This window comes from Scyliorhinus torazame, chromosome 2, assembly GCF_047496885.1.
Source record: "Scyliorhinus torazame isolate Kashiwa2021f chromosome 2, sScyTor2.1, whole genome shotgun sequence".
In the NCBI taxonomy this organism is placed as follows: domain Eukaryota; kingdom Metazoa; phylum Chordata; class Chondrichthyes; order Carcharhiniformes; family Scyliorhinidae; genus Scyliorhinus; species Scyliorhinus torazame.
In genome coordinates, this window is record NC_092708.1 from 39,901,577 (window position 1) to 40,189,934 (window position 288,358).

At 47.6% G+C, this 288,358-nt stretch overlaps 1 protein-coding gene and 1 long non-coding RNA gene across 3 annotated transcripts; one reads left to right on the top strand and one right to left on the bottom strand.

Annotated features, from left to right (window-relative positions):
- The first annotated feature begins 29,792 nt into the window (after window positions 1-29,792).
- LOC140387221 (inhibin beta B chain-like) lies at window positions 29,793-40,806 on the top strand. The gene is made up of 2 exons (XM_072470202.1): window positions 29,793-30,213; window positions 37,981-40,806. Exons 1-2 carry the CDS (start codon window positions 29,799-29,801, stop codon window positions 38,757-38,759), a joined length of 1,194 nt encoding a protein of 397 aa, XP_072326303.1. The 5' UTR covers window positions 29,793-29,798; the 3' UTR covers window positions 38,760-40,806.
- A 35,434-nt stretch (window positions 40,807-76,240) lies between these two features.
- On the bottom strand, window positions 76,241-196,181 carry LOC140407763 (uncharacterized). 2 transcript variants are annotated; one of them, XR_011939786.1, is made up of 3 exons: window positions 196,009-196,181; window positions 191,584-191,657; window positions 76,241-76,327 (listed from the first exon to the last, which is right to left on the bottom strand). It is a non-coding gene; the product is annotated as an uncharacterized lncRNA (long non-coding RNA). The 2 variants fall into 2 exon arrangements; XR_011939785.1 differs by lacking the exon at window positions 76,241-76,327 and adding an exon at window positions 186,266-186,586.
- Between the last annotated feature and the right edge of the window lie 92,177 nt (window positions 196,182-288,358).

The following is a 288,358-nucleotide window of genomic DNA, read 5'->3' on the forward strand; positions in this document are numbered from 1 at the left end:
ACTGAATATAGAAGGCAAAGAGGGGAACCTAAAATCAAATATGAGACGCAAAGAGAGAGTATAGAGTCATAGAGGTTTACAGCATGAAAACAGGCCATTCGGCCCAACTTGTCCATGCCGCCCAGTTTATAAAACTAAGCTAGTCCCAATTGCCCGCATTCGGCCCATAACCCTCTATACCCTGCTTCCCCATTGTAGCCATCTGGGTTGGCCAACTCCCGACGCAAAATGGAGAACAGCAAAGGCTGCAGGGAAATTCATCCAACAAAGCCAGAAACTAGCAGGTGCAAGTTACTGTGTATTAAACTCTGCAAAAGCCCAGACAGCATTGATACAAGCAGCCATCTGCATAATAATGCAGCAGCCATCTACATACTAATGAGCGATCCCCAGGTACAATCGAAACATTTGGGATAAACAAAGTCAAGCCAGACTCCTTGGCACCAGCACAAAAGAGGTTAACGGACACCTCAAGACCCCTCATCGATCAGGGAACTGCTCCAGTATTGGAGAAATCGAACCAAGTGATTGGAACGAAGTCCAATCACTTGGAACCAGGTACAGGGTCCGCCCCAAAGGCGGGAAGCTCCTGGGGACTATAAAGTTCAGCCCCCAAGTTCAAATTGTTCTCCTTGACCGGGTCACGCAGCAACGCGAACCAACCCTTGACAGTGACCAGTGCAGCTTCCGCCGAAATCCAGTAAGTCTTAAGTCAACGCTCGCTACGAGATAGGTGCTCCTATCTACCAATCCGTACCAACTTCGAATCCCGCAGACTCAGAACCCGAACAAAAGGCCATTTGTTCCCCTGACCTGGTGGGCCAGTCTGAAGCTAAGTATAGGACTGTTAGTTGTAGAAGTAGCTTACAAGTAGAAGTTGTGCATGAGTAGCGATTACTGTGAATAATAAATGTGCTTTGATTTGAATCTTACTAATCGGTGTCTTGAGTTATTGATCATTACTTGAACTTGCACCTCGTGGCGGTATCATAAGGATACCTGGCGACTCGAGAGCAAAGGTTATAAAACAGAGCCAATTGAACCAACCAAAAGTTAGCAACATATTACTGGCGACATCTGACGGGACCCGAACTAGAAGTGGCTTCACCACTCCGGGAGAACCCAGAAATGTGAATTAGAGATCCAATTGGGAACAGAAAACCACAAGTGTTCAAGCAGTTCTGATCAATCCTCATAATTCGGAAGTGTGTTAAATGCATGCGTAACTAACAGGGCTATAAGGTAATACTGATAGATCTTTTTGTTGCGACAAAACTGTCGGGAGTTTGTATTTCGGAAATTAGCAAAAGCCGTACCCGTAATTACAGCACCGCCTTAATACCCCTTGTTCGAAATTTTAAAAGAAGCATTCAGATAAGAAAGGTGACAATGCAGGCAATGCAACGCCTCATGAACCCAGAAGAATTTGCGGTCGCAGCGACCAGCAGCAGTAGAGTAGGACAATGTCCTGTATGGGAAGAAGAAATCAGGAAGTACCTCAAAGGAAAAGGATGGCCCCTTTGGAACGAATTCTGTAGCAATGAGGAAACAGGTCCCGGGAGTATAGGACATACTTGGTGGGAGAACCTGAGCGAGATTCACAAGAAGAGTTTAGGGAAAGCTCGCAAGCCGTTGGCAATCGTGTTCTGCTTGGCACAATTGCGAGGCACAGAGGCGGTCGTTAGGACGCTCCGGAAAAAGATAGAAGGCATACATCGAATGAGCAAGGTCGATGTCAGTGAGGTAGAGAGAGAGAATGTAGAGTTAAGGAGGAAGTTGGCAGCAAAGGACGGAAAGGTGGATGATGCCAAGAGGGCACACCAGTCTTGTCTGGCGCACCTAAGCAGCTTCCAGTCCAAGTACGAAAAGGCTTATCAGCACACACAACGTGCAGTCCTGGTACGAGAGGAAACCGAGAAGCAGGTAGAGGCATTGCAGAGGCAGTGTAGTGACCTGAAGGCAGCGGTAAGAGCACTCCATGCTGCCACCACGGAGCAAAGACAAAGCTCATTAGACTACGCAAAGTGCCGGAAGCAGATTGCAGAACTGCAATCTCTGCTTTCAGTTCAAAAAGGATTCCAGGAAACCTTTGGAGCAAAATTAGATGAGGAAGACGGCCCTGATTGGGAAGAATTGAGTAAGACAGCGCAGAGATATGTTCAGGGAACATGTGCGCAGGGAAAGCCCCAGAAGAGAAAAGCGCCCCAACCCCCCACAGAGCAGATAGTTCAAGCTCCAATGAACCCAGTCACCACCCACCGCACAGCCACATCGGACGACACGGAATTTCTGTACACCACCCCCTTAACAGTGACCCAATTACTGGACGTGTGGGAGAAAATCAAACCGTTCCTCCCCACCTCGGACCCCCACCACTTCTTTGCCAGAGTAAAGCAGCAGGCGACCATGTACGGCCTGGATGAGCGAGAGCATGTAATGCTCACAGTTTTGAGTCTAGACCCTCCGGTCGTAGCAGCCATTCCCGACCCACAGAATGTAGGAGGAGGCACCTTGCAGAAATGCATACCGCAGTCCTAGACGTGATCGGGTATAACTGGGCTGACCCCGTAGATGGCCTCAACAAATGCAGGCAAAAGAAAACTGAGCACCCCACAGTGCTTGCTGGACACCTGTGGATCCATTTTGCAGCAGTTTTTGGAGACTTAGACCACGCCTTTTTGTCCCCAGACAACATGGCCAAATGGACCCGCACCCTTATCTCCCATGCCACAGAAACAGGACAAAAAGCTTGTGCGAATTATGATCCCTCAGAGGAGGCGCATAATGAGAAATGGGTCGTAAAAAGATTGTCCCACGCCTGGGAGCAGTCTGTACCCGCAGTTAAAGATTCCGAAGAAAAGCAGGCAGAAGCAGACAGTCAAGCAGTTAAAACACACCATAACCCCGCATGGGTAAATTAAAGCAAGAGCAGCCCCCCACAAAAGTCACAGGAGTGTTACAACTGTGGCCATTTAGGACACTTTGCAAGGGAATGCAATGCCCCACGAAAGCCACTGAGAGCCCTGCGGACGGGTACTCTAAGTAAGAATAAGACAGAGCCCATACATAGTGTGAGCACCCGTTCAGAACAGACGGACCTGAACGGAATGGACTGACGGTGGTCAGGCTCCCCCAGTTGGGTCTGCGACACCCTTTAGGATAGGTCCAGACGACCGGTAGTTGCAGCAAAAATACGGGGACAGCCCATCGAGTTTCTCTGAGACACAGGAGGGTCCCGCAATAAATTCCTCCACCATGTTCGAAAAGGACACGTGACCCACTACAGCCACCATCACCCTCAGCGGCTTTACAGGCCACTCACAGCAGGGACACATCACAGCCCCTGTATCCATTCAAATCGGCAACACCACCACCAAGCACCCCATAGTTTTAGTCGACCTGCCCCACACAGCAGAGCACATTTTGGGCATAGACTTTATGAACTCCCACCACCTTTCATTTGATCCAGTCAACCAGTGTGTCTGGAAAATGGCAAAATCCGCAAGAGCCCGCGCAATGCTCACAATAGGTGAATACGTGAACAAAATTAGCGCAGTAGGCGAATTTTGGTTTAACCCGACTACAATTAGCACGGACAAGCAGGTTAGGGCAGTGTTACAAAAGAACAGGACAGCATTCGCGACCCACAAACACGACTGTGGCTGGATGACTGGTTCAGTACAAATCACAGGACCAGACCCTAGACCCTAAAAGCATTATGGATTTCCCCAAGGGTCAGAGGGAGAAATCTCAAAAGTAATCGACAGCTTATTAGAACAGGACGTACTTAGATCAGTAGCCTCCACTAATAATGCCCCGATTTGGCCAGTGAGAAAGCCCGATGGATCATGGCGACTGACCATCGATTACCGGGAACTCAACAAAATCACCCCCGCAGCAGCCCCCACAGTAGCAACAAGTCCCGAGACCATGCTCAAGCAGGGACTCAATTCACGATTCTTTACGGTTTTGGATGTCAGTAATGGATTCTGGTCCATTCCATTGGCAAAGGCGTGCCAGTACAAATTTGCCTTCATCTTTAAAAACCAACAATATACGTGGACATGCCTTCCACAAGGATTCCACAACTCCCTCTCCATTTTCCACTGACAGCTGGCAAATGTTTTAGCCAAATTTTCTCGCACCGAATGTCTGGTCCAGTACGTAGACGACCTACTATTGCAGACAGACACTAAGGAAGAGCACATCGAGCTTCTGTCCAAACTCCTGGAACTCCTACAAGCAATTGGATATAAAGTTAACCCCAAAAAGGCCCAGATTTTGGAAAACAGAGTGATATATTTGGGTACAATTATCACGCACGGTAAACGCGAGATCGAGCATAAAAGGATTGACTCGATTGCTAAATTGCCCCTTCCCCAGAACGTTTCAGCCCTCCGGTCATTTTTAGGACTGGTTGGCTACTGCTGAAACCACATTGATGGTTTCGCCAGCAAGGCAGCACCCCTCTCAGACCTCCTAAAGAAAGGAGCCCCCTGGGAATGGCTTCCGCAGCATACGGATGCTGTGGACTCTTTAAAACAGGCACTCATAGCAATCACACCCCGCACTACAAGTTCCAGACCCGCTTTCCCCCTATGCGATAGAGGTGGCAAGCACAGACCGCACACTTTCGGCCGTGCTGCTTCAGGAACGGCACGAACAGTTAAGTGGCTTACGCCTCCAGAGTTTTAGATGCTGTGGAGCAGGGATTTTCAGCCTGTGAAAGGCACCTGCTCGCAGTTTTTTGGGCAGTACAGTATTTTTCTTACATTACCGGACTGAACCCCATCACAATTCGCACGGAACACACCCCCACCCAACTTTTACTGGACGGACGACTTAAGGACGGTACAGTTAGTCAGATAAGAGCAGACAGATGGACCCTTCTTTTGCAGGGACGGGACATCACTGTTAAAAGGACAAAGACCCACACTTTTTTAGCCGATAACCTACAATACCCCGGAATCCCCCATGAATGTGAAATTATCCCTCCACACCACAACACAGGCCCCTTTATTGCGAAAACATCCTCCAGAAAGATAGGTAGTTCAACCCAGAGCCCCAAGCACACAGACATGTGCGAACCCATAAGGATATATGTGGATGGATCTTCCACAATATGAGAAGGGAAGCGCATAACAGGATGCGGCATTTACATCGAGGATGCGCAGGGACGCGCCCTAGAAGAAATAGCAATAACATTTCCAGGACACTTAGGCGCGCAGGCGGCAGAACTTGCGGCCATTGCATACATAGCGGAACACCCAGATTCCTTCCCCAGCCCAGCAGACATATATTCGGACAGCCTCTATGTCTGTAACAGCCTTACGGAATTCCTACCCCTGTGTAAAGCAAGAGGATTTGTTTCCGCAGACGGAAACCCCTCTCCTCAGCCCCATTGCTCCGTCACATTTTAGAGCGAGCACAGAACAGGACTTTTGGAATAGTCAAAGTTTGAAGTCACCATCGTTCCTCCCCCCTGGAAGTGTAAAAGCCGACGCACTGGCTAAAGCAGGTTCCAGGCACAGATATTTTTGGACTCCCCCCAAAGCGCACCAGTGAATGCAGTTCAGGTCTCACAGACTAATATCGAGGATTTAGTGCAGGCCCAGAAGCAGGATAGAAATCTCTGGAAGATTTTAAAAGGAAACTTTCCAGCACCCTACGAGAGATTTAAAAATGCTCTGACCACACATGACGGTGTGGTGTTAAAAGACACCCTTTATGTGGTTCCTGAGCAGGACAGGAATCGATCCCACTACAGCCCACCTCAGGCAGCTCTGTTGGTGGCCGAGTTTAAAAGACGATGTAAATCACTACATTGAGAATTGCCTTATCTGTGCCCAGAACAACCCAGACAGGTACACAAAAAAGGCTCAGCTTAGTCACACCCGACCCGTTAATGGCCCCTGGACTAACCTCCAGATTGATTTTATAGGACCATTGCCCCCTTGCAGGAATGGTTATAAATATGTACTCGTGGTGATAGACACGTTTACGAAATGGGTGGAAGCATTCCCATCCAGAACTAACACGGCAAAGACCACAGCCAAGATTTTAACCCACCACATCTTTACAAGATGGGTACTCCCCCGCAGCATTGAATCCGACCAAGGTTCCCATTTTACGGGATGTGTCATGAAGAACGTCCTCACGATATTTGGCATTACCCAAAAATTCCACATTGCATACCACCCCCAGTCGAGTGGTATCGTGGAGCGCATGAATCGGACCCTAGAAACCACCCTCAGAAAAATGGTCCAGCAAAACAACACCACTTGGGACTCAGTCCTCCCCTTTGCGCTGATGTTTTTACGAAATACAGTTTCAACTTCCATAGGTTACACCCCACACACTCTCATGACTGGACGCCCCATGAAAGGCACAGAATTTTTATTAGGATTAGATCTGACCAGCCCCGAAGTGACGGCCCTCACACACGAGAAAGCAGTAGAACCATTAGTGGAAAATGTAAAAACGGCTCAGCTAGCAGCTGCAGTGAAATTGGGAGCAAGAAAGAAACAGAGCAAGGCCTGTTTCGATAAGACAGTGCATGCGACTGAGTACAGTGTAGGACAGCAAGTCATGCTCTCCGTATACAACCCCAGCACATTCCTGTCACCAAAGTATTCGGGTCCGTACTCCATTGCGGACAAGGTAAGCCCTTCCGTCTACAAAATAAATTACCCCAATGGAAAGACTGCGTGGTTCCATATCAACCAGCTGAAGGCATATGGAACACAGTCTAACCACGCACACCACGTCAAGCTCGATGCAGCAGACCACAACCCGCCCACAGCCAACGTAACCCTACCCTCCCCCAACACGTCCAGCCCAGCCACGGACTCAACCCCGCCTCCACCCCCGACCTATAGACTCCGCCCTGGAATGCCCACAGACTGCAGCAGCAGCGACAGCGACTGTGACTCGGACAATAGCCACAGCACGCCTCCCTACTATCCCCATGCAACAGGACCGACACCCAGTGAATCTGACCATGATTCGAGTGATCCTTTCATGATCACTTTCCTAAACAAACCCCACCATCGACCACCGACGTACAATGATGACCCCGATTCCGTCCCCACAGAACTAGACACCACCTTTTGGCACCGAGATAATTCATACAGACTCGTCCGGAATGACGAGAGCGATCCCAACTCACACCATGCAGCCCTATCAGCCCTGATACACTCGAGAGTTTGGCATCCGGGAGAAGATGACGACCTTGAGTCTGACTCCCAAAACGAGAACCCCTTTGCGACCCTGTTCGCAACCGATAACTGAGGTGTCCAGATGATGTTTTAAAAGGAACCGCTTGGGAGAAAACGGTGTCCTTTCTGATGGAACCTGCAGCATGTTTGATGGTGTTTGTACTTGTACTGTTGAATGTTGTATGTTAGACCGGAATTGTTTTTCCCCACAGCCCCACGCCTTATTTTTCGGCCGAAACCTCTGAGGACTTGTCCGCAGAGACTTGTTAATGTCCCAGACGCCAGTTCAGAGGAACTCGTCTGTCGACAGATACACAGACCCCCGTTCATAACTGCCCTTCTGGTTCGAAGGAAGAACCAATACGGCAACACCCACGATGACTACATTTCTTGCCCGTTCTTGTCGGTTGCTCAGGCAGTGGAGAAACGGCATTGGGACCCGCCCTGCCTGGGAACCCCCCCTCTGGTCAGCTACGCTCGGGTAGGGCACACACGGCATTGGTCGCCGTCCTACCCGGGGACTCCACACAAATCTTACCCGTCGCGGCCCATACGCACCTCATTTCGGCAAGTTTTGTTCAAAACGTTTTGTTTTGGTTTTAGGTAACCCTTAGGTTGCCAACCCTCTGCTATTTACATCCTCAAACATTTGGATGGTAAACCGCACAGTCTGCGAGACGGCTCGCACTGGTTCAGTATTTTTAAGTGTGTCTTGTCCTGAAATTCGTTTTTTGGAAAAGAAATGAGGGAGTCACACATAGTGACCAATTATAAAGGGAGTAATTGGCACTATAGGACAGACAGGCTATCATACGAGATATTAAACCAAGATAGTAACAGACACTATGCTTGATCCCACAGAACTCCAGAAGCTCCAGGACCAGAGAAGAGAAGAGAAGAACCATGAGGACATCCTCTGCGTGGCTCATCCCCCTAATGGACATTTGGTTGGAACCCCCTGACCTCAACCCCCCCCGCCCCCCCCAGCCGTTAATGATTCACTTCCCCATAGTACCCAGAGCCCAGTCACAAGCGACACCACACCATCTTGGTGCGACAGGTTTATAACCTGGTACTCCCTGTCCTACTTGATAGAATCCCTACTAGTATTGGCGATACTCTGCTGCATCGTGCAGACTATTTGTCTGAGAAAATGGAGAAGGAGAGCCTACCGCGCTCGCACCCCGGTATATAGGATAAGATCCCCTATTTTCGGATATGACCAGACCCCCGACCCCCGCGATCTATAATAAAGAGCATTCGTTTGCGATTTGTTGTAAATAAAGAAATGTTCATGAGCAATTGTACAATCCTGAGCTTGACTGCCAAGCCAGAAAAATGTGTATAATACTGCTATGACTTTGTTTGTATGGTTTAGGAAGTTAGTGTGATGAAATGTTTGAGTGAGTGTAGTTTATTAAGGATAGTTAGAGGTTCCGATTTTCTTGTTTTGTAATGCATGTCCCTGTTTGACATAACGCCGCTCAGAATTGTCAATTAAATTTTTTTTGCATAGTTATGGTCAGTGTAGAGGCCATAGAAGAGTGTTCGCTGGGTCAGGGAATGAAAAACAACGCAGTTATGTGGTCCTTCACGCTTCGAATTCAGATCACAAGGAGGGCGTGTAGCCACCTGGGTTGGCCAACTCCCGACGCAAAATGGAGAACAGCAAAGGCTGCAGGGAAATTCAGCCAACTGAGACAGAAACTAGCAGGTGCAAGTTTACTGTGTATTAAACTCTGCAAAAGCCCAGACAGCATCGATACAAGCAGCCATCTGCATAATAATGTAGCAGCCATCTACATACTAATGACCGATCCCCAGGTACAATCAAAACATTTGGGATAAACAAAGCCAAGCCAGACTCCTCGGCGCCAGCAGGAGCCAACACAAAAGAGGTTAACGGACACCTCAAGACCGCCCATCGATCAGGGAACCGCTCCAGTATTGGAGAAATCGAACCAAGCGATTGTAAAGAAGTCCAATCACTTGGAACCAGGTACAGGGTCCGCCCCTAAGGCAAGAAACCCCTGGGGACTATTAAGTTCAGCCCCCAAGTTCAAATCGTTCTTCTTGACCGGGTCACTCAGCAACGCGAACCAACCCTTGACAGTGACCGGTGCAGCTGCCGCCGAAATCCAGTAAGTCTTGGGTCAACGCTTGCTACGAAATAGGTGCTCCTAGCTACCAGTCCGTACCAACTTCGAATCCTGCAGACTCAGAACCCGAACGAAAGGACATTTGTTCTCCTGACCTGGTGGGCCAGTCCGAAGCTAAGTATAGGCCTGTTAGTTGTAGAAGTAGCTTAGAAGTAGAAGTTGTGCATGAGTCGCGATTACTGTGTACAATAAATGTGCTTTGATTTGAATCTTACTAATCGGTGTATTGAGTTATTGATCATTACTTGAACTTGAACCTCGTGGCGGTATCATAAAAATACCCGGCGACTCGAGAGCAAAGGTTATAAAACAGAGCCAATTGAACCAACCAAAAGTTGGCAACACCATACAACTATCTAAATGCTTTTTGAAAGACAAAGCTGCCTCTGGCAGCTCGTTCTAGACACCACCCTCTGTGCGAAACAATTGCCCCTCTGAACTCTTTTGTATGTCTTCCCTCTTACCTTAAACCTATGCCTTTGAGTTTTAGACCCCCCCTACCTTTGGGAAAAGATGTTGACTATCTACTTTATCTATACCCCTCATTATTTTATAGACCTCTGTAAGATCACCCCTAAGCCTCCGACGCTCCAGCGAAAAAAGTCCCAGTCTATCCAGCCTCTCCTTATTATTCAAACCATCAAGTCCCGGTAGCATCCAAATAAATCTTTTCTGTACTCTTTCTAGTTTAATAATAACCTTTCTATAATAGGGTGACCAGAACTGCACACAGTATTCCAAGTGTGGCCTTACTTGTACAACTTCAGCAAGATGTCCCAACTCCTGTATTCAATGTTCTGATCAATGAAGCCAAGCATGCCAAATGCCTTCTTCACCACCCTGTCCACCTGTGACTCCACTTTCAAGGAGCTATGAACCTGTACTTCTAGATCTCTTTGTTCTATAACTTTCCCCAACTCCCTACTATTAACTAAATAGGTCCTGCCCCAATTTGATCTACCAAAATGCATCACCTCACATTGTCATGGGAATGTCACTTTAAGAAATGTTTGTCTTCTCAAGTGGCTGCAGTGATATCATTGTGTGGGTGGAACTGGGCTCTGGCTCTGCTTTTTACTTTCGTTTAGAGTTGGAAGCTGTTTTTGACTCTGAGTTTTACTTTCGGTTTTCAGTTGGGGAGCTGCATCCAAACCAAGAAGGTGTATTTTGGTCTCTCTCGCTGCATGCTAAAGAATGTCTCAGATCACTTGATAATTTCAAAGTAATACCTGTTTCTGTAAGGGATGCAAACCTACTGTAGGAAAAGGGTGTTTGGCTTATGGATGTTGTTAGGAAATTACTAAGGGTTACCTATAGAGTGCTGTATCTTTGGGGGGGGGGGGTATCACTGTTGGTAGTTGATAAGATGTTTACTGTGTGTTTATAAAATGTTAACTGGATTTATAGAATAAACATTGTTTCGTTTGAAAATATTTAAGATCTCCGTTGCATCACACCTGGAAAGTGGGCTCCTGTGCTCCTCATAACCAAAATCTATTAAAAGTTGTGGGTCAGGTGAACTCCATGATATACTTTGGTGTTCTCTGAACCCTGGCCCAAAATAACATTTATCTTAATTAAACTCCATCTACCATTCTTCGGCCCACTGGCCCAATTGATCAAGATCCCATTGCAATCCTAAATAACCTTCTTCACTGCCCACTATGCTACCAATCTTGGTGTCATCTGCAAACTTACCAACCATCCTCCTACATTCTCATCTTAATCACTAATATCAATAACAAATAACAGCGGACCCAGCACTGATCCCTGAGGCACACCGCTGGTTACAGGTCTCCAGTTTGAAAAACAACCCTCTACAACCACCATTTGTCTTCTGTCATCAAGCCAATTTTGTATCCAATTGGCTACCTCACCCTGGATTCCGTGAGATTTAACCTTATGTAACAACTTGTCATGTGGTACCTTGTAAAAGGCCTTGCTAAAGTCCATGTATAAGAAGACATTGGCAGCCAAAGGAATCAAGAATCTTCTATGGGTACATAAAGCACGGTAGCACAGTGGTTAGGACTATTGATTCACAACTCCAGGGCCCCAGGTTCGATTCACGGCTTGGGGCACTGTCTGTGCGTAGTCTGCACGTTCTCCCGTGTCTGCGTGGGTTTCCTTCCGGGTGTTCCGGTTTCCTCCACTAGTCCCAAAAGACATGCTTGTTAGGTTGTTGCTAACTTTTGCCTTAGTTCAATTGCTCTGTTTTATCACCTTTGCTCTTGAGCCGCCAGGTATCTTTCTGATACCGCCTCGTGGTTCAAGTCCGAGTAATGATCAATAATCCAATACACCGCTTAGTAAGATTTAAATCAAAGCACATTTATTATACACAGTAATCACTACTCGTGCATAAATTCTACGTCTAAGCTACTTCTACGACTAACAGGCCAATACTTAACTCGGAACTGGCCCACCAGGTCAGGGAAACAAATGGCCTTTCGTTCGGGTTCTGAGCCTGCGGGATTCGAAGTTGGTACAGATTGGTAGCTAGGATCGTCTGTCTCGTAGCAAGCGTTGAAGTAAGACTTACTGGATTTCAGCGATGGCTGGACCGGTCACTGTCAAGGGTTGGTTCGCGTTGCTGAGTGACCCGGTCAAGAAGAACGATTTGAACTTGGACTCTATTCTTATAGTCCCCAGGGGCTTCCCGCCTTTCGGGGCGGACCCTGTACTTGGGTCCAAGTGATTGGACTTTGTCCCAATCACTTGGCTCGATTTTCTCCAATGCTGAAGCGATTCCTTGATCGATGGGCGGTCTTGAGGTGGTCGTTCACCTTCCTTTGTGTAGGCTTCTGCTGGCGCCGACGAGTCTGGGTTGGCTTTATGTATCTAAATGTTGCTCATTGCTCCCGGGGATTACTCATTAATATGCAGATGGCTGGTGTTTTGTTGTGCTGATGGTTTCTGGTATCGATCTTGTCTGGCCTTTCCAGAGGTGAATACACAGTCAACCTGCAGCTGCTCATTTGTGTCCTGTTGGCTGACTTTCCCATCAGCCTTTGCCGTTCGCCATTTTAAATCGGGAGTTAGCCATTCTAAATCGGGAGTTAGCCATTTTAACGGGCTACAAGGTGAATTGGACATTCTGAATTCTCCCTCTGTGTACCCAAACAGGCACTGGAATGTGGCGACTAGGGAATTTTCACAGTAACTTCATTGCAGTATTAATGTAAGCCTACTTGTGACACTAATAACGATTATTATTATAAATAGTAAAAGAGTGGTAAAAAGAGGAGTGAGGCTGATTAGGAACCAAAAAAGGGCTTAATGAATGGAGGCAGGGGGCATGGCCAAGGTATTAAAATCTTTACATCTGTCTTTACCAAGGACGGAGATGCTGTGCATGTCATGGTGAAAGAGGAGATAATTCAGACATTTGCAGGTTTTAAAATTGATAAACGATTGGATGTCTGTACGTAAAGTTGATAAGGCACCAGGCTGGATGAGATGCATTCAATGATACTGATTGAAGTAAGAGCAGAAATGGTGGAGGCATTGGCCATAATTTTCCAGTTTTCCTTAGACTTCAAGGTGGTGTCAGAGGATGGGAGAATTGCAAAAGTTACACCCTTGTTCAAAAAAGGGTGTAAAGATAAGCCCAGCAGCGATACACCACTCAGTGTTTAACCTCAGTGTTCGGAAAGCTTCTGGAAACAATAATTAAGGATAAGATTAATAGTCATTTGGACAAATGAGGGTTCATTCAGGAAAGCCAGCAATGATTTGTTCAGGGCAAAATTATGTTTAACTTGCTGTTTTTTTTTGATGAGGTAACACAGATGTCACATATATGGACTTCCAAAATCCATTTGATACAGTGCCACACACAGACTTGTGAGCAAGGTTAGAGCTCATGCAATTAAAAATGAAGTAGTAACTTGGATACAAAATTGGCTGAATGACAGGAAACAGAGGGTAGTGGTGAATTCATGTTTTCCAGACTGAAGGAAAGTTTCTAGTGGAGTTCCACATGCATTGGCTTTAGGACACCAGCACTCCATGACCGAACAGGCGCCGGAATGCAGCAACTAGGAGCTTTTCACAGTAACTTCATTGAAGCCTAATTGTGACAATAAGCGATTATTATTATTATTATTATATGTCTTAATGGCTAGATCTTGGTATACAAGGGAAATGTTCAAAAATTGCAAACAATTCAAAAATTGGAAGTATTGCAAACTGTAAAGAGGATAGCACAGAATATCAGAAGGGCAAAGACAGATTGGTGGAATGGGCGGGCAAGAGGAAGTTTGCTGGTGGCGGGATTCTCTGATCCTGCCTGCAGTACACCCTTGCTTCCGAGTTTCTGGGGGGCTTGCGGTGGTCTCAATGGGAATTCCCATTGACAGCGGCAGGAGGAGAGAATCTCACCGCCAGCGAGCGGCGCGCTGTCTCTCGCCGCCCAGAGACACCCGGCTGGCAGGCTGGAGAATGCCGCCCAACGAATCCCCAGTTCCCGACGACGTATATCTAATAAATGTACATCTGCAGATATATGTTCATGTACTGGGTATGATTTTCCAAAATTTCCTAGATTCTAGAACATTACTAGCAGGTTGGAAGTTAGCAAATGTAACATGACTTTAAAAAAGAGGGAAGAAAAGAGCGACAGAGAGAAAATAGGGAACTACAGGCCAGTTAACCTGACATTGGTCATTGGGAAAATGCTGGAATCTACTATTCAGGAAGTCATTGGACAGGATTTATCAAATGAGGGGTTTTCCACGCCGATTCCGTCTGCCATTTAATGCTCCATGGGACATTAATTACTTAAGGTCGAGACCTGCACCCTCAGGACGTTGTAGCAGAGAAGGCTGCCAGCCAATCCGATTGGCTGACAGCTCTGTATCCCCAACTGCACCAGATTAAAGCGGTGGCCACTGCCGGGACTGCAGGCAGAGCCCACAGAAGAAAAGGTTATGGATGCCAGACTCAAGTAAGTCCAGGATATCGGCAGGGCCTGGCTGGCAGGTCCGGTGTGAAGGGGGTGATTGGGGCCAGGTTTTAGAGGATATTACGGATGCTGGAAATATGAAATAAAAACATAAATTGCTGGCTGAACTCAGCAGGTTTGGCAGCATCTGTGGAGAGAAAGAGAGTTAAGGTTTCAGATCTAAATATCCTTGGACAGAACTCCAGCATTCTGTTTTTAATCTCTCTCTCTTGCCCGACACCAGCATGTTGTGATGAAGGTAGAAATTTCAGATATATTGTGTCATATGTATTTGGTGTAGTAAGGGTTAAACGTCTGGGTTAGTGTGTGTATGACTGCTGCAGCCATGTTTTAAAAGAATCCTGGTTTGAAAGGGTTTTGGGGGCCAGTAGTGCAATTAAAGCATCGTAAAGGCTTGGGCTAATGAATTTTTGTTTGGATAAGGGGGGTTCCTGTAGAGTATTTAATTAGAGACCTTTGTGTTCAGTTAATAAGGTGATGTAACTAATGGGAAGAGCTAGAGTACCAGCTATTTTGCAGAAAAGCAGTTTGGTTTTAGATTGGGATGTGAGCAGAAGTCAAGCATCTGCTCTCAATACAGTTCAGTTAAAGATTTGACTGAGGAAAGACCAGAAGCAGCTGATCTCAAGTCAGCGAATTCAAGGCAGTTTCAGTGAGTTGAGAAGGTTAGGAGGAGGTTCAGTTGGTTTTCTGAAATTCGAACCAGGAAGACAGTTTCTGAAGACTTCAGCTAGATAACCTGCATTGTTCTGACAGGATCCATGTCTATCTCTTAAAGCAGTCTCAAATAACATCTCTTAAGCAAGTGTGCCTGGGTCTGCTAACTGTATTTAAAAGTAGGCATTGAGATCTGAGATGGTTCTGTTGTTTGACTCGTAATAAAGATAGCAGTTAAGGGTTATTTTGTCACTGTATTCATTAGCATTGTTTAAGGGGTAATTTCGTATTAAGGTTTGTTTTAATGTACCATATCCTTATTTTGTGTGCAATTACTCCTGGAGCGTAGTATCCTTTCCTCACAGTCTTAGAAAATTAAAATAAAATATTGGGGTTTCTGTCCAGTATTCCACCCACTGATGGGGTCAGGTCTGGTATTGTAACAATGTGCAGTAAAAGCTGCCGGGCTATGCACCTGGTATGGGCCTTATCCAATGCAGGTAATATAATGATGAGGGTGCGATAAGATACTCAAATGACCATTCATGGGGATGTGTGATGTTGTTCATTTTGGCCGTAAGAATAGAAAAACAAATATTTTTAAAAGGTGTGAGGTTTCTAAATGTTGATGTTCAGTGAGACATAGATACAAGGAACACAGAATGCTGACATGCAAATACAGCAAGGAATTAGGAAGGCAAATGCGATGTTGATCTTTATTGCAAGGGAAACTGTAGTGCAAGAATAAAGAAATCTTGCTAAAATTGTACCGTTATTTGGTGAGATCATGACTGCACGCACTAGCTAAGGATATAATAATAATCTTTATTAGTGTCACAAGTAGGCTTACATTAACACTGCAATGAAGTTAATATGATGGCGGCAGTCCAGCAAAGCTTCACTAGATTGGTCCCTGTGATGAGGGGCTTAGATCTATGCTCTCTGGTGTTTAAAAGGATAAGATGTGATCTCATTAAAACATGTAAGAATGTTAAATGGGCCTGACCAGGTAGAAACTGAGAGATACTTTCCCTTGACTTGGGAATAGCAAACTTGGAGGCACCATCTAAGGATAAAGAGTCAATCATTCAGGACTGAGACGAGGAGCAATTTCTAATGCACAGTGGTTCGAACTGTTGCTTCACAGTGCCAGGATCCCAGGTTCGATTCCCGGATTGGGTCACTGTGCTGAGTCTGTATGTTCTCCCCGTGTCTGCGTGGGTTTCCTCCGGGTGCTCCAGTTACCTCCCACAAGTCCCGAAAGATGTGCTTGTCAGGTGAATTGGACATTCTGAATTCTCTCTCAATGTACCCAAACAGGCGCCGGAATGTGGCGACTAGGGGATTTTCACAGTAACATCATTGTCATGTTAATATAAGCCTACTTGTGACAATATTAAAGATTATTATTCTTATTGTTATTATAAAGGTATTGTAAATCCTTGGAATTTTCTACCCAAGGGGATTTTGGATGTTCCATCGTTGAATGCATTCAACGCTGAGATATACACATTTTGCATGTCTCAGGGAATTAAGGGATATGGGGAATGTGTGGGAAAGTGAAGTTACATACAAACAATCAGCAGGAGTAAGCCATTCAGCCCCTCAAGCCTACCCCAAATAACCTTTCACCCCTTGCTTACCAAGAATCTATCCACCTCTGCCATAAAAATATTTCAAGACTCTGCTTCCACCACCTTTTCAGAAAGAGAGTTCCAAAGACTCTCAACCATCTGAGAGAAAAATATTTACCTCATCGCCATTTTAAATTGGTGACCCCTTATTTTGAAGCAGTGACCCCTAGTTCTAGATTCTGCCACAAAAGGAAACATCCTCTCCACATCTTCATCTTTTACTCTTCTAAACTCCGGCAGATACAAGCTTAGTCTGTCTAACCTTTCCTCATAAGACAACACGCACATTCCAGGTATTATTCTGGTAAACCTTCTCTGAACTGTTCCCATGCATTTACACCTTTTCTTAAATAAGGTGATCAATATTGTACACAGTACTACAACTAAAGCATAGCCTCCCTATGTTTATATTCAATTTCCCCTTGCCATAAATGATAACATTCTATTACTTTCCTAATTGCTTGCTGTACCTGTATACTAAGCTTTTGTGACTCATATACTAGGGCACCAAGATCCCTCTGCACCTCAAAGTTCTACAATCTCTCACCATTTAGATAATGTGCTTCTTTTTTATTGTTCCTGCCAAAATGGACAATTTCACATTTTCCCACATTATACCTCATTTTCCAAATCTTTGTCCACTCACTTAACCTGTCATATTTTTGTAGCTTTTTTATGTCTACTTCACAACTTACTTTCCTACCTATCTTTGTATCATCGGCAGCCATCCCCTCAATTCTTTGTCCAAGTCATTTATATAAATTGTAAACAGTTGAGGACCCAGCCCTGACCCCTGAGGCATGCCACTCATTACATCTTGCCAATGTGAAGATGACTCATTTATGCCTACTCTCTGCTTCCTGTTGGCCAGCCAATCTTTTATCCATGCCAATATGTTACTCCCAAAATATGAACTGTTATTTTTCAGAATAACCTTTGATGTGGCACTTCATGAAATGCCTTCAGGAATTCTAAGTACAGTACATCCACCAGTTCCCCTTTATCTATAATGCATGTTACTGTCTCAAAGAACTCCAATAAATTGGTCAAACATGATTTCCCTTTCACAAAACCATATTGACTCTGTTTGATTACCTCGGGCTTATCTAAGTGCTGTGATATAATTTATTTAATAATATATTCTAACTTTTTCCTTACAACAGATGTTAAGCTAACTGGTCTGTAGTTTCCCACTTTCTGTCTCCTCCCTTTTTGAATAGTGGTGTTACATTTATTATCTTCCAATCTAATGGAACCTTCATGAATCTAAGGGGTTTGGGAAAATTTTACCTAATGCAACACCTATCTCACTAGACTAGAAGTTGAGGCAGATGATCAGCCATGACCAAACTATCTATCGAGCAGGCTCGAGGGGCCATTTAGGTCTACTCTTCTTCTAATTTCTTATGTTCTTATGACTGAGAGGTGACTGTGCTACACATTGAGCCAGAGTTGACACTGAGGATACGGGATACAGCATTTAGGACAGAGAGGAGGAGAACTTTCTTCACCCAGAGAGTGATGAGCCTGCAGAACTTGTTACCACAGAAAGTCGTTGAGGCCAAAACATTGTATGTTTTCAAGAAATGAAATGAAATGAAATGAAAATCACTTATTGTCACGAGTAGGCTTCAAATGAAGTTACTGTGAAAAGCCCCTAGTCGTCACATTCCAGCGCCTGTTCGGGGAGGCTGTTACGGGAATTGAACCATGCTGCTGGCCTGCCTTGGTCTGCTTTCAAAGCCAGCGATTTAGCCCTGTGCTAAACAGCCCCTGCAAGTTGGATATAACACTTGATGCAAAGGGGATCAAAGGAAATGGGGGGGGGGGGGGTGAAGGCAGGAGCAGACTATTGAGTCGGGCAATCAGCCATGACTATAATGAATGGCGGAGCAGGTACGAAGGGCCGAATGGCCTCCGACTGATCCTATTTCCATGAAGACAAAATAAACTGGATAAACTGAATGGTCTTTGTCTCATTCTTAATTATTAATATAGTTATAATGAATATTTCACTGTTCTCCATACTGGCATGGAGACAGAAATAAATGAAACACTGCTGAATTTACGAGTTTGAGGTAATTCAGTAATCATCTTATTGCCGCTGACTCAGTAACTAAGGAGCAGGTGAGACTCTACAGGAAAGAAAGGTGACTGCGATGGTAGAAATACTTTATTTTCCATAGGAAGCAAGGTTACACTTTCCATATCAATAGTGACTGAAGGTTATAATTTGTATCTCTAAGGGTACATTTATACTGCAGCTACCAGTCTGCACGGAGCTCTTCCAATAGCTAAAACATAAACGTTTGCAATTTAAGTTAATGCCGCACAAGTTTGAAAGATGTTAAACCCAGTTTGCCCCCACATTGGAGTCTTCGTTTGTATGGTGACAAACTGGTGCGATGTCAGACTAACCTTCTCCAGGAAGTTCTAAACTGCTTCTCGCTGGAGTTGGAATGGATCTGAACTCTGGAGCTACCCGAGAGTTTCAGCATGACGGCAAAATGATGGTAAAGGTGCAGTGTAATCGCATTTAAGCTGCTGAAACAGTTGGAGCAAACTACTTATCATTGCTTGTCAGAGCGGGACCACCTCAGGCATCGGTCGTTTAGTAATTTTATCTTTGTAGGATACCTATGCTATTTTTTTTTTAGATTATCCTAACGCTTGGAGTCCATTGACTGTTATCAAGAATTCAGTCGCGGCTTTACATAATGTGACAGGCTGGTGTCATAAATGCCATAGGTGACATTTGATGTAAATTAAGTCTGACATATTATTACCTCAAAACGCATTTCTACCTGTATTTTTCAGGAAAATGGATAGGATTTATGGAAGCACTTCAATTCAGTTTGGACCAGTTTATAGGCCATGGGCCTGAGTCAAGTATTATGCGATGAGGGCCTATTGTACACATCAGCTAACAGCAGTGGTCTGTATTTGTCTGTATGTTGAAGCAAAATAGCATACGCTGAATATTATTTGGCAACAGTGTACCGATCAACAGTGAAATATGCAGTTTACTATATACTATCTGCCTTACATAAAGTTACCTACTCTGATTGGATGTATTCCAGGAGGTTTATCACATGATCTCCCACCTCCAGCCTCCCCACCATTGCTTCATGGTATGCCCATCCTCACACCATACACTCATCCCATACCAGTTGGGAAGTGAATAAATGCTTTGTTTCCCAACTGGATGACACTTGACTGTCAGTCAAACAGCCTTTGTCCCATCTCCAATATTTTTATAACTAATGAACAAGTGTGTTTCGAGAAGGTTTTTTAAAAAAAACTTTTGTTTTAATGCCCCTATTCAATTTCACATGGGTTACTCGGAGCGGTGTTCCAGTGCTTCATCTTTAATTCCTGAAGCCTCCTGAATAACTGTGACAGTCCGCCAACCTTAGCTTTACACCGTATTATGCAGTACATTTAGATAGTCGCACAATGAATTCACCTTATGAAGAATATAGTAGCAACATCAATTCCTGGTGAATCAAGTACAATATTTCAGGTTATATCCATCAACAGCACATTGGGCTGGGGTTCAGAATACTTGAAAGAGACTCTTGTCCATGAATAAAATATTGAAACCTTAATAACATATTACATAATAACATATGTATGAATATAGTGAGCATAAGAACATATTTAAATTAATATCCTATCAAAGGGTGGCAAAGTAGCAAAGGGTGGCACCGTGGTTAGCACTGCAGCCTCAATTCCGGTTCAATTCGGGCCTCGAGTGATTGTGTGGAATTTGCTAATTCTGATGTGTCTGCGTAGGTTTCCTCCGGTGCTCTGGTTTCCTCCCACTGTCAAAAGATGTGCAGGGTAGGTGGATTGGCCATGCTAAATTGCCCCTTAGGAGAGGTTGGGTTAAGGGGATAGGGTGGGGGTGTGGGCCTAGGTAGTGTGCTCTTCCAGAGGGTCCTCTTCCAGAGGATCGGTGCAGACTCGATGGGCTGAATGGCCTCCTTCCGCACTAAAGAGATTCTATGAATTTTGAATCACACAGGAAGAGGGATAAATTGCCCCTTCTATTTGAATTTTGTACAATATGCCAAGGTGCAAGTGGCTATTTCTGGTGTTAGCATAAAAATCCAAGTTCTGCTTCACTCATGGAGTTTGGAGTTCCCTCAGGAAATTACCTGTCAGCTCTTACAACAGACAGCCTATAAAATCACCATCACTGAGCTATACAAACAAGCAGTTTCAATATCGGGCTCTGTGAATTTTGTAAGGGCCACGAAGAATCCAGCACGAGTTTTAAGGATACAAAATAATAACGTTTATTTACTATAACAATATATATATATATATATATATAACAGTAGCAGTAACTTCCCTTGCTACCTTCTCCTTCCTGCTGGTTCCTGAACTGGCCAGCTTATTTATACTAGGAGTTTCTCCGCCCCCCTCATTGGGGAAGTTCATACTCCCATAGGATTGTGGGATAGTCATTAGTCCCCAGCCAATCGTAAGTAGGCAGGTTATAACAGTGAAGTTAACCAATCTTGGCCAAATGGAAAAATGAGTCCCATTTGTTGCACCAGAAGTCACCCTGCCAGAACGACATGTATGGTAGGCATCAGATTAATATTGGATCAGCCTGGCAGCATGGTGGCACAGTGGTTAACAAAGCTGCCTCACGCCGCTGTGGTCCCAGGTTCGATCCTGGCTCTGGGTCACTGTCCATGTGCAGTTTGCACATTCTCCCCGTGTTTGCGTGGGTTTTGCCCCCACAACCCAAAGATGTGCAGGGTAGTTTGATTGGCCGTGTTAAATTGTCCCTTAATTGGAAAAAACAAATTGGGCACTCTAAATTAAAAAAAAAAAATATTGGATCAGCCTTAGCTGTGATGTTCTGCGACACAGAATGCCTGCCGTGAGAATAATGCTTCATTGAAACTGAAAATTGATGGTTGGCTATGGGCCCAATATCTTGACCAGAGTCAAAGGTTCTTAAAAAAAAGCAGCAAGCAAAAGGAAAAATAAAACGTTGCCCCCATGTACACATGTCCTTTTACTGCTGATCCTGAGGCGAGTATTCTTTGCCTTATTGCAGACGATTGACTTCAAAGTTATATGTTTTCTGTGGAATGTACACCACATAAACAATTTATCTGGCATAACAGGTCTATGCTGGTATTTATGTTCGATATGAACCTCACCCTACTTCATCTCACCCTATCAACCTTTCTGCCTCATGTCCTCATCTACTTTTTCCCTAAGTGCACCTACGCAATTCACTTCAACCACTCCACGTGATAGCACATTCCACATTCTTATGATTCTCTAGATAAAGAAGCTACTTCTGAATTCTTGATTAGATTTAATCGGGACTATTAAGGTTACTGTACCTAACTGTAAGGTTATTCAATGGCAGAAGAATGTAAAGAGAGGAGTCTGGGGAAATAATCATGATTCTAAAACATTTAGTGCGGAATTGGTGTTCCAACACATTCAGATGATTCACCACAAGCTGGGAGATTGATGGAAAACCAGCCTCACTGATTTTCATCCTTGGACTTTCACCAGCCACCACTTCAAAGATTTCAGCTGGATTATCGGAGATCAGAGGCGGAACAAAGAACAAAGAACAAAAAACAAAGAAATGTACAGCACAGGAACAGGCCCTTCGGCCCTCCAAGCCCGTGCTGACCATGCTGCCCGACTAAACTACAATCTTCTACACTTCCTGGGTCCATATCCCTCTATTCCCATCCTATTCATGTATTTGTCAAGATGCCCCTTAAATGTCACTATCGTCCCTCCTTCCACCACCTCCGCCGGTAGCGAGTTCCAGGCACCCACTACCCTCTGCGTAAAAAACTTGCCTCGTACATCTACTCTAAACCTTGCCCCTCTCACCTTAAACCTATGCCCCCTAGTAATTGACCCCTCTACCCCGGGGAAAAGCCTCTGACTATCCACTCTGTCTATGCCCCTCATAATTTTGTAGACCTCTATCAGGTTGCCCCTCAACCTCCTTCGTTCCAGTGAGAACAAACCGAGTTTATTCAACCGCTCCTCATAGCTAATGCCCTCCATACCAGGCAACATTCTGGTAAATCTCTTCTGCACCCTCTCTAAAGCCTCCACATCCTTCTGGTAGTGTGGCGACCAGAATTGAACACTATACTCCAAGTGTGGCCTAACTAAGGTTCTATACAGCTGCAACATGACTTGGCAATTCTTATACTCAATGCCCCGGCCAATGAAGGCAAGCATGCCGTATGCCTTCTTGACTACCTTCTCCACCTGTGTTGCCCCTTTCAATGACCTGTGGATCTGTACTCCTAGATCTCTCTGACTTTCAATATTCTTGAGGGTTCTACCATTCACTGTATATTCCCTACCTGCATTACCTCACATTTGTCCGGATTAAACTCCATCTGCCATCTCTCCGCCCAAGTCTCCAAACAATCTAAATCCTGCTGTATCCTCTGACAGTCCTCATCGCTATCCGCAATTCCACCAACCTTTGTGTCGTCTGCAAACTTTATCAAAGTGCTGGTTTGGTCTCAACTGGAGTATTTTTGTCCAACTCTGGGCATCAGACTTTAGGGTGCGAAAGCATTGGAGAGGGTGCAGAAGAGATTTATAAGAATGGTTGCGGGGTAGATTGGAGAAACTTGGCCCGTTCTCCTTAGAAAAGAGACGGTTGAAAGGAGATTTGATGGAAGTGTTCAAAATCATGAGGGCTTTGTAGCGAGCAGGGAGGGAAAAGCTATTCCCATTGGTGGATAGGTCGAGAACCACTGAACACTATTTTAAAGTGAGCAGTCAAAGAATTAGAGGTAACATGAGGAAAAACATTTTTTTTACGTAGCAGTGTTCAAGATCAGGAATGCCTTGCCTGAAAGTGTGGTGGAGGCAGATTCAGTCATGGTTTTCAAAAAGGAATTGGAACGTTATTCTGGCCTTCAGGGAACAAGCAGGGAAGTGGAACTAGCTGTGTTGCATTCACAGTGAACCATCACAGAAAAGATGGACCAAATAGCCTTCTTCTGCGTTGCGATCATTTCATGATTCTATGATAGGTCTAAGGAGTGAACTTTTGGCATCAAAGATTTGTGGGTTCAATTCCCACCCCAGGACTTTTAAGCACTAAACCAAAACTGAGGGAGTGCAGCATTCCCATCCCCCCAACCCCATGGATGAGATGCCAAACTGAGGCCCTGTCTGCATCCCAGAAGACGCAAAGCTATTTGGTTGGTAGGGACATCTGGTTTTCAAACAGTTGTGTCAGATTGGCTTCAGCAATTTATTGAAGAGCAAGGGGGTTACCCCAGTGTCATGGCCAACATCTATCCCTCAAACATGATCACAAAATCAAATTACCTGGCCATGGGAACTTGCCACACACAAGCTGGCTTCTCTACATCCCAAAAGCAGCCAAAAGGAAGCATCATAGTTCCCTGGCAGTATAGAAAGTCAAGCATCCTGGACACCTTGCAGGGTCAGAAAGTATGTTGTGATTTGGCTTTGTGAGTACGACACAACTTTATACCGATACCAAAGGAAACAAAATAGGGCACTGTTAAACAACACATACCTCATCAATGCATGACACATTCAAACAATCAGGAGTTCAACTGAATGGGCAGGGACCTATTCAGGTGTGCTGCCAACTCAATATCACTCCATGGTCAGTGTAAATGGAGGCCGGCATGTACGTGCTTGATGCATGTACGGTGCTGTGCTTCGCAATCCAATCAATGACTTACATTCCTACACTGGCAGAGGGTGGACAGGACAGTTTTATTTTCTGTTAACATTAAAAGGCTTCAAATGTTTCCAGATGACCCAATAAATCATTCAATTTTGCTGGGAACAGGTGCTGTTGTGGGACTACCCGAACGTGATGAATTTTGGTTGGGGTGAATTGCACCTCAATCAAATATCACAATTGTGTTGCTACTGAACCAAAGAATAAATTGAATTGTTAATAATGGGGGAAGTTGAAATCCACTACGATTATTACCCTATTATCTTTATATTTCTCTGGAATTTGCCTACATATCTGCCCTTCTATCTCTCCCTGACTGTGTGGGGGCCTGTAGTACACTCCCAGCATTGTGATTGCCCCCTATTTGTTTCTAAGTTCTACCCATGTGGCCTCATTTGAGGACCTCCTAAGATATCACCTATCTTCACTGCAGTAATTGACTCCTTGATCAATATTGCAACACCACCTCCTCTTTTACACCCCCCGCCCACCCCACCCCTCTGTCTCGCCTGAAGATTCTATACCCTGGAATACTGAGATGCCAGCCCTACCCCTCCCTCAACCATGTCTCTGTAATAGTAATGATATCATATTCCCATGCATTAATCAACACCCTCAGCTCATCTGCCTTACTCGCAAGATGCCTGTATCCTTGTGCCTTAACTTGTTTATAATCACTTTGCCTTCCAAGCTGACTTGTTTTTCCTTCTACATTTGGTTGTGCATCACCCCCTATTCTACCCCCACTCCATATCCCATCCATCTGCCAAATTAAGTTAAACTCCTTCCAACAGCACTACCAAAAGGATGTTAGTCCCATTCTGGTCCAACCTGTACAGGTCCCACCTTCCCAGAAACAGACCCACTGATCCAGGAATCTAAAGCCTTCTCTCGTATACCATCTCTTCATCCACACACCTGCTCTATCCTCCTATTCCTATACTCACTGGCACGTAGCACTGGGAGTAATGCAGAGATTGCAACCTTTGAGGTCCTGCTTTTCAATCTGCTACCTAGCTCCCTAAATTGTTGTTGCACACCAGGCGGCACAGTAGTGCAGTGGTTAGCACTGCTGCCAGGGACCCAGGTTTGATTACGGCCTTGGGTGACTGTGTGGAGTTTGCATGTTTGCCCCATGTTTGCCTGGGTTTCCTCTGGATTCTCCAGTTTCCTCCCACAGTCCAGATTAGGCCTTGCTAAAATTGCCCCTTGGTGTCTAAAGATGTGCTGGTTAGGTGGGGTTATGAGGATAGGATGGGGGAGTGGGCCTAGGTAGGGTGGAGGGTCTTTTGGAGGGTCTGCGCAGACCGATGGGCCAACTGGCCTCCTTCTGGACTGTAGCGATTCTATGGACCTCATTTCTCCTTCTACCTATGTCATTGGTACGAATGTGAACCACAACCTCTGTCTGTTCGCCCTCCCCATCCAGAATGCCTTGCAGGCATTCAGTGACATCCCTGACCCTGGCACCAGGGAGGCAACACACCATCCTGGTGTCACACGTGTGGCTGCAGAAATGCCTGTCTGGACCTCTCACTATTGGGTCTCCTACCAATATTGCTTTTCCACTCTTGCTCCTCCACATAAACACAGGTCCCTCTACTCCTGTACCCCCTTTAGAATTGTACTCTTTATTTCATATTGTCTCTGAGCTCTTTCAACCAAAAGGCATCACTTCACATTTTTCTGCATTAAATATCATCTGCTGTTTGTCCACACACTCCACTAACCCATCTATGTCCGTTTGAAACAAAAACAGAAAGAATTGGTCAACCTCAGCAGGTCTGACAGTATCTGTGGAGAGAGAAGGGAGCTAACGTTTCGACTCTGGATGACATTGACAAAGAGTCATCCAGACGTCAGCTCCCTTCGCTCTCCACAGATGCTGTCAGACCTGCTGAGATTATCCAGTGTTTTCTGTTTTTGTTTCAGTTTCTACATTCGCAGTAATTTGCTTTTATGTCCTATTCAAGTTCTACACTATCCTCCTCACAGTTCGCAATACTTCCAGGTTTTGTATCATCCTCAAATTTTGAAATTGTGCCCTGTCCCCCCAGGTCTAGGCCATTAATATAAATATGAGGAAGAGCTGGGGTCCTAATACTGACCCCCATCCCCTGGAGGACTCCATTTATTAACTTCCCTCCACAGTCAGGAACACAACAGTTCACTCAGCCAATGTGGTCTCCATGCTGCTGCCGTCTCCTCTGTTCCAGCAGCTCGAAGTTTGCACACAATTCAGTTGTGCGGCACTTTATCAAATGCTTTTCGAGGTCCCCAAGCACCACACTGACCTCATCGAGCCTCTTTGTTGCTTTAAGAAACCCAAGAAAGTTAGTTAAACATGATTTGCACACCGCCCCCCACCACCACCACCACCACCACCACCACCACCCCACCCCCAAGCCGGTGCTGGCTTTTCTGAATCACCCACATTTGCCCGAGTGACTATTAATGTTTTCAGTTACTTCTATAGCAACTGCAGGTGACAACTTAAGGAGTAAATAGGGTAGCACAGTGGGTAGCACTGTTGCTTCACAGCACCGGGGTCCCTGGTTCGATTCCCGGTTTGGGTCACTGTCTGTGCGGAGTCTGCACGTTCTCCCCGCGTCTGCGTGGGTTTCCTCCGGGTGCTCCGGTTTCCTCCCACAGTCCAAAGATGTGCAGGTTAGGTGGATTGGACATTCTGAATTCTCCCTCTGTGTACCCGAACAGGCGCCGGAATGTGGCGACTGGGGGCGTTTCACAGTAACTTCATTGCAGTGTTTACTTGTGACAATAATAAAGATTATTATTATCATTACCGTTGATAAATTCAAACTATTTTATACCTGTCGCTCAGTCCTGCTGGTGAATAGTTCCAGCAGGAAAAACAATATCATTTCCAAGCGAAAGAATGCCCGATTGACCTCCCTTCCCCAAACTAGTTTAGAGGGAGAGTGGAGTCATCGCCCGCTGCCGTGTCTGTATATTTCCCAGCCCGGTGTACCGCAGGGGCAGACTCGCGTTTCCTCCTGGCCGCTCCCACACTTGTAAAGATGGGTGGCGCTGTATTGAGTGGACTGTGTCTTTCTACCTCGCAGGAATGAGCACTGGTCCCAAAGGCAAGAAAAATAAAAGCCTGCTCTAGTTATTTGGCAGTGCCCCCCCCCCCCCTCCCCCCGCCCTCCCCCAGACACACACACACACACAGTTTTTTTATAAACATTGTGGGGAAATTGAAAAGGATCTGAATTGTAAAAAGTTTGTTTTTAAAAAGCGATTTCATTCTGAAGTTACAGTCAAGCCCGCGAGCAGCGGTGGAAGTCAGCGAGCTGTAATTTTGAATGGGTGCTACCCAGATCGAGATGGGCCATATTCATTATCGCTGACAATCTGTCCACTGTTGGCACACATTTCAGGGGTTCCTTCGCCTGAGCACTTTGTCCGCCCTCATTAAGCGGCTCGTTTTTATTTGTAACACTGGCGTTCAGAGCTGCCCCCAGCCAATCGCCCCAAGAGGTTTACCTGAATAGGGAAACAGCCATGGCTGGATCGGGAATAATCTCCATGTCAGCCCACTCGTCCAGCGGTGCAGCCCTCCTGCCTGAACAGTGTCTCGATTCAGTGAATACGCTTTGGATTTAGTTCGATGCCCAGTTGCCTCTGTATAGACCGCTGCAAAGCGAGGGTCATGCCGGAGGCTCAGGCAACACTTTGTCAATTGGATAACAACACTTGACCTGGGCTGACCACCTACTGGTTCTGATCAATAGTAATGTTGCCCAAATTCAAAACTGGGCTCAATAACCTGGCTGACTTTTTAAACCCACACCGTCCCCGCGGCACAGCACAGAACCATTCAATTTATTCCTGAAAGATCACTGCACAGAATACTGCAACTGGACAGTAACCCGTCCGACCAACAGAATGCCTGCTCCAGACACTGCACAGATTTACACACAAGCTATTCTGTCACGTCGACAGAATTACAACCCATTTTTAATTCAAGTTACAAAGACAAAAGGCAGCAAAAGACTGGATCTGAGCAACAAAAAAAAACTGCCAAAGCTCTTGGAACCCCCCGCCCCCCGGTAATACATCACACATCTGGGGAATTCTGACTTCGCCAACACGTCCTGAAATCTGCCCAACACTCTCTCCACTCAATGTCACTTCGATTATGAGCGCTCAAATTGAAAGTAGCATCCGCAATCTTCAAAACGTCTTGGAGAACAGACAGAGAGAGAGAGAGAGAGAACACACACACAGAACAGACACATACACATATAGAACCTATACGGAACCTCTTCTGGTGAAGCTTTTAACCATATTCCCGCACATCGTCCGATCTTTAATCTCTCACTGTCAAGAGTTGCTGGGTGGGATTTCCCTCTTGTATGTTTTAATTCTGCAAATTATTTGTTCCCCCCAATGCTTTAAAAAAAAAATTAAAATCGACGACTGGTAAATCTCCCTCCTGCAACCCCCCCCCCCCCCCCCCCGCCCCCAGGTGAACAGGGTTTAATCTCGCCTATCTCTGCACCCAGCCAGTTAATAGGTGGAACTTTCCACGTGGTCCTCCCGGCTGTATAAAAAAGTTTGCAGCAATTGACACAATGTGGTGATCGCTGCTGGCAGGGGCCGTCCGGGAGAGCGGATCGTTAATGCTGCTTTAGAGAGAGAGACACAGAGCGAGAGAGAGAGAGAGAGAGAGAGACAGGGGAAGAGGACAGTTCACACTTTCCCTGCACTGTCTCAACACGGGATCCTGTGGACGAGCAAACACCAATGACCAACCCTGGATTACTGCTTTTAGAAGTCAACAGAACTGCTATTCTAGAGAGCCACATTTAAAAAAAAAGTCGGATCTTCCCACCCCAGCCTGACCACCCCCTCTCCTCCTCCTCATCTCCCCCTCCCACAAGCCCCCTCTACATAAATGCATAGAAACTGGATCATTGAGATGACTTGGAGGCTATCAGAACGATTATTATTTTTGGCTCTTCAAGGAAAACCCCGAAACGGCGCCTAGCTGCCGAGAGAAAAGTGCAATAAAGCAGTTAGTTGCATTGGAGTGTGGATGGTAATTTTGTTTGTGTGTCTGTGTATCCCAGCGGCCTTTTAGGTTTTTTTTACCCCCCCCCCCCTCCTCCTCCTACAGCCCCCCCCCCCACCCCAGGAAAAAGAAAGTTATTTAACGCAAGCAAGTGGATGAGACCTGGAAAAGATCTAAGAGTGGATTTCAGCTCCATCCATGCCCACTTTCTGATGTGATAATGCACATTGAGGATCATCCACAATACGGTGGCGGCCCCAGCACGGACATTGACCCAGGTTTAAGCCACATCTGAAGAGTGATTGCCTTTTTTTTTTATTGTTGTTTGTCTGTTTTGGAGTGAGGGGGTTGGTGGTGGTGGAGGGGGGGGGGGTGTTCTTCAGATGAACTATTTGGTTGGGGAGATGAGGCTGTTTGGAGCGAGCTGCTTGCTGGCGATGCTGGCGCTGTGTGCCGGCTACACTGCGGCCCCCGCAGCCGGAGCGTCGCCCCCCTCCACCCCGGGCTCCTGCACGGCTTGCGGGCTGGGCCAGCGAGAGGAGGCGAGCCCGGACGACTCGCTCTTCCTGGAAGCCGTCAAGAGGCACATCCTGGAGCGGCTGCAGATGCGGCGCAGGCCCAACATCACCCACCCGGTGCCCAAAGCCGCCCTGGTCACCGCTCTGAGGAAGCTGCACTCCGGCAGGATGGGGGCGGACGGCCGCCTGCAGATCCCCAACTTGGACGGGCATGCCACCCTCAACTCCAGGAATGAACTGCAGGAACAGAGCTCGGAGATCATCAGCTTCGCAGAGACAGGTCGGTAAACTTATTTTTTCTTCCCCCCCCCCCCCCAATATTCAACTTCAGAAATGAAACACAACCTTCCCTCACTTTAACAACGCCAGCAATCCTGGTGGGACAGGACAGGGCAAACAGTTCGGGCTCAGAGGCCAGCGACCCCCCTCGAAGTTAGGATTTGAATGAAGCACCGAAACAGAAAGTTTGGGTTGTCAAGGCTGCAATAATACAGTTCGCACCGGCTGCTAATATCCCCTTGCTCCATTCTGTGGAGCAGCCTGAATTATTCAAACTGTCACAGCTCAGCTAACTGCAACACCGCCTCACCGCCACCAGAGCTGCAATAGTCCCAGTTACGGTGGACATGTGATAGGACTGGGTTTGGGGACAGCACATCCCGGTGTTATTTTACTGACTGAGGAGCTTTCTCTCACTTTCAGTACGATTCCTGTCGCCGCAGTAAGTTTACTGGTGCTCGTTCGTCCTGGTCCTGCGGGGTCCCCGTGAACATTACCCTGGAATTGAAGCTGTTGCCACAAAAAGTGAAGTGCTGCAGATTCTCAACAAACAAACAAAAAGGTCCGAAGTAGAGCGAGTGCTGAAAGGTCAAAATAGGAGATCGGACGAAATTAAACAGGACTCCGGGTTTGCCGGCCAGTGACAAATTAATTGGTAGCTTGTGTATGTGTGTGTGATTGTAAGTATGTGTGTATACTTGTGCGTGCATGTATATGTATGTGTGTACGTGTGTGTTTGTATGTGCATATGTGTGTGTATGTGTGTGTTTGTATGTATGTGCACATGTGCGTGTATATATGTGTATGTGTGTGTGTGTGTAGATGTGTGTATGTGTGCATATATGTGTGTGCATGTGTGTGTATGAGTGTGTATATATGTATGTGCATATGTGTGTATGTATGTGTGTGTAATTGTGTGCATATGTTTGTGTGTATGTATGTGTGTATGTATGTGTATGTAGCTCTAATTTATAATCATCAGATGAGGAAAAGTGGTTTAATGTCATGTTCAACAGGTATTTGTAACACAAATAGCTGGCCAATACATCAAACACACCCGCGCTCCCTCGCCGCGGTGTATTGGAATGTGGGATCAAATCGGACGCACAAAATATGAGCAAAAGGTCGAACAGGGATTTGACCTGGCCTTAGGTCTCCTGGGTGTGTCTACTGTACATCGTGAGGTTAGGCGAAAAATAAAACCAGCCACCAAATTTGGACTGAAGGAGGTTTCTTGATGTTGGTTATGCGTTAGTGTGGTTCAGGTAAAGGTGTAGCAAGTTGGAAGAAGCCTCTTTGTTTAAAGCACCACAAGGGGGTGATAACGTCACCACCGCGTGGGAGAAAACTAACCCATTAAATCTATTATGGGGCAGCATCTAATAGAATAGGACATAAAGGATGACATATTCTCCTCGGATGCTCCGATTCCCCTGCATGTGTCTGATTTGAAGATAAACTTTTTGGTCGGGATTGAGCCTAAAATCGTTTCGCTGCCACGCTACAGTGTGGCAATTGGGATAACTTCACTTTCTAAATATTACCCATGATGTGGAGATGCCGGCGCTGGACTGGGATGAGCACAGTAAGAAGTTTTACAACACCAGGTTAAAGCCCAACAGGTTTGTTTCAAACACTAGCTTTCGGAGCACTGCTCCCACACACTTACACACACACCCTTCACCCCCCCCCCCCCCCACACACACATACCCTGCACACTCTCCTACACACACAGACTCACACACACCCCTTACACCCCCCCCCACGCACACATACACACACCCCTACCCCCCTACACACACATACACCCCCCCTACACCCCCCCTACACCCCCCCCCCACACACTTACACATACATCCTACACCCCCACACACATACCCTGCACACTCTCCTACACCCCCCACACACACACCACCTACAAACCCCCCCACATGCCCTGCACAATCTCCCACACAAACCACACATGTACCCTGCAAACTCTCCTAACCCCCCTCCCACACACACATACCCTGCACACTCTCCTACACACACACACACACCCTGCGCACACTCTTACAGCCCCCCACATACATATCCTACCTACTCTCCTACACTCCCCCCCTCACACACGTACCCTGCACACTCTCCTATGCCACCCACATGCACACCCTACATACCCCACACACCCTTCAACCCCCACCCTACACACGTACCCTACACACATACGCACAGACCTTACGCACATATACACCAACACACACTACACAAGCCCCTCCACACACCTCCACACACACTCTACATACATACCCTAAACACACACATAGCCCCCAAACATACACACACTACACCCCCACACATCCTACACACACACACCCGACGCACACACACACACAGCACAAACATCCCTATACACACACACACCCTGCACACACCCTAAACACACACACACACACACACCCCACACACATACACACACCCCTACACATACCTTACACACATCCTAAACACACCCCTACATGCATGCTACTCACACCCTACACACCACCACGCATACACCCTACACACACACAACCTACACACACACACACACCATACACACCCTTACACACACCTCCACACACACCCTACACACCTCCTACACACACACATATCCCCCACACATACACGCACCCTACATACAGACACACACTCCACACACACCCCTACACATGCACCCTACACACACACATGCACCCCTACACATACACCCTACACATGCACACCCCTACACATACCCAATACACCCCCCCAGATGCATGCTACATACACAACCTACACACACCACCACACATACACCCTACACCCCCCCCATACACACCCTACACATGCATATCTCTCCCCACACATACATAGATACCTTACATGCACACATAACCTACACACACCATACACACGCACCCTACACACACCCTACACACACATCTTTACATGCACCCTACACACACTAAACACATCCCTACATGCATGCCACACACACACCCTACACATACACACCCTACACACACCATACGCTCACAAACCCTCCCACACACACCCTGCACAGACATCCCTACACATACCCAACACCTCCCCTACATGCATGCTACACACACAACCTACACACACCACTACACATACACCCTACACACACACTACACACACCCACACACACCCGCTATACACACCCTACACACACACATCTCCCCACACACATACACAGACACCTTACATACACACACAACCTACACACCCTACACACACAATACACCCCCCCACACATACCATACACCCCCACATACCCTACACACACACCCTACACACACTTCCCACCCCCTCACACACACCCTACACACATCCTACAGACACATTTCCACACACACACACTGCTACACATACACACATACATCCCTACACATGCACACACCTACACACACTACACACACCTCTACACACAACCCCCTACACAGACACACACAAACCACTACACACACCCCTACATAAACACACACCTACACAAACACACACATACCCCTACACACACCTCTACACACACACACACATCCCTACACACACCCCTACATAAATACACACCTACACACACACACACCCCTACACACACACACACACCCCTACACACACCCCTACACACACACACAAACCCCTCCACACACAAACCCCTACACACACCTCTACATACACACACACACACACACACACACACACATTTACTGAGCATAGAGCTGAACTTTGAAAAACATACTGCTTCCCAGTCCGCCGTCAGTTCCACAATAGCGGCAGAAACATGGGATTTACGGCCTTGTAGAGTTTACAGCCGGGCTGAAGGGACGAGTATCTGAAAGTTGAACACGCTCCATACATGATGAAAGTTATACTCGGGCTTGGAAGCAAATTCTAGTTTTTTTAATCGTAGAGTCAACACAAAATCTAGAGAACTTTGAAGCCCCACCAAAATCTCTCTGTGCCTGAATGATGCTGGCATTCGGGATTGCCATGTCTGCTTAGAAAATCTGGGTGTTCAAATCTTAAATACAACGCTTCACGGATCTGTGAGTCTCCCCAATAAAGCAGAATGGAAATATTTAATTTTCATTGCAGCGGGATCTGTGCACACAGTACACCTGCCAATTTAGTCACATTCTACAATAATTCCGGCAGACTTGCCGTATTAAAAATAACTTTTAAAAAAAAAATCATAATTTCCGCACAATTGGATTCACTTGCGGTGGCGGCAGTTTCCCCACTGTTTGCCAGGGATTACAGTAAGAGTTTGAACGAGTCACTTGTCGAAGTGAAATTAAACCTTCCAAGCTCCTGGTCTGTAGTTGCGAGGGAGTTTTGTCACTTCACAAGAATGTGCCCCGGAGTCCCAGTGTAGAGGAATAAAGTTGTTCCCAGTTATAAATCTGGGGGAGGGGGGGGGGGGGAACCAAAATATTCTGCAACGGATCTGCGATTAACATGACGCTTTCCTGTATTGGATGAACTGCCCTCTGTCAATATCCCAGGAGTTTCTTTGACAAGGTGAATTGTGATTACTGAAACGAATGGCGTTCCAACATCAGGCTGGTTACTAATCCCCATCTTCCGATTCTACTGCAATGTGTAAAACACCCCCAAAGCCAATTTGTTTGAGAGACACCTCCACATCTTTTAGTGATTGCCTTTTAAAAAATCTAAATCGTTTATGTTTAGGTTTCAGGGAGTGTTTAGGTTTCAGGGAGTGATTTGGAGAGCTGTGTGTTTAGATCTTTAAAGTACAGGAAGAAGTCTTACAACACCAGGTTAAAGTCCAACAGGTTTGTTTCAAATAACTAGCTTTCGGAGCGCAGCTCAGATTCACCTGAGGAAGGAGCAGTGCTCCGAAAGCTAGTGATTTGAAACAAAACCTGTTGGACTTTAACCTGGAATTGTAAGACTTCTTACTGCGCTCACCCCAGTCCCAACGCCGGCATCTCCACATCATAGATCTTTAAACACAGCGGTGGCAGCTAAACAAAGTTAGAGTCTCCCCCTCTCTCTCTACTCCCTCTCTCTCTCTCTCCCCACCTTCTCGCTCCACCTCTCTCTTCCCCTCTCTCCCCGCTCTCTCTACCCCTCCCTCTCTCTCCCTCCACCTCTCTCTGTCCCCTCCCCCCTCTCTCTCTCCCCCTCCTCTCTCTCTCCCCCTCTCTCTCCACCTCCCCTTTCTCCTCCTCTCTCTCCCCTCTCTATCCTCCCCTCACTCCACCTCTCTCCTCCCTCTCTCTCTCCCCCCTCTCTCCCCCTCCTCTCTCTCCCCCCCTCTCTCCCCCTCCTCTCTTTCTCCTCCTCTCTCTCCCCCTCCCGTCTCTCTCCCCCCTTTCCTCCTCTCTCTCCTCCCCTCTCTCTCTCCCCTCTCTCTTTCCCTCCCCCTCTGTCTCTCCCTCTCACTATTGCTGAGATTAAACTGTGGCATTGCTGAGATTAACCTGTGGCATTGCTGAGATTAACCTGTGGCATTGCTGAGATTAACCTGTGGCATTGCAGAGATTAACCTGTGGCATTGCAGAGATTAACCTGTGGCATTGCAGTGATTAACCTGTGGCATTGCAGAGATTACCCTGTGGCATTGCTGAGATTAACCTGTGGCATTGCAGAGATTAACCTGTGGCATTGCAGAGATTAGCCTGTGGCATTGCAGAGATTAACCTGTGGCATTGCAGAGATTAATCTGTGGCATTGCAGAGATTACCCTGTGGCATTGCTGAGATTAATCTGTGGCATTGCAGAGATTAGCCTGTGGCATTGCAGAGATTAACCTGTGGCATTGCAGAGATTAACCTGTGGCATTGCAGAGATTAATTTGTGGCATTGCAGAGATTAACCTGTGGCATTGCAGAGATTAATCTGTGGCATTGCAGAGATTAACCTGTGGCATTGCTGAGATTAACCTGTGGCATTGCAGAGATCAATTTGTGGCATTGCAGAGATTGACCTGTGGCATTGCTGAGATTAACCTGTGGCATTGCAGAGATCAATTTGTGGCATTGCAAAGATTAACCTGTGGCATTGCAGAGATTAACCTGTGGCATTGCAGAGATCAATTTGTGGCATTGCAGAGATTAACCTCTGGCATTGCTGAAATTAACCTGTGGCATTGCAGAGATTAACCTGTGGCATTGCTGAGATTAACCTGTGGCATTGCAGAGATTAACCTGTGGCATTGCTGAGATTAACCTGTGGCATTGCAGAGATCAATTTGTGGCATTGCAGAGATTAACCTGTGGCATTGCTGAGATTAACCTGTGGCATTGCTGAGATTAACCTGTGGTATTGCAGAGATTAATTTGTGGCATTGCAGAGATTAACCTGTGACATTGCAGAGATCAATTTGTGGCATTGCAGAGATTAACCTGTGGCATTGCAGAGATTAACCTGTGGCATTGCTGAGATTAACCTGTGGCATTGCAGAGATTAACCTGTGGCATTGCTGAGATTAACTGTGGCATTGCAGAGATTAACCTGTGGCATTGCAGAGATTAACCGTGGCATTGCTGAGATTAACTGTGGCATTGCAGAGGTTAACCTGTGGCATTGCATAGATTAACCATGGCATTGCAGAGACTAACTGTGGCATTGCTGAGATTAACCTGTGGCATTGCAGAGATTATCCTGTGGCATTGCAGAGATTAACCGTGGCATTGCTGAGATTAACTGTGGCATTGCAGAGATTAACCTGTGGCATTGCAGAGATTAACCGTGGCATTGCAGAGATTAACCTGTGGCATTGCAGAGGTTAACCTGTGGCATTGCAGAGATTACCCGTGGCATTGCAGAGATTATCCTGTGGCATTGCAGAGATTATCCTGTGGCATTGCAGAGATTAACCGTGGCATTGCTGAGATTAACTGTGGCATTGCAGAGATTAAGCTGTGGCATTGCAGAGATTAACCGTGGCATTGCAGAGATTAACCTGTGGCATTGCAGTGATTAACCGTGGCATTGCAGAGATTAACCGTGGCATTGCAGAGATTAACCTGTGGCATTGCAGAGATTAACCGTGGCATTGAAGAGATTAACTGTGGCATTGCTGAGATTAACCTGTGGCATTGCTGAGATTAACCTGTGGCATTGCAGAGATTAACCGTGGCATTGCAGAGATTAACCGTGGCATTGCTGAGATTAACCTGTGGCATTGCAGAGATTAACCGTGGCATTGCAGAGATTAACCTGTGGCATTGCAGAGATTAACCGTGGCATTGCAGAGATTAACCTGTGGCATTGCAGAGATTAATCTGTGGCGTTGCTGAGATTAACCTGTGGCATTGCAGAGATTATCCTGTGGCATTGCAGAGATTAACTGTGGCATTGCAGAGATTAACCTGTGGCATTGCAGAGATTAACTGTGGCATTGCAGAGATTAACCTGTGGCATTGCGAGATTATCCTGTGGCATTGCAGAGATTAACCGTGGCATTGCTGAGATTAACCTGTGGCATTGCAGAGATTAACCGTGGCATTGCAGAGATTAACCTGTGGCATTGCAGAGATTAACCTGTGGCATTGCTGAGATTAACCTGTGGCATTGCTGAGATTAACTGTGGCATTGCAGAGATTAACCTGTGGCATTGCGAGATTATCCTGTGGCATTGCAGAGATTAACCGTGGCATTGCTGAGATTAACCTGTGGCATTGCAGAGATTAACCGTGGCATTGCAGTGATTAACCTGTGGCATTGCAGAGATTAACCTGTGGCATTGCTGAGATTAACCTGTCCTATTCTCTCTATGTAGATCCGCTGCCTTCATCCAATTCCCGCCTCTTCTTCCTGATTTCGAACGAGGGGAAGCAGAACCTGTTTGTGCAACAAGCCAACCTGTGGTTGTACCTGAAGCTGCTGCCGCCCGGGGCGGGAAAGGGCAGCCGGCGCCGGGTGACGGTGAGGATCTGGTACCGGGAGGCGGGCAGCGGCCCTGGGCAGTGGGCATGGCTGGAGAAGCGGGTGGAGCTGAAGAGGAGCAGCTGGCACACCTTCCCCATGACCCAGGCCATCCAGGCTCAATTCCAGCGGGGGGAGAGGAGGCACGACCTGGGAGTGGAGTGCCAGAGCTGCGGGGGGCTGGCCGTGGCCCCCGTGCTGGTGGACAGCTCGGACGAGTCCCATCGGCCCTTCCTGGTGGTGCAAGCCCGCGCCCTCGACGCCAAGCACCGCATCCGCAAACGGGGGCTGGAGTGCGACGGCAGGACCAGCCTGTGCTGCCGCCAGCAGTTTTACATCGACTTCCGACTCATTGGGTGGAACGACTGGATCATCGCCCCCACCGGCTACTACGGCAACTACTGCGAGGGCAGCTGCCCTGCCTACATGGCCGGGGCGCCAGGCTCGGCTTCGTCCTTCCACACCGCCGTGGTGAACCAGTATCGAATGAGGGGCATGAACCCCGGCACCATGAACTCCTGCTGCATCCCAACGAAGCTCAGCACCATGTCCATGCTCTACTTCGACGACGAGTACAACATTGTGAAGAGGGACGTGCCCAATATGATTGTGGAAGAGTGTGGCTGTGCATGAGGGCACTTTGCCTGTCTGTTTTCCAAAAAAACACACACACACACATGCACCCACCCAGTTGGACACTTTGGGGTGGTTTTGCTGCACATCTGAAGGACCCTGAATCGACCAAGTCGAAGACTTAATTTAACCGACCCCGTTTTGTCAATGGGTTTAACAATCAGCAAGGTGGGGTGGGGTGAAATCCTGTACACAGTGCCTCCCCAGCATCTAACACAGTGATTTTCATTATCCCCCCCCCCCCCACCCTCTCCCCTCTCGATGTGGATTCAATGCAAAGGCCGTTCGAGGGGTCCCCTGAACTGCGAATCTCAAAAGCACATCAGCAATATATTTAAATGGAGCGTTCCTCTCCAACACTGGCTTCGATGAGAAATTGAACACTTAATTATTTATACCGCAAAGACTTTTTCATTTTACACGGTGGTGAAGTTGTGTGTTTATATGGCTGGACCTTAAGGAGTCTGCTTTGTCTTTCAGGCTGGTTACACATATACATACACACCATACACCCACCCACCCACATACTAAACATACATACACACAAACACACACATCACACACACACATTCCCACACACACAAACACACACATCCCCACACACAAACACACACATCCCCACACACAAACACACACATCCCCACACACAAACACACATATCACACACACAATCACACACACGTATCACACACACAAACACACACATCCCCACACACAAACACACATATCACACAAACAAACACACACATATCACACAAACAAACACACACATCACACACAAACACACACATCACACACACAAACACACACATCACACACACAAACACACACATCACACACACAAACACACACACATATCACACACATAAACACACATCCCCACACACAAACACACACATCCCCACACACAAACACATATCACACACACAATCACACATCACACACACAAACACACACATCCCCACACACAAACACACATATCACACACACAAACACATACATGCCCACACACAAACACACATATCATACACACAAACTCATATCACACACACAAACACACACAAACATATATCACACACACAAACACACACACATGCCCACACACAAACACACATATCATACACACAAACACATATCACACACACAAACACACACAAATACATATCACACACATAAGCACACACATCACACACATCCCCACACACAAACACACATAACACACACACAAACACACATATCACACACACAAACACACACAATCACAGACATATCAAACACGCACATCCCCACACACAAACACACATATCACACACACAAACACACACATCACACACACACAAACACACACAATCACAGACATATCAAACACACATATATCACACACACAAACACACACATCATACACACACCACACACACCACATACTTACACACATACACACGCACACACACATATGCATACACACACCAAACATACATAAACACACATGCACACACACACCAAACATGCATACACACACATACACACACACACATGCACACATATACACACACATATATACATATATACACACATATACACACACACACATACATACATACACACACGTTTCTATTTGAATCCTGAACGGACGCTCTCCAGTGGCAATGGACAGCAGCGGGAAACTTGAGATTCTGATCTTTACTTTCCAGCGAATAAACTGCACCCCCACTCCCTCACCACCTCTCCTCCTCCACCTCTCCCCCTTACCTCTCCCCTTCACCCCCACCCTACCCCCTCATCACCCCCTCATCACCCACACCCTTCCCCCCCTCACCACCCCAACCCCCTCACCACCCCAAACAGCCCCCTCACCACCCCCCGTACCACCCACATCCTTCCCCGCCACCACTGCCACACCCTTACCAACCCCACTCCTCCCCTCACCACTCCTCCCCCTCACCACCTCCCCTCACCACTCTTCTCTTTCACCACCCCACCTCTCCCCCTCATCACCAGCCCCACCCTTCATTTTTGCCTCACCACCCTGTCACCCCACCCCTCCTTGTTCCCTCCCGCCCCCTCTCTCCACCCCCTCTCCCCCTCCCACTCATTCCCACCACCCCCTCACCCCACCCCCTCCTTCCTCCCTCTCCCCACCCCCTCACCACCCTGTCACCCCACCGCCTCCTTGTTCCCTCCCCGCCCCCTCTCTCCACCCCCTCTCCCCCTCCCACTCATTCCCACCACCCCCTCACCCCACTCCCTCCTCTTCCCCTCCCCCTCAACACTCTTCCCTTCCTCCCCCTCACCACTCCCCCACCACTCCCCCCTCCCCCTCCCCCTCACCACTCCTCCCCCTCACCACTCTGCCCCGCTCCCCCTCCTCCCACCTCACTACTTCTCCCCTCCCCCTCCTCCCTCCCCTTCCCCTTCATCACTCCACGCCCTCCTCCCTCTCCCCTCTCCTTCCCCCTCATCACTCCACCCCCTCCTCCCCCTCACCATCCCTCCCCCTCCTCTCCCTCTCCACTAGTCCCCTCTCCTCCTCCTCCCCGCTTCCGCCTCCTCACCCTCACCACTCCTCCCCCTCCTTCCCCCTCACCACTCCACACCCCCCTCACCCCTCCTCCCCTGCTCCCCCAAGCAATATCTGCCCACCGCGCGTCCCCACAACACAGACAGCTGGAGGCACACACACTGGGCTCTCTGTCCTTCACACCTCCCAAACGTGATTGTGCCTCGTCGAGGGAACGGGGCGGTCTGAATGGAAAGTTGGCAACGATTCCACGCGTCCCAATCGACTCCAAAATAGCCACTGGACCCATTTCAATGCAATGGTCCCTCCACACAGCCACCAGCACTCCTTTTGCCCCATTGCCCCTGTCTCCGCACACCATCCCTCTCGCCTTCCTTTATGCCAAGTCTACCTTCTCACACTGTGCTGTAACGTTGCCTTTTTTCCCTCCTTCCTTCACCTATCGTTTTCTTCCATTCCCTAATAATACATATATATATATATATGAATATATTATATATGAAAACTGTTTCAGAGAATAAAATGGGCCGAATGGACAATTGTATTAAGATGGTCCTTCAGTGATAGCACGGTTTAAAGTCACTCTATTGAATAGAAATGTGCATTGATGGTCATATTGCGCTAAGACCTTGGGGTCGTATAGCACTTAACCAGAACGTACCGAACACACATTAAGCACTTGCTGTGGACGCCTTGAACAAAAATCGAACAAGTACTTAAAGGGTGCATCGCCACCAATCTCCCAACCCCATTCGCTTCTGAAGAATAAGTGTGTGGTTGGGGAGCTATGCAATGTATACGACTGGCTGTAGACAGGTGAATTTGTCCGGATTTAACAAAAAAAAACTTTCCAATTACTTGAAGCTAAAATCCTTCGCTTCCGGTATAAGGCGAATGATTGTTTTATAGTTTTTTTGTTGTTGTTGTCGTCGCGTTTTCTATTTGCACTGAGAAGTTGCTCTTGATTAGTTTTTAAAAAAGAAAACTGCCATTTAAAAAAATAAATAAGTGAAAATGTTATTTTTATAGAAAGAAGAATTCTGGGGGGAATATCGAAATGTATTATACATATCAATGGATTAACCAAAGAGGTCAAGTGTTTAGTGTTCTGTAAATGTCCGGGCGGCAAAGCCTTTTGAGATGTTTAGTGTTGAAGAGTGGGTGGGTAGCAAGGGAGGTGAGTATTCTGTCAGCTTCATGTCATATGGATTCCATATCTCAATAACCCGTGCAATTTAATCACACGCTAGCACATGCTAAACGTGGCATATACCCACGCAATCAACCTGTCCCATTCTGACTGTATCATTCATTTCCTTCATTGTTCCATATCGGGTCATTTACTAGACAACAGCTGGACTATTCGACACTTCTGTACAGTTTCGCTACAATAATAAACAAAAAAGATCAAGTCTACATCCCTGGGATCTGTGTCCGCAGTTATTTCTACCGGGGTGGGTGCCAATGTTTGTGAGATTGTCCAATGTGACTTCCGCCAGTTAGCAGCTCTTTGGCCGGCGAATTCTAGGCAGCAGCAAGAGCCTGTCAGTCCCTTTCCAATCGCTACTCTGTCCATTACAGCATCAAGTCCAAAACACGAACATTGCTGAACAGAGAGAAGGTTTTGTTATTTCATTCAAAGTCCAAAGCACTGGCAGTGATATGACAAAATATTGGCGACGATATTACAGTCACTGGCAGTGATATTACAAAACAAAATGGCAGTGATATTACAAAACACTGGTAACGGAACTTACAATCATTGGCAGCGAAGTTACAAAACACTGCAGTGATATTACAAATCACTGGCAATGTTATTAAAATCAGGCAGGGTTATTGCAATCTTATACTGTAATCTCTGGCAGTGATATTATGACGCACTGTCAGTGATATTACAGTCACTTGAAGAGACAATCTCAGGCAGTAATATTACAATCTGTCTGTGATAGTCATATTAAGGTTGCCATAGTCCCAGATGACCATAGGCTGCTTTCCCCTTTGTGGGAGAGTTCATTGGCGGCACAGTAGTACAGTGGTTGGCACAGTTGCTTCACAGCTCCAGGGTCCCAGGTTGGATTCCCGGCTTGGCTTGGGTCACTGTCTGTGCGGAGTCTGCACGTTCTCCCCGTGTCTGCGTGGGTTTCCTCCGGGTGCTCCGGTTTCCTCCCACAGTCCAAGGATATGCAGGTTAGGTGGATTGGCCATGATAAATTGCCCTGAGGCTAGGTGGGGTTACTGGGTTACGGGGATGGGGTGGAGGTGTGGGCTTAAGTGGGGTGCTCTTTCCAGGAGCCGTGCAGACTTGATGGGCCGAATGGCCTCCTTCTATGAAATTCTATGATTGTCACCACACCCTCAGACGAGGGGCACGGTTGAGAAGGCCCATCATTAATAACCGCGGAATCAAACCCGTGCTGTTGGCCCCACTCTGCATCACAAAACAGCCGTCCATCCAACTGAGCCAAATCGACCAAGTTCGGTAATCACAGCAAGACCAGTGACTGAAATGTTAAACATACAAGACAGTATTTCCATTGCAATGTAGGATTAATGATGTATTAACCGTGCGGGTGAATCTGTTTGATCCCAAGCCATTTAATGACAGGTACCTCATTTGGCAGCATCTTAACCAATATTAGGTCAATTTGCGAGAGTCCCACAGGCCTCCTGCCCCTAGACCAGAATGTACTGTCTCTCTCACAGAGATCCTGCACATTGCTGACTTGCCAAATCCTCTACTGTCAGTTCCTCCTTTCACGTATTCATGAAACAAAGTGACCAATTTTCTCCCTCTGCCCCCCCCCCCCCCCCCACGCTTTTCTCCCAAGTATTTATGCTGCCACTGATCCTTTCGGCTGCTAATGAAGCTTTCACGCTCATTGATGCTCACCGCCCAGCGATTCACACGCACTGTTGTTACAATATTACAACTCAATGGGAACGGGAGAAGAAAGGTGGGTCAGCAGTGGGGAGATTTGCTGGGCATAATCCGCTTTTACATTATTTCCCAGTCATGTATAGGCCCATTCGATGTGTTTTGTCAAGAATGAAATATAGACAGGACAAAGGCGCGACCCTTTCTCGCATTAACATGCGCAGGACTTGGCCGGGGAAAGCCTACCCAGGTTCAGAGTTCTCCAATTATTCTATGGGGTAACCTCACAAGAGCAGTTGAGACTTGCTCATACAAGGAGCCTGAGTTAAGGTTATTGATCAAGGTTTTCTGATTCCGACGTTGCAACGGTGCCATTTTTTACTCGCTTCACTGGTTAAAAAGCACTCTGGGAAGAAGGGTGCTGGAACTGAGGCGTTACACGTGATGTTTGTATTGCAACTTTGGCCTCATTTGGCACTTAATTCATCTGCTGCTGAAACCCTCATTTGCCTTTTTTGCTTTGGACTGTACTATTCTAATTGACCCTTGCTGCTGCCACCCGCTGTAAACTTTAATTCATCCAAAACTCTGCTGCTTATATCTTAACTATGATGTGGAGATACTGGGGTGGGCACAGTAAGAAGTCTTACAACACCAGGTTAAAGTCCAACAGGTTTGTTTCGAATCACTAGCTTTCGGAGCGCAGCTCCAACCTCGGGCGAATGAAGAGGTGGGTTCCAGAATCACATATATAGACAAAGTCAATGATGCAAGACAATACTTAGAATTGCATCATTGACTTTGTCTATATATGTGTTTCTGGAACTCACCTCTTCATTCACCTGAGGAAGGAGCAGTGGTCCGAAAGCTAGTGATTCAAAACAAACCTATTGGACTTTAACTTGGTGTTGTCAGACTTCTTGTTGTCAGACTTCTTACTGTATCTTAACTGGCACCGAGTCTTGTTTACCCATCACCCCTGAGCTCACTCACCTACACCAAAGTCTCCATTTGGAAATTCTTATCCTTGTTTTCAAAACCCTCATCCCTACCTATCTCTGTCCATACCCCCTGCCCTTTCAACCCTCTGGGCTCCTCCAAATCTGGCCTCACTTGCATTCCACCTCTTCCCCAACACCAATTGGAGTCACACCATCATTGTTGGCCATACCTCCAGCAGCCTGGGCCTTGTGCGGCAGGATTCCACCATTTAACCTCTGTCTCTCTCTACCTTTCTCTCTCATTTAAGACACTTCCGATCAAACCTTCGGTCAACTTGTGTGGCTAGATGTCAAATTTTGTTTGATAATTCTCCTGGGAAGCACTTTTGGGTATTTTACATGCTAAAGGCTCTATATGAATGTAAGTTGCTGTTGGGATTATACAGATGCAGTGTAATAGTCTTGAGCTAGCTAGTGTGAAATGCCGAGAGCTGCCTTGGCTGAGGCAGTCTTAGGTTTGACAAGACATGGCTCCAGTGTAGCCAGTGTAGCCAGAGCTCCAGTGTAGTACCAAACCATTTTTATTGAGTCATTAGAACATCCATTGGAACTTCTGGCCATTTTATAAATGCACTGAGAATGTGGAATCTCCCGCCAGCACTTCCACCAGTTAACTTCTGACAGCTGGGAGCTGAGTAAGTAAACAACACTTTGTGGACCTGTCAGCCTGCATTGCAACCAGGTTGAATGAGTAAAGTATTGCTGGTTGTCAAAGGACATTGTCCTATTCATCTGATGGTGCATTTGCTCAGGGGCGAGACCAGTGGCTGCAGTTTGGCCTCCAACTAGGGAGTTACCATATTCATAAAACCAAAAATGCTTGAGACACTTAATAGGTCTGGCAGCATCTGTGGAGAAAGAAAAAAAAGGTTAGGTTAATCCCAGAGGCCCATAATCCTTTTACCGAAATCAATGAGTTGACTGACTTCAGTACAGGTGGTGGGTGGGATAATGTTGTCCAGGAGGAAATTGCACACTGGCTTCGATACAAATGTGGTCATAACACAGGAGCTAAAAACATAATTGTTCAGTGAGAAGAGAGGGGAGGATGCCTGATCTGTAAACAGAGGGGAGGAGGTAGTGGCGTAGTGTTATTGTCACTAGACTAGTAATCCAGAGACCCAGAGTACTCTGGAGTACCAGATTCAAATCCCGCCACTGCAGATGGTGCAGTGGTCGTGCTGTACAATATAATGGCAGCCACGTGCGGACCCCATCTGCCAGATAATGCCCTCCTGGACACCTCCTTGCCACCCCTGACCACGCCCCGGCCAGCTGCACGGTTTCCCCCCTCCCTGACTGTGGCGGCGCTGGACGCACTCCGCAGCCGCTACGACAGGTTTATGAAAACTGAGAGCACAAGTGAACCGTGCCGTTGTGAACTTGGCCCATCGGGGGCGGAGCATTGGGGGAGGGCCTTCAGGTGACATCCTGAGGTTGTTCCAGCGGTGTGCGACATACTCCCCAATGATGCCTTGTTGGAGGGGGTGGAGCATCCGAAAACAGGTGCCGTCCCTGATTCGGTCATTAAAAGGGATTCTCTGCCTGATTGCCGATTCCGAAATCGGCATCGCGGAATGGAGAATCCCGCCCCACATTCAATGTAAACGGAAATGTAGCCTGTCATCAGTCAATATTGTACATCTGCACTCAAGGACAGTTTTTGTAACATTTAGTATATATATATTTATATCTGTTAACTTGCATGTTAAATACCACAACTAAATCTAAATTGAGGGTAAAGAGCCACGATGAGAAACTGGATTAATGTTAATAAATGTGTAATTGGTGGTATGGGACAGAAAATGGCAAATAAAATTAAAGTGCAATGGTGGTCATGTTTTTTCCGAAGTTAACTTTTTGTGTTGGTCAAGCAGTTTATTAAATGTCTTTTCACACAAAACACTGTATAGACTCTCCAACTATTCTGATCAGCATAAATAATCAAGTAAACAAAATCAAATGAACTGAGGGACAAATTAAAGAGACAGTCCTGTACCGTGTATCCAGAAGTGACTGGAGGATTTCCACTGTAACTTCATTGCAGTGTTGTAAGACTACTTGTGACGATAATAAAGATTATGATTATTTTTATTTTTATTATTATTATTTTTTAGATTATTATTATTTTTTAGAGTACCCAATTCATTTTTTTTCCAATTAAGGGTCAGTTTTAGCATGGCCAATCCACCTAATGAAATGAAATGAAAATCGCTTATTGTCACAAGTAGGCTTCAAATGAAGTTACTGTGAAAAGCCCCTAGTCGCCATCTTTGCACATCTTTGGGTTGTGGGGGCGAAACCCATGCAAACATGGGGAGAATGTGCAAACTCCACATGGACAGTGACCCAGGGCCAGGATCGAACCTGGGACCTCAGCACTGTGAGACAGCAGTGCTACTCACTGTGCCACCGTGCTGCCCTTAAAGATTATTATTAAGGTTTGGACCAATATGGCACACAAAGATGTTAAAGTTGCAAAAGACTCGAGTTTTATAATTGCGTCCAAATTAAAATTGAGTAATTAAAAAACAATGGTGCCCATTAGGTAAAGCACTCTGAGGCACTAAAACAGAATTGTCTAATGTAAATCGCTGACTAGCCACAGGCGTTGCGATAGCACATGCTTGGATTTTAGTAGAAAATGCTTTGCAGCCACTGACCCAACACAGGGACCTCACATTTACTTAACATTCATCTTTACTTCACAAATTCCATGATGTGGAGATGCCGGATTTGGACTGGGGTGAGCACAGTAAGAGGTCTTACAACACCATGTTAAAGTCCAACAGGTTTGTTTGGAATCACTAGCTTTCGGAGCACAGCTCCTTCCTCGGGGGACATCAGGTTAACAAATTCCAAACACCATTGAATCATCAAGAAAGTAAAAACAGTAAAGAAGGGCTTACATTCTTTGTGTCTTCCACACAGAAAAGGGGAGGATTTGCAGACTCCACACAGACTCCACACAAGGTCAGAATTGAACCCGAGTCACTGGTGCGGTGAGGCAGCAGTGCTAACCACTGTGCCACCATGCTGCCCCATGTTTTCCATTTTACCATTTTCAAATGGGCTGGGGAATGTCATGGTTGGATCGCTGCCCTCTCCCGATGTTAAACTGACACAGCTGTGGGAGTGTCTAGGTTACCCAGTGAGTTCCCCCTTTACACCCTAAAATGACCTCAGTAAAACTCTGCCAGCTGTGATATCACATGAATTCCTCTTGGGCCCCGGAGTGAGTCCCCACCTTCAGGCAAGCAGATTGAGGAAGGCAGAGATTTATAGGTGTGATATTGTCACATTGTTCATGACCTGAGCTTTGGGGTGGGATCACAGCATTGGCTTTGGTGACAATGGCTTCCACCACATTGCACATGAGCCTGCAAAGCAAAGCAAGTTTGTTACAATTTCATCCTCAAGGCTCTAACTTCTGCTACCGCATTGGTTCACACATGAGGTGTTAGTCTTGTCTGTGTGGTAGCATTCTCATCTCTGACTTAGAAAACTACCCATCAAACTCTAATCTAGAGATTTGAGCACTAAATCTAGGCTGAAGCCTTAGTGTAGTACTAAGGAAGTGCTGCACTGTCAGGCATGCTGTCTTTCAGATGAGGCATTAAACTGAGGCCTCCGTTGGCCCCTTAGGTGGATGTAAAAGATTCTATGACACTAGTTATAACTAGAATGGTTACAGCACAGACGGCTGTCTACTAGATTATGAGGGGCCTGGATAGAGTGGATGGACAGGCACTCTTTCCCAGGGTGGAAGGGCCAGTCACTGGGGGGCCATAGGTTTAAGGTCCATGGGACAAAGTTTAGAGGAGATGTGCGAGGCAGGTTTTTTACACAAATGTGGGGAGTACCTGGAACACCTTGCCAGGGGAGGTTGTGGATGCAGATCCATTTATGGCATTCAAAAGGCAACTTGACAAATACATGGATAGGCTGGGTATAGAAGGATACGGTACAAGGATGTGCTGAGGGTTTTGGCCAAGGGTGGTATCATGACCGGTACAGGCTTGGAGGGTTGAAGGGCTGTTCCTGTGCTGTATTGTTCTTTGAGGCCTTTTGGCCCTTTGTGTCTGTGCCGGCTCTCTGTAAGAGAAAGGTAGCCAGTCCTACTCCCACTGTCCTTTCTCCGTAACCCAACAAATCTTTTCTCTTCAAGTAATTATCTAATTCCCTTTTGAGATCCATGATTGAATCTCCTCCACCAGATTCTCAGGCAGTGCATCCCAGACCCTAACTGTTCACTGTGTAATGAGGTATTCTCTCATTGGACGAAGAGCAAGGTAGGTCTCCCAGTTTCCTGGTCAATACTTATCCTTAACCAACCTTAAAAATACAGATAAACCGGTCAGTTTTTTTTATTGCTGCTGGGTTTTACACATTGCAACAATGCAATACTGAAAAAAAAGTGTTGCTTTTTATCCAAAAAAGACATAGACCAGCAAAATGAAAGGTAGAATTTGTACGTGAAATAGATAAGGTTTTAGTTGCAGATAGTTAGGGTTGGTAATTTTATCATCCACTTACCAGGTACTAAAATATATCAGTGCAGGTGACAAGATATTAATACCACCCTATGTTTGCTGGCATGGGATTAACACAAAGTTAATATATAACTGCCAAGGAATGAAAATACCACAAGAACACCAGGCCTAATTAATTTAAGCCATACTGCACCTGAAAAGAATGAAAATGATTGTCACCTGGACTGTAAGATGTCGATGATGGTTTATGCATGCCAACATGATCAATGAACATATTGAAGGCAATATGTGCCATGTTAGTTTGAGCAGAATTTGCAGTATAATTTGATTATTCCACGCATGTGAAGTCAGACAAAGCAATATTATTAAGTGCATGCAGTAAATCTACTTACATTGCATTATATTAGTATATTCTTCTGACACATTTCAAATAGAAATGGTTCATCGGTATGCTCCAATCTGAAGTTCCCTCTCTTTACTGGAGATTGAATACTGGAAACCTCACAAAGTTGCATCTATAATGTTACCATTCTGGCCATGGATCTGTTGCAATGCCAGGGGCAGTCTGTAAAGGCAAGCAACCTAAACATGATATAGTTGACACGCATGGCTGCGATTCGAGCTTAGTGGACAGAATGATAGAATTCACCTTGCAGTTTGAGAGGGAGAAGATGGAATCAGATGTGGTTTTACAATTGAGTAAAGGTAACTACAAAGAAATGAAGGAAGAGCTGGCCAGGTTTGATTGGAAGGGGAGCCTAGCAGGGAAGACAGTGGAACTGCATTGGCAGGACGTTTTGGGGGTTATTTGGGAGGCACAACAGAAATTCATCCCAAGGAGGAGGAACCATGCGAAGGGGAGACAAGGCAACCATGGCTGACAAGGGAAGTCAGGAACAGCTGAAAAGCTAAAGAAAAAACACACAAGGTGGCAAGGATTATTGGGAAGCTGGAGGATTGGGAAGCTTTTAAAAGCAAGCAGAGGACAACTAAAAAAGCAATGACAGGGATGATGTATGAATATAAGCTAGCTTGTAATATAAAATAAATTAGCAGGAGTTTTTTCCCGATATATAAAAGGTAAGAGAGAGAGGCAAGAATGGCCGTTGGACCACTGAAAATGAGGCTGGAGAAGCAGTAGTAGGGAACAAAGAAATGGCAGAGGAACTGAATAGGTACTTTGCAGCAGTCTTCACAGTGGAAGACACCAGTGGTATACCAGAACTTCAAGAGAGTCAGGGGGCAGAGGTGAATATAGTGGCCATCACAAAGGAGAAGGTGCTGGGTAAACTGAAAGGTCTGAAGGTGGATAAATCACCAGGACCAGATGGTCTGTACCCCAGGGCTCTGAAGGAGATAGCGGAGGAGATTATGGAGGCATTGGTGGTGATCATTCACTGGAGGCAGGGAAGGTCCCACTGGAGGGAGAGAATGTCCCAGAGGACTGGAAAGTGGCTAATGTAACACCCCTGTTTAAGAAGGGAGGGAGGCAGAAGATGGGAAATTATAGGCCAATGAGCCTGTGTTCGGTTGCTGGTAAAATCTTAGAGTCTATAATTAAAGATGAGATTGCGGAGTTCTTGGAAGTGCATGATAAAATAGGACTGAGTCAATACGGATTCTTCAAGGGAAGTCGTGCCTGAGAAATCTGTTAGAATTCTTTGAGGAAGGGGGACCAGTAGGTGGGGGTGGCACCAGATGCAGAGAAGGCGTTTGATTGAGTTGAGTGGAGTTATTTGTTTGTGGTGTTGGAGGGTTTGGGGATTAGGCCCAAGATGGTGGTGTGGGTCAAATTGTTGTATAAGGAACTGAAGGCGAGTGTTCATACAAATGAAATGAAATGAAATGAAAATCGCTTATTGTCGAGGTGAACTCGAGATATTTCAGCTGCACAGGGGAATGAGACAGGGGTGCCCCATGTCCTCCATTTTGTTTGCGCTGGTGATGGAGCCCTTGGCCATTGCGCTGATGAGCTAGGATAAGTGGAGGTAAATAGTGAGGGGATAGTGAGGGGGGGAGGGTGTTGGAGCATAGGGTGTCCCTATATGCTGATGACCTGTTGTTGTATATTTCCAACCTGGGTCCCATGGTGGGGGATGTAATGAGGCTGCTTAAGCGATTTGGGGCTTTTTCGGGATACAAATTGAATTTGAAAAGGAGCAAATGTTTTCTGGTCTCCCCACCAGGGGCGGGGATGGGTTAGGAGGGATTTTCTATCGAGGTGGAGCGATTGATTTTGTCATTTGTCTGGGCAGATAAGGTAGTGAGGATTCAAAAGACGGTGCTTCAGAGAGTGATACAGTCTGAGGGTTTGGCTCTGCCAAATCTGGCGTATTATTATTGGGCGGCGAACGCCAAGAAGGTACGGGGTTCGGCTAGGAAGCTGGATGCCATGTGGGTGAGGATGGAGGCAGGTTCGTGTAGAGGGTCAGGTTGCGGGCGCTGACAATGGTGCCGCTTCCCTTTGCCCCAGGGAAATAGTCGGGTAGTCCGGTGGTGATGGCCACTCTGAAGATATGGAAGCAATTCCAACAACATTTTAAGTTGGGGCGGGGTCGAGGCTTCTGCCAATCTGAGAGAATCAGTGTGTTTGAGCCGACGAGATTGGATGCTATATTTCTGGGATGGGAGGAGCGGAAAGTGGGGGGGGGTGAAAAGGAAGGACTTATTCTTGGAAGGGTGGTTTGCAAGATTGGAGGAGTTAGTGGAGAAGTTTGCAGTACCACGGTGGGAGTCCTTTAGGTATATGCAGGTGTGGGATTTTGCAAGGAAGGTTTTCCCCGTGTTTACAGTGATGCAGCCCTCTTCGTTGTTGGAGGGGGTGTTGTCGGTGATGGGATTGGGGGGGGGAGGGATCATCTCGGTGATTTATGGGAGGATTTTGGAGGAGGATACGGCATCGTTGGTGTGGGTTAAGGCCAAGTGGGAGGAGGAGCTGGGGGTGGTGCTAGAGGAGGGGTTGTGATGTGAGGTGTTGTGGAGGGTGAACGCTTCAGCCTCGTGCGCGGGATTCAGGTTAACACAGTTAAATGTGGTGCACAGGGTTCACCTGATGAGGTCAAGGATAAGCCAGTTGTTTGAGGGGGTGGAGGATACTTGCGAGCAGTGTGGGAGGGGTCCGGAGCTGCAGACGGAGACGGGGGTGGATGCCTTAGCCTTCGCCTCGCTGATTGCTCACAGGCGGGTCCTGTTGGGGTGGAGGTCAGCTTCTCCACCCTGTGCCTCAGTGTGGCGGGGGGACCAGATGGAGTTCCTGTATCTTGAGAAGGTGAAGTTCACATTGAGGGGGTGGTTGAGGGATGTGAGAAGAGATGGGGTCTGTTCATTCTGCACTTTAAAGTGTTGCTTGCCATCAGAAGCTAAGGGGGGGGGGGGTTAGTTTTCGAGTCATAGGTGGGTTGGCTGATAGAGTGAGGGGGTTCTTGTCTTATCCTTTTTGTTTTGTGTTGTTTTAGATTAAGTATAAAATGTTAAAACGTTAAAAACTGAATTAAAATATTAAAAAAATAATTATTTGAGGAGGTAACAAGGAGGTTAGACAAAGGAGAACCAGTGGACATGATCTATTTAGATTTCCAGAAGACCTTTGACAAGGCGCCATACAGGAGGCTGTTAAATAAGATAAGAGCCTATGGTGCTCGGGGCAATATACTCCATAAATGGAGGATTTGCTGACTGGCAGAATGCAGAGAGTGGAATAAAGAGGTCTTTTTCAGGATGGCAGCCAATGACAGGTGGTGTTCCGCAGGGGTCACTGTTGGGACCACAACTATTCACAATATACATTAATGATCTGAAGAAGGAACCTGAGGGCAATGTTGATAAGTTTGCAGATGATACAATGATATGTAGAGGAACAGGTAGTGTTGAGGAAGTGGGGAGGCTGCAGAAGGACTTGGACAGACCAGGAGAGTGTGCAAAGAAGTGGCAAATGGAATATAATGTGGAAAGGTTGTGAGGTTATGCACTTTGGTAGGAAGAATAGAGGCATATACATTATTTCTAGGTGGGAAAAGGCTTTGGAAATCAGAAACACAAAGGGAATTAGGAGTCCTAGTTTAAGATTCTCTTAAGGTTAACATGCAGGTTCAGTTTGCAGTTAGAGGGCAAATGGAATGTTTGCATTCATGTCGAGAGGGCTAGAATACAAGAGCAGGGATATACTTCTGAGGCTGTATAAGACCATAAGACCATAAGACATAGGAGCAGGATTAGGCCACTTGGCCCATCGAGTCTGCCCCGCCATTCAATCATGGCTAATATTTTTCTCATCCCCATTCTTCTGCCTTCTCCCCATGACCCCTGATCCCCTTATTAATCAAGAACCTATTTGATGCACGATCAATTACACTCAAGCCGAAGTAATTTCATAACTGAAGGCTTTAATCGACTCAAACTTGTTCCCCAGCAGCTTCGGTACAGAAGGTGAAGGCTGCTGGGACGGCACCGGTTCTTATACTCCGCCTGTCAGGGCGGAGCTACGTATCAACAGCCAATGGTAAACTCATAGGTTTAACCAATGGTCATCAGCCTCTTAGGTACTGCAATACCTGATAATACCACATTCACCCCCTGTTAAAAAAGAGTCCGGCGGGGGTGGTGGCCAGTGGTAACAGTTGCCTTTAACATGGTAGGATCAGATATGGAGGTACCGTGATACCTCCTTACAGGGCTGTCGAGAATATTTACAAAGTGTTCGTTCACGGTTAAAGTCACAGCGAAGCAATCAGTCGATCGGGCGGCCTGGTCGTCCTTCTGGATCGTCTGGGCTTCGGTGGTGATTCTGGTGGGGGTCCAGGTGATTGTGACTCCGGGAGCGTGGTTTTGGCCTCCCTGGCAGCTTTGTCACGACTAGGCGGCGCTGTTGGGGCAAACGGTTGACACGGGGGGGGGGGGGGGGGGGGGGGGGGCCTGTAGGGGGTGTCGGTGGGTGGGCGGGCCTAGGCAGGAGCGGTGGGAGTAATGACCCTCCAGTGAGGTGCTGAGGGTGGGGGAGGGGGGGCGGTGGGGGTAATGGTTCGGGTGTGCGTGGGGTTCCGGCGGGCGCCAGGTCCCGTAGGGAGACCATCTGGGAACCATTGCCGGCCGTCTGGGAACGTCACGTAGGCGTACTGGGGGTTAGCATGCAGCAGGTGGATCCTCTCAACCAACGGGTCTGACTTGTGCGCCCGCACGTGCTTCCGAAGCAGGATGGGTCCGGGTGTCGCTAGCCAGGTTGGGCGCGAGGTCCCGGAAGAGGACTTCCTGGGGAAAACAAGGAGACATTCATGAGGTGTCTGATTGGTAGTTGTACAGAGCAGCGACCGGATGGCGTGCAGGGCTACCGGGAGGACTTCTTGCCAGCGGGAGACTCGGAGATTCCTGGACCGTAGGGCCAGTAGAACAGTCTTCCAGACCGTTCCGTTCTCCCTCTCCATCTTTCCGTTTCCCCGGGGGGTTGTAACTGGTCGTCCTGCTTGAGGCAATGCCCCTGCTGAGCAGGAATTGACGCAGTTCGTCGCTCATAAAGGAGGACCCCCTATCACTGTGTATGTACGCGGGGAAACCGAACAGTGTAAAGATACCCTGGAGGGCCTTGATGACGGTGGTTGCGGTCATGTCTGGGCAGGGGATGGCGAATGGGAACCGGGAGTACTCGTCAAACACGTTCAGGAAATACGTGTTGCGGTCAGTAGAGGGGAGGGGGCCTTTGAAATCCATGCTGAGGCGTTCAAAGGGACGGGAAGTCTTTATCAGGTGCGCCCTCTCTGTCCGGTAGAAGTGCGGTTTGCACTCCGCGCATTTGGCAGTCCCTGGTGACTGTCCTGAGCGGGATGTGGTCCCGACGTATAGCAGCGGGACACCTGAGCTGCCGTTAACCCGCCATCAATAATGAGAGAACAAAATTCCAAACTAATTTCCCGCTGGCAGGAAATTGACTTTTCCCATCACGCCAAATTTAGTGCCCCTGAGCACCACAATTCCCACCGCAAGTAAAAGCAGAAAGTTCCACCCTTGGACATAGACCTGAAGCACATTGTTGGGGCAGAGTAAAGGGAATTTTGCTCTACATTTCAATATGTCATATTGGGTTCGGACTGCTTGATACTCATGCTAGGTATGCAGAACGTAATTTCTCGGTTTTAATATGTCCCACCTTAACAAACAGAAATTCACAAAAAAAAAAATCTGACCTTAGGGGACATCCTGGTTCACACTCATTGTGGACACGAATATAATATGGGAAAGGTTACCTGCAAACTTCCTACAAGGAGAGCATTCGGAATACATCGAGCCTTCAATACCAGGCAATTTCCCCTTGGCTTTAGAATTCCAGCTGTAAGGTTGGTTGATTCTTTTCAGCTCATTATCTTCCTGTTACACGCATGTTCTTTGATAAATTATTCAAAGAAAAACTATACTTTGTGTAACACTGTAAGTGGCAGTATAATGAAGATATGAACACATTTCCTTCACAAAGAAAAACTTTGGCTAACGTGAATCATGTACTCAGGTGACATGGTAGAAATTCTAGCCTCGTTCCAAGGAACAATATTGAGGTGTATTATTATAATACCTTGACTGTTAATAGGTATGTGCACATTGTACACCATAAAGAAACAAATGTTTAGTGAAGAATATTTTTTGATTTATATTGTAGTGTATTTTTACATATTGGAAGGGTTGATCTTAAAGGGACATTACAATGTGACTGTTTCTTTGTTATTAGATATTTTGTTATTTAGGGAAATTGTACGGTAGCACAGTGGTTAACACTGTTGCTTCACAGCACCAGGGTCCCAGGTTCGATTCCCGCTTGAGTCACTGTCTGTGCGGAGTCTGCACGTTCTCCCCGTGTCTGCGTGGGTTTCTTCCGGGCGCTCTGGTTTCCTCCCACAAGTCCAGAAAGACGTGCTTGTTAGGTGAATTGGACATTCTGAATTCTCCCTCAGTGTACCCGAACAGGCACCAGAATGTGGCGACTAGGGGATTTTCATGTAAGCCTACTTGTGACAATAAAGATTATTATTATAATTCTTTTTTAGATATTTGAAATGTGCCATCTGATTTTTTTCCAAGGATGTTCTGAAATAGTTTAAATGTGCATTCAACTTCAGTCTTCAGTGCTATGTGAACGTCAGGGATGTGCAAATGGATTGATGTTAGTTCAATTCACAAGACTGCAGCAGTTGATGGTTTGAGACCCAAAGAAAAAATCCCAGGCTGCAGTGTAAGTGAAGTCTTATGCGGTTCAGGCTCTGAAGGGTATAGCAGAAAACAACAAGGGAAGAAACAATTAAAACTTGATGTTGAATCTTTCTTGACGGGCGGCACAATAGCACAGTGGCGAATTCTAAAGCACAGTTGCTTCACAGGTCCCGGGTCCCAGGTTTGATTCCCGCTTGGGTCATTGTCTGTGCAGAGTCTGCATGTTCTCCCCGTGTCTATGTGGGTTTTCTCCGGGTGCTCCGGTTTCCTCCCACAAGTCCTGAAAGACATGCTTGTTAGGTAATTTGGACATTCTGAATTCTCCCTCAGTGTACCCGAACAGGCGCCGGAATGTGGCGACGAGGGGATTTTCACAGTAACTTCATTGCAGTGTTAATGTAAGCCTACTTGTGACAATAATAAAGATTATAAAGATTATTATTACTATTGAATGGAGACAATAATAAGATTCTTTAAGGCACAAACCTCATGTGCCTTTAAAAACATTCTCAGGATGTGGGTGTTGCTGGCAAGCTTGATGTTCGTTGCCCTTCCCTACATGGTTGCCCAAGTAATATTGCTGCAACTGATTGGATTGATTTAGCCTTATTAGTAGTTAAATTTCAACCATGTTGGTGGTTGTTATATTTTTTGGGGTTTTACTTTTACTCACAGTATTGACACAGAATAACCAGGTTGCCACACCGTAGGTTACTTAACCAGATGTCAGAATTTAATGCAGAAGTGTTGCTTGTTCACAGTCTGAGACAGAAGTGGGGAAATCTCCCAAGTGCCTCTGATAATGACACATCATACAGAGGGCATTGGGGTTACAGTACTTAACATTCCTCCCCCTTTACTCCTGTAGTGCAAAACAAATATTAACTTAAACTTTTACTGATAGTGAACAGTGATGATTTAACCAAGTATTATTATTATTATACAATTGTGGGCAGCACGGTGGCGCATTGGTTAGCACTGCAGCCTCATGGCGCCGAGGTCCCAGGTTCGATCCCAGCGTTGGATCACTATCTGTGTGGAGTTTGCACATTCTCCCCGTGTTTGCGTGGGTTTCGCCCCCATAACACAAAGATGTGCAAGGTAGGTGAATTGAACATGCTAATTTGCAACTTAATTGGAAAAAATGAATTGGGTACTCTAAATTTAGGGAAAAAAAAATTATTGTACAATTATATATAAATATACTCATCAATACAAGAGTATTTCAGGTGGGCATCGGTTCCGTTGAGGCAGAATCTGTCATTCAGGAGTCTTTGTTTTCACACTCTCGCTCTGTTCCACACTTGGCTCAGGGACATCATCTAATAAAATTGGTTCTTCTTCAGCCTCTACAGATGCTGTTGGTTTAACTGTTGTAGAATCTGAACTCGACTCAGTCATGATCATAGGTCCAGGGACAAACCTTGAGTGTCAGGTGTTGGCCTTTCCGATGCCAACTCTGTAAATTCTCTTTTCAATGTGAGGATTTGGTCGGTGTGTCTCCTCCATACTCTCTCGTCATCAGTTTGCACCGAATAAAAAATAGGCCCCATCTTTGCGAGTATTGTGGCAGGTACCCACTTCTCACTTGAAGAGCTGTTTCTTGTTAAAAATCTTCCTCCTTGCTCAAAACCTCTTAGTTTTGATGTTTGTTCATGAGTAACTTGGTTTTGTTGTTGTTGCTCTACAATGGTAGTAGTGTCAGGTGGTAAGAGCAAATCAAACTTGGTTCTCAATTTTCGCCCCCCCACCCCCCGGACTCCTGGGTCTTCCGTCACACCAACTATCGCCACATCCGGACTCGGAACTACCCCCACAACCAGAACCTTGGACATCACGTCCAAGAACCCCTGCCAGAACCCTCTCAGTCTAGGACACGCCAAGAACACGTGGATGTGATTCGGTGGCCCCCACCCCCCACGCAGCGCCCACAGCTATCCTCCATCCCTGCAAGCAACCTGCTCATCCTCGCCAACATCATGTGGGCCCTAGGCACCACTTTAAACTGGAGGAGGCTTAACCTCGCACGCAACGAGGACGTGCTCACCCTTTGCAAAGCCTCTGCCCATGTCCCGGCCCCGCCTCCCCTCCTAGCTCCTCCTCCCATTTGTGATTAATATAATCCACTGGGGGGGGCCCTTCCTCTCCAGCAGTTCCTTATAAATATCTGACACCATCCACTCCCCTATTTTGTCCTCCAATAAGAGCTTGACTTACCACACCGGAGGTGACAGGCCTGGAAAAGAAGCACCACTCACCACAAAATCTCGAACCTGCAGGTACCTTTCTGCTTGGGCAATTCATACAATTCCGCCAACTCCTCCAGCCCCGCAAGTTCTCCCCCTATAAACAGGCCCCTGAAGTAATCAATCCCCACCTGCCCTGACCCCTGGAACCTTGCGTCCAGCCCTGCAGGTACGTGGGTTGTCGCAGATCGGCGCCCACAACGACGTGCCCTCAAACCCAAAGTGCTGCCTGCACTGCCCCACACCCTTAAAGCCGACACCACCACTGGGCTCACGGAGTACCTGGCCGGCGAGAATGGCAAAGGCGCCAGCAACAAAGGCTTCAAACCCTTCCATGATGCCGCCTCCACCCGCTCCCAGACCGACCTCTCCTCCACAGCCCATTTCCACACCATCATAATATCTGCCGCTCAATAATAATTTCGCAAATTCAGCAACGCCAGCAACCCCCCTCCCTCGCCCCAATTCCAGAAACATCCGCCGAACCCGCAGTGCCTTCACCGTCCACACAAACCCCGAGATTAACCCATTGACTTTGCTTTGGGACAAAGATAGGGAGGTTCTGAAACACACACAGAAACGGTCATTTTCACGGTCTGTGTCTGCCCAGCCAGCAACAGTGGCAAAACATCCCACCTCTTAAAATCTACCTGCAAGTCCTGCGCTACTTGAATCCCTACGTTGCTGAAGCTCACCTCCACAACCTTAAACGGCAACTCTGCAAATCTCCCTTCCTGCCCTCTGGCATTGATCGGGAAAACCTCACTCTTTCCATGTTCAATTTGTATCCTGAAATCCCCATATCCCCAGGCTAGTCCTCTTTGACTACTCTCCCAAACACCTGACTAACCTCGTGACCACCTGACTACCCTCTGGCCCTCCAATTCCTTCAGCTCCCAGCTACACCCTCTGGAGCACCCAACTACCCTCCCAAATCCATGACCCATCCCACACTCCGCCAGCACACCCCGCAACTCGACTGCCCTCCTGACCCTCCAACTCTTACAGCCTCAGCTATTGGCTGAGGCCTGCCCCGCGATCCTCCGCCCCCGACCGGCCGAATTCCCGATGGAGTGGGATCTCATGGTCCAGCCATTCGGGAACCTCGCGAGGCGGCTGAGGACTCAGTCCGGGGCCGCCACAGTTGGGGGAGGGCCGATCAGCGGGCGGGAGGGGGGGGCTCTGTTCGAGTCTGGGGGCAATGTGTGCGGGCAGTCCGGGCACGTGAGCGGCCAATTCGGGGCATTATTTCGGCGGTCCAGGTCCGCGGGCTGAATCCGCCATGGAGCACGGCGTGGCCGCTGCAGGCCGCCGCCATGTGCATGTGCGGCCTCTGACCCGGAAGTGCTGGGGGCCATATTAGCAGCTAGAGCTGCGGGCTCCATGACACCTGCCTGCTAGCCCCCAGCAAAATGGGGAATCTGTGGCCTTTTGACACAGGTTTTCCTCGTGTAAAAGACCACAGTTTTCACGACGGCATGGGGACATAGTCTCCAAAATGGAGAATCCAGCCCCATATTCCTCAGCAGGCCCAGGTCCGGGCAAGAAATAAGCAGCTCCAGACTAAAGTAAGTAAAGAGGACCAAGATTGGCAATTCAACAGTGATTGCCACTCCATTGACGATTCGGTACAGTGTTAACGTTTTGAGTCCAAGATGACGCAGGGCAGCACGGCAGCACAGTGGTTAGCACAGTTGCTTCACAGCTCCAGGGTCCCAGGTTCGATTCCCGGCTGGGTCATTGTCTGTGCGGAATCTGCATGTCCTCCCCGTGTCCGCGTGGGTTTCCTCCGGGTGCTCCGGCTTCCTCCTACATCCAAAGACGTGCAGGATGGTGGATTGGCCATGCTAAATTGCCCTTAGTGTCCAAAAACGGTTAGGTGGGGTTATTGGGTTACGGGGATAGAGTAGTAGTGTGGGGTCAAATAGGGGGCTCCTTCCAAGGGCCGGTGCAGACTCGATGGGCCAAATGGCATCCTTCGGCACTATAAATTCTATGGTCTATGGACCTCTTTGGAACATCTCCTGAAGAAAAGCCATATTGGACTTGAAATCTTAACTCTACATCTCGCTCCATAGATGCTGCTGGACCTGCTGAGTTTTTCCAGTACTTTTTGCCTTTATTTCCAGCAGTTTCACTGTTCATCATTTTCTGATCAGATGTGAGCATTCATTGCCAATCCCTCATTGCACTTGAGAAGGTGGTGGTGTGCTGCCTTCTTGAACCGCTGAAGTGCAGGTGGTGTAGGTACGACAGCCATACTGTTAGGGACAGAGTTCCAAGGTTTTGACCCAGCGAGATGGAATGGTGATATAATCAGAATGATGTGCGACTTGGAGGGGACCTTCCTGGCGTTGGTATTCCCATACATCTGTTGTGTCAACTGTTCCATACCTTTCAATGATGAAAATGGATTTGATCTCAGCTTGCTTACTGGCATGTAATTGTCCTCTAAATTATAAAACAAAACAATATTAATAAAAATTCCCAATTGATGTTTCAAAGAATTCGGGAACAAAATGAGTTGCGAGTATGCCTTTATTCTGCACAAAGCTACTCCACGTTGAGTAACGAGAATAACGCTTCCTTGAGAGACAAAGGGTTAAGGATTTTGACACATTGCCAGCATCCCGATCATCAAAAGAAACATTATCGCTTTAAAAGTCTTTATCATATCCGAGAATAGGAACGGAAGTCATTTTCTTTGAGGGAATATTTTTTGACAAAGACTTGCGTTTGAGAAGAAATGCAACTGAATTGTTTGAAAAAGAAAGAATTTATTCCTTTGTGGTTTGCCGAGGGTGGGGATCCTTTGAACTATTCATGTGGTTAGTTAAATGTATGTCTGAGTGTTCAGTCCAACCTAGTCCTCCTAACATTGAATAATTTTCAACCTTAGTGGCCAGTTAAGGAAAGGAGGAGCAATGGTTTTGTGAAGGTGACTGTACCAAGAGGGGAAGATTAAACAAATGGGCTCTTGTATAGTTTTATGAGTTCTTCTGTGGTTTAACTAAGAGTGATATCAACATGGGGTTGAGTGACATCAACATTATTCTCCAGAAAGAGCAGGAAAGAGAAAGCTAATAGTCATGTAACCTTTAAGCTAACAGTTTGTTGATTATGAGTCTAAATGCACTTTCTACTGATTGTGATCCTTTATTATTAGCACACCAATTTTAAATTTTGATAGTTCTCTCACACTTGCTGGGCATAAACAGAGTGGATAAGGAGCAGCTGTCCTCCTTAGTTGAAGGGTCAGTTACGAGGGGACACAAGTTCAAGGTGAGGGGCAGGAGGTTTAGGGGGGATGTGAGGAAACACCTCTGCACCCAGATAGAGGTGACGGTCTGGAATGCACTACCTGAGAGGTTGGCAGAGGCGGGTTGCCTCACATCCTTTAAAAAGTACCTGGATAGGCACTTGGCACGTCATAACATTCAAGGCTATGGACCAAGTGCTAGCAAATGGGAGTAGGTCAGGTGATTTTTCACATGTTCGTGCAGACATCGATGGGCTGAAGGGCCTCTTCTGCACTCTGTGATTCTGTCATTAACCATCTCCTCATTGTGTTCTGTAGAAGGATCAGTTAGATCCAAAACGTTAACTCTGGGCGCAATTTTCCGGCCGCGTTGTGCTCAAGAGAGAGTGCCACACGGCCGGTGGACGCTGGGAGATGCTTCCAGCGAACCTTCCGACAGCCACCGCACCTCGCCCAGGGACCCCATAGTGGGCTGTCCTCACTTGGGAAGTGTGGGCTAGTGTCCATGTATGTGAGGGGGTGACATTGCCCATGGGTGGGGTTGTGGGGGGCCCACAAGCTCACTTAGAGATTAGGGCACTCTTTCAAGATGGCAGCCCAATCTCTAAATTCAGCTCTCCAGTCCTAAAAAAAATTCTATGTGTGGGCTGAACCGGTGCAAAACTCCCCAGGGCCCAACAAAGTGACTAAGTGTCATTGGATAGCGGTGGGGAACTCGGAAACTTCCTGAAAAACCTGCCACAAATTAACTTTGACATTTTTCGGAGAATCTGTTTCTCTCCACAGATGTGCCTGACCTACTGAATTTACCCAGTAATTTCTGTTTAAATTCTACATTGTGTTCAGTTGATTAGTGGGAAAACTTCACTTGCGACATTGCCCTATTTCATCAAAGTTGTTTAAAAGTTTAATCTATGGAATTTGACATCGCTTGCAATGTCAGCTTTTGTTGATCACCGTTACTTGTCCCTGAGGAGGTGTCGATGAAACTTCTTTTGAATCATGGCAGTCCATGTGTTGAATGTATTTCCCCTGTTACGTGAGGTGGTGCCTGAGGTCTGACTTGGCAGCAATGAAAGGTCAGCGATATATGTTCAAGTTGGGATAACGTTTGACTTGAAGGAAACTTGGAGTTGATGGTGTTCCCGTGTGCTTGCTGTCCTTGTCCTTCTTCATAGTGGGAGGCTGACGATTTGGGCAGGGATATTGAAGATGCCTCAGTTTCTACAGTTCATCCTGTATATCATATACACTGTCGTTACAATACGCCAATAGTGGATGATGGTTTTTTAAAAAAATTCTAAATGTAGAGTACCCAATTATTTTTATCCCAATTAAGGGATGATTTAACGTGACCAATTCACCTACACTACACATCTTTTTGGGTTGCGGGGGTGAGACCTATGCTGACACAGGGAGAATGTACAAACTCCACACAGACAGTGACCCATGGCCGGGATTGAACCCGGATCCTCGGCACTGTGAGGCAGCAGTGCTAACCACTGCGCCACCATGCTGCCCTGATGGTTGCCAGGGCTGCACAGTTCAGGTGAGTATTCCATGGTATCCCTCCTCATTGCACCTTGTAGATGATAGAGAATTTCTTAAGCACGTGATAAGAAATTTATGATTTAGAAAGCCTGATGTGGACGGGAAAGCTAGTGACATCGAAACAAACCTGTTGGACATTAACCTGGTGTTGTAAGACTTCGTACTGTGCTCACCCCAGTCCAACGCCGGCATCTCCACATGATGGTAAAAGAGATCAAGGTAGACAAAGACCAATCTTTTCAAAGCGCCTCGCAAACTGGATGAATGTACCACCTGTCATAATATATACCAGTATATAAGAACATAGGAACTAGGAGCAGGAGTAGGCCACCTGGCCCCTCGAGCCTCCTCCACCATTCAATGAGATCATGGCTGATCTTTTCTGGACTCAGCTCCACTTTCCGGCCTGAACACCATAACCCTTAATCCCTTTATTCTTCAAAAAACTATCTATCTTTATCTTAAAAACATTTAATGAAGGAGCCTCTACTGCTTCACTGGGCAAGGAATTCCATAGATTCACAACCCTTTGGGTGAAGAAGTTCCTCCTACACTCAGTCCTAAATCTACTTCCCCTTATTTTGAGGCTATGCCCCCTAGTTCTGCTTTCCCCGACCAGTGGAAACAACCTGCCCGCATCTATCCTATCTATTCCCTTCATAATTTTATATGTTTCTATAAGATCCCCCCTCATCCTTCTAAATTCCAATGAGTACAGTCCCAGTCTACTCAGCCTCACCTCAGAATCCAACCCCTTCAGCTCTGGGATTAGCCCAGTGAATCTCCTCTGCACACCCTCCAGTGCCAGTACGTCCTTTCTCAAGTATCAAGTAAACTGAACACAATACTCCAGGTGTGGCCTCACTAACACCTTATACAATTGCAGCATAACCTCCCTATTCTTAAACTCCATCCCTCTAGCAATGAAGGACAAAATTCCATTTGCCTTCTTATCATGGTGCAGACACACACTGATGGACACACAGTGGGACCAATCAACATACACAACACCTCAGCTAATCACCAGTGAGAGCACACGCACTATAAAGACAGGGGGCATCAGAGTTCCCGCTCATTTGAGTTGCAGCTAGCTAGGAGGGCAGAGCTCACAGCCTGCAACACAGACATTCACCAGGTGTTGAGTGCATCGATTGGTTAGGACAAGGCAAAGGTCTTTAGTTAAAGCTAGTATTGTATTAACCCACAGTCTAAGTATGTTTAAACAGTTAATGATTCAATAAAATAGTGTTGCACTATTTCAAGTGTTGGTGACCTGTATGTGATCCAGAACACCCAACACATCACCACCAACAAAGATGCTCCACCTCTCCAGAGACAGATTGACATGGAGGTCCCTGGTTGCCAACTCCCTCTTTGGGCATGGTAGCTGAAGAGAGGGAGAGAGAACCCTAATTGAAGAATTCCTATTTCGGGAATCAGTCATCAGTATTATCGTGCAGCCAGGAAGCTTAGTTATTCTTCGTTTTATTGCTGTTTTGTTCAGTTTTAAGCAAAAAGAAAAATCTTTTGTGATCCAGAATTGCACTGTCAAAATGAGACAGAACAGTGCTCTTTTTGCAACTAATTGATTCTTTTTTCTAGGAAGTAAAGGAAATGAGTGCTTAAAATCTTCAGCCAGATTTATTGTATTAATTTGATATTTAAAAATTCTCATCCACTTAATTTTATTTTCCGTTATTTTAATGGAAACATCTTTTAGTTTCTACTTATTCTTTGAAATTCTTTGAATTTTTATTGCTTCAAAGTTACATTAGATTAAATTAAATATCCTGTGGGATGTCATCGGAGGGCCTGTACATTGTTAAAATCTACGCATCCTTTGAAAAATTTCATCAAGTTGATAATGTATTTTTCATAAAACCCAGCTTGTCTGAAGGGTTTTGTGCAAAAGATGAAACAAGCTGTAAAACATTGAACTGCAGTCAGGGGCAGACTGTGGACTGGTTGTACCGGGAAATTGGGAGATTTTCTGAGAGCCCATTCAAATTGCCCCATAATACTGTACTGCTGGTGCCCCTGTCCCCTGCCCCACAATGTTTCATTGACAACCCTGAAGAATCCCATGGCCTGAAATTTTCCTATGGCAAAGGTTTGAGCCCTGCCTTCTGGACAGCTGGCAGGGAACGCATCCCGGTCGACTCTGAAAGGCCCCCTGTTCAAAGGAGTGTTGTATGGCAGCAGGCGCGACTTCTGTCTGCACCTGGAGGGAAGCCCCGCCTTGGAGAGCTGTCAATCAATCAGATTGGCCGACTGGCTCTCCAGCCCATCCAGGCACAGCTCTGCAGTAGCCAAAGAGGCACTGCAGTGCCATGCCAGGGACCAAGTGCAGCGAGTAGCTGTAAGGTAACTGGCAGGGGGTCCCAGGAATGGGAGGGCAAGGGAGGTAGTGGGGTGACGGTTGGAGGGGGGAGGGTGCAAGTGGATAATTAGGGGAGGGAGGAAGGAGGTACAGAGGTATCTGGTCTGTTAGAAGCCCCAGTCAAAATGGGGCTTCTGATGAAGGCACCCTCCCTCCCACTTCCCTCCCGAGATCAAGGTTCTTCACTTTTTCTGTTTCCCATCCTGAGATATTCAGCTCCACCAGCCTGAAACTTCAGGCTTGATGGGAAGTGGCCCTGAAGTGGCCATTAAGTGGCTACTTTAGATCCTTAATACGGGCAGGGGTGGGCTTCCTGTTTAAGCCCCTGCCCTCCCCACCGTAAAATCAGGTCTGGGTTGGGGCGGGCAGGATCCTGGAGGGAATCCCGGCCGTGCAATTTCACGCTCCTCTGTGCCTCAAAACCTGCCGGGCGGAGTGTAAAATTCAAGCCTATGTTCTTTTAGTGGAGACAGTCCAATCCCGACTAGTCATTCAGTATCCCCTCTAAACCCACGGAAAGTACTGTCTGTTTTACTTTAACAAGAAGTACTTGTTCATCCCAAATTGTACTTAGACTTAATTCTTCTCATCCCATGCAGGATCATGGGCAACAAATCTCTGCCACTAACCTTGGTCCATTGCAATCTTTTTTGTTCCAGCCAAGATGGTGTTCCACTCTTGAAGGCTCTCCTTAAATATACTTCACCTGGCCGCCTTTAGCCTGGCAGAACTGTTCAGGGCTATTACATTTTGTATTGTATTATTAATATGGAATTGTGCAGTGGCACAACATGGTACTATACCAATGCACCGCAGGATGCCTGCAGTTCCTGCACCAAATGCTTTTTGTTCGCAACCTGTGTTATGGGCCAGAGTTTAGAGAACCCCAAAGTGTATCATGGAGTTCACCTGACCCACAACTTTTAATAGATTGTGGTATGGGGAGCACACGGCCCACTCTACAGGTATGGTACAGCAGAACAAGGAACAACAAAGAACAAAGAAATGTACAGCACAGGAACAGGCCCTTCGGCCCTCCAAGCCCGTGCCGACCATGCTGCCCGACTAAACTACAATCTTCTACACTTCCTGGGTCTGTATCCCTCTATTCCCATCCTATTCATGTATTTGTCAAGATGCCCCTTAAATGTCACTATCGTCCCTGCTTCCAACACCTCCTCCGGTAGCGAGTTCCAGGCACCCACTACCCTCTGCGTAAAAAACTTGCCTCGTACATCTACTCTAAACCTTGCCCCTCTCACCTTAAACCTATGCCCCCTAGTAATTGACCCCTCTACCCTGGGGAAAAGCCTCTGACTATCCACTCTGTCTATGCCCCTCATAATTTTGTATACCTCTATCAGGTCTCCCCTCAACCTCCTTCGTTCCAATGGAAAAGTATTTTTTAAAGCAAAACAATGTTTATTCTATGAACTCAAGTTAACCTTTTTAAAACATACAGTGAACATCTTAGCAACCATTAATTCAAACACAACCCCCAAAGAATACAACAATAAATAATCCTTAAGCTGTCCTTTTAACATCCATAAGACTTTAAAAAAAACTTTAAACAGAAGCACATCATTTTAAAGTCACTACTGAGAGCAGTAGTTAGAGCCGGGTTCAATTCTGACCTGCACGTTCTCCCCGTGTCTGCGTGGTTTCCTCCGGGTGCTCCGCTTTCCTCCCACGGTTCAAAGATGTGCAGGTTAGGTGGATTGGTCATGCTAAATTGTCCCTTAGTGTCCAAAAAGGTTAGGTGGGATTACTGGATTACGGGGATAGGGTGGAGGCGTGTGCTTAAGCTGAAGTAGGCTGCTCTTTCAAAGGGTTGGTGCAGACTCAATGGGCCGAATGGCCTCCTTCTGTATTGTAGGGATTCTATGAATTATGTTGAAGGAATGGGCAATGTTCAGTGTTTCTTAGCATCTGGGATAAGGTAAAGTCGCCATAGTCCCAGATGCTTTCCCCTTTCAGGGGGAGAGCTGACTGGTGGTGATTTAACCTGAGGATCACCACACCTCAGGCGAGGGGCAAGGTTGAGAAGGCGGGGTCTTCCACCTTCTAAATTCCAACGAGATTAGGGTGATTAGGGTCAATAGATTAGGGTGAACAACAAAATGTATGTGGCTTCCCCACAGGACTTGATTATTCCTGATAAGCAAAAAGCAACACTGGGATTTGTGAACAGCTTGTCATAGTGCAAGTACTGTGAGGAGGCTACCTATTATAAGATTGCACACATTTAGATTTAGATTTATTGTCACATGTACCGAGGTACAGTGAAAGGTATTGTTCTGTGTACAATCCAGGCAGATAGCTTGAAAACATAGAACATACTAAATATATGAGAATGCATAATGAAAATACATAAACATAGACAGCAGGTGAAGTATACGGTACGTAATGCTACAAGATGCAGCGAAAAAGCAGTTCAGTCAATAAATTCAGTTCAGACCCTAAGAGGACGTTTCAGGAGTCTGGTAACAGCAGGGAAGAGGCTGTTTTGGAATCTACTGGTGCGTGTTCTCAAACTTGTGTATCTTCTGCCCAATGGAAGAGGTTGGAAGAGGTGTGGGCGGGGTCTTTGATTATGCTGACTGCTTTCCCAAGGCAGCGGGAGGTATAGACTGAGGTGTAGACAAATGCTTTTGACTTGGATATATCCTTGAAAAGGCAGAATTTGCTGGGCTATAGGGAAAGGTCAGGGGTGTGGGATTAACTGGATAGCCCTTTCAAAGGCTCAGCTTGATGGGCTGAACGGTCTCTGTAATGACCTCCAATTGGCATTATTGGTTGGCCAATTGGAGTATGAGCTCCCTCAATGATAGTGCATTTAGGGGCTCCATATATGCACCTGTGTAGGCTTTGTGAGGCAGTCTTAAGTTGACTGGAATGCTAGCAGCACTGTTTGGAGCGGTTCTTGTATATAAGTTATTGCAAATAAATACTGGTGTGGTGATGGAACCCCTGCCTCCTGTGGATTATTACAGTGGCGATGAGGTAAACACAGAACCTTGCAGAGACCAGCTGCCGCACTCGGAGGGTAAGCCTTGCTCTTTCAAAAATGCCTCTTTTTGTGAAGTTGGATGCATTCGACCCGACTATTGAGGACTGGTCCCAGTATGTGGAGAGAATGTGTTACTTTTTCCAGGCCAATGAGATAACGGAGGATAGAAGGAAATGGGTTATACTGCTGTTGGCGTGCGGACCCTCCGCCTTCACCATTATACGTAGTCTAACTTATCCCGATACGCCGGACACGATACCTTTCCAAGAATTAACGAAATTGGTGGAAGAGCACTATAACCCAAAACCACCCCTCATTTTGAGTAGGTACAAATTCTACACAACGAAGCGGGAAGACAGAGAGTCAGTCACAAATTTCTTGACCCGGCTGAGAAGGTTGGCGGAAAAATGTGAGTTCGGCCCGACGCTAAATGAAATGCTTCGGGACCGGTTAGTGTGTGGCATAAATTACCTCCAAATACAGAAGCGCCTGTTGGCGGAAACGCAGCTAGACTGCAGGCGGGTGTTACAGCTCGCACTGTCCCTAGAAAAGGCAGCAAGTGGGGTGCAGGAACTACAGGGCACGCTAATGGAGGTAGATACCTGGGAGAGGGACTACCACAATGGGTCCAGTTACCAGATAGCCGCCCTCAGGAAAAGCCTGAGGAACAGAGGGCCAAAGGAAAACCCCAGAACTGCCCCCAGGTCTGCTAGGACTAACTGGAGACTGAGGGAACTACCGGCTGAGGCTCCCCCAACAGAGAAGGACCGTTTCTGGCAACAGACAGAGTGGGGTAACAGCGACAGAAACCCTAGAAGGAGGTGGCAAAAGAGGAATAGCAGGTGGGGATGCAGGGAAGTACACAACCTAGATGCCCCATCCTCCGAAGGGGAACAGTGATATAATATTGTGACGAAGAAAGCAGAACCTATTGCGATTACCCCACGGGTGAATGGTCGGCCGACAATAATGGAAATAGACACGGGTGCGGCTGTATCAGTAATGGGAGTGGCAGCATTTAGCACACTGGGCTAAATCGCTGGCTTTTAAAGCAGATCAAGGCAGGCCAGCTGCGCGGTTCAATTCCCGTACCAGCCTCCCCGAACAGGCGCCGGAATGTGGCGACTAGGGGCTTTTCACAGTGTAGCGCACAAAGACTCCGTGAGACGAATAGAGTGAAGTCGATGAGGCTTTATTAAGCGTGTCTGTTCCCCCGCAACTCGATAGTAGACTGGCCTGCGGGGGAGGACTCCGGCTTCTTATACTCCGCCTTCAGGGCGGAGCTAGAGGTCAACGGCCAACCAGGACCCGGGATCTGTCAGCCAATGACATTAGGGCTTCCAGTCCCACATGACCCCTAATACATACTACCACACACAGTAACTTCATTAAAGCCTACTTGTGACAATAAGCGATTTTCATTTCATTTCATTTCATTAAAAAAAATCAAAGATGGACTCCAGCCATCTGGATAACCCTAACAAAAACATCGACGAAACTTAAAACCAACATCGGGGAACCCCTGGAAGTTCTAGGCACGTCACATGTACCCGTGGAATATGACAAACAATTGCTCAGATTACCATTGACGATAGTAGAGGGCTCTGGACTGAACTTAATTGGACGGAACTGGCTGAAAGACCTAAACTTAGATTGGATGAAAATTTTCCAGAGTGGAAGCGGGCAGTTGAGTGGAATACTCCAAAAATACCCGGAGGTTTTCCAAGAAGGTTTGGGGGAAATTATAGGCTCCAAAGCAACTTTGCACATGGACCCAGAAGCCCTTCTGAAATTTTGTATGGCCAGGCCGGTACCTTTTGCATTAAGGAAGAAAGTAGATGTCGAAATAGAAAGGTTACGGCGCGGCGGTATTATCAGACCAGTACAGTTCTCTGAATGGGCAGCGCCGGTGGTACCAATTTTGAAGCCAGACGGTTCGATACGTCTCTGAAGATTTCAAACAGACGGTAAACAAATACGCATTGCTGGACAAATACCCGATCCCGAAAATAGACGACCTATATGCCAAATTGGCAGGTGGGTTTTTGTTCACGAAACTGGACATGAGCCACGCCTACCTGCAGTTAAAACTGGACAAGGACTCCCAGAAGTTCGCTACGATCAACACCCTGAAGGGACTTTTTCGTTATACTAGGCTACCCTTCGGAGTGTCATCAGCCTGCGCTATATTCCAGCGTACGATGGAAAATATTCTGCAGGGACTACCGCAGGTGGCGATTTATTTGGACGATGTCTTGATCACGGGTAGGCCAAACAGGGAACATTTAAGGATCCTGGAGGAAGTGCTCAGGCGTTTCGCAAAGGCAGGCGTATGGCTGAAAAGAAAAAAATGTGTTTTTCTGGCCCCACAAGTGACGTACCTGGGATATAAAGTAGACGAGTCGGGCTTACACCCATTGGAAGACCGTGTAAGGGCAATAAAAGAAGCCCCAGCTCCCACCACGGTCCAGGAGCTACGATAATTTCTAGGATTCGTAACATATTATGGCAAATTTATTGAAAATAGGGCATCCATCCTAGAACCCCTCCACCAGCTACTAAAAAAGGGACAAGAATGGAAGTGGTCCGCCCGCCAAAATCGAGCATTTAGGGACATTAAGGAACAGCTGTCATCCGAAAATGTCCTAGAGCATTATGACCCAAGGAAGGAGTTGGTGGTCACGTGTGACGCATCACCTTACGGGGTAGGAGCCGTCTTAGCCCATAGAGGAAGGAATGGGGAAGAACGGGGCCAATAGCCTATGCTTCGAGGACCTTGGCGATGGCTGAGAGAAAGTACGCCCAAATCGGGAAGGAAGGACTGGCGGTGATATTCGCAGTAAAAAAATTTCATCAGTATCTGTACGGGCGGAAATTCACCATAGTGACGGACCATAAGCTGTTATTAGGGTTATTAAAAGAAGACCAGTCAATACTCCCAATTGCATCAGCTAGAATCCAATGCTGGGCGTTGCTACTGGTGGCGTATAGATACGTTCTGAAGCACAGACCGGGAACGCGAGTAGCAAATGCAGATGCTTTGAGCAGACTTCCCCTCCCAGACACCCCGCCGCTAATACTGAAAGTAGAGGAGACAGTAATGACTCTAAATTTTTTGGACACCCTACCAGTGGACGCACAACATATTCGGTTGTGGACGCAAAAAGACCCAGTTTTAGCCAAGATGAAGCATTTACTGCTAACAGGGGAACTGGAGAGACCAGTAGAGCCCCAGATGCACCCAAACTGGAGCAGAAGGGACCAATTAACCGTAGAAGACGGCATCCTATTATGGGGAGCCCGGGTAATAGTCCCAGCTCAGGGCCGTCGGGCAATCTTAACCGAGTTACATCACGGACACCCAGGGGTGTCTAAAATGAAGATGCTAGCTCGAAGCTACGTTTGATGGCCAGGATTGGACACAGACATAGCAGCCTTGGTACGTCGGTGCCAGGAGTGCCAACAGGGGCAAAGAGTGCCACCAGCTGCACCATTGCACCCGTGGGAATGGCCAGGCAGACCGTGGACCCGCCTGCATATTGACCACGCCGGCCCTTTCATGGGCTCAATGTTTTTGGTAATAGTGGATGCCCACTCCAAATGGTTGGACGTCCACCGGGTAAACGCGGCAAGCACAGCATCGACGATTAAAGCTCAGGGCCTCGTTTGCAACACATGGACTTCCGGAGGTATTGGTGTCGGACAACGGAACAGCATTCACAAGTAGGGAATTTGGAAAATTCCTAAAGGGAAACGGAGTCCGCCACATCAAAACGGCCCCTTACCGTCCAACGGCCTGGCAGACAGAGCGGTCCAGACACTAAAAGCGGGACTCAATAAGCAGCCGGCAGCGTCAATGGACACAAAGCTCTCCTGCTGGCTGTTTGATTACAGGACCACACAGCATTCTACAACGGGCATACCGCCAGCTGAACTCTTAATGGGAAGGCGGCTGCGAACGAGGCTGAGTCTCCTTTTCCCAAATTTAACGGGAAAAGTGGAGAAACAACAGAAGGTCCAACGCAGGGGGCATGATAATAGTCGGCAGCAGAGACATTTCCAGGTGGGGGCACCGGTTTGGGTCAAGAATTATGGGAATGGACCAACGTGGGTCAAAGGCACGGTAGAGTCCCAAACAGGGCCCATATCATGTAAAGTTTCGATAGGAGGTAAGGTGCTGAAGAAACACCTAGACCAAATAAGGGCAGCGGAACCACACCTGGAGGCAGTCGAAGCAGGACCGCCTCAAGCTGGGATAGCTCAGCCGGGAAAGATACCCACTCCCCAGCCCCGAGCAATTTCTCCAAACCCCGTCATCCAGTCGTCAGAGTCGGAGATGGACACGTTCGACGAGGCCGCAACACCTCTCCCCGAGGAGGAGGAAGTACAACTTCCAAGGAGGTCGCCGAGGAAAAGACAGGCACCTATAAGGTACACCACACCCACGTCGGAGAACGACCCGGCGGACGACACACAGGTGACAGACTCGGACAGGAGGAGCAGGAAGACGTTCAGAGGAATGCCAGCTGGCAGGAATTCCTCGGACCTTGGGGGGGAGGGGTGTAATGACCTCCAATTGGCATTATTGGTTGGCCAATTGGAGTATGAGCACCCTCAATGATAGCTCATTTAGGGGCCCCATATAAGCACCTGTGTGGGCTTTGTGAGGTCAGTCTTAAGTTGACTGGAATGCTAGCAGCACTGTTTGGAGCTGCTCTTGTATACAAGTTATTGCAAATAAATACTGGTGTGGTGATGGAACCCCTGCCTCCTGTGGATTATTACAGTCTCCTTCTGTGCTATATGATTCAATGAGACACCAATAAAACATCATAGTAGGGAGGATAGTTTAAATGCGTTGACATTCCGAATGCAATTATTCCATAATTTTTATGAGGACTTTCTGAAAAATACACGTCTTTAATATACTCTGTAAATGGCCTTTCTTCCATTTTATTCAAATTTACAAAAGAACAGCTTTGTTGTCAATGCCACTCCCATTATAATTATTCTGAAGCAGCCCAATTATAGTGGTAGAGATCTATTTAATTTCATTCAGGATTCGCTCATGCCAAATCCTTTATTTTCACTGATGGAACCAGCCAAGATTTTAAAAAGAATGTAATTTGGCCCTTCCAGCAGTCAAGGCTAAAAACTGCACAAAGTCCCAGATGGCGATGTTAAGATGCCGTGAAATCAAACTAGGTATCACTGGAATATGACCACATGGTACAAACCTAATGTAATTAGATTTGAACAATACTGAAGCTGCCTGTCCGTTTCAAATATTTTTCCAATTCAGATTTGAATGTGTTAATCTCTAAAACTGGCTTATCTATTCTTATTTGCACAAATAAAATCTGATTAAACTGATGTATCTTATCAAGAATAGTACTTGGCAGCTGGCTGTTTTAAGAGGGTGCTGTGATCTGGGTTTCAGTTAACATTGATAATCTGCTACGGTTTCACTTTATAAAATAATATGAGTTCCTAGATCAGTCGCCATGTAACACACTCAAACTTATGTGTGATTTTTACACTTGTTCCAGATTGACATCGACGGAAATGAGGATAATCCATAAACATAAATACAGCGGATGTTGCAATCTGAAACAAACAGAAAATGCTGGAAAAACGCAGCAGGTCTGGCAGCACCCATGGGGAAAGAGAAACAGATGTAAATGTTTTGAGTCTATATGACTCTTCATCAGAACTGAGAGAGAGGGAAAATCTGGTAGATACTACGCTGCAGTTGGCAGAGACGGCAACAAAAGTGTAGAAAACTGAAAAGAAGAGGTAGCTGACCAGGAACGTTGGGGGTGGGGGTGGGTGGGGGGCGAGTTTGGGGTAAGGAGTGTTTTTGCATTGAGCCAAAAATTATAAATGTAGACAATATAAAAAACAGGGGTTAAGATGGAGGAGAAAGGTCACTTAGGAGAGCTAGGGGAACCAGTTCGCAGAGTGCTTTTGGTAGGTTTACCCTTAGGACCTGGGCCCAAATCCATCCCAGATTGCTGGGATGAATCATAGAATTTACAGTGCAGAAGGAGGCCATTCAGCCCATCAAGTCTGCACCAGCCCTTGGAAAGAGCACCCTACTTAAGCCCACACCTCCACCCTATCCCCGTAACCCTACCTTAACCTTTTTTTAGGCACTAAGGGCAATTTAGCATGGCCAATCCACCTAACCTGCACATCTTTGGACTGCGGGAGGAAACTGGAGCACCCGGAGGAAACCTACGCAGGCACGGAGAAACCGTGCAGACTCTGCACAGACAGTGACCGAGCCGGGAATCGAACCTGGAACCCTGGAGCTGTGAAGCAACAGTGCTAACCACTGTGTTACCGCGCCACCCATGCCCATGTTGTTTGCCTATCATAAAGAGTCCCAAGTGAAATAAATTTTGACAGTCTCGATCTAGTCCCGAGCAATAACGGGCATGGGCCTAAAGCAGGGTTCTGTCCCTAAGAACTAAGAATCTTACTGAGTGAGGCTGGTGTGGAAATTGAAAACAAATGTCACATTTATGCATTAGGAATTGGGCTTATGGGTTTGAAGCTGAGGTATGTTGTCGGGACAATGTAGAGGTGCTTTGCTCTGCATTATATCAGACTTGTGATTATTTGATGCTTGACGCTTTAAAAGGGAAGAATTCTATCCATGAATATTAACATTTCTCACCTTGATGAGAACCCAGATATGTTTAAAAAATAAGCACATGTTAAAAGAAAATCAAGATGAAATACTTGGCAAACATTAAACTATGTTTTGGATTTGAATCAGTAACTTCAATAGTAGAGAACTGTAAACAGGGCCAATTAATTTGGAGTACAGTCTATTTCAAAATTCACGTCTAATTGGTGCAAATTTGTTTGGAATAAAATCAGAGGAAATGACTGTAAATTATGGGTTCAAATTCATTTCATTGGAATCAATTGTTCAATTGAACTTGGGTAAGAAGCAGAACTTACCTCCATTTTATGGCGCGTGCTCCAGATGCTTGGACCCCTTCATTGCAACCTTTAGGAATTCACAGCTACTTGGTCCTATACCAATAATAAGGTCAAAACAGTACATTTTTCTGAAAGTATGATTCACAGCTGAAGCGCACTCTCAATTTTCAAAAATAAGCAGGTTTCAATCTAACTGCTAAGGCCAGCATTCATTATCTATCCACCGTTACCCATGAGTATACAACTGAGTGGCTTGCTATGTCAATTCAGAGGGCAGTTAAGAGTCCAGATTCCCATATAGGCCAAATCGGGTAAGAATGGAAGATTACCCCTCCTTCAAGTGCAAAAGCGAACCAGAATGGATTTTTGCAATTGTCTGGTCACCATTACTGACATTTCAATTTCAGGCTTGTTTAATTAATTGAATTTAAGTTCCACAATTACCATCGTGGGTATTTGTACTCGTGTCCCAAGATCTTTAGTTAGGCTTCTGAATAGTCCAGCAACATAACCACTGTGTCACTGTTATGAGGATGCTCTGTTCGTCTCTGATCTGCCTACTGCTCTAAAATATGTGTTTCTGCCTTTTGAATCCTCTGATCTCTGTTCTCCCTCAAAATTGGCCTCACTTGCAAATGTGTGAGAAGATTAAGTGGACACATTTTAAAGTACCAAGTGATCCCAGAACTGGACCACCCTGGCACATTCAATCCTGTCTACATTGAAGAGAATGACACTGCCCCCACTTCCATTGACACACGACACAAAAAGATTCCTGGAAACGGTGACATCTCGAGGGCAATTTGAACCACACTCGCTGGGTGGGAAACCCATGGGATCAGGTGGAAGGCCGATTTTACATCCTGCCCAATGGGAGCAATTTTAACCTACCTCATCAATGCAAGAATGGGGGGCAATGGTGGCTCTACCAATGAGCAACATTGGGTGGTGTGTAAAATCAGTGGGATTTCATCTGTAGGTTTCCCACTTAGCGAGTTACGTTCAAATCATATCCACGGTCTACTTGTTTCTTTAATAGTTATTAACATGAAGGTAAAAGACACACTTTGAATTATCTGTAGACTTAATTACCTTTTCTGTTCTCAAAGGGATGTGCATCCTTTGAGGGGAGGAAAATCTCTTTATCTTTAAGGACACATGCACTGCTTTTCTTTCCGAGATTGCCAATGATGGCAATCTGTGAACCTCTTCTACTGAATAGTAAGTAGAATCAAATAAATGCACAGAAATATAGAGCACTTCTTAATTCACCGCATCCTGGGGGGGAAAGCAGCACTAATTGAAATCCTGTCATTCTGTGGGAATCCTTTTATAATGAAATCTTGTTTGGCACAACAATATTACACTAAGCGAGAAGCTAAACTGTTTTTGGACGAGCTCCAAGTTCCTAGGATACGTTATTAGAGGTTTTGAAACTTTGTTTTCAAATTAAAGACAGAGTACTTGGGTTGATTGCAGCGTAAGGATTTTTACCGACAGGAGAACGTTATGGCTGAGAAATTGGGCTCACCAACATCCAGTTTCTGGGCGCTATGGGTGTCCTTGGAACTCCAAAGTGGCATCCACTGGGGTGTGCGCGTACGCTTGTGGGCACAGTGGTTAGCACTGTTGTTTCACAGCTCCAGGTTCCCAGGTTCGATTCCCGGCTTGGGTCACTGTCTGTGTGGAGTCTGCACGTTCCCCGGCTGTCTGTGTGCGTTTCCTCCTGGCGCTCCGGTTTCCTCCCATAAGTCCCGAAAGACGTGCTGTTAGGTGAATTGGACATTCTAAATTCTCCCTCTGTGTACTTGAACAGGCGCCGGAGTGTGGCGACAGGGGGATTTTCACAGTAACTTCATTGCAGAGTTAATGTAAGCCTACTTGTGACAACAAAGATAAAGGGTGGGATTCTCAGATCTTGAGGCTAAGTGTTTCATGACGGCGTCGACATGCCCCCAGGAGCTGCAATTCTGACCCCTACAGGGGGCCAGCATGGCACTGGAGCGACCCACGCTGCTCCAGCTGCCGATCCCTGGCGTCAAATGGGCACCGTGCTTCGCATACCCACTGCGACCAGCGCCAATGCGCGGATGGGCAGTGCGACTGGCGCGATTGCGCGCATGTACGCTAGCTGCCTTCTTCCCACCGGCCCCGACGCAACATGGCGCAGGGCTACAGAGGCCGGCGCGGAGCAAAAGAGGCCCCCAGCCCGAGAGGCCGGCCCGCCGATCGGTAGGCCCCGATCGCTGGCCAGACCACAGTGGAACCCCCCCCCTCCCCCGGGATCGGACCCCCCTCCCTCCCCACCAGGCCGCCCCCAGATGGATGCACGCCGAGGTCCCGCCAGGTGAGACCACACATGGATGGCGCCGGCAGGACTCCGATTTGTTTTGCGGCCGCTCGGCCCACCCCGGGAGGAGAATTGCCGGGGGGGTGCCGCGAAGATCTCCAAGGTGCTGATTCTCCGCTCTCTGGGGCGGCGGCGCGCGATTCACGCCCGGCCCGGCGATTCTCCGGCCCGGCGTGGGCTGAGAGAATCCCGCCCCCCCGATTATAAAATTCCCTGAATGGCACCTTGGTTCAAGTTCTTGTGGAATGAACATCCACTGGGGGTATGCGAGCAGGTAGGTCATTACATAGGCATGCTTAGGATTACTTACGATATAGGGCAGAGAAGCAGACCATTCAGCTCAACCAGTGTTTATGGTCCACCTGACCCTCCTCCTGCCTTTTCCCATCGAAATCTACTATCGTAATCCTCTATTCCCTTTTCCCGCAAATGCTTGTCTAGCTTCCCCTTAAATGCATCTATACTACCTGTTTCAACCACTCCCTGTGATAGTGAATTCCACATTCTCCCCACTCTTTCTTTCCGATTCCCTACTGGATTCCTTGATGATTATCTGAGATTGATGGCCACTAATTATGCTGTTCCCTACAAGAGGAATCAATCTCTCTGAATCCACACTATTAAAATCTCTCCTGACGCCAGTCACTGATTTGATGTCCGCAGTGCCATTTTGGATGAAAGCAAATTACTGCGTAATCGGAAACAAAAAACAGAAATGGGGTGAGAGCAGAGGTGCAGGAAATGGGTCAGACACAGCTGAGAGCCCTGTTACCACAGTGGGTGGGAAAACACAATTAAGAAAGGATGAAGACATGTCAGCAGCACTGTTTTGGAAAGTGGCATCATCGGGAATGGTGCCATGGGCGAAAGAACTGGGAGAATGGGATGGAGTCCTTACAGGGTGTGGGGTGTGAAAAGCTGTAATCGAGTTAACTGTTGGAGTTGGTGGGCTTGTAATGGATACTACTGGACAGTCTATCCCCTGAAATGGAGTTAGAGAGGTCAAGGAAGGGAAATGAAGTGTTGGAGATGGACCATGTGACGGTGATAGAGGGGTGGAAATTGGAAGTGAAATTGATACATTTTTCAGATCCAGACAGGAACATGAAGCAGCACCGAAACAGACGGCAATGTACCGAGAAAATAATTGTGGGAGGGGGCCAGAGTAGCACAGAAACAAGGAATGTTCCACTTCCCCCATAAAGAGACAGGCAAAACTGGCACCCATACAGCTGCCTATAGCCACACCTTTTGTTTGGAGGAAGTGAGACAAGTTAAAGAAGAAATTGTTCGGTGAGAGGACAAGTTCAGCCAGACGGAAGAAAGTGGTGGATGGGGATTGTTTCGGCCACCTCCTCGTCCTGTTCCTCCTCTTCCTGTTCCTCCTCTTCCTGAGGCGCATTGCAAATTTACACTTTTCTCATTTCAATCTTTGTCAGACAAAATTGTTGACATCCCTGTCAGCAATTTTGTTGTATATTTTATATTTCAGAACTAAACAAGGATGACACTACTTTCTAAGTTTGCATAGACTTTCTTTACAGAGTTTTGTACAACACTTTGAAATGTTTACATTACGATCCAGCTCTTAACTTCTAGTTTCTGTATGTCTGTTTCTCTTTCTCCGAGATAACACCCAGACTTAACCAATCAAGCACAGTGAGCATAGATCAGTTACCAGACTCACAAAATCAAAGACAGAACAATTGAACACTACATGGTGGTTGTTAAATCCTGGAGGTAAAGACTATATGCCCTCATGATGGCCAGTGTGTGGAGAATGCGGTAGACCACCGCGAAGCAGGGTTCCTCCAGAGTGGATCCCAATTGTCATGCTCGTGGCTGCATGGATCTCATTGAATGCATACCGCCGCATGTGGTTTGGTTGTGAATGGGTGCTATGCGTATGTCCTTGTTTCCCAGCAGCTGCCCTCTGGTTTGAAGTGGTGGCTGAAAGTTTGCTGGAAGGGCAGACGGGCACAGGAAAAAGGCTTCATGACTACTACCAGATTGGTGGGCATTCATCAGCATGATGTGTTGAGCACGGTCGCACATCACCTGTAATTTCAGTGAGTGGTAACATTTGTGGTTATGATATATTTCAGCATTGAAACGTGATGCCCGCAAAGCCACTTGTGTGCAATCATTGACATCCTGTACCATGAGGAAGCCTGCTATCCTGCTAAGCGGACAGCATGGTAGCACAGTGGTTAGCACTGTTGATTCACAGCTCCAGGGTCCCAGGTTCGATTCCTGGCTTGGGTCACTTTCTGTGCGGAGTCTGCATGTTCTCCTCGTGTCTGCGTGGGTTTCCTCCGAGAGCTCCTATTTCCTCCCACAGCCCAAAGATGTGCAGATGAGGTGGATTGGCCATGCTAAATTTCCCTTAGTGTCCAAAGGGGTTGGGTGGGGTTGCTGGGATTCGGGTATGGGGGTGGAGATGTGGGCTTTAGTGGGGTGCTCTTCCCAAGGGCTGTTGCAGACTCGATGGGCCGAATGGCCTCCTTCTGCACTGTAAATTCTATGTCAATATCTATGGTCTGCCTGCTTCTCTCTTTTCAGAGAAAATGCAGTGATGTCCCTCTCCTGGTGTAAAAAGCCTCTGTTATTTATCTGATGCAATAGCATCCCACCTCCAAAATTCACTCCCTCCACCACCGACGCACAGTGGCAGCAGTGTGCAGCGTTTACAAGACGCACTTTAGCAACTCACAAAGGTTCATTTGACAGCACCTTCCAAGCCCGTGATCCCGACCACCCAGCAGGACAAGGGCAGCAGGTGTATGGGAACAGCACCACCTGAAAGTTCCCCTGTAAGGCACTCACCACCTTTACTTTACAGTATATCGTCGTCCCTTCTCCATTGCTGGGTCAAAATCTAGGATCTCCGTCCGTAACAGCACCTGGGTGCAGCAGTTGAAGAAGGTGGCTCACCACCACCTGCTCAAGGAAAATTAGGGGTGAGTAATAAAAATGTCGGCCTGGGTAGTAGGAGCAGGAGTAGGCCATTCAGCCCTTGAAGCTTGCCCCACCATTCAATATATCATGGCTGATCTGATTGTGACCTCAGCTCCACATTCCTGCCGACCCCAAATATCCTTTCACTCCCTTGTTAGTGAAGAATCTGTCCACCCCTGCCTTACAAGTTTTCAATGACCCTGTCCCCACCACTCTCTGGTGAAATGAGTTCCAAAGATTCATGACTCTCTGAGAGGAAAATAAAATCCTCATCCCTGTCTTAAATGGGAAATCCCTTATTTCTGAACTGTGCCCCCATCTCTCCAATCAGTTGGACTATTCTTCCACCCTGTCAAGTCCACTCAGGATCTTACATGTTTTAATAAGATCACCTCTCAAACTTCAATGGACACAGGCACAACTTGTCCAATCTTTTCTCATAAGATACTGCCCCCCACCCCCCACCCCACTAGCCCATCCCAGGAATCAGTCAAATGAATCTTCTCTGATCTGCTTCGAATGCATTTACATCCTTTCTTAAATAAGACCAAACCGTACACACTCCTCCAGATGTGGTCTTACCGACATCCTGGTACAAATGTAAAGAAATAACCTAACTTTTATATTCCCCTCCCCCTGTGACAAACAATAAAAGTCAGGAGGTTTCTTAACATGTCTTATGAAGAAAGGTTGAGGGAGCTAGGACTTTTCTCATTGGAGCAAAGAAGGCAGAGAGGTGACTTGATAGAGGTGTACAAGGTGATGAGAGGCGTGGATAGCCAGAGACTTTTCCCCAGGGTGGAAATGGCTGTCACGAAGGGACATAATTTTAAGGTGATTGGAGGAAGGTATAGTAATAGTAGTAATAGAACATACAGTGCAGAAGGAGGCCATTCAGCCCATCGAGTCTGCACCGACCCACTTAAGCCCTCACTTCCACCCTGTCCCCGTAACCCAATAACCCCTCCTAACCTTTTTTGGTCACTAAAGACAATTTATCATGGCCAATCCACCTAACCTGCAAGTCTTTGGACTGTGGGAGGAAACCGGAGCACCCGGAGGAAACCCACGCACACACGGGGAGAACGTGCAAACTCCGCACAGACAGTGACCCAGCGGAGAATTGAACCTGGGACCCTGGCGCTGTGAAGCCACAATGCTATCCACTTGTGCTACCGTGCTGCCCCAAATACAGACGATATACTGTAAAGTGCTGTTATAGGGGAGATGTCAGAGGCAGATTCTTTACACAGAGTGGTGTGTGCGTGGAATGCACTGCCAGCGGAGGTGGTGGTGTCAGAGTCATTAGGGACATTTAAGCGACTCTTAGACAGACACATGGACAGCAGTAAATTGAAGGGGTGTAGGTTAGGTTGATCTTAGATTAGGATAAATGGTTGGCACAACATCGTGGGCTGAAGGGCCTGTACTGTTCTATATTCTATGTTCAATTTCATCCACTTTCCTCCCCTTCCACTTGCTGCATACTAACTTTTCCTGATCCATGTACCAGGACACCCAGATCCCTCTGTACCTCCGAGTTCTCCAATCTCTCTACATTTAAATAATATGCTGCCTTTCTATTCTTCCTGCCAAAGTGGACATGTTCATATTTTCCCCCTTCTTCTCATTTGGCCAAATTTGTTCCCACTCACTTAACCTATCTATATCCCTATCCTTATATCCTCTTCACAACTTACTTTTCTATCTATTATTGTATCGTTAATAAATTTAGCAACTATACATTTGATCCCTTCATCCAAGTCATTGATAAAAATTGTAAATAGATGAGGCCCCAGCACTGATCCCTGTGGCAGTCCTCTTGACACATTTTGTCAACACAAAAATGACCCATTTATGCCTACTCTCTTTTCTGATAGCTAACCAATCATTCATCCATGCCATAACATTATCCCCTACACCATGAGCTCTTATGCTCTGCAGTAATCTTTGATGTAGACACCTTGTCAGATGCCTTCTTGAAATCTGAGTACAGCACATCCACAGGTTCCCATTTATCCATGCTGCTTGTTACTTTCTCAAAGGACTTTAATAAATTAGTCAAGCATGATTTAGATGTGGGAACTAAATGTAATGTTTCCAAATTTGCACATACCACTGCTGGGTAGCAGGGTGAGCTGTGAGGAGGATGCTTCAGTGTGATTTGGACAAGATGTGTGAGTGGGCAAATGCATGGCAGATGCAGTATAATGTCGATAAATGTGAGGTTATCCACTTTGGGAGCAAAAACAGGAAGGCAGATTATTATTTGAATGGCTATAGATTGAGATAGTAGAATGTGTAACAAGACCTTGGTGTCCTTCTGCACCAGTCACTGAAAGTAAGTATGCAGGTACAGCAGGTGGTGAAGAAGGCAAATGCTATGTTGGCCTCCATAGCGAGAGGATTTGAGTGCAGGAGCAGGGCTGTCCTGCTGCAATTATGCAGGGCCTTGGTGAGCCACACTTGGAATATTGTGTGCAGTTTTGGACTCCTTATTTGAGGAAGGATGCTCTTGCTCTAGAGGGAGTGCAGCAAAGGTTTGCCAGACTGATTCCTGGGATAGTGTGACTGACGTATGAGGAGAGCTTGAACCGATTAGGATTATATTCGCTGGAGTTAAGCAGAATGAGGGTAGATCTCATAGAAACCTATCAAATGCTAACAGAAGTAGACAGGGTAGATGCAGTGTTGCTCTTATTAGCCTTAGTTTTATTAGCTCTAATTCTGTCACCTTTGCTCACGAGTCGCCAGGTATCTTTCTGATACTGCCATGTGGTTCAAGCTCAAGTAATGATTAATAATGCAGCACACCGCTTAGTAAGTGTTAAATCAACGATTATTTATTATATACAGCAATAAATACTTATACAATAATCCTACTTCTAGACTATTACCTACTACTAAAGGCCAATACTTAACTTTGGTGATGGCCCACCAGGTCAAGGAAACGAATGGTCTATCGAATTGGGTCTGGCCTGCGGGATTCAAAAAGGCTGGTCGATAGTCTGGAACACCTATCTGCTGGCGATCGCTGGAGTAAGACTTACTTGTTTCTTCGTCGAAGGTTGCGAGTAGGAGAAGAAGGGTCGATCTGAACTTGGCCCCTATTTTTATAGTCCCTAGGGGCTTCCCGCCTCTCGGGGCAGACCTTGACCCTGGTCCCAAGTGATTGGACTTGGTCCCAATCACTGGGTTCGATATGCTCCAATAATGGGGCGATTTCTTGATCGGGGGGTGGTCGTCCACCTTTCTTTGTCTCAGCCACTGCTGGTGCCGAAAAGTCTGGATCGGCTTTCAATTGCTAATTTGTAGCAATTGTTCCCGGGGATGGCTGATTAAAATGCAGATGGCTGGGTTGATGTGCTGTTAATGGTTGCAGGTGTCGGTCTGGGCCGACTTCCCCAGAGCCGAATACACTGTTCTGCCTGCAGCTGTCCGTTTGAGTCCTGTTGGCTGATTTTCCCATCAGCCTCTTTAGTTCGCCATTTTAAATCGGGGTTTGGCCATTTTACTCGGGAATCAGCAATTTTAGGTGGCTACAGCAGGAAGGATGTTTCCGATAGTGGGGGAGTCCAGAACCAGGGGACACCGTCTGAGGATACAGGGTCGACGATTTAGGACTGGGATGAGGAGAAATTTCTTTACCCAGAGAGTGGTGAGCCTGTGGAATTCATTACCACGGGAAGTAGTTGAGTACAAAACATTGCATGTTTTCAAGAAGGAGTTCTTGGGGTTGAAGGGATCAAAGGATATGGAGGGAAAGCGGGAACAGGTTATTGAGAAATACAAACAGAAGATATTGGAAATGTTCAGCAGGTCATGTTGCATCTGTTAAGAGAGAGAGATAGAGTTAACGGGCGTATTGTTACATAAGTACATAAGAACTAGGAACAGGAGTAGGCCATCTGGCCCCTCGAGCCTGCTCTGCCATTTAATGAGATTATGGCTGATCTTTAAAAACAACAGGGCTGTGGTGATGGGAGACTTCAACTTCCCCAATATTGACTGGGACTCACTTAGTGCCAGGGGCTTAGATGGGGCGGAGTTTGTAAGGAGCATCCAGGAGGGCTTCTTAAACCAATATGTAGACAGTCCAACTAGGGAAGGGGCGGTACTGGACCTGGTATTGGGGAATGAGCCCGGCCAGGTGGTAGATGTTTCAGTAGGGGAGCATTTCGGTAACAGTGACCACAATTCAGTAAGTTTTAAAGTACTGGTGGACAAGGATAAGAGTGGTCCTAGGATGAATGTGCTAAATTGGGGGAAGGCTAATTATAACAATATTAGGCGGGAACTGAAGAACATAGATTGGGGGCGGATGTTTGAGGCAAATCAACATCTGACATGTGGGAGGCTTTCAAGTGGCAGTTGAAAGGAATTCAGGACCGGCATGTTCCTGTGAGGAAGAAGGATAAATATGGCAATTTTCGGGAACCTTGGATAACGAGAGATATTGTAGGCCTCGTCAAAAAGAAAAAGGAGGCATTTGTCAGGGCTAAAAGGCTGGGAACAGACGAAGCCTGCGTGGAATATAAGGAAAGTAGGAAGGAACTTAAGCAAGGAGTCAGGAGGGCTAGAAGGGGTCACGAAAAGTCATTGGCAAATAGGGTTAAGGAAAATCCCACGGCTTTTTACACGTACATAAAAAGCAAGAGGGTAGCCAGGGAAAGTGTTGGCCCACTGAAGGATAGGCAAGGGAATCTATGTGTGGCGCCAGAGGAAATAGGCGAGGTACTAAATGAATACTTTGCATCAGTATTCACCAAAGAGAAGGAATTGGTAGATGTTGAGTCTGGAGAAGGGGGTGTAGATAGCCTGGGTCACATTGAGATCCAAAAAGACGAGGTGTTGGGTGTCTTAAAAAATATTAAGGTAGATAAGTCCCCAGGGCCTGATGGGATCTACCCCAGAATACTGAATGAGGCTGGAGAGGAAATTGCTGAGGCCTTGACAGAAATATTTGGATCCTCACTGTCTTCAGGGGATGTCCCGGAGGACTGGAGAATAGCCAATGTTGTTCCTCTGTTTAAGAAGGGTAGCAAGGATAATCCAGGGAACTACAGGCCGATGAGCCTTACTTCAGTGGTAGGGAAATCACTGGAGAGAATTCTTCGAGAAGCAAATGGACATATTAGTGAGAGGCAGCATGGTTCAGTAAGGCCTTTGACAAGGTCCCTCATGGTAGACTAGTACAAAAGGTGAAGTCACACGGGATCAAGGGTGAGCTGGCAAGGTGGATACAGAACTGGCTAGGTCATAGAAGGCGGAGAGTAGCAATAGAAGGATGCTTTTCTAATTGGAGGGCTGTGACCAGTGGTGTTCCACAGGGATCAGTGCTGGGACCGTTGCTCTTTGTAGTATATATAAATGATTTGGAGGAAAATGTAACTGGTCTGGTTAGTAAGTTTGCAGACGACACAAAGGTTGGTGGCATTGCGGATAGCGATGAGGACTGTCAGAGGATACAGCAGGATTTAGATTGTTTGGAGACTTGGGCGGAGAGATGGCAGATGGAGTTTAATCTGGACAAATGTGAGGTAATGCATTTTGGAAGGTCTAATGCAGGTAGGGAATATACAGTGAGTGGTAGAACCCTCAAGAGTACTGAAAGTCAAAGAGATCTAGGAGTGCAGGTCCACAGGTCATTGAAAGGGGCAACACAGGTGGAGAAGGTAGTCAAGAAGGCATACGGCGTGCTTGCCTTCATTGGCCGGGGCATTGAGTATAAGAATTGGCAAGTCATGTTGCAGCTGTATAGAACCTTAGTTAGGCCACACTTGGAGTATAGTGTTCAATTCTGGTCGCCACACTACCAGAAGGATGTGGAGGCTTTAGAGAGGGTGCAGAAGAGATTTACCAGAATGTTGCCTGGTATGGAGGGCATTAGCGATGAGGAGCGGTTGAAGAAAATCGGTTTGTTCTCACTGGAACGAAGAAGGTTGAGGGGAGACCTGATAGAGGTCTACAAAATTATGAGGGGCATAGACAGAGTGGATAGTCAGAGGCTTTTCCCCAGGGTAGAGGGGTCAATTACTAGGGGGCATAGGTTTAAGGTGAGAGGGGCAAGGTTTAGAGTAGATGTACGAGGCAAGTTTTTTACGCGGAGGGTAGTGGGTGCCTGGAACTCGCTACCGGAGGAGGTGGTGGAAGCAGGGACGAGAGTGACATTTAAGAGGCATCTTGACAAACATATGAATAGAGGGATACGGACCCAGGAAGTGTAGAAGATTGTAGTTTAGTCGGGCAGCATGGTCGGCACGGGCTTGGAGGGCCGAAGGGCCTGTTCCTGTGCTGTACATTTCTTTGTTCTTTGTTGTTCTTTGTGGACTCAGCTCCACTCTCCGGCCCATACACCATATCCCCGAATCCCTTTATTCTTTAGAAAGGTATCTATCTTTTTCTTAAAAACGTTTAAAGAAGGCGCCTCAACTGCTTCACTGGGCAAGGAATTCCAGAGATTCACAACCCTTTGGGTGAAGAAGTTCCTCCTACACTCCGTCCTAAATCTACTTCCCCTTATTTTGAGGCTATGCCCCCTAGTTCTGCTTTCCCCGACCAGTGGAAACAACCTGCCCGCATCTATTCTATCTATTCCCTTCATAATTTTATATGTTTCAATAAGATCCCCCCGCATCCTTCTAAACTCCAATGAGTACAGTCCCAGTCTACTCAACCTCTCATCATAATCTAATCCCCTCAACTCTGGGATCAACCTAGTGAATCTCCTCTGCACTCCCTCCAGTGCCAATATGTCCTTTCTCCGGTAAGGAGACCAAAACTGAACACAATACTCCAGATGCAGCCTCACCAACACCCTATACAATTGCAGCATAACCTCCCTAGTCTTGAACTCCATCCCTCTAGCAACGAAAGACCAAACTCTTAATCACCTGTTGCACCTGCACACCAACTTTTTGCGACTCGTGCACCAGCACACCCAGGTCCCTCTGCACAGCAGCATGTTTTAACATCTTGCCGTTGGGGGTAGTATGGTGATAGTAGGGAGGCTTGCTGTGGCTATCGTCCGAGTCACAGTCGCTGTCTCTGCTGCTGCAGTCTGTGGGCGTTCCAGGACGGAGTGTAGATTTTGGGGGTGGAGTCGAGGGCGAGTCTGTGGCTGGGCTGGACGTGGTGGGGATTGGTCTGGTTACGTTGGCTGTGGGCGGGGTGTGGTCTGCTGCGTCAAGCATGACGTGATGGGCGTGGTTTGACTATGCTCCATAAGCCTTTAACTGGTTTATATGAAACCACGCAGTCTTACCATTTGGGTATTTTATTTTGTATACCGATGGGCTTACTTTATCCGTAATGGAGTACGGACCCGAGTATTTTGGAGACAGGAATGTGCTGGGGTTGTATAGAGACAACATCACTTGTTGTCCTATATCATACTCCGCTGCATGCACTGCCTTATCAAAACAGGCCTTGCTCTGTTTCTTTTTGGTGCCCAATTTAACTGCGGCTGCTAACTGAGCCGTTTTTACATGAGCAACTAATTGCTCCACGGCTTTCTCATGGGTGAGGTCCGTAACTTCTGGGCTGGTCAGGTCTAAACCTAACAAGTATTCTGTCCCTTTCATGGGGCGTCCGTCCGGTCATGAGAGTGTGTGGGGTGTAACCTGTGGAGGTGGAAACAGTGTTACGCAAAAACATCAGCGCAAACGGGAGGACTGAGTCCCAAGTGGTGTTGTTCTGCTGGACCATTTTTCTGAGGGTGGTTTTTAGGGTCCGATTCATGCGCTCCACTATACCACTCGACTGTGGGTGGCACGCAGTGTGGAATTTTTGGGTAATGCCAAATATCGTGAGGACGCTCTGGATGACCCGTCCTGTAAAGTGAGAACCTTGGTCCGATTCAATACTGTGGGGGAGTCCCCATCTTGTAAAGATGTGGTGGGTTAGGATCTTGGCTGTGGTTTTCGCGGTGTTGGTGCGGGCTGGAAATGCTTCCACCCACTTTGTAAAAGTGTCTATGACCAGCAGAACATATTTATAGCCATTCCTGCAAGGAGGCAACGGACCTATAAAATCAATCTGGAGGTTAGTCCAGGGGCTGTTAACGGGTCGGGTGTGGCTGAGTTGGGCCTTTTTGGCATATCTATCGGAGTTGTTCTGCGCACAGATAAGGCAATTCTCAATGTAATGGCTTACATCTTCCTTGAGATTTGGCCACCAACAAAGCTGTTTCAGGTGGGCTGTAGTGGGATTGATTCCCTCGTGTCCATGACCATCATGGAATAAACAAATTCATTGGTTCCTATCCTGCTCAGAAACTACATAAAGGGTGTCCTTTAACACCACACCGTCATGTGTGGTCAGCGTATTTCTGAACCTCTCGTAGGAGGCTGGAAACTTCCTTTTCACGATCTCAGTGAGAGCACTATCCTGCTTCTGGGCCTCTACTAAATCCTCGATCCTAGTCTGCGTGACCTGAACTGCACTCACTGGCGCACTCTCTGGCGCGCTTTCGGGGGGTTTCCAGAAATACCCATGCCTGGATCCTGCCTTAGCCAGTGCGTCGGCTTTTACATTTCCAGGGGGGGAGGAACGATGGTGGCTGCGGACTTTTATGATGCCAAAAGTCCTGTCCCAGGCTTTTTGTAAAATATGGCGGAGTAATGGGGCTGAGGGGAGGGGTTTCCCATCCGCGGAAACAAATCCTCTTGTTTCCCACAGGGGCAGAAATTCCGTAAGGCTGTTGCAGACATATAGGCTGTCTGAGTATATGTCTGCTGGGCTGGGGAAGGAATCTGGGTGCTCTACAATGTACGCGATGGCCGCAAGCTCAGCTGCCTGCGTGCCTAAGTGTCCGGGGTTTTTTAATGCTATCTCCTCGAGGGCACGTCCCTGTGCATCCTCAACATAAATCCCGCAACATGTTATGCGTTGCCCATCTAAGACTGTGGAAGGTCCATCCACATAAATCTTAATGGGGTCACACGTGTCCGGGTGAGGGGGCTCTGAGATGGATTACCTATTTTTCTGGGGGGTGTTTTTGCTATAAAGGGGCCTGTGTTGTGGTGTGGAGAGATGATTTCACATTCATGGGGGGTTCCGGGGTACTGTAAATTGTCCGCCAAGTATGTGTGGGTCTTTGTCCATTTGACTGTGATGTCCCGTACTTGTAAGAGAAGGGTCCACCTAGCTGCGCGTATTTGGCTGACGGTACCGTCCTTAAGTCGTCCGTCCAGTAAAAGTTGGGTGGGGGTGTGTTCGGTCAGAATGGTGATGGGGTTCAGTCCGGTAATATAGGAAAAGTACTGGACTGCCCAGAAAACTGCGAACAGGTGCCTCTCACAGGCTGAAAATCCCTGCTCCACAGCATCTAAAATTCAGGAGGCATAAGCCACGGGTCTTAGCTGGTCGTGCCGTTCCTGCAGGAGCACGGCTGAAAGGATGCGGTCTGTGGTCGCTACCTCTATTGCGTAAGGGGCAAGCGGGTTTGGAACTTGTAGTGCGGGGGCGGCTATGAGCGCCTGTTTTAATGATTCCACAGCATCCGTATGCTGCGGAAGCCATTCCCAGGGGGCTCCTTTCTTTAGGAGGTCTGAGAGGGGCGCTGCCTTGCTGGCGAAACCGTCAATGTGGTTTCGGCAGTAGCCAGCCAGTCCTAAAAACGACCGGAGGGCTGAAACATTCTGGGGACGGGGCAATTTAGCAATCGAGTCAATTCTTTTATGCTCGATCTCGCGTTTGCCGTGTGTGATAATTATACCCAAATATACCACTTTTTCTTCCAAAATCTGGGCCTTTTTGGGGTTTACTTTACAGCCAATGGAATGTAACAATTCCAGGAGTTCGGACAGAAGCTCAATGTGATCTTCCTTGGTGTCTGTCTGCAGTAGTAGGTCGTCTACATACTGTACCAGGCATTCGGGGCGAGAAAACTTTGCTAGTCCATTTGCCAGCTGTCGGTGGAAAATGGAGGGGGAGTTGTGGAAGCCTTGTGGCAGGCATGTCCACGTGTACTGCTGTGCTTTAAAAGTGAAGGCAAATTTGTACTGGCACGCCTTTGCCAATGGAATGGACCAGAATCCATTACTGACGTCCAAAACCGTGAAATATCAGGAATTGAGTCCCTGTTTGAGCATGGTCTCGGGACTTGTTGCTACGGTGGGGGCTGCTGCGGGGGTGACTTTATTGAGTTCCCGATAATAAATGGTCAAGCACCATGATCCGTCGGGCTGTCTCACAGGCCAAATCGGGGCATTATTAGTAGAGGCTACCGGTCTTAGTACGCCCTGCTCTAATAAGCTCTCTATAACTTTTAGGATTTCTCCCTCTGCTCCTAGGGGGAATCCGTACTGTTTTGGGGGTCTAGGGTCCGGTCCTGTTACTTGTACGGAGCCAGTCATCTGTCCACAGTCGTGCTTGTGGGTCGCGAATGCTGCCCTGTTCTTTTGCAGGACTGCCCTAACCTGCCGGTCCGTGCTGAGTGTGGTGTGGTTGAACCAAAACTCGCCTACTGCGCTAATTTTGTTCATATAGTCCCCTACGTTGAGCGTTGCGGGGGCTCTAGCGGATTTCACCATCTTCCAGACACACTGGTTGACTGGATCGAAGAATAGGTGGTGGGAATTCATAAAGTCGATTCCCAGAATGTGTCCTGCTGTGTGGGGCAGGTCTACTAAAACTACGGGGTGTTTTGTGGTTATGTTTCCAATTTGAATGGGTACAGGGGCCGTGATATGTCCCTGCTGTGAGTGGCCTGTAAAGCCGCTGAGGGTGATAGTGGCTGTAGTGGGCCACGTGTCCTGACAAAGGGTGGAGGAATTTATGGTGGTGCGGGACCCTCCTGTGTCCCAAAGAAACTCGATAGGCTGTCCCCGAATTTTCGCTGCGACTACGGGTCGTCCTGACCTATCCCAAAGGGTATCGCAGACCCAACTGGGGGAGCCTGTACACCGTCAGTCCGTTCCGGTCAAGTCCGTCTGATCCGAACGGGTGCTAATGCTATGGATGGGCTCTGCCTTTTTCTTACTCAGAGTGCCTGTTTGTTGGGCTCTCGGTGGCTTTTTAGGGGCATTGCACTCTTTTGCAAAATGTCCCAAATGTCCGCAATTGTAGCATTCTTGTGATTTTGTTGGGGGGCTGTTCTTTCCCTCATTTACCCAGGCGGGGTTGTGAGGTGTGGCTTTTACTGCCTGCATGTCTGCGGCGGCTTGCTTTTCCTCTGTGGTTTTAGTGGCGGGTCTATTGTGAACAGACTGCTCCCAAACGCGGGACAATCTTTTAACCACCCATTTCTCGTTATGAGCCTCCTCCGAGGGATCATAACTACTGCAGGCATTCTGTCCTGCCTCTGTGGCATGGGAGATAAGGGTGCGGGTCCATTTGGCCATATTGTCTGGGGACAAATGGGCACGGTCTACGTCTCCAAAAACGGCTTTGAAGTGAATCCACAGGCGTCCTGCAAATGCTGTGGGGTGCTCAGACTTCTTCTGCCTACACTTATTGAGGCCATCTACGGGGTCACCCCGGTTATACCCGATCGCATCCAGGATCGCGGTATGCATTTCTGCAAGGGTGCCTCCTTCTACGTTCTGTGGGTCGGGAAGGGCTGCTGCTACCGATGGATCTAAACTTAGAACCATGAGCTTTACATGCTCTCTCTCATCCAGGCCGTATATGGTTGCCTGATGTTTGATGGTGGCAAAGAAATGGTGTGGGTCTGAAGCGGGGAGGAACGGTGTGATTTTTGCACACGCGTCCCGTAATTGGGTCACTGTGAGGGGGGTGGAATATAGGAATTCCGCCTCGTCTGATGTGGCTGTGCGGTGGGTTGTTACAGGGTTCATCGGAGCCTGAACTACCTGCTGTGTGGGGGGTGGGGGTGCTTTTCTCCTTTGGGGCTTTCCCTGCGCACATGTTCCCTGAACATATCTCTGCATGTTTCCTGTCATTTTTCCCAATCAGGGCCGTCTTCCTGGTCTAATTTTTCCCCAAAGGTTTCTTGAAATCCCTTTTGGACAGAAAGCAGTGACTGCAGGTCTGCAATTTGCTTCCGGCACTTTGCATGGTCTATGGTGCTCTGTCTTTGTTCCGTGGTTGCAGCGTGGAGCGCTCCCAAGGCTGCCTTGAGATCACTACATTGCTTCTGTAGCGTTGCCACCTGCTTCTCTGTTTCTTTCTTTACCAGGACTGCACGCTGCGTGTCCGGATAAGCCTTTTCGTACTGGGACTGGAAACTACTCAAATGCGCCAGACAAGACTGGTGACCCCGTTTGGCGTCAGCCACCTCTTCGTCCTTTGCTGCTAATTTCCGCCTTAATTCCAGTTTCTCTTTCTCCACCTCGCATACATCGACTTTACTCATACGATGTATGCCCTCTACTTCTTTGCGGTGCATCCTGATGACGTCCTCTGTGCCTCGCAATTGTGCCAGACAGGACACCATTGCCATCGGCTTGTGAGCTTTTGCTAAGTTCTTTTTGTGGATCTCACTCATGTTCTCCCACCAAGTATGCCCTATACCTCCGGGACCTGAGTTGTCATTATTACAGAAATCATTCCACAGGGGCCATCCTTTGCCCTTGAGGTATTTCTGAATTTCCTCTTCCCAAGTGGGGCACTGTCCCACTCTACTGCTGCTGGTCGCTGCGACCGCAAATTCCTCGGGGTTCATGAGGGGTTGCATTGCCTGCATGGCCATCTGTCCTATCCGCTTGCTTCGTTTAAATTTGGAACAGGGGGTTAAGGTGGTGTCGTAAATGCCGGTACGGCGTGCGCTAATTTCCGAAAATACAGACTGCCGACAGTTTTGACGCAACAAAAATCTATCAGTTTTACCTTATAGCTTTGTTAGTTTCTCATGCATACACCCGCTTCTGAATTATGAATTATTAATCAGAACCGCTTGAACACTTGTGGTTTTTTTTTTGTTTCCAATTGGATTCTAATTCAAAATTTCTTGGGTTCTCCCGGAGTGGTTTTCCACTTCTAGATCGGGTCCCGGCGGAGTCGCCAAAATGTTGCTCTTATTAGCCTTAGTTTTATTAGCTCTAATTCTGTCACCTTTGCTCACGAGTCGCCAGGTATCTTTCTGATACTGCCACGTGGTTCAAGCTCAAGTAATGATTAATAATGCAGCACACTGCTTAGTAAGTGTTAAATCAATGATCATTTATTATATACAGCAATAAATACTTATACAATAATCCTACTTCTAGACTATTACCTACCACTAAAGGCCAATACTTAACTTTGGTGATGGCCCACCAGGTCTGGGAAACGAATGGTCTATCGAATTGGGTCTGGCCTGCGGGATTCAAAAAGGCTGGTACGGGTCGATAGTCTGGAACACCTATCTGGTAGCGATCGCTGGAGTAAGACTTACTTGTTTCTTTGTCGAAGGGTCTCGAAGGTTGCGAGTAGGAGAAGAAGGGTCGATCTGAACTTGGCCCCTATTTTTATAGTCCCTAGGGGCTTCCCGCCTCTCGGGGCAGACCTTGACCCTGGTCCCAAGTGATTGGACTTGGTCCCAATCACTGGGTTCGATATGCTCCAATAATGGGGCGATTTCTTGATCGGGGGGTGGTCGTCCACCTTTCTTTATCTCAGCCACTGCTGGCGCCGAAAAGTCTGGATCGGCTTTCAATTGCTAATTTGTAGCAATTGTTCCCGGGGATGGCTGATTAAAATGCAGATGGCTGGGTTGATGTGCTGTTAATGGTTGCAGGTATCGGTCTGGGCCGACTTCCCCAGAGCCGAATACACTGTTCTGCCTGCAGCTGTCCGTTTGAGGCCTGTTAGCTGATTTTCCCATCAGCCTCTTTAGTTCGCCATTTTAGATCGGGGTTTGGCCATTTTACTCGGGAATCAGCCATTTTAGGTGGCTACAGCAGGAAGGATGTTTCTGATAGTGGGGGAGTCCAGAACCAGGGGACACCGTCTGAGGATACAGGGTCGACGATTTAGGGCTGGGATGAGGAGAAATTTCTTTACCCAGAGAGTGGTGAGCCTGTGGAATTCATTACCACGGGAAGTAGTTGAGTACAAAACATTGCATGTTTTCAAGAAGGAGTTCTTGGGGTTGAAGGGATCAAAGGATATGGGGGGAAAACGGGAACAGGTTATTGAGTTGATGATCAGCCAAGACCATAATGAATAGCGGAACAGGCTCGAAGAGCCGAATGGCCTCCGCCTGCTGCTATTTTCTGTGTTTCGATGCTATCTTGTTCTACTGCCTTGTCTTCTCTCTTTAATTTATCATGGCTCCACAAACATGATCCCCCAGTCCCACTCTTTCGCTTAAAGCCCTCACTACTGCCCTGCAAATACAACTCACCAGGACCCTGGTCCCACCTCGCCCTCTATTCTTCCCCTCATGCTGAAGGTCAAGGGAGATTGCTGCTATTGCACACATGACTTGGAGCAAGTGGTGTGCCCCGAGCCCTGGCGCAACCAGGACCTTCTGCGCATGCAGCAGCAATCCCTGCCTACTCCGCCAACTCCTGGAACAATCCCTGCCTACTCCGCCAACTCCTGGAACAATCCCTGCCTACTCCGCCAACTCCTGGAACAATCCCTGCCTACTCCGCCAACTCCTGGAACAATCCCTGCCTACTCCGCCAACTCCTGGAACAATCCCTGCCTACTCCGCCAACTCCTAGAACAATCCCTGCCTACTCCGCCAACTCCTGGAACAATCCCTGCCTACTCCGCCAACTCCTGGAACAATCCCTGCCTACTCCGCCAACTCCTGGAACAATCCCTGCCTACTCCGCCAACTCCTAGAACAATCCCTGCCTACTCCGCCAACTCCTGGAACAATCCCTGCCTACTCCGCCAACTCCTGGAACAATCCCTGCCTACTCCGCCAACTCCAGGAACAACAGGCACTTTCACAAACTCAGGTAGAGCCAGCGGATAATAACCATCAACTAACCGACAATGGATGATGCTCTCTTCTTGTTCTGCTGTTTGTCTTTAAGAGCTAACTGGAGTGGCCAAGTGTAAAAAGGCATCAGACATGAGACCCTGCATGTTTCCAGCGAATTCTCCTCATTCCCCCCTGCCTCATGCTAGCACTGTCACCAGGATGGTGTTTGATGTGGGTCATGCTGGAATTGAGCAGCATGGATGAAACTACTCAAGAATTTTGTGATTCTAAGCTGAATTAGCTGTTTTGCTCTATAAAGTTGCTCAATAAAAAACATCTTTAGAAACAGCACTGGGAGTGACTGGCCCCTGATGCCTGTGCCAACTCTTTGAAGGAGTCACCCACTCAGCCAACTATGGGTACAGCCTTCATCACGAAGGGCACTGAATGTGTCCATAACCCTTTGTGTAAACGAAACATTCTACTAACCTCTTCCTTCAATCTTTTTGTGATAATCTTGAAGTTATGACTTCCAGTTACCAACCCACATACTAATGGAAATAAATATCTCTTATTTATCCTTTCAAAACCTTTTTGTGACTCTAAATAGCTTCACACCTCCATCAAATCTATTCTTAGCCTTCACAATTTGAAAAAGAGTCAGTAAGAGTTAATGCATCTCCACCTTCATAACTGAAGCCTCTCATACTTGCAAACCTCATCTTTATTCTTTTTTAAAAATTTGTTCTTGGGATTTGGGCGTCGCTGGCTATGCCAGCATTTATTGCCACATCCCTGAGGGCATTTAAGAAGGGGTTGGTTTAGAACAGTGGGCTAAATAGCTGGCTTGTAATGCAGAACAATGCCAGCAGCGCGGGTTCAATTCCCGTACCGGCCTCCCCGAACAGGCGCCGGAATGTGGCGACTAGGGGCTTTTCATTGAAGCCTACTTGTGACAATAAGCTATTATTATTATTAAGATTCAACCACATTGCTGTGTGTCTGGAGTGACATGTAGGTCAGACCAGGTCAGGATGGCAGATTTCCTTCCCTGAAGGACATTAGTGAAGCAGATGGGTTTTTACAACAATCGACAATGGCTTCATGGTCATCATCCACCAGTGGGCCCCTAAATAAAGAGACCACAGAGACCCCCCTAAATAAAGAACCCCTGCCAGAGACGCCCCAGAAATGTGTCCCCCTGTCAATAGGCCCCCAGAAGAGAGACCCCTGTCTGGAAGCTAGATAGCAGTCCAAACAGACGCAGTGAAAATAATTACTGTTTTAACACTCGGCTGGGCAATACACCTGCTGTCCCAGCTGGGTTTAAACCCCCTTAGATCTTTGATCTGCAAGCTATTCTCTTTGATATTGATTTTGCCCAACAGTGATTGACAGCTTCCACACATCCCAGCTGTCAGCATTGTTCCATTCATCCTCCTTCAGGTTGGGTGACTGTGGTCAGCTAGAAATTGACAGCACTTCACTCTGTTTGAAGTGGTCCAGGATCTGTCAATAAAATCTTGAGGTTTATAATCATTGTGGTTAGAGCGAGCGGGAATCCCTCACAATATGAGCGCAAATCAGGTGGCATTCTGCTCAGGCGGGAAACATAGGGCTGGATTGTCCGATTTTGAGGCTGCGTCCAGAGAATGCGCCTAGTTCTACGATGAAAAAATCGGCGAGGCCCCAGCACCTATCCTTTGACTGGTGAGAGGCTAGCAGCCGCGCCACATAAAACACACGGCCTTCACAAAATAAATGGCCGGAGAATTGGCGGGTCCGTGGCCATGCATGCGCACGGCGATGACCTGCAGCGGTCGCACCGTACAATATAGCGCCGGCCGAGCGCGGACCCGACCTGCCAGATACTGCCCCCCCTAGACTCCCCTCAGCACCCCCGGACCACCCTCCACCAGTCCCCCCAGCCCTTGCCGAAGACCCCCGGGCAGCAGCACGGCCGCCCCCCCGCCCACCGCCCCCCCCCCCCCCCCCCCGACTGTTGCGGTGCTGGACACAGTCTGCAGCCACCACGCCAGGTTGATGAAAACTGAGGGCACACGTGTCCTGCGCTGCCGTGAACCCGGCCCATCGGGGGCGGAGCATTGGGGGGAGGGACTTCAGGTAACGACTTGAGGCCGCCCCAACAGCTTGCGGCGAACACCCCAATGACGCCATTTTGGAGGGGCGGAGCATCTGAAAACGGCACCGCCCCCGATTAGGTGAGAAAAGGGGATTCTCTGCCCGATGACAGATTACGAAATCGGAGATTCCCACCCATTGTCTTCCAAATGGAGAATTTAGCTCATAATGTCTTCCATGTCCAAGCCAGATCAGTTACATTTATTGAAAAGAGCACTAGTCCTAAAGATGATCCCTTGCACATTCATTACATCCCAGTGGTTTTGAAAGGCATCCATTTCAATTGTTTTCTGCTCTATTGTTTAGCCATGATGGAGAATTTGCTGGGACCAATGTTGGCCGTTTCCTTTAGAATCTTGAAAATTGAACAACACAAGATTGTACTTTCTTCTGAGTTCAGGACATAGAGGCAACCACAGTCAGGAGTGTGATGAAATACTATTAACATTCAAGGGGTTGCCATTGACCAGACTGGACTATCTAGATAAATGCTTTGGCTACCAGAGCAGGTCAAAGGCTAGGAATCCTGCGGCTAGTAACTCACCTCCTGACTCCCCAAAAATGGAATACTTTCCCCTTGCCTGGCTGAGTGCAGCTCCAATAACACTCAAGGAGCTCAACACCATCCAGGACAAAGCAGGCCGTTTGATTGCTCCCCCTTCCACAAACATTCCACCCGTCCACCACCGACGAAAAATGGCAGCATTGTGTACCATCTACAAGATGAATTTCAGCAACTCAACAAGGCTCCTTTGACAGCATTTTCGAAACCCATACCCTCAGCCACTTAGAACTGTAGATGCTTGGAAACGCCACCAGTTGCAAGTTCCCCTCCAGGATGCTCACCATCCTGACTTGGACCTAAGTCACCTTTCCTTCACTGTCACTGGTTCAAGACCCTGGAATTCCCTTCTTAACAGGACTGTGGGTGTACCTATACCACATGGACTACAGAGGTTACAGAGGCAGCTCACCACCAGGGCGATTAGGGGTGACAATTAATGATGGTCTAGTCAGTGATGCTCACATCCCAAGAATTGCATTTTTAAAAAATCACCAGTCTTCCCTTGCCAGTTTGCAATGAAACCGAGGCAACTGTAGGAGAGAACAGATCCAACTCAGTAATCTATAACCAGCTACCATTTCCAAACATTTGTGGGGAGAGAAACAGTTAACGTTTTGAGTCAAACGCGACTCCTTCTTCTTCAAGTCATTCTTGACTCGCATCGTTAACTCTGCTTCTCTCTTCACAGATGCTGCCAAACATGTTGAGTAGTTCCAGCACTTTCTGCTTTTACTTCAAAAGTACTTAATTGGCTGTGGAACGCTTTGGGGCATCCTGAGGTCATGAAAGGCACCACATAAATGCAGGTTTTAGTTTGTTTGTTTGCTTGCTTGGGCAGCACGATGGAAATGGGCGGCATGGTGACACAGTGGTTAGCACTGTTGCTTCACAGGGCCAGGGACCCGGTTTCGATTCCTGGCTTGGGCCACTGTCTGTGTGGAGTCTGTATGTTCTCCCCGTGTCTGCGTGGATTTCCTCCGGGTGCTCCAGATTCCTCCCGCAAGTCCCAAAATAATTGCCTGTTAGGTGAATTGGACATTTTGAATTCTCCATCCGTGTACCCGAACAGGTGCTGGAGTGTGGCGATTTTTTCACAGTAACTTCATTGCAGTGTTAATGTAAGCCTACTTGTCACATCAATAATGGTTATTATTATTGATATGTAACAGCCCTTCCCTATCTCTGCAAGCTCTTTCAGCTACTCAACGTTCCAAGCTATCTCCACTGATCTAATTCTTGTCTCTTAAGCTTCCCTGATTTTTATCAATCCTCCTGGATAGCAAGAAGCTTTTTCCCAGAGTGGGGGACTCAATTACTAGGGGTCACGAGTTCAAGGTGATAGGGGAAAAGTTTAAGGGAGATATGCGTGGAAAGTTCTTTACGCAGAGGTGGTGGGTGCCTGGAACGCATTGCCGGCAGAGGTGGTAGAGGCAGGCACGATAGAGTCATTTAAGACGTATCTAGACAGATTCATGAATGGGCAGGGAGCAGAGGGATACAGATCTTTAGAAAATAGGCGACGACTTCCGGTTGCGGCGACGACCAGCTAAGCCGCATGTTTCGGCATCTCCCGTTTCAACGGACTTTTGGGCTCTTATCGGGAGCCTCAACGGAAATATTTTACGGCCAAACCCAGTGTGAGGCGACAAAGAAAGGAGTCCCCCCGGGTGTGGATGGAAAGAAGCGATAGTAGTGGCCAGATTGCGGAGTATCCTCTGGAGCAGCAGCAGGGAAGAGAAGGGAGAAGCAAGATAGCGGCTGAGGGAGCCCAGATGGTATGGGGCCCGGAACAGCAGGAGTTCCTCCGACGATGTGTGGAGGAGCTCAAGAAGGAGGTGCTGGCGCCGATGTTGCTGGCGATTGAGGGATTGAAGGAGACGCAAAAGACCCAGGCGATGGAGCTCCGTGGAGTGAAGGCAAAGGCAACCGAAAATGAAGACGAGATACAGGGCTTGGTGGTGAAGACGGAGACGCACGAGGCACTACATAAGAGGTGCATAGAAAGGCTGGAAGCCCTGGAAAATAGATCGAGGAGGAAGAATCTAAGGATTTTGGGTCTTCCCGAAGGGACAGAGGGAGCTGATGTTGGGGCGTATGTGAGTACGATGCTCCATACTTTAATGGGAGCTGAGGCCCCGACGGGCCCCCTGGAAGTGGAGGGAGCATACCGGGTCCTCGTGAGAAGACCAAAGGCAGGGGAAATACCGCGAGCAATAGCGGTAAGGTTCCACCGCTACAAGGACAGGGGGATGGTCCTGAGATGGGCTAAGAAGACACGGAGTAGACAGGGTTTGTTAAAGGGAGGCAATTGAATGCCAATATACGAAGGTTGCTGGGGGTGATGATGCCCCACCGGAGGGGGAGGCGGAGATAGTGGTGGCGATGGATGCAGAGAAGGCATTTGATAGAGTGGAGTGGGACTACCTGTGGGAGGTACTGAAGAGATTTGGATTTGGAGAGGGGTTCATCAGATGGGTTCAGCTCCTATACGGGGCCCCGGTGGCAAGCGTGGTTACAAACAGGCAACGATCCGACTATTTCCGATTACATAGGGGCACAAGACAGGGGTGCCCCCTGTCCCCGTTACTGTTCGCGTTGGCAATTGAGCCATTGGCCATAGCGCTGAGGGGCTCTAAGAAGTGGAGGGGGATGCTCAGAGGAGGAGAGGAACATCGGGTGTCATTATATGCGGATGATTTGCTGCTATATGTGGCGGACCCAGTGGAGGGGATGCCAGAGATAATGCAGACACTCAGGGAGTTTGGAGAGTTCTCGGGATATAAATTGAATATGGGAAAGAGTGAACTTTTTGTGATGCACCCCGGGGAACAGGGCAGGGGGATAGACGATCTGCCGCTGAGGAGAGTAGCAAGGGATTTTTGATATCTAGGGATCCAGGTGGCCAGGAACTGGGGAACCTTGCATAAACTTAACTTGACGCGACTGGTAGAGCAGATGGAGGAGGACTTTAAGAGGTGGGACATGGTGCCCATGTCATTGGCGGGCAGAGTACAGGCAGTTAAAATGGTGGTCCTCCCGAGGTTTCTTTTCGTGTTTCAGTGCCTCCCCATACTGATTACAAAGGCCTTTTTCAAGAAAGTGGACAGGAGTATTATGAGCTTTGTGTGGGCTGGAAAGACCCCGAGGGTAAAGAGGGGGTTCCTGCAATGCAGTAGGGACAGAGGGGGACAGGCACTGCCGAGTCTGAGTGACTATTATTGGGCCGCCAACGTGTCTATGATATGTAAGTGGATGAGGGAAGAAGGGGCGGCGTGGAAAAGGCTGGAGATGGTGTCCTGTAAGGGAACAAGTTTAAAAGCACTGGCGACGGCGCCGTTACCGTTCCTTCCGAAAAAATACACCACTGACCCAGTAGTGGTGGCGACTTTGAAGATTTGGGGGCAGTGGAGACGACATAGGGGAGTGACGGGTGCCTCAGTGTGGTCCCCGATAAGGAACAATCACAGGTTCGTCCCGGGGAGGATAGATGGGGGATTCCAATCTTGGCAGCGAGCAGGAATTGGGAAGTTGAAGGACTTGTTCTTGGACGGGACGTTCGCGAGTTTGGGAGCATTGGTAGAAAAATACGGGTTGCCACCTGGGAATGCCTTCCGATATATGCAAGTGAGGGCATTTGCGAGGCAACAGGTGAGGGAATTTCTGCAGCTCCCGGCGCAAGGGATTCAGGACAGAGTGATTTCGGGGGCATGGGTCGGTGAAGGTAAAGTGTCCGATATATACAGGGAAATGAGAGACGAGGGGGAGACGATGGTAGAGGAGCTGAAGGGTAAATAGGAGGAGGAGCTGGGGGAAGAGATTGAGGAGGGGCTGTGGGCAGATGCCCTAAGTAGGGTAAATTCCTCGTCCTCGTGTGCCAGGCTTAGCCTGATCCAATTCAAGGTTCTACACAGGGCGCATATGACGGGAGCAAGGCTGAGTAGATTTTTTGGAGTGGAGGATAGGTGCGGAAGGTGCGCGGGAAGCCCGGCGAACCACACCCACATGTTTTGGTCATGTCTGGTATTGCATGGGTTCTGGGTGGGTGTGGCAAGAGTGATCTCAAAGGTGGTGGGGGTCCGGGTCGAACCAGGCTGGGGGTTGGCTATATTTGGGGTTGCAGAAGAGCCGGGAGTGCACGAGGTGAGAGAGGCCGATGTTTTGGCCTTTGCATCCCTAGTAGCCCGGCGAAGGATTCTACTTATGTGGAAAGAAGCCAAACCCCCGGGCGTGGAGGCCTGGATAAACGACATGGCAGGGTTTATAAAATTGGAGCGAATAAAATACGCACTAAGAGGTTCGGCTCAAGGGTTCACCAGGCGGTGGCAACCGTTCCTTGACTATCTCGCAGAGCGTTAAGGGAAAACAGGAAAGACAGCAGCAGCGGCCCAGGGGGGAGTGGGGGGAGGGGGGGGGAGGATATATTCGGTGTTTGGTTTTTTTTGTTCTTTTCTTTCTTTCCATGCTAGTTGTTTATATTTATTTTTTTCAGTATTATTATTTCTCTTTTCTTGTTCTTTTTCTGCACTTGTTGTTAGTTCAATATATTGTTTAAATAACGGTCAATGTACATTTTGTTACAAAGTTGTAAAAATGGAAAATTCTTTTTGATCGAAAACTTTAATAAAATTATTTCCAAAAAAAAGAAAATAGGCGACAGTTTTAGATAGAGGATCGGGATCGGCGCAGGCTTGGAGGGCCGAAGGGCCTGTTCCTGTGCTGTAATTTTTCTTTGTTCTTCTTTGTTTGTTCTGCTTTGAAAACTGTTTCTTCACCTTCCTAGGCTTTAGGCTCCGAGATTCCCTCCTTGAATATTCTGTCCGCTCACAAGTAAGAAAAAAAATCATAGAGGCAGAATAATAATGTTCCACCCAAGATCTCTCTTTTCTCTGTACTGTCGTGAGATGTTTGGAAATTTTAGAAACCAGACTCAATTGCAGCACGTTGGATGCACATTCACAACTTGATTCTAAAAATAGCACACAAGTATGAGAACCAGAGGATTCCAATGGAATATGCCCTCTCTCCGCACAGGATGTTGTTCAACTTGTTCCACAATATTTCTTGAGGAAAATAGTTGTGGCCAGAGGGAACTATGACTGGTCATTAGTCACAAATAATTATTTTGGGTTGACTATTTTGGTCACAATGCGGAAACTTGAGTGTCACTGTTAATGCTGGGGAGAGATTCCCTTTAAAGTAAAGCATTTTGAATCAAGATCACCGGCTAGAAATTTTACTGATCCATTCTCCCAGCAAGAAGTCATACATTAAGAAAGTGTGGATCGGTGACGGGGCTAAAACACCTCAGGCACTGATTCTCTTTCATTCACTTCTGAGCTTTTAGAATCAAGGGTTCACTGAATATGCCCTCAAACCTTCATAGTCTCGAAGTGACGATTAATTATATTATCGCACAGCACTTACTGTAGCCATATCAAATTCCTTTGTCTGCTACTTTATTGAAGTATTAACAGGCTGATACCACCATTAAAATAACGACAAGGAATTTGATAGGGATGCCCTAGGCATTTGTACAGTAATAGCACATAGTGATACATGGAGCTGACTGTGTGATGTTAATTTTACAGTCTGGATCATAGCCATCCCAGCTTGACTTAGTTGGTCGCACTTTCAGTCGGAAAGTTGCAGTTTTAAATACTTCTCCAGGATTTGAGCAATTTAGGCCAAGATATTTATGCAGTATTGAAGGTGTACTGCATTGTTGCAGATACCAGCTGTAATTATGGTTTTACGTGAAAAGGGAAGTAATTTTTATATTTGACTTCATTGGCAATAAAAATTGGAAAAGATGTAAATGGTGGCTGATATGACTCGTTTTCCATTGTCTTGCCAAATCCCAATGACCTCCACTATCTTTTGGATGTGTTGTTTTGTATGTAAAAGCCCCCATAATTGTTTTCAAAGAAGGGCTGTAATTCCCCCTGGTTTCCTAGCTGCCATCTTTCAACCAAGAAGATCCAAAAACAGGTTAAGTACTCATGGATCTCCCTTTTTGTGGGACCTTGCTGTTCATAAGTCAGCGGTCTGTACAAAATATCAAATATGCAGGAACAGTGGTCCTTTGGTGAATTAAGTTCACATTACATCATCATCATGCACCCCCTTATTCCTCCCTGCATATTTCTTGTGAAATTTTAATCAAAATGAAGAAATGGGGTTCGGGCCTTCTGATTGGCAAAAGCACAGTGCTGATATCTTTTTTTGACACACAAAATGAAAAGGCTATTTTTCACTATACACTTCCAGGACTTCCCCTGAGTGGCTCTCCGGATCAGTCGCTACAACTTGAGAAGATGATGGGAGAAACATGCGTATATCATAGAATCATAGGATCATGGAATCATAGAATCTCTACAGTGCAGAAGGAGGCCATTCGGCCCATCGAGTCTGAACCGACCCTCTGAAAGAGCACCCGATCTAGACCCACTCCCCTGGCCCCGTAACCCCACCTCACCTGCACATTCCCTGACACTAAGGGGGAATTTATATCATGGCCAATCCACCTAACCTTTGGATTGCTGGGGTAATGCTGATCTCCAAATGAGGTAACAGCAATAGAGAAAATCTCTGGAGATTCTCCGTGAAAAGCCCCATGAAAATGACAGCAGGGATGAACTACAGTGGGCTGAAGTGAATTTTCTCCCTTGTTGACTGTTAATGTGTGTCATAGATTTTTATGAAACTAAGAGCAGACATGGAATCAAAGAGTTTAAAAGTAAAAGTGACTTCAGTAGCTGAGGGATTGGATGTGAGTCATCACCTTCAGGAGTTTACTGTCTTAAGATGACCTAAAAAGGAACCCCAAACTCTCATTGGTTTCTTTCAAGTTGATGTCAGTGGACAGGTTCTTACACCTGCTCTCCCTTAGCCCCACAAAGATTTGTTTAAAACTTTTGTTATCAATGCCTTTCCTGTTTTGCTTTTATTGAATGGGTCAGCCATTTGGGAGGCGGTAGCGCGGTGGTATTGTCGCTGGAGTACGAATTCAAAGACCGAGGCTAATGCTCAGTGGATCCACGTTCAAATCCCGCCATTGCAGATGGTGAAATTGAATTTTAAAAATCTGGATTTAAAAAGTCTAATGATGAACATGAAATAACTGTCGATGGTAACAATGGAGAACAGAGCACAAAGTGTTTTGATAAGGTTTTGGCGCGGCACATTGGCACACTGCCTCACAGTGCCAGGGACCTGGGTTCGATTCCGACCTCATGTGACTGTGTGGAGTTTGCACATTCTCTTCGTGTCTGCGTGGGATCCCTCTGGGTGCTCCGGTTTCCTCCCAAAGTCCAAAGATATGCAGGCTAGGTAGATTATGGGGCAATGCTAAATTGCCCCATAAGTGTCCAAAGGTTAGGCGGGGTTAAAGGTATAGGGCGGGGTTTGGATAAGTGTAGGATGGTCTTTCAAATGGTCGGTGCAGACTCGATGGGCCGAATGGCCTCCTTCTGCGCTACTATGGATTTGTTGGCATAAATGCGGCTTATGTCATGGAGACACCTTGGATGGTCTGTAAACAAGCCCAGATACAATGGCGTCAATTGTGGATGAAGTGAGAATGGGGGTGGGGGTCACAAACCTTAGGAGAAAAGACCATAAGTTATAGGAACAGAATTAGGCCATGCTGCGTCATTCAACCATAGCTGTGTTTTTCATCCCCATTCACCTGCAAACAAAATCCTTTCCTTCCAGCTGAGGAGGGTTAACTTTTGGCAGTTTTAAAAAATGCCTTTGTTACAATTCATTCAGTAAATGAATCCCCAGATGGAATATATTATCCCAAACACTGAGCTGCAAAACGTTCTTGCAACCAAGCATTTCGGATAAACTGTCCGTTTCAACTGGAAGATTTTCACAGGGAAACCAGATAAAAGTAGAAGGCAGATAATGCTGTGAGATTGCTCCTGGAGGGTTAGGGTTACTTAGCAAGTTCATATGACTTTCTTCTTTAACTATTTCACAGAAGTGTTAAAGTGGATCATCTGTAATTCTCCAGGACTACAAACCCCTGGGGCGGCTTCTCTGAGGGCTGATGTCGGAATCGCGAAACGCGATTGGACGGAGAATCAGTTCTGGCTCCAAAATCCGCGGCGGGCGCCGATTTGACGGCAAATCGCAATTCTCTGTTGCCTCGACAGCGGCGTCAGTGCATTCCAGAACGCACGTACAGTAAAAGCCGTTTGCATATCATTAACGGGCCTGATCCGGTATTCTCCAGGGCCTCCGGGATTCTCCGCCTCCGATAGGCCGAATTCCCGACGGCGAGGTTCACTTGTGCTTTTAAAAATTGTGAAACTGGCGTCGTGGCTGCTGAGGGAGAGAGAGGGGGGACGGAAATGTTCTAACATCACCATAATTTGTTGACAGTTGTGCCGCTGTCCAGGAGGCTTGTGCCAGGAGCGGGGAGGGTGGCTTGGAGGTGGGCTGTGGGGTCGGGGTGGGCGGGCTCGGAGCACCATTGCCGCGGCAGCAAGGCAGCCATGCAGCTGCGCACGCCGCTGATTGCCCACTGTGGACTTAGGGCCACAGTTCGTTTGGGTGTCCCACCCAGCTGACCCATCAACAGGATGGGCGCGCTCCAGCGCAACCAGTGCCATCTTGTTGGCTGTGACGGTGTGAGTGGAGAATGAAATTTGTATATGCGGCTGCAGCTCGTCAGCCTCCTGAATGTCAATCATGGACCTAGTTAATCTGGCACCATTTCTCATTGGAATCAATAGTGTTCCACGTGGCTTGATTTGTGCACCTCTTGGAGCTGAAACCCTGACTAATTCCGATTCCTGGCACAAAGTTAAATATCAGGGTTGACCCAGCTGTTGGACATATTCTATCCTGCCTGGAACACTAATTAAAAATGCCTCATTGCATTTTGGCCACTTGCTCCAAAACAAAATCCTGATTTCACTGGTCAGATTCTGTGCTGTATGACTCTATGACTATGACTGCTAGGAAAGGCATCATGGACATTTTGAGAGTGCAGCTAACTGGGATCAATATGTTTCAATCTGGGGAACAAAGCATTCCTATACTATCCGGGTTACTAATCAAAAAAATAAATGTTCCAGTCTTTGAAAGATTTATAGCTTGATTTGGGCAGGTTTCCCCTTTCTAAAAAAGTTTAGTGCTTGGACCATTTCTTTTTTGTTGAAATGTGTTGTGAATTGTTTAAATAATCAGAGTACCCCCCCCCTCCCCGCACATTGGTACTGAAGGGAGGGTACCCTGTTTCGGCAACACAAAATTAATGGTGGTACTGTTTGGCCTTGTATATATTTTAGACTGTTTTAATAAAATGATATGGCCAAAAGAAATATTGTCATATATCTGTGGTCACTTTGAGTGTTGCAGTTGGCCAATACGAACAAGCTCTGTTGGACTTCATCTCTGATGTCTCTTTTAAGATTTTAGTCACTTGACGTCTTTAAGTAGGCGATTAATTGTAAATTAAATGTCAGTTGGCAGTGGGGCAGAGGCCGCCCATGGGTCTTCCTACCAGGGACTTACTCCAGGTGGAGACCTGGGGCGAGATTCTCTGACCCCCCGCCGGGTCGGAGAATCGCCAGGGGCTGGCGTGAATCCCGCCCCCGCCGGTTGCCGAATTCTCCACCACCGGATATTCGGCGGGGGCGGGAATCACGCCGGTTGGCGGGCCACCCCCCCGCGATTCTCCGGCCCGGATGGGCCAAAGTCCCGCCGCTAAAATGCCTGTCCCGCCGGCGTAGATTAAACCACCTACCTTACCGGCAGGACAAGGCGGTGCGGGCGGGCTCCGGGGTCCTGGGGGGCGATCTGGCCCCGGGGGGTGCCCCCACGGTGGCCTGGCCCGCGATTGGGGCCCACCGATCCGCGGGCGGGCCTGTGCCGTGGGGGCACTCTTTCCCTCCACTGCGCATGCGCGGGAATGCCGTCAGCGGCCGCTGGCGCTCCCGCGCATGCGCTGCCCGCAGATGTCATTTCCGCGCCAGCTGGCGGGGCACCAAAGGCCTTTTCCGCCAGCTGGTGGGGTGGAAATCCGTCCGGCGCCGACCTAGCCCCTTACGGTTGGGGCTCGGCCCCCAAAGATGCGGAGCATTCCGCACCTTTGGGACGGCGCGATGCCCGACTGATTTGTGCCGTTTTGGGCGCCAGTCGGCGGACATCGCGCCGGTTCCGGAGAATTTCGCCCCAGGTTTCCATCTGCGACCCTCTCAGCCTAATAAGTGCCTTCCCAGTGCCAAACCCACCATGGAGGAGGGCACAAGATTCCGCCAACTGTGTGGGAAACAAACCCTGACTGTAATTTTCACTGGAGTGGCCAATTAATGGCCAGAGAATGCGTTCGCTGTCCAATTAAGGATGTTGGATGGGCTCTTGAAGTTCCTCCATGTTTTATAAACATAATATTAAAAGTTACAGTCATTTGATACAGGATTCCATTCTCAGATCCTTCCGTTCAATTATAATATCAACTGGATTTGAGTATAAGAATTGGCAAGTCATGTTGCAGCTGTATAGAACCTTAGTTAGGCCACACTTGGAGTATAGTGTTCAATTCTGGTCGCCACACTACCAGAAGGATGTGGAGGCTTTAGAGAGGGTGCAGAAGAGATTTACCAGAATGTTGCCTGGTATGGAGGGCATAAGCTATGAGGAGCAATTGAATAAACTCGGTTTGTTCTCTCTGGAACGAAGGAGGTTGAGGGGCGACCTGATAGAGGTATACAAAATTATGAGGGGCATAGACAGAGTGGATAGTCAGAGGCTTTTCCCCAGGGTAGAGGGGTCAATTACTAGGGGGCATAGGTTTAAGGTGAGAGGGGCAAGGTTTAGAGTAGATGTACGAGGCAAGTTTTTTACGCAGAGGGTAGTGGGTGCCTGGAACTCGCTACCGGAGGAGGTAGTGGAAGCAGGGACGATAGGGACATTTAAGGGGCATCTTGACAAATATATGAATAGGATGGGAATAGAAGGATACGGACCCAGGAAGTGTAGAAGATTGTAGTTTAGTCGGGCAGTATGGTCGGCGCGGGCTTGGAGGGCCGAAGGGCCTGTTCCTGTGCTGTACATTTCTTTGTTCTTTGTTGTTCTTTGGGATCGCAACAGGTGGCCATGACACTTGTTGAGCCATTGCCAATCTCCTTCTCTTCCCAGATTCATAACAAGGAGTTTAAAGAACAAATGGTAATAAATTTACAATAAAAGAGCAAAATGCTGCAAATTTGAAGGCGAAAGCTGAAATGCTGGAAATACTCAGCAGGTCAGGCAACATCTGTAGTGAGACAAACTGAATTTGTTTTGTTGCATAGTCAGGGTTTAGACAAGGGTTTTGGAGATTGTCTATTCTTTCAAAGTATACTTCTTGACTCTGTAGTTTCTCAAAACCAGTACTACTTTTATACAGCAAGTATTTACACATCTGGACCTCTTTATGCGGTTGGAGCTTCTCCCCTGTCCACATCTCTCTTACTTCACAGTCATGTGATCTGACATCGTTATTACATCAGCGTCATGGCTGCTTCTGATGTTAACACTTTCCTCTACAGAGTTAACACCTTCGGCCAGTCACTCCTTGCCTGAACTAGGAAGAAGTGGAGATGCGTGAGGTTTTAAGAAAGTATGAAGGTAAGGAGGGAGGTCTTGTGATTCACTGGGTAGCATCTCTGCTTCTGAGCCAGAAGATCCGGGTTCAAAGCCCATCGCAGGACCTGATGGACAAGGAAACTGTATTCATAACGCAGCCAAACAGGTTGACTATCAACCTGAAGAATCCTTCTAACATGCCAATGGCAGGCGGTAAGAGCGAGAGAGATACCTGGACAGCCATGCTTGATGTGGAATGACCCCCCACCTCCCCCCTCACCCAAGCTACGAGACAGGTTAGTGACCTGTTCCAAGACAAACCTTGCTGTGGTAACAGATGACAATCTGTCTTGTGCACCACAAGGTGTGAGAAGAGCAACGACAACAACGAAGGTAAGGAATGTGGGGAGGGCTGGGGAAGAAAGAACAAAAGGAGAAGATGGTGGTAGAGTGGAAACCAGGAGGGATTCGATGGCAGAAAGGATGACAGTTCAAGGCAAAAGGAGATGGTAATAGGGCAAGTAAGGATATGAAAGATGGGCCTAGAGGAGGTGTAAATGGGAATAGCAATAGCGGAATCATTACCAAACACCATTAAAAAAAAATGGGAGCAGAGGTTTCGATCTGAAATGATTGAGTTGGTAATCTGAAAACTTTATCCTGAGTTGGTGGTCATTGGGAGTGCTGCTATGACAAGCTCAATGCTTGTCCTACTTTCAATGAACTAATGTTATGAAGAGTCTTTAGTTAGTTAGACATTCGACAAAGGGTCACCTGGACTCGAAACATTAGCTCTTTTCTCTCCCCACAGATGCTGCCAGACCTGCTGAGATTTTCCAGCATTTTCTCTTTTGGTTTCAGATTCCAGCATCTGCAGTAATTTGCTTTTACCTAATACTTACTACGGGTGGCACGGCGGCGCAGTGGTTAGCACTGCTGCCTCACGGCACCCAGGAACCGGGTTCAATCCCGATCCCGGGTGACTGTTGTCATGCGAGAGTGCCTTTAAGACTTGGATGTTGAAGAAATGTACCTTTAACAAATGGAGCTGATCATATTACTGAAGTGATGTCACGGGGGGGAGCTGAGCTCACTTCTGCTTTTGGTTTCAGTTTTGGGAGAGAGCAGCTAAAACGTGCCTGGCTGGTTTACTGTGAGATGCTTGAAAGGAGAAAGCCAGTTTGAGGAGAAAGCTGGGAGTGTTTGTGTGTTTTGAAACGAGTTGCAGGAAGGAAAACACAGAGCTGGTCTGTGGATGTCTGCAAATCCAAAGACCATAAGTATGTTAAATGTAACCTCGTGTCTGTTGTTAAAGGTGAAGTCTTTTGGAGGTTTGAAGGAACATTTTGAGGGATTATTTAGTGTTGTATTATTTTCGGGGTTGTCTTTGAAGTAAGGGGTGTTAAGTGATCCAATGTTTATTTAAAAGGTTAAGTTGAATTCATGGAATTATCATTGTTTTGTGTTAAAAACCACGTGTCCATAATTGTAATACCACACCTGGGAAACAAGCCGTGTGCTTCAAAAGCAACAATCCATTAATGGGGGAGGTTGGTTGAACTCCATGATACATTTAGGGGTTCTGAAAACACCTCGCCCATAACACTGTTTGTGTGGAGTTTGTACGTTCCCCCCGTGTCTGCGTGGGTCTCACCCCCACAACCCAAAATGATGTTTAGGGTTGGTGAATTGGCCACGCCAAATCGCCCCTTTATTGGGTCAAAAAAGAATTGTGTACTCTTTAAAAAATGCTTTCTTTCGTTACGCCTGAACCTACCCAGTTTCAACTTCTGCACATGCTCTCTTGTTCTGCTCGCCTGTATCAAACTAAATATGCCTGACTCATTCTTTATATCCCACAACATTATTAATTTGAATATTTCCATCATGACGCCCTCGATCTCTCAATGGGAAGACTGTCAGTTTCTTGAGTCTAGACATGTCCCATTTACTAGTCCCTGAATCCTGCTCAATATAATCCTCTGCACCTTCATGTTCAGTTACATTCTTTTCAGAATGAGACTCCACATGCACCCTGACTAAGTTCTGTACAGGGGTGGAATAATCTTCTTTCCATCTACACTATTCAGCTTTACATGTAACCTGACATCCCATTTGTATTTTATTAAAAGCAGTCAGCCATTGGCTTTCTGCCTTCAGAGATACAGCTACCATGACTCCCAGATCCCTTTCCAGATATGTCTTTGCCAGCACTTTAACAATAAGCTTATAAATCGTCTGCTAATTTATATCCTGAGTATACGTCATTGCACATCTTCACTTTTTGTCTACATCTGCTGATTATTTGCTCACTTCTGTAAATAATTTAAGCACTTCTATAACCGGTCTTGATTTCTCTCCATATTAACTCACTGCTCTTTTGTTGTGATTTGCGGCTTTGAAGTACAGCTACTGTCGCGATAGGTCCGAAACTGGCTTAGTAATAGGACACAAAGGGTAGCGGTAGAAGTGTGTTTGAGTAACTGGAGGCCGGTGTCTAGCGGCATACCATAGGGGTCAGTGCTGGTCCTTTATTGTTTGTTATATATGTAAACGATCTAGATGAGAACATGGGGGGAATAATTAACAAGTTTGCAGACGACAACACAAAGACTGGTAGGTGGCTAACAGTGACGAAGAGGGTCGTAGGCTATAGGAAGATATAGATGGGTTGGTCAAATTGGCAGAGCAGTGGTAGATAGTATTTGACCCTGATAAGTGCGAGGTGATGCACTTTGGAAGAAGAAACAGGACAAGGGAGTAAGTAATGAATGGCAGAATACTAGGAATCTCAGAGGAACAGAGGGATCTTGGGGTACTTGTTCACAGATCTCTGAAGGAGGCAGAGCAGGTGAATAGGGTAGTTAAAGGCAAGTGTCCCATGTGTCTTCTTATCAATCATGGCATAGAATATAAGAGCAAGGAGGATAGGATGGAGCTATGCAGAACATTGGTTAGGCCAAAGATGGAGTACTGTGTGCCGTTCTGGTCACTTCAATATCGGAAAAAGGTGAGTAAGCCGGGTGGGAGGGGTCTTTGATTATGCTGCCCGCTTTCCCCAGGCAGCGGGAGGTGTAGATGGAGTCAGTGGGATGGGAGGCAGGTTTGTGTGATGGACTGGGCTGTGTTCACGCCTCTCTGAAGTTTCTTGCGGTCCTGGGCCAAGCAGTTGCCATACCAGGCTGTGATGTAGCCAGATAGGATGCTTTCTGTGGTGCATCTGTAAAAGTTGGTAAGAGTAGTTAGGTAAAGCTGGGAAGCAGCTGTTCCCCTGTTGAGGGGTGAATCAGAAGGGGACATAGTTTTAGGGTGAGGGGCAGGAGATTCTGAGCGAATTTGAGGGAAGTGCTGGTAAATGGGATTAGTGCGAGATTAGGGGTAGTTATTGTTGGTGCAGACTTGATGGACCGAAGGGCCTTTTCTGTGCTGTACGAGTCTGTGACTCTGACTTTCTCTTCCAAAACATTTACATCAAAGAGTATCAATCCTAACATTGCCACAAGGGGCTCTCTTCAAATAGCAAGCCTTGGAATCTTTCCTTCTCCATGTTATCAGACCTGGGCTTTCTTGACCGTCACTTTCCCTGAATTCTTTTGATCACCATCAGATCTTGGATCTTACCTGACAACTTAAGCCACGACTCTATTGCAGAGTTATACAGTTTTCATTACTAACTCAGCTTGTTTATACAGCCTATGGCTAATTCTCTGTGTCCACGACATGCACATTATGGTTAATATCCCAGATCATAGTTTTCCATCCACTGTTTTCATGTCAATTGCTGGCAATCAGGCATTGGCCATCTGTCGTTCTTTTAATTGCCCTATCATCTGCTCTGGTAGCTCCTGTTATCAATGATTTTCTATTTCTCATCCTAATTAATTTATATCCTTCAGGATTATGGATTAAATGCATCAATCTTGAATGTACATTAATTTCAACCGTGTAAGTTCTAGGTGACAACTGGCTGAGTCCTTTTGAGAGAAACTGAAGGTTTGTACCCTGATGGACTCTCCAATGCTCAACTCTGGTAATGGTTTGGCAGTCTTGTCAAACTGAAATTTGGCGTTCTGCCATTTCACCTCCGTTTTTTCACTTCTGCCTCTGGATTCAATAGCTTCTTTGCCATTGGAAGAGTAGTTTTGGTGGAATATTAGTCTTTGTACTGTACTACTTTCCATACCTTCAGTTGGTGTGTTTCTCCACTCGAGGATTTCCTTGTATACATCTGTGCTAGATTTGCTTGATTTCTTGATGATCCCTTTGGTGATTTTCACTGCTGCCTCAGAGTTTCCATTTGACTGGGAATAGTGCAGAGATGGCATATATTGTTGAATTTCCCAATCCTTTGTGAAGTGTCTGAAGTCTTCACTCATGAACTGAGGGCCATTGTCACTCATCACAATATCTGGAATGCTGTTATGACTGAGATTTGTTTTCAAGCATTTTACTATCTCATTGATTATTGCTGAAGTCAGCTGGACTAACTCCCAGTAGTCAGAATAGTAGTGACAAGATAATCAATTGCTGCTAGAGTGAAGAGGCCTACTCCCAGCTTCGTCCATGGTCTGCCTGGGTGACAGGTGTCATCATCAGCTCATTAGTTAGCTTAGCTTGTTATTCGTTACAAACATTGCACTGACTAATATGGGGCGAGATGCTCCGACCCCCCGCCGGGTCGGAGAATCGCCAGGGGCTGGCGTGAATCCTGCCCCCGCTGGTTGCCGAATTCTCCGGCACCGGATATTCGGCGGGGGCGGGAATCACGCCGCGCCAGTTGGCGGCCCCCGCCCAATTCTCCGGCCCGGATGGGCCGAAGTCCCGCTGCTAGAATGCCTGTCCCGCCGGCGTAGATTAAACCACCTACCTTACCGGTGGGACAAGGCGCGCGGGTGGGCTCCGCGGTCCTGGGGGGGGGCACGGAGAAATCTGGCCCCGGGGGGGTGCCCCCACAGTGGCCTGGCCCGCGATCGGGGCCCACCGATCCGTGGGTGGGCCTGTGCCGTGGGGGCACTCTTTTCCTTCTGCCTTCGCCACGGTCTCCACCATGGCGGAGGCGGAAGAGACTCCCTCCACAGCGCATGCGCGGGGATGCCGTGAGCGGCCGCTAACGCTCCCGCGCATGCGCCGCCCGGAGAGGTCATTTCCGTGCCAGCTGGCGGGGCACCAAAGGTATTTTCCGGCAGCTGCCAGGGCGGAAATTAGACCGGCGCGGGCCTGGTCCCTTAAAGTTGGGGCTCGGCCCCCCAAGATGCGGAGGATTCCGCACCTTTGGGGCGGCGCGATGCCCGACTGATTTGCGCCGTTTCTGGCGCCGGTCGGCGGACATCGCGGCGATACCGGAGAATTTCGCCCATGGTCTTTGATTTCATTGCTCATATTTGGCCAGTAAAGTGCTTCTCTTGCCTTCCTCAGACTCAATTCAATTCCTTGATGGCCTGCATGGGCGCGCTACAGTATCCCTCCTCTCGTCTCCATGGGGATGATGACACTATTTCCTTTGTACAAGATGCCATCTCGGGCTGTCAATTCATCTCTGTATGCCCAATATGCTCTTGTGACTACAGGTGTGCTCTTGATGGTCACCAGTCATCCTTTCATCATTATTTCTTGCAGCAATTGAAGAGCTGCATCCTCATGGGTAGTTTGCTTGCTTTGAGCAAGGCACTTGTCTGTCAGATTCAATGTCTCTGCTGTGTTGATGACTTCCAGAGATGTTGAGCTGCTGTTTCACCCTGAATCTTGAAAATGTCATATTCTGTTGTGCCACTGTCAACTTTCTTCATTGGGAGTGCTGCTGTCGCCAGCATGTCTGTGATATCCCTCAGCTTCTCTCGCTTGTACGTTACATCCAGATGATATCTCTGCAAATGAAGTAACATTCTTTGCAGTCGCTGGGGAGCAGCAGTAACGGTGTGAGAAAAATGATTTGAAGTGGTTCGTGGCTGTACATCACTGTTTTGTCTGTCCCAAGCAGGTATTGATGAAAATGCCCACAAGCAAGAACAATAGCCGACTTCCGGTGACGGCGGGCGGGAGGCGGCCGCACAATGGAGGGCTCCCGTTCGGGAACGGCATTTTCGGGGCTTTAAGCCCGGTCCCAGGGTCCACGGAGGCGGCAGAAGCAGGGAGAAGGCACGGAGGAGGCACAGTGAAAACACAGGAGGAAAAAAAACCAAAGAAAAATGTCGAGGGTGAGCAAAAAAACCCAGCTGAAGGTCCGTCGGGGAGTGGAAAGGTCACCGCAGGGTCACCATAGAAAATGGAGGCTGGAGCACCAGGGAAGGCCGCACTGCTTACGGCTGAAGAAATAACTAAGGTGGTGGCTGCGGAATTTGAAAAGCAGTTGGCGCAGATTGCGAAATGCATGGAGACGGTGAGGAAGGAGATGAGGGAGGTTTTGAGTGTGCTGGTGGAGGAGGCGGTTTCCCCGGTGATGACGGTGGTGGCGAGCGCAGTGGCGGAGGTGCGAGAGCAAGGGGAGGCGCTGAAGGAAGTGAAGGAGACGTTATTGCAGCACGGTGATCAACTTGCCTCGATGGGGAAAGAGATGCGGAAGGTGATGGACACTAACAAGGATCTGCGAGGAAAAATGGAAGACCTGGAAAATAGATCCAGGCGACAGAACGTGAGGATTGTGGGGCTGCCCGAAGGAGTTGAAGGACCGAAGCCGACTGAGTATTTTGCCGCGATGCTGGCAAAACTATTGGGGGAGGGGGAGGATCCCTCCCGATATGAACTGGATCGGGCTTATCGGTCGTGGAGGCCTGTACCAAAGGCAAGTGAGCCGCCAAGGGCAGTGACTCTGTGCTTCCGTAGGTACAGGGTGAAGGAGAAGGTCCTGAGCTGGGCTAAGCAGAAGCGGGTGGTGCAGTGGGCTGGAGCTGGTATACGTGTATACCAGGACTTTACGGTGGAGCTGGCAAGGAGGCGGGCTGCCTTCAATCGGGTGAAGAGGGCACTGTATATTAGCAAGGTGCGGTGCGGCATTGTATATCCAGTGAAGCTGAGGGTGACTTACAAGCTCAGGGACTTTTATTTTGGAACGGCGGAAGCGGCGGAGGAGTTTGCGAAAGCAGAAGGACTGTGGCAGAACTGACAAACTGAGGAATGGCCATGTGCCGATGTAACCTCATGACTGTATTTTCTTCTATTTTGTATCACTGCGCGTGGGTGTAGAGACTAAAGGAGCCAATGTTGTATATATTTGGACAAGGGAAGGGACGGGACTTTCACTCGAAATGAGGGTTCTTTGGGGTGTAGGTGGATATGCGGGGTGTGTGTGCTAAAAGGGGATCTTTGGGCTTTCCTAGGGCCGGGCAAGTGGGAAAGGGACCCGGGCGGGGGCCTCCACGCTGGCCGGTTTAAGCCGGCCAGTGAACGGGAGTGAGGTGGGGGGAGGGGCTACGGCCATCGGAGCCTAGCAGAACAGGGTCCGAGTGGTCTAGCCGGGGTGGAAAGTTGGGGGGAAGGAACCGAGGTTGGGAGGAGGAGTTTTACAAGAGGCAGTGGACGGGAGGAGCTGGAGACCTGGGGTGGAGGGGGGGAGCTGTGTAAGATTAAGGGTGAGTACGGGTAATCCCTGATTCCTTTTTGTCATTTGTTTATGTAAGCATGCGGGGTGAGGTTTGGGGGTTGGTGGGTAGATGGGATCGTTGTTATTATGGGGACTGACATATCTTGCTGATTATTGTTTATTGTTGATGGATGTAAATGTGGGAGAAAATGTGAAAAAGGAGGAGAATAAAAAATGTTTTTTAAAAAAGCAAGAACAATAGCCAGACGGTCTTTCTCAATCTGAGCGTAGCACATCTGATACAACTGTGACTGGTTGTCCTTGTTGCATTACTTTTGCTCTGAGACCTGTCTCGCTGGCATCACACTGCAGGGTGACCTCATCATTGACAGCATAGTACTTCAGCACTGGCATTATCATCACAAGTTGTTTGATTTTCGTGAGCTCTGCTTCTTGTTGTGTGCCCCAGTATCACTGCACATCCTTGGCAGTGAGTTTGCGTAATGGTTCCCACCCTGACGCCAAATTAGGTACATGTTTTGCTAAATAGTTCATGGAACTGACATATCATTGCACTGCTTTCACATTGGTCACTGCAGCACTGCTACCGCTCTGACCTCGTCAGGATCCAGGCAACAGAACAGGGTACATGACCTATGTGCTTGACTTCCTGCATCTTCAGTTGCAATCTTTTCTTGTTCAGCTTCAGGATCATTTGGCGAGCGCTCTCTAACAGTTGCACTAGATCCGTCTCATGGTCTGTAATAGATTCTTCCATTGTGTCTCCACACCTATGGACTAGCAGCTCATCCACTATGGCTGCCCATCCGTGAAGATGACTAACTATTTCACACTATTTCACACTGTCTGTGGCGATGTTCTTCTAGAGCCATGGAGTCCAGATTGCAGTAAAAAGTAACTGATTTCAGCTAGCTTCACTGGCCAGTAGTCACCCTTCGTGCCTGGGATACTAAATACCTTTGCCTTGGCAAGTTGTGGCAAAATTCCTTTGATGTTTGGCATGGGGTAGTGAGATCTCTTTCAGTAATTTATTTAAATCCTTTGGGTCTAAGGATACTCTCAGCATTCCATGTTTCACTGCTATACTGTGATGCTAATCCAGAGGTGTCACTTTTTTGATTACTCCCTTCTTTTCCAACTCTGGTATCTTGGCCGGGATTCTCCCTTACCTGGCGGGGGGGTCGGAGAATCCCGCCCCTTGTGTTTTAGGTTCACTTGAGGGCAGTTGGAAGTCTTCTCGGAAGATGCTGAATTGGTCAAACACACTCATCGACTATGATATTCTCCTGGTGGACATCCCAACCCCCACAAACACGTCTTTGTACTCCTCCAGGATCTGTTCAGCAGCCAATTGCTTTGTGTTCTGCGACACTTTGTAAATTTCTTTTGGCATATTTGGGGTTCTGAGGCCCTTTGGAGTCTCACTTAGGTTCAGAGCTGTACTCTGGGCGTAACAGGAATGAGTGACAATGCAAAGTAATGTGTTAAAACAGCAATTTTATTGAATAATCATAATTATAATAATTACATAAAATGATAATTGATAATATAAAAAGAAATAAGCAAGCAGAAAGCAAAGTATAAAGTATATTAAGGTATAAGGGATATAATGTAAGTTTATATATTAAAAGAAAGGAAGGCAGACTTGTCTACTTACACACTATGCATACTATATCACAGATATATACCATATTACAAATGTTAATCCCAAATTGGTCTGTTCATGACAACTTTCCAAAATGGATAACCCCAGTCTTGTTTATTCCATGTCATGGACCTAATTTGGGAAAATTCCCTTTGGTTCATGAATCACCAAGTCTACGAATAACCTTACAGTGGGTCACTTCGTTCCTTGCGCTTCCTCCCTTAGACTCACATGGTTGACTATTCCACTCTGGCGGCAGCAGTGAATTTTGGAAAGAGTGGCCCCTTTTGAGCCAAGTTCCAGCTTGGTCCCCAGATCGTGCCCTGGGTCTCTGGATGACTAGTCCAGTGACAATACCACTACGGTTCCGCCTCCCCAAGTTCTCGGTCACTAATATCTATCAGGAAGAGTAGAGGTTCTAACATCTGGGGAACTTTATGATAAACGTTCCTCCAGTCTGAAAAACAACTGTTAACCACTTATCTCTGTTTCCTATCTTCTGCCAATTTGTCATTCATGTTGCTAGTGTACCTTTTATTCATTGAACACAAACTTTGCTCACACTCCTGTTGTGAATCACTTTATACAATGCTTTTTGAAAGTCCATGTACGCTGGATTAATGGTTATCAACTTGGTTATTAACAATAACAATGGTTATTAACGCTTATCAACCTTCTCTGTTCACAATGATCTGGTCTGATTCAACATGATCCTGGATTGTTTCAGAGAGATCACGGTTCACTTCACTGTGATCCCGGTCTGCTTCACAGTGATTCCGATCTGAATCACTGTTATCCTGGTGTGACTCACAGTGATCCCGATCTGATTCACAGTGATCCCTGTCTGCTTCACAGTGATCCCGATCTGATTCACTGTGATCCTGGTCTGATTCACAGTGATCCCGGTCTGATTCACAGTGATCCCGGTCTGATTCAGCGTGATCCCGGTCTGATTCACAGTGATCTTTGTCTGATTCGCAGTGATCCCGGTCTGATTCACAGTGATCCTAGTCTGATTCACAGTGATCTTTGTCTGATTCACAGTGATCTTTGTCTGATTCACAGTGATCCCGGTCTGATTCACAGTGATCCCGATCTGATGCACAGTGATCCCGGTCTGATTCATAGTGATCTTTGTTTGATTCACAGTGATCCCGGTCTGATTCACAGTGATCCCGATCTGATGCACAGTGATCCTGGTCTGATTCACAGTGATCCCGGTCTGATTCACAGTGATCCCAGTCTGATTCACAGTGATCCTAGTCTGATTCACAGTGTGATCCTGATCTGATTCGCACTGATCCCTGTCTGATTCGCAGTGATCCCCGTCTCATTCACAGTGATCCCCGTCTCATTCACAGTGATCCTGATCTAATTCAGTGATCCTGATCTGATGCATAGTGATACCTGTCTGATTCACAGTAATCCTAGTCTGATTCACAGTGTTCCTAGTCTGATTCACAGTGTGATCCTGATCTGATTCACAGTGATCCCTGTCTGATTCACAGTGATCCCCATCTCATTCACAGTGATCCCCGTCTCATTCACAGTGATCCTGATCTAATTCAGTGATCCTGATCTGATGCATAGTGATCCCTGTCTGATTCAAAGTGATCTCTGTCTGATTCCCAGTGATCCTAGTCTGATTCACAGTGATTCCGGGCTGATTCATAGTGAACCCAGTCTAATTCACTGTGATCCCAGTCTGATTCGCAGTGACCCCGGTCTGATTCACAGTGATCCCGGTCTGATTCACAGTGATCCCGGTCTGATTCACAGTGACCCCGGTCTAAATCACAGTGATCCCGGTCTGATTCACAGTGATCCCGATCTAATACAGTTATCCCAATCTGATACACAGTGATCCCGGTCTGATTCACAGTGATCCCGATCTAATACAGTTATCCCAATCTGATACACAGTGATCCCGGTCTGATTCACAGTGATCCCGATCTAATACAGTTATCCCAATCTGATACACAGTGATCCCACTCTGCTTCAAAGAAGAGCAAAGCACAGGAACAGGCCCTTCGGCCCACCAAGCCTGTGCCAATCCAGATTCCTTATTTTGACCTACTACTTATTGCCCAAACGATCTGTATCTCTGCATTTCCCGCCTGTTCATGTCTATGTATTTAAGAAATACATCTTAAACATTGCTAGTGTGCCTTCCTCCACCACCTTCACTGGCAATGGGTTCCAGGCACCCACCACCCTCTGCGTGAAAAACTTGCCCTGCACATCTCCCCTAAATTTCCCCCCTCTCACCTTGAGAAAAGAGAATAATTGTGTACTCCCAGCCCTCCCAACAGGGGTTCCTTTAAAATGTTTTCACAGGGCTAAATCGCTGGCTTTTAAAGCAGACCAAGGCAGACCAGCAGCACGGTTCAATTCCCGTATCAGCCTCCCCGAACAGGCGCCGGAATGTGGCGACTAGGGGCTTTTCACAGGAACTTCATTTGAAGCCTACTTGTGACAATAAGCGATTTTCATTCATTTTTTTCATTTTCATCGTGACCATGGATGTTCTGAATATACAATGTGCCCCCTTGCAATTGAGTCTTCCACCCTGGGATAAAGCTTCTGACTATTCATCCTGTCTATGTCTCTCTTAATTTTTTGTACCTCAATCAGGTCCCCTCTCAGCCTCTGTCTTTCCACCGAAAACAATCTGAGTTTATGCAACCTCTCCTCATAGCTAACACCCGCCAGACCAGACAACATCCTGGTAAATGCTCTTTGCACTCTCTCTCCAAAGCATCCTCGTTCTTCTACATATACATAGAACATACAGTGCAGAAGGAGGCCATTCGGCCCATCGAGTCTGCACCGACCCACATTAATCCCTCACTTCCACCCTATCCCCGCAACCCAATAACCCCTCCCAACCCTTATGGACACTACGGGCAATTTTTTAGCATGGCCAATCCACCTAACCTGCACGTCTTTGGACTGTGGGAGGAAACCGGAGCACCCGGAGGAAACCCACGCAGACACGGGGAGAACGTGCAAACTCCGCACAGACAGTGACCCAGCGGGGAATCGAACCTGGGACCCTGGCGCTGTGAAGCCACAGTGCTATCCACTTGTGCTACCATGCTGCCCACTGTTCTGATAGTGTTGCAACCAGAACAGCACGCAATATTCTAAATGTGGCCTAACTGAAGTTTTATGCAACTGTAACACGACCCACCAACTCTTGTACTCAATGCCCTGGCCAATGAAGGCAAGCATGCCGTATGCTTTCTTGACCACCTTATCCACCTGCATTGCCACGTTCATGGAACTATGGACCTGTACTTCCAGATCCCTCTGTATGTCAATGCTCTGGGTTCTGCCATTTAATGTATAATTCACACCTAAATTTAACCTTCCAAAATGCATCACCTCGCATTTGTCTGGATTAAACTCCACCTGCTATTTCTCTGCCCAACTTTCCAATTTATCTATATTCTGCTGTATTCTCTGACAGTCCCCTTCACTATCTGCAACTTCACCTTAGTGTCATCTGCAAACTTGCTAATCAGACCTACTACATTTTCCTCCAGATCATTTATATATATATTACAAACAACAGTGGTCCCAGCACTGATCCTTGTGGAACACCACTAGTTACAGGTCTCCATTCTGAAAAACTCCCTTCCACTATTACTCTCTGCCTCCTGTAGCCAAGCTAGTTCTTTATCCATCTAGCTAGCACAACCTGAATCCCATGCGTCTTTACATTTTGTACCAGTCTGCCATGGGGGACCTTGTCAAGCACCTTACCAAAGTCCATGTAGATGACATCCTCAGCCTTTTCCTCATCAATTAATTTTGTCACCTCCTCAAAAAACTCAATTTGGTAAGACATGCCCTTCCCCACACAAAACCATGTTGCCTATCTCTAACAAGTCCATTTGCTTCCAAGTGTGAATAAATCCTGTCCCTCAGTATCTTCTCCAACAACTTCCCCACCATCAGGCTCGCTGGCCTGTAATTACCTGGATTATCCCTGATTATTCTGTTGTAGTTAGCCTTCCCCCAATTTAGCACCTTCACTCAAGGTTACTCGTGTCCTTATCCATGAGTATTCGACAACTTACAGAAATTCTGGTCACTATATCCAAAATGTTCCCTCCTGAAACTTTAGTCAGATGGCCAGGCTCATTCCCCAATACGAGGTCCAGTACGGCTCCCTCCTTGGTTGGACTATCAACATAATGTTTCAAAAAAACCCTCTTGGACACACCTAAAAAATTGCTCTCCATCCCGGTCCACGTCACATTGATCTCAGTCGGTTTCACCGCGATCTCGGTCAATTTCACAACAATCTCGGTCTGTTTCACAGTGATCCTGTTCTGATTCACAGTTTACCCAGTCAAATTTGCAGTGATCCCGGTCTGATTCACAGTGATCCTGGTCTGCTTCATAGTGATCCTGATTTGATTCCCAGTGATCATGGTCTGATTCCCAGTGATCCTGGTCTGATTCCCAGTGATCCTGAGCTGCTTCACAAGTGATTGCGACCTGTTTAAAAAGTGATCCCTGTCTGATACACCGAGATCTGTGTGCTTGTATTTATGCTCCATATGTCTTCATCTAACCCTGTCAACATTTCCTTTTATTCCTTTTCCGTCATGTACTTATCCTGTGAAGGCATGCACAATATAGAGAAGATATCGCATCCCTACCCACCCCGCCCATTGCACGCTAAATGTGATTGTATCTCTCATTTCAGGTGCAGTGATGCTTTTTGAGGCAAATTTTCATGTTTATATTTGTCGCTTAGGAGCAGGCACCGATGTGAAATCAGTTGAATGGAAAGAAATGCAAAATGAAAAGTCTAATCAGATGTTGGCCTGCACACACAGCAAACATTCATGGAAAATAAATAGGGAGATCTTTATTTCTGTGAGCTCGGTAATGGTTTAAAAGCCAAGGGCACGCACCCAGAAAGATCGTGGCATCATGAAGGGCCAACCCTTGGCTTTGAGAACTAAAGGCGGGTCAGATATCAAACTTTTGGCAACTTGTTGATCGTTGGGGAAATGTGTCGGACTCTTTGTGCAGCAGTCAACCTTCACCTGAATTTAAAACCTTCCTGGATTTCTCTCCAAGGTGGGCTGCTTCAGCCACGAGCTTGGGCCAAATTTCAAACGATGCTCGACAGTTAACTGCCAATCACCATCAATTGGTGCAGTCTCCATGGCAATGTCTCTACCAATCAGAGTCCACGGGCCAATCAATCGGCACTCTCTTCTCATACAGGATGAATTTGTCGTTCTGCAATGGTATTTTTGTGAATTGTTCTGACGAGTACCAGACAAAAAGCTTTGACACAAAATGCCCCCTTTTCCAGCATTACTCAGTGGAAAATATATTTAAGCAACCTACCATAGCACTAACTTCCATTTTCTATTGTACTGATTTGGAGTATTGTGTGCAGTTCTGGTCGCCGCATTATAGGAAGGATGTGGAAGCATTGGAAAGGGTGCAGAGAAGATTTACCAGGATGTTGCCTGGTATGGAGGGAAGATCTTATGAGGAAAGGCTGAGGGACTTGAGGCTGTTTTTGTTAGAGAGAGGAAGGTTAAGAGGTGACTTACTTGAGGCATACAAGATGATCAGAGGATTGGATAGGGTGGACAGTGAGAGCCTTTTTCCTCGGATGGTGATGGCTAGCACGAGGGACATAGCTTTAAATTGAGGGGAGATAGATATAGGACAGATGTCAGAGGTAGGTTCTTTACTCAGAGAGTAGTAAAGGCGTGGAATGCCCTGCCTGCAACAGTAGTGGACTCGCCAACACTAAGGGCATTCAAATGGTCATATGGACGATAAGGGCTTTAGAGTGGTTTTACAGGTCGGCGCAACATCGAGGGCCGAAGGGCCTGTACTGCGCTGTAATGTTCTATGTTCTATTGATTGTCATCAGTAGCTCACTTGATAGCACTTTTCTTGACTTGGTCTTGAAGTTTGATTGTCCCAATCCAGAGACCTGGTATACAAGAGTCCAGGCTGACACTCCAGCTGAGTACTATTGGAGCCCTGCGGTGTTGGAAGCACTGTCTGTCAGTTGCGGTGTTCTGTCAGCACCCCTCAGGTGGATGTTAAAAATCTCTGACACCATTTTGAAGAAGAGTTGAAGCGTTCCTGGTGTCCTGATCAGTATCAACCAACATCATGGAAGCAGGTTATTTGGTCGCGCTTGGTCACGGGGTCTGATTTAGCTCACTTGGCTAGACTGCTGGTTTGTGATCCAGAGCGAGGCCAGCAGCGCGGGATCAAGTCCCGTACCGGCCCGGCTGAGCCTTCTCAACCTTGCCCCTCGCCAGAAGTGTGGTGACCCTCAGGTTAAATCACCACCAGTCAGCTCTCCCCCTCAAAGGATCTTTGGGACTATGGCGATTTTGCCTATACTGTTCATGGAAGCTTGCTTAGTGCAAATTAGCTGCCATATTTGTGGCTGGTTTAGCACAAAGTCACTGGTTTAGCACAGGGCTAAAAGCTGGCTTTTAAAGCAGACCAAAGCAGGCAGCAGCGCAGGTTCAATTCCTGTACCAGCCTCCCCGAACAGGCGCCGGAATGTGGCGACTAGGGGCTTTTCACAGTAACTTCATTTGATGCCTACTTGTGACAATAAGCGATTTTCATTTAATTTAATTTCATATTTCTTACATTATAGTGCCTCAAGCTATGAGGAGCGGTTGAATAAACTCGGTTTGTTCTCACTGGAACGACGGAGGTTGAGGGGTGACCTGATAGAGGTCTACAAAATTATGAGGGGCATAGACAGAGTGTATAGTCAGAGGCTTTTTCCCAGGGTTGAGGGGTCAATTACTAGGGGGCATAGGTTTAAGGTGCGAGGGGCAAGATTTAGAGGAGATGTATGAGGCAGGTTTTTTACACAGAGGGTAGTGGGTGCCTGGAACTCGCTGCCGGAGGAAGTGGTGGAAGCAGAGACGCGAGTGACATTTAACGGGTGTAGCCATCTGGGATGGCCACTTCCCGATTACAAAATGGACACTTTGCAAAGATTGCAGGGAAAATGGACAATACTGAGAAAACAAGCAGGTTCAGGGTTTGTCTGTTTATTGGAGCCGCAGCTACCAGACAAAACCAAAACTGCAAACCATTAGCATACTAATGGGCCATCTCCAGGAACAAAAGAGTAACATTTGAGTAACCGATACTAAGGCAGACACCCCGGCGCCAGAGGAGACCAGAACAAAGCAGGCCAACGGCCACCTAGGACATGCCCAGCCATCAGGGCACCCACCCCTTTATTGGAGGAAATCGATAGGAACATTTGAGAAACGGCCCAATTAATTGGGGCCAAGTTCAAGGCCCGCCCAAAAGAGCGAGAAGCCCCTTTTGGGTATAAGAAGGATCCCCCAAGAGAGAATCGTTCTCTTGGCTCCGGATCTCACCAAGGAGAGACCTGCCCAACAGCTGCACCAGCACAAGTAAGTCCAAGGTCAATGCATGCTACCAGACAGACGACCTTAGCTGTTCCACTTCACCACTTCGACCCCAGCAGCCTCAGAACCGAACAACAGCCATTGTTCCTCTGACTGAGTGGGCGCCCGAAGCTTTAGCAGTAGTGATAGTTTAGTCTGTAGTATTTGTGCATGAGTATATTTAACTGTGTGTGTAAATAAATAAGCATTTGACTTTGAACTAACTAACTGGTGTAGCGAGTCTTTGATCAGTATTCGGTTTGAACCTTGTGGCGGTATCGAAAGATACCTGGCGACTCTAGAGCGAAACGTAATTAGAATTAAGGAAGGCGACCATATTGACCGCCATATTCAGAGCCAAACAAAGGGAACACAATTAGCAACATTTACTGGCGACTCTGGTGGGACTCGACCTAGAAGTGGCCTAGTCGCTCCGAGAGAATCCAAATTTGAATTGGAATCCAATTAGAAACAGAAAAACACAAGTGTAAGAATGATACTGATCAAACCTCCGAGATTCGGAAGTGTGTTAATGCATGCGTACTAACAGGGATATAAGGTAAACCTGAGAGATTTTGTTACGTAAAACTGTCGGGAGTTTTGTAGGCCAGAAAATAGCGTAAGCCATACCCTTGTTTACATCACCACTTTATCACCCCCTGTTCCAAATTCAGTAGAGAACCTAGAGCTAGAGAGAAAATGGCAATGAAGGCAATGGAACGCCTTATGAACCCCCAGGAATTCGAGGTCACAGCGACCAGTAGCGTAGGACAGTGTCCCATATGGGAAGAGGAAATCAGAAAGTACCTCAAAGGGAAAGGATGGTCCCTTTGGAACGAATTCTGGCGAATTCGAAACAGGTCCCGGGAGTATAGGACATACTTGGTGGGAGAACCTGTCAGAGCTCCACAAGAAGAGCTTAGTGAAAGCTCGCAAGCCGATGGCAATCGTGTCCTGCTTGGCACAATTGCGAGGCACAGAGGAGGTCGTTAGGACGCTCCGTAGAGAGATTGAGGAGAAAGACAGAAATAGTGAGGGAGATGTGAGCGAGTTTGACAAGGAGAATAAGGATTTGAGAGAAGTTAGCAGCAAGGGACAGAGAGGTGGATGACGCCAAGAGGGCACACCTGTCTTGTCTCGCCCATTTTCAGACCCAGTATGATAACGCCTACCACAACATGCGCGGTCTTGGTAAGACGAGAAACCGAGCAACAGGTAGAGCAATTGCAGAAGCAGTGCAATGATTTGAAAGCAGCCCTACGAGCGCTCCACATTTCCACGACAGAACAAAGGCAGAGCTCCGTAGATCACGCAAAGTGCCGGAAGCAAATTGCAGAATTGCAATCTCTGCTTTCTGTCCAGAATGGGTTTCAAAGTACGTTTGGACCCCAGTTAGACCAGGAAAACGGCCCCAATTGGCAGGAGTTAAATGAAACTGCCCACAGATACATGCATGGGACATGCACGCAAGAAAAACCCCAGAAGAGAAAAGCACCCTAACCCCCGACTGAACAGGCAGAACACACCCCCATGATCCCTGTAACCACACACCGCAGGGCCGCAGCAGAAGGAAACGCAGCTTTCCTATATACAACCCCGTTAACCGTGACCCAATTACGGGACGCGTGTGGAAAAATTACAATGTCAATTCCCACATCAGACCCTCACCAGTTTTTCGCTAGAATTAAACATGTACGGCCTGGAAGAAAAGGAGCAAGTGAAGCTCACAGAGCCTCGACCCTTCAGTCGTGGCAGCCCTTCCCGACCCACAGAATGTAGGAGGAGGCACACTCCAAGAAATGCACACAGCGATCCTGGATGCGATCGGCTATAACAGAGGAGACCCCGTAGGAGGCCTAAACAAGTGTTGGCAAAAGAAACCAGAGCACCCCACAGCGTTTGCTGGACGTTTGTGGATACATTTCACAGCAGTATTCGGAGAGTTAGCCCGCGCCCATTTGTCCATGGATAATATGGTCAAATGGACTCGAATCCTAGTCTCTCATGCGACAGGGGCAGGACAGAGAGCTTGTGCAAATTACGACCCCTCAGACGAGGCCCACAACGAGAAAGGGGTTTTGAAGAGATTGTTCCACACTTGGGAACAATCCGTCCAAGGCAAAACCACATTTGCAAAACCCGAGGAAGAGCAGGCAGACATGAATCCAGTTAAAGCGCACCAGAACCCCGCATGGGTAAATGAGGGCAGGAACAACCCATCGCAACCCAAATCCCAGGAATGTTACAACTGTGGACAATTAGCACACTATGCTCGAGAATGTCAAGCCCCCCAGAAACAGAGAAACCAACAGACAGGCACTCTAAATAAGAATAGGGCAAAGCCAACCCATAGCGTTAGAGCCCGTTCAGAGAATGCAGACATGAATGGCACCGACTGATGGTGTTCGGGCTCCCCAACTTGGGTCTGCGACACCCTTTGGGACAAGTCCGGTAGACCGGTCGTAGCAGGCATAGTCCGGGGCCACCCCGTAGAATTTCTTTGGGACACGGGAGGGTCCCGCACCACACTCAATTCCTCCACAATGTTTCAAAGAGACACGTGGCCCACAACAAACACCATCACACTCAGTGGCTTTACAGGTTATTTACAACAAGGACACATCACAGCCCCTGTAGCAATACAAATAGGGAACATTATGACTAAACACCCCATTGTTTTGGTCGATCTACCCCATACAGCTGAACACATCCTAGGAATTGATTTTATGAGCTCCCACAACCTCTCTTTAGATCCGGTTAATAAATGTGTATGGAGAATGGCAAAGGCAGCACAAGCCCCCGCCACGCTCACAGTTGGAGACTATGAAAACAGAATTAGCTCAGTAGGAGACTCCTGGTTTGGCCATTAGTCAGGACAAACAGGTTAGGGAGGTCCTGCAGCAACACAAAGCAGCATTTGCACAGCACAAGCACGACTGTGGCAAGATAGCTGGCTTGGTAAATATTACAGGTCCCGACCCCAGACCCCAAAAGCAATACGGTTTTCCCCAAGAGGCAGAGGGAGAAATCTCCAAAGTAATCAAGAGTTTGCTTGATCAAGGCGTACTCAGATCAGTAGCCTCCATGAATAACGCACCAATTTGGCCCGTCGGGAAACCCGATGGATCATGGCGACTGACCATTGATAACTGGGTACTGACCAAAGTAACCCCAGTAGCAGCCCCCACCAAAGCCACGAGTCCTGAGACCATGCTCAAACAGGGACTACAGTCAAAATGTTTTTCGGTTTTGGACATTAGCAACGGCTTTTGGTCCATTCCATTGGATAAAGCGTGCCAGTACAAATTCGCTTATACATTCCTGGGACAACAGCATACGTGGACGTGCCTTCCACAAGGCTTCCACAACTCCCCCTCCATTTTCCACCGACAGCTGGCAAATGGATTAGCAAAATTTTCCCGCCCCGATTGTCTGGTCCCGTATGTAGATGACTTGCTACTACAGACAGACACAAAGGGAGAGCACATTTCGCTTCTCGCCGAACTCCTACAACTCCTAAACAGATTGGATGTAAAGTCAACCCCAAGAAGGCTCAGATTTTGCAGGAAAAAGTGATTTACTTGGGTACAGTAATCACTCATGGTAAATGCGAGATCGAGCAAAAAAGAATTGACTCGATCGTCAAATTGCCCCTTCCCCACAATGTCTCAGCCCTCCGGTCATTTCTAGGACTGGTTGGCTACTGCCAAAACCATATTGACGGTTTCGCCACTAAAGCAGCGCCCCTATCCGACCTTCTCAAGAAACAGGCACTTTGGGAATGGCTTCCACAGCATGCAGATGCCGTGGATGCTTTAAAAAGAGCCCTCAGCACAGCAGTACAGGTCCCAGATCCACTTTGCCCGTACGCATCGAAGTACCAAGCACCGGCCAAACCCTTTCGGCTGTGCTCCTCCAGGAACGCCATGACCAATTACGCCCCGTGGCATACGCCTCACGCGTGTTAGATGAAATGAATGAAATGAAAATCGCTTATTGTCACAAGTAGGCTTCAAATGAAGTTACTGTGAAAAGCCCCTAGTCGCCACATTCTGGCTCCTGTTCAGGGAGGCTGTTACGGGAATTGAACCCTGCTGCTGGCCTGCCTTGGTCTGCTTTCAAAGCCAGCGATTTAGCCCTGTGCTAAACAGCCCTAGATCCTGTCTAGCAAGGATTCTCTGCCTGCGAAAGGCACCTGCCCGCAGTTTTTATGGCAGTACAGTACTTTGCCTACATTACAGGACTCAACCCCATCACCATTCTCACTGAACACACCCCAACACAGCTATTATTAGACGGCCGACTTAAAGATGGCAGTCAGCCAAATCCGCGCAGCCCGTTGGACCCTTCTTTTACAGGGACAGGACATTACAGTTAAAAGAACCAAGACCCACACTTTCCTAACCGATAATTTGCAATATGCAGGTACCCCACATGAGTGTGAGATCATCACCACAAAGCACAGCACAAGCCTATTTATACCTAAATCAGCTCCCAGGAAAGCAGGTAATACACTCCAGAGACCCCAGCCCACAGACACGTGCGCGCCCTTGAAAATTTATGTGGATGGGTCCTCCACAGTTTTGAATGGAAAGAGAATCACTGGTTCCGGCATTTATGTAGAGGACGCGCAGGGATGCGCCCTTGATGAGATTTCATTAAAGTTGCCAGGACATCTAGGCTCGCAGGCAGAAGAACTGGCAGCTATAGCATACATTGTAGACCACCCTGACCCGTTTCCGACCCCAGCAGACATATATTCGGACAGCTTATATGTCTGTAATAGTTTAACGGAATTTCTACCCCTGTGGGAAACTAGAGGATTTGTTTCTGCAGGCGGAAAGCCCCTACCCTCAGCCCCATTACTCCGGCATATCCTAGAGACAGCTAAAGATAGGAGATACGGCATAATTAAGGTTTGCAATCATCATCGTTCTTCCCCCCCCCCCCCCCCCCTGGTAACGTTAAAGCAGATGCCCTAGCAAAGGCAGGTTCCAGGCATGGTTACTTTTGGAACCCCCCCCGAGAGCACCCCAGTACAGTTCAGGTCTCACAGGCCAACATTCAGGATCTAGCAAAGGTCCAGAAGGAAGATGAAAAACTCAGGGAAGTTTTAAAAGGAACCTTCCCAGCCCCGTACGATAAGTTTGAGAACACAATCACCACACATGACGGTGTGATTTTAAAGGATGGCATTTATGTAGTACCCAGCCAGGACAGGAACCAGATTATTCGTCAGTTCCATGACAATCATGGACACCAAGGCATTGAACTCACCCTAACCTACCCCAGACCTCTCTGCTGGTGGCCTGATTTAAAAGCCAATGTTACTCACCACATTGAAAATTGCTTTATCTGTGCCAAGAACATTCCGGACAGATATGCAAGAAAGGCTCAGCTTAGTCACACCCACCCCGTTAATGGCCCCTGGACGAATTTGCAGATAGATTACATAGGACCCCTACCCCCTTGCAGAAATGGTTTTAAGTATGTGTTGGTGGTCATCGACACCTTCACAAAATGGGTGGAAGCTTTTCCATCGAGAACGAATATGGCCAAAACAACAGCTAAAATCCTAACACAGCACATCTTTACAAGATGGGGCCTCCCACACAGTATAGAGTCCAATCAAGGCTCCCATTTTACAGAACAAGTAATGAAAAACGTCCTCACAATTTTCGGAATTAGGCAGAAGTTTCACATTGCATACCACCCACAGTCAAGCGGCATTGTAGAGAGGATGAACAGGACTCTAAAAGCCAGTCTCAGGAAAATGGTGCAACAGAACAACAGCACCTGGGATTCAGTTCTCCCATTTGCACTGATGTTCTTACGAAACACGGTATCCACGTCAAAGGATACACCCCCCACACCCTCATGACCGGACGCCCCATGGAAGAGACAGAGTATTTATTAGGAGCGGATTTGGCCAGCCCCACAGTCACCACCCTCACGCATGAAAATGCTGTACAGCAGCTTATTGAGGACATAAAGGCAGCCCAGTTCACCACTGAGCAATGAGGTGTCCACATGATAGAAAAAAGGAACCGATGAAGAGATACGGTGTCCTTTCTGATGGAACCTGCACCATGGTTGTTGTATGTTTGTTCGTTTAAAGTACATGTTAAATGTTTGTGAATTTGAAAGTTTTCATGGCCCCACGCCACCACCCTTTTGACACCCAATGACTGTTAATGGAACAACTTTGTCCACAGACAACCGTTCAGAGGAACTAGTTTGTCGACAGACAACACTCATAGCTACTCTTCTGATTCGATCACGAGAGGCAGCCCCCACAACGACCACATTCTTACCCGTTCTTGCCGGTCGCTCAGGCAGTGGAGAAACGGTACTGGTCCCCGCCCTGCCTGAGGACCCCCCTCTGGTCAGCTACGCTCGGGTAGAGCACAAACGGCACTGGTCACCGTCCTACCCGGGGATTCCACCCATTTCTTACCCGCTGCGGCCCATACGCACCCCATTTTGGCACTTTCAGTTCGAAATTCTTTTCTTTGTTTTTGGCGACCCTTAGGTTGCTTCCGTATGCTATTTACATCCTCAGATACTAGGATGGTAGATCGCACAGGCTGCGAGATGGCTCGCACTGTGTCAGTATTTTTCTCGGATGTCTTGTCCCAAATATTTGGTTTAGAAACAAAATGAGGGAGTCACAGATGGTGACCAATTATAATGGGTAATTGGCAACAAAGGACAGACAGACAGACATACAAGATCTTAAGCAAGATAATAACAGATATTATGCTTGTGTCCATAGAACTCCAGAACCTCAGGAACCCAGAGGAAGAAAAAGAAGAAGACCAACAAAAGGAAAGATGAAGCGAACCTTCATGTTTTTCACCTGGAACTTAGCGGGATCCCTTCAGTTGCGCACGGATGCTACCCCCCTTACCCCTACCACACAGGCTGTGAATGATTCCCACCCCTACCATACACGGTACCCCGAGATAATTAACCCCGAGATAGTTACCCCCGAAACAGTTACCGACACCCCGACCTGGTGTGACAAGTTTATAACCTGGTATTCACTATCTTACATCGTAGAAGCACTCTTAGTACTGGCGATGCTCTGCAGTGTCGTGCAGACACATAGATTCAGAAAATGGCGAAGGAGAGCCTCCCGCTCTCGCACCCCGGTATAAACGTTTAGGTCCCCTATTTTTGGATTTCACCAATCCCCCCAACCCCAGAGTGAATTAAAGTGCATCCATTTTTCTTTATGTGTGTTTTGTTCAATAAAGAAATGTGAACCTCTGTGCTTGACTGCCCAGCCAGAGAAACTTGTGCTGCTGCTATTTGAACAGTTTAAAGTGTTGTAGATTATTTCTGATTATTTGAGTGAGGATAGTTTATTGAAGATAGTTAGAGGTTCCAGTTTTTAACATTTGTAATGCATGCCTGAATGTCATAGTGCCCCGTAGAGTTTTATAATGACGTATGTATGTAAAATGACTTTAGGTAAAAATTGCGTTTCATAGGATAGGGCAGTGTACAGCCTGTGAAGTGCTTATGGGTGCCCCGCTTGGTCAGAGAACGAAGACGATGCGGTAATGTGATCCTTCACACTTCGCGTTGAGGATCACAAGGAGGGTGTGTAGCCATCTGGGATGGCCACTTCCCGATTACAAAATGGACACTTTGCAAAGATTGCAGGGAAAATGGACAATACTGAGAAAACAAGCAGGTTCAGGGTTTGTCTGCCGCAGCTACCAGACAAGACCAAAACTGCAAACCATTAGCATACTAATGGGCCATCTCCGGGAACAAAAGAGTAACATTTGAGTAACCGATACTAAGGCAGACACCCCGGTGCCAGAGGAGAGCAGAACAAAGCAGGCCAACGGCCACCTAGGACACGCCCAGCCATCAGGGCACCCACCCCTTTATTGGAGGAAATCGATAGGAACATTTGAGAAACGGCCCAATTAATTGGGGCCAAGTTCAAGGCCCGCCCAAAAGAGCGCGACGCCCCTTTTGGGTATAAGAAGGATCCCCCAAGAGAGAATCGTTCTCTTGGCTCCGGATCTCACCAAGGAGAGACCTGCCCAACAGCTGCACCAGCACAAGTAAGTCCAAGGTCAATGCACGCTACCAGACAGACGACCTTAGCTGTTCCACTTCACCACTTCGACCCCAGCAGCCTCAGAACCGAACAACAGCCATTGTTCCTCTGACTGAGTGGGCGCCCGAAGCTTTAGCAGTAGTGATAGTTTAGTCTGTAGTATTTGTGCATGAGTATATTAAATGTGTGTGTAAATAAATAAGCATTTGACTTTGAACTAACTAACTGGTGTATCGAGTCTTTGATCAGTATTCGGTTTGAACCTTGTGGCGGTATCGAAAGATACCTGGCGACTCTAGAGCGAAACGTAATTAGAATTAAGGAAGGCGACCATATTGACCGCCATATTCAGAGCCAAATAAAGAGAACACAATTAGCAACAGGGGCATCTTGACAAATACATGAATAGGATGGGAATAGAGGGATACGGACCCAGGAAGTGTAGAAGATTTTAGTTTAGACGGGCAGCATGGTCCGGACAGGCTTGGAGGGCCGAAGGGCCTGTTCCTGTGCTGTACATTTCTTTGTTCTTGTTCTTTAAGGTACTCCAATTGTTGAAATGTACTTTGGGGTGTCCTGAGATCATGAAGGGTTCCTTAAAGACACTGGTCTTTGACTGGGATTTTCCAGCTCCATTGCGGCAGGACCCAAAGCGAGGAATATGCGGCCTATCAGCCAGACATCAATTGAATTTCAGTGGGACCAGAGATCCTGGTGGTGGGTGGGGCTGGAAAGTCCAGGCCTTGCTTCAATATCCTTTGTTGTCCTTTAGCTAGTTAGCCTGTTTTCATTATTTTCCCTGTGAAGTAAATTAGAACTGAGATTCTGGGCTGGATTCTCCACACCCCGAAATCGCGACCGGCGCTGGGGTGGCACAGTTTTTCTGTCGTGAAATGCCACCATTTTTACGACGCCGTTGGGACATCGTCCCAAAAACAGAGAATCCAGCCACCTATGTGTTGAAGTGCTGAAATCAATGGGAACAACACAAAACTGCAGTCGTATTATCCTCAAATAGTTTGTGGGTTATCTTTGCTGGCAACTTAAACAACTGCTTGGACTGAATATCTAGCTTTCCTCGGCTGTATTCAGCTCGCAGGCTGTTTATTTGACACCTGTGACACAAATAGCATTTTTGCCTTTGATCAACTCCTTTGATTGCTGCATCACTTTAATTTTCCTTCAACTAATTACAGAGATAAGCACGCCTTTTGAAAAGTGACTCCTTATTTAAAATAGAACAACCTTGTTTCTATTTCTGCACGTCAAAGACACAATTTATTTTGACCAAGTAGCTTTGTAATATATCGCGTGATATGCAGTCGGTGGAAAATTAGACATTATCACTAGCCATCTAGGCAGAAATTCAAATGCATGGAATGAATTTTGGGGAAGGGGACTAAAAGCCATGAAACCTCTGAAGAAACGGTTGGATACTGAGGTGATAGAGTAGATGAAGGAGCTGAGGTCCTTTCGAGATTGACAAATCTTCATTGGTATTGATTCTGACCTCTGGTGGCTGTCTGTGTGGAGTTTTCACTTTCTCCCCGTGTGTGCGTGGGTTTCCTCCGGGTGCTCCGGTTTCCTCCCACAGACCAAAGATGTGCAGGTTAGGTGAATTGGCCATGCTAAATTGCCCCTTGGTGTCCGAAAGCTTCGGTGGGGTTACAGGGATTGGGCCTCGGTAAGGTGCTCTATCGGAGCAGGAGCCGCTGCAGATCCGATGGGCTGAATGGCCTCCTTCTGCACTATTGGGATTCTATGTCTATGTCTATTACACATCCATTTGACAACCTCATTCAATTAGCAGCACAATTGCCTTTGAGTTAGAAGCCATGGATCTAAGGCTTGCTTCAGCAACCTGCGGGCATTTCTAGGGGCTAGTTTAGCACAGGGCTAAATCGCTGGCTTTTAAAGCAGGCCAGCAGCGCGGTTCAATTCCCGTACCAGCCTCCCCGAACAGCTGCCGGAATGTGGCGACTAGGGGCGTTTCCCAGTAACTTCATTTGAAGCCTACTTGTGACAATAAGCGATTTTCATTTCATTTCATTTCTAGGTTGACACTCCAGTGCCATGTTGAGGAAGTGCTGGACTGTCCATAAGAACATAGGAGCAGGAGTAGGCCATTTTGCCCCTCAAGCTTGCTCCGCCATTCAATGAGCTCATGGCTAATGTTATTGCGGCTTTAACTCCATTTTCTGCCTGTTGCCATAACCCTTGACTCCTTTGTACATCACAAATCTGTCTCAGATAAGATGTTCTACTGAGGTTATGACAGTCTATTTCTGTGGTTTTGATGCATGTTAATGATCCCGTCGAAAGCCCATTTGAAGTTGTAGTTAGCTATGATGTAATAATTTTAACGTTGACATAACTCATCTTGCCTTTGTATCATTGGGAGAATGCCATGGATTTTCCAACACTTCATTGCAGGAACAGTTGCTGAATTTCATTGCATCCCTCCCTGGCTGAAACCCATTCATACCTGGCGCCTCAATATGTGCAGATTCTGTCTCTAATTTACCCTGTAAAATACTTGCAGTATCTGAGTTGGTGGCTGCAAGGGTGAAAGCAGGGGATGGTGCATCATCGTCATTATTCTTTCTTTGCTATCTCTGCTCCACTATCTCGCTAGTTCACACTTCTTGAGTAGTTGAAAGAAGGAAGTCATTAAGTAAGATATTCCATTGTCTGCCGTTTAACAATCTGAAGAGCATGTGGGATAAAGGCCAAATGGCATGTCAGAAGATGACTTAGGGATGAGGAGTCTGTCATCTTTGATCGCTTCAGCCCCGTCATTGGTCACAGCCTCAACAATGGGTTAATAACCAAACCTGTCTCTTCTGAGGGGTTTTGGGCTTACAGGCCTGACTGCCCGCCAGTTCTCACCTTCTGTCTCCATTTGTGCTTCACCTTGTCCTGCAAGAGGGAAGGAAGTGTGTCAGTGAATCCCTTTTTGAGGCCGAAATCGGGGGTGGTGCCTGTTTGACACAGCTTTTGTATGCTCGGCCCCCTCCGAAACGGCGACATCACGTCGCGCGGTGCACGCCTTTGGGATGGCCTCACCTGAAGGCCGTCCCCTGAAGTTCCAGCCGAGTTCCCGACCGCGCGGTTGACATGTGGTCTCAGCGGTCGGGAACCCGGCGTGGCGGATGCAGACTGTGTCCAGCGGCACCGCAGTCGGGCGGGAGCCGTGCTGCTGACTGTTGGGGCTGCCGCGAGGGCTGGGGGGTCTGGTGGGGGATGGCCAGGAGGTGGCTAGGGAGGGCACTATCTGGCAGGTCGGGTCCGCGCACGGCCGGCGCCATGTCTTACGGCGCGACTGTTGCAGGTCGTCGCCGTGCGCATGCGCGGCCATTCTCAAACCATTTATATCGTGGGAGCCTGGAGGTTTTGTGGTGCGGCAGCCAGCCCTTCATCGGTTGCAGGATCGGTGCGGGGGTGCCGCTGATTTTTTTCACATAAAACGCCACGGATCCTTCACACTTAGCCTCATAAAAGGAGAATCCAGACCCATATTTTATGACATCTCCAAAACACTGTCCAGAATTCTCCGGCCGTTGCGATTCTCTTTTCCCACCGCCAGCACACCTCTGTCTGCGGGTGCCCCAGCAGCATGGGGTGGCTTCAATGGGAAATTCCATCGACAAGCGGCGGGAATCGAGAATCTCGCCGCCAGCAAGCGGCACACCGCCAAGACACACACGGCTGGGAGACAGGAGAATTCAGCCCACTGTGGAACTTTCATTTCAGCGGAGGCATCTAAAGAGTCGACAAGAGGACATCTTAAAGTTTCCCTTTTACCAAGTCACCTTTAGCAATGTGGCATGTTTGACAAAAGCAATGAAAGTGTACAGTGCAGGGGACGATATTCGGGTTCTGAATATGCGGCATTCACAATATTTGGCCAGGCATGTTAGGCATTCAGTCAGATTACCATTCTGTACTCTTTAGCTCTTTTAGAAACATGCCAGCTATATTGACATTGCATGAATAAACTGGTATTCTCTTTCAGCTAAGAATAGGATCATAAACAACAAGGCAGTATTTTGGTGATGGAAATTAACTATGGTAAAAGAGAGTTGCATCTTTAATTAGTTCTTTTAGATTAATTGGCGTAAAATATTTGAACAGATTTTTTATTGCTTTTCCACCTTGACCTCATCATTTGACTTTAATCTAATGCTGTCAATAATAATATGCGTAGAATTACTTCCTGATAACCTTAATTCAGACTTCTGCTGACAAAGATATATCCGAATACAGTGCAAGCTATTCCTTGCAGTTTATAATGGCTCTTTCCCAAATGATACGAGCTATTTGTAAAACTAGATTCGTAATGATTAAAGAGACTCACTTAACCCACATCACCACTTGCCATCTACGTTCCTTCAGCTAAGAATCTCTGGACATTAACACTGCTTGACGTCAGCCAGAGGAAGGCTGAATACTCATCTTCTTATGCAGTAATAGTTATTCTTTAAATGAAGTTTAGTCAAACCAACTGGCGCAACCTTCCCTTTAAAGAATTCCGAGCTGGAGCCGTACAATCTTCCCTTGCTGTGCCAGTAGAACTCTCCCCTACTGAGTCTTATGTTGGCTCTTTTGTCTAAGAGGAGGAATCTGAGCTTGGGATCTATGAATGGAATTGTAGGTCAAACCCCATGAAAGGCTTAGCATATAATTGCAATAAAATGCATCTAATTCCTTGGTAATTTCCTTAGGACGCGGGGTGATTTCCAGCACTAGAATGAGCTGGCCCCTACACTCAGCAAGATTTTATGTTGATATTTGTATAAGACCCGGATTACCCGATGGGAAAAAGGCACATGCCTTTTGTAAACTATGCAACTGCACACAGGCCCTGAAATTACTGTAGGAAATATGAAAAGAGTCATGACTGGAAGAACCCTCTGAATTATTTTAGTAAAGGCATTGACCTATTTACCTTCAACCAATAAAAGCCTCTGTTACAAATGTAAAAGGAGGATTTCAGACGAAAGAATCAAACATGTTCCACATCATGATTTCTGGTTTATTAAGAAACCTTTGCATATGTTACAAAAACATTACTTGAGTGTCAACATTAAGGCAGTTGAGAGGGGATCTTAATACGTTTTAAACATTTCTATGATAATACTGCTGACAGAAATTTCTATCCCTTAGTCTAGTTATCACCATGTGGATTATTGTCTTAAAGTCGTAAATATATAAGTAAAACAAGCGAGAAAATTCATACAAAAAAGCACAATCGTCGTTTCCTATAGTAGTTTACAGGTGAGGGTGTAAGAGGCTGCAGTGGGATAAATATAAAGTACGTTGAGTACGATCTTCTTTTAAAAACATCGAAAGACAATTGTGAATCTTTATTCATCGTTTCAAAAAGTGACTCAGTATTTTGAATTTTTTGTGGTAATCTGGTTTTGTGAAAGATTTGATCGCAGTGTCTTCATTTTGGATGGATTGCTTTCATTAATGAGAAGCTACCTGTGTGGCACTTGATACACTGTTTTGTTGTCACCTTTAGTCATTGCTTTTTTCCTGTGTTATTCTTATTGGTCAGAACCTCCGTGAGTGACAACTATTATCGGATAGCCCCTCTGCTCCTTTTGACTCATCCAAGTCTGGAGTTGCACTTTTCTGGCCCGGTTTACCGACCTGGACCTGATGAGAAACGTTCAGAGCAGCAGTCCCTGGAGCTATTTTTAATGGCTGCCCTGATCTCAAAGTGAAGATCAAGGCATCCCTTCCCACATTCCGACCCCCCCCCCCCCGCCCCCAGATAGCGAGACCCCGGAAGGCAAGGGGAACACCCCCAACACTCAACGCAGAGAGCCAATCTCCTGCCCCACGACTCAAATGTCAGGCCAGGTATCCCGCCACCCCCCCCCCCCCCCCCCCCCCCAGCGTCCCTCCTCCCACCTACCAAAACCATGCAAGCATTGGGGAGACCCAACCTTCCCCCGCCATTCTCGCCGGCATTGGGGCACTCCCCCATTCTAAGTCTCCAATACCCTCCCCTCCACTGCCGTGCAGGCACAACCTCCCCTGCACCATCGCCCCCCCCCCCCCAATATAATGGGGACCTCCTCACAGGGTTCCCTAGAAGTCCTGCCCCCTGGCCCAGCCCTATACATGACCCCTGACCCCACCATCTGACCATGCCATGGTGCTAGGGGGCAGTGACCCAACATGTTCTTGACCACCCACTCAGGGGCTACACGTGACACCATGCTCACGGGAGAGGGTGGGAATGTGCTGCGAACCCGGAAGGTAAGGTAAGGGATTATGCCATTTCGAAATATTTAAATCTATTTAAATTGATGGTCATCAGGTTCATGGCCTCGCTGGGTGTGAACCTAATTATGTCGCTGGTCGGGGAGGGGGGCAGGGAATATCTCATTCTGAGATCTCCCCGCACAAATACGGTCATGGCTCTCTCGTGAGAGTTAGTGGTCATAATGGGATTTGTGTTTGTGGCGAACATAAAATTCCTTCCGGTACATCTGCCAGGTAAATGGGTGAGGGGGTACACCATACGTACAATTTACAGTGCAGATGAAGCCATTTGGCCCATCGAGTCTGCACGGCCCTTGGAAAGAGCACCCTACTTAATCCCACACCTCCACCCTATCCCCCGTAATCCAGTAACCCCAACTAACCTTCTGGACACGGAGGGGCAATTTAGCATGACCAATCTACCTAACCTGCACATCTTTGGACTGTGTGAGGAAACCGGAGCACCCAAAAGAAACCCACGGAGACACGGGGAGAAAGTGCAAACTCCACGCAGACAGTGACCCGAGGCCGGAATTGAACCCGGGACCCTGGAGCTGTGAGGCAGCAGTGCTAACCGCTGTGCCACCGTGCCGCCCGTGGTCGGAGATGGGGTGGGGGGGGTGTCGGGACTGGGTGGTCCGGTCGAGGGGTGGGAGAATGTTCAGGGAGAGGGGTCAGGTGGTCAGAGGATGGAGGGGGGGGGGTGGTTCGATGGGTAATCTGCGGGGGTTGGAGGGTCGTCAGGGGATGGGGGTTGTTTGGCATGCTGGGAAGGTAATCTGGAGGGGTAGTCGAGTGTGGGCTAGTTAAGAGGTAAGTCATGGTGAGTGGTGGTTGGGGATGCATTGGGTCATGGCTGGCAGGGGTGGGGGGGGGGGGGGGGGGTTCGTCGGGGGGGGTTTAAGTGGGGTGCCAGATGGGGCCAGTGGTATATAGAGTTAGAAGTGGTTTTAATCATTCTAACATTTCCTGGGTAACTGTTAGAAGAGTCAGAACCATCCAAAATCTCTGATTTAACTCGGAGTCTCACAGCAACTTCATTGCAGTGTTAATGTAAGCCTACTTGTGACACTAATAAAGATTATTATTATTAGTTCCCAGTGCAGGCTAATTGCCCATTGGGAGTTTAAACCTCGCGGGCAATTGCCGTTCAGTCTTTGAAGGGGACTTCCATGTGTAACCCTAGCTCATCATCTGGGATGCCTCTGGGACACCACCCCTGGCTTGGAAATCGGAGATTCTGGGCCACGAAGAGGAACGGACATAGAGCCTTCAACAAAAGCAAAATACTGTGCATTCTGAAAGTTTGAAATAAAAAACAGAAATTTCTGGAACGTACTCAGCATGTCTGCCAGCACCTTTGGAGAGAAAAACATAGTTACCAGGCATGATCTAATGGCCTTGTCGTGACGTGGTGATGTGAGAAGGCCGTTAAATGTTGCGAGAGGCCTCTCGCGAGAATCGCGCCGCTCGGAACGTCTCGTGAAATCTAATGAGATCTGGATCTCGCCCTCACTGGGCGTGATCCAGATTAAGATTTTAAATGGGCTATTAAATGGGCATAAATATGTCCACATAAATATGTTCTCCCAAGGCCTGGAAGCGGAAGGTCTCGCCTGGGAGACCTTGCCGTGGCACATTGAGCACTGATTTCTACAGAAACATGGACCAGGTGTAACAGTATCTGGGGAGGGGTTCTCCCAGACTATTAGAGGCTCCCGGGTGGTTGGGCTCTGGGCAGGGTGATACACTGGAACACCTGCTGACACCTGGTCACCTTGGCCCAGCCAGCCCGACACCTTGGCACTACCATCCAGACACCCTGCCAGTGCCATACTGGCATTTAAAAATGGTGCATCGATCAGTGAATGAAGTAAGTGCGGTTTCAGCGGGGCGCTCCCGACTGAAGCCAAAAACACTGGCAGAGTCCCGTTAGATAACGGGGTTGTTCTTGTACTGCATGTGCCGAGAAAGACCCCGCTATATGCGCCCAAAACGGACTCTGTTTTTTGGGCGTTAAATCACGCCCAACATTTCAGGTTGATGACCTTACATGCTATGTCGATTTCTTGAGATATCTGCATGTGATTCCACTGACGGCTTATGTCCATATTTGCAAGTTCAGATAGGAAGAGCAGTAAGCCATTACTGCTCCAACTGCTCGGGTCTAAATGCTGTGGTATGTTTTATCATCTGCGACTCCGAGACTGAAGATGAACTGAGAGCTTCTTTATTTTTGGCAGCTAAGACCTGAAGTTGACCATTGATGTGTGACAATGGGATCAGTATCGCTAACAGGAGGCCTCTGAATTCCTCCCAGATGATTATCCTGTCTGCATTGCCAAGGTTGTCAAAGACGGCTTTAGTCACATCTTGGATTCTTGTGTCTCAAAACCTTAACATCATGGTCGGAACGTAACTGAAAGGTTCTCCAATTATTCTGTTGTCCCCGCACCTAAAGTCCCTTATACAGATGCCATTGAGCTGACTTGCTGTTCCACAACAGTGCACGTCCGAGGAACAGAATTGACAATACCACTTAGACAATTGTGTTAAATTTACCAATGAGATATTCCGAGGAGGCCTTGTGGCGTGGTGGTAGCATTCCTACCTCTGAGCCAGAAACGTGGGGGTCGAGCCCCACCCCAGGTCTTGATGGTCAAGGAAGGTGCATTCATAACACGACCAAACAGGTTGAGGGTCAACCTGCAAACCCCTTCCAACATGCCAATGACTGGCGTTAAGAGCGGGAGAGACTCCTGGTCAGCCACGCTTGATACAGAGTAGTGTCCATCAAGCTATAACCCTCTGGCGACAGACTAGCAACCTGTTCCGGAATAACTTGCTATGGAAACAGACAAAAGTCTGCCTTAGGTGCAGGAAAAGAATTGGATTAGAATGAAACACTCTAGCCTGGTGAATTTTGCATCAGAAATACATCAACAGGACTGTTGGATGCCCGCCAGCAGCAGTCCACCCACTTCGAGTCTCCAAGCATGCCTCTTTTTGTTCGCTGTCATTTAACCTATTAATCAATCTGTTGTTGAAGCTGATACCCGTTTAACTGTAACTCCACTGGACTAAGTCGAACCAGGCAGGGGGGGATAGAGATTTCAATTGACAGAAAAAGCCGTGAGCGATAGTGAGGTGTAATAATAATTAAAATTATTGTCGTAGGCTTACATTAACACGGTAATGACGTTACTGCGAAAAGCCCCTCGTCGCCACATTCCGACGCCTGTTCAGGTACGCAGAGGGAGAATTCAGAATGTCCAAATTACCTAGCAGCACGTCTTTCAGAACTTGTGGGAGGAAACCAACGCACACATGGGGAGAACCGTGCAGACTCTGCACAGACAGTGACCCAAGCCAGGAATCGTACCTGGGCCCCTGGCGCTGTGAAGTAACAGTGCTACTGTGCCGTCCTAGGGTGGGTGAGGGTGATTGGACTTTGGCAATGACACATCACTGAATCCCACTAAATGCGTTCTGGTAAAACCTGGCTAATTTGATGTCTGTTCAAAATCTTCCATTGGATGGAAACATTGTTTTGAGTTGATTTGTTCATGCGATAAGCTCCACCGTTTGAACCAAATGACAGCATTTTATAGATTTAAAGTTAAGTTGATTTGGTCCCAGATGACCATAGGATGCTTTCCCCTTTTGAGGGGGAAGAGCTGACTAGTGGTGATTAACCTGGGGATTACCACACCTCAGGTGAGGAGCGAGATTGAGAAGGCAGGGCCTTTATGAATTATCTCAGCCAGTCTGGGAATTGAACCCCGATCTGGTGGTCTTGCTCTGCATCATGTACCAGCTGTCCAGCCAACTGAGCAAAACCATCCCGTTTATCTATTTGGTAAATTGTTGATGAAAGTTTCACAAGCGTTATTTGTCCTTTTAGGCCTCATTATTTGCACCTCAACACTTTAAACAGAGTGGGAAAACTCTGGCAAGAATTAATGCAGGACATAATTTGAAAACTGTTAGTGTTCCTCGCCAACGTTATTATTTTTCTTTTAATAAGAATTTTGAGTTTTGAGAAAATATTAAGTGTGTTGATAGTGTTGAAACATTACAGTATATAGGAATTATCTTTGCAGGATATGTGTACCACAAGGGGTTCATTAAGATGAAATCGCTTGCACATTTTCACAGCTGGAAATTAAATGAGGATCAAAATATCGCAAATCTAATTGTTTGTTTTATGACCCAATGTGGATGTTGGAGCTTTTCAACACCCACTCTATTCATCCAGACTTTGCTGTACCACCCTTCAGGCATAGGTTGTAACTGAGGCACATTCAAATGAACCTCACATTGTTCTCTGAAAAATCAACAAAAGGCCACTGATTTCTATAACATACTTATGACTTTTCTGTTTGCCTTGGCAAATTGATTCTGACAACAGATCACAATTTGTAATTAAAAGTTTAATCTATTCCTTGCAAAATAAAATGATGTAAAAAACACGCTCATTATACTTTGTCTTATTTCATCGAATGCAGCAAAAGAAAAATAATCCAACAATTCAATAATACAATTTTAATAGAGAAGAAGTGAATTGGAAATTGATAATGAAAATATCCAATGATTTTCCAGAGTAAAATGCTACCAGCTCAGAATTGAAATGACCCTTCGTCAGACCTGAGGAAAACGTCTGTTGTAAAAGAATTAAAATTTTAAGTTTACTGCCTGATGCTCGATCAATAACTCCAGAAGCGAGATTTGAAGACAATTGAAGGGTTTATTGGACTAGATGTTTTCCCCAGCAGCGCAGGTACAGAATGCAGCTGCTAGGGAGACACAGACTCTTATACTCCGCCTTACTGGGCGGAACCAGCAGGCAGGCTTCACCAATGATATTGCTGTCTCAGGTACCTCCCACACCAATGGTCTTACAGCATCAACCTGGGTACCGTAATACCCCTAATACCGACTACCACATTCACCCCCTGTTAAGAAAAGAGACGGGCGGGGATAGTGGTCTCGCGTTATCCAGTGATAGAGGTTGAGGTTATGGTGGTACCCGGTATACATTAGTACAGTGTTTTGCCTCATTACATGCCGCAACTATTTACAGTATTTATTTACATTCAAAATGAAGCAATTAGTCGGTCGGGGGCCCTGGTCGTCCTCTGCGATCGTCGCAGTCTCGGCGGTGTTGCAGGTGCCGGCTCGGGAATCCGTGGCTCCGGGAGCGTGGCTTTGGCTTCTTCAACAGCTTCATCACCCCTAGATGGGACCAGTGGGAGAACTGATCCACCTGGGAAGGGGGCGGCTGTGGGGTGCGCCAGTGGGAGGGAGGATGGGGTTGGTGGTGGGGGTGTGGGTGGGGACCCAGCGGGCGCCAGGTCCCGTAGGGAGACCGTATCCTGTCGGCCGTCGGGGTACGCTACGTAGGCGTATTGAGGGTTAGTGTGCATGAGGTGGACCCTCTCGACCAATGGGTCTGACTTGTGCGCTTGCACGTGTTTGCGGAGCAGGATGGGTCCAGGAGCTGCCAGCCAGGTTGGGAGCGAGGTCCCAGAGGAGGACTTCCTGGGGAAGACGAGGAGACGTTCGTGAGGTGTCTGGTTGGTCATGGTACACAACAGTGATCGGATGGAGTGGAGAGCATCCGGAAGGACCTCCTGCCAGCATGGGACTGGGAGATTCCTGGACCGTAGGGCCAGTAGGACGGTCTTCCAGACCGTTCCGTTCTCCCTCTCTACCTGTCCGTTTCCTCGGGGGTTGTAACTGGTCGTCCTGCTCGAGGCAATGCCCTTGCTGAGCAGGAATTGACGCAGTTCCTCGCTCATAAAGGAGGACCCCCTATCACTGTGTATGTAGGCGGGGAAACCGAACAGTGTAAAGATACTGTGGAGGGCTTTTATGACGGTGGCTGCAGTCATGTCGGGTCAGGGGATGGTGAACGGGAACCGGGAGTACTCGTCAATCACGTTCAGGAAGTACGTGTTGCGGTCGGTGGAGGGGAGGGGCCCCTTGAAGTCCATACTGAGCCGTTCAAAGGGATGGGAAGCCTTTATCAGGTGCGCTTTCTCTGGCCTGTAGAAGTGCGGCTTGCACTCTGCGCAGATTTGGCAGTTCCTGGTGGCGGTCCTGACCTCCTCGATGGAGTAGGGCAGTTTGCGGGTCTTAATGAAATGGAAGAATCGAGTGACCCCCGGGTGGCAGAGGTCTTCGTGGAGGGCCTGGAGTCGGTCCACTTGTGCGTTGGCACATGTGCCGCTGGATAGGGCATCAGGAGGCTCGTTTAGCTTCCCGGGACGATACAAGCTCTCATAGTTGTGGGTGGACAGCACGATCCTCCACCGTAAGATCTTATCGTTCTTTATCTTGCCCCGCTGTGCATTATTGAACATGAAGGCAACCGACCGTTGGTCAGTGAGGAGAGTGAATCTCCTGCCGGCCAGGTAATGTCTCCAATGCCGCACAGCTTCTACTATGGCCTGGGCCTACTTTTTAACTGAGGAATGGTGGATTTCTGAAGCGTGGAGGGTGCTTGAGAAGAATGCCACGGGCCTGCCCGCTTGGTTGAGGGTGGCCGCCAGAGCTACGTCGGACGCGTCGCTCTTGACTTGGAAGGGAAGGGATTCATCGATTGCGTGCATCGTGGCCTTTGCAATGTCCGCTTTGATGCGGCTGAAGGCCTGGCGGGCCTCTGCTGACAGGGGAAAAACCGTGGACTGAATTAGTGCACGGGCCTTGTCCGCATAGTTGGGGACCCACTGGGCATAATATGAAAAATATCCCAGGCAGCGTTTCAGGGCCTTGGCACAGTGGGGGAGGGGATACTCCATGAGGGGGCGCATGCGTTCGGGATCTGGGCCTATAACTCCATCATGCACTACGTAGCCGAGGATGGCTGGACGGTTGGTGCTGAACACGCATTTGTCCTTGTTGTAGGTTAGATTAAGGACTTTTGCGGTATGGAGGAATTTTCGGAGGTTGGTGTTGTGGTCCTGCTGGTCGTGGCCGCAGATGGTGACGTTATCGAGGTACGGAAACGTGGCCCGCAAATCGTACCGGTCAACCATTCGGTCCATCTCCCATTGGAAGACCGAGACTCCATTTGTGACACCGAAGGGAACCCTTAGGAAGTGGTAGATCCGCCCATCTGCTTCGAATGCAGTGTATTTGCGGTCGCTAGGGCGGATGGGGAGCTGGTGGTAAGCGGATTTTAGATCCACTGTGGGAAAGACCTTGTATTGTGCAATCTGATTGACCAGATCAGATATGCAGGGGAGAGGGTATGCGTCGAGCTGCGTATAGCCAGAGGAAATGGGCGAGGTACTAAATGAATACTTTGCATCAGTATTCACCAAAGAGAAGGAATTGGTAGATGTTGAGTCTGGAGAAGGGGGTGTAGATAGCCTGGGTCACATTGTGATCCAAAAAGACGAGGTGTTGGGTGTCTTAAAAAATATTAAGGTAGATAAGTCCCCAGGGCCGGATGGGATCTACCCCAGAATACTGAAGGAGGCTGGAGAGGAAATTGCTGAGGCCTTGACAGAAATCTTTGGATCCTCGCTGTCTTCAGGGGATGTCCCGGAGGACTGGAGAATAGCCAATGTTGTTCCTCTGTTTAAGAAGGGTGGCAGGGATAATCCCGGGAACTACAGGCCGGTGAGCCTTACTTCAGTGGTAGGGAAATTACTGGAGAGAATTCTTCGAGACAGGATCTACTCCCATTTGGAAGCAAATGGACGTATTAGTGAGAGGCAGCACGGTTTTGTGAAGGGGAGGTCGTGTCTCACTAACTTGATAGAGTTTTTCGAGGAGGTCACTAAGATGATTGATGCAGGTAGGGCAGTAGATGTTGTCTATATGGACTTCAGTAAGGCCTTTGACAAGGTCCCTCATGGTAGACTAGTACAAAAGGTGAAGTCACACGGGATCAGGGGTGAACTGGCAAGGTGGATACAGAACTGGCTAGGCCATAGAAGGCAGAGGGTAGCAATGGAGGGATGCTTTTCTAATTGGAGGGCTGTGACCAGTGGTGTTCCACAGGGATCAGTGCTGGGACCTTTGCTCTTTGTAGTATATATAAATGATTTGGAGGAAAATGTAACTGGTCTGATTAGTAAGTTTGCAGACGACACAAAGGTTGGTGGAATTGCGGATAGCGATGAGGACTGTCTGAGGATACAGCAGGATTTAGATTGTCTGGAGACTTGGGCGGAGAGATGGCAGATGGAGTTTAACCTGGACAAATGTGAGGTAATGCATTTTGGAAGGGCTAATGCAGGTAGGGAATATACAGTGAATGGTAGAACCCTCAAGAGTATTGAAAGTCAAAGAGATCTAGGAGTACAGGTCCACAGATCACTGAAAGGGGCTACACAGGTGGAGAAGGTAGTCAAGAAGGCATACGGCATGCTTGCCTTCATTGGCCGGGGCATTGAGTATAAGAATTGGCAAGTCATGTTGCAGCTGTATAGAACCTTAGTTAGGCCACACTTGGAGTATAGTGTTCAATTCTGGTCGCCACACTACCAGAAGGATGTGGAGGCTTTAGAGAGGGTGCAGAAGAGATTTACCAGAATGTTGCCTGGTATGGAGGGCATAAGCTATGAGGAGCGATTGAATAAACTCGGTTTGTTCTCACTGGAACGAAGGAGGTTGAGGGGCGACCTGATAGAGGTATACAAAATTATGAGGGGCATAGACAGAGTGGATAGTCAGAGGCTTTTCCCCAGGGTAGAGGGGTCAATTACTAGGGGGCATAGGTTTAAGGTGAGAGGGGCAAAGTTTAGAGTAGATGTACGAGGCAAGTTTTTTACGCAGAGGGTAGTGGGTGCCTGGAACTCACTACCGGAGGAGGTAGTGGAGGCAGGGACGATAGGGACATTTAAGGGGCATCTTGACAAATATATGAATAGGATGGGAATAGAAGGATACGGACCCAGGAAGTGTAGAAGATTGTAGTTTAGTCGGGCAGTATGGTCGGCACGGGCTTGGAGGGCCGAAGGGCCTGTTCCTGTGCTGTACATTTCTTTGTTCTTTGTATACCTGTTGATGGTCTGACTATAATCGATGACCATCCTATGCTTCTCCCCGGTCTTTACAACCACTACTTGAGCTCTCCAGGGATTGTTGGTAGCCTCAATAATACCTTCCTCCAGTAACCGCTGGACTTCCGACCGAATGAAGGTCTGGTCCTGGGCACTGTACCGTCTGCTCCTGGTGGCGACGGGTTTGCAATCCGGGGTGAGGTTCGCAAAAAGGGAAGGCGGATCGACCTTGAGGGTCGCGAGGCTGCAGACAGTGAGGGGGGGTTTAGGGCCGCTGAATTTAAAAGTTAAACTCTGGAAGTTGCATTGGAAATCTAACCCTAGGAGCGTGGCAGCGCAGAGGTGAGGGAGGACGTAGAGGCAGAAATTTTTTAATTCCCTTCCCTGGACCGTGAGGTTCACTACGCAGAACCCTTTGATCTCTACAGAGTGAGACCCGGAGGCCAGGGAGATTTTTTGATTAACTGGGTGGATGGGAAGAGAACAGCGCCTTCCTGTGTTGGGGTGTATGAAGCTCTCTATGTTCCCAGAGTCGATCAGGCAGGATGTTTTGTGCCCATTGATGAGCACGGTCGTCGTCGCGGTCGAGAGCGATCGGGGCCGAGACTGGTCCAGGGTCACCGAGGCAAGTCGTGGCAAAAGTTGGAGGTTTTCCTCGGGCGGTGTATGGTCATCCGAATCAGGGTCCTGAGACTCCAGCCAAGATGGCGGCGCCCACTGGTCGCACATGGCAGGGGGTGTGCAAGATGGCGATGCCCATCCGTCGCACATGGTTCCTGGGGAACAAGATGGCGGCGCCAGAAAGATGGCGGCGGCCACTGGCCGCACGTGGCTCGTGGAGAGAGTTGGGGTGGCGGTCCTTGTTTGCCCACGGCGACTGCCCGGGCCTGGCATACCGCCATGAAATGGCCCTTTTTGCCGCACCCTTTGCAGGTGGAGGAGCGCGTCGGGCAGCACTGCCGGGGGTACTTGGCTTGCCCGCAAAAATAGCAGCGGGCACCCCCGGGGTTGCCTGGGGCTGCCGCACGGTCGGGTACGTAAGTGCGGGCGTTTCAGGAGGCCACATCCAGGGAGCTAGCAAGGGCCTGTGCCTCCTTGAGGCCTAGTGTCTCTTTTTCTAGCAGCCGCTGGCGGAGTTGGGAGGACAGCATACCTGCAACGTATGCGTCCCGGATCAAACATTCTGTGTGGTCGCTGGCTGAAACTTGCGGGCAGTCACAGTTCCTACCTAACACCAGAAGCGCACGGTAGAACTCCTCCAGCGATTCCCCGGGGATTTGTCGCCTCGTCGCTAGCAGATGTCGGATGTAGACCTGGTTTACTGGGCGAATATAGTGTCCTTTCAGCAGGGTCATTGCGGCCTCAAAATCGTTCGCATCCTCGGTGAGGGTGTAGATCTCTGTGCTCACCCTCGAGTGGAGAACTTGCAGTTTCTGGTCCTCCGTAGGTGCAGTCGTAGCCGTCCTGAGGTACCCTGTGAAGCACGCCAGCCAGTGTTTGAAGGTTGCCGCTGTGTTTGCCGGCTGGGGGCTGAGTTACAGACACTCCAGCTTGATTCGGAGCTCCATTCTTTAAAATCTAGTCCAATAAATTGATGTTCGATCAATAATTCCAGAAGCGAGATTGGATGACAATTGAAGGCATCATTGGACTAGATGTTTCCCCCAGCAGCGCAGATACTGAATGCAGCTGCTAGGGAGACACAGGCTCTTATACTCCACCTTACTGGGCGGAACCAGCAGGCAAGCTTCACTCAGGTACCTCCCACACCAATGGTCATACAGCATCAACCTGGATACCGTAATACCCCTAATATCGACTACCACACTGCCATCTCACATCAGTACTTTACGATGTGGAGATCAATTGAACTACAGATCAGGAGTTGCCAAGTCAAGAAAAAGTTATGGAGCCTTTCCACTGATTGCTGACTACTTGTTCATCATCTTTAAATCAAGCTGGTATGATATCAATACTGATCAAATAAATTGTTGCAGGCACTCAAAGCTTAATACTGGTTCTTTGGCATTATTGGCAAGGCCAGAATTTATTGACCATCTTCAGTTGCCATCAGAAAGTAGTGGTCATGGGCCTTCTTCCAATAGCAGCTTGATCAGAGGTTCTGGTTGAGAGGTGAAAGATTTAGAACTGAAATGAGGAGGAACTACTTCTCGCAGAGGATGGTGAACTTGTGGAACTCGCTGCCCCATAGTGCAGTGGAATCTGAGTCATTAAATGGTTTCAAGAAGGAGATAGATATATTTCTGATTTTAAAAAAAACAGGTTAAAGGGATATGGGGAACAGGTAGGGAGGTGGATTTGAGACCAGGAAGAGATCATCCATGATCTGATTGAATGGTGGAGCAGGTTCAAAGGGCTAAATTGCCAACTTCTGCTCATAATTCCTATGTCCATATAACTGAATGGTTCACTAGCCCACTTCAGAGGGCAGTTAACCAACCACATTGGCCCTCTTTTAACTCTGGAAGCAAGTGCTACCCACGTGAGCAAGATATTTAATGCCACCTAATGACTAGAATTTCTCTGCGTGGGAGAGACATTGCTCTGGTTATTCTATTTTGAAAAGTTGTAAATGCATTAAAAAAGATTAAGAACAATTGCTCCCTCAGGCCCGGCCTGAAATAATGATTCCTCTTCTCCGTTGTCGGTGGGCCTGTTGCGTATGTTTCCTTACTGTTTTATTCGAGATTGCCCGTGTTTGAAGATTCTCTTTCTCTCCTCTGGTTCACAGCTGTTGTCTGATTGCTGTTCATTAGCCAGGTGCTTGTGGTCAAGATCAGAAGCAACACTGATAAAAAAGGGAGGGAGTCCAGACACACCAATGTTGTGGGAAGAAAAGATTCATCATTAATTGGTGATAGTCATACAGCTCAAGAGGTGTGACCAGCTGCAGATGCCATACTTTGAACAAACATCAGAAATGGTGAGACTGTGGTATTGTACTGTGCTGGTTAATCCTCATATTTGCCCTCAAACGTTTGATGACTTACTGTTGAGTGAGACAATCAACACAGCCTGGCCTTGTTTAACCAGCCAAGGCCAACTGGGAAATATTGTTTCCTGGGAAATTTCAGACTGTTGATTTTCCGGTGTAAATTTTTTCAGTATGCTTAATATGCTTCAAGGTTTTTAAAGGAATTAACTGTTAATACTACCTCAACGCCACAAAGATTAATAAATAAAAATGGCATTATTGACGATACTAACTGTTTATCTTCCATTGCTGGCAGGTTCGGAGAATCTAATAATAGTAATTGCTTATTGTCACAAGTAGGCTTCAATGAAGTTACTGTGAAAAGCCCCTAGTCGCCACATTCTGGCGCCTGTTCGGGGAGGCCGGTACGGGAATTGAACCCGCGCTGCTGGCATTGTTCTGCATTGCAAGCCAGCTATTTAGCCCACTGTACTACCTCGACAAGGTACGTTTTGCTTTAGAATATCAATCCATATTCTATGCGCGCCAGGCTGACTTAGTTAGGGTGCTGTTACTTCTGAATTAGAAGCCGGGAGTTTAAGCCCCAGTTCAAAATTCAAACATATAACTTAGGCCAACACCCCATTAATGCACTGAGGGAGGGTGGCATCATTGCTGGAGTTACCTTCCAGAAGGGTCAGTGTATAAATTCCTTTCCCTGAACACTAAAGGCCCGATGTTGTACTGTCCCATCCACTTCTCTTGAATTTATTTGGGTAGACATTCCTGTTTGACAAAAATGAGTGCCGGTCCTTTCTCTGCACATTAATACCAGGTATTTATCATTTATTATGATTTAGATATGACGAGACAAATTGTCAGGTCCTTTATAGTAGTAAAGGCCTTCTTAATTACTTGATAGACCTTGGACAACGGGCCAATCCATACCAAACACCCCCAAAGAGACACTGAACCATTGTGTTCAGGAATGAGTGTTGCTCTGGAGTACATATCTTGACATTCCCTTTTGCTCTTTCAACCATGCACGTGTCTCCTGAATGGCAGCACGGTACATAGTAGTTAGCACAGTTGCTTCACAGCTCCAGGGTCCCAGGTTTGATTCCTGGCTTGGGTCACTGGGAGTGTGGAGTCTGCACGTTCTCCCTGCGTCTGCATGGTTTTCCTTCGGGTGCTCCGGTTTCCTCCCACAACCCAAAGATGTGCAGGCTAGGTGGATTGCCCATGATAAATTGCTCTTAGTGTCCAAAAAGGTTAAGTGAGGTTACTGGGTTACGGGGATAGGATAGAGACGATAGGGTAGGTTTGAGTAGGGTGCTCTTTGCAAGGGCCGGTGCAGACTCGATGGGTCGAATGGCCTCCTTCTGCACTGTCAAATCTATGATTCCTGTGTTTCCTTCCATTTTTGTTAAATACAACTCTTCATCACCCTGCCCCCTCCAGGTGGATGCAGTAATCGTGAGTTGCACTCGTGTCACCCCCACCCCCCACCCCTGACCTACATCCGCTGTGCCCCCCTCTCCCAGAAGAGCAGCCAGTCTCCCACACTCTAGGACACTCTGATTGGCTCTCCTACCTGCGGACCCTGCCCATTATCTCCAATCACACGGGGATCGGGGTGATGGTCTGTCACTCGACCACCTTCAGGAAGGTTGAGCAGGCTGATGGGACTAGGACACCGCACATGGTCCCGATGCCCAAGAATCTTTCGCAGATGGTAATTTGGTGAAATTCTGCCCAGAGGCATCACTCCACTCCAGGTCTTAATTATAGAAATGTAGGTTGAACCTCCAGTGCAGTACTGAGGCAATGCTGCACCATCACAGGAGATAATTTTCACATGAAACATTAAACCGAGGCCCCATCTGACCCTCAGGTGAACATAAAAGGTTCCCACGACATGGTTTCGAAGAGCAGTGTCCTGGCCTATATTTGTCCCTCAATCAATATAATAAAAATAAATTATCTGATTATTATCACATTGTTGTTTGTGGGAGTTTTCTGTGTGCATATTAGTTGCACTTCCCACACTCCAACAATGACTATACTTCAAAAGCCCTTCATTGACTGTAAAGAGTTTTCGGACACTTTTGAATGAAAAGGTTGCCTTATGTTTCTAACTTCCTTGTCTAAGATTGCATCCTCTGGTCTTTGAACTCTTCACTACAATGGACAATTTGCCCACATCTAATATACTGATGCTTTGCCTGCTTCTGGTAACTTCAATCAAGTCACCTCAAAGCCTTCTGTTCCTTCATGAATGAGCAGGTACAGGTTGAGCATCCCTTAACTGAAATCCCGAAAACCGGAAAATTCCGAAACCCGCACTTATTTTGAGCGTGCCACACATGTACAGTACCCAACGCGCATTGCAAAAGCGCAGTTCCAATGTTCCGCACATGCAGTTTCCAACGCGTGCCGCATATGCGCTGTTCCCAACTTTCCGCACATACCCAGTTCCCAATGCACACCGCATCTGCACAGTATATTCTGAAATCCGAACTATTCCGAAATCCGACCCACACTCCAAGCATTTCGGATAAGGGATTTTCAACTGTAGTTGCAAAGATCTGATGCTATATGGCTATTTCGTTCAACACCAACTTCTTTTTGTTCCTTGCTCCCAAAATTCTTCATTATATTTAAAGTTTTATATATTACCATTAAGAAAGAACAGAATTGGGATTTGTTGTAGTCTTGTGGGAAGGCCCGATAGCTCATGGGAGATGGTGCATGGAGCAAAAACATCTTCATAGAATAATGTTCCTCATCAACTATTGAAAAGCACATCGCTACCACCACAGAATCTAAAGGAGCGAAGTCCCATAAAAGGTGAAGAAACGATTGCACCAAAGCCTTGTGACGCAGTGGGTAGAGTCCGTGCCTCTGAGACAGATGCTTGGGTTTGGGTCCCACCCCAGGACTTGATGGCCAAGGAAGGTTCATAACGTAGCCCAACAGGCTTGCGTGTCATTCCGCAAAATTATCCCAACACAAGACAATGGATTGGGCAGCACGATAGCGCAGTGGTTAGCACTGTGGCTTCACAGTGCTAGGGTCCCAGGTTCGATTCGCGGCTGGCTCACTGTCTGTGCGGAGTCTGCACGTTATCCCCGTGTCTGCTTGGGTTTCCTCCGGGTGCTCCGGTTTCCTCCCACAAGTCCTGAAAGACGTGCTGTTAGGTAATTTAGACATTCTGAATTCTCCTTCTGTGCACCCGAACAGGCGACGAAATGTGGCGACTAGGGGTGTTTCCCAGTAACTTAATTGCAATGTAAGCCTAATTGTGACAATAAAGATTAGTATTGTAAGAGCGGGAGATACTCCTGGTCAGTCATGCTTGATTCGGACTGGTGGCCCTCAGATTGTAAGCCTCTGGTGACAGATTATCGACCTGTTCCAGGAAACTAGCTATGGGAAGAGACAATGTCAGCCTTGTGCACCACTTGGTGTGGGAAGTGAAATGATGGCAACCATTACATCAGTGGAAAAACTGGGCACTGGTGCAACTGTTAATAATGACCAAACCTGCAGACATACAGAGAACAAAGAAATGTACAGCACAGGAACAGGCCCTTCGGCCCTCCAAGCCCGTGCCGACCATGCTGCCCGACTTAACTACAATCTTCTACACTTCCTGGGTCCGTATCCATCTATTCCCATCCTATTCATGTATTTGTCAAGATGCCCCTTAAATGTCACTATCATCCCTGCTTCCGCCGCCTCCTCCGGTAGCGAGTTCCAGGCACCCACTACCCTCTGCGTAAAAAACTTGCCTCGTACATCTACTCTAAACCTTGCCCCTCTCACCTTAAACATATGCCCCCTAGTAATTGACCCCTCTACCCTGGGGAAAAGCCTCTGACTATCCACTCTGTCTATGCCCCTCATAATTTTGTAGACCTCTATCAGGTCGCCCCTCAACCTCCTTCGTTCCAGTGAGAATAAACCGAGTTTATTCAACCGCTCCTCATAGCTAATGCCCTCCATACCAGGCAACATTCTGGTAAATCTCTTCTGCACCCTCTCTAAAGCCTCCACACCCTTCTGGTAGTGTGGCGACCAGAATTGAACAAAGAACAAAGAACAAAGAAATGTACAGCACAGGAACAGGCCCTTCGGCCCTCCAAGCCCGTGCCGACCATACTGCCCGACTAAACTACAATCTTCTACACTTCCTGAGTCCGTATCCTTCTATTCCCATCCTATTCATATATTTGTCAAGATGCCCCTTAAATGTCCCTATCGTCCCTGCTTCCACTACCTCCTCCGGTAGCGAGTTCCAGGCACCCACTACCCTCTGCGTAAAAAACTTGCCTCGTACATCTACTCTAAACCTTGCCCCTCTCACCTTAAACCTATGCCCCCTAGTAATTGACCCCTCTACCCTGGGGAAAAGCCTCTGACTATCCACTCTGTCTATGCCCCTCATAATTTTGTAGACCTCTATCAGGTCGCCCCTCAACATCCTTCGTTCCAGTGAGAACAAACCGAGTTTATTCAATCGCTCCTCATAGCTTATGCCCTCCATACCAGGCAACATTCTGGTAAATCTCTTCTGCACCCTCTCTAAAGCCTCCACATCCTTCTGGTAGTGTGGCGACCAGAATTGAACACTATACTCCAAGTGTGGCCTAACTAAGGTTCTATACAGCTGCAACATGACTTGCCAATTCTTATACTCAATGCCCCGGCCAATGAAGGCAAGCATGCCGTATGCCTTCTTGACTACCTTCTCCACCTGTGTTGCCCCTTTCAATGACCTGTGGACCTGTACTCCTAGATCTCTTTGACTTTCAATACTCTTGAGGGTTCTACCATTCACTGTATATTCCCTAACTGCATTAGACCTTCCAAAATGCATTACCTCACATTTGTCCGGATTAAACTCCATCTGCCATCTCTCCGCCCAAGTCTCCAGACAATCTAAATCCTGCTGTATCCTCAGACAGTCCTCATCGCTATCCGCAATTCCACCAACCTTTGTGTCGTCTGCAAACTTACTAATCAGACCAGTTACATTTTCCTCCAAATCATTTATATATACTACAAACAGCAAAGGTCCCAACACTGATCCCTGTGGAACACCACTGGTCACAGCCCTCCAATTAGAAAAGCATCCCTCCATTGCTACCCTCTGCCTTCTATGGCCTAGCCAGTTCTGTATCCACATTGCCAGTTCACCCCTGATCCCGTGTGACTTCACCTTTTGTACTAGTCTACCATGAGGGACCTTGTCAAAGGCCTTACTGAAGTCCATATAGACAACATCTACTGCCCTACCTGCATCAATCATCTTAGTGACCTCCTCGAAAAACTCTATCAAGTTAGTGAGACACGACCTCCCCTTCACAAAACCGTGCTGCCTCTCACTAATACGTCCATTTGCTTCCAAATGGGAGTAGATCCTGTCTCGAAGAATTCTCTCCAGTAATTTCCCTACCACTGAAGTAAGGCTTACCGGCCTGTAGTTCCCGGGATTATCCTTGCTACCCTTCTTAAACAGAGGAACAACATTGGCTATTCTCCAGTCCTCCGGGACATCCCCTGAAGACAGCGAGGATCCAAAGATTTCTGTCAAGGCCACAGCAATTTCCTCTCCAGCCTCCTTCAGTATTCTGGGGTAGATCCCATCAGGCCCTGGGGACTTATCTACCTTAATATTTTTTAAGACACCCAACACCTCGTCTTTTTGGATCACAATGTGACCCAGGCTATCTACACCCCCTTCTCCAGACTCAACATCTACCAATTCCTTCTCTTTGGTGAATACTGATGCAAAGTATTCATTTAGTACCTCGCCCATTTCCTCTGGCTCCGCACATAGATTCCCTTGCGTATCCTTCAGTGGGCCAACCCTTTCCCTGGCTACCCTCTTGCTTTTTATGTACGTGTAAAAAGCCTTGGGATTTTCCTTAACCATATTTGCCAATGACTTTTCATGACCCCTTCTAGCCCTCCTGACTCCTTGCTTAAGTTCCTTCCTACTTTCCTTATATGCCACACAGGCTTCGTCTGTTCCCAGCCTTTTAGCCCTGACAAATGCCTCCTTTTTCTTTTTGACAAGGCCTACAATATCACTCGTCATCCAAGGTTCCCGAAAATTGCCGTATTTATCTTTCTTCCTCACAGGAACATGCCTGTCCTGTATTCCTTTCAACTGACACTTGAAAGCCTCCCACATGTCAGATGTTGATTTGCCCTCAAACATCCGCCCCCAATCTATGTTCTTCAGTTCTCGCCTAATATTGTTATAATTAGCCTTCCCCCAATTTAGCACATTCATCCTCGGACCACTCTTATCCTTGTCCACCAGTACTTTAAAACTTACTGAATTGTGGTCACTGTTACCAAAATGCTCCCCTACTGAAACATCTACCACCTGGCCGGGCTCATTCCCCAATACCAGGTCCAGTACCGCCCCTTCCCTAGTTGGACTGTTTACATATTGTTTTAAGAAGCCCTCCTGGATGCTCCTTACAAACTCCGCCCCGTCTAAGCCCCTGGCACTAAGTGAGTCCCAGTCAATATTGGGGAAGTTGAAGTCTCCCATCACCACAACCCTGTTGTTTTTACTCTTTTCCAAAATCTGTCTACCTATCTGCTCCTCTATCTCCCGCTGGCTGTTGGGAGGCCTGTAGTATACCCCCAACATTGTGACTGCACCCTTCTTATTCCTGATCTCTACCCATATAGCCTCACTGCCCTCTGAGGTGTCCTCTCGCAGTATAGCTGTGATATTCTCCCGAACAAGTAGCGCAACTCCGCCTCCCCTTTTACATCCCCCTCTATCCCGCCTGAAACATCTAAATCCTGGAACGTTTAGCTGCCAATCCTGCCCTTCCCTCAACCAGGTCTCTGTAATGGCAACAACATCATAGTTCCAAGTAGTAATCCAAGCTCTAAGTTCATCTGCCTTACCCGTAATGCTCCTTGCATTAAAACATATGCACTTCAGGCCACCAGACCCGCTGTGTTCAGCAACTTCTCCCCGTCTGCTCTGCCTCAGAGCCACACTGTCCCTATTCCCTAGTTCTCCCTCAATGCTCTCACCTTCTGACCTATTGCTCCCGTGCCCACCCCCCTGCCATACTAGTTTAAACCCTCCCGTGTGACACTAGCAAACCTCGCGGCCAGGATATTTATGCCTCTCCGGTTTAGATGCAACCCGTCCATCTTATACAGGTCACACCTGCCCCGGAAGAGCTCCCAGTGGTCCAGATAACGGAAACCCTCCCTCCTACACCAGCTGTTTAGCCACGTGTTTGTCTGCTCTATCTTCCTATTTCTAGCCTCACTGGCACGTGGCACAGGGAGTAATCCCGAGATTACAACCCTCGAGGTCCTGTCTTTTAACTTTCTGCCTAGCTCCCTGAACTCCTGCTGCAGGACCTCATGCCCCTTCCTGCCTATGTCGTTAGTACCAATATGTACAACGACCTCTGCCTGTTTGCCCTCCCCCTTCAGGATTCCCTCTACCCGTTCGGAGACATCCTGGACCCTGGCACCAGGGAGGCAACATACCATCCTGGAGTCTCTTTCACGTCCACAGAAGCGCCTATCTGTGCCCCTGACTATAGAGTCCCCTATTACTATTACTCTTCTGCGCATTGACCCTCCCTTCTGAACATCAGAGCCAGCCGTGGTGCCACTGCTCTGAACACTATACTCCAAGTGTGGCCTAACTAAGGTTCTATACAGCTGCAACGTGACTTGCCAATTCTTATACTCAATGCCCCGGCCAATGAAGGCAAGCATGCCGTATGCCTTCTTGACTACCTTCTCCACCTCTGTTGCCCCTTTCAATGACCTGTGGACCTGTACTCCTAGATCTCTTTGACTTTCAATACTCTTGAGGGTTCTACCATTCACTGTATATTCCCTACCTGCATTAGACCTTCCAAAATGCATTACCTCACATTTGTCCGGATTAAACTCCATCTGCCATCTCACCGCCCAAGTCTCCAAACAATCTAAATCCTGCTGTATCCTCTGACAGTCCTCATCGCTATCCGCAATTCCACCAACCTTTGTGTCGTCTGCAAACTTACTAATCAGACCAGTTACATTTTCCTCCAAATCATTTATATATACTACAAACAGCAAAGGTCCCAGCACTGATCCCTGTGGAACACCACTGGTCACAGCCCTCCAAATAGAAAAGCATCCTTCCATTGCTACTCTCTGCCTTCTATGACCTAGCCAGTTCTGTATCCACCTTGCCAGCTCACCCCTGATCCCGTGTGACTTCACCTTTTGTACTAGTCTACCATGAGGGACCTTGTCAAAGGCCTTACTGAAGTCCATATAGACAACATCCACTGCCCTACCTGCATCAATCATCTTAGTGACCTCCTCGAAAAACTCTATCAAGTTAGTGAGACACGACCTCCCCTTCACAAAACCATGCTGCCTCCCACTAATACATCCATTTGCTCCCAAATGGGAGTAGATCCTGTCTCAAAGAATTCTCTCCAGTAATTTCCCTACCACTGAAGTAAGGCTCACCGGCCTGTAGTTCCCTGGATTATCCTTGCTACCCTTCTTAAACAGAGGAACAACATTGGCTATTCTCCAGTCCTCCGGGACATCCCCTGAAGACAGTGAGGATCCAAATATTTCTGTCAAGGCCACAGCAATTTCCTCTCCAGCCTCCTTCAGTATTCTGGGGTAGATCCCATCAGGCCCTGGGGACTTATCTGCCTTAATATTTTTTAAGACACCCAACACCTCGTCTTTTTGGATCTCAATGTGACCCAGGCTATCTACACACCCTTCTCCGGACTCAACATCTACCAATTTCTTCTCTTTGGTGAATACTGATGCAAAGTATTCATTTAGTACCTCGCCCATTTCCTCTGGCTCCACACATAGATTCCCTTGCCAAATTGAAAATATTGCAAGTATGTGCAGGGAATAAGTCTCACTTATTTATCTATATGTGTGCAGAACACAAATTGCAAAAATAGGTATATGAAGTATTTATAGGATTTCCTGTATCCTGAGCCCAACTAGATGGATTGGGATAGTTCTATGTTACTCGGGTGAGTAATATTTCCTGATTGTACACTTTTCATTTTCTTTGCAAAATGAAACTACTCAATTTATGTCATATAAGGTCTTCCAAAAACTATGAGCGTGATCTAACCCTCAAAAAATAGATTCCATTCTGGGCGAGATTAGCAGTGCTGGGAATGACCCTGCTATCTAACGGCACTCTGGTTTTTTTTAGTGCCCTGGCGGGAACGCCCCTCCGAGGCTACACTCAGCATCATTTCCTGCACTGAGGAACTTCGGCAAGTGGAGCTCCTCAGTGCAGGAAGAGATCAGGATGCTATTTACAAATGCCGTCCCGATCACTCGACCCCACCAATGCAACCGTCAGGCGCCCCAATGCCTCAACTCACCTAAAAGGGGGCCATCGAGCCCATCCTGCACCCACCTCACATGGGTAGGGCACCCATGGGCCTGATCCTAGCATGGCAAAATGACAGCCTGGCACCTTCGTACTGCCAGCCTGGCACCCTGGCAGTGCCCCTGTCAGCTTGGCAGTGCCAGGGTGCCACCTTGCCCGGAGCCCCACCACCCAGGGGTCTCCGATCGCCAGGGAGACCCCCCAGGTACTTTTGCGCCTGGTCCCTGTGTGAGTGGACCAGTACTGAACGACGGCCAGCTGGGGTATCCACAGCGAGGCTGGTAAATGCCAGCAGGCTGCTAGATCAGGAGCAAGCACGGCTATAGGGGTTCTTCAACTCTGGTTAGATGTCGCGAGGTGTAACGGCTGCTGGGAATCCCGGGGGAGGCCATTCACGGGATTTACCGGCCGCTTCCCACTCCGATTCCGGCGGGATGTGACTGGTAGATCGCGTCCTATTTTACTGAGTGAACAGATAATAGGCACAGAAGCTGTGTTATTTCTCCTTTTGACACAATATTCCATACCGAGCAGGAGAAAAACATTTTTTTAAAAAACAACTTCAAACACACTATTGCAGCATTTGAAGATGTTAATTTTGCATGTCTTGAATTGCAACGATATAGTTGCACCATGTCCATTTTCTTTGTGTCATAATATGCACTAGTGTATTATGGTGCAGACACACACAAACACACGCTGATGGACATGCAGTGGGACCAATCAGCATACACAACACCGCAGCCAATCACCAGTGAGAGCACACGCACTATAAAGACAGGGGACAGGAGAGTTCCCGCTCATTTTAGTAGCAGCCAGCTCAGAGCACAGAGCTCACAGCCTGCAACACAGACATTCACCATGTGCTGAGTGCATCACCTGGTTAGGACTAGGCAAGGGTCAACAGTAAAAGTTGGTATTGCATTTACCCACAGTTCAAGTATGTTAATATAGTTAACCTTATAATAAAATAGAGTTGCACCACTCCCAGTGTTGGTGACCTCTTTGTGATCCAGAACACCCAACACATCATGGTACAAGGAGTGGTTGCATACTAGCACTTCTGAGACCCACCTGCAACTAATCAGCATTCCGGCATCCTGAAGTATGGAGAACATCAACCTGCCGCCGCCGCTCCTCATCGCCGGCAATTTCGGTGTCAATTGGAAGATTCTTAAACAGCGCTTCCAGCTCTTCCTCGAAGCCACGGACAGGGAGAATGCCTTGGACACCAGGAAGATTGCTCTGCTCCTCTCCACGGCCGGGCAACACGCCATCCACATCTTCAACTCCCTCACATTCGCAGACGACGAGGACAAGACAAAGTACAAGACGGTTCTCCTCAAATTCGATACCCACTTCAGCATAGAGGTCAATGAAAGCTTCGAAAGGTACCTGTTCCAGCAGCGCTTGAAGGGTAAGGACGAGCCTTTCCAATCCTTTTTAACACACCTCCGCATCCTTGCGCAGTCCTGCGGCTACGGGCCCACCTCCGACTCCATGATCCGCGACCAGATCGTATTTGGTGTTCTGTCGGACCCCCTGCGTCAGCAGCTCATCAAAATTAAACAACTCACCCTAGCGACTGCCATCAAGACCTGTGTCCTGCATGAAAATGCCACCAGCCGGTACTCCCACATACAGGCGGCTGAAATGGCGCGGCAAGGTCCCCACAAGGCGGAACGGGTCCAAACAATTGAACACTTCCAAGGCTGCAGCCTGGATGAGGGCGGCCATTTTGCGCGCTTTGCATGGCCTCCTGCGCTTGTACGCGCCAAACGATGAGGACGAACATGATGCGCAGGCGCGCACCACGCAGGACCGCACCGTGCATGCGCGGTAGCGCAACGAGCGTACTGATGTCACGACGTGCGGCTCCGCCCATTTAAAGTGGCAATGTCCTGCAAAATTGCGACAATGCCTACGATGTGGCAGACTTGGCTACTATGCTGCCTGTTGTCGAGCAGCTCAGCCTGCCAATTCACATCGCTTCAGCCAGCCTCGCAGGAACGTTCGGGCAATTCAACTCACGTTCACCAAGTCCGATTCCGACTTCCCGCAGATCAGTGACACCGAGGACCCAAGGGAGCCTTTTCGAGTCGCTGTTATAACAAAGAACAGGCTGTCCTCGAATCAAAACCACCAGCCGCTGTCGCTGCACAGCATTGATCCAGACGACGAGTGGTGTGCCACCACCCTGACGGTCAACCAATCCCAGATACGCCTGGACACTGGTTCTTCCGCTAATCTCCTAGCATGGTCAGACTTTCAGACCCTTGGGGTTAAACCAACCATTCTTCCGTCGACCTGCCAACTAGTGAGTGGACTACAATGGCAACGTCATTCCTGCTACCGGTTCATGCCAACTTGAAGTGACGCACAACTCGCGAAAAGCCATCCTTCCCTTCGAGATCGTGCAAACTCCTAGACCTCGTTCAATGAGTACACTCTCTCTCTCCAGAGGACACGTCTGCCTTCGAGGAAGGGGACTTCAGGGTGCAATTCAATGCCATCATCGATCAGCACCGCGACGTTTTCGAAGGCATGGTCACGCTTCCATCCACTTACAAAATCCTGCTCAAACAAGACGCCACGCCTGTGGTTCATGCACCTCGCAGAGTCCCAGCACCCCTCAAGGACCGCCTCAAGCAGCAGCTGCAGGACCTCCAGGACCAAGGAGTGCTCTCCAGAGTGACGGAACCAACCGACTGGGTCAGTTCCATGGTGTGCGTGAAGAAGCCTTCCGGCGAGCTCTGGATCTGCATTGACCCAAAGGATCTGAATCGCAACATAATGAGGGAGCATTACCCTATCCCCAAGCGCGAGGAGATCACGTGCGAGATGGCTCGGGCCAACATCTTCACCAAACCTGACGCCTCGAAAGGATTCTGGCAAATTGAACTCGACCGGTCCAGCAGAAGGCTGTGCACCTTTAATACCCCGTTTGGCAGATACTGCTACAACAGGATGCCGTTTGGGATTATATCGGCATCAGAAGTATTCCATCGGATCATGGAGCAAATGATGGAGGACATTGAGGGTGTGCGTGTCTATGTTGATGACATCATCATTTGGTCCACCACCCCTCAGGAGCATATCAGTCGCCTCCAGCGCATTTTCAAACGAATACGGGACCAAGGCCTTCGCCTCAACAGAGCCAAATGTTCCTTCGGCCTGGCGGAACTCAAGTTCCTAGGGGACCACATCTTCCGGTTGGGTGTGCGGCCGGATGAGGACAAGGTGGCAGCCATCACGGCCATGCAGAAGCCAGCGGATAAGAAGGCGGTCCTCCGATTTTTGAGCATGGTCAACTTCCTGGGGAAGTTCATCCCCAACCTCGCCTCCCATACCACAGCTCTCCGGAACCTGGTCAGGAAGACGACAGACTTCCAATGGCTTCCCGCCCATGAGCTTAAGACCAAGCTTACCACTGCCCCGGTATTGGCATTTTTTGATCCCACGAAGGAAACAATAATTTCAACGGATGCCAGCCAATCCGGCATTGGGGCCGTGCTCCTGCAACGCGATGAGGCCTCATCATGGGCCCCCGTTGCATATGCGTCACGTGCCATGACCCCCACGGAACAGCGCTACGCGCAGATCGAAAAGGAGTGCCTGGGCTTGTTGACTGGGGTCGACAAATTTCATGATTACGTGTACGGCCTCCCCCAATTCACTGTCAAGATCGACCATCGCCTGCTGGTCAACATTATACAAAAAGACCTGAATGATATGACCCCTCGCCTCCAGCGCATTCTGCTTAAACTCCGGCTGTACGATTTCCAGCTCCGATACACCCCGGGCAAGGACCTGTCATAGCCGACGCTCTGTCCAGGGCAGTCAACACCCCATGTGACCCAGAGGGGTTCATCTGCCAGGTTGACGCCCATGTGGCCTTCACGGCCTCCAATCTGCCGGCTATGGATGAACGCCTTATCCACATTTGCTGCGAGACTGCGGCTGACCCCCTACTACAGCGTGTCATGAGCCACATGACGGACAGGTGGCTCAAGGGCCAATGCCCGCAGTTCTACAATATCAGAGACGATCTGGCAGTAGTCGATGGTGTCCTCCTGAAGCTGGACCGCATCGTGATCCCGCACAGCATGCGGCAGCTCGTTTTGGAAAGCTGCACGAGGGCCACCTTGGTGTGGAGAAGTGCCGACGGAGGGCCCGAGAGGCTTTGTACTGGCCCGGCATCAATGAGGATATCGCCAACACAGTGCTCAACTGCCCCACCTGTCAGCGGTTCCAGCCGGCCCAACCACGTGAGACCCTACAGCCCCATGAGTTGGTCACGTCCCCTTGGTCTAAGATAGGCGTTGACCTGTTCCATGCGCTCGGCAGGGACTATGTTCTAATTGTAGACTATTTTTCGAACTACCCGGAGGTCGTACGCCTGCACGACATCACATCATCGGCGGTCATCCGTGCCTGCAAGGAGATCTTTGCTCGTCACGGCATCCCACTCACTGTGATGTCGGACAATGGCCCCTGCTTCGCAAGCCAGGAATGGTCCAACTTTGTTAGCAGGTACAACTTTGTGCATGTGACATCCAGTCCCCTGTACCCCCAATCGAATGGCAAAGCAGAGAAGGGCGTCCACATCGTCAAACGGCTCCTCTACAAGGCTGCCGATGCAGGATCCGACTTCGACCTCGCCTTGCTGGCCTATCATTCGGCGCCACTCTCCACAGACCTGTCGCCAGCCCAGCTGCTCATGGGTCGCACACTCAGGACCACGGTGCCGTCCATTCACGTCCCAGACCTCGACCACGTTCCGGTCCTTCAGCGGATGCAACAGTCTCGTGCACAACACAAGGCGGTGCATGACGCTCGGGCGACTGATCTCCCTGCTCTGGCGCCGGATGACAACGTCTGCATCCATCTTCCGGAGGGTGGCTGGTCTGCAACTGCTGTGGTTCTTCGGCAGGTGTCTCCCCGCTCGTTCCTGGTTCATCTGCCAGATGGTTCAATTCGCCGCCGCAATCGGCGTGCCCTTCGTCTCGTTCCACGCTCGCTGCGTGATCCTCCACCGGTGCCACACCCTCCTGTTGTCCCCAACCTGGACTATGTGGAGATTCCGAATACTCTGCATCCTCCTCACTCTGCCGTGGCCCAGCCCGTTCCTCAGCCGGTGGCTCCTGACCTACCCTTGAGGCGGTCAACCAGAATTCGTCGCCCACCTCAGAGACTTGACTTACCAATTTTTAAACTCAGTGCCCCGGCCAATGAAGGCTATCATGCCGTTTGCCTTCTTGACTACCTTCTCCACCTGAGTTGCCACTTTCCGTGATCTGTGTACCTGTACACCCAGATCCCTCTGCCTATCAATACTCTTAAGAGCTCTGCCATTTTACGTATATTTTCCATCTGTATTAGACTTTCCAGAATGCAATACCTCACAATTATATTAGGTGATTTCAACTTTCCTCACATTAATTGGGATGGTCATGGTATTAAGGGCTTAGATAGAGTGGAATTCTTAAAATGTATGCAGAAGAATGTTTTAGCTCAATATGTAGAGGGTCTAACAAGGGATGGCGCAGTGCTGGACTTAATTCTGGGGAATTGAGCCAGACACCTGGTTGATGTGTTGGTGAGGGAGCATTTTAGTGATAGTGACCACAACATGGTGAAATTTAAGTTTGTTATGGACAAAGAAATAGACAAGTTGCAAAAAAAGGTTTTGGATTGGGGGAGAGCGGAATTTATTAAAATAAGTTAGGATCAGGCCAAGGGGAGGATCTACTCCCATTTGGAAGCAAATGGACATATTAGTGAGAGGCAGCATAGTTTTGTGAAGGGGAGGTCGTGTCTCACTAACTTGATAGAGTTTTTCGAAGAGGTCACAAAGATGATTGATGCAGGAAGGGCAGTGGATGTTGCCTATATGGACTTCAGTAAGGCCTTTGACAAGGTTCCTCATGGTGGACTGGTACAAAAGGTGAAGTCACACGGGATCAGAGGTGAGCTGGCAAGGTGGATATAGAACTGGCTAGGTCATAGAAGGCAGAGAGTAGTAATGGAAGAGTGCTTTTCTAATTGGAGGGCTGTGACTAGTGGTGTTCCGCAAGGATCAGTGCTGGGACCTTTGCTATTCATAGTATATATAAATGATTTGGAGGAAAATGTAACTGGTCTGATGAGCAAGTTTGCAGATGACACAAAGGTTGGTGGAATTGCGGATAGCGATTAGGACAATCAGAGGATACAGCAGGATTTAGATCGTTTGGAGTCTTGGGTGGAGAGATGACAGATGGAGTTTAATCCGGACAAATGTGAGGTAATGCATTTTGGAAGGTCTAATGCAGGTAGGGAATATACAGTGAATGGTAGAACCCTCAAGAGATTGAAAGTCAGAGAGATCTAGGTGTACAGGTCCGCAGGTCACTGAAAGGGGCAACACAGGTGGAGAAGGTAGTCAAGAAGGCATACGGCATGCTTGCCTTCATTGGCCGGGGCATTGAGTATAAGAATTGGCAAGTCATGTTGCCGCTGTATAGAGCCTTAGTTAGGCCACACTTGGAGTATAGTGTTCAATTCTGGTTGCCACACTACCAGAAGGATGTGGAGGCTTTAGAGAGGGTGCAGAAGAGATTTACCAGGATGTTGCCTGATCTGGAGGGGATTAGCTATGAGGAGCGGTTGAACAAACTTGTTCTCACTGGAACAATGGAGATTGAGGGGCCACCTGATAGAGGTCTACAAATCATGAGGGGCATAGACAGAGTGGATAGTCAGAGGCTTTTCCCCAGGGTAGAGGGGTCAATTATTAGGGGGCATAGGTTTCAGGTGCGAGGGGCAAGGTTTTGAGGAGATGTATGAGGCAAGGTTTTTACACAGAGGCTAGTGGGTGCCTGGAACTCGCTGCCGGAGGAGGTGGTGGAAGCAGGGACATTCGTGACATTTAAGGGGCATCTTGACAAATACATGAATAGGATGGGAATAGAGGGATACGGACCCAGGAAGTGTAGAAGATTTTAGTTTAGACGGGCAGCATGGCGGCATGGGCTTGGAGGGCCGAAGGGCCTGTTCCTGTGCTGTACTTCTCTTTGTTCTTTGTTTGTTCTGGACAGGGAAGAGTTACTTGTGGGGAAATCAACAGAAAAGCAGTGGGGTGCAGTCAAAAAGGAAACAGCGATGGTACAGACCCATCATTTTCACTCTAGGGTAATAGGCAGGAGTAACAAGCCTAGAAAACCATGGATGGCCAGAGGCATTCAGTATATGATGAGAAGGAAAAGAGAGGTTTTTACCAAGAACAAGGGGAACAAATCAGCGGAGGAGTAGTGGAGTACAGAAGGTGCAGGATGGATCTTTAAAAGCAATTAGGAGAGCAAAGAGAGGATATGAGAAAGCTGTAGCTTGTAAAAGCAGGGAAAATCCCAAGATATAAATATACCAATGGGAAGAGGATAACCAGGGAAAGGGAGCCTATTAGGGACCTAGGGGGAAATCTGTGGGTGGAGCCAGAGGACAGTGGGAGGGTGTTGATCGCATACTTCAAATCTGTCTTCACACAAGAGAACGAGGAGGTAGTGATGGAACTCAGGGGAAAGACTGTGAGGCTCTTGAGCAAATTGGCATAGGGAGTGACAAGGTATTGGAGGTGTTGGCAGACTTCAAAGTGGTCAAATCTCCAGGTCCGGATGAATTGTGTCCCAGGATGCTGTGTGAGGTGAGGGAGGAGATTGCAGGGGCTCAGACCCAAATTTTTAATTCCTCTCTGGCCACGGGGAAGGTGCCCGAGGACTGGAGAACAGCTCACGTGGTCCTGCTATTTAAAAAGGTTGCAGAGATAAGCCAGGGAGCTACAGACCAGTGAATCTCACGTCAGTGGTAGGGAAACTATTGGAGAAGATTCTGAATGAGAAAATCTATCTCCACTTGGAGAGGCAAGGTTTGATCAGGGTTAGTCAGCATGGCTTTGTCAGAGGGAGGTCAAATTTGATTGAATTTTTTGAGCATGAACCAGGTGTACAGATGAGGGTAGTGCAGTTAATGTTGTTTACATGGATTTCAGCAACTGCTAAAGAAGGCAAATGCACATGGAATACAGGATAACTTGATAAGGTGGATGCAAAATTGGCTTAGCTGTAGGAGACTGAGGGTGATGTCAGACGGCTGCATTGGTGACTGGAAGCCAGTGTCCAATAGTGTACCACAGGGTCCTCTATTATTTGTCATTTATATAAATAACATAGATGACTGTGTGGGGAGTAGGATCAGAAAGTTTGTGGATGACACAATAATAGGCCGGGTAGTTAACAGTGAGGTTGAGTGCCTTGGGTTACAGGAAGAAATAGACGGGATAGTCAAATGGGCAGAAAAGTGGCAGATGGAATTTAACCCTGAAAAGTAATACACTTTGGAAGGAGTAATTTGACAAGGAAGCATTCAATGGATGGCCTGACACTGGGAAGTCCCCAGGAATAAAGGGACCTTGGCGTGTTTGTCTAAAGATCTCTGAAGGCAGAAGGGCAGGTTAATAGGGTGGTGAAAAAGGCTTATGAGACACTTACCTTTATCAGGGCATAGAATACAAAAGCAGGGAGGTAATGATGGAGCTGCGCAGAGCTTTGGTGAGGCCACAGCTGGAGTACTGTGTGCGATTCTGTTTGCCACATTATAGGAAGGATGTGGTTGCACTGGAGCAGGTGCAAAGGTGATTCACCAGGATGCTGGCTGGGGTGGAACATTTAAGTTATGACGAGAGGTTGGGCAGGCTTGGGTTGTTTTTGCTGGAGCAGAGAAGACTGAGGGGTGACCTGATTGAGGTGTACAGAATTACGAGGGGCATGGACAGGGTGGATAGGGAGCAGCTGTGCCCATTCATTGAAAGGTCAGTCACGAGTTGACACTAGTTCAAGGTGAGGGGCAGGAGGTTTAGGGGGGAATTGCGGAAAAACATTTTTACCCAGAGAGTGGTGACGGTCTGGAACACACTGCCTGGGAGGATGGTAGAAGCCGGATGCCTCACACCCTTTAAAAAGCATCTAGATGAGCACTTGGCACGTCTTAACATTCAAGGCTATGGACCAAGTGCTGGCAAACGGGATTAGGTAGGCAGGTCAGGTGTTTTTCATGCGCGGTGCAGACTCGATGGACCGAAAGGCCTCTTCTGCACTGTATTATTCTGTGATTGCAGAGGTCAAATTGTTTTTGTGATTTCTGCAAAGAGATGTAAAATAAGGAAACATTAGTAAAATCGATGTGTTTATGCAGAAAGGAGTTTTTACACTATATAACCTCCTCTCCATGAGCAGCACAGTGATGGAAGGTGTTGTAGACAGTGCTAGCAGGTGTCACTATCACAGCAATAATCTGCTCACGGATGCCCAGTTCGGGTCCCTCCAGGGCCACTCAGCTGCTGCCCTCATTACACTCGGGGTCCAAACATGGACAACAGAGCTGAAGCCCAGACGTGAGTTGAGAGTGACTGCCCTTGACATCATGGCAGCATTTGACTGAGTGTGGCATCAAGGGGCCTGGGAGAAACGGGAGCCAATGGAAATGGGGGGAATGCTCTCCTCTGGTTGGTCTCATATCTAGCACAAAGAAAGATGGTTCTGATTGTTGGAGGTCAGGTGTCTCAGCTTCAGTACGTTACTGCAGGAGTTCCTCAGAGAATGTCCCAGGCCCAACCACCTTCTTCTTTTTTGAAAATGTTTTTATTAGAGTTTTTCATTTTATACAATACAAAATAATCACATTTGTGCAAAGCAAATACAATATACAAAAGCCAACCATTAGAAATAGCCCTCAAATCCCCAACCCCCTTACCCCGATCCCATTTCCTCCTTTTTTTTGTTTTGAAAATTTGCAGTTTTATGCAGTTTACAAAAGGTGATTATTGTGTATTTACATTTGTCTAGTTTTTCCCCCCCTTCCCCTCCTCCCCCCTTGCCAATTAGCCTGCCCTCCCTCTGCTCCGCCCCCCCCCCCCCATTGTTTTAAGTGTTTCCTTGGCGCCTTGGTCTATTTTGTCTTTATTTGCTTGTGCTGGCTTCGACAGGGCCCTAATCCCGAGAACTGGCTCTGTTAGTCTGCTGGTTGGTATGGACCTTTCCGGCCGGTTGGTGGGGAGAGGGGGTTGGTGTACCTGTACCGGCAGTTAGGCCTTGCCGGCCCCCATTTTGTCCTGGGGCCTTTCGTCCCTGGCGCAGGGCCCTGTCTTTGTGGCTTTGTTCTTGCCCTCCCACCGTTGCCTATTCTGGCTGTTCCTAGCCCCCCTCCCCTCTCCCTACCCTCCCCCCTCCCTCCTTTCCTCCCTCTTCCTGTTCTTTGGTGTCTTGTTGGCTCCTGTGCAGTCCCCCTCTCCCCTCGCTCTATTGGCTGTTGGCTGAATGGCTTCCATGCCTAGTGGAAGCCCTCCTCCTCCAACCCTCGGATGGTGAATTTGATTTTCTCCAGGTGGAGAAATTCTGACAGGTCTGCCAACCAGGCTTCAGCTGTGGGTGGTGCTGCTGATCACCAGCTGAGCAGGATTCTCCGATGGGCGATTAGGGAGGCAAAGACAAGGGCCTTGGCCCTCTTCCCCCCTAAATAGTTCTGGCTGGTTTGATACCCCGAAGACTGCCACTTTCAGGCTTGCCTCCACCCTCAGCCCACAACCTTGGACATTGCCTCGAAGATGGCTGTACAGAACCCGACAAGTCTGGGCCATGCCCAGAACAAGTGGGTGTGGCTGGCCGGGCCTCCCTGGCACCATTCACATTTGTGCTCCACCTCCAGGAAGAACCTGCTCATTCGGGATCTAGCCAGGTGCGCTCTGTGCACCACGTTCGGTTCCACGAGGCTTAGCCTTGCGCAAGTGGAGGTGGAGTTGGGCCTCTCCAGTGCTTCACTCCAGAGCCCCCACTCTATTTCAATCCCTAGTTTTTCCTCCCATTTTTCCTGTGTCACGTCCAGGGGGTGCATGCCCTTTCTAGTAGTCTTCTATCCAGGTCCCCGCAGTTCCTTCCTCTCAGATCGCCCGCATCCAGTAGTTCCTCGAGCGCTGTGTGTCTCTGGTCTGTGCGTATGATGTTGTCTCCTTGCGGAGGATGTTCTTTACCTGTAGGTGTCACAGTTTGTTCCCATTGGTAGTTGTAGTTTTTCTGTCAGTTCCTCTAAGGTCGCTAGCCTCTCCTCCATATAGACGTCCCGAACAGTCCGCGTCCCCCCCCCATCCTGTCTCCACCTCCTAAAGATGGCATCCAACATGGCTGATGTGAACCTGTGGTTGCCGCAGGTGGGGCCATAGTGGACATTTTGGATTGGTGGAAGTGCTGTCTCATTTGATTCCAGGTTCTGAGTGTGGCTACCACCACTGGGCTTGTTGAGTGTTTGGCTGGTGAGGATGGGAGTGCAGCCGTGGCGAGGGCTCGGAAGGTCATACGTGTACAAGAGCTCTCTTCCATCCTTTGGAAACAAGGACTTTGAAAACAGCACGGGAGCTGAGTGAGCCGGGACAGTGAAAACAGCGCGGGAGATTTAAAAAGCGGGGGAGCTGCGAGTCGGAGCGGAGATTTTAAAAGATCGCGGCCTAGTTTCGGGAGCCATTCGGAGGAGGAGGAGCAGTCTCTGTCAGGGAGAGAACCTAAGAACACCTAAGACACTCAGAGGGTAAGAAGGTAAGTAAATGATTTTTACTCATTTTTACTTTTATACCTTTTTCAAATTGTGTGTGTCGGGGGGAAACTGAAGTGACATCACAGAAAAGCTGTGGCCTGAGTGGCTGGTTAGGAATCTACACTAAATTAAAAAAATTAAGCATTGGTAACTAATTAAACATAATTACTTAATTATAATTTAGAGGGATATCTAAGCCAGAGATCGGAGAGTACTATATTTAGCTTTCACATTTCTATTAGAAATCTAGTGCTAGGAAACAGATAGTTAACAGTAACTTTGAAATTTTTTTTTATTTAAAAAAAAATTTAAATTTAAATTTTAATTAATTAACGCAATGTCAGTTAGAGGGGTGCAGTGCTCGGACTGTGAGATGTGGCAGGTCCGGGAGGCTTCCAGCGTCCCGGATGGCTTCATCTGCAGAAAGTGCACCCAACTGGAGCTCCTCACAGACCGCATGGTTCGGTTGGAGCAGCAATTGGATGCACTTAGGAGCATGCAGGTGGCGGAAAGCGTCATAGATCGCAGTTATGTAAATGTGGTCACACCCAAGGTGCAGGCAGAGAAATGGGTGACCACCAGAAAGGGCAGGCAGTCAGTGCAGGAATCCCCTGTGGTTGTCCCCTTCTCGAACAGATATACCCCTTTGGATACTGTCGGGGGGGATAGCCTATCAGGGGAAAACAGCAGCAGCCAGAGCAGTGGCACCACGGCTGGCTCTGATGTTCAGAAGGGAGGGTCAAAGCGCAGAACAGTAATAGTAATAGGGGACTCTATAGTCAGGGGCACAGATAGGCGCTTCTGTGGACGTGAAAGAGACTCCAGGATGGTATGTTGCCTCCCTGGTGCCAGGGTCCAGGATGTCTCCGAACGGGTAGAGGGCATCCTGAAGGGGGAGGGCAAACAGGCAGAGGTCGTTGTACATATTGGTACTAACGACATAGGCAGGAAGGGGCATGAGGTCCTGCAGCAGGAGTTCAGGGAGCTAGGCAGAAAGTTAAAAGACAGGACCTCGAGGGTTGTAATCTCGGGATTACTCCCTGTGCCACGTGCCGGTGAGGCTAGAAATAGGAAGATAGAGCAGCTAAACACGTGGCTAAACAGCTGGTGTAGGAGGGAGGGTTTCCGTTATCTGGACCACTGGGAGCTCTTCCGGGGCAGGTGTGACCTGTATAAGAAGGCCGGGTTGCATCTAAACCGGAGAGGCATAAATATCCTGGCCGCGAGGTTTGCTAGTGTCACACGGGAGGGTTTAAACTAGTATGGCAGGGGGGTGGGCATGGGAGCAATAGGTCAGAAGGTGAGAGCATTGAGGGAGAACTAGGGAATAGGGACAGTGTGGCTCTGAGGCAGAGCAGACAGGGAGAAGTTGCTGAACACAGCGGGTCTGGTGGCCTGAAGTGCATATGTTTTAATGCAAGAAGTATTACGGGTAAGGCAGGTGAACTTAGAGCTTGGATTAGTACTTGGAACTATGATGTTGTTGCCATTACAGAGACCTGGTTGAGGGAAGGGCAGGATTGGCAGCTAAACGTTCCAGGATTTAGATGTTTCAGGCGGGATAGAGGGGGATGTAAAAGGGGAGGCGGAGTTGTGCTACTGGTTCGGGAGAATATCACAGCTGTACTGCGGGAGGACACCTCAGAGGGCAGTGAGGCTATATGGGTAGAGATCAGGAATAAGAAGGGTGCAGTCACAATGTTGGGGGTTTACTACAGGCCTCCCAACAGCCAGCAGGAGATAGAGGAGCAGATAGGTAGACAGATTTTGGAAAAGAGTAAAAACAACAGGGTTGTGGTGATGGGAGACTTCAACTTCCCCAATATTGACTGGGACTCACTTAGTGCCAGGGGCTTAGACGGGGCGGAGTTTATAAGGAGCATCCAGGAGGGCTTCTTAAAACAATATGTAGACAGTCCAACTAGGGAAGGGGCGGTACTGGACCTGGTATTTGGGAATGAGCCCGGCCAGGCGGTAGCTGTTTCAGTAGGGGAGCATTTCGGTAACAGTGACCACAATTCAGTAAGTTTTAAAGTACTGGTGGACAAGGATAAGAGTGGTCCTAGGATGAATGTGCTAAATTGGGGGAAGGCTAATTATAACAATATTAGGCGGGAACTGAAGAACATAGATTGGGGGCGGATGTTTGAGGGCAAATCAACATCTGACATGTGGGAGGCTTTCAAGTGGCAGTTGAAAGGAATTCAGGACCGGCATGTTCCTGTGAGGAAGAAGGATAAATACGGCAATTTTCGGGAACCTTGGATGACGAGAGAGATTGTAGGCCTCGTCAAAAAGAAAAAGGAGGCATTTGTCAGGGCTAAAAGGCTGGGAACAGACGAAGCCTGCGTGGAATATAAGGCAAGTAGGAAGGAACTTAAGCAAGGAGTCAGGAGGGCTAGAAGGGGTCACGAAAAGTCATTGGCAAATAGGGTTAAGGAAAATCCCAAGGCTTTTTACACGTGCATAAAAAGCAAGAGGGTAGCCAGGGAAAGGGTTGGCCCACTGAAGGATAGGCAAGGGAATCTATGTGTGGAGCCAGAGGAAATGGGCGAGGTACTAAATGAATACTTTGCATCAGTATTCACCAAAGAGAAGAAATTGGTAGATGTTGAGTCTGGAGAAGGGTGTGTAGATAGCCTGGGTCACATTGAGATCCAAAAAGACGAGGTGTTGGGTGTCTTAAAAAATATTAAGGTAGATAGGTCCCCAGGGACTGATGGGATCTGCCCCAGAATACTGAAGGAGGCTGGAGAGGAAATTGCTGAGGCCTTGACAGAAATCTTTGGATCCTCGCTGTCTTCAGGGGATGTCCCGGAGGGCTGGAGAATAGCCAATGTTGTTCCTCTGTTTAAGAAGGGTAGCAAGGATAATCCCGGGAACTACAGGCCAGTGAGCCTTACTTCAATGGTAGGGAAATTACTGGAGAGAATTCTTCGAGACAGGATCTACTCCCATTTGGAAGCAAATGGACGTATTAGTGAGAGGCAGCACGGTTTTGTGAAGGGAAGGTCGTGTCTCACTAACTTGATAGAGTTTTTCGAGGAGGTCACTAAGATGATTGATGCAGGTAGGGCAGTGGATGTTGTCTATATGGACTTCAGTAAGGCCTTTGACAAGGTCCCTCATGGTAGACTAGTACAAAAGGTGAAGTCACACGGGATCAGGGGTGAGCTGGCAAGGTGGATACAGAACTGACTAGGCCATAGAAGGCAGAGAGTAGCAATGGAAGGATGCTTTTCTAATTGGAGGGCTGTGACCAGTGATGTTCCACAGGGATCAGTGCTAGGACCTTTGCTCTTTGTAGTATATATAAATGATTTGGAGGAAAATGTAACTGGTCTGATTAGTAAGTTTGCAGACGACACAAAGGTTGGTGGAATTGCGGATAGCGATGAGGACTGTCGGAGGATACAGCAGGATTTAGATTGTTTGGAGACTTAGGCGGAGAGATGGCAGATGGAGTTTAATCTGGACAAATGTGAGGTAATGCATTTTGGAAGGTCTAATGCAGGTAGGAAATATACAGTGAATGGTAGAACCCTCAAGAGTATTGAAAGTCAAAGAGATCTAGGAGTACAAGTCCACAGGTCATTGAAAGGGGCAACACAGGTGGAGAAGGTAGTCAAGAAGGCATACGGCATGCTTGCCTTCATTGGCCGGGGCATTGAGTATAAGAATTGGCAAGTCATGTTGCAGCTGTATCGAACCTTAGTTAGGCCACACTTGGAGTATAGTGTTCAATTCTGGTCGCCACACTACCAGAAGGATGTAGAGGCTTTAGAGAGGGTTCAGAAGAGATTTACCAGAATGTTGCCTGGTATGGAGGGCATTAGCTATGAGGAGCGGTTGAATAAACTTGGTTTGTTCTCACTGGAACGAAGGAGGTTGAGGGGAGACCTGATAGAGGTCTACAAAATTATGAGGGGCATAGACAGAGTGGATAGTCAGAGGCTTTTCCCCAGGGTAGAGGGGTTAATTACTAGGGGGCATAGGTTTAAGGTGAGAGGGGCAAGGTTTAGAGTAGATGTACGAGGCAAGTTTTTTACGCAGAGGGTAGTGGGTGCCTGGAACTCGCTACCGGAGGAGGTGGTGGAAGCAGGGACGATAGTGACATTTAAGGGGCATCTTGACAAATACATGAATAGGATGGGAATAGAGGGATACGGACCCAGGAAGCGCAGAAGATTGTAGTTTAGTCGGGCAGCATGATCGGCACGGGCTTGGGGAGCCGAAGGGCCTGTTCCTGTGCTGTACATTTCTTTGTTCTTTGTTCTTTGTTCCTCATCCATTCCATTTCTGGTTTTCACCCATCCCTCACTATTTCTGCTCTGGCAGCCCTGTGGTAGGATTGTAGGTTTGGGAGGTCAGGCCCATGTTTCCTTTTCTTTGTAGGACCTTGGTAACAAGTTGTGGGCAACCTGGATCCCCGATAGCGGAATTTGCTTTGGGCTTGTTGAAATGGCAGCCCCGCCAGATCTGCCCCTCCCCCTTTTGGGTTCACAGGGAAGACTACACTCTTGCTTAGGTTGAGCTTGTAGCCCAAGAAGGCTGCAAACTCTCTCAAGAGCTTGCGGGTCCAAGATGTAGAGGAAATGGTCATCCGCATTGAGTGAGACTCTGTGCATTCTGTCTCCTCTTCGGATTCTCTTCCAGTTTTTCGCCCCTCTGAGGGTGATCACCAACGGCTCAATTGCCAAGGTGAACAAGAGTGGGGACAGCGGGCATCCCTGCCGTGTGCCCCGGGGAGCTGGAAATATTCAGAGTTGGTGGTGTTGGTCCATATGCTCATTATGGAGGCATTGTACGAAGTCTTACAACACCAGGTTAAAGTCCAACAGGTTTGTTTCGATGTCACTAGCTTTCGGACCTACAGGACCTACTCACCGCACAGGACCTTCAGCCGACGTTATACACCAGATACATCGATGACATTTTTTTCCTTTGGACCCACGGCGAAGAATCACTGTAACGACTACACGATGACATTAATAAGTTCCATCCAACCATCAGACTCACCATGGACTACTCTCCAAAATCAGTTGCATTCTTGGACACACTCGTCTCCATCAAGGACGGTCACCTCAGCACTTCGCTTTACCGCAAACCCACGGATAACCTCATGATGCTCCACTTCTCCAGCTTCCACCCTAAACACATTAAAGAAGCCATCCCCTATGGACAAGCACTCCGTATACACAGGATCTGCTCAGACGAGGAGGAGCGTAAAAGACATCTACAGACGTTGAAAGATGCCCTCGTACGAACGGGATATGGCACTCGACTCATCGATCGACAGTTCCAACGCGCCACAGCGAAAAACCGGACCGACTTCCTCAGAAGACAAACATGGGACACAACCGACAGAATATCCTTCGTCGTCCAGTACTTCCCCGGAGCGGAGAAACTACGTCATCTTCTTAACAGCCTTCAACACGTCATTGATGACGATGAACATCTTGCCAAGGTCATCCCCACACCCCCACTACTTGCCTTCAAACAACCGCGCAACTTCAAACGAACCATTGTTTGCAGCAAACTACCCAGTCTTCAGAACAGTGACCACGACACCACACAACCCTGCCATGGCAATCTCTGCAAGACGTGCCAGATCATCGACATGGATACCACTATTACACGTGAGAACACCACCCACCAGGTACGCGGTACATACTCGTGCGACTCGGCCAACGTTGTCTACCTCATACGCTGCAGGAAAGGATGTCCCGAAGCGTGGTACATTGGCGAGACTATGCAGACGCTGCGACAACGAATGAACGGACATCGCGCAACAATCACCAGGCAGGAATGTTCCCTTCCAGTCGGGGAACACTTCAGCAGTCAAGGGCATTCAGCCTCTGATCTCCGGGTAAGCGTTCTCCAAGGCGGCCTTCAGGACCCGCGACAACGCAGAATCGCCGAGCAGAAACTTATAGCCAAGTTCCGCACACATGAGTGCGGCCTCAACCGGGACCTGGGATTCATGTCGCATTACATTCATCCCCCACCATCTGGCCTGCAAGATCCTACCAACTGTCCTGGCTTGATACAATTCACACCTCTTTAACCTGGGGTTACCCCATCTCTGGATCTGTAAAGATTTAATCACCTGCTAATGCTCACATTCCGAGCATTGTCTGGCATCTTTGAATTTGTCTACATATGTGTTTCTGGAACAGACCTCTGCATTCACCTGAGGAAGGAGCAGCGCTCCGAAAGCTAGTGACATCGAAACAAACCTGTTGGACTTTAACCTGGTGTTGTAAGACTTCGTACTGTGCTCACCCCGGTCCAACGCCGGCATCTCCACATTATGGAGGCATTGTACAGGAGTTTCACTATGAAGTGAACCTTGTCCCCAGCCCAAACCACTATGAGGTACTTCCACTCGACTGTCAAGGGCCCTCTCTGCTGTTAGGGGTCCGGGTTTACAGAACCCCAAAGTGTTTCATGGAGTTGAACCGGCCCACAACTTTTAATAGATTGTGGTCTGGGAAGCACACGGCGTACTCTCCAGGTGTGATACAGCAATTATGGACAAATGGTTTTAAAAACAAAACAATGTTTATTTTCTGAACTCAATTTAACCTTTAAAAAATAAACATTGAATATCTTAACACCCATTACTTCAAAGATAACCCCAAAAGACTACAACACTAAATAATCCTTCAAACTGTTCCTTTAAACATCCAAAAGACTTCACCTTCAAAACCAGACATGAGGTTACATTCAATACATTTATATTCTTTGGATTTACAGACATCCACAGACCAGCTCTGTTTCTTCCTGCAGCTCTCAGAAAAACACACAGACACTCCCAGCTTTCTCCTCAAACTGAAATCAAAAGCAGACTCCCCCCCCACCCTCTGACATCATTTCAGCAATATGATCAGCTCCATTTCTTAAAGGTACATTGCTTAAACATCCATTTCTTAAAGGTACTCTCACATGGCACCTCCCCCCAAGAAAATAAACCCCATCAACTTCAAGAAGGTTTCATTTTTAACCTTGCACCATCAATTAAGAAATGCACGCAGTAAAAATAATTTTTCGTTTAAAAAACCCCACACACAAACAGGCATAATAATATAGTCCATTTTTCCCGTTCTTCTTCCTCCAACCGAAAACCTTCTCGATTGACTGTCTCTTTGAACAAGAAAGTCTCTGCGCGATCCATCCATTCCTCTACTCCTCGGCATTTCTCTTTAGAATCAGATACTGTAGTTCAATCTGACCACAGAGCCCCTTGCAATTCTCCAATACAGGAACATTGGTGATCACAGCTTTCAGGCAGTCAAATGCCTGTTGAAAGTCCCCTGTCCATTGAAATTTTTTATGTTTCTTCAGCAATTCCATCAGTGGAGCAACCTCGCTACACATCTTTTGCACAAAGGTTCGGTCAAATTCATTCATGCTGAGAGATCGCATTATTTCCCTTCGTCTTGAGGGTATCGGAAACTCCTCAAGGAAAGTGATTCGGGCTTCTCCAAATTCACTTTCGCTAGGTTCATCACCAAACCCGCCACCTGAAGTCGATCGAAGAACTCCATACGATGTTTTAAATGTTCTTTCCATGTCTGGAAGTCGGAAATAAAAGCAGATTGTCCCACTTTCTCAATGCAATCCTTCAAACGTGGGATAGGGTAAGAATCTGTTCTTGCAACTGCATTCACCTTTCTATAGTCCACACACAACCGTTGGGTACCGTCTGGTTTAGGTACCATCACTATGGGTGAGCTCCATTGGCTGCAACCTACTTCAATTATGCCATTTTTAAGCATACTCTCAATCTCTCTGTTAACCTGTCCCAATTTGAAAGGATTAAGTCTATATGGATGTTGTTTGATAGGAACAGCATTTCCCACATCTACATCATGTCTAGCCATTTTAGTACATCCCAATTTATCTCTACAAACGTGCCCATGTGATATCAATAACTCTTTCAAGTTAGTTTGTTTTTCCTCTGGAAGGTAACTTAACAACTCATCCCAATTTTTAAGAACATCCTCATTTTCCAATTTAATTTGAGGTATGTCAAATTCACAGTCATCTGGATTTGGTTCGTCACTTTGAGTTAGAATCATTAAATCCTCCTTTTTCTCTCCTTCCCTTTCAAAGTACCTTTTAAGCATATTCATATGACACACTCGGTGAGTCTTCCTTCTATCTGGTGTTTTTACCACACAATTCACCTCACTTAATTTCCTTTCAATCTGATACGGTCCACAAAACCTAGCTTTTAAAGGTTCATCTGCCACTGGTAACAACACTAAAACTTTATCTCCACTGGCAAAACTACGAACTTTGGATTTCTTGTCCGCTACCCGTTTCATCACATTTTGTGCAACTTTCAAATGTTGTCTAGCCAATTCACCTGCTCCATTTAATCGGTCCCGAAAATTTGACACGTAATCCAATAGTGTAACTTCCGATTTCTCACCCACCAATTTTTCTTTAATCAATTTAAGTGGTCCTCTTACCTCATGACCAAAAATTAGTTCTAAAGGACTAAATTTGGTTGACTCATTAGGTGCATCCCTAATTGCAAACAGTACAAATGGAATTCCGTTATCCCAATCCTCTGGATAATCATGACAATAAGCCCTCAACGTTGTCTTTAATGTCTGATGCCACCTTTCTAACACTCCCTGCGATTTTGGATGGTACGCAGTTGATTTAAATTGTTTTATTCCTAAACTATCGATAACTTCTTTGAATAACTTTGAGGTAAAATTTGATCCTTGATCCGATTGAATTTCTGTGGGTAGCCCATATCTCGTAAAGAATTTAAGTAACTCCTCCACAATCTTTTTAGCTGTAATATTACATATTGGAATGGCCTCTGGAAACCTAGTAGACACATCCATTATAGTCAAAAGATATTGATTCCCACTTTTTGTTTTAGGAAGCGGTCCTACACAATCAATAAGGACCCTTCTAAATGGTTCCTCAAATGCTGGAATGGGGATTAAGGGTGCTGGTTTTATCACTGCTTGAGGTTTCCCTATCACTTGACATGTGTGACATGATTGACAAAATTTAACGACATCTTTATGTAGTCCAGGCCAATAAAAATGTTTCTGGATTTTAGCTTGAGTTTTCCTTATCCCCAAATGACCTCCCACTGGTACCTCATGTGCCACTCGCAACACCTCCTTTCTATACCCTACTGACAATACTACTTGATGAACTTCTGCCCACTTTTCATCCGCCTGCATATGTACAGGTCTCCATTTTCTCATCAAGACATCACTTTTACGGTAATAATACTCTGGTATACTCTCAGATTCCTCTTCAGTATACGCTTTCTGATATATCCATTTTATTTCTACATCCTTCTGTTGTAACTCCGCCAATTTTCCTGAACTAAAAATATCCGCCCCATCCTCCACCTGTTCTTGTTCTTTTTCAACCATCTGATCAAAAATCGTTTCTGATAATTGCACTTCAACTTCATCTTCACTCTTTGATTTCTCCTCTTGTCTTAACCTGTGACTTTGTGACCTTGTTACTACACAATCTGGAAAAATCCCAGGATATTCGTCCTTCAACACTTCAGTTGTCTGATTTTCCACTGGTTTAACAACCACAGTAGGCATCACTCCCACTTGCGATCCAGCTATATCATTACCCAAGATAAACTGTATTCCTGGACAAGATAGTTTCTCTATTACTCCTACTACCACTTCACCACTCTTCACTGGACTTTCCAACCTTACCTCATATAATGGAACACTACTCCTCTTCCGCTGAATTCCACATATCACCACCTTTTCTGGCAACATTCTTCCCAAACTACATAATTCCTCATCCCTTACCATTACAGATTGACTAGCTCCTGTATCTCTTAAAATTGTGACTGCTTTACCTGCTCCTCCTGATACACATGAGTAAACTTTACCCACACAAGTAAATTCTTTAAAGACATCTGGCACCTTCTTATCAATCACCTCTTGATCAGGCTGTACAATCTTTCGCACCTCCTTCGCTTCACTTGGGCTTTCCTTTACCACTCTAACAAACCCCACTGTCTTATCCTGTTTTACCACATCAGTCGTCCCAGTGCTTTTCTTCAACCACCAACACTGTGACTTTACATGCCCTAGTTTATTACAGTGAAAACATTTGAAACTTTTCATTTCTTTTCCACCCTCTCCTGGATCTCTTTTTTAATCTGAGGTACACTCTCCTTATTATCTCCCATCAGATCACCTTCACCTTTACCACTTGAGTATTTCTCATGTCTCCCGTTTCTATCCCTCACAGGCTGAAACTGATGTTGGAAACCAAGCTTTGATTTATGAACTAATTCATAATCATCTGCCATTTCTGCTGCTAACCGCGCAGTTTTAACCCTCTGCTCTTCCACATTAGTTCTCAGGAATTGCATTTTTAAACTCCTTCAAAAGTATAATTTTTCTGAGAGCTTCATACGTTTTGTCTATTTTCAAAGCCCTTATCCACCTATCAAAATTACTCTGTTTGAGCCTTTCAAACTCCATGTATGTTTGACCAAATGCTTTCCTTAAATTTCTAAACCTTTGTCTGTAGGCTTCAGGCACTAGTTCCTATGCACCTAAGATGGTTTTTTCACCTCCTCATATGTCCCAGATACCTCCTCCAGTAGTGACGCAAAGACTACACTAGCTCTACCTACCAGCTTTGTTTAAATCAGTAATACCCACATGTCCTGTGGCCATTTCATTTGTTTAGCTACCTTCTCAAATGAAATGAAAAAGGCTTCTACCACCTTCTCGTCAAACCTTGGCAATGCTTGGACATATTTAAATAGATTCCCACCAAGCCTTCGACTTTGACGCTCTTTCTCACTATCCTCATCACTATCATCCAACTGTACATTTCCCTTTACATCTGCCAATTTTAACTGACTGTCATGTTTCATGGCCATTTTCTGAAGTTCAAACTCTCTCTCTTTATCTTTTTCCCTGATCTGTATCTCCCTTTCTTTTTCTTTTTGTTCTGCTAGGGCTATTCTTTCTTTTCTCCTTTCTTCTTTTTCCTCTCTCTCTCTTTTCTTTTTCTCTCTCTCTCTTTCGTTTCCTCTCTCTCTCTTTCTTTTTCCGTTCTCTCTCTTTCGTATTCAAGCTGCTTTAATTCTTTCTCATGTTCAAGTTGCTTAATCTGCAACTGGATCTGTGCCATTTCTAATGAATCAAACGGTATCTCAGACAACTCTAAATGCTTAACCACCGCCATAATTACCTCACCTTTTTGCATTTTGTCAGGTAATGTTAACTGCAATGTTTTTGCCAAATCTAACAGTCTGCTTTTAGTCTCTGTCCGTAAGGTGCTGAGTGTGACCGTCTCCACCCCAAAAAACTTCTGAGCCTCTGAAAGCGGCATTGTCCACAACACACTCCCCACTTAAACTAAAATACCACACCTGAAAAGCAACCACAATATGCTCACCCCTCACTGTCTTTAAATTCAAGCCAATCCAATAGATAGACTTTTATCCCCCTCGAGTCCCCAATTGTTATGGCTCGGGGTTTACCGAACCCCAAAGTGTTTCATGGAGTTCAACCGACCCACAACTTTTAACAGATTGTGGTGTGGGGAGCACACAGCATACTCTCCAGGTGTGATACAGCAATTATGGACAAATGGTTTTTAAAACAAAACAATGTTTATTCAAAGAACTCAATTTAACCTTTAAAAAACAAACATTAAATATCTTAACACCCATTACTTCAAAGATAACCCCAAAAGACTACAACACTAAATAATCCTTCAAACTGTTCCTTTAAACATCCAAAAGACTTCACCTTCAGAAACAGACATGAGGTTACATTCAATATATTTATAGTCTTTGGATTTGCAGACATCCACAGACCAGCTCTGTTTCTTCCTGCTGCTCTCAGCAAGCTCTGTGTTTTCTTCCTGCAGCTCTCAGCAAAACATACAGGCACTCCCAGCTTTCTCCTCAAACTGAAACCAAAAGCAGAAATGAGTTCAGCTCCCCCCACCCTCTGACATCACTTCAGTAATATGATCAGCTCCATTTCTTAAAGGTACATTGCTTAAACATCCATTTCTTAAAGTTGCTCTCACATGACACTGCGTCCAGGGAAATAATCACCTCTGGTGCTCTCTCACCAGATGAGTAGCCATCTGATGTTTGCAGTTAGCTGTCGACCCTTGACAAAGCCTGTCTGGTCTTCTGTGACCATCTCTTATGCAGTTCTCCAATCGCTTAGCCAGGATGTTTGCGGGTATTTTCACATCCAAATTGAGCAGCGAAATGGATCTGTAGGATCCGCAGTCGGTTTGGACTTTGTCTTTCTTGGGTATCAGCGATATTGTGGCTTGTCAGCCTTGGAGACAAGCTGACCCTCGCTAGCAAGTTAGCGAATATCTCCCACTAGTCCAGTGTCAGTGCTGCCGCAAAGTTTGGGAGTGTTCCCCCGGGAACCCATCAGGTCCCGAAGCTTGGAGCCGATGCTCTCCAAGGCCTCTCCCAGTTGTAGTGGTGCTTCCAGCCCCCTCCTCCCATCATCCCCAATGAGAATAGCCAATATTGTTCCTTTGTTTAAGAAGGGTAGCAAGGATACAGGCCGGTGAGCCTTACGTCAGTGGGAGGGAAATTACTGGAAAGAATTCTTCGAGACAGGATCTACTCCCATTTGGAAGCAAGTGGACATATTAGCTAGAGGCAACATAGTTTTGTGAAGGGAAGGCCGTGTCTCACTAACTTGATAAAGTTTTTAGAGGAGGTCACAAAGATGATTGATGCAGGTAGGGCAGTGGATGTTGTCTATATGGACTTCAGTAAGGCCTTTGACAAGGTCCCTCATGGCAGACTGGTACAAAAGGTGAAGTCACACGGGATTAGAGGTGAGCTGGCAAGATGGATACAGAACTGGCTAGGTCATAGAAGGCAGAGAGTAGTAATGGAAGGGTGCTTTTCTGATTGGAGGGCTGTGACTAATGGTGTTCCGCAGGGATCAGTGCTGGGACCTTTGCTGTTCATAGTATATATAAATGATTTGGAGGAAAATGTAACTGGTCTGATCAGTAAGTTTGCGGACGACACAAAGGTTGGTGGAATTGCGGAAAGCGATGAGGACAGTCAGAGGATACAGCAGGATTTAGATCTTTTGGAGATTTGGGCGGAGAGATGGCAGATGGAGTTTAATCTGGACAAATGTGAGGTAATGCATTTTGGAAGGTCTAATATTGGTAGGGAATATACAGTGAATGGTAGAACCCTCAAAGAGTATTGACAGTCAGGGAGACCCAGGTGCACAGGTCCACAGATCACTGAAAGGGGCAACACAGGTGGAGAAGGTAGTCAATAAGGCATTCGGCATGCTTGCCTTCATTGGCCGGGGCATTGAGTATAAAAATTGGCAAGTCATGTTGCCGCTGTATAGATCCTTAGTTAGGCCACACTTGGAGTATAGTGTTCAATTCTGGTTGCCACACTACCAGAAGGATGTGGAGGCTTTAGAGAGGGTGCAGAAGAGATTTACCAGGATGTTACCTGGTCTGAAGGGCAGTAGCTCAGAGGTGTGTTTGAATAAACTTGGTTTGTTTTCACTGGAACGACGGAGGTTGAGGGGCGACTTGATAGAGGTCTACAAAATTATGAGGGGCATAGAGAGAGTGGATAGTCAGTGACTTTTTCCCAGGATAGAGGGGTCAATTACGAGGAGACATAGGTTTAAGGTGTGAGGGGCAAGGTTTAAAGGAGATATACGAGGCAAGTTTCTTTACACAGAGGGTAGTGGGTGCCTGGAACTCACTGCCGGAGGAGGATGTGGAAGCAGGGACGATAGTGATGTTTAAGGGGCATCTTGACAAATACATGAATAGGATGGGAGTAGAGGGTTACAGACCCCGGAAGTGTAGAAGATTTTAGTTTAGACGGGCAGCATGGTCGGCACAGGCTTGAAGGGCCGAAGGGCCTGTTCCTGAGTTGTAATTTTCTTTGTTCTTTGTTCCGTTCATCGAGGAACTGTTTCATCCCCGAGAACCTGTCGGGGGGTTTGGAGATGTACAGCCCCCGGTAGAAGGCCTTGAACGCTTTGTTGATCTTTTTTGGTTTCCTACCAGTCCACCTTTGCTGTCCTTTACTTGCACTAACTCCCTTGTGGCTGCCTGCTTTCTCATCTGGTGAACCAGCAGGCAGCTGGCATTATCTCCGTGATCTTGGAAGGTCCCCCGTGTCTGGTGGAATTGGTGCACTGCTTTCCTGGTGGATAGCAGGTTAAAGTCCATTTGTAGATTTTTACTCTCTGCCAGAATCTGCCCAATGGGACAATTTCCATCCAGGTGCCTCGCTATTACTTCCTTGATGATAGATTCCAGCATCTTCCCTACTACCGAAGTTAAGCTCACTGGCCTATAATTACCCACTTTCTGCCTACTTCTTTTTCCACTACGCTTCCTGAAGTCGATGACAATTTCCTTAGTTTTGTTGACATTGAGGGAGAGATTATTGTCGTCGCACCAGTTAATCAGATTCTCTATCTCATTCCTGTCTCATCATTGTTTGAAATCCGACCCACTACGGTGGTGTCTGGGTCTATACATATTTCATCTGTATTCGACCCTGATGAATTCACTTCAAAATGATACATGGAATATATTTGCCTTTTTTTGCCACTGAAGGTGAAGTGAAATAGATCTCAACGTCAATTGTGAATGTCAAGTGGGTGGCAGGCCTTTAAATGAAGACTTTGGTGCATCATATTATCATATGCCATGGTGCTTTACCTCTTCCCAAAGAATGGAGAGAAAGTTGAATGAAGGCATCTCAAATTAGGGATGTAGAGGAGTAGCTTTGATTCATAAAGTAAAAGTAACGTGTTGTTTTTGCCTTTTTCTGCTGGAGAAAACCTTGTTGCTAAGCTTAGATTCTCTTCTCAGATGCAACCTTGAGTTAACTTACAGTCAGACATATCACACCTCGAAAAAGCTGTCCGAATTCTTAAATATATCAGAAGTTATGTTAAGATATGTATATCTTACAATGGGTTGCAATTGAATCTAAGCTTGGTTCAGATCCTATTGCTTTTGTTTGGATAAGTACTCTGAGTTAAAGCTAACTTAAGCAAATCACTGCTTTTGTATGATGCTTGTTTAGAATCACAGAATCATCGGATTTACAGTGCAGAAGGAGGTCATTCGGCCCATCGAGTCTGCACCGGCTCCTGGAAAGAGCACCCTACTTAAGCCCACACCTCCACCCTATCCCTGAAACCCAGTAACCCCACCTAACCTTTTTTTTTGGACACTAAGGGCAATTTATCATGGCCAATACACCTAACATGCACATCTTTGGACTGTGGGAGGAAACCGGAGCACCCGGAGGAAACCCACGCAGACGCAGGGAGAACGTTTAGAGTCCGCACAGACAGTGACCCAAACCGGGAATCGAACCTGGGACCCTGGAGCTGTGAAGCAACTGTGCTAACCACTGTGCTACCATGCTGCCCACTAGTTCAGTTTGGGTCTGAGGAAAGTTGATTTGTGCACCAGCTTTCTCACATCCATCTGCCTGCTGGTGGATATAGCACTGTTTGGAAGGAGAGCAAGGAAGTTATCTCCAGAGTTCTGGCCAATATTTATTCCTCAATCAACATCAGAAAATCAGATTATCCAGTTATCTGATTCACTGATGCCCTTTAGGGAAGGAAATCTGCCATCTTTGCCAGGCCTGTCTCCAGGACCGCAATAATATGGTTGACTCTTAACTGCCCTCTGAAATGGCCCAGCAAACCACTCAGTTCAAGGGCAATTGAGGATGGGCAACAAATACAGGGATGCGCACATTCCATGAAAGAATAATTACATAATCTTTGCGATCGCTAATGGATGTGAAAAGCACTAAATCTATAAATGTGCATAGTGAGCACATCAACACATTTAGACTTGTGAACGAATGAAGGAACAAATGTCGAAACACTTCAGTGCAGCACAACACACCGTGTTAAAGGGGACACGCATTCTTGAGATCAATGTTAAATGCTAGTTCAAACCTAGAGAGTTTCTCTGATGTTCCTGTCAACATTCCTCGCCCAGACATCAAACAACAATTCGTCTGAGACCGCTGTTGTAATTGATGCTAGATTGTTGTTAACTTTAACTCTGATGCTGATCGTTTTTCTGTTAAGCGAAAGTATCAACGGCATTCATTTCCAACGGGTTGACGGGTTATGGACAACGGGCAGGAACGTGGAGTTGAGGCCGAGAGGCATGATCATATTGAATGGCGGAGTGGGCTTGTAGCCATCTGGGATGGCCACGTCCCGATTACAAAATGGACACTTTGCAAAGAATGCAGGGAAAATTGGACAATATCGAAAAAGCAAGCAGGTGCAAGGTTTGTCTGTTGATTAGAGCTGTAGCTCTCAGACAAGACCGATACTGCAGAACCATCTACATACTAATGAGCCATCCCCGGGAACAAAAAGGCAGCATTTAGGTAAACAATGCTAAGACAGACACCCTGGTGCCAAAGGAGACCAGAACAAAGCAAACCAACGGCCACCTAAGACACGCCCAGCAATCAGGGAACCCACCCCTCTATTGGAGGAAAATCATGAGAACGATTGGGAAACGGCCCAATTAATTGAGGCCAGGTTCAAGGCACGAAGCCCTTTTGGGTATTAAAAGGATTCCCTAAGAGAGAATCACTCTCTTGGCCTTGGTTTTCAGTGAGGAGAGACCTGCCAAAGCTATGCCAGACTAAGTATGTTCCACGCCAACGCACGCTACGAGATAGACGCTCCTAGTTGCTACCCTGTAAACAGCTCAACCCAGCAGCCTCAGAACCGAGCAACGGCCATTGTTCCTCTGACTGAGTGGGAACCCAAAGCTAAGTATAGGCTTTTAGTAATAGTGATAGTTTAGGTTGTAGAGTTTTACGCATGAGTATATTTGACTGTGTGTAAATAAATGAACATTGCTTTTGAACTTACCAACTGGTGTATCGAGTCTTTGATCAGTATTCGGTTTTGAACGTTGTGGCGGTATCAAAAGATACCTGGCGACTCTTGAGCAAACATAATTAAACAGAGCCAAATTAAGAAACATAGAACATAGAACATAGAACATAGAAAATACAGCACAGAACAGGCCCTTCGGCCCACGATGTTGTGCCGAACCTTTGTCCTAGATTAATCATAGATTATCATTGAATTTACAGTGCAGAAGGAGGCCATTCGGCCCTTTGAGTCTGCACCGGCTCTTGGAAAGAGCACCCTACCCAAACTCAACACCTTCACCCAACACCAAGGGCAATTTGGACATTAAGGGCAATTTATCATTGGCCAATTCACCTAACCTGCACATCTTTGGATTGTGGGAGGAAACCGGAGCACCCGGAGGAAACCCACGCAGACACGGGGAGGACGTGCAGACTCCGCACAGTCAGTGACCCAAGCCGGAATCGAACCTGGGACCCTGGAGCTGTGAAGCAATTGTGCTATCCACAATGCTACCGTGCTGCCCTTGAGAACAAATAAATCTACACTATATCATTTAACCGTAATCCATGTACCTATCCAATAGCTGCTTGAAGGTCCCTAATGTTTCCGACTCAACTACTTCCACAGGCAGTGCATTCCATGCCCCCACTACTCTCTGGGTAAAGAACCTACCTCTGATATCCCTCCTATATCTTCCACCTTTCACCTTAAATTTATGTCCCCTTGTAATGGTTTGTTCCACCCGGGGAAAAAGTCTCTGACTGTCTACTCTATCTATTCCCCTGATCATCTTATAAACCTCTATCAAGTCGCCCCTCATCCTTCTCCGTTCTAATGAGAAAAGGCCTAGCACCCTCAACCTTTCCTCGTAAGACCTACTCTCCATTCCAGGCAACATCCTGGTAAATCTTCTTTGCACCTTTTCCAAAGCTTCCACATCCTTCCTAAAATGAGGCGACCAGAACTGTACACAGTACTCCAAATGTGGCCTTACCAAAGTTTTGTACAGCTGCATCATCACCTCACGGCTCTTAAATTCAATCCCTCTGTTAATGAACGCGAGCACACCATAGGCCTTCTTCACAGCTCTATCCACTTGAGTGGCAACTTTCAAAGATGTATGAACATAGACCCCAAGATCTCTCTGCTCCTCCACATTGCCAAGAACTCTACCGTTAACCCTGTATTCCGCATTCATATTTGTCCTTCCAAAATGGACAACCTCACACTTTTCAGGGTTAAACTCCATCTGCCACTTCTCAGCCCAGCTCTGCATCCTATCTATGTCTCTTTGCAGCCGACAACAGCCCTCCTTACTATCCACAACTCCACCAATCTTCGTATCATCTGCAAATTTACTGACCCACCCTTCAACTCCCTCATCCAAGTCATTAATGAAAATCACAAACAGCAGAGGACCCAGAACTGATCCCTGCGGTACGCCACTGGTAACTGGGATCCAGGCTGAATATTTGCCATCCACCACCACTCTCTGACTTCTATCGGTTAGCCAGTTCGTTATCCAACTGGCCAAATTTCCCACTATCCCATGCCTCCTTACTTTCTGCATAAGCCTACCATGGGGAACTTTATCAAATGCCTTACTAAAATCCATGTACACTACATCCACTGCTTTACCTTCATCCACATGCTTGGTCACCTCCTCAAAGAATTCAGTAAGATTTGTAAGGCAAGACCTACCCCTCACAAATCCGTGCTGACTATCCCTAATCAAGCAGTGTCTTTCCAGATGCTCAGAAATCCTATCCTTCAGTACCCTTTCCATTACTTTGCCTACCACCGAAGTAAGACTAACTGGCCTGTAATTCCCAGGGTTATCCCTAGTCCCTTTTTTGAACAGGGGCACGACATTCGCCACTCTCCAATCCCCTGGTACCACCCCTGTTGACAGTGAGGACGAAAAGATCATTGCCAACGGCTCTGCAATTTCATCTCTTGCTTCCCATAGAATCCTTGGATATATCCCGTCAGGCCCGGGGGACTTGTCTATCCTCAAGTTTTTCAAAATGCCCAACACATCTTCCTTCCTAACAAGTATTTCCTCGAGCTTACCAATCTGTTTCACACTGTCCTCTCCAACAATATCGCCCCTCTCATTTGTAAATACAGAAGAAAAGTACTCGTTCAAGACCTCTCCTATCTCTTCAGACTCAATACACAATCTCCCGCTACTGTCCTTGATCGGACCTACCCTCGCTCTAGTCATTCTCATATTTCTCACATATGTGTAAAAGGCCTTGGGGTTTTCCTTGATCCTACCCGCCAAAGATTGTTCATGCCCTCTCTTAGCTCTCCTAATCCCTTTCTTCAGTTCCCTCCTGGCTATCTTGTATCCCTCCAATGCCCTGTCTGAACCTTGTTTCCTCAGCCTTACATAAGTCACCTTTTTCCTCTTAACAAGACATTCAACCTCTCTTGTCAACCATGGTTCCCTCACTCGACCATCTCTTCCCTGCCTGACAGGGACATACATATCAAGGACACGTAGCACCTGTTCCTTGAACAAGTTCCACATTTCATTTGTGTCCTTCCCTGCCAGCCTATGTTCCCAACTTATGCACTTCAATTCTTGTCTGACAACATCGTATTTACCCTTCCCCCAATTGTAAACCTTGCCCTGTTGCACGTACCTATCCCTCTCCATTACTAAAGTGAAAGTCACAGAATTGTGGTCACTATCTCCAAAATGCTCCCCCACTAACAAATCTATCACTTGCCCTGGCTCATTACCCAGTACTAAATCCAATATTGCCCCTCCTCTGGTCGGACAATCTACATACTGCGTTAGAAAAGCTTCCTGGACACACTGCACAAACACCACCCCATCCAAACTATTTGATCTAAAGAGTTTCCACTCAATATTTGGGAAGTTAAAGTCGCCCATGACTACTACCCTATGACTTCTGCACCTTTCCAAAATCTGTTTCCCAATCTGTTCCTCCACATCTCTGCTACTATTGGGGGGCCTATAGAAAACTCCTAACAAGGTGACTGCTCCTTTCCTATTTCTGACTTCAACCCATACTACCTCAGTAGGCTGATACTCCTCGAACTGCCTTTCTGCAGCTGTTATACTATCTCTAATTAATAATGCCACCCCCCCACCTCTTTTACCACCCTCCCTAATCTTATTGAAACATCTATAACCAGGGACCTCCAACAACCATTTCTGCCCCTCTTCTATCCAAGTTTCCGTGATGGCCACGGAAACGACAGCAAGTTAGCAACAGGATCGAGGGGCTGAATTGCCTACTCTTGCTCCTAGTCTTTATGTTCTTATGAAATGAAGCAAGGGCAGGTGTTTGGAGCAAGGTTGCAGATGCAACCATGTTCCCATTGAAAGACTTGAGGGGCAAAATGGTCTTGCGCCTGCTCCTAAGTTCCCGAAGTCTATGTAAAAGTTATTTCAGAAACTTAAAAACAAATCACCGGTATCATTTCATCAAATGTAACTATAAGCATCATAGTCCTTAAAGAAAAAAGCTATTCCTTTCATGATGTCTATACAGTATCTAATACAGCATGTTTTTAACAGCAAACTACATTACAATGATAATGCCGATATAGTATTTGGCGAGAGATGGCTGAAAAATTCTAAATTACATTGCATCACATAGAGTACAAAGCACAGAACCAAAGCCATTCAGCTAAACCAGCCTGTGCTGGTGTTTATACGTTATACAAGTCTCCTTTCTTTCCAGCTGCCTCATTTCAGCCTATCTATCTCATGTTTATTGACGAGCATTCGAAAGATTAAAAGATTAGATTTTGAAAATTGTTTTTCAACTTTAAACACATTTGTATTTTGGGTTCAGTCAGTTTAAATTTTATTCACACGGATGCACGTTCCATGTGTCGGCAAGGCCACACATGTTTGTGTAACGTTGTGCATAAGGTTGATCCATGGCAGAAACGGGCGACCCCTGGTAGGTGCCATCCTCGAGGGACAGCCGATGACAGTGACAAGGCTGAACTGGACGCTGGCAGAAGACTTGTGGGGAAGATTGATGAGGACCCGGGAAGGGTTAACCCCTATTGTGGGCATCGAGAACAAATGTTACTCACTTCTCCTCTGATTGTATCGATTTGCCCTCTGTGAAGGGAAGGTGGGGGTGGTGCTGGAACCTGACTGGGGATAATTACACTCAATCTAACTTGCGGTAGATATAGATCATATGAATTCTGATTTTGCAAGCTTTTTGTGTTTACTCCTGACACCCACATGCTGAAAGAATGAAAGATCTTGATGTGTCGTTATCTCAGTACCCTTAGTGTTACAAAGCATAATGCTGTTAACATATAAATGCTCCTTTTTAGCTGTTTATCACTTCCATTTGGTGCATAGTGTGTGTTTATACATTGGTTTTGGCTGTGATCAAAACAAAATGTGCTCACCTTTTTTGTTTTCACTGAGCTTATTATTTCCTCTTCACAACATCTTTGTTTATGGTGTTGCCATCAGAAATGAGGGACATTGTTTGCTAACGTCTTTGATCTAGTTCCTGTTCTTCAACATTCATCGTCTTCCATCAACTTGAGTAAGTGGTGTATCTTTGCTATCGCTGTGGCAATTGTTCCCCTTTTCTGTCTGAGGTTTAGCCACCGTATTAATCCAGTGCTGCCCTTTGCCTCATTAACGTACAACATATCACAAAAGAATAGAGCATCTGGTCAAACAATTGTTCATTGACCTCCGGAATCCGGGTTTTATTTTATTGATCTGACTAAATAGGATGAGTGTCTAATCTCTCTGACGGCTGTGGCATACTGACCGAGTGCATGCTCGACGCTTTGTGACACATTTTCAAGCAGTCTTTTAAGAGATAATTCAACATGTATTAGTGGTGACCTAATTCCTGCTGCTTTCTGTGGATTTCTTGCAGGTCAGTAGGGTCAACGGCAATAACCTCTGCACTTTCAGACTCATGCCCAATCCATCATTTCTTTGTCACGTGTTAGTTTTGAGTGGTTGCAGTGGCGACTACTGAACCACAGGGCAAGAACATAAGTTCATAATTTCATAAGATATAGGAGCAGAATTAGGCCATTCGGCCCATCGAGTCTGATCCACCATTCTATCGTGGCTGATATATTCCTCATCTGCTACTTGCAATGTTACAGACCAAGAGCTGGATTGCGAAATCAGCCACAGTCTCCCCTCCCTAGAACACATGATCTGGGAGCGAGAGTAGGCAGTTTAGCCTCCCGAGCCTAACGCCCTCAATGTGATCATGGCTGATCCCATCCTGGCCTCAATTCCACCGTCCTGCCCGCTCTCCCTTCAACCCATTACCAATTAAAAATCTTTCTAATTCCTCCTTAAATTTACTGACTGTCCCAGCATCCACCGCACTCTGGGATAGCAAATTCCACAGATTCACAACCATTTGGGAGAAGTAGTTTTTCTTCAAATCTGTTTTAAATTTGCTACATCTTACTCTAAGATTATGACCTCTCATTTTAGAATGCCCCAATAGAGGAAGCATCTGCTCCATGTCTACATTATCCATACCTTTTATCATCTTGTACACCTCAATTAGATCTCCCCTCATTCTTCTAAACTCTAGGGAGTATAGGCCTAAACTGTTCAATACTGTTAAGTACATAAGAAATAGGAGCAGCAGTAACCCATATGACCCATCGAGCCTGATCCCCCATTCCACATGCTCATGGCTGAATTTGGGCTTCCACTCCCAACCGCTCCCCATTTCTCCTGATTCCCTGAGGCCCCCGACACTTTTGGGTCTCAGCCTTAAATATATTCCATGATTGCGCATCCACAACCATCTTGGATCGAGAAATTCAAAGATTCATCAGCCTTGAAGTGAAGACCTTGCGTCTCATCTCCGTCCTACGTTATCGGCCCCTTGTTCTGAGACTCTTCCCCCTCTTGTTCTATTTTCCCAGCCAGGAGAAACAACGGCTGTGATTCCCCTGAATCAATCCTAAATGCTGCCGTCAGCAGGAACACCGGCGCGTTGTCAGCTGGCGTGGCAGCACTGCTGAGGTGGGATTTAACTTCACTTTGATCCTCTTAAGCTGAGGGCCGGGTTTAGCACTGGCCTTGTATTTGATGGGGCCTAAGCTTGCTGACAGGACCTGCTCCACAGAGATTGGGAAAGGGCACCCCAACCTCAGAATAAGACTACAGCCCGCCTGTAATCACTGGCAAGACCCCTCTTCCGGCCCCATAATCGCTGCTAGGTCCCCCACCAATCGCTGGCAAGCACGCCCCCAAATCTCTGCTAAGTCTCACCCCCTCCCAGTCACTGGAATCCCCCCCCACCCAATTGTTGGCCAGACCCCCCCATGAATCACTGGGTAGTTCCCTTCCCCAATCGCGGGCAAAACACCCACCTCAATTGCTGGCTGGCCCCTCCCCAACCACTGGCAAAGCCCCTCCAATCACTGGGAACCCCCCACCTCAAATGCTGTCAAGGCCACCTCCCCAAGTGAGCCACATCCTGTATGGGCTCAGCAAATGGCCCCACTGTAATATCCTCTATGGGACCTATGGGGTGGGAATACTTGGCTTCCCCATTCTCCTTGCGGAGTACAAGCTCCACTCGCTCGAGGTGGTGTATCTCAATTACCAATGTTTATAAGGTCGGCCTGTAAAGTACCGACCAGAGAGGAACCCGGTAGGGATTTATCGAGTAGTGTCCCCCACCAATCACCAAGGATGTAATGTTGGGCAAGCTAATGGGGCTAAAAGTAGACAAGTCTCCTGGCCCTGATGGAATGCATCCCAGGGTACCAAAAGAGATGGCGGGGGAAATAGCAAATGTGCTCATGGTAATTTACCAAAATACGCTGGACTCTGGGGTGGTTCCAGCAGATTGGAAAACAGCAAATGTGACGCCACTGTTTAAAAAAGGAGGTAGACAAAAGGCAGGTAACTATAGGCCAGTTCGCTTAACTTCTGTAGTGGGGAAATGGAGTGGGAATAATGGGAAAATGGGAAAAATGGGAAAATGTAGTGGGAAAAAAGGGGGTAACTATAGGCCGGTTAGCTTAACTTCTGTAGTGGGGAAAATGCTTGAATCTGTCGTCAAGGAAGAAATAGCGAAACATCTGGATGGAAATTGTCCCATTGGACAGACGCAGCATGGGTCCTTGAAAGTCAGGTCATGTTTGACTAATTTAGTGAATTCTTTGAGGACATTATGAGCATGGTGGACAAGAGAGAACCAGTGGATGTGGTGTATCTGGATTTCCAGAAGGTATTTGATAAGGTGCTGCACAAAATGCTGCATAAGGTAAAGGCGCATGGCGTTACAGATAATGTATTTGCATGGATACAGAATTGGTTAACTGACAGAAAGCAAAGAGTGGGGATAAATGGGTGTTTTTCTGGCTGGCGATCAGTAGCTAATGGTGTGCCTCATCGATTAGTGTTGGGTCTGCAATTGTTCACAATTTACATAGATGATCTGGAGTTGGGGACCAAGTGTAATGTGTCAAAGTTCGCAGATAACACTAACGTGAGTGGTAGAGTAAAGTGTGCAGGGGGCACTGAAAATCTGCAGAGGGATATGGATAGTTTAAGTGAGTGGACAAGGTTCTGGCAAATGGAGTTCAATGTTGATAAATGTACGGTCATCCATTTTGGTAGGAATAACAGCAAAATGGACTATTATTTAAATGGTAAAAAAATTCAGCATGCTGCTTTGCAGAGGGAGCTGGGCAAAACGTTGGTTTATAGGTGCAGCAAGTAATTAAGAAGGCAAATGGAATTTTGTCCGTTGCTGGAGGGATGGAGTTTAAAAGCAAGGAGGTTATGTTGCAGCTGTATAGGGTGTTGATGAGGCCACACCTGGAGTACTGTGTGCAGTTTTAGTCTCCTTACTTGAGAAAGGATGTACTGGCACTGGAGGGAGTGTAGAGAGATTCACGAGGTTGATTCCGGAGTTGAGAGGATTAGCTTATGAGGAGAAACTAAATAGACTGGGACTATACTCATTGCAATTTAGAAGAATGTGGGGGGATCTTATAGAAACACAAAATTATGAAGTAATAGATAGTGTAGAAGCAGGGAGGTTGCTTCCACTAGCTGGTGAAACTAGATCTAGGGGGCATAGCCTCAAAATAAGGGGGAGCAGATTTAGGACTGAGTTAAGGAGGAACTTCTTCTCGCAAAGGGTCATGAATCTGTGAAATTCCCTGCCCAGTGAAGCAGTTGAGGCTACCTCATTAAATGTTTTTAAGGCAAAGGTAGATAGATTTTTTTACAGTAAAGGAATAAAAGGTTTTGGTGAGCAGACGGTAAGGGCAGCTGAGTCCACAAAAGATCAGCCATGATCTCACTGAATGGCGGAGCAGGCTCGAGAGGCCAGATGGCCTATTCCTGCCCGCAGTTCTTATGTTATGTTCTTATGTACATATCATTTCTCTAAATGAAACTTTATTCAAATTTAACTTGGTGTATCCTTATTAAACCCATCCCTCAGGAGCCCCCTTCATGCTCCCCCCTCAGTCTCCCCCTTAATCCTCCCCCTCTGTCCTCCCCTTCAGGTCTCTCTCAGTCCCCCATTCAGGTCCTGCCTCTTGGCAGTGCCAATCTAGCGGCGTTGACTCCAAGGTGGGGCAAGGGGGTAAGTACTCTCTTTATAACTATCTGCAGGGTGCCAGGGGAGGTCCTTCAGGGGAGGTGGGGTCAGGCGGCAGAGGGTTGGGCTGACCAAGGCTGGAGGAGCTTAGGTCAAGGGTCATTCTCGGGAGGGGATCATGTGGCAGGTCTTCCCTCAGTAACTTTGAAAATCATTGAACTTTCTTTCAGCATGTCAAGTTGTAGTTAAAAGTGTTGTAACGCTTTTATGTTTCTCCCATCATGTCAAGTTCAAGATCTGCCAGATGAAGGTGAAGTCTTCACTTTGAAGTATTAGAAACCTTTGAGGTTTCACAGTTAATTTCTTCCTAAAAAGACAAGGAGCGGGCGAAGCACTCAGACAAAGCTCTTGGTCTTTCGAGGAAACTCTTTAGAATAAAGAAACAGCTTCCTTAAAAAAGCTGTGGTTAGAAAGAGCATCTGCTCAAGAGAGGAAGCACTTCAAAGTTAGTGGAGTGTGAAGAGCCATAAAAACACACAAAGCTAACTCCCCCTTTGAAATAGCATGGACCTGTCAATCAAGAGGTTTGTAAAAGGCAATGGACCTTGAAATTGAATGTATACAACGCAGTTCAAAGCTTTTGGGCTTCTCAGCATTCCCATAGGCTTGAAAAGGTTAAAGGTGAGTGAAATTCACTGTGAAAAAAGCAACTGAAATGTTTCCAACACACGCAAGGGAAGATTTTCACTTTCACCTGACAGATCACTGCATTGACATGCTGGGAGAGACATCAAATATTTCCAACACATCAAACGGAAGACTTTCACCTTCATCAGACAGATCTTTGAACTTAATATGCTGCGAGATTCATCAAAGGGTTCCAAGGCTACAGAAGGAAGACTTTTAATTCCAACTTGACATGCTATAAGACAGTTTAAAGATGTTCAAAGCTACTGACGGAAGACATGACATAAGACCCCATCCCTGGAAAGACCCCCAACTTGAGTTCCTCCAGCCCAGCCGAAGACTCCCCACCCCCAACCCACACCTCCCCTGAAGGACGTCCCCTGAGAACCTTGGAGGTAACTGTAGAGAAGGCACCTTCCCCTTGCTCCCATCTCAGAGTTCACAGTGCCTGGTCCCCCTTTATCAGGACCAGGAAAGATTGGCACCCATGGGACTTACAGCTGGGGAGCAGGAACATAGCAAGAGGCTGGAGCATTTGTCCTCAACTCCGATATATTCATGTTGATTGGCTGTAATCAGGTTCTCACCTGCTGTGGGTGAGAACCTGATTGGAATAGGCGCAGTGGGCCAGGATACTTGCAACGGGGTTGACATCTGGCAAGAATCCCATTTTGGCACTCACGCTTGGGCCATCGGGAACCCCACCTGGAGGTAGTAGCCCTGGAGAATTGCGGCCACCATCTCAGTATCTACCCTGTCAAACCTCTTCATAGAATCCCTAGAGTGCATAAGGAGGTAATTTGGCCCATCGAGTCGACACCTATCCACCGAAAGATCACCTAGGCTTACTCCCCCGCATTATCCCCATAACCTCACCTAATCTACACATCTTTGGACACAAAGGAAAAATTTGGCATGGTCAATCCACCTATCTCGCAAGCCTTTGGAATGTGGGAGGAAACCAGAGCACACGGTGGAAACCCATGCAGACATGGGGAGAACATGCAAATTCCACACAGACAGCTATCCAAGGTCGGAATTGAACCCAAGGTCGGAATTGAACCCAAGTTAGATTAGATTTGATTTAGATTTATTGTCACGTGTACCGAGGTACAATGAAAAGTGTTGTTCCGTGGACATTTAAAGCAGATCGTTCCATATATGAAAAACATACGATAAAGACACAATGTAACTACATAGACCCAGTCATCGGGTGAAGCATACGGAGTGTAGTACTACTCAGTGGAGAAGATGCGTGGAGAGATCAGTTCAGTCCATTACAGGGTCATTCAGTGGGGCTGTGAGGCAGCAGTGCTAACCGCTGTGCCACCATGCCGCTGAATGTTTTTATGAGATCATCTTTCATGCTTCTCAACGTTAGAGAATAATAGACCCGATTTGCTCAGCCTCTCGTGACAGGACAACCTTATTATTCCAGAGACCAATCTCGTGAACCTTCACTGTACTGCCCGCAACTCAAATAGAAGTATGGAGACCACAATTGCATGCCATATTCTTGGTGCGGTCTTACCAGAACCCTGTACAATTGTAGCAAGACTTCTTTCTTGTGCTCCAAGTCCGTTACAGTAAAGGCCAACATGCCATTTGCTTTCCTAATTGCTCAGTGTAACTTTCTGTGTTTCCTGCACAAGCACACACAAGTGTTTCGGAACAGCAACATTTACAAGCTTCACACCTTGTTAAAACAAAAGCCTGAATTTGTAGCCCAGGATTTGGGCAAATTATGCTATGTTTAAAAGTGGAAGTTCAAGTTAAGCCAGATCTCGAAGAGCTACAGCAACAAACAAGTTAAAAACAAGTTCAGGACTTATTCCTATGCTTTCACTCTCGTGAGTGGTTAGGGTTTGGAACGAACTGCCTTAGAGCACGGTGGAGGGAGGTTCAATTGATACATTCAAAAGGGAATTAGACTATGTCCTGAAAAGCAAGAATGTGCAGGGTTACGGGGGGAAGGCAGGGGATTGGCACCAAGTGAGTTTCTCACTGTGAGGGCAGGTACAGACATAATGAGCTGAATGACCTTCTTCTGCGTCAAAACAATTCTGCGATTCTGCAGAGACAAGAAACTATGTTTGAGTTAGTGATCTAGGTAGTACACAATAGCTGGTGTAATTCCAGAGGCAGTTTTGTACTGTGGTTGGTGGAATCCTATGGGTGAGATATTGACACACAAAAATGGTGGCTGGGGTCAGCCTGGATGAAAATGTTAAACATCTAAACCTCAACTTGCCACTAACCTGGCAATTTCTGAGTTTAAAGGAGGTGGGACAAGGAGCAAGGTGGGGGTCCAGATTTTAGAAATTCACTCCTGGAGGAGGGTTGACATTTTAAACATTTCACAGAGGGTCAGATTCAATCTGTTGTTTAAGTTTAATAGTGGATGGCCTTGGGAAACCTGAAAGCTGAAAGGAGGTTGGGAGAGCTTCGGGGAGAAGGTAAGAGCCCTTATAGCAATACTTGTGGGTCAGGAAAAGGGCAAACGTGCTTCCGCTCAGCAGCCCCCATGCTCCCACCACCTCCATATAGAGGTGCTCGGGATCAGGGCTCGGTCACCACCGCCCCGAGGTCAGAGAATCGACACCGCTGGGATCACAATCCTACTGCCTGCTATGGAATCCTCTTTGCTAGCCTGGAAGTCCACGCCTGTCAGTCAGACAGACTTCCAGCCGGGGAATCTGTGGAAGACAAAAGAGGCTTGCCGTGGAGTGGAGTTAACACTGTCATTTGCATTTTAAACTCCACCATCTACCCACCCATCCTTGTTTATGTGAGGAAATTCTGTGCGAGCCTGTGTGCATGTTGATATCGAGTAATGTAATTTGAAGACCATCACATTTAAGAGGGAAGGTTTGTATGGAGAAATTAAAAAAATATATAGGGAGTGTCACAAGGGGTGTCATGGTAGAACAGTGGTTAAGTTAGCACAGTTGCTTCACATCTCCAGGGTCCCAGGTTCTATTCCTGGCTTGGGTCACTGTGCAGAGTCTGCACATTCTCCCTGTGTCTGCGTGGGTTTCCTTTGGGTGCTCCGGTTTCCTCCCACAGTCCGAAGATGTGCAGATTAGGTGGATTGGTTGTGCTAAATTGTCCTTGGTGCCCACAAAGGTTGGGTGGGGTTACAGGGGTAGGGTGGAGGTGTGGGCTTGGGCGGGGTGCTCTTTCCAAGGGCCGGTGCAGACTCAATGGGCCGAACGGCCTCCTTCTGTACTGTAAATTTTATGATTCTATGAAGTAAAACTGTGAAATTATAGTTATGTCGAATTTGGGCGAGAGTGAAAGTGACATTATCAATTCACATTTGTGGACCTTGGCTGTTTCAATCATACAACTGCAAGGACTAGACCAGCAAGTTTATCAAAGTTTTACAAAGTACCCAGCACATGTAACTTCTTTATAACAACAGAAAACAGAACATCAAAGGATGGCATTGCTTAATCTGTGGAGAATATCTTTGGTAATATTAATAATCACCATCTCTTTTTTTTCAGTTGTAAGTCTGCTGTGGGTATGGTTACTTTGATCTTGGATTTGCTTGAATCAATTGTTTGAATCAATTAAGGGCAGTAACATTATCCAAATTTACAAACAGAAAACCAAACAATGCAGCAAACTGGGGCTGGTTTAGCACACTGGGCTAAATCGCTGGCTTTTAAGGCAGGCCAGCAGCACGGTTCAATTCCCTTACCAGCCTCCCCGAACAGGCGGCGGAATGTGGCGACTAGGGGCTTTTCACAGTAACTTCATTGAAGCCTACTTGTGTCAATAAGCGATTTTCGTTTTCATTTCATTTCAATGCATTGGGCTGCAGGTTACTTCAATAATATTCCTGAGTTCCCCTTGTGAGCTTCAAACATGTTTTAAATGTAATTCAATTTAAATAGACCCTGCTTCCTGCTGTTATGCTGTTCAATTTGTCCAATTACAGATAACTTTCCATTTGATAACTTAACAGTAAATTCAAATGAAGAAAAGTGGTAAACCACACATTTCTTAGCTCTGAGAATTACTAGTGATTAACCCCCATTTACCACCCAGATAGTTTCAAAGCTTGGGAACTGCATGATCCTTCCCCAAATGACAACGCCAGCATTTATCACCCATCCCTAATTGTCCTGAATAAAGTAGCAGTGCGCTGCCTTCTTGAAAAGCTGCAGTCCATTTGATGCAGGTAGGTACATCCACAGCGCTGTTAGGAAGGGAGTTCCAGGATTTTGACCCAGGAACAATGATATAGTTCCAGGTCAGGATGGTATGGTGGCTTGGAAGGGAACTTGCAGTTGGTGGTGTTCCTGCTGTCCTAGTCCCCCCCCCCCCCCCCCCCCCCCGAAGAGGTGCTAATCAAATGGGGTACTTTATTCTGGATGGTTTTGAACTTCTTGAGCATAGTTGGAGTTGCACACACCCGGGGAAATGGGAAGTATTCCATCACACTCCTGAATTGTCCTCATCCTTTGAATATCTGTTTCCCTTGTAATTTTATGAATATCTTGGGATTTATCTTTGTGAAAGGCATTGTATAAATGTAAGCCATTGTTGAAATAATATTTTAATTTGAAAGCATCTATTACCAACATAAGTAAAGGTTATCTTCCTTATGTGATGGGGCTGTGCATTGCTTGGCAACCTCACGAATAGAGTTCCTTGAGGAACATCCTTTCAACACCATTCCCACCCTGTAATGTGCTGTCTGTGTGGGTCTCAAAAGCAGCCTTGTTGGAATAGGTGTAATGTATTAGGAGGCTGCCGTGATTACAAACCCGTTTTGGAGTAATTGTTGCTGACCATTGAAGGTTTAGGAATTGAAATAGAGAGATCAACAATCAGAAGGAATTCTAGTTGCATTTCAATGGAACAAATCCTATAAGGCAGAAAATCACTAAAATCTGCTTAATGCTATGGGTGAGATCTTCCAGCTGTTCACGGCAGTGGGATCTTCAGTCGCACTGATCGTGCACCCCCACCACGGGTTCCCCAGCGGCATGGGGTGGATTCAATGGAAAATACCATTCACAGCGGTGGCACCAGAAGATCCAGTGCCGGCCAACGACCGGCCGCCTCCCGCCGCTGGGAATCACGCGGCGGGGAGGCCAGAGAATCTTTATTTAAAAAATAAATTTAAGAGTATCCAATTGCTATCATTCCAATTAAGGGGCAATTTAGCGTGGCCAATCCACCTACCCTGCACGTCTTTTGGGTTGTGGGGGGTGAAACCTACGCAGACACGGGGAGAATGTGCAAACTCCACACGGACAGTGACCTGGGGCCGGGATCGAACCCGGCTCCTCAGCGCTGTGAGGCAGCAGTGTTAACCACTGTGCCACCGTGCCGCCCCTGTGGCTAGAGAATCTTACCCTGTATGTATAACACATTGCCCACCTTAAATACATGACCATTTCAAATCAAATTGCTTGAGCTTCCTCCTTCTTCAATACAATAGAAATTTAGAGGAACAAGTATCCTTTGAGGCATTGCCTAACGCAACTATCAACATTTTCCTTGCAAACACAACAAACAAATCATCTGTCCCAAATCTCAACAGGAATACGAACTTCAAAGTTTAAAGGGGCAACGTTACCTTGGCCAAGTGACAGGTAACTGAGTGCCCTTAGCAATCTAGTCGTGTGTGTGCCAACAACTAGTTCTGCCTTCGAGCTCTTGGACAATGGGCAGGCTTGCCATCTCTAACCTATTCAAATATTTATTACAGCTTTGTGAGTCTTCATGTTGGTGGGGGTTTTAAAACTCTGCGTGGAATTCCCCTGCTGGGGGGGGTTTCAATAGTGGGTGGGCGGTGTGTGGTGGTGGGGGATGGGGGGGGGGAAGGATTCAGAGGAAGTTCAAAGATCGGTTATCCTGCGGGATCTTCGCTGGTGCCTGTCTTAGCGGATCAGGAAACTTGCTGAAGGATGATATGAAACCGATTTGCATCCCACTATGGGATGCAGTTGAAAGCCCGATTGAAATCTTCCGCACACACACCCGATTCCCAGCGATGCCAGTGAGAAAACACACCAGGCCAGAACACGTCTGGAACAACGTGGCATACAGAGCTTGGTACTTACCCGAACAATGCCTGGGGCTGCCTTCAGAGTTTGGCATGGAGGCTGCCAGCAACCCTGGACCCCGAGACACCACACCACAGCCTATACTTTTTCCATAAGAAAGGATCTTTTTCTCCAGTAGTTCAAATAGACGTGGTGGAAAGAAACCTGCTGATCTTGAATACTTACCTATTTTGGAGGCCGAGTTGCCTTTGGGGCTCTTGGGAGCATCTACAGGTGGATACCCCAGACCGAGGAAGTCCATCTTCCAGCTTCCCATGTTCCTGGAGATCCATGTTCATTTTCAGGAGGTCCAATGTCTTTCTTCAACGTGTGTCAGTGATGTGGGGTGCCTTTTAAATATGGCACCCAGATATGATGGCGGGACATGCACCCTCAGGCCCGCCCCACCATGGAGTAAGGTGCCAAAATGTAGTCATACCCAGCACAAAAGAAAGATGATTACGGTTGTTGGAGATCTGTCACCTCAGCAGACATCACAGCAGGAGTTCCTCCAGGTAATGTCCAAAGCCCAACCATCTTCAGATGCTTCATCAATGACATTCCTCCCATCATAAGGGAAGAAGTGGGATGTTTTCTGTTCAGCATCATTCGTGACTCCTCAGATACTGAAACAGTCCACTTGCAAATGCAGCAAGATCTGGCCAATATCCAGGCTTGGGCTGACAAATGGCAAATGCCAGGCAACAATTCTCTCTAACAAGAGACAATCTAACCGTTACTCCATGACATTATAATCACTGAATCCCCCAAATTCAACATCCTAGGGGGTTACATTGATCAGAAACACAACTGGACCAGCCATGTAAATACTGTGGCTACAAGAGCAGTTCAAAGGCTAGGAATCCTGTGATGAGCAACTCACCACCTGATTCCTCAAAGCCTGTCCACCATCTACAAGGCAATAGTCAGGAGTGTGATGGAATAGTCTCCACTTGCCAGGATAAGTGCAGCTCCAACAACACTTCAGAAGCTTGACACCATCCAGGACCAAGCAGCCCGCTTGATTGGCATCCCTGGCTCAAACATTCATTCCCTCCACCACCGACACAGAGTGGCAGCCGTGTGTACCATCTACAAGATGCACCACAGGAACTCACTAAGGCTCCTTACTGACAGGGCATTCCAAACCCGTAACCCCTAACACCTCGGAGGACAAAGGCAGCAGACACATGGGAATACCACCACCTGGAAGTTCCCTTCTAGATCACTAACCATTCCAACTTGGAAATATACCGCTGTTCTTCACTGTCACTGGACAAAATCTTGAAATTCCTTCCTAACAGCTCTCTGGCTATACCTACACCACATGGACTACAGCAGTTCAAGAAGGCAGCTCACCACCACCTTCGCAAGGGCAATTAGGGTTGGACAATGAATGCTGGCCTTGCAAACGACGCCCACATCCCTTCAATGAAAAGAAATGCATAATAAATGAAGTTGTGGCAGGAAGATATGGCATGGTCCTTGCCGCCGGCCTCTGCAGTGAGAAACAATCCCTGTTCCAGCCTTTGCCTGGAGACTTAGGGTGGGATTCTCTCACCCCGGGGCCGGGCCGGAGAATTGCCGGGACCGTTGCGAATTGCGCCACGCCGCCCCGACGCCGGTCCGCCGATTCTTTGGAGAGCGGAGTATCGGCGCCATTGGCGTCGGTGCGGTTGGCACGCCGCCGGTTGGGGGCCGCTCGATGGGCCCCCCCCCCGGCGATTCCCGGCCCAGGATGGGCCGAGCGGCCAAGCTAAAAAAGCCAAGTCCTGCAGGCGCCGTCCACACCTGCTCTTTCCCGGCAGGACCTTGGCGTGGATGCATCTGGGGGCGGCCTGGTTGGGGGGGGGGGGGGTCCGACCCCAGGGAGGGGCCTCCGCTGTGGCCTGGCCCGCGATCGGGGCCCACCGATCGGCGGGCTGGCCTCTCGGGCTGGGGGCCTCTTTTGTTCCGCGCCGGCCCCTGTAGCCCTACGCCATGCTGCATCGGGGCCGGCGCGGAGAAGGGAGCCACCGCGCAATCGTGCCGGTCCCACTGCAGCTGGAGCGGCGTGGGTCGCTCCAGTGCCATGCTGGCTCCCTGTAGGGGTCAGAATTGCTGCTCTGGAGGCCATGTTTACGCTGTCAAGAAACGCGAAGGCGTTTACAACGGCGTCAACACTTAGCCTCAGGATCAGAGAATCGCGCCCTAGGTACCAGGTGGGAGAATTCCGCCCTCACTCTTTCTTCAACACAAACCTACGCATTCTGCAAAATGCCCGTAGAATAAGCTTTCTAGATCCACTTATTTAGATACCTATACCCAATATATATAAATATCGATTTCTTTTTCATATAATATGCATATTTTTTCAGCAATATCCAAATTCTGTACTATCCAGTGACTATATATAGAAATTGAGTTATGCTACAATAGGTGTTGACCCATAACTTCCATGTATCGGAGGGAAACCATCGACCGCTGATAGTGACAGAGAAAAATCCGTATTTACCTGTGCATAAAAATCCCGGCACACTTCCCGGGCCTGCAGTGCGACACTCTCCACACGCCCCAGCATGGCGCACTTTGAATGTAACCACACCCCTTTGTGATGGGAAACTCCTATTCGGCAATCCCGAGTATGATTGTCCATCTAAGGAACTCCGTGTTACTGGTCATGGGTTCTGTGGGTTCTTGCGTGGCTGATGAGCTCGTTCCTCGAGCCGCATTATCGACCGCACACTTGGCACATGTTTCTGGAAGTGGGATTTGTGCTTGGGCTCTAGATCGTGGGTGTTCTTTTCCCAGACTCCTTTTCCAGGCCGCCTCTTGCCATTGGTGTCATAGGTGCAGAAGGAGGCCATTCTGTCAATCAGGTCTGCACCGACCCTACGAAAGAGCACCCCACATAGGTCCAATCCACCTAACCTGCATATCTTTGGACTGCGGGAGGAAACCTAAGCACCCGGAGGAAATCCAAGCAGAAACGGGAAGAATGTACAAATTCCACACAGTCACCTGAAGTCAGAATAAAACCCGGATCTCTGGCGCTGTGAGGAAGCCATGTTAACCACTGTGCCACAGTGCCGCCCTCGAAGAATCCTGTCCCTTCAACTAAAATCAATCAAAAAAGAAAAAGGGAGCTGGTTTAGCACTGTCAGCTAAAGAGCTGGCTTGTAATGCAGAACAAGGCCAGCAGCGCGGGTTCAATTCCCGTACCAGCCTCCCCGAAAAGGCGCCGGAAAGTGGCGACTAGAGGCTTTTCACAGTAACTTCATTGAAGCCTACTTGTAACAATAAGTGATTATTATTATTGATAGGAGGTTCCTCCAAGTAGGTCTCTTCTGAGCAAGGGTCTCTCAGGCATTGACGTCTATGTTGTATTTCTTGAGGTAAGCCTTCAGGGTGTCTTTGAAGTGCTTCCTTTGTCCTCCTCTTTTCCAGAAGCCTTCCTTGTGCTGGGTGACAAAGACTTGCTTTGACAGTCAGGGCTCTGACAGACTAAGCACATGGCCGGCCCAATAAAGTTGGTTTTGGATGATCATGGCCTCGACGCTGGTGCTCTTGGTTCCCTCAAGGACACAAGTATCCTCCCAGCTGATGCGGAGACTCTGTCTCATGCAGCGCTGTTGGTACCTCTCCAGGGCCTTGAGGTGGGATCTGTACGTAGTCCAATTTTTTGAGCCACATAGAAGATTTGGGAGGCTGACTGCCTTGTCCACGATGATCTTGGTGTCACATGGATCTCACGACCATCAAAGACTCTCATCCTTAAGCATCCGAAGGAGACGCTTGCGAATTGGATAAAATGTTGGATCTCTGTATCGATGTCAGCCTTAGAGGAGAGGTGTTTCCCAGGTGTGGGAAACGTTCCACGTTTGGTAGGGTTTCTCCATTGATCTTGTTGGAGGGAGAGGCCGGATCTCGCCCTGGGACGAGTTGCTGAAGGATTGGAGTCTCCTTCAGGTTGAGATCAATTCTTCAATAGGCTTCCACGATGGTATGCATCCACGAAAGTATCAAGCATGGCTTGAGATTCTCTTCTGAGAGAGAGAGTGGAGATAGTGATGTCAACCACATATTGAAGTTCTTTTTTTGTTTTGCTCATTATCCATGAGGGTTCGTACATTCCAGGTTCCGAAAGTGAGTTTAACTTTGATTTTCTGAGCTGCAAGTAGATGAGCTGTTGGATGCGGATTTCCAGCCAGGTTGGGGATGGAACAGACTATTTTAGGGCACCTTTTCTAGCCCCTTCCCCGCGTGTGGTGAGCAGAGTGGATCCTGAAGAGGACTGTTAAGTTGTGAAGAAATCTGCAGAAACGCTCTCCAGTTCCTGTTCCCATTCCAAGAGCGAGACGACTGAATCAAACTCCACCGCCTCTGTGCCGGTCTGAAGCTAGGGATTTCCAGATCTCAGGGTTCAGCCCCTCGCCTCTGGCTCATCACCGCAGGACTTGTCTCTGTATCTTCCGCCTGATCCGCCGTGAAGGACTCGTTTTGAATGGCACTTTGCCTGGCTCCTCCCCTCCGGCCTGGTGACTGATTCTGCCAGGAGGTCAAGACTCTTGATGATGGCACTGCTCTCAGGATCAATGCCTTATTCAAGCCTCTCCATCATGGCAAGGTGGCGATCCAAGGAAAGGAATGGGGAAAAGAAGGGAACGCCCATTGACGTCAGGCATTTAAACTGCAGGTTTAGAACATAGACCATACAGTGCAGAAGGAGGCCATTCGGCCCATCGAGTCTGCACCGACCCACTTAAGCCCTCACTTCCACCCTATCCCCATAACCAAATAACCCCTCCTAACCTTTTTTTTGGAGACTAAATGCAATTTAGCATGGCCAATCCACCTTTGCATTGAAGACAAGAAGCAACAGGTTTGTTTCACAGCTATTTTAAAGGGATCTTGAAGGTTGCTTTTCCGTTTATTTTGTTCTTTTACACAGCCTATGCCGTTTTGGTTCCTTTAAAGTAATTTTTAATTTCTTTACGATTTGAAGATGACTAATATTTATAATTACACGTAGGATTTGTTATGTGTTTTAAATCTGTGAAACTATTTACATCTGCACTATAAGCCCTAACGTCCGGCTGGCGATGGGAAGCCACGTGCTGCCGATTTTGAAAGAGAAATGTGCACACCGCACTCCGATGATGCGACGGACGTTCCTTTCCCTTCGGCAGCCTGGGGCCTCCAGCGCCTCGGTCTGCGCAGCCCCGCCCCCTGACAACGTGGCCACCTTGGGAACGCCCATTGAGGGCAGGCAGGCATTTTAACAGAAAACAACAGGCACCTTTCTAAACAAGTTTTTAAAGGCATGTAGATTTTGTTTTCAACAGTTTTTTTTTGCTCTTTCTTTTAAACAGGCATTGCCACTGTTATTGATTACTTTAAAGTAACTTTTTTATGATTAAGATGATTATTTATAAGTCAACATAGATTTGGTTATTTGCTTTAAATCTGTGAAACTATTTAAATCTGCACTGTATTTAACTTCACGTGTGGCATGCTTAACAATGTTCATATGTTTCAATTTAAATTGTGGTCATAAGATTTTAAAAGGACCCCAGGGCTTATTGTCCTTTTTGCTGTCCTTGTAACATCTGATTTGTTTTTTGATGAGTGTTTAAAGAATCACTGCTGTGCAGAAGAAAGAAATTTGGCTTATCAATTCTGCATTGGCACTCCGAAAGATCAACCTGCCCACGTCCCTGCCCTATCCCCATAACCCCACATAACCTTTGGATGCAAAGGGGCAGTTTAGCAAGGCCACTCCACCTAATCTTTGGACTGTGGGCAGGAACCGAAGCATAATTTAATCTCTAGCTCAACATTCCCAAATTTATTGTAGTACAACATATCTTTTCACTTTAACACAGTGATCGATAAAACATGGGCTGGATTCTCCGCCCCGCCACATTTCTGCCCCGACCCGCCGGCTGGATTCTCCGTTACGCCGGTCGGTCAATGGGGTTTCCCAGTGTGGGGCAGCCCCACGCCGTCGGGAAACCCCTGGGCGCTGGCAAAACGGAGAATCCCGCCAGCAGAGAATTCCACCTCATATCCTTTTTACTTGAACACAATGGTTCTGTTGTCTTTGTGTAAAGAGGAGAGGGCGGGTCTAATGTCCAAACGTGGCTGCTGTCAGGTGATCTTGGACTGCCCTTGCATCACCAGGAGCCTGGACTTTCTCACATGCACAGGAAAATCTGTTCGCATCAGGCTCCATATTGCTCTTCTCCACTTTTGGTGGCAAGTCATCTTCGGGTGAATGCTCAGTCCGTGCTTAAGGACAAAGGTGTGCAATACACAACACTCTACAGCTGAGGTGCATTTCACCTTCTCTCTTAAGGCAGTGCGGCAGTTATGAATTTGGCCTCCAGTCTTTCTTCAACATTTCACAAAGACGTCCCAGTGCTTCCTTGCTGAAGCACAGTCTCCTTGCATGCATCTTCTCTGACATCATTTCATCTGATATCCTTTCCCTGTACACTCTCAGGGTGGGTAATTGAGTCACTTCCTCACCAGGTGGACCTGTAGCCTGACTCCAGGGACGTGAATGTACTGCCTCCTAGCCAAGTGTTTCTTGGCAGTGGGAGGCGGCGTGCTATTCGCTGGTGGTGGAATTCTCTCCTCCCGCAGCTTTCAATGGAAAGTCCGCCACTAGTGAACGGCTGGAGAATTCCAGCCCAGATTTTGAATCTGTACTGGATTCTGCAATACCTGACAGAAAGATAGTTCACATTTAGCTTGCAGATATCAACTAAGCATTAAACTTGGCGAAAGCATTTGAAGTAATCAATGCGACTTGTAAGGAGCAACATTAAATCAGGGAGATTCTTAAACAACACAGCTTAAAATACATTGCAAAATCCAAATATGCTTTAGCTCTGCATCAGCTGGGAGGACAGTCCATACTAACATTAGCCTCCTTAAAGGAATCAAGAGCACCAGCATTGAAGCTATTATCATCTGAAATCAACTCCGCTGTGCTGGCCACGTGCTTAGGATGTCAAAATCCCGACTGTCAAAGCAAATCTTCTTCACCCAGCTCAAGGAAGGCTTCCGGAAAAGAGGAGGGCAAAGGAAGCGCTTCAAAGATATTCTGAAGGCTTACCTCAAAGAAATGCAACATAGATGTTAACACCTGGGAGACCCTTGCTCAGAAGAGACCTACTTGGAGCAATCTCCTGGTTGAAGGGACACAATTCTTCGAGGACACGCGACGGCAAGAGGAGGCCCGGAAAAGGAACCTGAGAAAGGAATACCAGCGATGTGGAGTCCAAGGACCGAACCCACCTTCCAGAAATATTTGCCAAGTGTGCGGTCGAAGATACGGCTCTAGGATCGAGCTCATCAGCCAAGCGAGGACCCATAGAACCCATGACCAGTAACATGGAGTTTCTTAGGTGGACAATCATACTTGTTAGAGAGTGATAGCTGAAGATTACATACACTCAATGATGCACTACCAATTACGACGAGATGAGAGTAGAGTGTAATCGAGGCTTTATTACGCAGAAATGTGTAGCCCTCCGCAGCTGCTGCCGAAATGGCTGCAGTTCGGTGAGCCCACACATTTATACTCCGTCTACTGGGCGGAGCCAGCAGGCAGGGGTCTACCCCCGTACCTGTAGTACAGGGGCCTTACTGTAATACCCGTCGTATGCGGTATATACAATACAACAGTGGTGACTACCACACTCCATAACTACTCTATCCATTATAGTTCCTCAAATGGAATTAACATCCTCATGCCAAACCAAAGTTTAAAAAAATAGATATATCTTTCCTTCACTGTGCATTTTATAAATAGTATTATAAAACAACCCAGCGAAAAAATGCTCTCTGATTGTCTCCTGCCTCTGCTCAATGATTCTGGATCGGGTAAAAAAAAAAGGGCAAATGAACAAGTGTAAAATCTCGCCTACCGTCGGGGCAAGCGGGCCAATTTAGCCCTGTCCCTTTAATTTCCATTTAGCAAGTTCAGGGCTTGTATGGAAGCCACTGGTAATTATCAATTATACACAGGAAATAATTATTTTGCTTACTACTTACATTTAAATAGTAACCCACGATAAAGAAGATGCAACATTTTTGTTTTATTCACCAATGTGGTTGTTGCAGGTTGGGCCCATCCCTAATTGCCCTTGAAGGGTCAGTTAAGAGTCAACCACATTGCTGTGGATCTGGAGTCACATGTAGGCCAGACCAGGTAAGGATGACAGATTTTTTAAAAATCTAGAGTATCCAATTAATTGTTTTCAATTAAGTGGCAATTTAGCGTGGCCAATCCACCTACCCTGCACATCTTGTGTGTTGTGGGGGGCGAAACCCACGCAAACACGGGGAGAACGTGCAAGCTCCACGCGGACAGTGACCCAGAGCCGGGATTGAACCTGGGACCTCGGCGCCATGAGGCAGACAGATTTCCTTCCCTAAAGGACATTAGAGTACCAAATGGGTTTTTAACGACAATCGGCAATGGTTTCTTGGTCTTCATTAGACTTGTAATTCCAGGTTTTTATTGAATTCAAATCTCATCATCTGCTGTGGTGGGACTTGAACCTGGATCCCCAGAGCATTACTCTGGGTCTCTGGTTTACTAGTCCAGTGACAATACCACTACGCCACCGCCTCCCCTTGAACCCATTTATGAACAACATGCTTATAATTGTGCTGCTGATAGCAGACAGAAGAAGATTTGCGATAAGTTAAGCTTTTCCACCAATTATTTGGTCAACCTCCCAATTCTCTGTTGCTCAAAATTCATTCACTTTTACTGATCATGGTATCATAGATTGTCATAGAATTTACAGCGCAGAAGGAGGCCATTCGGCCCATTGTGTCTGCACCGGCTCTTTGAAAGAGCACCCTACCCAAGGTCAACACCGCCACCCTATCCCCATAACCCAGTAACCCCACCCAACACTAAGGGCAATTTTGGACACTAAGGGCAATTTATCATGGCCAATCCACCTAACATGCACATCTTTGGACTGTGGGAGGAAACCGGAGCGCCCGGAGGAAACCCACACACACACGGGGAGGATGTGCAGACTCCGCACAGACAGTGACCCAAGCCGGAATCGATCTTGGGACCCTGGAGCTGTGAAGTAATTGTGCTATCCCAAATGCAAGCAGTATATAAATGCAAGTTACTGAACATTTACAATTGGCACTGTCTCTGTACAGCCTGAGAGCAAAACATGTGCAATTCTACACGCTAACCAATCCATCAATGTACAACTGCTAAAATGAGGACTAGGTAATGACAGCAAAACACCCGCTGGTAACTTCACAACAGGAGTCTGCTGTCATATGCACATCAGGATCCAAATAATCTTTTGGCAAAAACCATGCCGTCATCCATTATTGGGGGTGAAATTGAGCTGCAGAAATAGTATGAAGTGTGCTGTATAGTGAATCAGATGTCTATGCCCGATGTAAAAGGAGCTGCTGATTTGCTATGGGCACATTGTGTGCCTTTGACGTAGATCAGTTCCATCCCAATGTGTTGGTGAGATTTTGCCTTCCACATTTGGTATCGGTCACAGCACAAGCCATATCGCTGTGTGTGAGGGCTGCAAGTGTGGTTACAAATCATAAGGTCATTTGCCAAGCAGCATCAGTGGAATGAACAGAAAATGCAATGTTTCCGATGGTGACCTTTCATTAGAACTGGGCCCACACTTGCAGCGGTAACCTGCCTGCTCTCCCCAGTGATGTTCCTTTAGCTGAAGAGAGCATTTTCTGTTTTGGTTTTCAGATTATCAGCATTGGCAGTATTTTGCTGTTTGTTCCAAAGTCATCTCCTGTTTTGAAATAGTTTCTTCAGGTAACAGGTAACTCCAGAAATGAATTTCCTTGTAATTATGCTATTATCAGTCTTTGAACAATAGACGAGGTGTTGCAAACTTTTCACTTTCCAGCCAAAGAAAACTAAGTTGAATGTCCTTGGCGTCTCCTCCCTAACCACAGTTTTGTGATCTGTGAAAATGTGCCAAAGATAGAACAAAGGAAAGATGGCTTGAGGGGCGTGACTACTTTTATTAATCTCTGAATCACTCACACTGCCTTTGGACATATGAAAATGGCAGACAAATAGGACAAATACCTCAAAGCCATGTCTTTTATCGTGCACAGAGACATGATTGTTTGAAATGAATAACACAAGGAAACAATACTGGGTTCAAATTCCACCTCCTGAAGGAACTAAGCTGCTGATGCACGGAGTTCTGCGTGTAGTAACCGACCTCTTCAGATTAATCAGGAGCTGCATTCCTTGAATACACTGAACTGTCTGCAAATCGGATGCAGCCTTAAAGCATGGATGAGATAAATTTTGCTGGCGTTCTCTCTTTTCACCAAGACAAAATATGATCCAAATATCTATGGCGTCAATGAGCAAGGGGGTGGCTCAACATGAGCTCCAAAATGGCTGCCAAAAGCCAACAACCCGACATGTCCACCTGTATCTATAGAGCACCTTTAAGGTGCTTTAGGAGTGTAATCAGTTAGAATTTGACACTCAATCACATTAAGGAGATATTAGAACTAAAAAAACAGAAATTTGAAGACCATGAAACATCTGTGGAGAGTGAAACAAAGTTAACAATTCAGAGCGACGACTTAACTGGGAAAAGTTAGAGATGTAACAGGTTTTAAGCAAGTCAGAGGCAGGAAAAAGGGAGGGGCAGAAAGAACCTAAGGGAAGCCTTGTGATAGGGTGGAAAGCAGGAGAGATTAAATAACAAAGGGATGACAGTGCAAGGTGTGGTCACGAGTTGATGAAGGAAGTATTTTCACTCACAGGGAATGCAGAAACATCCCATAACCATGTTTCCCATTAGCTAGCCAATTTCCTATCTATGCCAATATGTTAACCCTTACACCATGAGTTTTGTTCCCGCAATTACCTTTATCACCTTATCAAATGTCTTCTGGAAATCTAAATACAGTACATCTACCAGTCCCCCTTTATCCCCAGCACGTGTTACTTCTTCAAAGTATTCCAATAAATTGGTTCAGCATGGAGTGCGATCCAATGGTCACGCTATGCCCGAAAAGCAACTCACTGCAGTGCAGCGTGGCCGATAAAAGCTGGGCGACCCCGCTTCCGGGATCTACCTGGCTTGCAACGCGTTGGATCTTGCGAGACGTTGCGATGTAAATCACATTTGGGAAATCTTCATATTAGAGCGAGACAGCTAGTCTCACTCTAATGTGCAGATCCCCGAGGTACCTGAGGCTTTGGGATTCAACCCCTTTGTCTCGGACCCTTGGGTGAGTGCTGTTCAGCACTGGTTGGGACTAGATGGAATGGAACTCCTGGAGGTTTCCCAGGGGCAGGGTTGTGCCTTGGTGCCACCATGGCAGTGCCTCCTGGGTATGAGCCTGGCACTGCCAAGGTGCCACTGTCAGCTGACATGGGCACTGCCAGGTTGGCATTTTTTGTGTCTGTGCGATTGGGCTGGGGATGCCCTGCATAGGTGTTGCCCGCCCGCCCCCCTCCCATAGTGCGCTTGGGGGGGAAATCAGGGATTGCTTTGGGGACCTTGGAGATTCCCTCATTACACTGGGCATTCTGGCGAGCAAAGCTCCCAGTGAAATGAAATGAAAATTGCTTATTGTCACAAGTAGGCTTCAATGAAGTTACTGTGAAAAGCCTCTAGTCGCCACATTCCGGCGCCTGTTCGGGGAGGCTGGTACAGGAATCGAACCGTGCTGCTGGCCTACCTTGGTCTGCTTTAAAAGCCAGCGATTTAGCCCAGTGTGCTAAACCAGCCCCAGTGTACAAAATGGAGCTACGTGCTGATCCCCACTGATGCCCTTTATACAACACGAGTTGCGTTGTATATCATGTGTTTCTCTGTGCTGCGAGCGCCGGGAAACACGCGGCTAAACGCGCTCTCTATGGGACTTTGTTCCCAATTAGCTGAATCCCGCACATGATTTCACTTTCACAAAACCACGTTGACTTTGCTTGATTATCTTACATTTATCTAGGTGCCCTTATACCATCTTTAACAATAGTTTCTAACATCTTCCGAAGGGCAGATGTTAAGATACCTGGCCTGTAGGTTCCTTGTAATAGTCTTGGGCTTCTCCCTCCATTCCATTTCCTGATTTATAGTTATTTCCGAGATTCATTTGTTTCCTCTACAATGAAGACCGATGCAAAATACCAGTTCACTTCATCTGCCAACTCCTTATTTTCCATTATTAATTCTCCAGACAGGGTAGCACGGCGGTGCAGTGGTTAGCACTGCTGCCTCACGGTGCCGAGGTCCCAGGTTCGATCCCGGCTCTGGGTCACTGTCCGTGTGGAGTTTGCACATTCTCCCTGTGTTTGCGTGGGTTTCGCCCCCATAACCCAAAGATGTGCATGCTAGGTGGATTGGCCACGCTAAATTGCCCCTTAATTGGAAAAAATTAATTGGGTACTCTAAATTTATAAAAGAAAAAATTCTCCAGACTCACTTTCTATAGGACTAACGTTCACTTTGTTAACTCTTTTCTTTTTTAATACCTGTAGAAATTCTTACTATCTGTCCTTATATTCCCAGCTAGCGTTCTCTCATAATAAGAACATAAGAACTAGGAGCAGGAGTAGGCCATATGGCCCCTCGAGCCTGCTCCACCATTCAATGAGATCATGGCTGATCTTTTGTGGACTCAGCTCCACTTTCTGGCCCGAATACCATAACCCTTAATCCCTTTATTCTTCAAAAAACTATCTATCTTTATCTTAAAAACATTTAATGAAGGAGCCTCAACTGTTTCACTGGGCAAGGAATTCCATAGATTCACAACCCTTTGGGTGAAGAAGTTCCTCCTAAACTCAGTCCTAAATCTACTTCCCCTTATTTTGAGGCTATGCCCCCGAGTTCTGCTTTCACCCGCCACTGGAAACAACCTGCCCGCATCTATCCTATCTATTCCCTTCATAATTTAATATGTTTCTATAAGATCCCCCCTCATCCTTCCATATTCCAGACCCAGTCTGCTCAACTCTCCTCGTAATCCAACCCCTTCAGCTCTGGGATTAACCTAGTGAATGTCCTCTGCACACCCTCCAGCGCCAGTACGTCCTTTCTCAGGTAAGGAGGCCAAAACTGAACACAATACTCAGGTGTGGCCTCACTAACACCTTATTCGCCTTCTTAATCACCTGTTGCACCTGTAAACAACTTTTTGCGACTCATGCACGAGCGCATCCAAGTCTCTCTGCACAGCAGCATGTTTTAATATTTTATCATTTAAATAATAATTCCTTTTGCTGTTTTTCCTACCAAAATGGATAACCTCACATTTGTCAACATTGTATTCCATCTGCCAGATCCTAGCCCATTCACTTAACCTATCCAAATCCCTCTGCAGACTTCCGGTATCCTCTACACTTTTTGCTTTACCACTCATCTTAGTGTCGTCTGCAAACTTGGACACATTGCCCTTGGTCCCCAACTCCAATTCATCTATGTAAATTGTGAACAATTGTGGGCCCAACACTGACCCCTGAGGGACACCACTAGCTACTGATTGTCAACCAGAGAAACACCCATTAATCCCCACTCTTTGCTTTCTATTAATTAACCAATCCTCTATCCATGCTAATACTTTACCCTTAATGCCATGCATCTTTATCTTACGCACCAACCTTTTGTGTGGCACCTTGTCAAAGGCTTTCTGGAAATCCAGATATACCACATCCATTGGCTTCCCGTTATCTACCACTCTGGTAATGTCCTCAAAAAATTCCACTAAATTAGTGAGGCACGAACTGCCCTTTCTGAACCCATGCTGCGTCTGCCCAATGGGACAATTTCCACCCAGATGCCTCGCTATTTCTTCCTTGATGATAGATTCCAGCATCTTCCCTACTACCGAAGTTAAGCTAACTGGCCTATAATTACCCGCTTTCTGCCTACCTCCTTTTTTAAACAGTGGTGTCACGTTTGCTAATTTCCAATCCGCCGGGACCACCCCAGAGTCTAGTGAATTTTGGTAAATTATCACTAGTGCATTTGCAATTTCCCTAGCCATCTCTTTTAGCACTCTGGGATGCATTCCATCAGGGCCAGGAGACTTGTCTACCTTTAGCCCCATTAGCTTGCCCATCACTACCTCCTTAGTGATAACAATCATCTCAAGGTCCTTACTTGTCATAGCCTCATTTCTATCAGTCACTGGCATGTTATTGTGTCTTCCACTGTGAAGACCGACCCAAAAAACCTGTTCAGTTCCTCAGCCATTTCCTCATCTCCCATTATTAAATCTCCCTTCTCATCCTCTAAAGGACCAATATTTACCTTAGCCACTCTTTTTTGTTTTATATATTTGCAGAAACTTTTACTATCTGTTTTTATATTCTGAGCAAGTTTATTCTCATAATCTATTTTACTCTTCGTTGTAGCATTTTTAGTAGCTTTCTGTTGCCCCCTAAAGATTTCCCAGTGCCCTAGTCTTCCACTAATCTTTGCCACTTTGTATGCTTTTTCCTTCAATTTGATACTCTCCCTTATTTCCTTAGATATCCACGTCGCTTTTCCCTCTTTCTACCGTCCTTCCTTTTTGTTGGTATAAACCTTTGCTGAGCACTGTGAAAAATCACTTGGAATGTTCTCCACTGTTCCTCAACTGTTTCACCATAAAGTCTTTGCTCCCAGTCTACCTTAGCTAGCTCTTCTCTCATCCCATTGTAATCCTTTGTTTAAGCACAAAACACTAGTGTTTGAATTTACCTTCTCATCCTCCATCTGTATTTTAAATTCCACCATATTGTGATCGCTCCTTCCGAGAGGATCCTTAACTATGAGATCATTAATCAATCCTGTCTTATTACACAGGACCAGATCTAGGACCGCTTGTTCCCTCGTAGGTTCCATTACATACTGTTCTAGGAAACTATCGCGGATACACTCTATAAACTCCTCCTCAAGACAGCCTTGACCGACCTGGTTAAACCAATCGATATGTCGATTAAAATCCCCCATGATAACTGCTGCACCATTTCTACATGCATCAGTTATTTCTTTGTTTATTGCATGCCCCACCATAATGTTACTATTTGGTGGCCTATAGACTACTCCTATCAGTGACTTTTTCACCTTACTATTGCTGATTTCCACCCAAATGGATTCAACCTTATCTCCATTGCACCAATGTCATCCCTTACTATTGCCCAGATGTCATCCTTCAATAACAGAGCTACACCACCTCCCTTACCATCCACTCTGTCTTTCCAAATAGCTTGATACCCTTGGATATTTAACTCCCAGTCGTGACCATCCTTTAACCATGTTTCAGTAATGGCCACTAAATCATAGTCATTCACGATGATTTACGCCATCAACTCACACATAATTTACAGTGCAGAAGGAGGCCATTCGGCCCATCGAGTCTGGACCGGCTCTTGGAAAGAGCACCCTACCCAAAGTCAACACCTCCACCCTATCCCCATAACCCAGCAACCCCACCCAACACTAAGGGCAATTTTGGACACTTAGGGCAATTTATCATGGCCAATCCACCTAACCCGCACATCTTTGGACTGTGGGAGGATACCGGAGCACCCGGAGGAAACCCACGCACACACGGGGAGGATGTGCAGACTCCGCACAGACAGTGACCCAAGCCGGAATCGAACCTTGGACCCTGGAGCTGTGAAGCAATTGTGCTATCCTCAATGCTACCGTGCTGCCCGACTCATTTACTCATTTACCTTGTTCCGAATGCTATGAGCATTCAGGTACAGTACACTTATGTTGGCTTTTATACCTCTGTTTTGAATCTTAACACCTCGATCAGTAACCTCTCCTAAGTTATATTTCCTCTTAACTTTTCTCCTAATTTTCCTTGTCGTTGAACCCATATCTTCATGTAACAACCTGCTGCATCGCTTACCATTAATGTTTTCACTTCCCGTTTTATTCCTTTTAGTATTACTGGCCTATTCACTGAGCTCCCCTCAGTCACTGTACCTTGTACTGTCGCCCTTTTTGATTTTTGACTATGGCTCCTCTGCCTTAGACTTTCCCCCTTACTGCCTTTTGTTTCTGTCCCTGTTTTACTACCTTCCGACTTCCTGCATTGGTTCCCATCCCCCTGCCACATTAGTTTAAAACCTCCCCAACAGCTTTAGCAAGCACTCCCCCCAGGACATCAGTTCCAGTCCTGCCCAGGTGCAGACCGTCCGGTTTGTACTGGTCCCACCTCCCCCAGAACCGGTTCCAATACCCCAGGAATTTGAATCCCTCCCCCTTGCACCATCTCTCGAGCCACACATTCATCCTATCTATCCTGACATTCCTACTCTGACTAGCTCGTGGCACAGGTAGCAATCCTCAGATTACTACCTTTGAGGTCCTACTTTTTAGTTTAACTCCTAACTCCCTGAATTCAGCTTGTAGGACCTTGTCCCGTTTTTTACCTATATCATTGGTGCCTATGCGCACCACGACAGCTGGCTGTTCACTCCCCCCCCCCCCCCCCCCCCAGAATGTCCTGCAGCCGCTCCGAGACATCCTTGACCCTTGCACCAGAGAGCCAACATACCATCCTGGAGCATCGATTGCATCCGCAGAACCGCCTGTCTATTCCCCTTACGATTGAGTCCCCTATCACTATAGCCCTGCCATTCTTCTTCCTGCCCTGCTGCACCACAGAGCCAGCCATGGTGCCACGAACCTGGCTGCTGCTGCCTTCCCCTGGTGAGCCATCTCCCTCAACAGTATCCAAAGCAATATATCTGTTTTGCAGGGAGATGGCCGCAGGGGACACCTGCACTGCCTTCCTACTCTTGCTCTGTCTTTTGGTCACCCATTTTCTATCTCCCTCAGTAACTTTCACCTGCGGTGTGACCAACTCGCTAAACGTGCTATCCACAACGTCCTCAGCATTGCGGATGATCCAAAGTGAGTCCATCCGTGGCTCCAGAAGCCGTCAAGCAGTCTAACAGGAGCTGCAACTGGACACACATCTTGCACGTGAAGGAGCCAGGGACAGTGGACGTGTGCCTGGGCTCCCACATCGCATATGAGGAGCATGACACGGGTCTGGGATCTCCTGCCATGTCTTAAACCTTCGGTTAACTTCAACAACTACAATTCCCCCCCCAAAAAAACACAAAGAAAAAATAAATAAATATACCAATGAAAGGAAAACGAAAACAGAAAATCTACTTACCAGTCACTTACCAAGGATAAAAAGCACCTCCTCCACCCAAGCTTCGAATTCCCACCTAGCTTCAAATTCCCAAACTCACTCTTAGGTGTGTCTCACTCTGACTGTGTCTTCTCTGGCTCACTGGGAGAACTCACTGGGAGTGAGTTACAAGTTGCTCTTTTAAATTGGCCTGAGTTGACTTCTTAATCCTCTTAATTTTTCCCTGATTAATATTTTAATCATTCTTTTCTATTTTTTCAAATTTGGTCTAATCTTCTAATCTACCATCGATCCTTGCACAATTAGCGTCAAACCTAAAACAAAAAAGTTATCTTTCTCATCAGAATGCATCTATTCAGCATATTCTGAAATATCGCCATAAATGTCTGCCAATGCATCTCTTTTGAGCTACCCCTCTGCCTAATTTGAAGTTTTACTTGAGCTAGTTCTGCTTTCATGCTCTCATATTTGCCCTCACTTAAATTTAAAATATTAGTCTTAGACCCACTCTTCTCTCCATCAAACTGAATGTGAAATTCAATTATATTGTGATTGCTCCTACTTTGGGACACCTTTACGATGAGGTTATTCATTAATCTTATTTCATTGCTCTAGTATAACCTACTCTCTGGTTGTCTCCGGAATGTGCTGTTCAAAGAAAATATCACAAAAACGTTCTATGAACTCTTCATCCAGGCTACCTTTGCCTATTTGATTTTTCCTGTCTATTTGTAGATTAAAATCCCCCATGATTATTGCCATACTTTTCTGACAAGTTCCATTATTTCTTCCTTTACACTGCATCCTGCCATGTGGGTTCTGTTGGGGGCCTGTGCACCACTCCCACAAGTAACTTATAATTTCTCACCTCAACCCAACTGCGGCAATATCCTGGTTTCCTGAATTTAGGTCATCCTTGTCTTTTGTCCTAATACCAGGATTAATGAACAAAACCACCCTTCCACCTTTTCCTAGCTTCTGTCCTTCCTAAATGTTATGTAATTATAATAATAATAATTGCTTATTGTCACAAGTAGGCTTCAATGAAGTTACTGTAAAAAGCCCCTAGTCACCACATTCCTGCACCTGTTCAGGAAGGCCGGTACGTGAATTGAACCCGTGCTACTGGCATTGTTCTGCATTACAAGCCAGCTGTTTAGCCCACTGTGCTAAACCACCCCCTTCAATATTCAATGTCTCCTTCAATATTCATGTCCCAATTAATACAACCCTACAACCACATCTCTGTAATGGTTATCAAATCGTACATATTTATTTCAATTTGTGTTTATTAACATAGAACATACAGTGCAGAAGGAGGCCATTCAGCCTATCATGTGCACTGACCCACTTAGCCCTCACTTCCAGCCTATCCCCGTAACCCAATAACCACTCCTAACCTTTTTGGACACTAAGGGCAATTTAGCATGGCCAATCCACCTAACCTGCACGTCTTTGGACTGTGGAAGGAAACCGGAGCATCTTGAGGAAACCCACGCAGACACTGGGAGAACGTGCAGACTCCTCACAGACAGTGACCCAACGGGGAATCGAACCCGGGACCCTGGTGCTGTGACACCACAGTGCTAGCCACTGTGCTACCGTGCTGCCCCGTGTTCTCAGTTCATCTAGTTTGTTTTGAATGCTACTGCCATTTAGATAGAGGCGGCAACGGTATTCTCTGTTCCTGAGCCTAAGTGTCAGGATACGTTGACTTCTATGGCAGCAAAACTGGCGCCAAACCTGGACCAATTCAGCGACCGTTGAGGGGCTGGCACCGGTGCCGGATTTGCGATTGACACTCAGGAGGCTGACAGGCTGCAGCCACACAGACACACTTCACTCTCCACACACACCCTCCCAGCCAACAAGATGGCAGCAAGGAGGATGGAATCCTGTTTTACGGACACTGAGCTGGAGAACCTGCTGGACGCTGTGGAGGAGAGGTGAATGATCCTGTACAGCCACCGTCTTTCGCCATGGCTCGGTGCAGGTGGCAGATGCTGACTGTGCCACGAGCAACACCATCCGGAATGGCCAGCAGAGCCGGACGAATCTGCACGACCTCCTCAGAGTGGCCAGGGTGAGTAGGCAGCACTGTGCCCCTGGCATCGTGCATCTTGCCTTGTTCTTGCAGGACCTGCTGGTGATGGGGTGGGCCCTTCTGGTGTCCCCGCTCCAGCCACATCCAGAGCCGGAGCCCCAGGTGCTGACCAGCGACGGTGACACGGACATGGATGGGAGCCAAGAACCCAAGACCCAGGACACCCCGGAGCCCGAGTCCGGGAGGACACAAATTTCCCATATGGCCGGTGTCACTCTGCAGAACCAGGGGCAAAGGTTGATGGTCTGTGTGGTGCGAAGCAAGATGGCTGCCATGCAGGCCATGGCAATGACGGTCCACACCTGGACACCATGTCAGTTCCATGGGGGGGTCAGCCCCGGGCCACAGCCCCCCCCGCCCCCCTCCCCCGGTCACCACCACACCTCCACCCCCATCCCGACCCAGGCCATCGCCCCACTTTGCAGCCATCCCGGCCAGTGCCAAGACTGGCAGCCAACAGTTGCGCCTCCTTGTGTCCTAACTCCTCTCTCTCCCTCATCAGCAACGGCACCCGTTTCACAAATTTTAAAAGCACAAGTGAATCTTGCCGTCGGGAATCCACCCCAGGACTTGATGGTCTGAGTTATAAAGAGAGGCTGGATAGGCTGGGTCTTTTTTCCCTGGAGCGTAGGAGTCTTAGGGGTGATCTCATAGAGGTCTATAAAATAATGAGGAGCATAGATAAGGAAGATAGTCAACATCTTTTCCCAATGGTAGAGGAGTCTAGAACTAGAGGGTATAGGTTGAAGGTGAGAGGGGGAGAGATACAAAAGGGTCCAGAGGCAGTGGTAGAGGCGGGTACAATGTTTTCCTTTAAAAAACAGTTAGACAGTTACATGGACAGGGTGGGAATAGAGGGATACGGGCCAAATGCTGGCAAGTGGGACTAGCTTAGTGATAGAAACTGGGCGGCATGGACATGCTGGGCCGAAGGGCCTGTTTCCATGCTGTAAGCATCTATGACAGTGGAGGCAGAGAATCGCGGAGGCCCCGGAGAATACCGGGTCAGGCCCGCTAATGATATGGAAACGGCGTTTACTGCACGTGCGGAGTGGGACGCATTGACGCTGCCGTCGAGGCACTGGAGGATAGCGATTTGGCGTGAAACCGGCGCCCGTTACCATTTCAGCACCCAAACCGATTCTCCGCCCAATCCCATTTCCCGATTCCGTCGTCAGCTGACGGGGAATCCGGCCCAGAGCTTTTAGTTTTATTCCTTTACTATTTTTGTAACTTCTAGCCTGGCCTTGCCTCTACTCTTGATTTACTACATTTTCAAAAATTTGATCCCATGGCCCACTAATTAGTTTCAAATTCTCTTTACGTCCCTAGTTATGCAACTTGCTAGAACATCAGTCCTAGCACTGTTCAGCTGTAGACTGTCCCGGTAATACAGACCGAGTGAGAATTTGGTAATTTGGTGCAGTGAGGTAATTCGGTGAAGAGTGGGAGAAGGTGCTTTTCCCCTACTGTTTTGTTCTCTCTCTTTCTTCGGGCCTAATTTCGGGAGCCGTTCGAAGGAGGAGGAGCAGTCTCTGTGAGTATAAAAACCTAACAGAAACTTCCTGTTTTCCAGTTTTTCCCCCAAAAGTGACGTCAGAGGGAAGCTGTGATCTGAGTGGTTGATAGCAAATCTGCCCCAAATTTTTTAAAAAACACAGCTAAACTCATAAACTTAAATTAAACTAATTAATTAATTAGTGATGGCTGGTCAGGTGATGTGCTTGAGCTGCTTGATGTGGGAGCTCGCAGATCCCATTGCGAGCTGCAGGGACCACATCTGCAGTAAGTGTTGGCTGCTTGAAGAGCTCCGGCTCAGAGTTGATGAGCTGGAGTCTGAGCTTCAAACACTGAGGCACATCCGGGAGGGGGAGACTTACCTGGACACTGTGTTTCAGGAGGCAGTCACACCTGTCAGAGTAAGTAGTTTAAATCCTGCCAGTGGCCAGGGACAGCAGGGTGTGACTGCAAATCAGGCAGGTAAAGGGAACCAGCAGTCAGGAACTCAGGAGCCTCAGCCCTTGACTCTGTCCAACAGGTATGAGGTACTTGCTCCCTGTGTGGATGGCGAACAGGGCTGCAGGAAGGATGAGTCAGCTGACCAAGGCACCATGGTTCAGCAGGCCATTCAAGGGGAGGGAGTAAATAGGCAAGTTGTAGTTGTAGGGGATTCTATTATCAGGGGGATAGATAGTATCCTTTGTGAGCAGGATAAAGAGTCCCGCATGGTATGTTGCCTGCCCGGTGCTAGGGTGCGGGACATCTCTGACCGGCTTGAAAGGATACTGGAGGGGGAGGGGGCGGATCCAGTTGTTGTGGTCCATGTCGGTACCAACAACATAGGCAAGTCTAGGAAAGAGGACCTGTTCAGAGATTATAAAGAGCTAGGATTCAAATTAAAAAACAGGTCCTCAAGGGTCATAATCTCCGGATTACTGCCCGAGCCACGTGCAAATTGGCATAGGGAGGCAAGAATAAGGGAAGTTAACACGTGGCTGAAAGAGTGGTGTGGGAAAGAGGGGTTCCTTTTCATGGGACACTGGCATCAGTTTTGGGACAGGGGGGACCTATACCGTTGGGATGGTCTCCACCTGAACCGAGCTGGGACCAGTGTTCTGGCGAAAAGAATAAATAGGGTGGTCAATAGGACTTTAAACTAAAGATTGGGGGGGAAGGGAAAGTCAGGGAACCAAGAGGTGAAGTAATCAGTGGGAAGCGTAGCTGCTGAGGAATACAAAAAAGCACGAAAAGACAAAACTCAGGAGAGGTTACGATAGTCCCCATCCCACAAAATATGACACAGTGTATGGAAAGGCTCAGTAAACCAAGGTCCACCACACTAAGAAAACAAAAAGGGACAGTCAATAGAGAATTAAAGGTGCTATATTTAAACGCGCGCAGTGTACGGAACAAGGTAGATGAGCTTGTGGCCCAGATTGTGACTGGCAGGTATGATGTGGTAGGCATCACAGAGACATGGTTGCAGGGGGTTCAGGACTGGCATTTAAACATCCAGGGATTCACAACCTATCGAAAAGACAGGGAGGTGGGCAGAGGGGGTGGGGTTGCCTTGTTAATTAGGAATGAAATTAAATCAATAGCACTAAATGACATAGGGTCAGATGATGTGGAGTCTGTGTGGGTAGGGTTGAGGAACCACAAAGGCAAAAAAACCATAATGGGAGTTATGTACAGGCCTCCTAACAGTGGTCAGGACCGGGGGCACAAAATGCACCACGAAATAGAAAGTGCATGTCAGAAAGGCAAGGTCACAGTGATCATGGGGGACTTCAATATGCAGGTGGACTGGGTAAATAATGCTGCCAGTGGACCCAAGGAAAGGGAATTCATTGAATGTTTACAGGAGGGCTTTTTGGAACAGCTTGTGATGGAGCCCACGAGGGAACAGGCCATTCTGGACTTAGTGTTATGTAATGAGCCAGACTTGATTAAAGATCTTAAAGTAAGGGAGCACTTAGGAGGCAGTGATCATAATATGGTAGAATTCAATCTCCAATTTGAAAGAAAGAAGGTGGAATCAGATGTAAAGGTGTTACAGTTAAATAAAGGTAACTACAGGGGCATGAGGGAGGAACTGACGAACATCGACTGGGAGCAGAGCCTAATGGGAAAGACAGTAGAACAGCAATGGCAGGAGTTTCTGGGACTAATTGAGGACACAGTGCAGAGGTTCATCCCAAAGAAAAGAAAGGTTATCTGAGGGGGGATTAGGCAGCCATGGCTGACAAAGGAAGTTACGGAATGCATCAAAGCAAAAGAGAAAGCCTATAATGTGGCAAAGAGTAGTGGGAAGTCAGAAGATTGGGAAGGCTACAAAAACAAACAGAGGATAACAAAGAGAGAAATAAGGAAAGAGAGGATCAAATATGAAGGTAGGCTAGCCAGTAACATTAGGAATGATAGTAAAAGTTTATTTAAATACATTAAAAACAAACGGGAGGCAAAAGTTGACATTCGGCCGCTCCAAAATGACGCTGGTAATTTTGTGATGGGAGACAAGGAAATAGCTGAGGAACTAAATAAGTACTTTGCGTCAGTCTTCACAGTAGAAGACATGAGTAATATCCCACCAATTCCAGAGAGTCAGGGGGCAGAGTTGAATATGGTAGCCATCACAAAGGAGAAAGTGCTAGAGAAACTAAGAGGTCTAAAAATTGATAAATCTCCGGGCCCAGATGGACTACATCCTAAAGTTCTAAAGGAGATAGCTGAAGAAATAGTGGAGGCGTTAGTTATGATCTTTCAAAAGTCACTGGAGTCCGGGAAAGTCCCAGAGGATTGGAAAATCGCTGTTGTAACCCCTCTGTTCAAGAAGGGAACAAGGAAAAAGATGGAAAATTATAGGCCAATTAGCCTAACCTCGGTTGTTGGCAAGATTCTAGAATCCATTGTTAAGGATGAGATTTCTAAATTCTTGGAAGTGCAGGGTCAGATTAGGACAAGTCAACATGGATTTAGTAAGGGGAGGTCGTGCCTGACAAACCTGTTAGAGTTCTTTGAAGAGATAACAAATAGGTTAGACCAAGGAGAGCCAATGGATGTTATCTATCTTGACTTCCAAAAGGCCTTTGATAAGGTGCCTCACAGGAGACTGCGGAGTAAAATAAGGGCCCATGGTATTCGAGGCAAGGTACTAACATGGCTTGATGATTGGCTGTCAGGCAGAAGGCAGAGAGTTGGGATAAAAGGTTCTTTTTCGGAATGGCAACCGGTGACGAGTGGTGTCCCGCAGGGTTCAGTGTTGGGGCCACAGCTGTTCTCTTTATATATTAACGATCTAGATGACGGGACTGGGGGCATTCTGGCTAGGTTTGCCGATGATACAAAGATAGGTGGAGGGGCAGGTAGTATGGAGGAGGTGGGGAGGCTGCAGAAAGATTTAGACAGTTTAGGAGAGTGGTCCAAGAAATGGCTGATGAAATTCAACGTGGGCAAGTGCAAGGTCTTGCACTTTGGAAAAAAGAATAGAGGCATGGACTATTTTCTAAACGGTGACAAAATTCATAATGCTGAAGTGCAAAGGGACTTGGGAGTCCTAGTCCAGGATTCTCTAAAGGTAAACTTGCAGGTTGAGTCCGTAATTAAGAAAGCAAATGCAATGTTGTCATTCATCTCAAGAGGCTTGGAATATAAAAGCAGGGATGTACTTCTGAAGCTTTATAAAGCATGAGTTAGGCCTCATTTAGAATACTGTGAGCAATTTTGGGCCCCACACCTCAGGAAGGACATACTGGCACTGGAGTGGGTCCAGCGGAGATTCACACGGATGATCCCAGGAATGGTAGGCCTAACATACGATGAACGTCTGAGGATCCTGGGATTATATTCATTGGAGTTTAGGAGGTTGAGGGGAGATCTAATAGAAACTTACAAGATAATGAATAGCTTAGATAGGGTGGATGTAGGGAAGTTGTTTCCATTAGCAGGGGAGGCTAGGACCCGGGGGCACAGCCTTAGAATAAAAGGGAGTCACTTTAGAACAGAGATGAGGAGAAATTTCTTCAGCCAGAGAGTGGTGGGTCTGTGGAATTCATTGCCACAGAGGGCGGTGGAGGCCGGGGCGTTGCGTGTCTTTAAGACAGAAGTTGATAAATTCTTTATTTCTCGAGGAATTAAGGGCTATGGAGAGAGAGCGGGTAAATGGAGTTGAAATCAGCCATGATTGAATGGCGGAGTGGACTCGATGGGCCGAATGGCCTTACTTCCGCTCCTATGTCTTGTGGTCTTATGGTGATACAGCTTAGCCTTCTCCCGGTACCAGTACCGGTGCTCCATGAACCAGACCCACTTCCGGCACATCAGTTTTGGAGCCAGGCATTCATTTTCCCAATCTTATTGCTCTTCACCAATTTGCATGTGGTTTAGGTGATAATCCCAGGATTATTACCTTTGAGGTTGTGCGCTACAGAGGTTCTGCTTCTTGAATTAGGAATTATATGCAGAAGCTATTTCCCTGTCCTTCTTTTGTGATTGGTACCTACGTGGACCACAATGAATGGATCTTCCCTCTCCCACCCCAGGTTCCTTTTCGCCCCTGACACCGGGCAGGCATCAAAGCCTTCTGGACTCGCGCTCTTTGCAGTTGAGAATGGTCTCAATCCCTCTCACTTTACTGACCCCTACTAACATTGCATTCCTTTTTGTTCCCCCCACCCCGCTTGAATGGCTTCCTGTACCACGGTGCCACAGCCAGTCAACTCCTCCACCCTGTGGTCCGCACTCTCATGCAAACAAGCTGAAAGAACCTCTAAACCTTTTGGGCAATTACAACGACTGAGGCTCCTGCAGTCCTGTCCTTTGGAACCCCTTACCGACCTCACGCGCCATCACACACTCCTGACCCTGACCACTGACCAGGTTGGAAGGCCTTATCTGAAGGGGTATGACCATCTCCTGGTACAAAGTGTCCAGGTAACTTTCCCTCTCCCTTATGCATCACAATATCTGCAGCTCGGCCTCCAGCTCAATGACTCGGAGTCAAAGATCCTTGAGTGGCAAACACCTACTGCAGCCGAGTTTGCTGTGGATCACATTGGCGTCAAGAATCTCCCACAGGCTGCAGCTATGACACATAACCTTTCCTGCCAACACAGAATCATAGAATCCCTACAGTGTAGAAGGGGGCCATTCGGCCCATCGAGCCTGCATCGACTATCTGAAAAAGCACCCAACTGGGCCCATTCTCCTGCCCTATCCCCATAACTCCACTTAACCTGCACATTCCCGTACCAGCCTCCCTGAACAGGCGCCGGAATGTGGCGACTAAGGGCTTTTCACAGTAACTTAATTTGAAGCCTGCTTGTGACAATCAGCGATTTTCATTTTTCATTTCATCTTTGGACACTAAGGGCCAGTTTAGCCTGGCTAATCCACCTAACCTACAGTTCTTTGGACTGTGGGGGGAAACCGGTGCACCCGGAGGAAACCCATGCAGACACGGGGAGAACGTGCAAACACTCTCAATGTGTTTAATTTAACTGCTTAATTATTTTATTCAATTTATTATTTTCTATTTTTATTATGTGATTAACTTCACCATAAGTTTGTATATTATTTTAAACTTTAGGAATAGATTAGATCTTAGCCATTTACCAGATACTCACCAGATATTCACCAAACAGCTGGCTTCTTTCCCCAGAGAAAGAACCAATTCCTACAGAGCGATAAATTTTGAAAAGCAAATGAGGAAAACCTCCTCTCTTCACCCAACTCCTCGCTCACCCAACTCCCAGCACTCTTGTTCAAAGTCAAAATTGAGGCCTGCATTAATATGCTCAAAAACTAAAGAGTTACCTAGCCCCAGGAAGTTAAAACAATTTAAGTTAGTTTCCTTAATCAATTAATTTCAACTGCTCTCCAGTGACGAGATTGTATATGCCTGCTTAAGCCTGGATGAAACTTAGAATTTAAACAGTACATTTCAGTGAGGTGTTTAGGGCAGCACGCTAGCACAAGTGGCTAGCACTGTGGCTTCACAGCGCCAGGGTCCCAGGATCGATTCCCCACTGGGTCACTGTGCGGATGCTGCACGTTCTGCGTGGGTTTCCTCCGGGTGCTCCGGTTTCCTCCCACAGTCCAAAGACGTGCAAGTTAGATGGAATAGCCATGCTAAATTGCCCTTAGTGTCCAAAAAGGTGAGGAGGGGTTATGGGGACAGGGTGGAAGTGAGGGCTTAAATGGGTTGGTGCGGACCCGATGGGTCAAATGGCCTCCTTCTGCACTGTATGTTCTATGTTCAATGTTAATACAAATAAAATGAGACTTTTAGAAAGAGGTTAAGATTCCCTCACTGATCCAACTCGCAATTCAAAGTCACAATGCAATTGTCTATGTTTGACTTGATCCCAGCTTTCCTGGTTCTCTCCATGGCTTCATTCAGATAGTAGTCATGATCTTTTTCATCTACGCCATATATATGAATGTCATCTGTTATCCTGACTGCCCCAGAGCATCCCCTTTATGTCTGGCCTAGCGTCTACTGGAACACATCCTGGCACACTTTAAGGACAAACTAACATCTAAACAATGTCTTGAATGTTGTCAACCGCAAAGATTCCGACATGTCTCGTTTCACATTTCAGTAGCCAGTTCTGGCATTGAACTTGCTGAAAGCTTTTGCCTCTGTCAGTGCTTGTGTAATCTCTTCCAGGGTTGGAATGGGGTCATATAAAAGCTCAGGGGGCACGAGAAGGTGAATCAAAATAGCAGTTTATTTTCAGTCATAAGAAAAGGCCGCAACCCGGTATACAGCAGGTAGGACCCAACCGGGACTACCGATCATGTCGGTCCCGATCTGGGCCGGCTTTTAAGAGGTGATTTCTATGAGCCTCAGCTGATGGCCCTCTCTCTGCTCATATTCCATGAATTCCACAGGGTCCTGTGGGTCTCGTGAGGGGTATTACAGGTAGTGAAAAAGGCTTAATTAAGGCCTTTGTGATCCAGGCAAAATCTTAGCCATCCAATTGGCTTCTCTTTCACGCACTGTGACTCTGGCAAGCACCTTCTTTTATTCCTCCTCTTGGAGCTCTCTTTCCAGTTTTAATTTCAGTTCTATTGGCACTTTCAGTGACGGGGTGAATCACTAGTTCTCGCTGAGTCAATAGTGACGTGTTACTCTGTGGTAAACCACTGTTGCACCTGTATTAGGTGATGTAAGGTAGGACCTGTACTACAGGGTCACCGGTAGCCCCTGCCTGTTGGCTCCCCCCAGTAGGCGGAGTATAAATATGTGTGACCTCCATTCAGCAGCCATTTAGCCAGCTGCTGTGGGAGGCCACACATCTTCGAGCAATAAAGCTTCAGTTGTATCCAACTCTAGTCTTTGTTCAATTGATCGTGCCTCAATTTATTGCTCTAAGATTTTCTAAAAGATGGACCTCTGAATCAAACCAGATCACCTGCAGCTGGATCTGCAATCAAACAACGCCAAAAAGGACTTTAATCATTGGCTAGATTACTTCGAGGCGTACACAACTCAGCGCCCACCCCTGTTCCGGAGGCTCAGAAGATACAGATCCTGTACTCAAGGTTGAGCTCCAACGTGTTTCCGCTGACCCAGGACGTCCCGAACTACGCCGACGCCAGGGCGCTTCTCAAAGAAAATTACACAGAAGGCGAACACGCTCTTCGCCAGCCACGTACTTGCCACTCGCTCTCAACTCCCTGGTGAGTCCATTGAAGACTTCTGGCGGGCCCTAATCCCACTCGCCCAGAACTGTGACTGTCAGGCCATTACTGCACCGAACATTCCAACCTTCTTATGCGGGACGCGTTCGTAACGGGGATTGGGTCGGACCTCATACGCCAAAGACTGTTAGAAGGGGCCACGCTCGACCCAGCTGAAACAAAGAAGCTAGCGCTCTCCATGACAGTTGCCTCATTCAGGCCTACCCCACCAGACGCGCGGCCCACCCCTCCCACCCCTCGTGGACCCCACGGACGGCCGTCCCAGCTGGGGCCTTACCCAGCCAGTACGCCTGCACCACACGCCAGCCCACGCACCCCGGGTGTCCCCGATGTTAATTCTGCTGCCAGAAGAAGCACCCTCGCCAATGCTGCCCGGCCCGCTAACCCTCCAGAGGCCTGCGGCAAAAAGGGGCACTTCGCCGCGGTGTGCCAGGCCCGTGCAATCACCACTATCGCCCAATCCCCCTAGCCTACACACAATGGGCGCCGCCATCTTCATCTCCCCGGACCATGCGCGGCCAGTGGGCGCCGCCGTCTTCACCTCCCCGGACCACGCGCAGCCAGTGGGCGCCGCCATCTTCACCTCCCGGGGCCACACGCGGCCAGTGGGCGCCGCCATTTTCACCTCCTGGGGCCACGCACGGCCAGTGGGCCCCATCAACTTCTCCCCCTCAGTCCACGAGCGGCCCATGGGCGCCACCATCTTGTCCAATCCCCGCAACGTGCGGCGCATGGGCGCCGCCATTTTGTCCCCTGCAGGATCTTCGGGCGCCGCCATCTTGTCTCCCCCATGGGACATGGACACCGACAGCATTCCAGGACCTAGGCTCCCCATCATCTGACGTCAGCGACGACCGACCACAACTCGCCTCAGTGACGATCGACCAGTCTCGTCCGCACAACCTGGCCACCGCATCGATCAGTATGAAAATCAACGGCCACGCAACCTCTTGCCTGCTGGACTCCGGGAGCACCAAAGCTTCATATGCCTGGATACGGTAAGGCGTGCTCCCTCGCGGTACACCCCGCCAACCAAAGAATTTCCCTGGCCTCCGGATCCCATTGCGTCGCGATCCGGGGGTTCTGCATGGTCACACTCATGGTCCAGGGCGTTAAATTCAGCGGCTTCTGCCTCCACGTCCTTCCTAACCTCTGTGCTGCACTACTACTTGGCCTGGAGTTCCAGTGTAACCTCCAGAGGCTAACCCTCAAATTCGGCGGGCCCCTACCACCCCTCACTGTGTGCGGCCTCACAACCCTAAAGGTCGATCCGCCTTCCCTCTTCACCAACCTAACCCCGGATTGCAAACCCGTCGCCACCGGGAGCAGACAGTACAGCACCCAGGACAGGACCTTCATCAGGTCCGAGGTCCAGCGGCTGCTTCGGGAGGGCATTATCGAGGCCAGCAACAGCCCCTGGAGAGCCCAAGTGGTAGTCGTTAAAACTGCGGAGAAACACAGAATGGTCGTGGAAGACAGCCAGACCATCAATCGGTACATAGAACATAGAACATTACAGTGCAGTACAGGCCCTTCGGCCCTCGATGTTGCGCCGACCAATAAAAGCTAACATACCATACGCCTTCTTAACAACCCTCTCAACCTGGGTGGCAACTTTCAGGGATCTATGTACGTGGACACCGAGATCTCTCTGCTCATCCACACTACCAAGAATCTTACCATTAGCCCAGTACTCTGTCTTCCTGTTATTCCTTCCAAAATGAATCACCTCACACTTTTCTGCATTAAACTCCATTTGCCACCTCTCAGCCCAGCGCTGCAGCTTATCTATGTCCCTCTGTAACTTGTAACATCCTTCCGCACTGTCCACAACTCCACCGACTTTAGTGTCATCTGCAAATTTACTCACACATCCTTCTACGCCCTCCTCCAGGTCATTTATAAAAATGACAAACAGCAGTGGCCCCAGAACAGATCCTTGTGGTACACCACTAGTAACTGGACTCCAGTCTGAACATTTCCCATCAACCACCACCCTTTGTCTTCTTCCAGCTAGCCAATTTCTGACCCAAACTGCTAAATCACCCTGAATCCCATGCCTCCGTATTTTCTGCAATAGCATACCGTGGGGAACCATATCAAACGCTTTACTGAAATCCATATACACCACATCAACTGCTTTACCCTCATCCACCTGTTTGGTCACCTTCTCAAATAACTCAATAAGGTTTGTAAGGCATGACCTACCCTTCACAAAACCGTGTTGACTATCTCTAATCAAATTATTTCTTTCCAGATGATTATACATCCAATCTCTTATAAACCTTTCCAAGACCTTGCCCACAACAGAAGTAAGGCTCACTGGTCTATAGTTACCGGAGTTGTCTCTACTCCCCTTCTTGAACAAGGGGACAACATTTGCTATCCTCCAGTCTTCTGGCACTATTCCTGTAGACAAAGATGACTTAAAGATCAAAGCCAAAGGCTCAGCAATCTCCTCCCTAGATTCCCAGAGAATCCTAGGATAAGTCCCATCTGGCCCAGGGGACTTATCTATTTTCACACTTTCCAGAATTGCTAACACCTCCTCCTTATGAACCTCAAGCCCTTCTAGCCTAGTAGCCTGAATCTCAGTATTCTCCTCGACAACATTGTCTTTTTCCTGTGTGAATACTGACGAGAAATATTCATTTAGCACCTCTCCTATCTCTTCGGACTCCACGCACAACTTCCCACTACTGTCCTTGACTGGCCCTACTCTTACCCCAGTCTTTCTTTTATTCCTGACATATCTATAGAAAGCTTTAGGGTTATCCTTGATCCTACCTGCCAAGACTTCTCATGTCCCCTCCTGGCTCTTCTTAGCTCTCTCTTTTGGTCCTTCTTAGCTAACTTGTAACTCTCGAGCGTCCTAAGTGAACCTTCATGTCTCATCTTTACATAAGCCTCCTTGTTCCTCTTGGCCAGTGTTTCGACTGCTTTAGTAAACCACTGTTCCCCCGCTCGACCACTTCCTCCCTGCCTGACAGGTACATACTTATCAAGGACATGCAGTAGCTGTTCCTTGAACAAGCTCCACATTTCCATTGTGCCCATCCCCTGCAGTTTTCCTCTCCATCCGATGCATCCTAAGTCTTGCCTCATTGCATCATAATTGCCTTTCCCCCAGATATAACTCTTGCCCTGTGGTATATATCTATCCCTTTCCATCACTAAAGTAAACGTAATCGAATTGTAGTCACTATCACCAAAGTGCTCACCTACCTCCAAATCTAACACCTGTCCTGGTTCATTACCCAGCACCAAATCCAATATGGCCTCGACTCTCGTTGGCCTATCTACATACTGTGTCATGAATCTGTCCTGCACACATTGGACAAAAACAGACCCATCTAAAGTACTCGAACTATAGCGTTTCCAGTCAATATTTGGAAAGTTAAAGTCCCCCATAATAACTACCCTGTTGCATTCGCTCCTGTCCAGAATCGTCTCTGCAATCCTTTCCACTACATCTCTGGAACGTTTCGGAGGCCTATAGAAAACCCTAACAGGGTGACCTCTCCTTTCCTGTTTCTAACTTCAGCCCATACTTCCTAAGTAGACGGGTCCTCATCAGACGTCCTTTCTGTCACCGTAATATTGTCCTTGACTAACAATGCCACCCCTCCCCCTCTTTTACCACCTTCCCTGAGCTTACTGAAATATCTAAACCCCGGCACCTGCAACAACCATTCCTGGCCCTGCTCTATCGATGTCTCCGAAATGGCCACAACATCGAAGTCCCAGGTACCAACCCATGCCGCAAGTTCACCCACCTTATTCCGGATGCTCCTGGCATTGAAAAAGACACACTTTAAACCACCTTCCTGCCTGCCGGTACACTCCTGCAACTTTGAAACCTTACTTATGACCTCATGGTACACGCAGCTCGATGCATACCCCCTCCCACTCATAACTGATATGGTCAATCAGATTGTGCAGTACCGGTTCTTCTCAACGGTAGACCTCAAATCCGCCTACCACCAGCTCCCCATTCGTAAATCAGACCGTCCATACACCGCTTTCGATGCGGGCGGTCACCTCTATCACTTCCTCAGGGTTCCCTTCGGCGTCACTACGGGGTCTCGGTCTTCCAAAGGGAGATTGACTGAATGGTCGACCGGTACAGTTTGCGGGCCACCTTCCCGTACCTAGACAATGTCACCATCTAAGGCCATGACCAGCAGGACCATGATGACAACCTTGCCAAATTTCTTCACACCGCCACTCTCCTCAACCTCACCTACAACAAGGAGAAGTGTGTGTTTAGCATGACCCGCTTAGCCATACTCGGCTATGTGGTCCAGAACAGAGTTCTGGGGCCCGATCCCGACTGGATGCGCCCCCTCATGGAGCTTCCCCTTCCCCACTACCCCAAGGCCCTCAAACGCTACCTGGGGTTCTTCTAGTACTACGCCCAGTGGGTCCCAAACTAAGCGGACAAGGCCCGCCCACTCATACAGTCCACACACTTTCCCCTTGCGGCCGAGGCACAACAGGCCTTCGCCCGTATCAGAGCCGATATCGCCAAGGCCGGGATACAAGCAGTAGACGAGACACTGCCCTTCCAAGTAGGAGCGACGCATCGGACGTCACCCCAGCTGCCACCGTCAATCAGGCAGGCAGACCCGTGGCATTCTTTTCCCACACCCTTCATGCCTCAGAAATTCGGCACTCATCCGTCGAAAAAGTGGTCCAAGCTACCATTGAAGCTGTGCGGCATTGGAGGCATTACCTGGCCGGCAGGAGATTCACTCTCGAGGTCGGTAGCCTTCATGTTCAATAACACACAGCAGGGCAAGATCAAAAACGATAAAATCTTGCGGTGGAGGATCGAGCTCTCCACCTATAATTACGAGATTTTGTATTGCCCTGGCACACTCAACGAGCCCCCAGATGTCCTATCTCGAGGTACATGTGCCAGCGCACAAGTAGACCGACTCCGGACCCTGCACGACAGCCTTTGTCACCCACGAGTCACACGGTTGTACCATTTCATAAAGGCCCGCAACCTGCCCTACTCCGCCGAGGAAGTACGGACAATCACCAGGGACTGCTAGGGCTGTGCGGAGTGCAAGCTGCACTTCTACCGGCTGAATCGTGAGCGCCTGGTGAAGGCCTCCCACCGTTTTGAACGCCTCAGCATGGATTTCAAAGGGCCCCACCCTCTACCGACCATAACACTTATATTCTCAGTGTGGTCGATGAGTACTCCAGGTTCCCCTTTGCCATCCCATGACGTCTGTCACCGTCATCAAAGCCCTAAACACTATCTTCGCTCTGTTCGGTTTCCCTGCCTATATCCACAATGACAGGGGATCCTCATTCATGAGCGATGAGCTGTGTCAGTTCCTGCTCAGCAGCGGTATCACTTCCAGCAGGATGACCAGTTCTCTGCTCTTCTATGGACATAGGACCTGAGCTTGACCCAAGCTATAACCCCCGGGAAACGGGCAGGTTGTGAGGGAGAACGGGATGGTATGGAGGGCCGTCCAACTGGCCCTATGGTCCAGGAACCTCCCAGTCTCTCGCTGGCAGGAGGTCCTCCCTGATGCACTCCACTCCATTCGGTCACTGCTGTGCACCGTTACTAACAACACAACCCATGAACGTTTTTTTGCCTTCCCCAGGAAGTCCACATCCGGGGTGTTGCTCCCGACTTGGCTCGCAGTTCCAGGACCAGTCCTGCTCTGTAGGCACGTCCGCCTCCACAAGGCGGACCCGCTGGTGGAGAGGGTGCAATTGCTCCATGCCAACCCCCAGTATGCCTACGTGGCGTACCCCGACGGCCACCAGGATACTGTCTCCCTCAGGGACCTGGCACCAGCAGGTTCCACACACACACCTCTCCGGCCCGGTGCCACCCTCCCCTCCCCCGGCGCTCCCAGCATTAACCCCACCAGGACCATCCGTCCTTCCCCTGCCCACGTCAGAGGATGAAGAGGATTTCGGCACGCTCCCGGAGTCACCGAACATCGGGCCAGCATCAACATTGCCGCCACCGCTATGTCCCTCCCAGCAGAACATCAAGGCACCAGACCGGTTAAATCTCTAACTGCCACGGGACTTCAAAAGACATTTTTTTTCTGATCAAATACTGTAAATATAAATTCATTGCTGTATATAGTTCTCCACCACCCCCGCCGGACTCAATTTTAACAGGGGGTGAATGTGGTAAACCACTGTTGCACCTGTATTAGGTGATGTAAGGTAGAACCTGTACTACAGGTTCGCCGGTAGACCCTGCCTGTTGGCTCCGCCCAGTAGGCAGAGTATAAATATGCGCGTCCTTCATTCAGCAGCCATTTCACCAGCTGCTGTGGGAGGCCACACACCTTAGAGCAATAAAGCCTCAGTAGTATCCAACTCGAGTCTTTGTTCAATTGATCGTGCCTCATACTCAAAATCTTCAAAGCACCCAACTGTCTCATTGAAACAGTCTGAGTACATTTTCACCAAATCATCTTTGAATCTGACCGGAGGGCTTGTTTCAATGGGTGTATTCTCTGTGACCCTCAGTGTTAACCTCCTTTATGTACCTAATCAGTTCCATGCCATTTACAGATGATATTTACAGATAATACAACAATCTATTATAGCTAGTCAGTATTTTAAAACATGGGTCCCAGTTCTCTGCTCTTCTATAGACATAGGACCTGAGCTTGACCTCAGCAGACTGTTTTGTGGGCCTTCCTTTCCATTTGAACCTGCCTCTGCTATTAATATCTCTGTGCAGTCCTTCTGTAACTCATTATCTGGACCCCCTAAGTTGTCAGTTTCTGTGGCGGTGTTTGAAAGTATAAAAGCAGGTAATGGTGCATCTTTGGGAGGGTTTTGCCCTTGCCTTTCAGTGGCTGAAGGACCTAACTTGACAGAAGGACCTAGAAAAAGGGCAGCGGGATGAGGGTGAGTATGCATTGGCAGGGATAAGTGGTAGCAGATGAGCATCAGTGCAATACAGCCCCAGGTTATCATGCTGTGAGCGTGTGAGCCGGAGAGTTAAGTGGAAAGAGAAAATGAAGGAAAAGTGTCCAAACACCCCAGGCCTCGTTATCTCATACCAGCCTCTCATGCCTCTGCCAATGACATTTATGGCAGCATTCTCCACTGGAGTCAGATTTAATAATGTGGTACGACCTCCTACTGTTCTCCCTTTGGCTTTATGCCAGCTTCTCCTGCAAGAATAGGGGCAATGGGTTACTGTGTATTCTGGTTTTGAAGAAATGCAAGGTAACACGGCATTTGGAGGACGAAGAAGCACATGTGTGGAAGAGGGGGGCGTCATTATGACCGCAGTAGCCAGTGTTGAGTATGTGAGTGCAAGCATAGGAGGTGAAAGCACATCGTATTGTGATTAGGGGAGGCAGTGGCGTCGTGGTATTGTCACTGGATTAGTAAATCAGAGACCCAGAGTAATGCTCGGGCGATCCAGGTTCAAATCCCGCCACTGCAGATGATGAAATTCGAATTCAATAAAGATCGGGAATTCAATAAAGATAGTGATAAACATGAAACCACTGTCGATTGTCGTAAAAACCCAATATCCTTTCAGGAAGGAAATTTGCTGACCTTACCCGGTCTGGCCTACATGTGATTCCAGACCCACAGAAAGTTGGTTGACTCTTAACTAACCCCTCAAGGACAATTAAGGATGGGCAATAAATGCTGGCACAGCCTGCGACGCCTACGTTGCCATGAACAAATTTAAAAAACGATTGCTCGAGGGGCATCTGAAATGGCGGGGGAATGGGAGGGACAGAAGGATTGATAATGCTGGGGCTAAAGTCTGGTCTTGCAGATTTAAGAGTGATGTGATGATGCATCTTAACATGGAAATCCATGACAAGGATCCTCCATCCTCCACCACAGGCATACTGTTAACAGTCCAGGCATCTATCTGCCCTGCTGGCGACTTATCGGCCATCGGAAGGAAAGATGGCCGACTTCCTAGTCCTGGCCCACAATCTTGGAGGAACCCTAGCCCTTGCCATACCGCCTACTGCCTCCGCTGCTTACCAGCACTCAACACAACTGACAACCCCGCCTGCCCTTTAAGAGCTGTAAGCTGGCTTTAAGATGTGACAAGCCTGCTGGGTTTCATGCCCTCCCAGACAATGATTTGCCGATAGCTTGGTTGGTGCCCGCTGTACACTTCCTGTATTTAAATGAGGCCCAACAATGATGAGAGTGGGCCTCCTGCTGACATCACTGGTCAGGTGGGGTGAATGCTCCACCCATACCTCAAATAACAATTGGCACCTCACACATTATATATTAAAAACGTATTATTTCTTCCTAATGTGTTCACCACACTCTTGCCTTCCATTTCACAGTTTCTTGATATTTCTAAATTAGCTGTTTCAAATTTAATGCAAGTATTAATGATTAGAAAAGTCACCATATTCTACAACACAGTTGACGTAACACCAAGTGAGTGTCTTATTAACAATTAAATGAGAGCAATGTTTATTTATCAAAAATCTAAAGTCACCATTCATCATTTTTTATATTTGCACGAGTACCTTGGTATTCAAATTATATCAAATGGACAGGTGGAACTTCTTAATCCTAAATCAGAATTTCTTTTTACAAACAATATTTTAGGTAAACCTTTTGGGTTGCTAGTTGTTAGTGAGTAAATTACCATGAGTAATGCAGCATAAAGGAAGCTATTTCTGTTCAATTGTTTCAGTTAAGCAGCTGTCATTTGCCTTACATTATGTATTCTTCGTGGAGCTATGCTAATTTTAGAGAGACAATTTTTCTACAATAAGCTCTCCAACCACTAACAGAAAACTCTTTATGGTACTGGCCCCGGGGAGCTATAGGCTCAGCCAAATCAAACAAAGGCTTATTACTCCAACTGGGCCTGACTGTGCCAATAATACACCATGAAGTTCACAGCACATTGCCTCCAATCTGTGTGCAGTTAACACCTGGTGCAAGGCTTTATGGCAATTAATCAAGATATCAATCAATTGTGACAAATAAATAATGACTTATGTGACATATTACAGTAATGGATGTGAAAATATCACTCGTAATTCAATACATTTTTCTCAAGCACCCCTGTTTTTATTATTTTCTGTGACTTAGTGGCGATCTTAATATTTAACTATTGTTTGTAAACACAACTGAATCTTATCTCTTGTGCATTAAGGGCAAGGTTAGCTATCACTGTAACATATAAATCCCTATTCACTGGGCATACATGGAACATGCTTACCCTCATTATTCTGAGTACAGAGAAATGGGCGCACCTTCTGCCTCAGCTGGCATGATACGACACGGCAGACAAAGAGTAAGTCACACAGTCACCCATTGCAGCGGGGCGATGGGCACCGCACTCCATCATTAATGGGCACAAGTGCCCTCATTAATTATAACTGCAGCAGCTTCACATTTTAACTCTCTGGGGTCCATGGTCGCATTAGGGAGCCCGCTCGTACGCTAGCCTTGCCTTTGAATTTTTAGTGTTTTGATAAACAGTGAGCTTGTTATTCAGAACGTCCAGTAACATTGACCTAAAGAATATCATGTAGCATGTGGTGAAAATTGATTGTGTGTTGGAAGGTGGGAGATAGATAAATTAATATTTCAGATTTTGTTCATTGTGGTAGCTGAAACTGCAAATTCATGATCATATCAAAGCACCCTGCTGTTTAAAAAAAAAAGCACATAATTTTGTCAAAGAAATAAATAGTGCTACTTATCGGAGTAATTTATTGCCTTTCCCAAGGTCAGAGTACTTGCTGAAAGATCACAAGACAATTATTATTTAATGTGGCCTTCAATTAATCTGCAACAGTTATTTTTTCTGTCTATTTCCATTCTCCTCTGAAGTCCTCCTTGCTCTTTAGGCTCCCGGGCTGAGTGTGCACACACATAACATGGTTTACAAAACTTTACTTTGCATCTTGGTGCTCCAGCAGAATTTGGGACCAAAAACCTAACAGTCATTCTGGATGCGAGTGTGAATGGATAATCGGGGCTCATTCACTGCTTTCACTTCAGTACAGGGACCTGGACTTGCAGAGAGCAAGTGATTGGGGATTAAGGTTACAGTCTTGTAGCCTGGCTCTGTTGGATTTGGGCATAGCTGCCTCACTGGGAGCGAAGAATTGTGAAATTAATGCTACAAGGTGCAGTTGTGATCATGACTGCAGACCGGGATGGTCATGCACTGGCTATTTCACCCAAACATATATTTGTATAGCACTCGCACTACTGAGTTTGTGCAGGGTCAACACAGCACTAACGGTTATGATTTGGCATCCCAGAGTGCTTAAGGAGGTGGCTCTGGAAATAGTGGATGCATTGATGGTCATCTTCCGGGATTCTATAGACTCTGGAACTGTCCCTGCAGATTGGAGGGTAGCTCACCTCACTCCGATATTGAAAAAGGTTGGTAGAGAGAAAGCAGGGAATTATAGACCAGTCAGCCTAACATCGGTAGTGGGGAAAATGCTTGAATCCATCATCAAGGACTTAATAGCGGAACATTTAGAAAGCAGTGGCAGGATCAGTCAGAGTCAGCATGGATTTATGAAGGGAAAATCATGCTTGACAAATCTGTTGGAATTCTTTGAAGAGGTAACCAGCACAGTCAACAAGGGGGAGCCAGTCGATGTGGTATATTTGGACTTTCAGAAGGCGTTTGACAAAGGCCCGCATAACAGATTATTGTGCAAAATTAAAGCGCAAGGGATTGGGGAAATGTATTGAGGTGGATAGAAAACTGGTTGGCAGAGAGGAAACAAAGAGTAGGGATTAATGGGTCCTTTTCAAATTGGCAGGCAGTAACCAGTGGGGTACCACAGTGATCGGTGCACAATATTCACAATATATATTAATTATTTGGATGAGAGAACAAAATGTAACATCTCAAAGGTTGCAGATGACACCAAATTAGATGGGAGGGTGAATTGTGACGAGGATGCAGGGATCCTACAGCAAGATCTGGACAGGTTGGGTGAGTGGGCAAACCAATGGCAGATGCAGTATAATTTGGATAAGTGTGAGGTTATTCATTTTGGAAGCAAAAACAGGAAGGCAGATTATGACCTGAATGGTTGTAAATTGGGAGAGGGGAGTGTGCAGCAGGACCTGGGTGTCCTTGTGCACCAGTCGCTGAAGGTAAGCATGCAGATGCAGCAGGCGGTAAAGAAGGCTAATGGTATGTTGGCCTTCATTGCAAGAGGTTTCGAGTATAGAAGCAGGGATGTGTTGCTGCAATTATACAGTGCCTTGGTGAGGCCACACTTGGAGTATTGTGTGCAGTTGAGGTCTCCTTCTCTGAGGAAGGATGTTCTTGCTCTCAAGGGAGTGCAGCGAAGGTTTACCAGGCTGATTCCAGGGATGGCGGGACTGTCATATATGAGGAGAGATTGACTAGGTTGGGATTGTTCTCGTTGGAGTTCAGAACAATGAGGGGGGATCTCATAGAGACTTATAAAATTCTATGATAGGTGTGTCCAGAACCAGGGGTCACAGCCTGAGGATGCAGGGTAAACCATTTCGGACAGAGATAAGGAGACACTTCTTCACACAAAAAGAGTGGTGAGCCTGTGGAATTCATTACCACAGGAAGCAGTTGATGCTAAAACTGAATATATTCAAGAGGCGGCTGGATATAGAACTTGGGGAGAATGGGATCAAAGGCTATGGGGAGGAAGCAGGATTAGGCTATTGAGTTGGATGATCAGCCATGATCGTGATAAATGGCGGAGCAGGCTCGAAAGGCCAAAAGGCCTCCTCCTCCTCCTATCTTCTATGTATCTATGTACCGATAAATCTATTTGGAATCTGACCCATGCTCTGACTTGGAGCACTTCGTTCTGGCACCTTGCAAAGAAGGTAGAACGTGTCTTGTACTGCAGTCCTCACCTGAGATCCACATTGAAAATCTAACCCTTCACTCTTTCCCCCACCAAAATAAAAATGAGGTGAGGGTCATATTAAATCTTTCATTCAGATCCATCCATCCACAAGGGATATGACAATCACAAGTTTTCTGTAATACCAGCAGTCCAGCCAATAGTATTTTACAGAAGCGTAACAGGGTTGCTGATGTCTCAGAACATAACCTAAAGGTACAAATTTTTATTAATATAGAGCTGAACACCCCAATGCCTGCACAACACCCAACACCCCTCCCAACAAACCCCCACTCATAAGGGCAACCTCCCCAATGAGTCTCTTGCGTTGCCAAAATGACACTGCCCTGGCACCTCGGCAATGCCAACCTGGCAGCTCGCAGTGCCACGATACCAGGTTGACAGAGCCAGGGCACTGCCTGGCCATGTTTCTCATGACCCGGGGGACTACAGCCACCTCCTTTATGTGGTTATCATGACTGGTTCTTGATTTTGAAAACTAGTAGTGACTCACGGCAGCGTGATGTCATGTCGAGGATAAGGTGTGGGCGGATGTTGTGGCATCAAGGCAGGTAAGTATATATATATATGTATTAAAAATGATGGAAATCAGCTTCACACCCTTTCTTGGTGTGATCCTGATCATGTCACTGGCGGGCGGTGGGGGTTGGGGGTGTGCGGGTAAGATCTCAAACTGGGATCTCGCCGACACAATTCCCGTTGTAGCCCTTCCATTGGATTTAGTGGCCATAATAGGATTTGCGGCCATTGGCGAACTGCCAGCTAAACCCTGCCCCAGGTAGCTGGCCCGAGGAAGGGGAAAGTAAGGGATTCCAGGGTAGCTTGCAAGCAGGGGTTGGGCAGGGGGCAATTGGGTTATCAGCAGATAGGCTGGGGAGGGGGGGTGCGAAGTGGAGGTAGGGGAGGTAGAGAAGGAGGCCCATGTGGAGTGAGTTCCACAATCTAACCACTCTGTGGGGAAAGATGTTTCTTCTGAACTTTTAATTCGAGTTATTAGTAACTATTTTATATTCATGGCCCATAGTTTTCATCTCCCCACAAGTGGAAACACCTTCACTACTTCGACCTTACAACCCCCTTCATAATTTTAATTTGAAATTACGCATAATTTCAAAGATTTCGATTAGATCACCCCTCAGCCTTGTCTTTTCTCGGGAAAAAAGCCCAGCCTGTTCAATCTTTCATGATGGTTAGAACCTCTCAGGTTTGGTATTATCCTTGTAAATTATTTTTGCACCTTCTCCAGTGTCTCTACATATCTTTTGTTATAAAGAGATCAGGTGTGTACAGAGAATTCCAAGTGTGATCAGGCCAAACGACAAGACAAGTTGAACACGTTCCCTGCTTTTCAATTCTATGACTGTAGAAATGGAAGACAGTATTTTGTTGTTTGCATCTTATAATATCCTTGTTAACTTGTATTTAATCATTTACGTATGTGGATCCCGGATCTCTTAGTTCCTCTGACCCACAGCCTGGTATGGCAACTGCTTGGCCCAAGGCCGCAAGAAACTTCAGAGAGTCGTGAACCCATCCCAGTCCATTACACAAACCTGCCTCCCATCCATTGACTTTGTCTACACCTCCCACTGCCTGGGGAAAGCAGGCAGCATAATCAAAGACTCCTCCCACCCGGCTTACTCACTCTTCCAACTTCTTCCATCGGGCAGGAGATACAAAAGTCTGAGAACACGCAGGAACAGACTCAAAAACAGCTTCTTCCCCGCTGTTACCAGACTCCTAAACGACCCTCTGATGGACTGACCTCATTAACACTACACCCTGTATGCTTCGCCCAATGCCAGTGTCTATGTATTTACATTGTGTACCTTTCTTGTACGAAGTGATCTATTTGAGGTGCTCGCAGAAAAATACTTTTCACTGTACCACGGTACACGTGATAATAAACAAATCCAAATCCAATCTAATCCAATCCATTTGGATTCTTAGGTCAGATGTTACTAGGCTCTGCATGGCTGGCTGCAAGTTTGGGTGGGGGAGATGGTTGGTAAAATCCTGGCGAGCCACGTTGGATCGGTATGCTGAGACAGTTCTTCTGTTGGGGCATTTTACCAATGGCGATTACTACAATTATGGCCTAATTATGGATCACTTTACAGAGCTGTTGGCATCTTGCCGATGGCAGAGTGATCTCCGTGTGGTAAACCACTGTTACACCTTTATTAGGTGATGTAAGGTAGGACCTCTACTACAGGTTCGCCGGTAGTCCATGCCTGCTGGCTCCGCCCAGTAGGCGGAGTATAAATATGCGTGTCCTCCATTCAGCAGCCATCTCGCCAGCTGCTGTGGGAGGCCACACATCTCAGAGCAATAAAACCTCGGCTGTATCCAACTCTAGTCTTTGTTCAATTGATCGTGCCTCAATTTATTGCTCTAAGATTTTCTAAAAGATGGACCTCCGAATCAAACCAGATTGCCTGCAGCTGGATCCGCAATCAAGCGACGCCAAAAAGGATTTTAATCACTGGCTAGCCTGCTTCGAGGCGTATATCAACTCAGCGCCCACCCCTGTTCTGGAGGCTCAGAAGATACAGATCCTGTACTCAAGGTTGAGCTCCAACGTGATTCCTTTGATCCAGGACGCCCCGAACTATGCCGATGCCAGGGCGCTTCTCAAAGAAAATTACGCAGAAGGCGAACGCGGTCTTCGCCAGGCACGTACTCGCCACTCGCTCTCAACTCCCTGGTGAGTCCATAGAAGACTTCTGGCGGGCCCTAATCCCACTCGTCCGGGACTGTGACTGGGACTGTGACTGTGACTGTGAGGCCGTTACGGCCACTGAACATTCGAACCTCCTTATGCGGGACGCGTTCGTAACGGGGATTGGGTCGGACCTCATACGCCAAAGACTGTTAGAAGGGGCCACACTCGATGTAGCTGAGACAAAGAAGCTAGCGCTCTCTATGACTGTCGCCTCGTGCAACATTAAGGCCTACCCGCCCAGCCCACCCCTCCGACGCATCGTGTACCCCACAGACGGCTGCCCCAGCGGGGGCCTTACCCAGCCAGTATGCCTGTGCCACGGGCCAGCCTGCGGACCCCGGGGATCCCTGATGTTACTTCTGTGGCCAGCAGAAGCACCCTCGCCAACGCTGCCCGGCCCGTGCAGCCCTTTGCAAGGCTTGCGGCAAAAAGGGGCACTTCACCGCAGTGTGCCAGGCTCGCGAAGTCGGCGCTTTTGCCCCCACCCCGCTAGCCTACACACAATGGGCGCAGCCATTTTCATCTCCCTGGACCACGCGTGGCCAGTGGGCGCCGCCATCTTCATCTCCCACGCGCGGACAGTGGGCGGTGCCATCTTCTCCCTTTCAGTCCACGTGCGGCCCATGGGCGCCGCCATCTTGTCCAACCCCCGCAACGTGCGGCCCATGGGCGCCGCCATTTTGTCCCCCGCAGGATCTTCGGGTGCCGCCACCTTGTCTCCCCCACGGGGCATGGACACCGACAGCATTCCAGGACCTGGGCCCCCCAGGCTCCCCATCACCTGATGCCAGCGACGACCGACCACGACTCGCCTCAGTGACGATCGACCAGTCTCGTCCGCACAACCTGGCCACCGCATCGACCAGCATGAAAATCAATGTCCACATGACCTCTTGCCTGCTGGACTCCGGGAGCACCAAAGGCTTCATACACCTGGATATGGTAAGGCGCTGCTCCCTCGCGGTACACCCCACCAACCAAAGAATTTCCCTGGCCTCCGGATCCCATTCCGCTGCGATCCAGGGGTACTGTACAGTCACATTCATGGTCCAGGGCATAGAATTCAGTGGCTTCCGCCTCTACCTCCTCCCTAACCTCTGAGCTGCTCTACTACTAGGCCTGGACTTCCAGTGCAATCTCCAGAGCCGAACCCTCAAATTCAATGGGCCCCTACCACCCCTCACTTTGTGCAGCCTTGCGGCCCTAAAGGTCGATCCGCCTTCTCTCTTCGCAAATGTAACCCCGGATTGCAAACCCGTCACCGCCAGGAGCAGACGGTACAGCACCCAAGACAGGACCTTCATCAGGTCCGAGGTCCAGCGACTGCTTCGGGAGGGCATCATCGAGGCCAGCAACAGCCCCTGGAGAGCCCAAGTGATAGTCGTTAAAACTGGGGAGAAACACAGAATGGTCGTTGACTACAGACAGACCATCAATCGGTACACGCAGCTCGACGCGTACCCCCTCCCACACATATCTGATATGGTCAATCAGATTGCACAGTACCGGGTCTTCTCAACGGTAGACCTCAAATCTGCTTACCACCAGCTCCCCATTCGTAAATCGGACCGTCCATATACCGCTTTCGAGGCGGACGGTCATCTCTATCACTTCCTCAGGGTTCCCTTCGGCGTCACTAACGGGGTCTCGGTCTTCCAAAGGGAGATGGACCGTATGGTCGACCGGTCTGGTTTGCGGGCCACCATTCCATACCTAGACAAAGTCACCATCTGCGGCCATAACCAGCAGAACCACAATGCCAACCTTGCCAAATTTCTCCACACCGCCACTCTCCTCAACCTCACCTACAACAAGGAGAAGTGCGTGTTTAGCACAACCCGCTTAGCCATACTCGGCTATGTGGTCCAGAACGGAGTTCTGGGGCCTGATCCCGACCACATGCGCCCCTCATGGAGCTCCCCCTTCCCCACTGCCCCAAGACCCTCAAACGCTGCCTGGGGTTCTTCTCATACTATGCCCAGTGGGTCCCAAACTAAGAGGACAAGGCCCGCCCACTCATACAGTCCACACACTTTCCCCTGGCGGCCGAGGCACAACAGGCCTTCGCCCGTATCAGAGCCGATATCGCCAAGGCTGGGATGCACGGAGTAGACGAGACACTGATCTTTCAAGTAGAGAGCGACGCATCGGACATCGCCCTAGCCGCCACTCTCAATCAGGCAGGCAGACCCATGGCATTCTTCTCCCGCACACTTCATGCCTCAGAAATTCGGCACTCATCCATCGAAAAAGAGGCACAAGTTATTGTTGAGGCTGTGTGGCATTGGAGGCATTGCCTGGCCGGCAGGAGATTCACCCTCCTCACTGACCAACGGTCGGTAGCCTTCATGTTCAATAACACACAGCAGGGCAAGATCAAAAACGATAAAATCTTGAGGTGGAGGATCGAGCTCTCCACCTATAATTACGAGATTTTGTATCGCCCCGGCAAACTCAACGAGCCCCCAGACGCCCTATCCCGAGGTACATGTGCCAGCGCACAAGTAGACCGACTCCGGGCCCTGCACGACAGCCTTTGTCACCCGGGAGTCACACGGTAGTACCATTTTGTCAAGGCTCGCAATCTGCCCTGCTCTGTCGAGGAAGTACGGACAATCACCAGGCACTGCCAGGTCTGTGCGGAGTGCAAGCCGCACTTCTACCGGCCGGACCATGCGCGGCAGATGAAGGCCTCCCGCCCCTTTAAACGCCTCAGTGTGGATTTCAAAGGGCCCCTCCCCTCCACCGACCGAAACACCTATATTCTTAGTGTGGTTGATGAGTACTCCAGGTTCCCCTTCGCCATCCCATGCCCGATATGATGGCTGCCACCGTCATCCAAGCCCTAAACACTATCTTCGCTCTGTTCGGTTTCCCCGCCGACATCCACAGTGACAGCGGATCCTTATTCATGAGCAATGAGCTGCGTCAGTTCCTGCTCAGCAGGGGTATCACCTTCAGCAGGACGACCAGCTATAACCCCCGGGGAAACGGGCAGGTAGAGATGGAGAATGGGACGGTCTGGAGGGCTGTCCAACTGGCCTTACGGTCCAGGAACCTCCCGGCCTCCCGCTGGCAGGAGGTCCTCCCTGATGCACTCCACTCCATTCGGTCACTGCTGTGCACCGCCACTAACAACACAACCCATGAACGTCTTTTTGCCTTCTCCAGGAATCCACATCCGGGTGTCGCTCCCGACTTGGCTCGCAGCTCCAGGACCAGTCCTGCTCCGTAGGCACGTCCGACTCCACAAGGTGGATCCGTTGGTGGAGAGGGTGCAATTGCTCCATGCCAACCCCCAGTATGCCTACGTGGCGTACCCCGTCGGCCGCCAAGATACTGTCTCCCTCAGGGACCTGGCACCAGCAGGTTCCACACACAAACCGCTCCAGCCCGTCGCCACCCTCCCCTCCCCCGGTGCTCCCAGCAGCAACTACCCCAGGACCATCCATCCTTCCCCTGCCCACGCCCGAGGATAAAGAGGATTTCGGAATGCTCCCGGAGTCACCGAACATCGGGCCAGCATCGACATTTCCGCCACCGCTACGTCGCTCCCAGCGGAACATCAAGGCACCGGACCGGTTAAATCTCTAACTGTTCCGCCAGACTTCAAAAGACATTTTTCTTTCTGCTCAAATACTGTACATATAGATTCATTGCTGTATATAGTTCTCCACCACCCCCGCCGGACTCAATTTTAACAGGGGGTGAATGTAGTAAACCACTGTTACACCTTTATTAGGTGATATAAGGTAGGACCTGTCCTACAGGTTCGCCGGTAGTCCCTGCCTGCTGGCTCCGCCCAGTAGGCGGAGTATAAATATGTGTGTCCTCCATTCAGCAGCCATTTCACCAGCTGCTGTGGGAGGCCACACATCGTAGAGCAATAAAGCCTCAGTTGTATCCAACTCTAGTCTTTGTTCAATTGATCGTGAATCACTCCACCCTGTGGGCTGACTGCCAGCTAAATGGAAGCAGCAGCCTAGGAGGTAGAGCTTGATGGCGCAGCTATGGGTAGGATAGTTGGAACCCGTGGCCCCAGTATTTTCCCCGGAGATAACACCCCTCCGACACTCGGGGCCCATGAATTTTTTTTCCGTGCCTGGTCCAGCTCCCGATGTCTCCTGCGTAAATCAGCAGAGTCCAGATCTCCCACTACTGAGACTTCAGAACAACTAGCGCTCTGGTGGGACTAGCATCAGCAGTCTGCCGGCCACTCTGAATTGGATGACAAATCCAGAGGTGGTCAAATAGGAAAGCACTTGTGGTAAAATTGCTAAGTAGGTACCACTGCCGGCAAGTGTGCGGCTCAGGATCCACTTTTATCCATGATGCCGGGGCTGCGACACCCAGGGTAATATTCAGGCCCGAGGGTGAGATTTTAATTCATTCAAAATCCACAATGGAAAAGTTTCTGTCATTTTGGGTGGTTTAAGCTGGGTGTTTCCTGCCAGCTTTGACAGTGAGATTCATATCACTATTTAACCAAACTTAGGCTGCGATTTAACTAAAAGACAAATCGGGCCATTCTGGTTAGTGGAGCTCCTCAGTGCAGGAAAAGATGGAAACACCATTTATAAAATGGCACCTGATCTCTTGACTACCCCTGCCTCCCGGCACCTCCCCCAGACCCCCCTCAATGCCCCAACTCACTTCTGAGGGGTCCATGGGCCCCGCCTGCACCTCTCTCCCACAGGCAGGGCATCCACCAGGCCCGGTCTCTGGCATGGCAAAATGCCAGTATGGCACACTGGTAGTGTCCCTGCCAACCTAGCAATGCCACCTGGGCACCCTGACAGTGCCAGACTGGTACCTGGGTGGCACAGCCAGGGTTCCAGGTTGGCAGGGCCAAGGTGTCTGAGTGGCACCAGCAGTGCCAGGTTGCCACCCTGCCCAGAAACCGACCACCCAAGAGCCTGGTTAGATCTCGCAAGGCACAATGGCAGTCGGGAATCCCAGAGGCGACCTCTGCCGGGAACCCGCCAGAACCATAGCGAGCGCAGCCTTAGTCATTGTTTTGGCCTTGGGCTTTCTCCTGGTCCATTCCACACTTAGAAATGTTTCAATGGTAGCAGTGGTTAGCACTGTTGCTTCACAGCGCCAGGGAATGGGTTCTATTCCTGGCTTGGGTCGCTGTCTGTGCGGAGTCTGCACATTCTCCCCGTGTCTGTGCGGGTTTCCTCCGGGTGGTACGGTTTCCTCCCACAAGTTCCGAAAGAGATACTGTTCGGTAATTTGGACATTCTGGCTTCTCCCTCAGTGTACCCGAATAGGCGTCGGAATGTGGCGACTAGGGGCTTTTCACAGTAACTTCATTTCAGTGTTAATGTAAGCTGATTTGCGACACTAATTTTAAAAAAAAATACCTTCGACCATCTGTTCCATAGCCCAATTAAAAAGTTCGGAAGCTGAAATGATCCTGAAAGGCAATTTTATTTGAACAATATGGTGTGTTGAACGTGCAGAGTTTCTTACTTGCATCATCTAACATTAGTTGCCCAAAATCCCTGGTGCATCTAGCTTGGTAAAGATCTTGGGACCTGACATCTCACTCGTGATTTCTTCTCTTTTAGTGCTCCCACTTAATATTCTCATTCAGATCCCTGGGCTAGATGCAGATTCTCAGGTCATCGTTGGCTTTCTTCACACAAACCATAGAACTGACCCAGTGGTTCATCCACTTTGGTGAATACACCCAACTGCTGCATACGCTCAAGTTCCACTTTTGAACGTTCCCTCAAAGGAGCTGGAAGCTTCCTCGGTGGATGAATTACTGATCTGGCATTCGCTCTTAGCTGGATTTTATATTCAAATGGTCGTGTTCCCATAATCACATTGCCATTATAATCCCACAGTTGACAATCATTCACATCAATCACTGGTTTAGTTTTTAATTTGGCTATGTCTGTCTGATTAATGACATTAGCTCTTGCTCCGGTATCCAATTTCATCTTTATGTTGGTTCCATTTATTATTAAAGGAATGGTCCCGGATGCCTCTTCCCTCTCCCCCACCTCACCCGGTTCACCATGAGCAGGTGATGGGTGTGAGCGGGCACTCAGCACAGCCCGTACCAGCCTCCCCGAACAGGCACCGGAATGTGGCGACAAGGGGCTTTTCACAGTAACTTCATTTGAAGCCTACTTGTGACAATAAGCGATTTTCATTTCATTTCATTTCAAGCAGCAGTCAGACCATGGCATAGATTGAGGAGCACCAGCACTCAGCTCTCAGCAAGTTATCATCACCCCCCTGCCCAACAGTGACCCGCTGACAGTGCCAACACCGTCCCATCACCCTGGGGTGATGGGACACTGACCGTGGGATGGTGGAACAGGGTGGGGGAAGGCTGAGGGATGGCGGAGGGAGCGGGGAAAGGGAGGGGGAAGGCTGAAGGAAGGGGGAAGGGGCAGTGGGGGGAATGACGGACAAGGCACCGTCCTATATGAAGTGGGCAAGGATGACAGCCTCTCTGGCTTCTCGGGCTTGCCCGATTCTTGCCACTGCCGCCTGTCTTCCATCCTGTGGCTGGTTTTGTGGGTCCATCCCAGGTTCCTCCTCCAGTCCCTCCAGCTCCGGAGTCTCCTCATCCTCCTCGAAGGTAGCCGCATGTTCTCCCCCTCCACCTCCAGCACGTCGCCCTGCTGCTGTGCCAGGCAGACCGCCACAAAGCCGGCTACCCTCTGGTCGGGGTATCGGAAGTGCATCTTGAGGAGCCTGATGCATCGCTCAATGACAGCTTGGGCGGCCACATGGGCCTTCTTATATCTGGTCTCCGCATCGGTCTCCGGTCTCCGCACTGGCGTCATTAGCCGGGTCCTCAGCGGGTACCCCTTATTCCCCAAGAGCCAACGGGCCATCCTGCGGTAGTCGTCTAAGAGGCCAGGATGTTCAACTGCCCCAGGATGTCACTGGGAAGCTTGCACACAGGTGTATGATCCTCATGTTTTGGTCGCACATGAACTAGAACCTCTTTTTGATGATAAAGGGCACTCCCAGAATTACCGGTGAGCGCAAAGTGACATACATGCCATGTACTATCCCTTGGACCTGGGAGAGCCTGGCGATGGCGGAGAGTCCTGCTGCCCGGGCATCCTGTTGGGCATGGTCCATGTCAATGTTTATATAGTTCACTGTCTGGGCGAACACAGCATCCGTGGCCTCACGGATGCTCTTATGGGCTGCAGCTTGTGAGATGCCACACAAGACCCTGCTTGAGCCCTGGAATGATCCTGCAGTGCACACGTTCAGGGCTGCGGTGACCTTGACGGCCATAGGAAGTGGGTAACCCCATCCTCGTTGTGCCAAGTTCGCAAGGACATGCCACAGGTTCTGCACCGTCCCTTGTTAGAAACATAGAAATATAGAAAATAGGTGCAGGAGTAGGCCTGTACCACCATTCAATCTGATCATGGATAATCATGCAAATTCAGTATCCCACTCCCGCTTTCTTCCCATACCCCTTTAGCCGCAAGGGCCACGTCCAGCTCCCTCTTGAATATATCCAACAAACCGGCCCCAACAACTTTCTGTGGTAGAGAATTCCACAAGTTCGCAACTGTCTGAGAGAAGAAGATCTTCCTCATCTCAACCCTGAATGGGTTACCCCTTATTCTTAAGCTGTGACCCTTAGTTCTGGATGTCCCCAACATTGAGAACATTCTTCCTGCATCTAGCTTGCCCAGGCTCATCAGGATTTTATATGTTGATTCAAAACAAACCTGTTGGACTTTAACCTGGTGTTGTAAGACTTCTTACTGTGTTCACCCCAGTCCAACGCCGGCATCTCCACATCCTGCATAATAAGGATTTCCTTCAGTTCCTCCTTCGTGTTCGACCCTATGTCCCCTAGTATTTCTGGAAGGTTATTTGAGTCCTCCTTAGCGAAGACAGATCCAAAGTAATTGTTCAACTGGTCTACCATCTCTTTGTTGCCCATTATGAATTCACCTGATTCTACCTGTAAGGGACCTACATTTGTCTTCACCAGTCTTTTTCTCTTCACATATCTATAGAAGCTTTTGCAGTCAGTTTTTATGTTTTCTGCAAGCTTACTCTCGTATTCTATTTACCCCTTCATTTACAAATTAAACCATTTGTCCTCCTCTGCTGAATTTTTAATTTCTCCCAGTCCACAGGCTTGCTGCTTTTTCTGGCCAATTTATATGCCATTTCTTTGCCTTTAACACTATCGCTGATCTCCCTTGTTAGCCATAGTTAACATGCACCAGACAGGGATGTACAATTGTTGAATTTCATCCATGTGTTCCTTAAATGTCTGCCACTGCCTACCCACCGTCAACCTCCTAAGTATCCTTTGCCAACTTAACCTAGCCAATGCACGCCATACCATCAAATTTAGCTTTCTTTAAGTTCAGGACACTAGTCTGAGACTTAACTGTGTCACTCTCCATCTTAATGAAGAATTTTACCATATTATGGTCACTCTTCCCTAAAGGATCTCGCACCACAACGTTGCTGATTAATCTTCTCTCGTTGCACAATACCCAGTCTAGTTGCTTCCTCGACCTATCGTTCGAGAAACCCATCCCTATACATTTAAGGCATTCCTCCTCCATTACATTGCTACCAGTTTGATTAGCCCAATCAATATGGAGATTGAAATCACCCGTTAATAACTGTTCTACCCTTACTGCACGTATCTCTATTTTACTGTTTGATGCCATCCCCAACCTCACAACTATTGTTTGTTGGTCCCTCACAATGTTTTTTGCCCTTTGGTGTTCCGCAGCTCCACCCATACAGATTCCACATCGTTCAGACTAATGTCCTTCCTTACTGTTGCATTAATCTCCTCTTTGTCCAGCAATGCTACCCCATCTCCTTTTCCTTTCCTCCTATCTTTCCTGAATATTGAATACCCCTGGATATTGAGTTCCATCCTTGGTCACCCTGGAGCCAGGTCTCCGTGATCCCAATGACATCACATCCATTAATTATTGTTGGCGCGGTTAATTCATCAACCTTATGACAAATTTTCCTTGCATTGAGACACAGAGCTTTCAGGTTTGTTTTTTTGACATTTATTGCCCTTTTAGAATTATGATGTAATGTGGCCCTTTTGGTTTTTTGACTTTGGTTTCTCTGCCTTCCACGTTTCCCTTTGCTGCCTTTTGTTTCTGTCCCCACCTTACTTCCCTCCGACTTCCTGCACAGTTCCTATCCCCCTGCCATATTAGTTTCAACCCTCCTCAACAGCACTAACAAACACTCCACCTAGGATATTGGTTTTGGTCCTGCCCAGGTGCAGACCATCCTTTTTGTACTGGCCCCACCTCCCCCAGAACCGGTTCCATTGTCCCAGGAATTTGAACTCCCCCTCTTGCACCATCACTCAAGCCACGTATTCATCTTAGCTATCCTATTGAGGCTGCAGAGGCACCCATGCATAACAACGCATCAGTACAAACGCAAAACCTTAACAGTGTAATTACACAAAACAATAAATACATATTAAACAAGAACCAAATAACAGTACAAAGAAGGTACCAACATCCAAATCAATCTGCCACTCCCTCCCCCTCCCACAGCTCCCAGCAGCAGACCAGCTGGAAAGTCATACTCACACAGAGCATGGCAGAAGAGAGGGAGAGCACACCATTCTGGACTCCCGCCATAGACAAAAACTCTGCAGCTGATAAACAGGCAACAATATAGTGAGGTTACCAGCATCTGAGCCAATTCATGCTCTCTCCCCTACCTGCAGATCCCAGCCCCAAGACATGGTGGTAGAGCGAGTGTCCACCCCTTTCTGGTCTCCTGCCTTCTTACTCTCTCTCCCCCCACCCCTTAACACTCTCTCTCTCCCCACCCCCTTACACTCTCTCTGACCCCCCACCCCCTCACACTCTCTCTCCCCTACTCCCTCACACTCTCTCTGTCCCCATACCCTCACACTCTCTCCCACACGCAGTCTCCAGTCATTTACCTACTTAGATGGGAGTGAACTGTAGCTGCCTTGTGTTTTGGGCCCTGAAACTTACCTTCAATACTTACCTTCCCATTTTTGCTGTCTTTCCAACCACAGGCTGGTTTCTCTCTGCTTTGCTGCTGATAGGTTCCCTATTGAGCCTATTGACAGCAGACGTAGGGAGGAGCCAGCCTATGACTGTATCTGGACAATCACAGCAGGTCTGAGAGTGCAGGAGTGAACGTTTCAAGTGGACTTTCAGTCATCCAGACTCGCAACGTTAGCTCCCTTCACTCCCCACAGATGCTGTCGTCCCACTGCGAATGTCCAGTATGTTCTGTTTTCGTTTCTGATTCCAGCATCCGCGGTAATTTGCTTTTATATTTATGATTGTATGCGGACAGTTTAATTGCATTTTTCAAATATCAATCCGCGTTTGCTGGACCGCACTGAGTTAACAAGTCTGCTCTGATATGGAAGGTGCTAGAACAGTGCTCCAATGGACTCCAGCAGTACTGCACCACCGATGCTGACTGATAGCTGTCGATATTGATGTATGTTACCAATAACATCATAACCTATTCTCTTGGTCTTACTGTTACCTAATCACATAGGTCAGACTATAGATTAGGCTGGGGATATACACCATATCTACATTTATTAACAATTAGGTTCAATGTGAGAACAAAGTTCACCAATATTCAGCCATTTTTAGATCAAAATTGTTCTACAGTAAGTTACAAAGTGTGATGATCTTTGTGGGGGTTTCCAGGATGGAAGCATAGTGGTCACAAAGATACAAGAAGCTCTCTTGAAGAACTAAATTAATTTTATTAACACTACTAAATGTGAGTTCGACACTTATTCTGAATAGCAAACATACATGTAAGAATTAAACTACACTCACTGACACGATCTCTATCTACTAATTATAACTATTATACCTTAACTAACTCTGCAATAACTATGAATCTTATCTTCTTCAGTTCCAGTCTAATCTTCTCCCCCGAGCTGAAGAGCCAGTGCCATTTATAGTACTGTTCCTGAGCTCCCTCTAGTGGCCAGGCTTCACATAACATTAACTCTTCACATGCTGTACGTTTGTATAATGTCACACACAAGTGTCAACATACAGTAATTTATACATTCATGTAGTGCAACATTAATAGGCAGATGATTTCACGCTTGTAACAAGATGATACCACATGCACTTCCACAAGTGAATTATCATTTAACGATTGTTCCTTGGCAGATTGTTTCATTTCACTGCATCTCCACCCCACATGACCTTCATATAGTTACATTTCACTGAGAACGGAGAGGCAACTTTCCACATCTGTTCACTCTCACCATTACTTTTATTTAAACAATGTTCTTCCCAGCTCTATGTCCCAATGATTTCCGTCTCTTTTATTTAACTTGCACCATCGTTATCAATCTCCCAGCAGAGGCAAGATTGGATTTCTCCCCCTGCGCATTGTCAAAACTGAAACGCAACCAATCACCCCTCTCACCCAGCTGGAGAGGTAAGAGAAGGATTCTGTCACTTCCCATTTCAAAGGCGTTCACCTCACACATAACTTTTCAATAAACTTTCCTTGTAGCTTCTCTTGTAAAAATCAAACAAAATCTGTTCCCCTGGTGACATCTGAATACCCTGCTTTAAACTGAGACTTTGATTGTTCTGCTTTTATCTTAACCTTTGATTTTTCTCTTTTCTTAAAAAACTCCAACCTCATTTTAATGTTGCCAGAAGTTTTTACATGCGGTCTTGCGGTCAGTTCCCTTACCTTGAATAAAATTGTTTGTGCACCCTTCAGTGCCGCACCGCCCCCCCCCCCCCCCCCCCCCCACCGCCACCACCACACCGCTCCCCCCCCCACACCTAACAAAGCAAGGCTTGGCAGTGAAATGCCTGAAGGTTGACAGGATATGTAGCTTTTGGCATCAGAATCTCGCCAACAGTTATTGTGTGTGAGTATCTGAAGCGAGAAATATTAATGCAGAGTTTTATCCATGACCTTGTGAAGAGGTCAGCGCTGTGCGGACGTAAGGTTCGGGGTGTTCCGTTGGATTCCCTTGGTGGGGAGCCAGGCGTAGCTCTGGCAGGGCGATTGGAAGACGCAGCGCAGCCTCCCTCTGACAGAGCCACATCTTCATGCTCCACAAGGGACTATGAAATGCTGTATGGATTTCCCTAATAGAGGATTACCCAGGTAAAGGCACACGGAAACTGGGGGAAAATCGTGCAAAGACAAAATTGTGTCTTGACTGGCAGTCCTCAACACTAACGACTTGCATTTATATAGCGGCTTGCTTGCGGTGAAACGTCTCACGCCTCAGTGATAGAAACATGTGGAAGAAGTGACTCTTTCAATTCATTCCTACCCATCCTCGCTTTGCGCACTCTGAGAGGTTATTGCCTTTGAACCTGGAGCACCAGCTCAAAAGCGTCAACTTTCCCTCCAATTCTTTCCCCGTTTACATCAATTTTCCATTGTCCCGTTCAGTCCCCTAATGCTAAATTGGACCCTGCGTGCCATTCCCCGGTCACTCCTTTGTCCTCTTGCTATCTCCCTGACATTCTAGAATAAGTGCAGGATGTGGCAAGGGACTGAACATTCAAAGCCAGTCCATGCAGAAAAAAGGAGGCTGGGTCTGATGGTCACATACTCTGGTAAACCAGAAATGACAATGCAGTTACAATGTGACAATCACAAGGGGATATGGTATCATCTGAATCAGTGCTGGAGTCACTGGCTGAAATAGCACACAAGGCAAAACAGCAGCTGAATGCTGATGATAAATAAACCAAAAGATTCTGTTATATGAGCCCTGGGCTTCTTGTCTTCTCTTTTCTATCTCCCTCTGCCAATGCTCCACCTCTCTTCTTTGTCTATGTTCCTCTGTTATATTTTTTCTTTCATCCATTTCAACTGCAGAAAACTGTCTCTCCGACTCACAGTTTCACTCTCTGCTTCCTTTGCAAACCTCCCTCATTTCTCTTTTTTGCCCCTTCTCCTGAGTGCCATCTGCCATGGATTCTTCTGTCCGCCTCTCACAGCTCTGAAAAGTAATCCACAATGGATTATCACAATTCCACTCACACAGACCCGAACAGCGCGTTCCGTCCATTGTTTTAACAATCTTCCATAAAGGATCTGACTTTGCTTCAGAATTCCAAATCTTTGGCTTCAACTTCCCCCCAACGTGTTAATCCTCGACGTCTGTATGCCCACTCCTAACACCGTGTGTGACAAAGCGAGTCTGTGGTGTGCTGAATAAGGTGACAGTGCTCAGGAAGCAGCAATGAATAATAAAAAAAAGAACACTTTACTGGAGGAAGGCTGGGGACTTTAAAAAAAAACAAGATGTGCGGCATTTACCCGTTCAATGAAGAGCCAGCTGGCTGGTCTTTCACTTACAAAAGTTTCTTTTGCGAAACTTTCGGAACCACAGACTTCAGTCTGTAAACTTTTCAGCTTCTGTCTTCAGAGTCGAACAAACGCAGAAATGCTTCAAGCCTCAAAATGCTAATTTATTTCCCAAAACGTTGTCATAAGTTTGACACTCATATCACTGACTGCCAATAAAAGGCCCTGAATTCAATTTGCCTGCGTAACCTACCGTGGCCCCCGTACCAGTGCAATACTCTGAATAAGAGACAATCATCTTTAGGAAGGTAGTTCAAAGGTCAACAGAACTAAGCTGAAGCGCTGCACAAAAGGCACCGTGTTTGTCGTCGCTGCGTCAGTCGGAACTACTGTATCCCCACCAAGCGTCATGATTTGTGTGTGTCCTCAGGTGACTCTGCTTGGCCAACCCTGCAGCCTCAGGTCTTTGGGCAAAGAGGACAAGAGTAGTTGCTCTGAGGAAGGGAGGTTCTCGCACCAAGATTCTGCTCTGTCTCCTTCCACTGTCACCGCTTCTCTACAGCAGAGCAGATAGAATCATAGAATCATAGAATTTACAGTGCAGAAGAAGGCCATTTGGCCCATCGAGTCTGCACCAGCTCTTGGAAAGAGCACCCTACTGAAGCCCACACCTCCACCCTGTCCCCGAAACCCAGTAACCCCACCTAACCCAAGGGCAATTTAGTGTGGCCAATCCACCTAACCTGCACATCGTTAGACCGTGGGAGGAAACCGGAGCACCCGGAGGAAACCCACGCAGACACGGGGAGAACGTGCAGACTCCGCACAGACAGTGACCCAAGCCGGGAATCGAACCTGGGACTCTGGAGATGTGAAGCAACTGTGCTAACCACTATGCTACCGTGCCGCCCCCATGTGGTCAGTTTCTGCCTTCTGACTGAACATACAACAGAGAACATAGAACATTACAGCGCAGTACAGGCCCTTCGGCCCTCGATGTTGCGCCGACCTGTGAAACCACTCTAAAGCCCATCTACACTATTCCCTTATCGTCCATATGTCTATCCAATGACCATTTGAATGCCCTTAGTGTTGCCGAGTCCACTACTGTTGCAGGCAGGGCATTCCACGCCCTTACTACTTTCTGAGTAAAGAACCTACCTCTGACATCTGTCCTATATCTATCTCCCCTCAATTTAAAGCTATGTTCCCTCGTGCTAGACATCACCATCCGAGGAAAAAGGCTCTCACTGTCCACCCTATCCAATCCTCTGATCATCTTGTATGCCTCAATTAAGTCACCTCTTAACCTTCTTCTCTCTAACAAAAACAGCCTCAAGTCCCTCAGCCTTTCCTCATAAGATCTTCCCTCCATACCAGGCAACATTCTGGTAAATCTCCTCTGCACCCTTTCCAATGCTTCCACATCCTTCCTACAATGCGGCGACCAGAATTGCACGCAATACTCCAAATGCGGCCGCACCAGAGTTTTGTACAGCTGCAACCTGACCTCATGGCTCCGAAACTCAATCCCTCTACCAATAAAAGCTAACACACCGTACGCCTTCTTAACAACCCTCTCAACCTGGGTGGCAACCTTCAGTGATCTATGTACATGGACACCGAGATCTCTCTGCTCATCCACACTGCCAAGAATCTTACCATTAGCCCAGTACTCTGTCTTCCTGTTATTCCTTCCAAAATGAATCACCTCACACTTTTCTGCATTAAACTCCATTTACCACCTCTCAGCCCAGCACTGTAGCTTATCTATGTCCCTCTGTAACTTGTAACATCCTCCCGCACTGCCCACAACTCCACCGACTTTAGTGTCATCTGCAAATTTACTCACCCATCCTTCTACGCCCTCCTCCAGGTCATTTATAAAAATGACAAACAGCAGTGGCCCCAAAACAGATCCTTGTGGTACACCACTAGAAACTGGACTCCAGTCTGAACATTTCCCATCAACCACCACCCTTTGACTTCTTCCAGCTAGCCAATTTCTGATCCAAACTGCTAAATCACCCTGAATCCCATGCCTCCATATTTTCTGCAGTAGCCTACCGTGGGGAACCATATCAAATGCTTTACTGAAATCCATATACACCACATCAACTGCTTTGCCCTCATCCTTCTCAAAGAACTCAATAAGGTTTGTGAGGCATGACCTACCCTTCACAAAACCGTGTTGACTATCTCTAATCAAATTATTCCTTTCCAGATGATTATACATCCTATCTCTTATAAACCTTTCCAAGATTTTGCCCACAACAGAAGTAAGGCTCACTGGTCTATAGTTACCGGGGTTGTCTCTACTCCCCTTCTTGAACAAGGGGACAACATTTGCTATCCTCCAGTCTTCTGGCACTATTCCTGTAGACAAAGATGACTTAAAGATCAAAGCCAAAGGCTCAGCAATCTCCTCCCTAGCTTCCCAGAGAATCCTAGGATAAATCCCATCCAGCCCAGGGGACTTATCTATTTTCACACTTTCCAGAATTGCTAACACCTCCTCCTTATGAACCTCAAGCCCTTCTAGTCTAGTAGCCTGAATCTCAGTATTCTCCTCAACAACATTGTCTTTTTCCTGTGTGAATACCGACGAAAAATATTCATTTAGCACCTCTCCTATCTCCTCGGACTCCACGCACAACTTCCCACTACTGTCCTTGACTGGCCCTACTCTTACCCTAGTCATTCTTTTATTCCTGACATATCTATAGAAAGCTTTAGGGTTATCCTTGATCCTACCTGCCAAAGACTTCTCATGTCCCCTCCTGGCTCTTCTTAGCTCTCTCTTTAGGTCCTTCCTAGCTAACTTGTAAGCCAAGGGCTGCGCCAAGTAGTCCCTTTCCGCTGGTGCTGGTCCTCGTGTCCCCGGCAGGCTCTGCTCACAGCTTTCCTTTCCACCAAGACCACGATAGCTAAAACCTGCATGAGGTGAGCTGCCTGCTCTGACCTGGACTGAACCTCTATTAAAACGCATGCTTGAAGTCCTCAACGGCCATGCAAGAGGATGAATGAGGCACATGCGCACATCAACATTGTATTGTGTGCCGTACGCCCTTTCTGAAACCTGTCCAGCCGCAGGCAAACCCCTGCGGTGGGTTCTCCGGCGGTGGGATGGGTGCGTAATACAAAATATTGTACGCATCCGCGGGACTGGAAAATCCTGCTGACGGATCATGGTGAGCCGCCTCCGTTGCTGGAAAACACGGCGCGGCGGTGGTGGGTTTGAGTGTGTGTGTGTGTGTGTGTGTGTATAAAATCCCACCCACAATGTAAACTAGTTGCATTTGCAAGTGACCATATGTTAAGGGGAACTATGGACTCTGAGAAGACTCTGAGCAGACAGCCAGGTCTGACTGAGAGAGTTTGACAGGCTTTCTACACAGGCTAATCAGCAGCAAATGTTTCATACTAGAGAATGCAAAATATGCACAGTGAATAATAAAAATATGAGGCTGATGCTCTCTATGGGTGCAATTTGATCCAGGTGAAGTGTGTCTTGCCTGCTGGAGAGCTGGTGAGAACCCAATGTCAGCTCTGTTGGTGAGGGGCCACCCACATTAAGTGCCCATCCGGCTCTTTTTGTACTTATTCTTTCATGGGATGCGGGCATCAGCTCTAGGCTTCCACCCCTTCCTGATGCCAGGTCCCGTCCCTCCATCAAGCAGGGAGTTCCTGACAACAAAAGAGCCTCTGTGTCTGCTTTTCAGGCTTCACGAGTTGCAGCTCCCCTGCCCGACTCTGGTTGAATGCAGGCCTCAGCTGGAATACCAGTGGTAGCTGGATGAGGCCCTTATGTTGGCCATTGATCAGCCTTGATCGGGGCGGAGGCAGGAAAGCGGTGGGGCCCCCAGTCAATACCCCCCAGTCCGATTAAATGGCCCCGCGGTGGGAGGGCATTAAATTCCACCCCGAGGATGGAATAGGGTTTGCCAAGGAAGACCTTTGAAGAAACCTGCTGATGTGGAGATCACGGAGGAGGGGATAATAAAAAGATGTCTACAAGTGTTAATTGATACTGTATAATTATTATGCATAATTCTTAGTCATCACGGAACTGTGCAAGTTTGCTAAATTATACATCGTACACTTGTGGCTGTGTAGAATTCTCACGTCTGTGTGAGTGACTAAACTAGTAATGGTAAGAGGCTCTTCCTGTACTATTTGCATAGAAACCTCTTTCATCTACAGTCAGTTCAGGTCATATCCTGTGTGTACTCCTTGATTTCCTCTTCATGTGCTATTACTTGGGAAGACTCCTTCCAGGCATCGTGAATCACTTAATCAAGTTACACCTGGCAAAATAACAAATTTTGTTCACGATGAACAAAGGGTGTGAAGAGGTTTTAACCACCCACACAAAGAGGTTTTGCTCCAAGTGGAAATAGCTGTGTCGTAGTCAAAGGCTTGTGTGGCTTCCATTAATGATTTCATGTGGAGATAGGTTTCTTATTGGCACATTGTGAATGCAACATTATGAATTGCAGTGGAATAGTGGCTAAGTGCACCACTCGGCCACAGAGAGCAGGAAAATCCTTATTTACCCCCTGTCCTGTTGCTGGGTTATTGCCTCTCAGTTGAGGCAACAGACGCGATGCCCCAACTGCAGGGAACAGAGAGGCAGGGATTGCCCTGCTTAAAGCAGAGGAGGTGAAGGGGAGGTGCAGTAGAAGTGTTCAAATTTATGAAGGGTAATATAAGAAGGGCGGCACGGTAACACAGTGGTTAGCACTGTGGCTTCACAGCACCAGGGTCCCAGGCTCGATTCCCGGCTTGGGTCCCTGTCTGTATGGAGTCTGCACGTTCTCCCTGTGTTTGCATGGGTTTCCTCCGTGTGTAGTCACCACTGATGTATTATACTGTATATATATGGGTTTTACGGTAAGGCCCCTGTACTACGGGTATGGGGGTAGATCCCTGCCTGCTGGCTCCGCCCAGTAGGCGGAGTATAAATATGTCTGCTCTCCGAACAGCAGCCATTTCATCAGCTGCTGTAGGAGGCCACACATCTCTGTGTAATAAAGCCTCGATTACATTCTACTCTCGTCTCGTCGTAATTGATAGCGCATCAATTTATTACACAGAGATTTTTCAGAGATGGACCTCCGCATCAAGCCGGATCGCCTGCAGCTGCATCCTCAAGCAGACAACGCCAAAAAAGACTTTGAACATTGTTTTGAAGCTTACATCGGGTCTGCGCCAGACCCAATCCCAGAAGTACAGAAGCTCCAGATTCTGTACACACGGCTGAGCTCCAACGTTTTTCCTCTCGTCCAGGACGCGCCGACCTACGCAGAAGCCGTGGCGCTACTGAAGGAAAATTACACTCTACGCCAGGCACCTCCAATCCACGCGGCGCCAACTTCCCGGTGAGTCTGTGGAAGGTTTCTGGCGTGCCCTGCTCACCCTAGTGAGAGACTGTGACTGCCATACCATTTCGGCCAATGAACACTCGAACATGCTGATCAGAGACGCGTTCGTTATGGTCATAGGGTCTGACTACATTCGCCAGCGCCTCTTAGAAGGGGCCACGCTTGACCTCGCGGCGACCAAAAAATTGGCGCTCTTGCTTACGGTCGCATCACGCAACGTTCAGGCCTATGCCCCCGACCGCGCTGCCCACCCCCCCTGTGCATCATGGACCCCACCGAAGGCCACCCCATCATGGACCCCATCAGCGACAGCCCTCAGCCAACCCCACGCCTGCGCCGCGCGGCAGCCAACCAACCCCGGGAGACCCAAATGCTACTTCTGTGGACAGTCAAAACACCCCCGGCAGCGCTGCCTGGCGTGGAGCGCCCTCTGTAAGGCCTGGAGCAAGAAGGGACATTTCGCTGCAGTGTGCCAGGCCCGCTCAATCGCCGCTATTGCCTGGCACCCCCACGTGCGGCCAGCGGGCGCCGCCAGCTTCCCCTCCTCAGACCACGTGCGGCCCGTGGGAGCCGCCATCTTGCTCTACTCACAACACGGGTGGGCCGTGGGCGCCGCCATCTTGCCTGCCTCAGAACCAATGGGCGCCGCAATCTTGCCTCCCCCAGGACACATGCGGCCCGTGGGCGCCACCATCTTACCCGCCTCAGGGCACCTCATCAGGCCGCTCATCGCCTGCCACCTCCGCCGACTACCAGCTGCGTCTTGCCTCCGTCACGATTGACCAGTCTCGACCGCACAACCTCGCGACCGCTTCGACAAAGGTGAAGGTCGACGGGCACGAGTTCTCCTGCCTTCTGGACTCCGGGAGCACTGAGAGCTTCATCCACCCCGATACGGTAAGGGCCTGCTCCCTCACGGTACACCCCGCTAACCAGAGAATCTCCCTGGCCTCCGGGTCCCACTCCGTGGCGATCCGGGGGTACTGCATCGCCACCCTCACCGTCCAGGGCGTGGAGTTCAGCAACTTCCGCCTCTACGTCCTCCCCAACCTCTGCGCTGCCTTGCTACTCGGCCTGGACTTCCAGTGCAACCTCCAGAGCCTAACCCTGAAATTTGGCGGGCCCTTACCACCCCTTACCATTTGCAGCCTCGCGACCCTTAGGGCCCACCCACCTTCCCTTTTTGCAAATCTAACCCCGGATTGCAAACCCGTCGCCACCAGGATCAGACGGTTCAATGCCCAGGACAGGACCTTCATCAGGTCTGAGGTCCAGCGGCTTCTGCGGGAAGGTATCATCGAGGCCAGCAACAGCCCCTGGAGAGCGCAAATGGTAGTGGTGAAAACCGGGGAGAAAAACAGGATGGTCGTTGGCTACAGTCAGACTATCAACCGGTACACGCAGCTCGACGCGTTACCCCCCCCCACGCATATCTGATATGGTCAATCAGATTGCACAATACCGGGTCTTCTCGACAGTGGACCTGAAATCTGCCTACCACCAGCTCCCCATCCGTAAGGCGGACCACCCATACACTGCATTTGAGGCAGACGGCCGCCTTTACCATTTTCTGAGGCTTCCCTTCGGCGTCACCAACGGGGTCTCGGTCTTCCAACGGGAGATGGACCGAATGGTTGATCGGTACGGACTGCGGGCCACCTTCCTGTACCTGGACAACATCACCATCTGCGGCCACGACCAGCAGGACCACGAAACTAACCTTTCCAAATTTCTCCACACCGCCACTCTCCTCAACCTCACGTATAACAAGGAGAAATGCGTGTTCAGCACAAACTGATTAGCCATCCTCAGCTATGTGGTCCAGAACAGAGTTCTGGGGCCCGATCCCGATCACATGTGCCCCCTCATGGATCTCCCCCTCCCCCACTGCCCCAAGGCCCTCAAACGATGCCTGGGGTTCTTTTCGTATTACGCCCAGTGGGTCCCAAACTATGTGGACAAGGCCCCCCACTCATTCAATCCACCATTTTCCTACTGACGGCCGAGGCTCACCAGGCCTTCGACCGTATCAAGGCCGACATTGCCAAGGCCACGATGCACGCGGTCGACGAGACGCTCCCCTTCCAAGTCCAGAGCGATGCATCAGACGTCGCTCTGGCAGCCACCCTCAACCAGGCAGGCAGGCCCGTGGCATTCTTTTCCCGCACCCTCCATGCCTCCGAAATTCGGCACTCCTCCGCCGTAAAGGAGGCCCAAGCCATCGTTGAAACTCTGCGGCATTGGAGGCATTACCTGGCTGGCAGGAGATTCACTCTCCTCACTGACCAACGGTCGGTTGCCTTCATGTTTACTAACACACAGCGAGCAAGATCAAAAATGAAAAAATCTTGAGGTGGAGGATTGAGCTCTCCACCCGCAACTACGAGATTTTGTATTGCCCCGGTAAGCTCAACGAGCCCCCCGATGCCCTATCCATAGGTACATGTGCCAGCGCACAAGTGGACCGACCCCGGACCCTGCACGTCAATCTCTGTCACCCAGGAGTCACCCGTTTTTACCACTTCATTAAGGCCCGCAATCTGCCCTACTGCCTGGTCTGTGTGGAGTGTAAACCGCACTTCTACCGGCCAGACCATGCGTGCCTGATGAAGGCCTCCCGCCCCTTTGAAGTCCACGCTGAGGCGTGGACTTCAAAGGGCCCCTCCCCTCCACCGACCGCAACACGTACTTCCTCAGTGTGGTCGACGAATGTTCCCGATTCCCCTTTACCGTCCCATGCCCCGACATGATGCCTGCCACCGTCATCAAAGCCCTCAACACCATCTTCACCCTGTTCGGTTTCCCCGACTACGTCCACAGCAACCGGGAATCCTCATTTATGAGTGATGAGATGCGGCAGTTCCTGCTCAACAGGGGCATTGCCTCGAGCAGGACGACCAGCTACAACCCCAGGAGAAACGGTCAGGTGGAGCGGGAGAATGGGACGGTCTGGAAGGCCGTCCAGCTGGCCCTACGGTCCAGAAATCTCCCAGCCTCCAGCTGGCAGGAGGGCCTCCCCGACGCACTCCACTCCATTCGGACGCTCCTGTGCACCGCGACCAACTAAATCCCCCATGAACGTCTCTTTGCCTTCCCCAGGAAGTCCACCTCCGGGGTTTCGCTCGCCTGGGCAGCTCCAGGACCCGTTCTCTTCCATAGACACGTGCGACTCAACAAGGTGGACCTGTTGGTTGAGAGGGTACAGCTACTCTACGCCAACCCGCAGTACACTTATGTAGCGTACCCCGACGGCCGCCAAGATACAGTCTCCCTCAGGGACCTGGCACCAGCTGGTGCCACACACAAACCCCCCCACTGCCCCGACGTCATCCTCCCTTCCCCCGCCGCACCCCACCGCAGCCTCCGCTCTAGGACAATCCGTCCTCCCCTTGGTCCCACCCGGGGATGAAGAGGATTTCGACATGCTCCCGGAGTCACCGAAGACCAAGCTGACGCCTGAGTCACCACCAGCACTGCGGTGCTCTCAACGACGGATCAAGGCACCGGACCGCCTAAATTTGTAATATTCTCTGCGAATTTTAAAAGCAACTTGTCTGGATATAGTTCTCCACCACCCCCGCTGGACTCATTTGTAACAGGGGGTGAATGTGGTAGTCACCCCTGATGTATTATACTGTATATATATGGGTTTTACGGTAAGGCCCCTGTACTATAAGTACGCGGGTAGATCCCTGCCTGCTGGATCCGCCCAGTAGGCGGTGTATAAATATGTGTGCTCTCCGAATAGCAGCCATTTCGTCAGCTGCTGTAGGAGGCCACACATCTCTGTGCAATAAAGCCTCGATTACATTCTATTCTCGTAATCGATAGCGCATCACTCCGGGTGCTCCAGTTTCCTCCCGCAAGTCCCGAAAGACGTGCTGTTAGGCGAATTGAACCTTCTGATTTCTTCCTCTGTGTGGCCGAACAGGCACCGGAGTGTGGCTACTCGGGGATTTTCTCAGTAACTTCTTTGCAGCATTAATGTAAGCCTGCTTGTGACAATAAAGATTATTTTTATAAGAATAAACAGGGAGAAACTGGTGACAGGGTCGATAAAGCAAGGATAAAGGAAGATTTCTACTTGCGTAGCTCTTTCAACAATCTCAAATGCTTTACTATGAACTCCTGTTGAAATGTAATTAATGCTGTACTGTCAGGTAATTCAATCGTGTGTGTTTCTTTCATTCTTTCATGGGCTGTGGACATCACTGGCTAGGCCAGCATTTATTCCCCATCCCTAATTGCCCTTGAGAAGGTGCTGGCGAGTCATCTTCTTGAACTGTTACAGCCCATGTGGTGGGGGAACACGCACAGTACTGCTAGCAAGCGAGCTCCAGGATTTTGAACCTGTGACGGTGATATAGTTCCATATAGGGTAGGTTGGGGGTACAGTGGGGAAAGGAGAGGATGGGGGGGGGGGAGTGGGGAGGGAGGTGGGTGTAATAATAATAATAGCTTATTGTCACAAGTAGGCTTCAATGAAGCTACTGTGAAAAGTCCACTTCCAATCCTTTTTAGACATCATAGCTGTCTTTCTCGTAGCCAATCACATTATGTGGAAGCACTTGGCGGTCAGACCAGGCAAGGATGCAGATTTCCTTCCTTAGAAGATATAGTGAACCAGATGGGTTTTTATTAATTGCAATTGATGGTAGTTTCATGGTCTCTGATGACTAGCTTTAAATTCGGATATATTCGTTGAATTTAAATCCCACCACCTATCATGGTGGGATTTGAACCTGCGTTTCCCAGAGCATTAACCTGGGCCTCTGGATCGCTAGTGCAGTTGCCTTACCACTACACTACCACCTCTCCTTACAGGTGACCAGAGGACATAGATTTAAGAGGGTTGGCAAAATAATCAAAAGAGAGGTGAGAATTGGTGCACTATCAATTACCACAAAGACGAGAGTAGTGGAATGATCGAGGCTTTATTCAGCAAAGATGTTGTGCCTCCTGTAGCTGCCACCAGAATGGCTGCAGCACCGGTGAGCACACACAATTATACGCCACCTACTGTGCGGAGCCAGCAGGCAGGGATTTACCCATGTACCTCTATTATACGTGTCTTACCGTAATACATATAATACTGCTAGTGGTGACTAGCAGTGACTAGCAAGAATAATTTCTGTTAAGCAGTAGACACTGTCCACAAGCCTCCCCATCCCAGGCTTAATTGGAGCAGGAACGGTTCAAACATGGCACCCTCTGCACGATTAAGTACCTCCCCGCCTTCAAACACACGTCAGGGTAGGGCATTAAATGCTATCCAATGATTCAATAAACTGCCTCGAAAACAAATGGCAAGGGAGGGGAGAAACAATAAGGATTCCTGTTCCTGATCGCTGTGCAGTTATGTCTGCTTAGAAATGTGGACATGAAATGAGACAGGGTTTTGTTCATCCCTGACATTCGTCTCAACGTCTCATGTTTTCTTAAGCTGTCAAAGATCACAGGCGGGATTCTCCGTCCCGCTGCACCCGTTTTCCCGTGCAGTGTTCCCTCGCCGGCAGCTGGATCCTCTATCCCAGCTGCTGGCCAATGGGGTTTCCCATTGTGGGCACCCCCATACCGTTGGGAAATCTGCAGGCGTGAGTGCTGTTGCTAACTTTTGGTTAGTTCACTTGGCTCTGTTTTATAGCCTTTGCTCTCGAGTCGCCAGGTATCTTTATGATACCGCCACGAGGTTCAATTTCGAGTAATGACCAATAACTCAATACACCGATTAGTGAGATTTAAATCAAAGCATATTCTTCTACACAGTAATCGCTACTCATGCACAAATTCTACGTCTCAGCTACTTCTATCATAGAATTTACAGTGCAGAAGGAGGCCATCCGGCCCATCGAGTCTGCACCGGCTCTTGGAAAGAGCACCCGACCCAAGGTCAACACCTCCACCCTATCCCCATAACCCAGTAACCCCACCCAACACTAAGGACACTTTTGGACACTAAGGGCAATTTATCATGGCAAATCCACCTAACCTGCACATCTTTGGACTGTGGGAGGAAACCGGAGCACCCGGAGGAAACCCACGCACACACGGGGAGGATGTGCAGACTCCGCACAGACAGTGACCCAGGCCAGAATTGAACCTGGGACCCTGGAGCTGTGAAGCAATTGTACTATCCACAATGCTACCGTGCTGCCCACTTCTACGACTAACAAGCCTGTACTTAACTTCGGACTGGCCCACCAGGTCAGGGAACAAATGGCCTTTCGTTCGGGTTCTGAGTCTGCGGGATTCGAAGTTGGTACGGATTGGTAGCTAGGAGCGCCTATCTCGTAGCGAGCGTTGACTTAAGACTTACGATCTCTCGGCGGTCGCTGGACCGGTAACGGTCAATGTTGGTTCGCGTTGCTGGATGACCCGGTCAAGAAGAAGAGGGGCGATTTGAACTTGGGGGCTTAACTTTATAGTCCCCAGGGGCTTCCCGCCCTTTGGGGCGGACCCTGTATCTGGTTCTAGGTGATTGGACTTCGTTCCAATCGCTTGGTTCGATTTCTCCAATACTGGAGCGGTTCCCTGATCGATGGGTGGTCTTGAGGTGTCCGTTAACCTTTTTTATGTTGGCTCCTGCTGGCGCCAGGGAGTCTGGCTTAGTTTTGTTTGTCCCAAATGTTTCTATTGTTCCCTGGGATTGCTCATTAGTATGTAGATGGCTGCTACATTATTATGCTGATGGTCGCTGGTATCGATGCTGTCTGGGCTTTTGCAGAGTTAAATACACAGCAAACCTGCACCTGCTGGTTTCTGCCTGTGTTGGCTGAATTTCCCTTCAGCCTTTGCCGTTCGCCATTTTAAATCGGGACTTGGCCAACTCAGGTGGCTACACTCCCTTCTTGTGATCCTAACGCGAAGAGTGAAGGATCACATAACTGCATTGCTTTCCATTCCCTGACCCGGCGAGCAATCTTCGTTGGCCTCTACACTGACCATAACTATGCAAAAAAACGTTTTTAACTAACAATTCTGAGGGGCGCCATGTTAAACAGGGACATGCATTACAAAACAAGAAAATGGGAACCTCTAACTATCCTTAATAAACTACACTCACTCAAACATTTCATCACACTAACTTCCTAAACCATACAAACAGAATCATAGCAGTATTATACACATTTTTCTGGCTTGGCAGTCAAGCTCAGGATTGTACAATTGCTCATGAACATTTCTTTATTTACAACAAATTGCAAATGAATGCTCTTTATTATAGATCGCGGGGATCGGGGGTCTGGTCATATCCGAAAATAGGGGATCTTATCCTATATACCGGGGTGCGAGCACGGTAGGCTCTCCTTCTCCATTTTCTCAGACGAATAGTCTGCACGATGCAACAGAATATCACCAATACTAGTAGGGATTCTATCAAGTAGGACAGGGAGTACCAGGTTATAAACCTGTCACACCAAGATGGTGTGGTGTCGCTTGTGACTGGGCTCTGGGTACTGTGGGGAAGTGAATCATTAACGGCTGGGGGAGGTCAGGTCAGGGGGTTCGCGTCGCACGCAACCAAATGTCCATTATAACGATGAACCACGCGGAGGATGTCCTCATGGTTCTTCTTCTTTCACTTCTCTTCTCTTCTCTTCTCCGGTCCTGGAGCTTCTGGAGTTCTGTGCGATCAAGCATAGTGTCTGTTACTACCTTGTGTTAATATCTCGTACGATAGCCTGTCTGTCCTTTAGTGCCAATTACTCCCTTTATAATTGGTCACTATGTGTGACTTCCTCATTTTTTTTTCTCCAAGAACCGAATTTCAGGACGACACACTTACAAATACTGAACCAGTGCGAGCCTTCTCGCAGGCTTTGCGATTTACCATCCAAATGTTTGAGGATGTAAATAGCAGAGGGTTGGCAACCTAAGGGTTACCTGAAACAAAACAAAACTTTTTGAACCAAATTTTCTGAAGTGAGGTGCGTATGGGCCGCGACGGGTAAGATTTGGATGGAGTGTCCGGGTAGGACGGCGACCAATGCCGTGTGTCCCTACCCGAGTGTAGCTGACCAGAGGGGGGGTTCCCAGGCAGGGCGGGTCCCAAGCCGTTTCTCCACTGCCTGAGCAACCGACAAGAATGGGCAAGAAATGTAATCTTCGTGGGGGGGGTTGCCGCATTGGTTCCTTCATCGAACCAGAAGGGCAGTTATGAACGGGGGTCTGTGTTTCTGTCGACAGACGAGTTCCGCTGAACTGGCGTCTGGGACATTTACAAGTCTCTGCGGATAAACTAGTTCCTCTGAACTAGCGCCTGGCCAAACTAGTTTCTCTGACTGCCAGTGGGCGTCAGAGGGGTGGTGGCGAGGGGCCGTGGAAAAAATGTTTCCGGTCTAACATACAACATTTAACAAAACACTACAAACAACATAAAACATACTGCAGGTTCCATCAGAATACAGGACATCGTAAATCACATTTGACTGGGGTGTAACTAGCATATGGAGGGAGTGCAGCGTGACCGAAGAAGAGAGGAAGGAGGAGAGAAACAAAAATGAAGTGGCCTTGCTGAGGTAACGCTGCCATGAGAAGTGGTGGGTAAGCGCTCACAGTTTGCATGGGGCAGCTGGGACCTTGTAGCTGCTGTGGTTGGTGTTCTCTTTCATATCTGGGGGCTAGTCTAGCTGGTGGGGGTCTCCTGCAATCTCGGGCGAAGTGTCCTGGCTACCCACAGTTGTAACATGACCCCTGGGGCACATAAGGTGGAGCAAGCTCTCTGGTGCATTGCTCCTTTGGGTATGGTTCCCTGGATGGGGGGTCGGGGCTGTTGGTGTCTTTGCTGGTTTGGGGGGCATTTGTGGGCTGATTCCGTTGCTGTTTCAGGGGGGCTTGACGTTCTCGTGCGTAATGTCCTAATTGTCCGCAATTGTAACATTCCGGTGGTTTCTGTGGGGGGCTGTTCTTTCCTTCATTTACCCATGCAGGGTTCTGGTGTGTTTTAACTGCCTGTATATCTGCGTCGGCCTGCTTTTCTTCGGGATTTTTAACTGCGGGTTTGCTTTGTACAGACTGCTCCCAGGCGCGGGACAATCTTTTTACTTCCCATTTTTCATTATGAGCCTCCTCTGAGGGATCATAATTTGCGCAAGCTTTTTGTCCTGTTTCTGTGGCATGGGAGATAAGGGTGCGGGTCCATTTGGCCATGTTGTCTGGGGACAAATGGGTGCGGTCAAAGTCTCCAAAAACTGCTGCAAAGTGGATCCACAGGCGTCCAGCAAATGCTGTGGGGTGCTCGGTTTTCTTTTGCCTGCATTTATTGAGGCCATCTACGGGGTCAGCCCAGTTATACCCGATCGCGTCTAGGACCGCGGTGTGCATTTCTGCAAGGGTGCCTCCTCCTACATTCTGTGGGTCGGGAAGGGCTGCTACGACTGAAGGGTCTAGACGCAAAACTGTGAGTTTTTACATGCTCTCGCTCATCCAGGCCATACATGGTCGCCTGCTGCTTTACTCTGGCAAAGAAATGGTGGGGGTCTGAGGTGGGGAGGAACGGTGTGATTTTCTCGCACGCGTCCCGCAATTGGGTCACTTTTAAGGGGGTGGTATACAAAAATTCCGTGTCGTCCGATGTGGCTGTACGGTGGGTGGTTACTGGGTTCACTGGAGCCTGAACTATCTGCTCTGTGGGGGGTTGGGGCGCTTTTCTCTTTTGGGGCTTTCCCTGCGCATATGTTCCCTGAACATATCTCTGCGCTGTTTCATTTAAATCTTCCCAATCAGGGCCATCTTCCTCATCTAATTTTGCTCCAAAGGTTTCCTGCAATCCTTTTTGGACTGAAAGCAGAGATTGCAGCTCTGCAATCTGCTTCCGGCACTTTGCATGGTCTAGTGAGCTTTGTCTTTGCTCCATGGTGGCAGCATGGAGTGCTCTTAACGCTTCCTTCAGGTCACTACACTGCCTCTGCAATGCTTCTACCTGATTCTCGGTTTCTTCTCGTACCAGGACTGCACGTTGCGTGTCCTAATAGGCCGTTTCGTACTGGGACTGGAAGCTGCTTAAGTGCGCCAGACAAGACTGGTGTGCCCACTTGGCATCATCCACCTCTCGGTCTTTTGCTGCCAACTTCCTCCTCAACTCTAAGTTCTCTCTTTCTACCTCACTAACATCGACCTTACTCATTCGATGTATGCCTGCTACCTTTTTCTGGAGCGTCCTCACGACCTCCTCGCAATTGTGCCAAGCAGGACACAATTGCCATTGGCTTGCGAGCTTTCCCTAAGCTCTTCTTGTAGATCTCGCTCAGGTTCTCCCACCAAGTATGTCCTATACTCCCGGGACCTGTTTCTTCATTGCTACAGAATTCGCTCCAAAGGGGCCATCCTTTCCCTTTGAGGTACTTCCTGATTTCTTCCTCCCATACGGGACATTGTCCTACTCTACTGCTGCTGGTCGCTGCGACCGCAAATTCCTCTGAGTTCATGAGACATTGCATTGCCTGCATTGCCATCTTTCTTGTCCGAATGCTTCTTTTAAATTTGGAACAGGGGAGCTAAGGCGGTGCTGTAAATACGGGTATGGCTTTCGCTAATTTCCGAAGTACAAACTCCCGACAGTTTTGTCGCAACAAAAAAAAATCTATCAGTTTACCTTATAGCCCTGTTAGTTACGCATGCATACACACTTCCGAATTATGAGGATTGGTCAGAACTGCTTGAACACTTATGGTTTTATGTTCCCAATTGGATCTCTCATACAAATTCTTGGGTTCTCCCTGAGTGGTTAAGCCACTTCTAGTTTGGGTCCCGTCAGAATGTCGCCAGTAATATGTTGCTAAGTTTTGGTTGGTTCACTTGGCTCTGTTTTATAACCTTTGCTCTCGAGTCGCCAGGTATCTTTATGATACCGCCTCGTGGTTCAAGTTTGAGTAATGACCAATAACTCAACACACCGATTATTAAGATTTAAATCAAAGCACATTTATTATACACAGTAATCGCTACTCACGCACAAATTCTACGTCTAAGCTACTTCTACGACTAACAGGCCTGTACTTAACTTTGGACTGGCCCACCAGGTCAGGGGAACAAACGGCCTTTCGTTCGGGTTCTGAGCCTGCGGGATTCGAAGTTGGTACGGATTGATAGCTAGGAGCACCTCCTCGTAGCGAGCGTTGACTTAAGACTTACGATCTCTCGGCGGTCGCTGGACCGGTAACGGTCAATGTTGGTTTGCGTTGCTGGGTGACCCAGTCAAGAAGAAGAGGGGCGATTTGAACTTGGGGGCTTAACTTTATAGTCCCCAGGGGCTTCCCGCCTTTCGGGGCAGACCCTGTATCTGGTTCTAGGTGATTGGACTTTGTTCCAATCGCTTGGTTCGATTTCTCCAATACTGGAGCGGTTCCCTGATCGATGGGCGGTCTTGAGGTGTTCGTTCACCTCCTTTGTGTTGGCTCCTGCTGGCGCCGGGGAGTGTGGCTTAGTTTTATTTGTCCCAAATGTTGCTATTGTTCCCCGGGATTGCTCATCAGTATGTAGATAGCTGCTACATTATTATGCGGATGGTCGCTGGTATCGATGCTGTCTGGGCTTGTGCAGAGTTAAATACACAGCAAACCTGCACCTGCTGGTTTCTGCCTATGTTGGCTCAATTTCCCGTCAGCCTTTGCCGTTCGCCATTTTAAATCGGGACTTGGCCAACGCAGGTGGCTACAGTGCACTGCCGGTGAAGACGGGATCCTACCGATGGAGAAACCAGCCCCTCATGTGAAGTATAATCACCTCAGTGAAGTCTCAGAAGGGTAGTGGCACGAAATGAATAAGTAATTTTAAAAAACTTCACTGATGAGATGTGGGTGTTGCTGACCAGGCCAGCATTCATTGCCCATCCCTCTTTGCCCTTGAGAAGGTGGTGGTGGGTCACCTTCTTGCAACACAGCAGTCCGTGGAGAAACAAAAAAAGAAAGATGCAGTGTCATTCGTTAGAGTTACTGAAAGGGGGCTGGTTTAGCTCAGTTGCCTGGACAGCTATGTTGTGATGCAGAGCGAGGCCAACAGCACAGGTTTGATTCCTGTACCGGCTGAGGATATTCCTGAAGGCCCCGCCTTCTCAACCTTGCCCCTCACCTGAGGTGGTGTGGTGATCCTCAGGCTAAATCACCACCAGTTAACTCTTCCCCTCAATCTATGGTCACCTGGGACTATGGCAACATTATCTTTACATTATTAGTTACTTAATGGACTCCAAAAAATAAAATAAGTTGTTCAAATCTTCCGGAAAGGTTTCGGTTTAAAAAAAATTAACATTTGTAAGGTTGCAGACAACACAAAGGTTGGTGGGATTGCGGATAGCGATGACGACTGTCAGAGGATGCAGCAGGATTTAGATTGTTTGGAGACTTGGGCGGAGAGATGGCAGATGGAGTTTAATCCGGACAAATGTGAGGTCATGCATTTTGGAAGGTCTAATGCAGGTAGGGAATATACAGTGAATGGTAGAACCCTCAAGAGTATTGACAGTCAGAGAGATTCAGGAGTACAGGTCCACAGGTCACTGAAAGGGGCAACACAGGTGGAGAAGGTAGTCAAGAAGGCATACGGCATGCTTGCCTTCATTGGCCGGGGCATTGAGTATAAAAATTGGCAAGTCATGTTGCAGCTTAGTTAGGCCACACTTGGAGTATAGTGTTCAATTCTGGTCGCTGTAGCCATCTGGGATGGCCACGTCCCGATTACAAAATGGACACTTGCAAAGAATGCAGGGAAAATTGGACAATACTAAGATGTCATGATATTCAGATAAACATCATGGTGCAAACACACATACACACTGATGGACAGATCAACGGACCAATCAACACACACGCAACATCACGGCCAATCACAAGCAAGGGCACACGCACTATAAAACGGGGAACATCACAATTCCCGCTCATTCCAGCAGGAGACAGCTCAGGGCACAGAGCTCACAGCAAGCCACTCAGACATTCACCATGTGTTGAGTGCCTCTCCAAGATAGTGTTAGGGCTGGGTCCACAGGTTAAAGGGTAATGAACGAACCACAGTAACAAGTTTACAGATGTTGTTATTGATAGTAATATAATAAAACAGAGTTGTACCATCTGCAACCGTGTTGGTTCATCTGTGTAGCAGAGCACCCAACACGACATAAGAAACAAGCAGGTGCAAGCTCTGTCTGTTGATTAGAACCTTAAACTCTCAGACAGGACAGAAACTGCCAAGCAATCTACATACTAATGAGCCATCTCCGGGGACAAAAGGGAAACATTTAGATACACAATGTTAAGGCAGACTCCCCGGTGCCAGAAGAAGCTAAGACAAAGCAGACTGACAGTCACCAGGACACGCCAGCGATCAGGGAACCACCCCTCTATTGGAGGAAGATCGATACGACTGATTGGGAAAGACCCAATTAGTTGAGGCCAAGTTCAAGGACCGCCCAAAAGCATGCAAAGACCTTTTTAGTATAAAAGGTATCCCCCAAGGGAGAATCTTCCTTCTTTGGCTTTGGCTCTCAGAGAAGAGAGAGACCAGCCTAGCAGCTACAGCAAACCAAGTAAGTTCCAAGTCAACGCACGCTACGAGATAGACGCTCCTAGTTGCTACCCTGTAAACAGCTCAACCCAGCAGCCTCAGAACCGAGCAACGGCCATTGTTCCTCTCACTGAGTGAGCGCCCGAAGCTAAGTATAGGCTTTAGTAATAGTGGTAGTTTAGTTTGTAGAGTTTATGCATGAGTAGATTTGACTGTGTGTAAATAAATGAGCATTGCTTTTGAACTTACTAACTGGTGTATCGAGTCATTGATCAGTATTCGGTTCCGAACCTTGTGGCGGTGTCGGAAGATACCTGGCGACTCTTGAGCAAACGTAATTAAACAGAGTCGAATTAAGAGCCAACCAAAGAGAGCAACATCGCCACACTACCAGAAGGATGTGGAGCTTTGGAGAGTGTGCAGAGGAGATTTACCAGAATGTTGCCTGGTATGGGGGGCATTAGCTATGAGGAGAGATTGAATAAACTTGGTTTATTCTCACTGGAATGAAGGAGATTGAGGGGCAACCTGATAGAGGTCTACAAAATTATGAGGAGCATAGACAGAGTGGATAGTCAGAGACTTTTTCCCAGGATAGAGGGGTGAATTACTAGGGGGCATAGGTTTAAGGTGCGAGGGGCAAGGTTTAGAGTAGATGTGCGAGGCAGGTTTTTTACACAGAGGGTAGTGGGTGCCTGGAACCCGCTGCCGAAGGAGGTGGTGGAAGCAAGGACGATAGTGACATTTAAGGGGCATCTTGACAAATACATGAATAGGATGGGAAAAGAGGGATACGGACCCCGGAAGTGTAGAAGATTTAAATTTAGACGGGCAGCATGGTCGGCGCAGGCTTGGAGGGCCGAAGGGCTCTACTCTGTGCTGTACTTTTCTTTGTTCTTTGTTCTTTGTTTTGTGTCGGAAACAACAAAAGAATTGCAAAGCAGTGTAAAGACATTGAAAGTGTTCAGAAAAGAGCCAGCAGAGTCATTCTTGCCCCTGACTATCACAGTTGCCTCGATACTTGATATGATTCGAGTCTGGAGTCATTCGAGAGCAGACATGATCAACACTTTCATTCTTTTGTGAGATCGCTGCCAAACCCCATACGTACCCACTGACAGATCTTAGACTGGCTACCAGCTACAGCATTTGAAACAACCAATTGAATTAAAATGTAAAATTGCAAGGTTCAAGGTTAGTCCAATGCCCTATCTCATGTACACAATTAATAATTCATAAATCTTGCGATTAAATTTTGAACTCTGGTAACGTGAAGATCCTAATCTAATGATGAATACATTATTTTGTCCTGCTCTTTCTATCATATTTTGTATTTTCATGTTTTACTTGGAAAAATGATTGATTGTAAAACTTACTTTAATTTGGCCCTTGGCCACAATGGAAGCTGATTTTAAATAAATAAATAAACCTTTGATGAAATTATGAAAATACTTTGAAGATTGTTCAATTGAAGTTTGCCTGTCTGAGGTATAATAAATGTATTTCATGTATAATAGAGATGAGATTATATATGTCTTCCTAATGCCTGTCTGATTGATGGTATTGTGCCCTGGTTATACAGCGATGTTTAACTGCCTAGATGTAACAACATTTATTTCAAGGCAATGACTTTATAAATTTTGAAAGCAAAGAGCAATAAAAATTCTAATTGCTAAAACTTCTTAAGATAACAAGTATTTTAGGATAACATATATTTATGACTTGACTTATGAGGTTTTGGCACCGATGCTAAATGATAACATGATTAATTTCTGATCGCTGATTAAAGAGGCGTTATGTTTTATTTGACACGTTATCTTTTATGTGGAAAACACAAGTGTATGTGGTGGATGGTTAACCACATTACAATCATTAATTTTCTGAACAGATTATATATTGGAATTGAATTTATTATTGATAGAGTCATGGAGTCATAGAGGTTTACAGCATGGACACACGTCCTTCGGCCCAACTTGTCCAGCCGTTAAGTTTTCACCACTAAGCTAGTCCCAATTGCCCCCATTTGGCCCATATCCCTCAATACCCATCTTTCCCATATAACTGTCTAAATGCTTTTTTTAAAAGACAAAATTGTACCCACCTCTATCAGCTTGCACCAGACACTCGCCACCCTCTGTGTGAAAACATTGCCCCTCTGGACCCTTTTGTATCTCTCCCTTCTCACCTTAAACCTGTGCCCTCTAGTTTTAGACTCCCCTATCTTTGGGAAAAGATGTTGACTTTCTACCTCATCTATGCCCCTCATTATTTTATAGACCTCTACAAGATAGCACACAAATAAAATGTGTTAAGGAAAACTATAATTCTGAATTTGTAATTAAGTTCCGCGTTTTAGCCAGAGTGTACTCCGATTTTGTTTTTTAAATCCTCGTGGAAGATCAAAAAGCTTGGGGCAGGATTTTCTGGATGCCGAGGTTTTATGCCTGTCACTGAAAAAGTTTGTGGGAAAAGCATCTCCACCAATGACTGCAGCGATGCAGCCATTTAACGCTCCATGGAGTGTTATTTGGCTGGAGATGGGATTTTTGCCCCTCACTTGGGAGGACGTCCTGCCTCAGAGAGCTGATGATCATTCTGATTAGCCAGGAACAGTGGACACTGGAGGGATTACCTGCATCCCCAGATTCTAAGAGCAGGAATTTCCACTCCCGCCCATCCCATGACTGGAGGTTCCCGCCCGAGATCAATGGACCTTTCAATGGTCTATTAAGTTTTCTGACCAGAAAGTGGTTTGCAGAGGACATGTTGTCAAGGGACAGTTAAACCCCAAACACAACTTTAGTGTTTGCCTCCCTCCCTCCTTCTCTAACCAAAAAAAAAGCATTCACTGAGAGAGGTGCGTATTAGAAAATTTGCAGCAGAGGCTTGAGTGGTGAGGCTTTGGCTCGAAAGGCTTTGGTGAGTGGCATCTCAGCAGAGTACAGGTAATCTCAGGTAACGTCCTCTTAACTTTCCTCTGTAGTCTTGGTGCAGTTGGGATGGCAATGGGGTCAGTGATATGCTTCTCCTGCAGGATGTGGGAGCTCAGGGAGATTCCCATTGTCCCTGATGACTACACCTGTGGGAAGTGCACCCAGTTGCAGCTCCTGGGAAATCGAGTTAGGGAACTGGAACTGGATGCACTCAGGATCAAAGAGGATGCTGAGCACTTTATAGATAAGAGTATTAGTGAGGCGGTCACACCTAAAGTGCAGGCAGAGAGTAGCTGGGTGACCACCAGAAAAGGCAGAGAGTGCAGGGGCTCCCTGTGACCATTCCCTTTGTAAACAAGTATAGCGTTTTGGATACTGTTGGGGAGGCGGGGGGGGGGTGGGGGGGATGACTGTTCAGGTGAAAGCAGCAGTAGCCAAATCTGTGGCACTATGACTGACTCTAGGGCACAGCGGGGAAGGTAATCAGCATTGTAGTAATAGGAGACTCAATAATTAGGGGGACAGACGGAAGATTCCGTGGCCTCAAATGGGAGTCCAGGATGGTGTGTTGCCTCCCTGGTGTCAGGGTCAAGGATATCTCGGAGCTGCTGAAGAATACTCTCAAGGGGGAGGGGCAGCAGCCAGAAGTCCCGAAAGATGTGCTGTTAGGTAATTTGGACATTCTGAATTCTCCCTCTGTGTACCCGAACAGGTGCCGGAGTTTGGCGACTAGGGGCTTTTCATGGTAACTTCATTGCAGTGTTAATGTAAGCCTACTTGTGACAATAAAGATTATTATAATTATTATAAGTCATTGTGCACGTTGGCACAAATGACATAAATAGAAATAGGGATGAGGTCCTGAGGAGTGATTATAGAGAGCTGGGAAAAAGGTTAAGAAGCAGGAACTCGAGGGTGGTAATCTCTGAGTGACTTCCAGTGCCACGTGCTCCTGAGGGTAAAAACAGGAGATGAATGTGTGGCTAAAGAATTGGTGCAGGGGCAGGGATTCAGATTCTTAGATCATTGGGATCTTTTCTGGGGTAGAGGTGACATCTTTAAGAGGGACGGATTGCATCTGCACTGGATGGGGACCAATATCCCGGGAGGTAGATTTGCCAGTGCTACAAAGGAGGGTTTGAACTAGATTGACAGAGGGGGTGGGATTCTCAGCAGCAGGGAAGCAAATGAGGAGCTGAATAGAGAGTACTCAGCAACAGCAAGCTGAATAGACACGATAGGCAGGAGCATGGCAGAGAGTGGGGAAAACCTGCTGGATTAAATTGCATCTATTTCAATGGAAGAGGGCTGACAGGTAAGGCTGATGAACTCAGGGCATGGGTAGGTACGTGGGACTGGGATATTATAGCCATAACTCAAACATGATTAAGGGAGGGACAGGACTGGCAGCTTAATGTTCTAGGGTACAGGTGCTTTAGGCGACACATAGGTGGAGAAAGAAAGGAGGGGGAGTTGCATTTTTGATTAAGGGGAGCATCACGGCAGTAGTCAGAGTTGAAATAACCAAGGGATCATCCAGCGAGGCTTTGTGGGTGGAACTAATTGAGCCAGTAATATTCCAACGATGGGTTAACGCCAATAAAGTAATAGCTTCCACCAAATTGTGCTGGCCACTAAACAAGTGCAAATAACTTGTGGGCAGCACGGTAGCATTGTGGTTAGCACAGTTGCTTCACAGCTCCAGGTTCCCTGGTTCGATTCCCAGCTTGGGTCGCTGTCTGTGCGGAGTCTGCACATTCTCCCCGTGTCTGCGTGGGTTTCCTCCGGGTGCTCCGGTTTCCTCCTACGGTCCAAAGATGTGCAGGTTAGGTGGATTGACCATGCTAAATTGCCCTTAGTGTCCAAAAAATGGTAAGTGTGGGTTACGGGGACAGGGTAGATACGTGGGCTTCAGTAGGGTGCTCTTTGTAAGAGCCGGTTCAGACGCGATGGGCCGAATGGCCTCCTTCTGCACTGTAAATTCTATGAAATAAGAAGGGGAGGTAACCTTATTGGGGTTGTACTATGGGCCGCCAAATAGGCAACTGGAATTAGAAGAACAAATATGCAGGGAGATTGGGGAGACTTGGAGGAGTAATAGGGTTGTCATAGTAGTGGATTTTAATTTTCCTAACATAGACTAGGACTGCCATTCTGTTAATGGAATGTTTATGGGGTGGAATTTGTTAAATGTGTTCAGGAAAATGTCCTCAGACAGTATGTGGAGGGTCCTACTCGGGAAAAGGCAAAACCTGACCTACTCTTGGGAAATAAGGCAGGGTAAGTGACTGAGGTGAGGGTGGGGGACCACTTTGGGATCAGTGACCATAGTTCTATTAATTTTAAAATATGGAAAGGGACAGAATTGGACCACAGATGCAAGTTCTAAATTGGGGCAAGGCGAATTTTGATGGAATTAGGCAGGAGCTTGCAAGGGTTGATTGGAGTAGTTTGTTTGAGGGCAAAGGGACCTCCGGCAAGTGGGAGGCCTTTAAAAGTGAAATAGCCTGAGTTCAGGGTCTATATGTTCCTGTTAGGGTGAAGGGCAGGCTGGCAGGAGTAGGGAACCCTGGATGCCAAAACATATTGAGGTTTGGGCCAGGAAAAGGAAGGGGGCATGGCTCAGGAACAAGCAGCTGGAATAAAGGAATTCCCTGGAGATGTACAGGAGACACAGGAGTACACTCAAGAAGAAAATTAGGAGGGCAAAAAGGGGGCATGAGGTAGCTTTGGCTGAGAGGATTAAGGTGAATCCAAAGAGATTCTTTTATATTAAAGGAATAATAATAAAAAATCTTTATTAGTGTCGCAGGGAGGCTTATATTAATACTTTAATGAGGTTAATGGAAAATCCCCAAGTTGCCACACTCCGGCGCCTGTCGGTTACACTGAGAGAGAATTCAGAATGTCCAATTCACCTAACAAGCACGTCTTTTGGGACTTGTGGGAGGAAACCGGAGCACACGGAGGAAACCCACGCAGACACGGGGAGAACGTGCAGACTCCGCATGGACAGTGGCCCAAGCCAGGAATCGAACCCAGGTCACTGGCACTGTGAAGCAACAGTGCTAACCACTGTGCTACCATGCCGCCCAAAGAATAACGAGAGAGAGAATAGGACCCCTCAAGGACCAAAGTGGACACATATGTGTGGAACCGCAGGAGATGGACGAGGTTCTCAATGAATATTTCCCCCCTGTGTTTACCGTGGAGAAAGACATGAAGACTTGGGAACCTGGGAAGG

Coding starts and splice junctions, on each gene's coding strand:
- LOC140387221 (XM_072470202.1), top strand. CDS start 29,799: ATGAACTATTTGGTTGGGGAGATGAGGCTGTTTGGAGCGAGCTGCTTG. Junction 30,214..37,980: donor CATCAGCTTCGCAGAGACAG/GTCGGTAAACTT, acceptor CTCTCTATGTAG/ATCCGCTGCCTTCATCCAAT.